The sequence below is a fragment of the Zalophus californianus genome, chromosome 7 (assembly GCF_009762305.2).
Source record: "Zalophus californianus isolate mZalCal1 chromosome 7, mZalCal1.pri.v2, whole genome shotgun sequence".
NCBI classification, from domain to species: Eukaryota; Metazoa; Chordata; class Mammalia; order Carnivora; family Otariidae; genus Zalophus; species Zalophus californianus.
Window position 1 is genome coordinate 109,146,919 of NC_045601.1, and position 283,112 is coordinate 109,430,030.

The 283,112-nt window shown below is 44.7% G+C and overlaps 11 protein-coding genes and 1 long non-coding RNA gene across 50 annotated transcripts; 8 read left to right on the forward strand and 4 right to left on the reverse strand.

Annotated features, from left to right (window-relative positions):
• The first annotated feature begins 3,108 nt into the window (after nt 1–3,108).
• On the forward strand, nt 3,109–12,143 carry LOC113927006 (triggering receptor expressed on myeloid cells 1-like). The gene is made up of 4 exons (XM_027602516.1): nt 3,109–3,191; nt 6,350–6,706; nt 8,086–8,299; nt 11,628–12,143. The coding sequence occupies exons 1-4, from the start codon at nt 3,143–3,145 to the stop codon at nt 11,731–11,733; spliced, it is 726 nt and encodes a 241-aa protein (XP_027458317.1). The 5' UTR covers nt 3,109–3,142; the 3' UTR covers nt 11,734–12,143.
• Nucleotides 12,144–17,599: 5,456 nt separating this feature from the next.
• Nucleotides 17,600–26,411, forward strand: LOC113927964 (triggering receptor expressed on myeloid cells 3-like). The gene is made up of 4 exons (XM_027604076.1): nt 17,600–17,633; nt 18,192–18,539; nt 20,872–20,972; nt 26,316–26,411. Exons 1-4 carry the CDS (start codon nt 17,600–17,602, stop codon nt 26,409–26,411), a joined length of 579 nt encoding a protein of 192 aa, XP_027459877.1.
• Nucleotides 26,412–38,679: 12,268 nt separating this feature from the next.
• TREML2 (triggering receptor expressed on myeloid cells like 2) lies at nt 38,680–50,049 on the forward strand. The gene is made up of 5 exons (XM_027602607.2): nt 38,680–38,876; nt 41,141–41,461; nt 44,918–45,335; nt 46,390–46,496; nt 46,804–50,049. Exons 1-5 carry the CDS (start codon nt 38,816–38,818, stop codon nt 46,896–46,898), a joined length of 1,002 nt encoding a protein of 333 aa, XP_027458408.1. The 5' UTR covers nt 38,680–38,815; the 3' UTR covers nt 46,899–50,049.
• A 14,570-nt stretch (nt 50,050–64,619) lies between these two features.
• LOC113927458 lies at nt 64,620–66,095 on the forward strand. Its single transcript, XR_003521638.1, has 3 exons — nt 64,620–64,728; nt 64,852–64,972; nt 65,835–66,095. It is a non-coding gene; the product is annotated as an uncharacterized LOC113927458 (long non-coding RNA).
• Nucleotides 66,096–77,747: 11,652 nt separating this feature from the next.
• Nucleotides 77,748–83,092, forward strand: TREM2 (triggering receptor expressed on myeloid cells 2). Of its 3 annotated transcripts, none has more exons than XM_027603101.1 (5): nt 77,748–77,898; nt 79,333–79,683; nt 80,917–81,007; nt 81,670–81,863; nt 82,826–83,092. In XM_027603101.1, the coding sequence occupies exons 1-5, from the start codon at nt 77,859–77,861 to the stop codon at nt 83,011–83,013; spliced, it is 864 nt and encodes a 287-aa protein (XP_027458902.1). In that variant the 5' UTR covers nt 77,748–77,858; the 3' UTR covers nt 83,014–83,092. The 3 variants fall into 3 exon arrangements, with proteins under 3 accessions (XP_027458902.1, XP_027458903.1, XP_027458904.1); XM_027603102.1 differs by lacking the exon at nt 82,826–83,092 and adding an exon at nt 81,953–82,116; XM_027603103.1 differs by lacking the exon at nt 82,826–83,092 and adding an exon at nt 81,959–82,116.
• Nucleotides 83,093–86,083: 2,991 nt separating this feature from the next.
• TREML1 (triggering receptor expressed on myeloid cells like 1) lies at nt 86,084–90,456 on the forward strand. Of its 2 annotated transcripts, XM_027603357.1 has the most exons (7): nt 86,084–86,126; nt 86,325–86,657; nt 87,179–87,186; nt 88,583–88,674; nt 89,071–89,156; nt 89,653–89,705; nt 90,065–90,456. In XM_027603357.1, exons 1-7 carry the CDS (start codon nt 86,084–86,086, stop codon nt 90,374–90,376), a joined length of 927 nt encoding a protein of 308 aa, XP_027459158.1. In that variant the 3' UTR covers nt 90,377–90,456. The 2 variants fall into 2 exon arrangements, with proteins under 2 accessions (XP_027459158.1, XP_027459159.1); XM_027603358.1 differs by lacking the exon at nt 86,325–86,657.
• A 16,322-nt stretch (nt 90,457–106,778) lies between these two features.
• LOC113926582 (adenylate cyclase type 10-like) lies at nt 106,779–162,553 on the reverse strand. 19 transcript variants are annotated; one of them, XR_003521365.2, is made up of 32 exons: nt 162,391–162,553; nt 161,428–161,532; nt 158,184–158,222; nt 157,107–157,250; nt 146,534–146,739; nt 146,156–146,246; nt 145,975–146,063; nt 145,178–145,369; nt 144,378–144,499; nt 142,193–142,269; nt 141,899–142,088; nt 141,353–141,408; nt 140,230–140,383; nt 139,879–140,068; nt 138,600–138,686; nt 137,148–137,419; nt 136,487–136,620; nt 135,729–135,857; nt 134,480–134,755; nt 133,102–133,431; nt 129,203–129,266; nt 127,767–127,986; nt 127,278–127,403; nt 114,590–114,762; nt 113,730–113,889; nt 111,565–111,769; nt 111,379–111,475; nt 110,773–110,891; nt 110,468–110,515; nt 109,797–109,995; nt 109,064–109,277; nt 106,779–108,562 (listed from the first exon to the last, which is right to left on the reverse strand). XR_003521365.2 is itself a non-coding variant. In XM_027601668.2 (32 exons), the coding sequence occupies exons 1-32, from the start codon at nt 162,545–162,547 to the stop codon at nt 108,498–108,500; spliced, it is 4,800 nt and encodes a 1,599-aa protein (XP_027457469.1). In that variant the 5' UTR covers nt 162,548–162,553; the 3' UTR covers nt 106,779–108,497. The 19 variants fall into 19 exon arrangements, 16 of the variants coding, with proteins under 16 accessions (XP_027457469.1, XP_027457479.1, XP_027457472.1 ...); XM_027601668.2 differs by having other exon boundaries at nt 110,398–110,515; XM_027601671.2 differs by having other exon boundaries at nt 108,371–108,562; nt 110,398–110,515; nt 137,223–137,419.
• Nucleotides 162,554–164,159: 1,606 nt separating this feature from the next.
• NFYA (nuclear transcription factor Y subunit alpha) lies at nt 164,160–194,199 on the reverse strand. Of its 10 annotated transcripts, XM_027603301.2 has the most exons (11): nt 192,531–193,200; nt 192,250–192,381; nt 187,334–187,481; nt 185,638–185,724; nt 182,664–182,810; nt 174,003–174,134; nt 173,704–173,809; nt 171,911–172,077; nt 170,623–170,796; nt 169,690–169,791; nt 164,160–166,934 (listed from the first exon to the last, which is right to left on the reverse strand). In XM_027603301.2, the coding sequence occupies exons 3-11, from the start codon at nt 187,406–187,408 to the stop codon at nt 166,881–166,883; spliced, it is 1,044 nt and encodes a 347-aa protein (XP_027459102.1). In that variant the 5' UTR covers nt 187,409–187,481; nt 192,250–192,381; nt 192,531–193,200; the 3' UTR covers nt 164,160–166,880. The 10 variants fall into 10 exon arrangements, with proteins under 10 accessions (XP_027459102.1, XP_027459101.1, XP_027459104.1 ...); XM_027603300.2 differs by lacking the exons at nt 192,250–192,381; nt 192,531–193,200 and adding an exon at nt 194,071–194,199 and having other exon boundaries at nt 187,334–187,466; XM_027603303.2 differs by lacking the exons at nt 192,250–192,381; nt 192,531–193,200 and adding an exon at nt 194,071–194,190 and having other exon boundaries at nt 185,638–185,721.
• A 256-nt stretch (nt 194,200–194,455) lies between these two features.
• On the forward strand, nt 194,456–201,309 carry OARD1 (O-acyl-ADP-ribose deacylase 1). 5 transcript variants are annotated; one of them, XM_027601894.1, is made up of 7 exons: nt 194,557–194,841; nt 195,442–195,521; nt 195,642–195,700; nt 195,853–195,997; nt 196,929–196,987; nt 198,034–198,146; nt 199,445–201,309. In XM_027601894.1, exons 4-7 carry the CDS (start codon nt 195,931–195,933, stop codon nt 199,545–199,547), a joined length of 342 nt encoding a protein of 113 aa, XP_027457695.1. In that variant the 5' UTR covers nt 194,557–194,841; nt 195,442–195,521; nt 195,642–195,700; nt 195,853–195,930; the 3' UTR covers nt 199,548–201,309. The 5 variants fall into 5 exon arrangements, with proteins under 5 accessions (XP_027457693.1, XP_027457697.1, XP_027457694.1 ...); XM_027601892.1 differs by lacking the exon at nt 195,642–195,700 and having other exon boundaries at nt 194,456–194,841; XM_027601893.1 differs by lacking the exon at nt 195,642–195,700 and having other exon boundaries at nt 194,554–194,927.
• A 780-nt stretch (nt 201,310–202,089) lies between these two features.
• On the reverse strand, nt 202,090–213,954 carry APOBEC2 (apolipoprotein B mRNA editing enzyme catalytic subunit 2). The gene is made up of 3 exons (XM_027601891.1): nt 213,668–213,954; nt 204,910–205,473; nt 202,090–202,503 (listed from the first exon to the last, which is right to left on the reverse strand). The coding sequence occupies exons 1-2, from the start codon at nt 213,814–213,816 to the stop codon at nt 204,930–204,932; spliced, it is 693 nt and encodes a 230-aa protein (XP_027457692.1). The 5' UTR covers nt 213,817–213,954; the 3' UTR covers nt 202,090–202,503; nt 204,910–204,929.
• Nucleotides 213,955–223,731: 9,777 nt separating this feature from the next.
• TSPO2 (translocator protein 2) lies at nt 223,732–226,944 on the reverse strand. The gene is made up of 5 exons (XM_027603443.1): nt 226,811–226,944; nt 226,186–226,228; nt 224,771–224,963; nt 224,242–224,383; nt 223,732–223,995 (listed from the first exon to the last, which is right to left on the reverse strand). The coding sequence occupies exons 3-5, from the start codon at nt 224,941–224,943 to the stop codon at nt 223,795–223,797; spliced, it is 516 nt and encodes a 171-aa protein (XP_027459244.1). The 5' UTR covers nt 224,944–224,963; nt 226,186–226,228; nt 226,811–226,944; the 3' UTR covers nt 223,732–223,794.
• Nucleotides 226,945–228,147: 1,203 nt separating this feature from the next.
• UNC5CL (unc-5 family C-terminal like) lies at nt 228,148–239,911 on the forward strand. Of its 5 annotated transcripts, none has more exons than XM_027602487.2 (9): nt 228,148–228,266; nt 232,150–232,594; nt 233,081–233,381; nt 234,091–234,353; nt 235,024–235,125; nt 235,372–235,439; nt 236,287–236,387; nt 236,550–236,663; nt 238,146–239,911. In XM_027602487.2, exons 2-9 carry the CDS (start codon nt 232,210–232,212, stop codon nt 238,366–238,368), a joined length of 1,557 nt encoding a protein of 518 aa, XP_027458288.1. In that variant the 5' UTR covers nt 228,148–228,266; nt 232,150–232,209; the 3' UTR covers nt 238,369–239,911. The 5 variants fall into 5 exon arrangements, with proteins under 5 accessions (XP_027458288.1, XP_027458287.1, XP_027458290.1 ...); XM_027602486.2 differs by having other exon boundaries at nt 228,168–228,271; XM_027602489.1 differs by having other exon boundaries at nt 228,168–228,271; nt 234,932–235,125; nt 238,146–238,274.
• The last annotated feature ends 43,201 nt before the right edge of the window (nt 239,912–283,112 follow it).

Genomic DNA, 283,112 nt, shown 5'->3' on the forward strand with positions numbered 1-283,112 from the left:
AGTGTGGAATTTGTTGTAAGAAAAGGGATTTGTTAAATGAACTGTACTAATCTGATTCATCCCTATAAAAAATCACTTAGGCTTCTCTCCGAGTCAGAAAATTTCAAAACTGTCTAATTTTCCTCCTTGTGGGCCGAAGGAGTAAAACAAATAGTGGGTCTGGCAGATTTCAATCCAAGCTCAGTTTGAAGCCTGGATTCTCTTATTTATAGAACACAGAAGGAACTCTAGTGAAACCTTAACTATAATAATCTCTGCAGGGTATAATAATATGATTTCAAAGTCTCTACTACTATGTATATTTTAGAAATTGCTACATTCCACAGTTTTAGCTTAAAAAGTCAAAGTTAACTTTAGAATTTCTTTTTAAATTTGCAGACATAATCGTACCTCTTTGTTGTTTTCAGACTTGAATAGCAATCAGTGTGGGTGTAAAATTCTAGTCATAATGTTCTTTATACAGCATCCCACTGCCTCTTAGCATTTGTTGCTTAGAGAAAAATTATGAGTCCTGCTCATTTCAATTCTTTTGAAGGAATCAAGGTGGGTTTTCTTCCTGTTTGTTTAGCAGTAGGAATCTTTTTAAAATTAATTAATTAATTAATTAATTTTTCAAGTTTTTATTTGAATTCCAGTTACTTAACATACAGTATAATATTAGTTTCAGGTGTAGAATTTTGTGATCCATCACTTACATACAACACCCAGTGCTCATTACATCGCGTGCCCTCCTTAATACCTATCACCCATTTACCCCATCCCCTACCACCTCCCCTCCAGCAACCCTCAGTTTGTTCCCTATAGTTAAGAGTCTGTTTTCTGGTTTGCCTCTCTCTCCTCTCTTTTCCTCTGTGTTCATCTGTTTTGTTTCTTAAATTCCACATGAGTGAAATCATATGGTATTTGTCTTTAACTGACTTATTCACTTAGCATAATACACTCTAGTTCCATCGACATCACTGCAAATGGCAAGATTTCGTTCTTTTTTAATGGCAGAGTAATAGTCCATCATATATGTTTATATACATCATATACATATCACCTCTTCTTTATCCATTCATCAGTCGATCAGTTAGTGGACATTTGGGCCCTTTCCATAATTTGGCTATTGTTGATAATGCTGGTATAAACATTGGGGTGCATGTATCCCTTCGAATCAGTATTTTTGTATCCTTTGGGTAAATACCTAGTAGTGCAATTGCTGGATTGTAGGGTAGTTGTATTTTTAACTTATTGAGGAAACTCCATACTGTTTTCCAGAGTGGCTGCACCAGTTTGCAGGAATATTTTTATTTAAATTAAAAAAAATTTCACCTGCTGGGATGCCTGGATGTCTCAGTCAGTTAAGCATCTGCCTTCGCCTCAGGTCATGATCCCAGGGTCCTGGGATTGAGTCCCGTGTCCAGCTCCCTGCTCAGCAGGGAGCCTGCTTCCCCCTCTGCCTGCCACTCTCCCTACTTGTGTTCCCTCTCTCTCTGACAAATAAATAAATAATTTAAAAAAATTTTTTTCAACTGCTGATAAATTACTGAACACTACATCTGAAACTAATGATGCACTATATATTGGCTAATTGAATTTAAATAAAAAAATTTTTTTCACCTGGGAACTTCCTTGGTCTCACTTCATGATTTTTTTTCTTGCCCCTGTTGGGCTTTCAACTTCCAATTACAGATTTCTTTTCAGATCTAGAAAGTGTTTTTCTTTTTAAAATTGGGGTATAATTGAATTACAACATTATATTAGTTTCAGGTGTACAAGATAATAATTCAGTATTTGTATTTTTGCAAAATTATCACCACAGTAAATCTGGTTAACATCTGTCACCGAGGGGCGCCTGGGTGGCTCAGTTGGTTAAGCGACTGCCTTCGGCTCAGGTCATGATCCTGGAGTCCCGGGATAGAGTCCCACATCGGGCTCCCTGCTCAGCAGGGAGTCTGCTTCTCCCTCTGACCCTCTTCCCTCTCGCGCTATCTCTCATTCTCTCTCTCTCAAATAAATAAATAAAATCTTTAAAAAAAAAATCTGTCACCTACATAGTTACAGATTTTTTTGTGTGTGATGAGAACTTTTCAAATCTCTTAGCAACTTCTAAATATGCAATATTTTCTTCAGTTGTCATACTGTACTGAAAGTATTTTCTTAAATATACATTTTTATTCTCATTTATGAACCACTGTTCCATGTTATACTTCAAAAATATCTCTTATTTGTATATTACTTATTGGATTTCTAGGACTTTCCCTTTAATATATTTCTGAGCTCTTCAAAATGTCGATATTCATTTTACATTTGGGAGTATTTCTGAAGTAAATTTGTTCTGTTATTGATTTTTCACATTGTCAAATCTGCCTGTATTGCTTCTGGTATGGAAACTGCTAAATTTTTCCTTCTTTCATCACTGTCCTGTCCTATATCATCCTGTTTCTAAGTTTATTCTTGTTTAATGGCAGCCATGTCCTCTCAAATCATTTAGGGGGCTTCCTACACTTCCGTGAGCTCCGAAGCCAGGTCTATGACAGAAGGCTGAGGGTAAGTGCAAGGTGTGGGCCATCCAGGTGAAGAGGGGGCAGGCCTCAAGTCAGAAAAAGCCAAGGGAATCAGGGTGAGGTGGGGGTAGGAACAGGATGTAACAAACATGTATGTTGGGTACAGTACTAAGCATTTATCATAGGGACCCCCAATTCATCCCCACAATAACCCTAAAAGTGAGGCATTATTATCCCAACCTGTCCCTCCATGTACCTGGCATTCTTACCTACACTGAACTGGATGGGAATGGAGAGCTGGCCTCAGGAGAGCAAGGTGGCCCTCTAGTCCCCTGACAATAGTGACACCTTACATTTGCTCACACCAAAGTATTATTCTCACTAAAGTTTTGCAAGTTTGGCTGAAAAGGTAATTGTCATTATCCCCAGAGAACAGGAAACTGGAATTCAGAGGAGGCTGACACTCAAACCCTGTCTCTGGATTCCTGTGTTGTCCCTGACGTCTGGAGCCAAGACAACCAGTGACGAAAACAGAGCATCAGCCTCAGCACCTCCCAGGAACGACTTCATATCCTGTTATGCAACTTCCTGGAGCCTCTAGGTCAGAGTGTCCTAGGCACACCAGTGGCAGTTGGGGCTGGCGCACACAAAGGATGAGGAAGGCCAGGCTCCAGGAGCTTGTCTGGATGCTCTTCATCTCAGGTAAGGTGAGGAAGAGGCATGAGCAGGTGAGGCCTCTGCCCAGAACCTTGAGGATTCCACCATGAGAAAAGCTTCCCTTCTCTTTGGAAGCTCCAGGGGATGTGGCCGCCCAGCATAGAGCCAACCAGTAGACTTGTCAGACTGTGTTTCTCTACCCAAACTTCACAGAATCAGGAGAATATATAGGACCTGAGAACAGAAGTAAAAGGGGTGAATTAGGGAAACAGTATATCTTCTGCATTTTGGTGTTGGCAAAGATAGGAACAAGTCTAGGTGGGAAAATGCTAGAGTAAATCTAAACTTGACAAGATCCGAAATAATTTTGCTTGAGTTTGAAGTTTTGTTTTCTTATATTCCATCATGGTGCTTTTAATGTGACTTCTATTAACCCCCAAAGACATAAGTCACTCAACAAGTATTTCCCAGGGGCCTACTATGGGCCAGGAAGTCTGCTATTGCTAAGGAATAGCAGAACAGAAAAGAGAAGGGGCTTGGTGCCCACTTTCCTGGGGGCTGTGACTGCAGGCCGATGTGTCTGCTGGTGTTGGAGGGTGTTGTTGCCCTGACTTGGTGGGTCTGCCCCATTGCCACACCCTCACTTCTCTTGTTGTACAGCTCACACTTGGATTACAGATGGAAGCATTTGGGGCTTTGGCGGTTCCTTCTCTTAATCCTTATGAATAAATTGGGAAAATAACAAGTGAAAAGAAGGGTTTGCCTTAGAAAGACATGAAGATTACAGAGAAAAGGTACTTTCCAGGAATACAAGGTTGAGCAAGGTTACAGACACTCGCCTTGCAGAGCCTGCACACACATAGCACTTTGAGTCTACTTGGAGCTGGGATGATAACCCAGATGGGCAGATAGGAGCTTGGTTCTCATTCGCTTGTGTTGTATTCATGTTTTTCCAAAGCAGAACTGGGAGAATATGGAGGGTTGATGCTTGTGTACTTATGTGCGAGAAAGCCAGTGGTATATATTTTATTGTGTCCTGTGGGGGTGGTTTGGGGTAACCTAAAAACTCCCTCTAGCTCCTCTATCCTAAGGGACAGAATCATTAGATACCTATTCAGGTGTGGGCTGGGACTGCTCTCATCTCAACCAGATAACTGCCTTGGGCAACATAGCTCCAGGGTTTAGAGCTGAGTTTGGGGTCAGACTATCCAGGCTTGAATCCTGACTCTACCACTTTCTATTGCATAACTTTGGGCAAATCACTTAATAACCTCTGGTTTATTAAATAACCTTTCTGTGCCTCAATTTCCATATCTCTGAAATAAGAATAATGGCAGCATCAACCTTAGAAGTTATGGAGCTTAAATGATAAAGTTAGGAAGATTAAATGAGCTAGTACTTTTAAACACTTAGCAATACAAAGTATTTGGAATTCCTTTCTTGCAGTCGTGCAAGGAATGGTGCACACATAGCACTTCAGCGCTAAGTTCTTGCTGTTTCCTTTCACAAGAGATAGGCAAGTTTGTGCAGAACTCAGACTCCTGTAACTCCCACTCTCTTCATCCACTTGGGCTGCTATCATAAAATACCATAGACTGGGGGGCTTATAAGCAATAGGTACTTATTTCTCACAGTTCTGGAAGGTAGATATTCAAGACCATGCTGCCATTTTGGTTGGGTTTTGGTGAAGGCCCTCTTCCAGGTTGTGGACTACGGACTTCTCACTCTGTCCTCCCAGGGTGGAGGCAGTGAGGGAGCTCTCCGGAACCCTTTTATAAGGGCACCAATCCCTTTCGTGGGATCAATCATGACTTGATCATCTCCCAAAGGCTTCATCTCTTAACACCATCACCTTGGGGATTTGGATTTCAACACATGAATTTTGCGGGGGGACACACACATTCCAACCATAGCATCTACCTTGCCCAGGGACTTGGCAAATAATTTATTTATAATATTTACATTAATGTTACAGAGGGTAGAGAGAGGAGGTGTTTATCTTCCTCAGAGCTCAGCACAGTGCCTGGCACACAGTAGGCTCTCAGCCACCAATTGATGAATGAGTGAGGCAAACTTGGTTTAAGACAGCCCCCAGTCTTGGCTCCCCTCTTTCTTGGAGGGGAATTCCTGACCAGAATTTAGAGGACTTTCCAAGAAGCTTGTTTTCTAGGTTTCCTTAGAAACTGCAGTCTGGTCCCAGAAGAATTGGCCTGGTTTCATATTCGAAATCCTCAGGAGTCCACAGGTGGGCTGTGATGATAGCCCAGGGACTCCATTAAAGGGGCGGCTATTGGCATTTCTCAATGGGCATTCTCAGAACTACTGCCCAGGGATTAAATTGCGTGTGTGCATGTGTGTGTGTGTGTGTGGGTGTATATGTGTGTGTGTGTGTGTGTATGTGTGTGTGTGTGTGTGTGTGTGTGTGTGTGTGTGTGTGTGTGTGTGTGTGTGGGTGGGTGTGGGTGTGTGTGTGGGTGTATGTGTGTGTGTGTGTGTGTGTGTGTGCGCAGTAGTAGTAATAATAGCAGTAGTAGTTGTAGGTAGCGGTAGCCTGACCCACAGTTTGACCCGACATTACTGTCCAGCCCATTATTTGGTGTTCCATGGAAGAAAGTAATCCAGGCTTGAGTGGATAAACTATAGACCCTGTGGATAAGTTATAGAGCTCTGTTGTGTCCAGCCAAAAACACAGATCTAGATCTTACTTCCACTCAAGTTGGCCCTCCCCTTGGCAAAGCTCCTTTGGACCAGACCAGAATTGATCTCCTCTTTCCCCTAGCTATTTGGAGGAATCACTGTCTGCTACTATCATGTCTTCACATCCACTCATCACCCTGTATGTCCTTCTCTATAATCTTCCTTTCCATAATACCCCTGTCACTCATGATCTTGGTACATGTCCCATGTTCTGCCTCCAATCGGAGGCAGATTTTTTTCCTCTCAAAAACAATCATTTATGAAAGTTTGCACAAAGCATGTGCAAAAGATGGTCTAGCTCTTGGAGTAAAAGAGAAATTACTCACAGTAAAAAGATCTGGGATCTAGTGCTGGCTTGCAGGGAAGGATGCATGTTCTCTGGAGGCCTTGAGGACCTCATCTGAAAAATGAGAGGTTGAACAAGAAAAAGAGGTTGTTTCTCTCTTTTTTTCCAAAGAGAAGAAAACTATTCTTCACAGAGTCTAACTCTGATTCCCTGCTTACAGAACTCCAAGCTGCAACCGAACCACATGAAGAAAAGTATGTCTTAGCAGCAGGAGAGACCCTGAATGTACAATGTCCCTTCTCCATCCGGAAGTATGCCAATAGCCAGAAAGCTTGGCAGAGGCTGATGGATAGAGGGGAGCCCCTGACACTGGTTTTCACAGAGAGTGTTTCAGGGAATCCCAGTCAAGTCCGGATGGGCAGGTACTTCCTAGAAGACATCCCCAGTGAGGCCATGCTGAACGTCCAAATGACCAGTCTTCAAGTGGAGGATTCAGGACTGTATCGGTGTGTGATCTACCACCCTCCCAAGGACCCTGACATCCTGTCTCCCCTTGTCCGCCTGGTGGTGATCAAGGGTGAGTGACCTGGAGGGGGGTAAGAGGATGGGGAAAACCAGCCCAGGTGGTAGTATGGGTGGTGGTGGTAGCACTCCCAGGGCTGTGGCTTAGGATTTCTAGCAACCTGACCTCTCCCAGAAGCTTCTTGTCTTTCATTTGAGGTCCTTGAGAGGCATTTGGTCCAAAAGTAAGAAGGGGCTTCTATGTATGGGATTCCTCTTAGGGTAGCAGAACTTAATCTGGGGTACTATTGTAGGAAGTAGGGTACAGTGAAAGATGAATGGTAGACTTAGATAATTTAGTCTCATACTTTAGGTTTCCAAATGGAAGTCATTTCTTTGGGAAGCCTTTGTGATCAACTATTTCCTCCCCCCCAGTACATTTGATGGCCTTCCTGTGTGCTTCCAAAGCAGTGCTTCTCAGACTTTACTGGGGACACAAACCACCTGGGGATTTTATTTCAAAAGCAGGCTCTGATACAATAGGTCTAGGGTGGGACCTAGATTCAGCATTTCTGATCTGCCTGCAGGTGATGCGGCTGCTGAGGCTGGTCCATGGGCTCTCATTTTGGGTAGCAAACCTCCAGAGCTCACTTTGTGTCCCCCTCATAGATGATGCTGTCCCACTGGGTAGTAGTGGCCAGCTTACTTATCTGCCTCCAATGCTCATCTGTGAGTACCTTAAGGAAAGTGTTTGTGCCTTTCACATGTCTGTATCCCTAGAAACTAATGTAGTGCCTGGGACAAAGTAGGACCTCAGTAGATGTCAACTGGAGAAATTAAGGAACGAGAAGAAAGGGAGGAATGTTCAAGTTTCTAGCACCTGGGGAATCCTAAGCCTAAGGAAGACAAGGCTCATATGCAATATATTAATAAAAAACAATTTGAAAAGCAATATGCTATAGGTTTATGTGAGGGCAAGGCAGAAAATGGTACAAGGTAGAGTAATCAGGGAATTATTCTTGAAGAAGGTGGAGGCATATGGATTGGTGAAGAATAGCAGGCGAGTGCATTTCCAGTGATAGGAATCACTTGAAAATTCCATTTCCCCCCTCTCCCCTTACCCACCTTCCTCCCTCCTTCCCTCTCTTCCCTTTTCTGCTTTCCTTCCTTCTTTCCTTTTTCCTGCCTCTGACCCAGGCTGACCTCACACTAATTCTTTAACTTAGCAAAAGAGAAACTTGCTTCACGAATGGCCATGTTCATTTCCTTCCTCAGTTTCATTTACCGTGCCACCTCTCCATCCACCCAACTTTCCTTCCTTCCATCCAAACACCCTTCTTTCCTGCCTCCCTGCCTTCCTTCTATTCATCCTTCCATCTGTCTATCCACCCACTCACTTCCCAAAACTTCATTCATTAACTTAACCATCCATTTATCCAATGTGCTTTCTTGCAGATCCTTTAGGCACCACTGTCTCAGACAAGAATCCTACTCAGAACTTGGCTAAGATTTCCACCCTTCCTCCTACCACCACCAAGGCCCAGAGCACACTCCTCAACAGCCCCAGGACTGTGACCCAACTCCTACCCAAATCAACTGCTGACATCTCCTCTCCTGGCTTGGGAATCAACATCACAAATGCGACGGATGTCACGAGCTATGGTTTCAGGTCTCTGGGCCTCCTGGTTTGATTCTGAGTCCATAGGCTTGAGATGTGGGGAGTGATGAATGGGGGAAAAGGGAGGGCAGGAGCAGACTTGAGTCAACTAAGTCTGGTGAAACTTTCCTGGGGAAGAAGGGAGTGGTGCTAGAGTGGGAGGAAACTGTTGGTGAGGCTCCCACTCTCCCTGGTTCACCCTGTTTCCTTGCCTCCTATAGGAGTAAGAAGAAGGAAAGGGTATCTTTGCTTAATTCCAGTGGGTGTCAGCCAACCTTACCAGCCTAATGGTATAGTGGAGTGAGGGTCCTTGGATTCTAATGCCAGCCAAATTGGCTAGCTGTGTGACTTTGGGTGAATCATGAATGCTCTGTGGCTTGTTTCCTTGTCTATAGGGAGGCTAGCAAATGCAGAGCTGGAAATAATAGCCCAACGGCTCTCCTTTCAGCAGCTGCTGTGTGTTAGGATTACCTGGAGTGTTTGCTTTTGCTTTGGTTTGTGTTTCATACCAATGCATGTGCCTTCCTGTAGACCAATAGATCAGGATTTCTGGAGATCGGGTTGGTCTCAGCATTTTTTATGAGATCTTCAGGAGATTTCTTAATGTGCAGACAAAGCTAAGACCCATTAACTTTGCATGCATACCCCTCTTTATGGCTTATTATTAAATGTTGATTTATCTCTGAATGTGTTTATCATTAAATATTGAATTAACAGAGAGATATTCATCCATATTCCCACTAATCTAACATGTCTGATCGCCACATTCTCTTTCTAGTTTTTATCCATGTTCATACATATTTAATATAGCAGTAATTCTAATTATAAACATTGCCATTATTTTTCTATGCTAAGACTATTCTTTGATGTTGCTACCTAGACTTCATGATTATAATTTCAACAAATGCATCTTTTTCTATCAATGAAAAAGCCATGACTTACATCTTACTTGCCTGTCTTTAGACACTGAGATTGTTTTAATTTTTTACAGTATTGATAACTTTGAGATGAACATTTTTGCAGATGTCTTTTTTCTTTTAAATTATTTATTCAAAAGAAATTCCCTTAAGAGAATGTGAACATTTATATTGCTCTGTATACATATTGCCAAATGGTCTTCAAAGGTTAGAAACAATTTGTGTTGTGATCTGTAATGTATAAATGAAGCAGTTGTCACTGCAAGGATTCTTTGCGTACAAGGATTTAGTATTTGGAAAATATTCCTGCTAAATTGGACATGAACTATCACGTGCTTTCATTTCTCTCTTGCTGTGGGCTAGAAGCTCCAGGAAGATAGAGGCAGTGACTATCCACTCACTGCCCCCCGCCCTACAACTGCTGTTTTGTTGGCACCAGTGCCTGGTACATAGTAGGTGCTTACTAAATCTTTGTGGACTAAATAAATGATCTAGTGAGAATCAACATTTTTTTTAAGTTACTTTGATTTTCCAGCATGTAAATCGAGAGTACCCACTTTGGTCCACATTGTTACTAGAGGTTGCACATTTTCTATTAACTTTATTTATTAACTAATAACTATTCTGTCAGTCAGAATCCAGCCAAGGAAGCAGAAGCCACTGAGCTGTTTGAAAAATATATGTTTTGTACAGGGAGCTATTTGCTTAGGTAATGGAAGAAGTGAGCTTCCAATCTGGGAATGGATGGGGTTGGGGGCCACCACCAGGAAGGAAGGAAGGGAGCCATCACCTCACTGTCTTAGGGTGGGTCCCTGGAAGCAGGCAGTGGGAAAAGTCTTGTACAAATGTAGGAAGTGATCCCAGGTAAATCCATCCGGGAAGTGAGACCAGGAGAGAAGGAAGCTTAGTAAGGATGTCATCACCAAGCTGAGTCCCAGAGGGGGGAGCTTTGGGGTTCAGTCCTGCAAGGGGTTTCTGGGGGACTCACGGACTTGTCTATATCAGAGGCTGGGGGAGCTGGAGTAGTTATACTCCGAATTTCCAGTCTTTTGTTAGGGGTGGCCCAGTGGCACACGAATTCCCAGGCACTGGGGTAGGGGCAGTGGTCTGACCTCCTCTGTGCAGCCTCAGAAAGGGGTGCGTGTTGGCTCTGGAGAGTGGACACACTTCAGGAGCTCCGCGCATGAAAATGTGAAAGGGCTGGGAGGACAAGGCAAACTTGAAGGTCAAGTTAGCCCAGCGGAGCTGGGACCTTGGAGCCATGGGCTGAACCCGAGCTGCGGTGGCGGGGGGGGGGGGGGGGGGGGGGCGCTACTGTAACCATGAGCGGCCAGGAGTTGTCAGGGGTCAACTTGACCATCTGCTGGTTCACGTAGCTCCAGGTGATGGGGGAGAAGGAAGACAGGGAGGACGGGACGGGGCTGTGGGCCCGGGGGTACTTCAGTGTAAAGGGGCGGCCTCGGTGGCTTTTTATTGTCATTCTGTCAATTCTCCTTCTGCGAGCTTGCACATTTGCTTTTAAGTTTTAGTATGGACAAATGTGTTGATTTTTAAATTATTACTTTGCTTTATTCCTTAATGTGCTTGATTCTATTTCCTGGTGATGTCTCTAGTTCCCCTCCCCCCCATTTTATTTAAATCTTTAGTCCATCTTGGGGGAGGTATATTTTGCTAAATGGTATAAATTGTACAAAAGATGACTTTTTCTTCATATTACGATCCAGATACCACAAGATTATTTACTAAACAATCCTTGCCTACCTCCTGGGCTGCCGGATTTCTTAGATGCTAAATTCATACATAACATTAAGTCAATATCTGGACTTCTCTTTGTTTCCTGCCATCTATTTCTCTTGTCACCCTTTGTCTTATCATGCAGATTAATTGTGCTGTAATCTGTTTCCATATCACTGAGTCTAGACAGACCATGCTTCCTCACTCATGGGTATCTCTTTCTTATGGTATCCACTGATGTTTTCTCAGGACGTTTAGAATCACTGAGCTAAAACCTATAATAAATCATGATGGGATTGGGGCAAGGATTGGATTCTTCTGTTTCTAGATGGGGAAACCGAGACCAGAGCGGTGAGGTGGACCTCCCAGGAAGTAGGCCTTCCTGCTGGGACTAGAAACTGGGCTTCCTTGTTGGGACTTCTCTCTCTGCTGCATCCCGTTGAGGAAGAGGAGCCCAGGCAGCCTGCCCTTTCTCCTGGGTGCCTCTTCTGCACATGGGCTCTATGCTTTTTACTAGATATATTTCCAGCAGTAGTTTTAGGCAGTGGGACACACTAAAGGCACAGGGTCAGGGACAGGTGCTAGAAGGGCCTAAGCAGATAAGAGAAGGGGCATGAAGGACTTCTGTAAACACTCAGGTGTGAGGCGCACCAGTGCTAACAGCAGCTTACATCTCTTCTTTCCCCCAGGGTTCCCGTGATCAACATCGTCATTCTCTTGCTGTGTGGACTCCTGAGCAAGAGTCTGGTCTTCACTGTCCTGCTTGCTGTCACGCAGAGGTCATTTGGACCCTAGGCCAGTGAAGCCATAAGCATGACCTCTGACCTCCAGCCACATCCCTCTGGCAGTTGTTCTGGGGGAGGAGTGTGAGGGGGAAAGGAAGGAGGGGCAATGACAAGAGTTGAATCTGTAACACAGATTCTTTCTAAGGCTCATGTCCCACCTTCTCAGCCTTGCCAGCTCCCCTAATTTACACCAGTGACCATGGGTGTGTGTTTTGCCCCCTCAGAAGAGAAGATACGGCTGCAAACATGCCCATTCCACCCATGGTTTGGGATTTGCCTTAAATAAAGACAGAGTCCAATGCTCTTCACTGTTGCTGTCTTATGGAGGTTGTGAGGTACAGAGGACACCCCCGCTAATTCTGCCCTTCTTCTTGCCCTGGGCTGTAATGGTTTAGCTTGATCTGGACAGAGCTCTTACTACAGAAGCATCCTGTTTTCCCTGCTCCTGGGCTTTTCTCTACTCTAGAATCAGATGGTTGGGTTTCTCTCTTCATCTGTGGCCCTCTCCTACATTCCCAGAGAAGGGGTTTGAGGAGAAGACAAGACACCATGGTGAGAATACCATATTTGGTAAAGAGAAACCAAGTTAACCGAAAGGTTGTATCCTGGGAAAATCCTGGATGAGATGAGATCCAAGGCACAGGACGAATAGAGAATCTCATTTGTCAATCATGTGTATTACCAAGGGTACATCTTACCCCTGCATCCTCAGATCATACCCATGTAGGCCAAGAAGTATGCAGATAGAAACATACCTCAACAGAATAAAGGCCTTATATAAAAACCCCGGAGCTAACATTATCCTCAATGGGGAAACCTGAGAGCTTTTCCCCTAAGGTCAGGAACAAGACAAGGATGCCCACTCTCCCCACATTTATTCAGCTTTGTACTGGAAGTCCAAGCTGCAGAAATCAGACAACAAAAAGAAATAAAAGGCATCCAAGTTGATAAGGAAAAAGTCAAACTTTCACTATGTGTAGATGACATGACACTCTATATAGAAAACCCTAAAGACACTACCAAAAACCTGTTAGAACTGATAAATGAATTCAGTAAAGTCCCAGAATACAAAATCAATGTACAGAAATCCACTGCATTCTTATACACTAATAAAGAAGCAGTAGAAAGAGAAAGTAAGAAAACAATCCCATTTACAATTGCACCAAAAATAATAAGGTCCCTAGGAATAAACTTAACCTAAGGGGTGAAAAACCTATACTCTAGAAACTATAAAACACTGATGAAAGAAATTGCAGATGACACAAAGAAATGGAAAGATATTCCATGCTCATGGACTGGGAGAACAAATATTGTTAAAATTCCTATATTACCCAAAGCAATCTTCAGATTTCATGTAATCCCTACCAAAATACCAACAGCATTTTTCATAGAACCAGAACAAACAATCCTAAAATTTGTATGGAACCACAAAAAGACCCTGAATAGCTGAAGCAATCTTGAAAGAGAAAAACAAAACTGGACACATCACAACTTTGGACTTCAAGTTATATTACAAAGCTGTAGTAATCAAAACTGTATGGTATTGGCACCAAAATAGACACATAGATCAATGGAAAAAAAACAGAAAGCCCAGAAATAAACCTACAATTATATGGTCAATTAACCTTTGAAAAAGGAGGCAAGAATATGCAATGGGAAAAAGACAGTCCCTTCAACAAATGGTGTTTGGAAAACTGGACAGTAACATACAAAAGAATGAAACTGGACCACTTTCTTATACCATACACAAAAATAAATTCAAAATTGATTAAGGACCTAAATGTGAGGCCTGAAACCATAAAAATCTTAGAAGAGAGCACAGGCAGTAATCTCCCTGACATTGTCCATACCAACATCTTTCTAGATATGTCTCCTGATGCAAGAGAAATAAAAGCAAAAATACACTATTGGGGCTACATCAAAATAAAAATCTGCACAGCTAAGGAAATAACCAAAAAAAAAAAAAAAAAACTAAAAGGCAATCTACTGAATGCCATATTTGCAAATGACATATCTGATAAAGGATTAGTATCCAAAATATATAAATAACTTATTCAATTCAAGATGAAAAAACCCACAAATAATCCAATTAAAAAATGGGCAGAGAACGTGAACAGATATTTCTCCAAAGAAGACATGCAGATGGCCAACAGAGACATGAAAAGATACTCAACATCACTCGCCATCAGGGAAATACAAATCAAACCACAATGAGATATCACCTCACACCTGTCAGTATGACTAAAATAAAAAACTGAAGAAGCAGCAGGTGTTGGTGAGGATGTGGAGAAAAAGGAGCTCTGTGCACTCTTGGTGGGAATGAAAACTGGTGTAGCCACTGTGGAAAACAGTATGGAGGTTCCTCAAAAAAATTAAAAATAGAACTACCCTAAGATCCAGCAATCACACTACTGGGTATTTACCCAAAGAATACAAAAACATTAATTTGAAGGGATACATGCACTCCTATGTTTATTATAGCATTATTTACAATAGCCAAACTATGGAAGCAGCCCAAATGTCCACTGATAGATGAATGGGTAAAGAAGATGTGACATATATATATATTGCTCAGCCATAAAAAAGAATGAAATCTTGCCATTTGCAACAACATGGATGGAGCTAGAAAGTATAATGTTAAGTGGATTAAGCTAGCCAGAGAAAGACAAATACCATATGATCTCACTCATATGTGGAATTTAAGAAACAAATGAGCTAGGAAAACAAAAAAGAGAGTCAAACCAAGGGACAGACTCTTAACTATAGAGAACAAACTGATGGTTACCAGAGGGGAGGTGGGTGGGCGGTTGAGGGAAATAGGTGATGGGGATTAAGTGCCTCTTGTGATGAGCACAGAGTAGTATATGGAACTGTTGAATCACTATATTGTACACCTGGAACTAATATAACACTGTATGTTATCTACACTGGAATTAAAATAAAATAAAATAAGATGTTAAGTGAAAAAAAAAAGGAAATATGTGCCTAGAATGAGACCACATGGGTAATAAGTTACTACTTACTAGCAGGAACTAAAACTAGAGTTCCTTTGCTGAAGACTAGGTGCTTCAAAGCCATATAGAATGGAATAAGGAGGAGTTCTGTCAATGTCTAAATGCCTCTTCTCCTTGTATCACACAAGAAGCAGGGATGGTGGCCCACAAATAGGACCCCTTTCCTTTAGAGCAGAAGGGGTAGAAAATACCAACTTAAATCTTTGGAGTTTGCAAGACAAAGTGGGCCTGAACACCACGGGTGAGCAAGGGAGTTACAGGGCAGTTATAGGGCAGACAGAAGGAGGACAGAGTGATAACCGTACGTGCACATAGGGACAGCCTGCAGAAGTCTAACTGGTGAGGGGTGCCTGGGTGGCTCAGTCAGTTAAGCAGCCAACTCTGGGTTTCAGCTGGGGTCATGATCTCAGGGTTGTGAGATTGAGCCCCATGTGGGGCTCCACACTCAGGGTGGAGTCTGCTTGAGATTCTCTCTCTCTTTCTGCCCCTTCCCCCGCTCTCTCCTTCTAAAATAAATAAATAAATAAATAAATAAATAAATAAATAAATAAATAAATACATCTAACTGGTGAAACCAAGAGGCAACGCACAGCAGAGGACACAGCTGAGGTCATAGCAGAAACAGTCAAAGGGTCTGATCACCTGTTAGAATTCTGCACCCAATTCCCGTGTGTGTATGTTTTGGGAAGGGGTGGTTTTCCCACACCAACAAGCAATTCTTGGACACCAGCTGGGTGTCCTGTAATTCCACTCAATTCTGATACTACCTACCCAAAGATAACATCAGATTCCACAGATTGAGGGCTCAGTTCCATAAGACTCCCCCTTCCCATCTTTAGATGCCATTGGAGAGCACTTGTGCTTCTGACCCAACTACTATAGAAGTTACCAGTGAGAAATATATTTTAATTATCTGCATGACCGAACACATATTTCTTATATTCATAATATCACACAATCTAGTGATTTTGTCATTGGTGCCACTGCCCTTGGACACTTGAAGCCACCACATCCTTGGCACCATGCTATTCCTGGACTCTCAATGCTTACATTTCTTCTGTGTCAGTCATCTTCTCCAATAGCCCTACACCTTGTATCACACCTTTAGGATCCAGAATCCTAGACAGAATCTTACATTTGGCCAAGCTTAATTCAAGTCACATGCCTAGCACTTAGATACAGGAGAAATATCTACCTCCATACTCAGTAGTAGAGGAAGTAGAACTCTGCATCTTAGTGAGACCCATGCATTGGGGCATGTCCCCTAGGTGGAGAAGGTATTGGGTGCTGGAGAGCCAAAAGATGACAAATATATCCTATCTGTTGTAGTTACTCCTAATACCATCATGTTTGTGGTCTCCATGCCTCTGCCTAGGCTGGGAGCTCAGGGAAGTGCACACCTTGCATCCAGAATGAGTACCTGAGGAATGCCTCAGCACTTACCTGACCTCAAACAGAACTTTTACAGGCATCCCTTCTTTGGACCACTTGCCTCAGAATCCCCTGTGCTGCTCGTTAAAATGCAGATTGCTGAGCTTTCCGAGACCTACCAAATCAGAATCTCTGGCGGTGCAGCTCAGGCTTGTGCATGCTTGCCAACTTCCTGTGTGATTTAGTCACATGCCCATACTTGAGAACCACAGTGTGGAGCAAGTGTAAAGAAGGCAGGTCACCAGCAAGGTTTGAGCTCTGTCTTGAAGGACAAGACAAATTTCGATGCATGGTGTCATTCCAGACAGGGAAAATGGTGGAAGGGTGCAGGATGTAGTGGTCAGGGATGAGAAAGTCCTGGCGACCTGAGGAAGTGAGTGGAGCAGAAGTGGGACATCAGATGGGTGTGTCCAAACTTGCTATGGTGGAGAATGGGGAGCTCTCCAGTGTTGACCAATGGGACTGTAACGTAATGGAAGCAGGAAGGAAGATGTCACAAGGGCAGTGATCACTCTTTTCTCTTCTGTATTTTCCTGAGCTGCTCCCTCTTCATACTTCCCTTCTCAATTGCGAAGTAATAGTCAAGCCTCTCAGGGAACATGGAAAATATCCCTGTGGGGGCAACATCCTCCAGCAACTGGAAGAGCCTTGGGATGCCCAGCATCCTGTGGATCCTGGGACTGGGATAAGATGGAGGGGACAGGGCTCTGAGGGTGGCCATGGCTGCTGCTGCTCTGGACCTCAGGTAAGGAGATGTGGGGGACGGATGCAGATGGCTGAAGGGGTGCCTGAAAAGAGGGGTTTCTCTCACTTCTTTAGAAGGTACTGGATGGGATCAGGGTGTGTGCTAGACACAGGGAAGAGACATGAAGGTAATGAAGTAATGGATGCAACTGTCCCAGCAGGAACTGGATGATGAAACAGAATCTGGAGCTTCCTCTAGTGCACTGTGAAGTTGAGAAATGTGAAGTCATCCAAACAACCTCTCATCTCTATGTTGATTTCCTGGGAGATGTAAAGTGTAAGACAAAGTCTCTCCTTAAAGGAATCAGGCACTGAGGTAGAGGAGGATTAGTAGAAGGGAAAGGTAAATAACAAAAGGGCAAAGTCACAGCATGAAGACAAAAATACAGTGGAAGTCCTTCTAGCAAGGCACAGAGAGGCCATGTGGAAAAGAGGTGAAGGGTTCTGGAATCAGACAGAACAGGTTTCAAATCCTATCTCTGCCACTCTCTACATTTGTAACCTTAGGAAGTCCTCCAACCACTATGAGCCTCAGTGTCCTCATTTGTAAATAGTATCTATTCAGTATTTATTTGTACGTGGTACCTACTTTAGAAGGTTGTCCTAAGAGTTAAGTAGTAGACTGATGTAAAATTCTTAGGCTCAGTATTTAGGGCATAATAAGTGGCTTAATAAAAATTATGGAGGATGATGATGATGGTGGTGGTGGTGGTGCAAGCAGGTGCAGGGTGATCAATGGTACTGAGGGTTGAAAGGGGAAAGAGATTAGTGCAGGTGGAATTGTTCAGGTAGACTCTCTTCTGGGACCAGAAGGGGCAGATGTGGGTGGCAAGGAGTGGGGAGAGCATTCAACCTGGGGATGACAGGAGCTAGTATGAAGTCTTGTGTACTAGAAAGCAAGGGACATGTCTGGGGAAGCACAAGTAGAATAGAATATGGGTTGTAAAACTGGTTAAGTTCTTTTTTACTTTTTTTTTTTTACCATTTTATTATTAAAATTTTTCCATCTATAAAATATGGAAAGAATAGCCACCACAAACTTATTACCTAGATTCAAATTCAAACATTCAACCATAATTGATGTTTTGCCTTATTTGCTCCATATGTATTTATAAAACTGCTGAACCATTTCAAAATAATTTATAGAAATCCTAAATTACTCATAAATGGAGCTCTTAATACTTTTGATCTACGACCTTGTATCTGCACTGGGGTCTGCAGATGTAACGAAGATGGAAGAAACATTTGCTCAGTGAAGCACTTTGACTTTTCATTCTAGGATTCCAAGCTGTAGGCGAAGGGGAGAAACAAAAGCCAGGAGGAAAGAACTGGACCACAGCTGGCTCTTACAACATCATGCTCTCCTCCTCCAGCCTGAAGGCCTGGCAATGGGAGAAGAGCCAGGCCTCCCCAGAGACACTGGTGCGCATGAACACTAGGAGCAAAGACCTAAACTGGGCCCAGGCCGGGAGATACCTGCTAAAGGATTGTCCCAGGGAGGTTGTATGCAAGGTCACAGGGACAGAGCTCCGGTGGCAGGACTTGGGGCTGTACCAGTGCATGATCGACCTCTCACCTCAGAACCCCCATGTCCTGTCCAAAAAGATTCGGTTGATAGAGCGCAAAGGTGAGAAGCAGCAAGACCCAGGACAGGGAAGGGTTTTTGTGGAGGCTGACCTCAGCCACAGGCTGGGGCCCCATCTGCTGGGAGGGCTGCTTTGGAGAGATGGCGCAGAGTAATAGGAAAAGCTCCAGACCCGAAATCAGTGCACCTGGGTCTTCCACACTCACACTTTGTGAGTTTGAGAAAGCTGGTAGCATCTTCATATTCCTTTTCTCCAGTATTGGAGAAAACTCTAAGCTAATGTGGCTAAGGAAACCAAGTCTAGTACAGATTGCTCCTGCTTGAAGGAATTATTAGTCTCACAGGGAAGACAAAATATAATCCTCTGGAAAGGGTACCAGCAGTAATGACTGAGTTTGTACCGAGAGGAAAGGGTAGTCAGGGACTGACTTTTAGTTAGGTTTAAACAAACAAACAGAGAAGGTTTCTTTTTGGGATGGGCTTGGCCTGCCCAGAGATAAATGGACGCTCCCTCAGTGCACTGGGGGGAGTCCTTCTTTATTCTTCTTGACTTTTTCTTCAGTTTTCCAAGTAGAGGAGGGTATGGTAGTTGCTGACCACAGAAAGAAAATATACTGTGGGGATATAAGGAGGTGATGGATGTTGTCCACCCAACCCCACGGTAGGAAGGGAGGCCTGAAATGGGAACTTAGGAGAGAAGGTGGACCGGGGAGGGGAGTGGTCAAAGGGGGGGCAGGAGGGAGGTTCCCTGCCTCATGGGCAAGCTCCATGTTAGTTTGGAGGCAAAAGTAGAAGGACTGTTAAGGCAGGTGAGTGGGTCACTTGACTGTGATGGGCTGGGAGGACATGGGTGCTAAGAGCTGAAAGATTAGACTACACTCACTGGTTGAGACTCTGGAAGAGGCTGAGGCCAGCTGGATGTCACAGAGATATATAGGAATGGAGTCAGGAAACGTGGGTCCCAGTGCTGGTTCTGTCTGCTGAGTGACCATGGGCACTCCCTGTCACCCTGTTCCTTGGGGGGTTGGACTGGATGGTATTGAATGCTCCTTCTACCTTTGACCTTCCAGAACCCTGTGAATGTTTCTCTCGTAAACAGAGTATAGTCCCATGGCAATGATTTTGGGAGAGGGCTGCTCAGCATGGAGGAGAAGGAGGTCCCTCTCGGGCTCAGATTAAGTCAGCTGGGTTGTGCAGATAGGCTAGCAAGCTACGGGGATGCTGAGCCATCTTCAGCAAGCATTATCTGGGTGCCCAGTAGGAGCCCATGTCAGGCAAGGCTCAGAAGGGCTTTTTATCTCTTCCAGAAAATGGCACTGGCCAAGAGAACCAACCAAGGCAATCTGGATCCAATGTAAGTTGTGTCTGAATGAGGGTTGCTCAATGGAAGCCAAAGCAAGGCAGTGTAAGGGCTTAGCTGAGGCCCTCAGCTCAGGCCCCCACATGTGGACTCCAGGGAGGCAGGCTGACCACATGGAGGACTTTCTTCTGCTCCAGGCAGGCCAAGAGAGTCATGAACCCTAACAGGCAGAATGACCTTCACTTCTGTTTCTATCCTGAAGCCCCAAAGCAAGCATTGAATGTTATTTCTTCAAGGCAGCAAAGGTCCCATCCACCAGCCACAGACGAAAGGAGCTGGGAGCTGGGGAGCTGAGAACATGCAGGCATATTATACCCCTGACAATGAGGCACCACTTAGAAAATGGGGCCCTGGCACCAATGGAGTCTGAGTATTAGCAGCCTCTTCCTCAGAGTTAAGGAATGGGATCAACAGAAGTCCATCCCTACCCAGAGTTATTGGGGAGTGCAAGCCATGGGTGGGTGTCAGAGAACACTACCTGGAGGGGAAGAAATGTTGAAGGCACAAAGGGGGTGGCATTCTATGCCGGGAGCAAGTGGTGGGAATGCATGCACAGAGTGTGTCAGCTACAGAGGTGGACAGTTGGACTGAGTGTTGAGGAGAGGGTAAAGTTAACGCAGGACCATGCATTCAGATTGTGGAAACTCTTGAAGGCCACGCAGTCATGCGCACTTTGTCCTGTAGGCAATGAGGAACATGATGGGCTTTCCCTAGGCACCCTGAGGGGAAGAGTGAGGGTCTCAGTGCAGAGTGATCCAGCAGCTGTGCAGGAGGTCTGGAGAAGGGAGGTGTTAGGGGCAGGAAGCCAGATAGATTCCTTTAGGGTGAGTGCTGGGGTTAAGGATCCTGGGAAAAATAGAGGCCCTGTCTTCAAAGGGTATAAACCCCTGCTTGGCTGCTCTCATAGCCAGGAGAGGCTGAGCTTCAGAGCAGAACATTCAGCAGATACCCACACTTTTGGACTCTGGGGTGGGTGGGGGGAGCTTAGGATTCCAGTGTTTGCCCTTTCCACAGGCCTGCTGCTGGTGGTGATTGTTCTGATATGTGGATTCATCCTGAACAAGGGCCTGGTGTTCTCTGTCTTGTTTATCTCTCTCCAGAAAGCCTGGGCTCAGGTGAGTGGGGGCCAGGGACAGGCTTGAGTGGAACTAAATGAGGGGACACAGGTGGTAGCTGCAGATGTAGATTTAGAGGGACAAGCTCCCAGGAGTTCCCCAGAGCCTGTCCCCTGAATTTCCTCACTTCTGTGCTAAGAAGTCTGGAGAGGAGGCAAGGCCCACCATTGGGAATGATGTGAATGGGGTTGGGCTGGTTCCTTGGGATGGGTGGGAGGGGCAGGGTGAAAATTTTTGTTACTGGCAATCCAGTCTTATCTTCAGAGGAGGGAGGAAGATGCAGACCGGGGCTGGCGTGGATGCATCATTTTCTCCCTTCCTTCCTTCCTTCCTTCCTTCCTTCCTTCCTTCCTTCCTTCCTTTTTTCCCCAAGATTTTATTTATTTGAGAGAGCGAGAGAGAAAGAGAGAGAGGGAGAGAGCACAAGAGGGGCAGGGGCAGAGGGAGAGGGAGAAGCCGACTCCCCGTTAAGCAGGGAGCCCAATGTGGGGCTCGATCCCAGGACTCTGGGATCATGACCTGAGCCTAAAGCAAACTAAGCCCAAGCTTAACCAACTGAGCCACCCAGGCACTCCAGATGCATCATTTTCAAATATAATTCATTTCTGTCACTTCTCAGGTAAGGGAGCCTCCTGAGGTGTCCCCAGGGCAGAGCAAACCCAGGGAAGCAAACTTAAGCTTCCAGGAGCAGACGGGCATGCCTTCCTCCACTAACAAATACCACGTTCCACTCTGTTCAGTGGTAAATAAGAGGTTTCCTGAACATCTTTGTGAGATCTCTGTCTGACCCCTCTCTTACCCAGAGGGAGAAGAGTAGTAATGGGGGGGGGTGATGTAGAGGGCTGGCTGCAAAGAAACCCATGGGGAGTCATCAGGGCTAAGGGAATGGCAGTCGATTTCTGTATTGGGACTCACAATTGGGACTCACAAAGTGTAATTCAGATGAACTTTATATTTGTTCTCTTACTGCTGTCTAGACTCGCTCTGCTGAGGATCTTGCTGGCCCCCTGGTAAAACGTACAGGAAGACCCATCACTCTTCTGGTCATTTTTTGAAAAATAGACTTTACTTTTGAGAGCAGTTTCAGGTTCACAAAAAAACTGAGGATACAATAGAGAGTTCCCCTGTCCCACCACATGCACAGCCTCCTCCACTATAGACATCCTGTCCCTGAGTGGTACATTTGCTAGAATCGATGAATCTACATTGACACATTAGTGTCACTCAAAGCCCATAGTTCACCTTAGGGCTCGTGTTTGGTGTTGTCCATGCTAGGGGTTTGGACAAATGTGTACTGATGTGTACCCACCACCGTAGTATCACACAGAGTAGTTTCACTCCCTAAAACCCCTCTGTGCTCTGCCTATTCATCCACACCCTTCTGGGCATTTCTAAGCAGTATAAAGTTTATTCCTAAACTAGCTTCAGTTCAGTAAGGGTAAAAGGGGTTCCATTTAAAATGAAATCTTCTCCAGATCCTCTAGATTTTGTCCCTCTGTTAGAGGGACAGAAGGGTACAGGCTGGTTTTTCTTTCTTTCCTCAGCCACCATCTCTACCCCTTGCTGTAGCTTCTGACGCCCTAGGACTGGAGCTGTGGAAGGGAAGAGGAAAGGAGCACCTATCACTGCTGCTCTGAGGGTAGTCAGCTTAAGTTAACCTTTTATGAGAGAAATTTACATTTATGAAGGAAATTCCCAGTTGTAATGGTGTCTCCCTCTCTGTACCAGGATGAGAAGGATGACTCTAAATCATAGAAGAAACTTATCCATGGAGAAGGCATGGATTGAAATCTGCATAATGAACCTTACCTCTTGTTTACAATGCTTTTCCTGGAACTAATCTCCCCATACTGGCCTCCCTACACCTGTCTTTTGTCTTTAGCTGAAGACAGAACTTAAGCTGGAGTTCTAAGCCACCTTGGGGAGTTACTCAGTTTTCCCCCTGGTTCTCTCCCCTGTATACATGAGGTATACATGTTCATAAACTTTTGTTTGTTTTTCACTTGTTAATCTGTCTTTTATTAGAGGAGCCTCAGTCTCTACCAGAAGGATAGAGGGAAAATTATTTTCCTCACCTACATCAGTCAACCTCTAGCTTCCTTCCATGGGGTCTGTCCACCTCCAGGCAGCCTTTTTGGACAGGATCCATGACAACCCATACTGGTGGGCTCACACATGTGCAGCTCACATCTGGTGCATGGGAAATACCCACTTCATTCACCCCCAACAAACTCATGGAGCCCTGGTGGATCCCCACACAACCAGTTTTTCACTCCATCATTGGGACATCTAGCCAAAGGCAGTCTCTGTCAGTTACAGTTCTTAGGCTGGAGTTAGACACCAGTTTGCTGTGTCTTTCAAGTGCAGAAGACATTTAAGCTCTCCAAGTTGTGATCTTGAAGCCCCTTTCCCTGGGCTTGAGGAAAGGAGCAGACATCCACTCCCCTCTACCCCCAGGGTCATAATATATCCAAGCTGTGTCTAAAAATCCTCTCCTAATCTTCAAAATCTCTGCAAATGCATAACCCTAGTGTGGGTGAAGTTTGAATACCTTTTTGCATGGGTTGCCCATGCCTCACTCTGGAATATGGCATTTATTTTCTTGAGACTTGTGTTAGTTGCAGACAGCTAAATCCAATCTGCCTATTTTATATAGGAAGGGATTTTTAAAAACTAGAATAGTAAATGATTTACAGAATCAGATCCTACTGTGAGCCACTGGGAATCACTCTCAACGCCACACTACAGGGTGGGGCTGCTAAGGGGTCACTGCTCTTGTGACAGTCAGCACCCTGAAGAATCAGAACACTTCCCAAATCAGGAAGCTGCCAGCCTAGCTTCTGGTTCCAGCCTCAGCCCACCTCAGCCACAATCCACACCAGCAAAATGGATGCCTTTCCTCCAAACTTAAGTCTCGCACAAATGCATTTGATTGGTGGGGCCTAAATTATATCTGGAACCCTAGCTGTCAGAAAGCCTGAGAAAAGATTGTGCAAACCTTTTACTGTACAGAAAGGCCCATGAGAAGGAGAAAGGATTGGTCCACAGCATCTGCCCAAACAATCTCAGCCAAAACTGAGATGAAAATAGTTCAAATTTGAAAGGTCTTTGCTTTTTATGGTCAATGAAAAACAAATACAAACATACATTCTTTGTTGTGTTATGACAAATATACCCTTTTGTTTATTATGAAGTTATTTTATAATAAAAGTTCCTATTTACCAAAAAAATATATTGGACATTATTATGTGTTTTGCATATCACATAATAAGATACAAACAGAGAGTTCCTATTTTTTTTCCTATTCCAAAATCTATGGTACTTTTCTCAAAAAATCTCTGCATGTTTAAGAAAATGACTCCTATTTCCCATCACTCTATTTCAATCTACTCCTGGGATGGCCACATGATCATTAATTATTCAGTGACATTTGGAAAATTCAGGTTCCATGGCAGTCACATAAGTGAAAACTGGATAAAGCAGTTCCTGTTCCAGGCTGGATGTTCATCCTCTCATTTATGTTAGGAATTAACATCCTCCTAAAAGATGGAGGAGAAGGCCAAATGCAAACAGAATGCAAACATGCTTTGTGTTTGCTTTTTTTTTTTAATTTAAGATCTTTAAGTGCTCAAAACTGAGTTGCCACACTCCTTACCCCTTGGTACAGTCACCTATGGAAATACCTTACCACTTACTTGGTTTAATGTGATTTTTATTTTTCTCATCTTCACCCACCCATTGTGCTCCCTCCCCACAGGCATCCTCTTCATATATTTAATGTATGCCCTTTCAATCTAGTGTCCATATGTTTATTTTTATCTGTGTAGATCCTTGGAAATATGTAGTATTGATTTTATGTGCTTTGTTTCAACACATTATATTCTGTTGTATAAAAAATGTGCACTTCAGTGGAAAACTGCATTGTCTCTAGCACACTCTTTCTTCTGCTCTCTGATTCTGATTCTGGGGGAGCTATTTCATAGTTTTGTAAGTTGTAGGTAAATGATAGACATGCAGTTTCTGTCTTTTCTTCCATCCCCTGCCGTGGGGGGGAAATAAACCCCAGACTGGTTTGCTTTCCTATGCAATTTGTTTCAACATTCCTTTCCTCCATATAAACGTATGCTTCTTGACTTCCTTTTCTAACTGGTTCTAATGTCTGCCTGGTTTATTCACTGAGTATGAGTTGAAAAGAAACTTTAATTTTTTTTAACTGTATGAAAGTTGTGATTTAACCTTTTTTTTGAAAACTATAACTCTGTTTATAAATTTCACACAATCCTTCTACTTTGCTTCTGAGACTATCCTTGTTGCTATATGTAAATCTAAGTCTTTGATTTTTTTTTTTTTTACTGCTATGTATGATTCCATGTAAGTGTTGAGTTTTACTTTTCCATTCCCCTTGTGATGGACACCTCACCTGCTTCAGCAGCAGAGTATAAAAAATAAACAAGCAAAATCCAGAAAAACAAAAAGCAGTTTGAAGTAAACATCCCCATCATCTTCCTGGAGGACCCATGTAAGGTATTTTCTAGAGCACCCAGGGGGCATAAGGCAAATAGAACAAAGGTTCAGAGACACACCCATACGTGTATTCACCTAATTATCACACAGGTGCCTCTGTGATTTAGTGGGGAAGGTTGGTCTTTGCAACTGATGGTGATGGTCTATTGGATAGTTGCTTAGGGGGGAAAAAGGCTTTTACCCTTCTCTCACACCATACAAAAAATGAACGAACATGGATCATAGACCTAAATATGAAAGGTATAAACAATCAAGCTTCTAGAAGAAAACAGAAAATATGACTTTGGAGTAGGCAAATGTTTCCTAAACAGGACAAAAAAAAAAAAAAAACCAGTAACCACGATAGAGTATACATTCAGGAGTTGGACATTGAGAGCAGGACAGTCACACACTTATTCCACATGGAAGTTCCAAAACTTTCTCACATGTTCACCGATACTGAATCTTATCCAACTTCCTAGTCCCTGCCAGTCTGCCGAGTGCAAAATGGCATCTCAGTGTTTCACACAAGTGTTCCTCTGAGAACTAACGAGATCAAACATCTCTCCATGGGCTGGTTAGGCATTTGGATTTTTTCTGTGCTGGACCTCTTGCTTCTGTTCATTTTGCTGTTGGACTTCCTTTCTTCTGCGTGCTGATTCTTAGTAACTCCTTGGTTCATTAAGGTATTCATCTATGGTCAGTTTTAGACACTGCAAATATCTCCCCTCAGTCTCTCATCTGTTACTCGGCAAGCACACATGAGGCCAGGCCTCAGTGATTTGGTGCAGAAGACACAAGGAGCCATTTTCAGATTTAGACCGTCTATTACTTACACAGGTAGTGAAAGGAAGATCAGCTGAATGTTCCAACTTCCTGGGGTCCTTGTCCCATACTCCAGAACAAAACGGGTCAGAGAACTGCAACCAGCCGTGATACCCCATAGCTGAGGAGCCCGTTGGCAACGGCCACTTAGTGGTCTTACGGTTTGTTCTGAGGGGGTCAGCAGAAAGCCTCGTACCTCATCAGAACACGGCGGGTGATGAGAAACTGCCTTCCAGGAGGGGATCAGGTGGTGAGTAGCAGGTGTTCACTGCCACTGTCTCTCACTCTGGGAAGAGCCCAAGTGGATCTGTCTGACTCAGAGTAGCTGCAGTTCAAACCTTTGCCTGCATGGCTCCTGTGGCTGCAGGTAGGCAGGCCAGTGTCCACGTGGAGCTCTTCGCCGATGTTGCTTTTGTCCACGATAGCCTTTGTTTGAAGAATAAATGTTTGTGCTGTGCACTGAAGCCATTTATAACTACCTTCCGTTTTGGCCACATCTTACTGCCTATGTGAACATGACTTTGCTCTTACACTGTTCGTAAGTATTACTTTACTTTTCCAGGTGTTTTCTTGCCCAGGCAAATGGTTTCATTGTTCATTATAGAAACTTCCTGAAAGATCCATCGACTCTTCAATGGAAAGCATCATGAGATAGTTTGCACCCTAAGAATCTTTGAATCCCTGCCTCAAAATCCTCGCCTTGCTGTTTCTACCAATCCTGGACTGCTGTACTGCGACCCTTCCCCACTCCTGATGCAGCCCCTGCTATGCTAAGACCTGCCTTAAGCCAAACTTCTCAATAATTTCGGACCTTGACTTCCTCTAGGACGCTGCCACAGCTCTGCCAAGGCGGTGTCCCCCCTGATCGCCATGAGCAATAAACTCAGCTTTCTCATCCCCACAGGTTGTGTTGCTGATATTTGGGATGACAGCATTTGACAATGTAATGAAATCCATCCATTTTTCCCTTTATGACTTAGGTTTGGGGATCTTATTTAAGATGTGCATCCCAATCTGAAGCACAGTAATATTTTGAATATTGTCTTTTAGAGAATGCACAGAGATCTTCTCATACATCATCTTCTATTAGCTTTATAGTTTCAACATTCACAAACAAAGAGATCTGTCCCTTCTGAGGGGGGCAAGATATTGTTAAAGTTGACCTCAGTCACCTAAAGCTGTGCCAATACTCTAGTCACTAACCACACATGGCTATTTACATTTAAGTTAATTAAAATTAAATGAAATATAAAAATTCAGTTCTTCAGTGGCACCTGCCACGTGTCAGATGTTCAACGACGGTACGTGGCTAGCGGCTACTGTGCTGGGCAGGAAGATAGGGGACCTCTCCACCACAGCAGGAAATTCTGTCCCACAGCTCTGCTTTCAAGCATTCTCTTTCAACAGAACCGGTTGGCCAACAAAGCTTTCAGTTCCTTGTTATAAATTTAGCTTCTTATTAATATAGATTGAAACATTTTATAGCACATGGTACTTTTACAGCTGGGTAGTTTGACTTAGAGTTTCCATTCAATTAAAGCAGATTCTTCTCTTTAAAAAAAAAGAATCACACTTCTGATTTTTTATTTTTCATTCTCAAAGAAAGGGCTCATATGATTTTGGTGCCTAAATCCTTTCACCCTTTTCCCCCAAGTCTCCTCCAATGCTGCCTTGTCCTTGGGTCTGTGGGTGCAAGCTCAGCCCATTTGGAGGGATGATGGAGACACGTTGCTGGGAGCCAGGGTGGATGAGGGCTGCTCAGCAGTGGGCAAAGTGCTAGGGTGTGTTGGGGGACAGGGTTCAAATGCCTGGCTCAGCTGTGCAATCTCCATGAGAACTTGGATAAGTCACTCGCCTGCTTTGCAGCTCAGCCTCCACAATAAAAGGCTGGAGATGAGCTCTGTGGTTCCTTCCTTATCAGATCAAGGCGAATGCCCGAATGCTGCTGCAGGCTTGAGCAAAGCAGGACTCACAGAGAGAAAAAGCTGCCTGGCCTTCAGGGGGCTCACAGTATTGGTAGCGTTAGAACAATATGTACCACAGCACAGGATTAGGGACCATCGTGAGCAGCCATTGCATTCAGGCCTCTGTGCCAGCTTCTTGCAAGAGGACCCCTTTATGGCTCGACACCTGTGAGGTTAGCTGGGGAGGAGCTCCAGGAGGAATTCAGCACGGTTTGAGGCATGACCAGCATGGCAGTCAGGACTGGGGCCTTGGGGAGACCAGACACACTGGGGGCCAGAGAAAGGGGTGGGCACAGACTGTGGGGTCTTAATGCAGGCTGAGACCTTTAACAGAGCCTAGAAATCCAATTAATTCAGGGTAGCTGAGCCCTCACTTTAGTTCTGCGGTGAGAACATGTGGTCACAGACAGGAAGTAGCTATAGACCCCTCCTCCATTTTTTCCCCCCTGCCCTGGGCAGCCTCTTGGTGCCCAGTGACAGCTTGGGCTCTAGGCCCCCTGCTCATTCTCCTCAGAGACTCCACCTTCCTACCTCCTCCCCTCTGTTGTCACCCTTCTCCCTGGTCCTCTCTGGGGCCCAGTTCCACAGCAGGACCAGGGCAGAGAGGTCCAAGGTCATGTGATGTCTTGAGCAGACCCGAGTGTCCGCTCATTTTAGGGAGGTGAGACAATCCTGTTACCTGAACAGGATGCTCTGAAGACTGGACACACCTAGGGAGGAACTAGGTTATAACCAACTGGGAACACCAGCCATGTGATTTCAATGCACACTGGGCTACGTACATGGTTGGTGTGCTTTCCTTAGATCTGCTAGTCCCTTACATGGTCATATTTGCTGTTCTTTGTGCCTAATCAAACTAAATTCTTAAAAAATACCTTTCATTTGAGAGTTGTTAGAGATTTTCTCTCGTGAGGATAGGGGTTTGGGGAGGAAGACTGTAGAAGTAAAGTGCTATTCTCATCAAATCATGTCAGAGGCACATACAATCCACACGATTATTGTGGACACTCTTAACATCGATCACAGAGCTGAGGTGGTGTTTGCCAGGTTTGTCCACTCTGAAGTTACTCTTTCCTTCTTTCCACACTATTCTTTTTGGGAGAAGGCACCACAGACAGCTCACACTTAAGGGGTGGGGGTTATGCTCCCCCCTTGAGGGCGGAGGATCCATATAAATTATCCAGAATTCTTCTGTACAGATTTGTCTATTCTCCCTTACCTATAAATTTTCTCAATTATTTACTTCTATCAGTGTGGATTCATGGATAGTTATTTTATATTTTACCACTTTATTTTGTCTCTCAGTTTGTTTCAACATTGGATGTTTTTTCCCTCTTCACATTATACACACACATTGTTAAAATGAAAGACTTTCAAGTATTCTTCCAACCAATGTTGATGGACCACCTTTAGGGAATGAGAAGTGAAGAGACGGAGCTGGTGCTGAGCTCTCCTCCTTGCTTCCTGCGCCCAACGGACCTGTCCCTCTCGCCTTCCCCTCTGATACTCCCTGTTCAGCATTTCTTTGCCTCCTTTGGCCCCCACCTCTTGCAGGGACCATCCTCACAGTGCCTGGAATTGAAACTTGCCCTCCACTCAAAAACCTCCCAGGGTGAAAACACATCATTGACCCACCATGCCTGGGAGTAGAGTCCCTGTGCTGCCCTGGGGGGACAGGGACTCCACAGCCCCCCAGCCATGCACAGGTAGTGCATGGAGAGAAAGAATAGAGGAATGGTGGGGCTCCTGGGTGACTCAGTCGGTTGGGCATCCCACTCTTGATTTCTGCTCACGTCATGACCTCAGTAAGATAGAGCCCCAAGTCAGGCTCCCTGCTAATCATGGAGCCTGCTTAAGAGTCTCTCTTTCCCTCTCCCTCTGCTCCTCCTCCCTGGCCCCACTTCACTTGTGCATGTGCTCTATCTCTCTCTCTCTTAAAAAAAAAAAAAAGAATAGAGGAATGGCCTCTTCTTTTACCATAGTTCTCTTCTTGGGCATTCTCAGAGCTTTCTGTAGCAATGGTGGAGAAGTGTGATGGGGTGGAAGGTGTGGCATGACATAAATGGGGAGAAGCTGGGCAAAAGTGAATGCCTGAGGCAGAACTGAGGTCTCCAGGCCAAGAAACAGGCCCTGAAGGTGGTGGACCCCCACCCAGGCCTAGCTGCTCCTTCCTCCCCACTGCCCTCAGAGCCTACCTGTAAGGCTGCTCACTTCCGCAATCAAGGTGTTGGCCTTTCTTGATTCTTCTAGTTCTGAAATGCTGGGAAGCTGGAGTAGAATCAAGCTCACCTTCTGCTTCCCTCTCCCCAGAGGCCTCCCCTTCTCTCCTCCACTGTCAGAAACAGGTTGGGGGTAGCATCCTTGGGGAGCCCTATGCTTGATCCTGCCACCTGTCCTGCTGGTGCTCCTGGCCTCAGGTGAGATGGAGAGGGTGAAGGGGAGGGATGGGGCAGGGAGGAGGGTGGCTCTGTGACCAGAAGGCTGGCTTTGGGGACTATGCTGTGGATGTGCACTTTCTCTCCCCTTACCCCAACCCTGGGAGAGGTGTAGCTGGGGACAGCTAGGGCCCTGACTTGAGGGCTTGTTATCCGGGTTCCTGGGGAAATAGAGTTGTGCCTGTGGAACTTTATGAATTGGTGGGACAGGCGCTCTCTCTGCAATGCCAGTACCCTCTCAAGGGAGAGCCCTATGAGGAAAACCCAGTGTCAGCAAATATCTGCAAATGAGTCTGCCAGATTAGTCGCAGCTCCAATCCCCATGTGACAGCTCAGAACTCTCAGCACACAGTCTGGAGTGGGCTAGATGCTGGCTTTTTCATCACCATGATTTAGCTGAGAGAGGAGGACCCAGTGCCTTACTGATGTGGAAGCTACAACTCTTCTGGCAACTTGGTCACTATTCTCAGAATTATCAGCTTGGTGGTATCTCCAGGGGAGCTTCCTTCTTGAGGAAATGCTCCCTTCCCTCCCAAGTCTGGGAATAAATGTCGTTCACCCCCTTCATGTGTTTCAGTCACCTCAGATCCCACCAGATCTTCTGCTTTGATCCAAGGGGAGTAAGGACTTTCTCTCCAGGGAAGGGCTTTTACCTCTGTTCCATGCTGATAGTGCCAGCCCCAGCTGGTGGGAAGATCTGCCCAGGGCTCACTAGACAGAATCCCAGAGTCTCTCTGTTTCTATTTTTCTTGCACACATACACACCAACAGCAATGGTGTGCAGACCTTAGGCACAGGTCACCCCTGGCCTAATGGACCCTAAGGGACAGTCTCTAGGTCCCCTACTTTCTCTCACAGCTTTGGGGCCAGACTCCATTCTGTCTTCTGGGCCCATGGACAGTTGTTGTTTACTTTCTTTATGTCTTAGCCCCAACCACTTCTCCTGTGTGGACACCCACCTAGCTTCTACCAAGTACAGGTAGGTCTGGGGTCTCAGTGAGGTGCATGAAGAGGGACTGGGCAGCTTGGGTCACCTCAGATTTGAGGAAGGAAGCATCAGGGGGCCTGCCTCTGTGGTTTGAGCTTCTGGGGCCTGGGCTGGTGGGAAGCTACCTTCAGGGCTTGCTAGGCTTGAGACTTTGGGAGATGAACATGCATGATCTGATCCGAACATGAAGATAGCCATGGATGGGCTGGATGCCCCAGGAGGCAAGCCTGTTCAAGAAGACCCTGCACCTGTGTGTCCCAGACCTACCCTTTGCTCCCCACTAGCTTGGGGAGAAACTCCTCCTCTTTGGGCCCAGGGCCAGCCTGGACTTCAGCTGATTATAAAGATCCCAGGCATCAGTTACCCCTGGCCTGAGGGATCCTAAGGAGCTGGTTTTGTCCCCTTTCCACTTCCTTTCAAGGTTTTTGGAGGCCAATCCCATTCTCTATTCTGGTTCCCTGGGCAGTCACTGTTTTCTTTGTGTTCTCCTTAGTTCTGATCACTTCTCCAGAGGGGACCTCTGGCCCACTCTCTCTCAATGGCTCTGAGCTCGAGTAGGTCAGGTAGGTCACCAGAAGGGAGAGTCCTAGGAAGGGATGGCTAGATAGCTCATGCAGCCTCAGAGTCAGGAAGGGGGGACCCAAGAATTATTTCCAAGATGGTTGAAGTACAGGGTGCTGTAGAGGCATCTCCAAGGCTCACATTCAAAATTGGGGAGAGAGAAATAAGGAGGATAGAAGTCGTTAACTCTAGAGTAACTATAGATCAGTTAGACATGGGATTTCTGGAATAAGACCAAATAGAACCAATATAATGTGGAAGCCAGAGGCTATATTGGTGTATAATTGGTGGGTGCAAGATCACAGATGGGCAGATGGTGGCTGGAGACGTAACAGAAAACAGGTGAGAGGAAACTTTTTATATCTGCTCTTGACTCCTGCAGTCATGAGCTTTGAGACCATTATGAGCTTCCCTTCATTGCAGAAATAGCCTGCATCAGCCTAGGTCACAGGTGCTCTAGGGGACTATGTGGCCCAGCAAAAGCAGTGGGTGACTGATGAAGACAGGTGGCCAACTGCCTATGGGCATTTGCTCCCTAACCCTTTCCTTCTCCAAACTCCAAGGCAGGCGGGTTACAAACTAAAGAGGATCTCCCAAAGTGTTTAAAGGTGAAACCCTGGCCATAGGATGGGAATGGCACAATGTGGGTACACAAGGGGGTACTCTTATGCTCTAGGTACTACTTTTAAAGCTCATGAGATAAAAGGATCTAGCCTTCCATTCTTCCCCTGTCACTAGACTGGGTATATGATTAGCCCAGGGGAATCTGAATTCAGAAGCCAAAATAACCTGGTGCCTTAAAAGAACTACTACCTTAAAAGAGTAACAACATACCAAACAAGAGAAACCATCTAAGAACTATGGGGACTGACATCACAATAATTATAGGTAAATATTGCCCATATGGCTAAGAGGTAAGGGAAGACATAAACTACATGAATCAAAAGCAAGAACCATAAAAACTGCTAAATTAAAATAATGGTTGTGAAAAATATTATGGTTGAAATAAAGACCAAATATATGTGATATATAAAGAATAGATATGGTGGGAGCATGAGCTAGAAGAGATGCTCAGGAAAGTTCCTGTAAAGCATTAGGAGATTAAAGAATCTAAGACAAGTGGAGGGGCGCCTGGGTGGCTCAGTCTTTAAGCGTCTGTCTTCGGCTCAGTTCATGATCCCATGGTCCTAGGACCGAGCCCCGCATCGGGCTCCCTGCTCCGTGGGAAGCCTGCTTCTCCCTCTCCCACTCCCCCTGCTGTGTTCCCTCTCTCGCTGTGTCTCTCTCTGTCAAATAAACGAATAAAATCTTTATTTATAAAAAAAAAGAATCTAAGACAAGTGAAGAGACATGGAAAAGTAGATGTATCAACATATGGTTACAATAATCCCTGCAAAAGAAACAAGATGGAAGGGAAGAAATATTTGAAGAATAAATTAATATAAACCTCTCAGAATTATAGAAGAAAAGATCTCGGATCAGAAAGACTCTATATTGCCAAGAAGAGAAAATAGGAAACATACACACACACAGCCCTAAACCCATGATATGAAGTGTAAGAACATCAAAGACAAAGAGTAAATTCTAAAGACTTTCAGATCACCTATAGAAGAACAAGAATTAGATCTACATTAAATTCTTAAGAAGAGCACTGGATGCCAGAAGACAGTTGAGTAATATTATTAAAAGATTGAAAAAAAGAACTTTGTACCTAGAATTTTATATCCAGCCAAACTGTCATTCAAATATGTGATCATAATACTTAGGGACTTTGAAAGCCTCAGAGAGTTTGCCACATGCAAAGATCCCCACTGAAAATACACTTGGAGGAAATACTCAAAACAAATCCAGAAGATGCTGCAAGAGGTGAAGAAATAGTGTGATCAAGCACCTTGATAAATCTATTTTTTTTCTTCAACAAACAAACAAAAAAAAGCAGCTAGAACTAAAATGAAGAAAAAGAGAAAATATATCCATGACAACTGAAAAATAACATTCCAGACAACATCAACATGTGGTGAGAAGGAGAGACCAGAAGACCATGAAAGGTTGGCAAGTACTTGTCTCATGAAAGAAAATAATGTAGATAATGATAAGTTTAAGGGAGCAATAGGAGTAAGTCAATATAAATATGGGTCCTCAGTTAAGTAAATAGAACATATACTCTTTAGAAAGACAATTATCATATGGTTTCACTCATAAGTGGAACATACATAGCGCAGAGGGTCATAGGGGAAGGGAGGAAAAACTGAATGGGAAGAAATCAGAGAGGGAGAAAAACCATGACAGACTCTTTACTCTGGGAAACAAACTGAGGGTTGTGGAAGGGGAGGTGGGTGGGGGGAAGGGGGGTAGTGGTGAGGGAGGAGGAGGACACCTGTCTAGCCAGCCAGATCAGCTGAATCAACCCTGGTGTTCAATGGGGTGACAGATGTTGCAGCCAGATCACCCTCACATCCTACTTTAATTTTTTAAAGAACTCAATAAACTTACTGTAAAATTATTTGGAAAAATAAAGATGCATGAATAACTATGTCAATCATAAAAAATAAAAACAAAAAGATAGGACTCATCCTACTAAATATTAAGATATACTACTAAGTAATATAACTGACATTAGTGGTGCTGGTACAACAAGAAGTGACAAATGAGACAATGGCATGGGGTATAATTCCAGACAGTTCCATATATACACAAGAACATAATTTATCATAAGGAAGCACCATGAATAAATGGGGCTAAGGGCCCATTATTTGGTAGACATCCTTGAGAAAACTGGCAGAATATATTAAAAAACAAAACAAAACCCAAAACCCAAAATACTGGATCCTTGTCTAACATTAAACACAAAGATGGACTCCCGACAGATTCAAGACATATATGTGAAAAATAAAATTATTAAGTTAATAGGAAAAAACCCTACAGATGGATACCTAGGGATGAAGAAGTACTTCTACAAAGTTTCAAAGGCAGAAATCGTAAGGGAAAAAAATATTTAATTTGATTACATCAAAATTGAGGAATTCTGCTCATTGAATAACACCATAGGAAAACTTACCAAGCAGATGACAGACTGGAAAAAATTAGCTGAAAATATCTAAAAGTAATATAGCAATACAATCTATAATATACAAGGAGCCATGCCAATCAACAAGAAGAAGAATCCCAGTGGAAACGGGTAGAACATGTGAAACGCAATTTCCAGGAGAGAGAATCCAGAAGGCAAGCAAGTGATGTTCACACTTGTTAGTAATCTAAGAAATGTCAATTAAAACAACCATGCCCCAACTCCTCCAGGCTGATCACCCATGGACGGTTTCTCTGCATCTGATCAACACCTCTACTCCCTGGGCTGACCCCCAGGTAGCACCCTGCCCCACCTCAGCCCTGCTCCTTCTCTCCCTGGATTCCTGCCCTCTCTCACTACCCCCTCAGCTGGGCACCTACCTCACTTCCTCACTATCCTCTGTTTCTTGCCTCTGCACTACCTGAAATTCCTATGTATTTTCTCTTGTGCTCAAATGCAAGTCCTTGAACTGAAATATGTAGGGGGAACCTGAGCAAGATGGCACACGAATCTCACCAGCTTTCTTCTCCTCCCACTTCAAATATGTTAAAAAAGCTAAAAAATGACTCCAAAATAAATTGTTAAATTGAAAATAAGAAAGGTTGTAATCAGCAGACCAGAAACTGAGGAATTCCTAGAAGTTAAAAAAAAAACCAGATGCAATCAACATGGCAAAAGCAGATGCCTTGGCAGCCCAAAATGTGAGCAGAAGACAATTATTCCAAAATGCTTTGTCCACAAATAAAATGTGACAACCAAGATCCATTATTCTGTCTGCTCTATACATGATGAAATTCATAGTCTAAGACAAAATCACATTGAACAAACAGGATAATTGCCTGTGAGTGAAAGATAAATGTTTCAGGGAACAGAAGAAGATATCACATCCATAAAACAAGAAAAGCCCAGAGTCCTATTCAGAACACTGAACATCCAGCAAGGCCAGGGCATTGAGCTCTCAGAATCCTCATCCACCACGAACGATCTTAAGGGAAATGCAGCCAACATATTTGCCATAAATATAATGTTAGAGGTAGGTTTTTGATAAATGTCCCTTATTAAAGCCAGGACATTCTCCTCTGTTGCTGCTTTTCTGAGAGTTTTAAATTAAGAATTGGTGGTGGTGGGGGGGGGGTGGGGGGAGTAGTGCGAATGCTTTTTTCTGCATCTATTGAAATAATCCCATAATTTTCCTTAATTTCGGTGATGTGGTGAATTAGGTTGACTAATTTTCAAGTGTTGAACATAGGTCACATTCCTGAGATAAACCCTACTTGGTCATATTGTTTTATGTTATTATATACATTGATGGTTTTGATTTACTTATGGTTTGTTAGAGATGTTTCTATCTATGTGCATAAGGCACGCACATCTGTGCTTTTCTTTTCCTATAATGTCCTTGTCAGGTTTTAGTGTCAAGGATATTCTGACTTTACAAATCAAGTTGGGATATGTCTCCTTTTCTACCTTCAACTGTTTCTGTAACATCAGTGTTATTCCATCTTAAGTATTTGGTGCAGCTCACTAAAGAAGTTGAAGAAAATTGAGTCTGGAGTTTTCTTTGTTCCTGGAAAGGGTTATTTTACTCTATGTAAATTAGACCTTAGTTTTTTGATGGGAAAATAAATGTAAAGAAAAAAATATAGTACCGTGTTAAATCGTCTTGTACATAAAAGCCTGATGTATACACATTTTTAGAGTTTTTGATAAATTCTTCCAAATTTCCCTCAAGAAACACTGAATCCAGTTTATATTTCCTCTCTCAGTGGAATGAGAGTGTTGGGTTTTTATGGCCTTATCGTCACAGTTATCACTGTGATTCCAGGCAATAAGTCTCCCCAAGAAGTAAATAGAACTCCCCACTCTTAAAGCCACTTACCACTGGGATGGAGGAAAGGAAGGAAGGAAGATGTGTTGGGAGGGCAGAGAGCCTTTCAACGCAGGGATCTGAGCACTGGGAAGGCATATTAAACAGGAAGGGTGAATAAAGAAAGTGCAACAGGTCTTCTGGGAGCTGAGAGGTCTGAAGTGACAACTATAGCTCATTCCTCTACCCCATATACCTGGCGCCTCGAGTGGCGCATAAGACAGTAAAGACGAACGAACGAATGAATGAACGGAGAGTAAGTTAAGAGACTGAAAGTTTGGAATCAGCAAAGATCAAGCTTCTTTGTTTTGGGATTTGCGAGTTCAAGCTCAGTTGAAGACTTTTACTCTGAGTTCTGTCTAAGGAGAAGAAAGTTGGCATAGGTGAGTAGGGGGAGCACACCTAATCATGTAGGCCCCCCTCGCCCCCAGTGAGCGGATGACACAGCTCCTGGAGGTCAGAAGTCTATCCTTCTAATTCTTAGAGCTCGGGACTGAGTGAAGGGTGGGGTCTTGGGCCAAATGCTGGGTCATTTCGGCTGCAGCCGGGCGGCTGTCTGGGCGAGATAGGGTTGAGTGAGAGGAAGTTGAGTGGGTATGCGCGTGCGGCAGGGGGCCAGGCCCAGGGCCTAGGGGCTGGGGGCGTGGCTTCTGGAGAAGCGGGGGAGGGGAAGCCAGCGAGAAAGAGGCGGGGCGCGGGGGGGGCGGGGGCGAGCTGGTGGGTGATTAGACGGGATGGTAGGAGAACGGGAGAGAGGGATAAAGATAAGGAGACAAGTGAGTAGTCAAAAGGAGAGACAGCTGGGGGGGGCGTGTGCGCGTGCGCGCACGCCCTCACGTGTGACAGCACAGAAGCCCCTCCCTGAGCCCAAACTATGCTCTGAGCCTTAACAATTTGCATCTTTTGTCCCTGTCACTCTAACCATGACAGAAATAAGATTGTCTGGGAGCACGGAAGGGGTTCTTTGCCAGCGTGAGCGAGAGGGGCTGCTCTGACCAGCCAGGAACTTGGCAAGAGAGACCGGGCACCATAAGGAGCGCATCAGTGAGGGCTGAGTGGATGAATCAATGGAGTTGACAAGAACCCCTTGCAAATGTGTGTTTGTGAAAACCTAGGATCCAAGGTGCCCTGTCCCAGCCCCAAGCCCCTATCCCTGGGTCTCTGAGCCCAGGGAATCCCAGGGAGTCCGCAGCTGAGGGTCCAGAAAACTCACCCCAGCCCCCTACACCAATCCTCTGCTTCAGGCTAGGAGGCACCCCCACCGGGCCAGTTTCCAGGGGGGGACTGGAGAGGATGTGAAGTCTTCTGACCCCAAGAACCTTCCCTGGGCTGGGGGGCAGGGTGTGGGGGGCCGACTGGGTGGAGCAGCCACACCTGCCTGAAGTTTCGGGGAAGAGGGCGTAAACAGCATCCAGCACCGCCCTCCGTAGGCTCTGCGGGCCCGCGGTCGGCTGATCACAGTGGGTCCCACAACTTCCTCACTTCCCTAAATGGGCAACTGCACTTTCAGAACGCCAGGTCCTTCCCTGGCAGACCTAAGTGGCACATCCTGCATTGGCCTGGGCCCCTAACCCTGGATTCGAGGTGTCCTGGCCCCCGGCTGGCCTGCGACTGTCCCCAGCTGGATGGAGCCATGGCTCCCACCTTCTTGCTGCTGCTGCCCCCGCTGCTGTGGTTCCAGGGCCCTGTTTCAGGTGAGAGCGCAGAGGAGCTGGCCGGGGAGGAGGGGATGGCCTTTTGCGGGACTCTCCCTCCCGGCTTTTCCTTGCCCAGTAATCTCATTTCATGCCTTGTGGGGTTGGAGGAGAAGGCAGAGATGGGGCTGACCTAGTGGCTTCTTACCAGTAAGAAGGTCACGTCCCACTATCTGGCCCCAGGCAAAGCTAACACAGGACTCACAAACTAAGATTAAGCTCTGGACCCTCTCTGGGTGGGCCCCTTCAACTGCCAGCCTTGGTCAGGACCTCTGACCATGGACACTTGATTTCCTCCCCCAAAAAGGCTTTTTCCTTGTCGGAAAAGCCCTGTTTGGTGCGTACATGAATCATTGCATCACGTGTGTGTGTGTTTTAACTGGCTAAGTGGCTTGGGCCACTACCCCCTGTCCTGAGGGGAAGCCATCCTTGAAGGCCTCACTCACCCCATAGCTACTAAATGCCCCTTGAGGGGGCCTGCCCCAATCCTGCCTCCCTTACTGCCACGGCCACCAAGTTACCCTTTCCTGTTCAGTTCTGGCCACTGCCTGTGAGAGGGTGGAAGGTGGGCACAAATGAACACAGACCCTTCCCAAGGGCACCCCACCCCACACCTCTCCTAGAGAGCCTCTTCCTTCTGCCAGGGCAGAAGTATGTCTCCTGTGCAGAGCAATCTGGGGTCCCTCAAACCTCCCACCCACCAAATCACTGAGTTGGGTCATTCAGTTTAGTTTGTTTGGGACAAAGGGATGCTCAGAGAGGGTGCTACCTTACCCCAAGCCTCAGCTGTAGTGCAGCTGGGTTGGAAGCAGGTAGATGTCTCCTGTCATGTGTGGTGTCCTTGGCTATCGCAGCTCAGGGCTCTACTGGAGAAGTCTGTAACCACCTGCGTTTGAGAAAAGGAAGCACGTGGAGCCCCAGTTACCTTCCAGGCACTGTTGAAGCCCAGTTCCCACAGCCAACCTGAGGCAGATGAAGAAACAGACGTATGGGGTCTACTTACACAGTTAGTCACTGGCGGAACCAGGGTTTGAACCCATATTTATTTAAACTTCAAAATGTGTGCTCTGCACTCTGTCCTGCTGGGGAGAAATGTGTGTGTGTGTGAATGTGAGTGCGTGAGTGTGTGTGTGTGTGAGTGTGTGAGTGAGTGTGCGAGTGTGAGTGTGTGTGTGTGTGTGTGTGTGTGTGTGTGTGTGTTGACGGCAGGCTCTGGGGGGTGTAAGAGGAGTAAGTGCTGAGGCACGGAGGGCAGTGGCGTGGAGGGAGCCCATCATAGCTTTGTCCCTCTCCCTGTCCCCTGATTCCCCACCCCCACCCTAGTTCTACTCTCTCCCCACCAGCTGTGGATTGTGAAATGCACGGACCACATCTTATTTCTAGGCAGAGACTGTAACAGGATGTGGATGAAAAGTGAATAATTGTACAGTTCTTCGGTTTGCACTCCATTGGGAACTTACATGCATGTTTGGTCATTTTTAATCTCTGGGTTTTATGCAACTAGAATGTTTTAAAATGAAATAATACCTAAAATGAACTACGACAACTTGCTATTTAAAAGATAACTATGATGAACTTATTTGTGAAATAAATAACTACTCTTCATTTTTTCAAATATTGGATTTTCTTATCTATCTAAGTTGTTTGTGCTCTGGAATTTTATAACTTTGTGACTTCTGTTTGTGTCTGTGTATCTGTCTCACTGAGGACAAGACCTGGGTCTTTCCCACAAAACCCTGAAGATGGGGCTAGTACCTTCTTATTGGGCTAGAAAATACCATGAAAAAAGGGGCTGTGTCAGTTGGAGCTCCCTGAGTGTAAGGGCTGAGTTTCCTCCATTAGCCTGGGGGCTCCCTGGGGGCTGTGCCTGTGTCTCCACCATCAGACTGGGAGTTCCCTGAGGGCTAGCCCTATATCTTCATCCTAGAACTCCCCCAAGGGCATGGGACTATTGTCTTTCTCATGAGATTGGGAACTCCCAGAGGGCAGGACTAGTGTCTACTCCAACAGACTGGAAGCTCCCTGAGGGAGTGGCCTGTGTCTCCCCCCTCAGACTGGGAGCTAGTTTTTAGCAGGGCCCATGCATCTCCTCTAATCGGATGGGGGGGGGGAATTCTTTCAGAGTAGGGCTGTGTTTCTCCCTGAAACTGTTGAGTTCCATGACGGCAGGACAGTATCCACCTCCTCTCCCCTCTATCCCGACCTTCCAGATGCCTCTTTCCCCCTCTGTCACCAGACCTTGCTCACCAGCAGTGTCTCCCCAGGTGTCCCTGTCGAGAACGTGTACACTAAAGTGCAGCACTTTGAAGGGGAGACTCTGTCTGTGCAATGCTCCTATAAGAGCCGCAAAAACCACGTGGAGGGCAAGGTATGGTGCAAAATCAGGAGGAAGAGATGTGAGCCTGGATTTGCCCGGGGCTGGGTGCAGGGGCCGCGCTACCTGCTGCAGGATGATGCCAAGGCCAAGGAGGTCAAGATCACCATGGCGGCCCTCAGGCACCAGGACTCCGGCCGGTACTGGTGCATGCGCAATAGCTCTGGGACCCTGTACCCCCTGATGGGCTTCCTGCTGGAAGTGTCTCCAGGTGAGCAGGCCTGCCAGGGCACTGGGAGGGTAAAGGTGTCCTCCCTGCCCTGTACTCCACTCGCAGCAGAGTAGTGAGAAGAATCATCCATCAATGGGTGTGTTGTGCCAAAGGGTTCTCATGGTTCCTTTACTGACATCTTCATGGGCATTATTGTCCCCCACTTTCCCAATGAAGAAAATGAGATCTAAAAAGCCCTCTGTGGATCTGAACTTGCCCAGGGTCACAGAGCTAGCAAGTGGCAGAGACAAGATTCAAACTTAGGGCTCTCTGTGCTTTGTTTTTATTCCATCATCTGTTCAGTATATATTCATTGAGGCCCAACTCTGTGCCAGGGACTAGACACACTCTTGCCCTATGAGAGATGACAGGTGATCGCACATCATCAGACGAATAATTGTAGATAACAATAGAGAAAATCTTAAGATTAAAGAAAATCTTAAAGAAAATTCTTAAGAAAATCAAACAGTGTGACAAACTAGAAAGTAACTCAGTGGTGGGGGAGCTATTGAAGCACCAGAGACCAGAGAGGACCTCCTTGGCAGATGACATCAAGCAGAGCCTTGCATGAGGAGAGCTTTCTAGCCCTCTTGAAATGTGGGTGCTTCATATTCTAGGCGGGGAGAATTGCATGTGCAAAGGCCCTGAGGTGAGAAAGAGCTGGGCTTGTATAAGGCAGGGCTGTGTGGCTGCCCCATATTGAGTGTGGGACACAGTGGCAGGAGATGAGGTTGGGAGAGCAGCCCTAAAGTCTATGATGTGGAGTTTGAGTTTTATTCTAAGTACAATAGGAAGCTATTGGAGAGTTTACAGGGGTGTGTTGTGGCTTGTCTTTAAGATTATAACAGCTGCTGTGTGGAGGATGGATTGTGGAAGGATAAAAGATGAGCAGAGAAACCACTGTGGGTATTCTGGCCGGGAATGACAGTGTCTTAAAGTAGGACGTGGGCCCTGGAGGTGGAGAGAAGTGGAAGGGTTCAAATCTGTGATGTTCAGACTTCCTGCCCACCCTGTACACTTTGGAGGTAAGACAGGAGGTGAACGAAAGGGAGGAATCAAGAGTGACTCTAAGGTTTTCTATTCCATCAGCAAGGTGCATGACACTACCATTTATTGGGTAGGGTGACTCTGGAGATGAGCCAGTTTGGAGGAGAAAAATCAAGAGCTGTCTTTGGTCATGTTAAGTTTAAGACACCTCCTAGAACTCCAGGTGGGCAAATGGATCAGCGTGAATATATCAGCCTGGAGCTCAGGTGAGAGGTCAGAGCTGGGGATATACTTGGAAGTATCTCTGTGAAGATAGTTTATTTTTATTGGTTCTTTTTTTAAAGATTTTTTTTTTATCCATTTATTTGAGAGAGAGAGCAAGCATGAGTAGGGGAGGGAAGGGGCAGAGTGAGAGGGAGAAGCAGACTGCCCACGGAGCAGGGAGCCAGAGGGACAAGGAACAAGGATCTCACAACCCTGAGATCAGGACCTGAGCCAAAGTCAGATGCTTAACCGATTGAGCCGCACAGGCACCCCTCTGGGAAGATAGTTTAAAGTCTAGGGGATTTGAGAAATCTATACAGACAGAAAGAGGATTAGTTGTTGCTTAGGGCTGGGGGAAAAGAAAGGGAGGTAGAGGGTAATAGCCAAGGGATGGGGATTTCTTTTGGAGATGATGCATATGTTCTAAAATTGACTGGCTGCATGACTCTGGTGGTGGCTGCACGACTCTGTGAATATACTAGAGGTCATTGAATTTGGTGCTACAAATGGGTGTGGTATATGGAATGTGAATAATATCTCAAAAAAGCTGTTAAAAAAATCAAGGGGATGTAAAAGTTCTCCCTTCAGTATAGAAAAAGAGAGAAGGGCCATGCCTGAGGTCCTTCCACATTTATACGATAGGAAAGGGTGAGGAACCAGCAAGAGAATCTGAAAAAAGCAGCCAATGACGATGACATGAGTTATCCACCCTTCCCCATTCCCCTGACCCACCTGCATCCCCCTCTTCTGTTGTGTCTGAGCTAGGGCAACTGCTGTCTCTAAAATGTGGGGCCAAATCTCATTCCCCCTCTCCCGTTCTGCTTTAGACCCAGGGAATAGTTGAAACCAAGTATATCGAAGTCTTAATTTGCAGGGATACAAACATGAAATGGTTTTGTTTTTCTCTTTGCATATCCCCCACCCCCTCCATTGTCAAATCCCATGGTCTACCTTTTAAAGACCATTTGGGGAGATGCCAACTTTGCAGACCTTTTCAGTTATTAGGAAATAAAAAATCCTCAGCCTATGTAAAAACTCTAATCTTCTAGCAATATATGCTCTTCTACTCCTTCTTGAAGACCACACATTATGGCCCAAGCCACCCAGAGTAGGGAAGAGGGTAGCCTGCTGCCTAACTCCCTCTCCTTCATCTTGGTGGGTGGGGAAGGTGGGGTTCTTCTCAGTACCTCGTCCTGCTTTCTCCTTCCAACCCCCTGGTGCATTGAGGCAGGAATAAAGAAAGGGAAGCGGTTGTGTGACTTCACTGCCGCTGTAGTTCTCTTTCTGTTGGGTGTTACTCTTTTCTACCCAGCCCTTTGCGATCCTCTGTAAGGTGGGTGTCTAAATGTTGGCTCTCCCAAGTCACCTACACGTGAGTTCTCTGAAGGGTCTTTGAGGTCTCCCCACTGCTGAGTAGGGTGTTAAGGGAGGTCTGGCTCCAGGTCAGCCTCTTCCCCTATCCCCACTGTCACCAATGTCACTTGTTCTGGGTTCTCTTGCCCAGAAAGATCGGGGTACCTTCCATGGTGGCCATTTGGCCCTCAGGAGTGTGTCCTTGCCATGCACAGTCATGGAATGCGGCAGCCTGTGCCAGCCCTCTCTCTCCCCCACCATCTCTCTCCAATTCTCTCATTCTCTGTGGAGATAGACTCCACCACACTGCCCCAGATGGGACCTCACGCTTCCTACAACCCCTTCCTCTTCCACCATCCAATGCCAGCCTCCTAGGAAATGGGAGGTAAAAGGCTGAGGGGATGGATGATAGGAGTAGGTGTCTCTTCGTAAGCTCCTAAGGAGAGCATCTGACCCTGCTGCTGGAGGCATTCTTTGGAATGTGGGCCTTCGATGCTTCCTTGTCCTCATTTCTGGACCTTGGTCACCAATTATGGAGCACCTGGAAAAGTCCCTGTTCAACATCATAGTGAAGAGATCTCTTTGGCGCACAGGAATCCTCAATCCAGAGGGTCTGGAAGCAACTAGAGAGATGGGGACTGGGAGGGGAGTTGGCTTGACAGGGTAGGCTAAAGAAACTATGAGAGTCTCTTCCTTCTTTACTGTGCCCACTTCTTCTCCCTGGCAAACCCACATCTGGCCACACAGCAGAGCAGAATCCTGGGTCCAAGCTCAAGGAGGGGAGACGAGGATCTGCTCCCATCAGTGAGGCCCCCTATTCAGTCTAACGTTCCTTTCTCTCTGGCCCCTTAGCCTCCACGACCAAGAGAAGCATTCCTCTTAGACCTCTGGCCAATATCCTCAAGAGTGGAATTGTTGTCACATCGGGCCCAGCCTCCACCTCAGGCCCTGATGCCCCTTTCACCACCAGCATGACAGTGCTCACACCTGGCCTCCTCACCTTGACCAGACTCGTGCCCCCTACTGCCTCAGAGTCCATCAGACTGACCTCCATGACGGGCTTCAGCTTCACCGGCACTGGCCCTTCCGCCGCAGGGCCCAGGAGGACCGTGGAATCCCAGACAGTGACTGTGTCTCCCAGTGATGCCAGAGCCTCCTCTGCTGGCCCAGCATCCATGTCCACCAGGGCTGGGCACCTGCACACCAGATCGCCCACCACAGGAATGTGCCACACTAGCGGGGCTCTCCTCAACAAATTATCCCCTATCAGGTACCTGTGGGTCCTGGGCTTGGGTGACTTTTGACCAGATAAGGCAACAGTAATTGCTGCCTGAACAGACCTCAAGGTGCAGATGTTATAGCAGAGCTTTCCTTTGCAGGAAGTCAGTCTGGCCTGCTGCTGAATGGGAGGTTGGTGGGAGGCCAGATGCCAGGATGGAGATGTGACATAAAGGATGGCAGTGAGAAGTGAGGGTTGGGGACGGGTTAGTGTATGAGTCTGTGGATGGAGAGGAGAAGCTTGGGGCAGGACAAGGATGTGGCTTGGGGGTGGGAAGTGGGAAATGGTGGGTGCTTTAATTTGGGCTCCCCCAGAAGCAGCCTCTGGGACCAGGAGTACTGGAAAGAGCATGGGGAAGGGAGAAAAGGAACAGTTGGTAGAGAACTTAATCAAGCTGGCCACCATTGTGGGCAGCGGAGCTCAAGCCTAGGGGAGGCTCTGGGGCCCAGGAGCAGATTCCCAGGTGAAGGGCGAGGGAGCTGGGGTATTGATACAGCTTCTCTTGCACCAACACTCTTCGTGTTGGTCATCAGTCGGGGGCTGCCTGCCATGGGTAGCAATGAGGGCTCTAGGAACAGGAGAAAGTCCTCAGGCTGAAAAAAATTTAGATGGAGGTGCTGAGGGCTGGTGCAAGGGGATACAGTCCATGTACCTACCGCATCTGCTTCAGAGGACAAAGAAGGGAAGGGCCACAAGGAGAGGCTCTCTCTATGAAAGCAAGACTCTCAGTCTCATCTGTCACAAATGGGAGTCTCTTAGAGTCCTCATCCTCAGTGATGCACAGTCATGTTTGGGGGAACAATGGAGGGGAGGCTTTAAAGTGGAAAGATGCCCCCCTCCACCTGGGACTTCTTCCCCTGACCTCTGAGCTCCTCACTTCCTCCTGCCACAGCTGGGTCCCCAAGAAAGGGAGGCAAACACTCCCACCAGGGCTGTGAAGATTTCTCCAGGTCCGGGCTCCTCTCATGGGGCATGCAGAAAGACATGGGTCAGGGTGGGGGCAACTGAGTGCTCACCTCCTCCCTGCTCTGTCCCATCCCTTCAGGCACCAGGATTCGTATCCCACTGTTCTCCTGGGGATGCTGATCTTCCTCCCAGTGTCTGTGATGTTGATCCTGGTCTATGGGTTCTGGAAGAAGAGACACATGGGAAGTGAGTACAGCCCACCCTCCCAGCCTCCTGAGGGCAGAGCACTGGGGTCTGACACACTTGCCAAAGCGCCTGACTGCACTCTGTCCCCAGGCGGTATGTCCTTCCCCGGGTCCAGCCACAAAGACTACTTGGCACCCAGGCGAGGGAGGAGGGTGGGCAGGCAGGAACAGCACACCATGATCCTCTGGGGCTGACCTGGCAGGAAGCAGAGGGCAGAGCCAGAAGAGGGGATGGACTGGCCCAGGATCATGGGAGGAGGAGAGAGCAGGAAACCTGCCCCTCTTCATCTCTCTCCTTGTCCTCACAGGCTACAGGGTGTGCAGTGATCCTGCTAGACCCTGGAGGGACCCACTTGGAAGACTGGAGCCTCCATGGAAGCCTGCTTGGTCTGAGGCCACTTAAATATGGAGTGTGTGAGCTCCTCCTGGAGGGGCCTTTGGAGGCCAGAGGAGAGTGAAGATGGGGACCTGTCTGAACTGGAGCCAGGCTGAGGACTTGCTCAAGGCTGGACTCAGGCCTCCCCAGAACCAGAGGCTGCTCTTCACCTGCTCAGTCCCCTTGAGCTGCCAGGAACCTGGGACAACCCCCAGATTGGGGAGTACAAGGCAGGAAACCCCAGGGGAAGCCACTGAGGGGATTCTGCTCAGAGCCACAGAGCCCTGGGTCCCAGCTGGGTGGTGGGGAAGTCCTGATGGTGCTGTACACAGAGAGCTCCAGGTCCCGTGGGCCTCGGAACCCCTTGCTATGGAGCAGAGGGGAGGGAGTGGACAGGGGGAAAGAGGTCCTCTCCCCATCTGGAACCTGTGTCTTCAGCTTCCCTCCGCTCCCCTCAAGCTTCCCATGGGTTTGGGGAAGAAAGAGTCCCAGAGGCAACCAGTGTGTCAAGGGCCCCGTCTTGGAGGGGAAGGAACAGCGACTAAGAGCTGGAGGTCCACAGGGGTGTTGGCAGCAGGGGACCCCAGAATGGTCCAAGTCCCCCACCCTCAAGGCCCTGCGTCCTCTGATGGGCGTCTGCATTTGTCCTGTCCTGACAGCAGCTGCTTGTCCCTCAAGTCCTGGGAGCCAGCAGAGCCCACCCTCCCACTGGTGCTACCCATTGGCCAGCCCTCCCAGGTCGCCCAGACTGGCGTGTAGAGGCTGCATTCAGGGCTTTCTCCCTCGGTTCCCAGCTCCAGGTCTGAGCTCCCACAGGAGACTGAGGGCCCTTGAGAGTCCACGGCAGGGGAGGCCACGGCTCTGAGGACCAGCCTGTCCCCAGACTGGCGTGTAGAGGCTGCACTCAGGGCTTTCTCCCTCGGTTCCCAGCTCCAGGTCTTAGCTCCCACAGGAGACTGAGGGCCCTTGAGAGTCCACGGCAGGGGAGGCCACGGCTCGAGAAAGAGTAGATCACCCACCTTCCCCTGGGACTCATTGTCCCCTGGGAAGAGAGGAGCTACTTGTGACCCAGCAAGCACAGCTTGGAGCAGAGCACAGCCTGGAGGGATGCCTGGGTGGGGAAGGGGTGGGGAGAATGGAGCCAAGGAGCCTCACCAGGGGTCCTACGGCCCTAGGAGTCTGGCCTCTGCTTCACTGGCTCTTGGCTCAGACTTGGCTTCTTCTACAATGAAGACTGGTGAATATGGGCTGGATTCGTCCCCTGGAGTAGGGGCTCCACCAGCCTGGAGCAGCTGAAATAAGCACCTAGGGATCGATGTGACATCTCCACTCTGCGCCCCGGGGCAGGGACCTCCCCGGTGCGAGAGCAAATGTCTCAGTCAGGAGAGTGACACAGACCGGGCCTTGATGGGTAGCTGGGGGGCCACTCCAGAATGGACGTGGGGAGAGAGCAAGGGGCAGGAGGTAATTCTGGGGGACAGCAGGGAGGAGGCATCTCTGTCCTATGTCCAGGAGAGGGCACTAGAGGAGAGACTCAGATTGAGGAACAGAAAAGCCTGGTGCCAGGACACACACACACACACACACACACACACACACACACACACTGAAATCCATCGTCCTTAGCAGGAGGGTGTGGCCACGACCTTGGTGTCTAATGGAGGGGGGCTTAACTTCCCTGGGGGAAAATAGCTCCCGAAGAGCCACCCTCCACTCGAGATCCTACAACAGCATGCTGACAGCCCTGCCTCGTCTGAGAACAGGATGTCCTGTGGGAGAGCCGCAGAGGGCTCAGGACTGGGACTCAGTGAGGCCACCTGTCACTGTGTAACCCTGTGCGAGTCACTAACCCCATCGGGTCTCATTTTCCTCTCTTGTGAAAAGGGACACTAACTCCTACCTCTCAAGACTGCTTTCAGGATAAAATGGAGTGGCCTGAACCTCACACAACTGAGTTAATGCCTCATGATTGCTGGTCCTCAAGCTCTCCTCTAGCTCTAGTGGGCTTTGTCTGCATTGAAGACCTTTGGACCCTATTTCTCTGTTTTGCCCTCAGTTGGAAGGGGCCAGGGAGGGTTGAGGGTCACACGGTCAGGCCCCAGGTGGTGGGGGCTAGACCCAGGCGGAGGCCTTTGGCTGTGCCCTGATGCTAGGCAGGGAAGCTGTTAGGAGACCTACCATCCCTCTTTGCCCAGGATAAGGGGCTCCTGGAATGGCGTGAGCCTGCACGAGGTGCCCACCCATGGAGCCTGCTCCCACATGAACTCCACAGTAAGGACACAGGGCTCTGAGAAAGGGGTCCAGACCCCCTGCCCCAGCTCTCCACCTCCGATGGGCCTGGGTGGCCTCTTTGGACCTCCAGTGCTCTGGGACATTTTCCTCAAAGCCCCAGCCTCTCATTTTCTCCTTCCTGTTCTTCCTCCTCTCCCTGGAGCTACAGGTGGACCCCGAGCCCCGGCAGTCGGAGAGCAGGCAGGTGCATGGCAGGTGGGGGTATCAAGACAGGCCGGGGCAGCCGTTGCCTTTAGTGGTAAGGCAACAAAGCCTCCTGAGCAGTGGGCTGTGATGACGGGACACACCTGGGAAGGGCTTCCTGTCGTGACCAAGGGCAAGGACGCGGAAAGAAAACCCAGCACCGAGGGGGATTTGCTCTGCAGAGTGTGGCAGGCAGATCTGTCATCGTGGGACACACAAGCCCCCGCGGGGAGGCCAGCAAGCAAGACTTAGGGTCACAGTTCTCCCACATGGCTGCATCATATTGAGTCGGTGGATGCTCCTCCTTCAGGCTGATGGACTTGCCCCACTGCTGGGAGCAGTGAGAGAGGAAGGCCTCCTCTGCTGGCCCCCTTTGGGGGCTGCCCCAGCTGCAGAGAGCCAGGCCCCTCCCAGGGCAGCCCGCCACCCCCCCCACCCCCAACCGGCCGCTGCAGGGTCTGAAGCCCCAACACCCCCTTGCCATCCAGGAGAGCATCCTGTCCTCAGAAAGCTGCACACCCTGGCCTGCTGCCTGTCCTTCCCATCCCGGCTGGTCCCTGGGCCCTTCCAGCCTCCTGTGCTAATCTCCACCTCACAGCCTGCGCCCCACAAACCCGACCTGCCACGCTGCATTTTCATGGGGTTTTCTCCTTTCTTGGTTGTAAAGAGCCTGTGGTGATAGCTTTTCTGTAGCTTTTCTAATGACAATTATTCCTTAAAATGTTCTTGATTATGGTGGTCTTTTGACAAATGCTGATGGGGTGATTATGGCAGGCTGAGAGCTGGGGACATGGGGTGGCCTGGAGGAGGAGACCCCCTCCAGGTCCCGTCCTTCTGCATCTATCTTCTACTCCCCCACCCCCACCCTGCCAGTCATGTCCCCAGCTTCACTCTCTCCCACCCTTGCCAGGGGCATTTCCTGCACCTCCATTCCTGGAAATGACTCTCCCTCTCCTTTCTCCTCTGCCCTTCCAATCCCTACAGAGCTCCTGGGCTCCCAGACAGGCCTGGGCAGGAAGTCTCAGACCACTGGGCACCTCCAAAGAGGTCCCCTAACTGTCACTCACCTTCAGCCGGGGCTTTTTACTTGAGTGAGGAGGCGGTAGTTGGGGCCGGGAGGAAGTGGTAGGATAGAGGACAGATGGAGAAAGGAGAAATAGGTTCTTGTTTCACCAGTTTCTTCCTGGACTTTCACAGCCTTCTACACCCTGACCCTAGTGCGACAAGGAGGAAGAGGCAGGGCACGAGAGAGCCGACAGAAGCTTCAGAGTCCCCCTGGAGCCTCAGCCCTGAGACCGGAGCCAGCGCACATGTAGCACCCACAGCAGGAGGGTTCCGCCTACAGGCCAAGGCCTCCCCTCCTCCCAGGCCTCCTGCTGCCCCCTTGAAGACTTTGCCTTCCTCAGCTCTTCCCCCCTCCCCACCCTGCCCCGGACAAGGGAGAGTGGCTGGGCCGAATCCCCACCCCTGTGCCCCAGCACCGGCTCCCTCTCCTCAGGGCTTCCCTGCTCCCACCCCAGCTCAAGAAGAGGGCCCATGGCCCAGGAGGCCACACGCCTGCTGCCCCCTGTCCTGCTGGTGCTCCTGGCCTCAGGTGATGAGGAGGGCAGAGGCAGGGAACCGGACACAAGGAGGGGGAGATGGCCCAGTGAGGCGGGCGTGAAGGCAATGCAGAGGGAGGGCCAGGGCAGGCTGGGCTGTGGCCAGAGACCCCTGGGTCTGGGGCACATTCTGAGGAGCAAGGTGCCCACCTGACAGCCCCGCAGTATCTGAGGAATGTCTCCCTGCCGTGAGAGCGTATTTTCAGGCTCGTGGGAACAGAAGCCAGAGTCGCTGCCTCAACTGGAAGGGAAGTCAGTCTCCGTGAAGTGCCCGTACCAGTCCCAGCAAGGCTCAAAACCGGTGAAAGTCTGGTGCAGGCAGGTATCAGCATGGACCTGTACCCTGTTAGCCACCTACTCCAGGCTCCCAGGAGTGCCCTGGAAGCCTCGAAACTCCATTCAGGATAACGTCAGATGGGGCTACTTCATCATCACCATGACTGAGCTCAGGGTAGAAGACTCTGGATTTATTCATGTGGAATCTACAAATCCCCCAGGATCTTTGTTCATAGAAACATCCGTCTGGTGGTATCTCAGTCGTCCTAAATCACAAGATGTTAGAGCTAGGAAGGACTCCAAAATAATTGTCTTCAGTGCTCTTACAGCCAAAAACCGGTGCCCCTTGCCCAAGGTCACTGCTGGTTAAGGGCAGATCGGGCACCAGAACTCAGACCTCTTGGCTCACTTGGTTCTTCTTTCCCACCACATGCATTTCTCTGAACATTTTTGTGGTTACTAACAAGACTCATCCATTGATTTGTAATGACTGTAAGGCCTCCTCAGGTTTGAGCAAGACTGGCTGATTGGGCCATTCCTGGGCATCTCGACTCCTGGCCCTAACCCCTAACCCTTAACCTTCTCTAGAAGGGTTGTGCTTGAGTTGCAGGTGACTGGGTGGGTTAAAAAATGTGGACAGACAGGAGAGAGCCAGCTAGTGAGGCAGACACAGGACTTTGGGGGTGAGACAGGGAGCGGCCAAGGGCTCAGAGAGCCTGGGTCTTGAACTTGGACCTGCTCTTTAGAGTCAAGAGACCTTCCCTCAGGTGGGAAGCTGGGTGGTACTCCTGAATGAGGTCCTGCGTGTTTTTCCTGAAAAACCGCAGACTTGCAAAAGCCCCTGTGGTTCCCTGTGATGGCCAGGGCTTGAATGGCGTCTTCCTAGACCCCTGCCCAGCTGCCAAGCCTGCTCAGCCATTCGGTGAGCTGGGCGCCCAGAGGACCTTGGTCAGCTGCTTGGTCAGTCACCACCCAAGCCATGGCTCACTGTCCACTCCATGGAGGGCGGGGGCTGCACTCCGGAAGGGGAATCAAACACCCGGAGACTATCCTGTGCTGGATCCTCCACAGCAACCCCCTCCGACCCCTGCACCCAAGGTGGACAAATAAGTGAAGGGTTAGGATGGTGGGTGGTAGGTGGCCTAATGGAAGCATGTTGGATGGCGGCCCAGTGAAGGGAGGACAAGGCTCCTGGAGAAAGCAGTGGTATGGATTCTCTTGGAGGACTCCCCATTGGAGGTGATACCACTTGGGCCTTATGAGTGAGCAGGAATTGATCCAGAAGAGACAAAAGTGGGGGGAGGTGGGAGGGATGCATTATAGGTTGAGAGTTCATGACATGGTCAAGAACAATGAAAGCAGAAAAGACTGTGCAATAGATCCAATATACCAGTGACCATGGGATCCTAACATAAAGACACTTGCACTGGAGCACTTGACTGTGAGGGAAATCCCACACCACATGGAGTAACACCTTCATTCGTTTGCAGGGCATGTGGTGCTTCTCAGAGTCCCCACTTGGCCCAAGGGCCGTGTGTGGGCTCCTCCTCCCCAGGGCCAAGGGCTAGAAGTGGGGAGTTTGGGGCAAACACATGGGAGTGCTCCCCTCATTGTCATCTCTTACAGCTTCAACCTTGCCTACCACCAGGAGCAACCCCAGCGGGACCACAGCTTGGACCTCTGCCACCAGCCCTGTCACTGACAGGTACTGTCACCTCCTTCCCCTTCTCCACCCTCCACTTCCTCCCACCCACGGCCAACTGTGCCGAATGACTCCAGGTACCATGTCCCCGCCACTACCTGGCTCTCAAGGGATGAAATGGGAGTCAAACCGTTTGCATAAGGTCACTTCACCTCTTTAAACCTCAGTTTTCTCATCTGCAGAATGGGGCCAATGACATCCTCACTTTACAGAAGGGTCGCTTTCTTTGGCACTATTGACATTTGGTCTGAGGGGTGTCCTGTGCACTGTAGTATATTTGGCAGCATCCCTGGCCCCTACCCATTAGAGAGCAACAGTGCAAACCTCCCCCAGACCATCCAGTTGTGACAACCAAACCCAAGTGTCTCCAGACATCGCCAAGTTTGCCTTGGGGGACACGAGCACACCCAGTTGGCAACCACCGAGTGCCTGTGAGGATGAGGTAGGATTGGCACTGGCCCAATGCCAGGCACATGACCAACGCTGCCTCATTTGCCTCTCCCCTCTTCCAGCCCTTCTCTATCCCAAAGCTGCAGGGGTCCCGGGGACGGGCGCACTCTGTAGTTCCTACAAACCCGTGGCCTGATTTCTTTTCTCCCCTTGCCTGATGGTTCCAGGGCCCCAGCCCCTGGGACTGACCCGACAGCTGTTTTTCTTCTGGCCTCCATCCTCCCCTGCCTTCTCCCCACCCACCATCACTGCGATGGGAGCCCAGGGCTCTCACAAACCCTGGTTCCTTGCTTCAAGGCGTTATACCCAGAAACTAGGTGGTGTTGAACATGGAGCAGTGAGGTGGCCCAGAGTTGCCACCTCCTGGGCTTAGGGCTTCGACCCTTGACACCCCAGACACCTTCCCTGGGAGCCTGCTGTGGTGTAAGGAAGCCTACCTTATTGCTCTGCCTCTGACTTAAGACAGGTCCTTTTCAAAGGCTTTTATTATGTGGCAGCGCTGTTGGTCACAGGACACCAGTATTCCAAGAGCTGAGAGCATCTCACGGGCAGGGGTGAGGAACCAGGACCAAGAATAGTGAAGAGCAGGATGTGGGAGGGGTGAGTACAGACCCTGCAACAAGGGCCCAGGAGCAAGTTAGGGGACAGCAGCCAGAAAGGGAAAAGGAGCAAACACATCCCCGTTTCACAGAGGAGGAAACAAGCCCAGGCGTGACTGGACATGCACGGCTTCCGGGGCAGATCCCTTGACCATGGGGCTGCCTCCTGGCCAGCTCAGCAGGAGTCTGTCATGGCCACCCGCATGGGGAGAGGGATGGCTTCTGGACAGAAGGTTGGCTCCCACTTTCCTCACCTTGCTGGTCGTTCCTTGTTCCAAAGCCCCCAAGGCAACTGACAGCTCATCGTTCCCAGCTCCACGGTGGCTGTCCTACTGCCGCTGGTGCTCACCCTCCTCATGATCCTGTACTTCAGGAAAGCCTGCAGAAGAACCAGGAAAGGTAAACCCCAGTGCTGGCTCTGGGCAGACCACCCAGGGCTTAGCCATGATGTCCCCATGCCCGCGAGCCTGAAGCAAAGTCTTCTCATGCCCGTTTTACCAACAAGGAAACTGAGGCCTGTGAGGTGAAGTGATCAGGATCCCTGGGTTCTCTTGCTTTGTCAGAGAAGCAGGCAGGATCATTCTCTTCAGAATCAAGGTCAGCACCCTCCAAGCCTCATTTGCCTAAAACCGGGAATTCTAGTATCCATTTGGGAGCGTATATTTTGCCATCTTCTTTTAGCTAAGGATTTTTAAACAAATTTATCTAAAAACCTTTCTGGGCAACAGTATTGTTTTTTAATTGTCACTATTGTTTTTAAAAATTGTCTTCCTAAAAGCATTGAAGGACTTTTTAATCTCCCAAGTTGCAAGGTTTTAGCATTAATCACATGTAAAATCACCAGCATTTTGTGCAAGACTTATCAGATTAGTTCCTTTTGATGATGCCTACCTTGTTTATGTTGTTTGGTTTGTTTAGCACATATGTGCTGCATATTTATTAACCATATATCCAGTGTGAAGTGTCTGTTGACAAGATTGAAATGTGGAAGTGGGTCAGCACTATGTTGGACTTCAATGATTTAATTTTTCGAGCTATAAAAATCCTAAATAGTAATGGGTTGTAAAATTATATACACATATTTTTCAAAATGTGCTGTGTAAAGTCAATTTAGTGGGTCACAATACTATTTTCATAAAATAAAATAGAAAAGCAAAATGTCACAGTGGTTTGCACATTGGAAGGATAAATATTTTTTCATTTGACTTTTATTTTAAGAGAGAGAGAGAGAGTGTGTGTGTGTGTGTATGAGTGTGTGTGTTTCTATATGTGGGAGTAAGATAAAATGTTTCTCATTGTGGTTCCTGGTCCAAAATTTTGAAAGGCATTATAGACAACTTCACCAGCAAATAGATTATTTTTTTAAATAATTTTTTATTGTTATGTTAATCACCATACATTACATCATTAGTTTTTGATGTAGTGTTCCTTGATTCATTGTTTGTGCATAACACCCAGTGCTCCAAGCAGAACGTGCCCTCTTTAATACCCATCATCAGGCTAACCCATCCCCCCACTTCCCTCCCCTCTAGAACCCTCAGTTTGTTTTTCAGAGTCCATCATCTGTAATGGTTCGTCTCCCCCTCCGACTTACTCCCCTTCATTCTTCCCCTGCTGCTATCTTCTTCTTCTCTTTTTTTTTTAACATATGTTGCATTATTTGTTTCAGAAGTACAGATCTGTGATTCATCAGTCTTGTACAATTCACAGTGCTCACCATAGCACATACTCTGCCCGATGTCTATCACCCAGCCACCCTATCCCTCCCACCCCCCACCACTCCAGCAACTCTCAGTTTGTTTCCTGAGATTAAGAATTCCTCATATCCCACTGCTATTGAACATAGTATTAGAAGTCCTAGCCACAGCAATCAGACAACAAAAAGAAATCAAAGGCATCCAAATCAGCAAAGAGGAAGTCAAACTCTCACTCTTTGCAGATGATATGATACTGTATGTGGAAAACCCAAAAGACTCCACTCCAAAACTGCTAGAACTCATACAAGAATTCAGTCAAGTAGCAGGATATAAAATCAATGCACAGAAATCAGTGGCATTCCTATACACCAACAACAAGACAGAAGAGAGACAAATCAAGGAGTCGATCCCATTTACAATTGCACCCAAAACCATAAGATACCTAGGAATAAGTTTAACCAAAGAGGCAAAGGATCTGTACTCAGAAAACTATGAAATACTCAGGAAAGAAATTGAAGAAGACACAAAGAAATGGAAAAACGTTCCATGCTCATGGATTGGGAGAACCAACATTGTGAAGATGTCAATGCTACCTAGAGCAGTCTACACATTCAATGCAATCCCCATCAAAATACCATCCACTTTTTTCAAAGAAATGGAACAAATAATCCTAAAATTTGTATGGAACCAGAAGAGACCCCGAAGAGCCAGAGGAATATTGAAAAAGAGAAGCAAAGCTGGCGGCATCACAATTCCGGACTTCCAGCTCTATTACAAAGCTGTCATCATCAAGACAGTATGGTACTGGCACAAAAACAGACACATAGATCAACGGAGCAGAATCGAGAGCCCAGAAAGGGACCCTCAACTCTATGGTCAACTCATCTTTGACAAAGCAGGAAAGAATGTCCAATGGAAAAAAGACAGTCTCTTCCACAAATGGGGTTGGGAAAATTGGACAGCCACATGCAGAAGAATGAAACTGGACCATTTCCTTACACCACACACAAAAAAAGACTCCAAATGGTTGAAAGACCTAAACGTGCGACAGGAGTCCATCAAAATCCTAAAGGAGAACACAGGCAGCAACCTCTTCGACCTCAGCCGCAGCAACTTCTTCCTAGAAACCTCGCCAAAGGCACGGGAAGCCAGGGCAAAAATGAACTCTTGGGATTTCCTCAAGATCAAAAGCTTTTGCACAGCAAAAGAAACAGTCCACAAAACCAAAAGACAACCGACAGAATGAGAGAAAATATTTGCAAATGGCATATCAGATAAAGGGCTAGTATCCAAAATCTATAAAGAACTTATCAAACTTAACACCCAAAGAACAAATAATCCAATCAAGAAATGGGCAGAAGACATGAACGGACATTTTTCCAAAGAAGACATCCAAATGGCCAACAGACACATGAAAAAGTGCTCAACATCGCTCGGCATCAGGGAAATCCAAATCAAAACCTCAATGAGATACCACCTCACACCCGTCAGAATGGCTAAAATTAACAAGTCAGGGAATGACAGATGTTGGCGGGGATGTGGAGAAAGGGGAACCCTCCTACACTGTTGGTGGGAATGCAAGCTGGTGCAACCCCTCTGGAAAACAGTATGGAGGTTCCTCAAACAGTTGAAATTAGAGCTACCATTCGATCCAGCAATTGCACTACTGGGTATTTACCCCAAAGATACAAATGTAGGGACCTGAAGGGGTGCGTGCACCCCAATGTTTATAGCAGCAATGTTCACCATAGCCAAACTGTGGAAAGAGCCCAGATGTCCATCGACAGATGAATGGATAAAGAAGAGGTGGTATATATACACAATGGAATATTATGCAGCCATCAAAAGGAATGAGATCTTGCCATTTGCAATGACGTGGATGGAACTGGAGGGTGTTATGCTGAGTGAAATAAGTCAATCAGAGAAAGACATGTATCATATGACCTCACTGATAGGAGGAATTCTTAATCTCAGGAACAAACTGAGGGTTGCTGGAGTGGTGGGGGGTGGGAGGGATGGGGTGGCTGGGTGATAGACATTGGGGAGGGTATATGCTACGGTGAGCACTATGAATTGTGTAAGACTGTTGAATCACAGATCTGTAATTCTGAAACAAATAACGCAACATATTTTAAGAAAAAAGAAAAAGAAGAAGATAGCAGGAGAGGAAGAATGAAGGGGAGTAAGTCAGCGGGGGAGACGAACCAGGAGAGATGATGGACTCTGAAAAACAAACTGAGGTTTCTAGAGGGGAGGAGGGTAGGGGTATGGGTTAGCCTGGTGATGGGTAATAAAGAGGGCACATTCTGCATGGAGCACTGGGTGTTATGAACAAACAATGAATCATGGAACACTACACCAAAACAAATGATGTAATATATGGTGATTAACATAACAATAAAAAATTAAAAAAAAGAATTCCTCATATCAGTGAGGTCATATGATACATGTCTTTCTCCGACTGACTTATTTCACTCAGCATAACACCCTCCAGTTCCATCCACGTCGTTGCAAATGGCAAGATCTCATTCCTTTTGATGGCTGCATAATATTCCATTGTGTATATATACCACCTCTTCTTTATCCATTCATCTGTTGATGGACATCTTGGCTCTTTCCACAGTTTGGCTATTGTGGACATTGCTGCTATAAACATTGGGGTGCACGTACCCCTTCGGATCCCTACATTTGTATCTTTGGGGTAAATACCTAGTAGTGCAATTGCTGGATCGTATGGTAGCTCTATTTTCAACTGTGTGAGGAACCTCCATACTGTTTTCCAGAGGGGTTGCACTAGCTTGCATTCCCACCAACAGTGTAGGAGGGTTCCCCTTTCTCCACATCCCCACCAACATCTGTCGTTCCCTGACTTGTTAATTTTAGCCATTCTGACGGGTGTGAGGTGGTATCTCATTGAGGTTTTGATTTGGATTTCCCTGATGCCGAGCGATGTTGAGCACTTTTTCATGTGTCTGTTGGCCATTTGGATGTCTTCTTTGGAAAAATGTCCGTTCATGTCTTCTGCCCATTTCTTGATTGGATTATTTGTTCTTTGGGTGTTGAGTTTGATAAGTTCTTTATAGATTTTGGATACTAACCCTTTATCTGATATGTCACTTGCAAATATTTTCTCCCATTCTGTCGGTTGTCTTTTGGTTTTGTGGACTGTTTCTTTTGCTGTGCAAAAGCTTTTGATCTTGATGAAATCCCAAGAGTTCATTTTTGCCCTGGCTTCCCTTACCTTTAGCGATGTTTCTAGGAAGAAGTTGCTGCAGCTGAGGTCGAAGAGGTTGCTGCCTGTGTTCTCCTTTAGGATTTTGATGGACTCCTGTCTCACGTTTAGGTCTTTCAACCATTTGGAGTCTTTTTTTGTGTGTGGTGTAAGGAAATGGTCCAGTTTCATTCTTCTGCATGTGGCTGTCCAATTTTCCCAACCCCATTTGTGGAAGAGACTGTCTTTTTTCCACTGGACATTCTTTCTTGCTTTGTCAAAGATGAGTTGACCATAGAGTTGAGGGTCCCTTTCTGGGCTCTCGATTCTGCTCCGTTGATCTATGTGTCTGTTTTTGTGCCAGTACCATACTGTCTTGTCATAGCTTTGTAATAGAGCTGGAAGTCCGGAATTGTGATGCCCCCAGCTTTGCTTTTCTTTTTCAATATTCCTCTGGCTCTTCGGGGTCTCTTCTGGTTCCATACAAATTTTAGGATTATTTGTTCCATTTCTTTGAAAAAAGTGGATGGTATTTTGATGGGGATTGCATTGAATGTGTAGATTGCTCTAGGTAGCATTGACATCTTCACAATGCTTGTTCTTCCAATCCATGAGCATGGAACGTTTTTCCATTTCTTTGTGTCTTCTTCAATTTCTTTCCTGAGTATTTTATAGTTTTCTGAGTACAGATCCTTTGCCTCTTTGGTTAAATTTATTCCTAGGTATCTTATGGTTTTGGGTGCAATTGTAAATGGGATCGACTCCTTGATTTGTCTCTCTTCTGTCTTGTTGTTGGTGTATAGGAATGCCACTGATTTCTGTGCATTGATTTTATAGCCTGCTACTTGACTGAATTCTTGTATGAGTTCTAGCAGTTTTGGGGTGGAGTCTTTTGGGTTTTCCACATACAGTATCATATCATCTGCAAAGAGTGAGAGTTTGACTTCCTCTTTGCTGATTTGGATGCCTTTGATTTCTTTTTGTTGTCTGATTGCTGTGGCTAGGATTTCTAATACTATGTTCAATAGCAGTGGTGAGAGTGCACATCCCTGCCACGTTCCTGACCTTAGGGGAAAAGCTCTCAGCTTTTCCCCATTGAGAATGTTCAGTAGCAGTGGTGAGAGTGCACATCCCTGCCACGTTCCTGACCTTAGGGGAAAAGCTCTCAGCTTTTCCCCATTGAGAATGATATTCGCTGTCGGTTTTTCATAGATGGCTTTTATGATATTGAGGTATGTACCCTCTATCCCTATACTCTGAAGAGTTTTGCTCAAGAAAGGATGCTGTACTTTGTCAAATGCTTTTTCTGCATCTATTGAGAGGATCATATGATTCTTGTTCTTTCTTTTGTTAATGTATTGTATCACACTGATTGATTTGCAGATGTTGAACCAGCCTTCCAGCCCAGGGATAAATCCCACTTGGTCATGCTGAATAATCCTTTTAATGGACTGTTGGATCCTATTGGCTAGTACTTTGGTGAGAATTTTTGCATCCATGTTCATCAAGGATATTGGTCTGTAATTCTCCTTTTTGATGGGGTCTTTGTCTGGTTTTGGGATCAAGGTAATGCTGGCCTCATAAAATGAGTTTGGAAGTTTTCCTTCCATTTCTATTTTTTGGAACAGTTTCAGGAGAATAGGTATTAATTCTTCTTTAAATGTCTGATAGAATTCCCCTGGGAGGCCATCTGGCCCTGGGCTTTCGTTTGTTGGGAGATTTTTGATGACTACTTCAATTTCCTTCGTGGTTATAGGTCTGTTCAGGTTTTCTATTTCTTCCTGGTTCAATTTTGGTAGTTGATACATCTCTAGGAATGCACCCATTTCTTCCAGGTTATCTAATTTGCTGGCATAGAGTTGCTCATAATATGTTCTTATAATTGTTTGTATTTCTTTCGTGTTGGTTGTGATCTCTCCTCTTTCATTCATGATTTTGTGGATTTGGGTCATTTCTCTTTTCTTGTGGATAAGTCTGGCCAGGGCTTTATCAATCTTGTTAATTCTTTCAAAGAACCAGCTCCTAGTTTCGTTGATCTGTTCTACTGTTCTTTTGGTTTCTAGTTCATTGATTTCTGCTCTGATCTGTATGATTTCTCTTCTCCTGCTGGGTTTAGGCTTTATTTGCTGTTCTTTCTCGAACTCCTTTAGGGGTAGGGTTAGGTTGTGTATTTGAGACCTTTCTCGTTTCTTGAGAAAGGCTTGTATTGCTCTCTACTTTCCTCTCAGGACTGCCTTTGCTGTATCCCAAAGATTTTGAACAGTTGTGCTTTCATTTTCATTGGTTTCCATGAATTTTTTTAATTCTTCTTTAATTTCCTGGTTGACCCATTCATTCTTTAGTAGGATCCTCTTTAGCCTCCATGTATTTCTTTCCGACTTTCCTCTTGTGATTGAGTTCTAGTTTCAAAGCATTGTGGTCTGAAAATATGCAGGGAATAAGCCCAATCTTTTGGTACCGGTTGAGACCTGATTTGTGACCTAGGATGTGATCAATTCTAGAATGTTCCATGGGCACTAGAGAAGAATGTGTATTCCGTTGCTTTGGGATGGAATGTTCTGGATATGTCTGTAAAGTCCATTTGGCCCAGTGTTTCATTTAAAGTCTTTATTTCCTTGTTGATCTTTTGCTTAGATGATCTGTCCATTTCAGTCAGGGGGTGTTAAAGTCCCCCACTATTTTGTATTGTTGTCAATGTGTTTCTTCGCTTTTGTTATTAATTGCCTTATATAATTGGCTGCTCCCATGTTAGGGGCCTAGATATTTACAATTGTTAGATCTTCTTGTTGGATAGACCCTTTAAGTAGGATATACTGTCCTTCTTCATCTCTTATTACAGTCTTTGTTTTAAAATCTAATTTGTCTAATATAAGGATTGCCACCCCAGCTTTCTTTTGGTGTCCATTAGCATGGTAAATGGTTTTCCACCCCCTCACTTTCAATGTGGGGGTGTCTTTGGGTCTAAAATGAGTCTCTTGCAGACAGCATATCGATGGGTCTTGTTTTTTAATCCAATCTGATAGCCTGTGTCTTTTGATTGGGGCATTGAGCCCATTTACATTTAGGGTAACTATTGAAAGATATGAATTTAGTGCCATTATATTGCCTGTAAGGTGACTGTTACTGTATATTGCCTGTGTTCCTTTCTGATCCATGCTGCTTTTAGGCTTTTTGCTTAGAGGACCTCTTTCAATATTTCTTGTAGGGCTGGTTTTGTGTTTGCAAATTCCTTTTGTTTTTGTTTGTCCTGGAAGCTTTTTATCTCTCCTTCAATTTTCAATGACAGCCTAGCTGGATATAGTATTCTTGGCTACATATTTTTCTCATTTAGTGCTCTGAAGATATCATGCCAGTCCTTTCTGGCCTACCAGGTCTCTCTGGATAGGTCTGTTGCCAATCTAATGTTTCTACCATTGTAGGTTACATATCTCTTCTCCCGAGCTGCTTTCAGGATTTTCTCTTTGTCTCTGAGACTCATAAGTTTTACTATTAGATGTCGGGGTGTTGACGTATTTTTATTGATTTTGAGAGGGGTTCTCTGTGCCTCCTGGATTTTGATGCCTGTTTCCTTCCTCACATTAAGGAAGTTCTCTGCTATAATTTGCTCCAATATACCTTCTGCCCCTCTCTCTCTTTCTTCTTCTTCTGGGATCCCAATTATTCTAATGTTGTTTCGTCTTATCGAATTGCTTATCTTTCGAATTCTGCCCTCGTGATCCTGTAGTTGTTTATCTCTCTTTTTCTCAGCCTCTTTATTTTCCATCATTTGGTCTTCTATATTGCTGATTCTTTCTTCTGCCTCATTTATCCTAGCAGTTAGTGCCCCCATTTTTGATTGCACCTCATTAATAGCCTTTTTGATTTCGACTTGGTTAGATTTTAGTTATTTTATTTCTCCAGAAAGGGTTTCTCTAATAACTTCCACACTTTTTTCAAGCCCAGCTAGTATCTTTAAAGTCATGATTCTGAACTCTAGGTCCGACATCGTACTAACGTCAGTATTGAGCAGGTCCCTGGCAGACGGTACTACCTCTTGTTCTTTTTGCTGAGGTGATTTTTTTCATCTTGTCATTTTGTCCAGAGGAGAACAGATGAATGAGAGAACAGAATGCTAACAGGTCAACAATGTCTCCAGCAAATATACTCTATACAAATCAGAAAAGACCTGAAACCAGGGGACAAGAAGGGAAAGAAAGAAGAGAAAAAAAAAAGGAAAAAGAAAAAGATAAAAACAAACAAAAAGAGAACAAAAAACAACAACAAAAAACCAGAATATGATCAAATATGATCAGGCTGGTGCATAGATCAGTGACACACAGTAGCTTTTGGGCATATTTTGGTCTGTTAGAAGAAAGTGCCTGCTAAAATTTTAAAGGAAGAAAGACTTATATATGTACAAAATAAGGGTTGATACAATGAAGGGATGGCAGATGACTGTAAAGTTGAAAATTATAAAAGATTTTATAAAAGGACTTGATAAGAAGTTGTTTTTAAAAAGGAAGAAGATTTAAAAAGAAAAAGAAAAAAGAAAAAAAAGGGAGAGAATGTGATCAGGCAGGAGAATAGAACAAAGCCATACACTAATGATTTAGGGTATATTTTGATCTGTTAGAAGAAATTGTATCTCAAAATTTTAAAGAGAGAACAACTTATATCTATATGCCAAAAATAAGGGTAACTACTATGAAGGGATAAAAATATGACTCTAAAAATGAAAAATAAAAAATGTTTTTGTTAAAAAAGGGATTGATAAGATGTTGTTTGAAAAAGGGAAAAAGAAAAATTAAAAAAAAAAACAGTTAAAAAAATTAACTTTGAAAAACTAATGAATTATGGTAAAAAAGCCATGAATTCTATGTGCAGTATTCCCCTAGCGCTGGAGTTCTCCCATTCTCCTTGATCGGTAAACTTGGTCTTGGCTTGCTGGCTGTTCGTGCTGATCTTCTGCGGAGGGGCCTGTTGCCGTGGTTCCCAAATGTCTTTGCCGGAGTCAGAATCGCCCCACCCTTGTCGGTCTGGGCACCCGATCCCATGTGGAGTCTCCAAAGCCAGCAGATCCCTGCGGTGCGCTTCCACGCTGCTCCTCCCAGAGGAGGAAGGGGAGTCTCCCTGGTTCTGCCGCTTGTTGGGTCCCTGCTGGAGGAGCAGTGGCCCGACTGGGCTGCGGATCACAGTTTATGGCAACCCTGAGCTGAGAGCCCGCGCCTCGGCTCCATCTCTGCAACCGGCTTCCCCGCTCCGATACCTGGGAGCTCTGCCGCACTCAGTCGCCCCTGGTCTTTCTGTGACCCCGAGGGTCCTGAGACCACACTGTCCCACGAGGGTTCAACCCCCCACCCCCAGCCACTGGAGCGACGTCCCTCAGCAGAGCCGACTTCTAAAAGTTCTGATTTTGTGCTCCGCAGCTCTAGCACTTGCCAGAAGTGGCCAACGGAGGCCCCCTCCCCCGCCGTCTATCCTCCCAAATATCGCCTTGGATTCACTTCTCCGCACGTCCTACCTTCCAGAAAGTGGTCGCTTTTCTGTTCAGAGTGTTGTTACTATTCTTATCTTCGATCTCCTGTTGAGTTCATAGGTGTTCAGAATGGTTTGATCTCTATTCAGCTGAATTCCTGAGACCAGACGAAATCCAGGTCTCCTACTCCTCCGCCATCTTGCTCCGCCCCCCAATAGATTATATTTAAATGGATGTTTAAATTTGGAACTTTCAGTGACTGGAATTGATTCAGCTTTACCAGTTCTATGGAAATTAGCTGCATGCCACCAGTCTGATTTGCTCCTTGGCACCAACGTCTGATCTCTGGACACTGCTCTGTGCTGGCCACCAGTGAACTCCCCAGGACAGGGTAGGATTTCCAGACCCAGCCCTGGTCCCTCAGCCCGGCGGGGACCTCCAGCACCTTTGCCTTCCCAGGGGAACGGGACCTAGGGAGAGGTCCCTGCCCCAAACTGGACTCTTTTCTTCATAGGTGAGGACAAATCACACCACATCTATAACAACATCTCAGCCCAGAAAGAGCAGAGCACTGTGTATAGGAAGGACCCCTCACCAGGGCAGAGGCGATCTCAGCTTTCCTGGGTATCTTGTTTGTAAGTGTTGTTGTTGTTGTTTTCAGCTTCCCAGCTTGTATTTACTTGTAGTTTCTGTTCACTCTGGACCTGGGCTCACTCGTGACTCCTCACGCTCCTGTTGCCTCATCAGCATGCACCCTTGGCCCCATCCTTCCCAATTCAAGCCCCTTAGAGAGAAAAAGAAGTTGACTGCCCCAGCTTTTTATCTTTACCCCTACAGGGGTCAACTGTTAATGGGGAGCCCATCTCATGGTGTGGCTGCCACCAGTCCAGTCAGCTGGGGGGACAGTGGTCCCATGGTAAAAACATGGCTCCCGAGGTGCTCTCTCATCAGGAGCTGGGGACCGGGACGTTGCCATTGGGTAGGTCTGTCTTGTCTAAAGACCTAAGGCTCTTGAAATCACAGAATCGCAGGATTGGGAGGATCTAAAGTCATCTGGTTCAACCTTCTGTAATGCTGGAATCAACTCTACAAAAGGCATCCCTACCAAGTGTTCTTCTAGCTCAATGTTCTTCAAACTTGAGTGTGCATACAAATCACCTGGAGAACTTGTTCAAACAGAATTTCCTGGGCCCCACCCCCAGAGACTGCCTTCATAGATCTTAGGTGGAGCCCGAGATTTTATCAAACTGCCAGGGGCTGCTGGTGCTGTTGGGCCATGGATCACACCCCCTGTGCTCTTCCTTAGCCTATTCTTAAATGTCTTCAGTGATGGCGACTCTGCTGCCTTTAGCCATTCCCGGAGGCTCTGCGGGGTCCATACTCTGTTCCACACCTTATTCCTGTCTCTGTCCTCCACCCAGCTCTAGGCAGCCCCGGGCCACTGACCACTCCCAGCTGTGATCTGTACAATGAATGTCTGTCTTTTTTGATTCCCAGGGCTCCAATCAACAGATGGGCTCTGATGAGGACGCTGGGGCCATCTGCTATGCCTCACTTACCCACCTGAACCAATTTGGCTCTGAGGACTCCATCTATGTCAACACCCAGCCCAATCTGAAGCCCATGCCTGACCCCCTTCTGACTGTAGAATATGCCAGCATTGCTGGAACCAGACCCCAGCCCTCCAAGTTGACTGCCCTGGACAAGGAGCTCAAGAGCTAAAGACAGACTTCACTGGGCAGTGAGCACTTAGCAAATACCTGTGAGGCACAGGGCTGCTCTACTAGAGATGCAGGGCACTTTAGTGTGGCAAAGATGATCCCAAAGCAGCAAAAGGTCATCCCTTCCTACAAGGGAGATGAGAAGGAAGGAGGAAAAGAAAGTCCTTATCACTCCAGAAGGGAGAAGCTTTGAGTGATGGGCAGGCTCTGGAGCCTATAGAAGGGGTTTCTAGACACCTGCCTGCTCCCCTTCCCAGGGTCTGGGAGGAAGGCTATTAGAGCAGAGTCCAATTAGATAGGGTCTGGACCCCAGTGCCTTCGAGTGACCCAATCTTCTCCCCACTCTGTGACCCTCACTTCCTTCCTGACCAGGGGCTGTGAAATCCTGACACACGGTGCAAGTTCCTCTTTGGTGACACTCCTCATGACAGCCCCTCCCCAACTATCTCTCAGCGCTGCTAAGCCAGGCTAGAAAGTTCTATCTCTCCACCCCAGCTGCTCCTCTCCTTCCTGACCTCCCGATTTGATTCTCACAAATGACCCTGACAGGACGTGGGCAGCGCCTGCCTCTCAGTGGTCCCCCCTAACCCTTGGCCTTGCCAGTCAAGGTGGGGCATGGGAGTTTCCTTCCCCATGGTGGCCCCTGCAGCTCCACCAGAACTGATCTGGGTTCCTCTGGCTTCCATGGAAACTATCATCTACTCAGCTAGCTGCATCTCAAGCAGAGTGGGCTGAGGGCTACCTCCTGTTTTGCCCTAGTACACTTGCACAGGGCCCTTATGGAGACAGAGCCCCCCCTTTTTTAGGTGCCCCCAAGGAGTGACTCTGAACTGTGGAAACTCCAGGCCATGGGGGCGGAGGGTGGCATCCTGCCACGTCATGGGAAAGAATGCTTGAATTGCCGATTCATCACTTCTCAAAGGTAATATTTAAAGATCATTGGATCCAATTGCCAGTAAGTCCAACTGCAAAATCCCAGTGAGTCATGCAGTGTTTGCCTTAATCGCTCCGAGGACAGAGAATTCACTGCCTCTTGCTCAAGCAGCTTGTTTGTGAATGTCTTTTGTCATTCACAGTGAAACATCAGATTGCCTAGAGGATGGGACCTGAGGGACAGGTTGCTTCATGGCCAGAAAGGGAGAGGGGTTGGAGAGGAGAAGGTGGGTGGTCTGAGGTCTGGCAGGCTGGGGTATGAGGACAAGGTCTTCCTCAGGGAGGAAGGCGAGGTAAGTGCTTGTCACTTGTGACATCCCAGGCTCCCTATGCCGAGGATGTGGTTCTATCCCATGAGTGCATGGGGACACTCAGGAACAACCCCGAATTGAAGGAGGTGGAGAGCAGGATGCTCTTGAGCATCACCTTAGCTCCTCAGGTCTCTGCCCTGCCCTTCCAGCTCCCCAGATCTGACTGTTAGAGGCTGGGCAACTACTCTACCCTGACCTCCCACCCTACCCGGCCTTGCTCTGAGAAAGTCATTGGAGCTGACCTATGGCCTCATTTGACCTCTGGTCCTTCATGGTTCTAGGCTCCTGACAGTGCCTCTCAGTCTATATTTTAGTCTTTATACCCACTGAGGGAGCCCATCTTCACCATGGTCTTCTCAACTCAGGTTTCCTGGTTACAGTACCATGAGCCATCCCAGGGGTCAAGTTCCTCATGAACTGTACAAACCCAAAGGATTTACTCAGACTAGAGTACCTGGAGTTATAGTCATCACAAAGTACTTATAGGGGTCTGCTGACTGCCAGCCACTGCTCAGGGCTGGGGATACCCTGAGTGATTAAGGTTAGTAAGCCAACAATTATGGAGTGTTTCTTATGGGTCACATTCCTCTACATACATTAATGGCTCAAACATCCCCATAAAGTAAGTACTCTCCCATCATTTTAAAGATGGGGGAAATTGAGGCACAGCTATGTTAAGTAATTTCCCAAAGTCTTGACTCTTGAAAGAGGTTAAGTAGTTGTTCCCCAAATTATTTCCTCCTGAGAACATAGCTAGATGATTACAGTCCAGCCTTTCTTGCAGGTAGAGGTGGCCGAGTGACTGGGTTCTGGAAGTTATAGTTTGCCCCCTCTAGGCTTGGCCCATAAAACCTCTTATGCAATCATCAGTGATCTCTCCCTCCTCTCATTTGTCAGCCAGATGCCATGGTGAAAAAGAAGTTCTTAATGTAAACTCTAAATCCTACCACAGCTTCCCAAGAGTCAAAAATTTGGCTTGCCTTGTCTTTCTTAACTGCTACTGCCTCTTCTCCTGCCTGAGCTTCTTTCTCCCAGGAATCCTTACTGGATTACTCAAAACAAGTCCCTTTTCCTTCCTACTGAGGCAGTCATATGCCTAACAAATACACAAGCTGAACTTGGTGAGGGTCCTGTCTTTCAAGGAGCTTCATTCAAGGAAACCCAGGCTGACACCAACAAAGTCATCAAAACAATCTGAAACTTTGTCCTTCAAGGCAACACATGAGTCCACCTTTATCTTGCTGTCAATAGCTGGCAGCTACCATCTGGCTCACCGCTCCTCCCCAGTCAATCTCTCCTCAACCCAGTTTTTCCCAATTCTTTAATTGTTTGCCCACCCACTGGTGGTCATTAATGTCTTCACTGAAGGAATCATGTCTCCTCAACCAAACACTCAAAAGTCAACAAGCTGGGCCTGAGCTGGGGAGAAGTATGGATCTTCCATATCTCTCTGGTCCCTGCTATTTTAGGTTTTATCTTCTAGGCTGAGATATTTGAGTTTGTGGGGATGGTTTGGCAATGTGGAGTGGGAGGGTGAGTGACAGCAGGTTCTGCTACGTGATTGGAGGGCAGAAGAAGGGGATCGCAAGCTGAAGCTTACTGAAGCTAGTGAAGTATCTAGATTCACTTCCCAATGCTCCACAAAACTTTAGTGTTTTAAGAGACATTAATAAGTGTCACATGAAAATAATCCATGCTAGTAATATATTTTCTCCAAACATTTTAATGTAAGGAAAAGTAAGTTATGCTTTTCACAAGTTGCAAGAGTTAACTCTTAGAAACTCTTTTAATATCCAATAATAGAAGGTTGTTTAAAGAAATTATGCTATATTCACACCAAGGAATATTATGTAGATATCTGTCGAAATGGAAAGATGTTCTAGATATATTAAATGAAAACTGCAAGCCACAAAATAATATGTCTAGCATGAGCTCCTTTATGTTTGTGTTTCTGTGTGTGACCATAGCAAAAAGGCTAGATGAACAAACACAAAAATATCAGTAGCAATGATCTCTGGGGAATGGGTTGGGGAATGGAGGAAAATTCCATTCAGTAAGATTAGGAGGACTGGCTCTGGAGCCACATTACTTGGATCTAAACCTAACTTCCACCTGTGCTAGCTGTGTGGCCTCAGGCAAGTTATTTAACTTCTTTGGATCTCAGTTACTTGGAACAATAATATTGCCTACTCACACGTAATGACAAAACACATGAGAGGTGTTTAGAACAATGCCTAGCACATAGTAAGCACTCAATAAACGCTTGTGTGTTTTGATTTGTAGAATTGTCAACTTTTACCCCTTTTTAGAGTGCATTTTTATATTTTTTCACATAAAATTTAATTGAATATACTTTTTAAAAAAGATTTCTAAAATGCTGAACACATTTTATATTGTTATTATAATAGAAATAATCTCCCTTTGAATCTGTGCCCTACATAAGTGTGGCAGGTGATCCTGGGGAGACATTGCCTATGGCTTTGCAAGTATGATGCGTCAACTGCATAAGAAGTATTTACCAAGTAACTGTTGACATCATTGATGTATGTCATCTGGTTAGTAAGTGTTGTCTTATCTTGCTGTAATTTCGACACTAGGTCTTTAAAAATTATCTGATTTTTCTATATTGTGATTATAAAAATTCTGTTTGGAATATTTTGGAAAATTGTCAAATTTTGCAGCAACTAGTTTGTGTTTCGGACTGTTTTTGGTTTCTACTCTAACTCTGGCACAAATGATAACTCCAGAGCTCCTGTGGATGTCTCAAAATTTAGAGTACTTTTAAAAGGGTTTCATGGTAAGATAATGTCAGGAAGGGCTGATGTAGCTGCACACTGGTCTCAGGGTTTATTTCCTTGTTGATCCCTGATTGCCCAACATGCTCTGGGTGTAGAGGGAAGGACTTGTGACCTGGCTCAGGCCAGGGCATGACAGGGGAGACAGTGCCACCATGTGGGGTCCACTCAGTGCTGGGGAGGGAATCAACCCCTTTCTGGAAGAATTATTTTCTTTCTTTTCTTTTCTTTTCTTTTTTTTTTTTTTTTTTGGAACCATTTTCTTTCTTTTCATTAAACTGCATTTTCCAATAATCCTCTTTTGTTTTTAGGGCATATGCTTCTGGCCATGGCAAGAACAATCTTCAGTTGGCAGATCTCTGTGGTCCAAGCCTGGGCCCCCATTTGCACCCTGGTGGGCATCCTGACTTCTCAACTCACACTCAGAACAGAAGCTCAAGTGTGTCTTTCTGGCTGAAATGACCAGAAATGTCCCAAACCTTCTCTGATGACTCATCTGAGCATCTCCCTTCACTCCCTTGAACCCAGGATATTGGCTTAAAATCCCACCAATACAGATCTACAATATCAGCATCACTTCCACATCTGGGAAGAAAGATGGTGCTTCCTTTATTTATAGCACTTTCCTAGCACCTACATGGTGCCTGGCATATGGTAGGAGCTTGGAAAATAGTTGGGATAAGCGAATGTGCCCCTGGGAAGAGGGTTCCAAGCTCTCCCATTCCCTCTATAAAAGTGAAAGGGACACTCAGCAGGCGGTAGGTAGTTACAGACCAAGTTCCCTTCCAGGAATGAGTGGGCACACACAGAAGGGTTCAATTGCTGATCATATTAACAGGGTTCCCACAGAGGAGTGGGCAAGGATGAGAGGACCACCAAGGGATGGTGACGCATCCAAAGACAGGAAGCTGTGAACACCCCTACTTGAAAGAGCAGAAGAGAGAATTATGTTACTGGAGCCAAGTGAGAGCTGGAGCTGTGGAGGAGGGGCCACCAATCAGAGCTGTGTCTACAGAGGAAAGCAGCCGATGAGGTTCCCTATGCTTCCGCCTCAGATAATGACTTGTGTCAGGTGTTGTGCCTGGGTCCCTGCCTCCCAGCTCCTGTGTTCTTGTCTAGATCTTCCCTTTGGGCCTGCCATCCTGCAGCCCATCAGCTGCTGCCTGCCAGTGACCTAAAATAATCCCAGCACATGCATATGCTTGAGTACACACACCCTCAGTCCCTGAGAGGTGTCCTGCCCTGAAGAGGGGAGGCACTGACCCTGGACAGGGGTTGAGGTCCTCAACTAAGAAAATATCAGACGTTAAGAATAGGAGAACGGCCTCAGCTGGAAGTGTCAGAGAGTGATGGATGGTCCAAATACAAAGAAAGGCGAGGAAAGAAGATCAAGTGTGAGAGAGGTCAGAAGTGAGAGAGAGGTTGGGGCTTGACTCCAGGAAGGTGAGAACAAGTAAAAGCAGGACAGGACTGACTGAGGAGGGAACTGGGAAAGGGAAGTCAAAGTGGCTGCTTATCAGCAAGTGGTATCTGTGGGCTCTGATGTTTGTGGTTGGTGGCTCTCGCCAAGGGTGTGGTGAACACCACCAGTTACTCTCCCCAGCCCACTTCTCAGGCAGGGCTGGGCAGGGGCTTTCCCAGTTTGGGCCAATGGTGTTCCCTGAAAGAGTTTGAGTTGTTCCAGCTTTCAGAGGCCCGTTCCCATGTCAGCTGTCCCTACCCCACCTGTCCCCTAGCCCAGCCCAGGTGTTGCTTCTGGCCATGGTCCTGACCGGAACCCGGTGCTTCCCCTGCCACTCAAGTGGCTTGAGTAAGGCTGAGAGGCTAATGGCAGGTCTGAAAGATGGTGAGGATGCTCACATATGATAGTCTTGATTTATCCCTAGGGAAGAGGGGGGGGAAGTAGAAGGGTGTGTTTGAGGAGAGTGATCATTAGAACAGCTGCTAGAGGGAGTTCACTAGGGAACCACCAGGCATTCTAAAAGGGATAGTCCAGCAGCTGTGAAGTCTCAGCTGAAGAGAGACATCAAGAATGTTTCATATGTCCAGCCATGCTTCTGGTCTAGGACTTCCCCAACAACAGTCTCCATTATATCCAAGGACACTGAGGCTCTGAGAGACCTGAGTTCTCTAGCATAGTGACTGGCACAGACATGGTGGTTGAATGAATGCACACATCAGTGAATGATGGGGTTCAGATGTAACGATAAAGGGAAAAAGATCTCTGTGCCCATATTTGAGGGGGCAGGTATCTTTAAACACAGATTTAGCCCCGTGTGTGGGAGTGGGATGATGCCAAAATGTTCCTGTGCTCAGATGTGAGGGTCAGGAAATTGAACCACAAATTAGCACGAGCTAAAAGATGAGAGCATTTGATATGCATGTGCTGCAAGGAATCAGTAAAGATTTCTTGATATCTGCCCTTTGCTATGAGGTTTACAGGAATAAAAAGAGCCTTTCCTCAGGTAGGAAGGAAGTGGGAAGAAAAGGTCAGAATGGCACATAAATGGGCCAGAAAGTAAGATTTGTGAGACTTTGGAGTTCTGTTTTTGTCTAAGATATAGAAAGCTAGACACATTTAAAATAGCACCCAAATCATACTTAGGTGTAGAAATACCTAGATAGACATTTAACAAAATGTGTGCAAGACTTGTATGCTGAAAACCACAAAGCACATTGGTGAGAGAAACCATAGAATAAATAAACAAATGAAGGGTAAGATTGTGTCCATGCATTGGAAGACTCAGTAGTGTTAAGATGCCTAATTCCCTCAAAATTGAGCTATAGATTCTGGAATTACAATCAAAGGCCTGGCAGGCAATTTTTTTCGGGTAATATGTGTGTGTGTGTTTGTGTGTGTATGTAATGAATTGACAAGCTGATTCTGAAATTTATGTGGGAAAGTAACTAGAACAGCCAATGCCAGTTCTTTTCGAAAAAGAGGAACATAGTTGGATTACTCACATTGTCTGACTTCAGAACTTGTTATAAAGCTACAATGAGTGGTCCAGTGGTGTGGTGCTGGTGTAAAGAGACATTTAGGTCAATGGAATAGAATGGGCAGTCAAGAAATAGACCTAGCCCCATTTACAATTGCACCCAAAACCATAAGATACCTAGGAATAAATTTAACCAAAGAGGCAAAGGATCTGTACTCAGAAAACTATAAAATACTCAGGAAAGAAATTGAAGAAGACACAAAGAAATGGAAAAACGTTCCATGCTCATGGATTGGAAGAACAAACATTGTGAAGATGTCAGTGCTACCTAGAGCAATCTACACATTCAATGCAATCCCCATCAAAATACCATCCACTTTTTTCAAAGAAATGGAACAAATAATCCTAAAATTTGTATGGAACCAGAAGAGACCCCAAATAGCCAGAGGAATATTGAAAAAGTAAAGCAAAGCTGGCGGCATCACAATTCCAAACTTCCAGCTCTATTACAAAGCTGTCATCATCAAGACAGTATGGTACTGGCACAAAGACAGACACATAGATCAATGGAACAGAATCGAGAGCCCAGAAAGGGACCCTCAACTCTATGGTCAACTCATCTTTGAGAAAGCAGGAAAGAATGTCCAATGGAAAAAAGACAGTCTCTTCTACAAATGGGGTTGGGAAAATTGCACAGCCACATGCAGAAGAATGAAACTCTACCATTTCCTTACAGCACACACAAAAATAGACTCCAAATGGTTGAAAGACCTAAACGTGAGACAGGAGTCCATCAAAATCCTAAAGGAGAACACAGGCAGCAACCTCTTCGACCTCAGCCGCAGCAACTTCTTCCTAGAAACATCACCAAAGGCACGGGAAGCCAGGGCAAAAATGAACTCTTGGAATTTCATGAAGATCAAAAGCTTTTGCACAGCAAAAGAAACAGTCCCCAAAACCAAAAGACAACCGACAGAATGGGAGAAAATATTTGCAAATGACATATCAGATAAAGGGCTAGTATCCAAAATCTATAAAGAACTTATCAAACTCAACACCCAAAGAACAAATAATCCAATCAAGAAATGGGCAGACGACGTGAACAGACATTTTTCCAAAGAAGACATCCAAATGGCCAACAGACACATGAAAAAGTGCTCAACATTGCTTGGCATCAGGGAAATCCAAATCAAAACCTCAATGAGATACCACCTCACACCCGTCAGAATGGCTAAAATTAACAAGTCAGGAAACAACAGATGTTGGTGGGGATGTGGTGTTTGTTTCAACAAACAGTTGAAAATAGAGCTACCATACGATCCAGCAATTGCACTACTGGGTATTTACCACAAAGATACAAATGTAGGGACCCGAAGGGGTACGTGCACCTCAATGTTTATAGCAGCAATGTCCACAATAGCCAAACTGTGGAAAGAGCCAAGATGTCCATCGACAGATGAATGGATAAAGAAGAGGTGGTATATATACACAATGGAATATTATGCAGCCATCAAAAGGAATGAGATCTTGCCATTTGCAACGACGAGGATGGAACTGGAGGGTGTTATGCTGAGTGAAATAAGTCAATCAGAGAAAGACATGTATCACATGACCTCACTGATATGAGGAATTCTTAATCTCAGGACACAAACTGAGTGTTGCTGGAGTGATGGGGGTGGGAGGGATGGGGTGGCTGGGTGATAGACATTGGGGAGGGTATGTGCTATGATGAGCGCTGTGAATTGTGCAAGACTGTTGAATCACAGATCTGTACTTCTGAAACAAATAACGCAACATATTTTAAGAAAAAAGAAAAAGAAGAAGATAGCAGAAGGGGAAGAATGAAGGGGAGTAAGTCGGAGGGGGAGATGAACCATGAGAGACGATGGACTCTGAAAAACAAACTGAGGGTTCTAGAGGGGAGGAGGGTGGGGGGATGGGTTAGCCTGGTGATGGGTATTAAAGAGGGCACATTCTGCGTGGAGCACTGGGTATTATGCACAAACAATGAATCATGGAACACTACAGAACTAATGATGTAATGTATGGTGATTAACATAACAATAAAAATTTTTAAAAAAAGAAATAGCCCTAGCTGTCAATCGATTTTTGACAAAAAGACCAGGCCAATTCAATGCAGAAAGGATAGTTTTCTCAGTAAACAATGCTGGTACAATTGGATATCCAGAGGCAAACAAACCACAAATCATATCTCACAACACAAGCAAAAATTAACTGAAAATGTATCATAGACCAAAATGTAGAATCTAACTCTATAAAACTTCTAACAGAAAATATTGGAGAAAATCTTTGTGCCTTCGAGGTAGGAAAAATACTCTTAGCAGGACACAAAAAGCACAAATCATAAATTAAAAATCAGTACATTGGACTTCATCAGCATTAAAGTCTTCTACTCTTTAAAAAACACTATCAAGGGAAACATAAAACAACTTACAGACTGGAAGACAACATTTTCAGATCACATCTCTGAGAAAGGAATTGTATCCAGAATATATAAAGAATTCTTACAACTCAATAATGATGGTAATAATAATCAATGATAAAAAATAGACAAAGATGTGGATTCATACTTTGCCAAAAAGAGGTATATAGGTGGCAAGTAAACAATGAAAGATGTTCAACATGGTTAGTTATTATGAAAATAGAATTAAAAGAATAATGAGATACTGTCACAAACTTATTAGAATGGCTTTGCCAAACCCTGCCAATATCAAGTCTTGACTAGGATGCAAAAATGATACAGCTATTTTGCAACACAGTGTGGCAGCTTTTTTCAAGTTAGACACATACCACACAATCCAGCACTACCACTCTTTAGATTTTAGCCAAGGGAAATGAAGCATATGATCACACAAAATATATGTACATGAATGCTTATGGTGGCCTTTTCCATAATTGCCCCCAACTTGAAACCACTCAAATGTTCATCAGCTGGTGAATGGATAAAGTATGTGTGGTTCAGCTATGCAATGACATATATTCAGCAATAACAAGAAATGAATTACTCAGAAGTGTAACTTCATGTGTGCTGAATACATTTTGATAAGTGAAAGAAATGAAACTCAGGGCTACATACCATATGGTTCTGGGAAAAAGACATTCTAGAAAGGGCAGGAAGCTGTAGGAACAGAAGGAAGAGCAGTGGTCGCCAGGACCTGAGTTGGAGAGGAAGAGATTGGCTAACAGGGGCACGAGGGAACTTTTTTGGGGGCTGATATAAGTGTTCTGTATTTTGCTTGTGGTAGTTGTTACAGAGATATATGAGTTTGTCAAAATTCATAGAAGTAGACACCCAATGGGGTGAATTTTTGTGTATGTAAATGATATGCCAATAATCCTGGGTTTATAAAAAAAGACCATAGAAGGGTGCCTATAGAGTGATTTTCAGGTGGCCTCAGACCCTTCTTTTCTTGAGCCATTAGGTCAAGACTGGGCATTTGATTTCTAAGTGAAGGACTGTCTTATGTTTATCATTAACCACCATCTCCAAACACATTCCCTGTACATATGGTAAATGCACAATACATAAGGGTAAAGTGAATAAAAACAAATCAGTGAGCTCTTGCAAGGAACCAAAGTAGACTGATAATCTGTGGGTCCCTGTGGGCTCTTTCAGCTTCTCCAGTTACTTCTCCCAGCACGACCCGACTTCCCGCCCCTGGGAATGACCCACCTCCCCAACCCCATCCCTGATTCACCACCGAGCCATTTCACACTTTGCCTTTGCCCATGCAAGTCCCTGTGCCTGGATCACCCTTCAAGGGCCCGCACCTGTGGGGAAAGCACCCGCCCCGGAACTCCAGCAAATGTCACGTCCTGTATTGTCCCATAGGTGTGTGCGTGCACAAAATAATGCCCGTGTGAGCATGTGCACATAGGAGGTATCCAGCTGTGCAAGGGAGGATAAACTTGGGCAGGAGATTGCAGGTGGAAGAGAAAATTCTCTCTCTCGTGGAGAGCCCATCTTCCCCTCCCCTGCTAACTAGGATAATAGTACTAGTTAGGCTCTATTCTAATAAATTTTTTTTTAAGATTTTATTTATTTATTTGAGAGAGAGAGAGAGAGAGAATGAGAGATAGAGAGTACGAGAGGGAAGAGGGTCAGAGGGAGAAGCAGACTCCCCACTGAGCGGGGAGCCAGTTAGGCTCTATTCTAAAGCACTTTGCCTGTGGAAGTCCATGTTACCCTCCCAATAACTCTACACACTATTATTATTCCCATTTTATAGATGTAAGAACTGAGACACAGAGAGGTTATGGATGAGTGGTTGCACACACAGGAATTGAGGAAGGAGGAACTTGAAGTCCAATGCTGCCACACTACAGGAATGCTGGCCTGGAGGGAAGGACTAAGAGGGGCTGGTTGAGGGCCCAGCAGTTCCCTATCCCTTGCAAGGCTGGAACCAGAGTGTGGCAGGTCCTGTGAGTGGGTGAGTGGCAGGAGGAGGGTCTGAACACAGCAGTGAGGACTGTGCCTTGGACACTGACCAGCCCCAACCATGCAGGATCACTCTGGCCGGCAGGGGCAGTAGGGCAGGCTGGCCTCTCGGAGGTATGGGATCCCCAGCCTCCGGCTGCTGGGAGGCAGTGGCTGGCTCCTCCTCTCCCTTCCTCCCCACCCTCCCCACAACCCCTCCCTAAATCATGAAGCCAGACCCCAGTCCTATTTCTCAATCCCCAGGAGCCCAGTTCCTGTGGGCAGCACTTGACGTGCCTGAACCCTCTCTTTTCTGCAATTCAAGGGAAAGACGAGATCTTGCACAAGGTACCCTGCGTTTGCCCTCCACCAGGGAAAGCAGGCATGGAGCTTCTCTGGCTGCTTATCCTGCTCGCCGTCACAGGTAGGACCCCGTCCCTCCGCTGCCCCTGCCGTCTCTCCTTCCCCTCCTTGAGTATATGGTGGGCGGGTGGGTGGGGAGCCCTGGGCTGAACTATAAAGGCGGTTAAAATCCGCAGCATGTTCTGCACCCCTCTTTTCCCCACCCGCCCCACATCCTTTATGCTCTCCCTCCCTCTCCACTGTGAGGGCCCACTGTCAGACTCTTCATACAGGTGGAAGTATAAGGGGTTGGTGGATTCTGGCCACACGGAAAAGGAAGGAATTCTGATAGTGACATCTCAGGCACTAGCTAGCAGCTGGGGGAAGTTTTGAGGGGCATGGATAAGAGCCCCTAAAATTATGAACCGCTAGCCCCAGAAGGATGGCAGTGTGGGAGGGAAGAAACCCACAACCAAGCATGTGCATCTTCGGGGTGCCTCTTCTGCTGATGTGAGGGTCCTCTTGTCCTCTGCCCTGGAAGGGAGGTAAGGGGGCTGAAGATTTCTGTCACTGAGTTGGAGAGCTGACACCCCAGATTCTTGCACACAACTACCTCCTTTTATTGGGGGAAGGTGCCTCTTGTTCCTTTAGAGCAATAGGCAAGCCTGGTGAGAGGAGAGGCTGTTCCAGCGGAGCCCTGATCCTGAGGCTTCTTAGCTAGGAGTGGAATGGGGGGAAGGCGGGGGGCTGCCTGGAGGCAGAGGGATGGACAGGGTGACAAGTGGAGGGAGCACTGCTTCCTAAAGGCAGGCCACTCACTCCCTGATTTTGTCTTCCAAGTTTCTGTCACCATATGGTTGAAGATGGGGTAAGGGAGGACCAAGAGAGGGAAAGTTGAGGCAGAGGGCTCCAGGTGATTCTTCTGAGTTTCTGCCCTGGCAATAGACTGCACTCTAAGCCTGTCTCCCCTGCCCCAAGAAAGGTCCCCAAAATAGCAGCCTCATGTCTCCCCCAAAATAGCTCTGAGATGAGTCTCTCCTGAAAGGGGAACAAAGCCACAGAAATAGGGAAGCCGGGAGCCAAAGGTCAGAAGGAGAAGATGCAGAGCCAGTGTGGGCGTGGGCAGCTGCAGAGTAAGCATGAATGGCCAGGGCCGGGAGATGGTATCCAGCCCAAGCTGAGGGGCCACTGGCCCTGCTCGCTTGAGTTGGAGAGGGTCCCTTATGATAGGGAGAAAATGTGTAGAATAGAACTGGAGGGAACTTCAAGACCAATGTCTCTGGAAATAGGCCCAGAGACGGTCATTTACTTCTTTAAAAATGCCCAGCAAGTCCAACGGTGTTAAAGCCAGACCTAGGACCTGGGTGTCACGGTGGGCTGTGCACCTTCTCCCAACTTACATAAGAACTTGAGCTCCTTAAGGGCAAGATTTCTATCTCTTTGGTCATTGCACACAGTGGGTATTTGAGAAACATTTGGTAAATGAACAAAGAGTGAAGGAAGGTCTCCTCCCCAGAGCTGCCCGGAGCCCACAACACGACGGTGTTCCAGGGCATGGCAGGCCAGTCCCTGCAGGTCTCCTGCCCCTACAACTCCTTGAAGCACTGGGGAAGACGCAAAGCCTGGTGCCGCCAGCTGGATGAAGGGGGCCCGTGCCAGCGGGTCGTTAGCACCCATCGCTCATGGATTCTGTCCTTCCTAACGAGGCGGAATGGGAGCACGGCCATTGTGGATGACGCCCTGGGTGGCACTCTCACTATCACGCTGCGGAATCTTCAAGCCCACGATGCTGGCCTCTACCAGTGCCAGAGTCTGTACCGGGATGAGGCCGACACCCTCAGGAAGGTCCTGGTGGAGGTGCTGGCTGGTGAGTGTGTGGCGGACTGCACCGCTGGCCCACCCCTGGGCTGGGACTAGGTCCCTGATGTCTGGGAACACCCACCGTGTGGCTCTTGCCCTCCCACTCAGGGCCACGGTGGATGGCTGTGCGGGTTGCTCACTGCGCCTCTCTCCAGGCTGCGCTCCCTGGGGCAGGACCGCATCCCTGGCAGGAAGGTCCTGGCCTCTAATTTGCACAAAGCACCGAATGAGCTGGCTGTGGTCCTGCCTCTCCAAACAGCTTTATCCATTTGGCATCCAGTTTGGATGTGAACACCTAAAGCAGCCCTTAAGGAGTAGGAGGAGGTTCATTTGCTCCCTCACCCAATTACCCAAAGGACCTGCCAACAAAGTAAGCACCAACCTGGTGCAGAAAACAGCCTGAGGAAGGGGCACTGCTTGTGACCCCAGGTGATGTGCTTGCCTCTCTGGGCCTCCACATCCTCATCTTTAAATGGAGATGATGATGTTTGTCCTGCTGCCCCCACAGGGCTCCTGTGAGGCACCCATGAGGTGACAGGGTTAAAAGTGCTTGGGGGTAAGTGACAGCCCATGCCCCAGCCTCCTGCTGCTGAGCTGACCTGGGGTCTTCATTCCAGGCTTGCCAGGCAGCGGGGTCCTCCCCACCCCTGACCTTGGCACAGGGAAGCCCTTCAGGGAAGACTTCTGCCTGTGTCTCCAGACCACCGTGTGTCCCCATGGAGAAGAAATCTGGGGGTACGAGTCCCCTTTCTGACTCTCCCCCTTCCCCACCTCCTCCCCTACAACATGGCCCCTTATGGTGGAAATGAGCCATTTGTCTAAGGTCTAAGGTGGGGAGCGGAGGGGAGATGGCTTGCCCTAGACCCAAACCCCACGTCCATCACTCTGTTACATGCTGGGAAGGGGGAGAATGGGGTGAAGGGACATAAATTTTCCATCCATTCATCCACTTGACCTTCCCAAAGACCCTGTGTAATGGGAGGGTGAGAGTTACCAAGCTCCAATGAGGTGCTAAGCACTATACAGGATGCTCTCCCTGAATCCTGCAACACTACTATAAAGGAGGTGTTTCTATTTGACCTACTTTACAGGTTGAGGAGACTGAGGCTCAGAGAGGCTAATGACCCGATCTGCTCTGGGCCAGAGCCCAGGGGGCCTCACCATACCCAGATGCGTTCTCCCCACTGCAGCCAGCTGCCTCGAGGAGGGACTAGAAGCTCACAGGCTCTGTCTCCCACAGACCCCCTTGATCACCTGGACCCTGGAGATCTCTGGATCCCCGAAGAGTCCAAAGGCTTCAAGGACATCCATGTGGAGCCCAGCATCTCCAGGTATAGAGACGGGTCTCTGCTAAAGCCCGGGCATGGGGTGGAGGCTGGGGTCCTAGAACTAACTACAGATTTGAAGACAATTAGAGCATGAAAGGGCCTGGAGATGATTTGTCTGAACACCCCTCCAACCAGCCACTGTGTGTTGGTATGGCCATGCCAGTTGTTAAAATATTGAAATTCTCTTTTTTTATACATAACTGCTGCTCCAAGCCTTCTGAATGCTCAGCCTCCCATTCCGCCCCCGGCAGCCCTTGGACAGTCCACAGTTTAGCAACAATACAAGTTTAAGTGTAAGACTGGGACCCCTAGCAGATACCTGCTCTTTTGGTAGGACCAGAATCAGCTCTGATTGGTTCATGCCTATGTACTGGTGTTGAAATATTGTTAATGTAACCACAGAGTACACATGTGCACCCCCCCCCCGCCACTATACCATCACGAACAACAGCAGGTAACTGCTCCGCAAGGGAAGTGTTTAAATGCGTTCAGCAGGTGGATCCTGATTACAGGCTCCCCCAAGCCCACAAAGCCTTGTGGTGCTGGGTAGAGAGTTATTCTAGGTCCCTGAGAGCTCCCAGTGTCTCCCTGTTCCTTCTCCGAGGGCAGAGTTCAGTGTGCGGGCCACCCCAAGGCCTCCCTCATGTCCTCCTTGTGTCTCCAAGGAGTCTCTCCAAAGAGGACATGCCCTTCCCACCCACTTCGATCCTTCTCCTCCTGGCCTGCATCTTTCTCAGCAAGTTTCTAGCAGCCGGTGCCCTCTGGGCTGTGGCCTGGCGTGGGCAGAAACTGGGGACACCCCTGGCCAGTGAGCCGCACTGTGGCCATGACCCAGGTTACCAGCTCCAGACCCTAACAGGTGAGCATGAGGAGCACAGCAGTGGCTGGGGGTGGACTGCGCAGGGGTGGCGAGGTGGGGCTCAGAGGAGCCATGTGAGCTTCGGTCAGTTGCAGAGCGGAGAGACACATGAGAGAAGAGGACCCCCGATGGGACGAGGCCCAGGAGAGGCCTGCTTGAACCACCCCAGCCTGCACACTGGCCCCTTGGCCGCCATGACTCCTGGTTCTGCTTTGGCAAAAGGGCAGCCTGCCCATCCTCTGCTTCCCCTGGTCCAGGAAACAGAAGGGTGTGTGGGGGGGGGGGGGGAAGGAGGAGAACATTTGTCAACTTCTATACATTGGGCATTAAATACTCTCCCAAATAAATCCAAGACTTCATGTTTAATAGGATGGTTTGGGGCTTTGGGAAGGCCTCTCTCTTGCTCCAGGGCTAGGAGAATGAATTTGGCCAAGGATGAGATAAAAGTTCTGACCCCTTGGGGCCTCAGGTCTTAGGCTATTGCATCCAGCCATTCTCGAAGTCTCCACGCCACCCATCTTTGTCTTCTTCTGGCTCCCTTCCCTAGATCTAATTACTGAATCCTGCCTCCTCCTCTGGGATTTCTCTAGCACCCAGTCTGGCTCCCTTCTCCTCCACTTGCCTCCTGCCCCTCAGGAGCATTATTCTAGGATTATTGCTGCCCACCCCTGCCCCAGTCCATCCCAGCTGACTCATACACTCCCTTCCCCAGAGCTTTGCTTTCCTCCTGTTACTTCCCCTACGGGCGAACAACCACAACTTGACTTATATAGTGCAGCATACCAGAGCCGGGAACCACTGGTCTGAGCTTCTCACTACACAGAAGGGAAACTGAGGCTCAAAAGGGAATGATGTCACCCCAAGTCCCCAGCAGAGCTTGGAAGTGTAAATTTCACTTGGTGTTCAAGTTGCCCTTCCCTCTAGCTCAAGCCTACTCATTTATTCATTTATTTATTCAACAGATATTTTCTGTGCCAGATACCATTCTAGGTGCCGGAGACACAACAGTGAACAAAACGGGTCAAGATTCCTGCCCACACAGAGCCACGAACTAGTGGGAGGGGAGGAAGACAGACACAATAAACGTCAGCCAGATGGTGTGTTAAAAGATAAAGAGCTGAGGGGGAGCCTGGGTGGCTCAGTCGGTTAGGCGTCTGCCTTCGGCTCAGGCCATGATCCCAGGGTCCTGGGATTGAGCCCTGCATCGGACTCCCTGCTCTGTGGGGAGCCTGCTTCTCCCTCTGCCTGCCCCTCCCCCTGCTTGTGCTCTCTCTCTCTCTCTCTAATAAAATCTAAAAAATAAAAATAAAAATAAAAAAATAAAGTGCTGAGGAGCAAATGACTAGGCAGACTGGGAGTGCAGAAGGGACAGGATGATGTCATGCTAGAGGGCATCAGAAGGAACCGCTGGAGAAGCCCTGGGAGGAGGTGAGGAAGTGAACCACGAGGATATTGGGACCTGAGGAGTGGGGCAGAGGGACAGCCAGGGTGGCTCAGGAACTTCATCTCTCCCCCGAGCACAACACACCACCGCAGCCACGAGTGAGAGGGAGGGGATGGAGACTTGCCCAGGGAGGGCTGCAGGAAGAGGAGGAAACGAGGCACTCCCATCTTTGGCCTTGGCAAGGTGGAAGCCCAGGAGCCCCTGTGGCCAGGGCTTTGCCCCCTACGATGGGCATGGGCTCCTGGGGTTTGGGATCCTGTGGAAGGACCCCCGATGCAGCCCTCATGTCCAGCCTCATGTCTACACATCACTCCCCGGAAACAGCCCAGCCCAGCCCTGCCCACTACCCAGAGAGGCTGTCGCACTGGCCCTGTCCCCAGCTCCGGGACACTGGTCCAGGCTATGCGTCCCAGGTCCTCAGACTCAGCGGCATGTCAAGCTTCCTCATCAGGTCCTGGGCCCCCATCTCCTTCCCGCAGACCTGAGGCACAGTCTAGCAGCCAGGGGTGAACCTGTCCATCTGCTAGCACCACGGCCGACAAGATGGCAGGGGACGGTCCCCCGTGTGAGGCACTGGAGAGCGCCTGCTGCTTGCCTGCTCTTGAGAGCTTGGCCTTTTCTCTTTCTTCCTCTGCCACATTTTGACGTCCCCCTCAGGGTTTGGATCGCCACTGGGATCCCCTGCCTTGGACTCTCTGGGGCGCACACGGGACTGAAGGGGGTCAGGTAATTTAGCTCCAAATTTGCCCCCTACTCAGAAACCTGAAGCAAGTTCCTTAACCCCTCTGAACCTCACCTATTAAAAAACAAAACAAACAAACAAATCAACCCTGTTTTTGCTGGGGTTTTGTGGGGTTGAAAGAAATACCATCAGTGAAAGTCCCAGGCCAGATGTTTGGTGCAGAGCAGGTCCCAGATGAACACTGGCTTCCTTCCTCTTCTCTAATACCCACAATCTGACACCTCCCTGCAGCCTGGTCACATGCAAAGGGGTGGACTCTACCTGTTTCAGACACCTGGTTACATATTGAGGACAGGTCTCCTCTTCACGGCCCATTAGTGTAATAGCTTTCTCGTAAGGAAATCGAAGAAAACCTGATGCATATTGGCAGGACAAATATAAGCACTTCCACGTCACCCATGAGGCTTACCCACCTGTCCAGTTTGCCCAACATTTTGCCAGTGTAGCACCAAAAGTCTCATGCCCCCAGGAAAATTCACAGCACCAGGCAGTCGGGACAGCTGGTCACCCTCTCACCACTTCCAGCTTCACACACTGTCTGGCTTTCTTGGGCTCCTGTTCCCAGTCCCCATTGGTAGCTCCCTTGCTCCTGAAGGAAGGAGAGAGGCAGAGGGAGAGGGAAGGAGGAGAGAACGGAGGGGAGAGGAAGGGGGGAGGGTGGTTTCTTTAGCCCATTTCTAGGTGTGATGTCTAGGTCAGGGGCAGCGTGCCCCTTTCAGCCATCCCCACCTTGCCCGCCCTTGTCTTTCTGAACACCACTGTCCCAGGTTAGGAGGTTTATCGCCCACATTTGGTGCAGGGTCCCCAAATCCCAGTTTTGCACAGGGCAATGTGAATGGGGGCCAGATGTTTTCTGTGCCAGCAGTGGGCTTGTGTCACGGGAGAGGAACCTCCAAGGATGAGGCTTGGAGTTTATATACAGCATCAGCCCATCTTCCTGTCTTGGGAGAGAGACACCTTTACTCTGGAAGGTAAACAGCTCTTCTCGAGGGAGGGGGTCGATCTGCCTAAGCAAGTCCCTCTGGAGCTGATACACTCTCTCTAGCATTCAAGGCATGTTTGCTATTCAGTCACGCTAGAACAAAGCTTGATCAGTGCCCAGACCATGCAGATATGTGAAAATATGCACGGAGAATTGTCTCCCAACAGACAGGCTAGTATATTCTTGAAACAAATATAATATGCTATAAGAAATATCTGGAGAATAAGAAACCTTATATTTGTAAAATTTTATATTTGTAAATTGAAAATACTAAGGAACTAAACACAAGACAATAATAGAAGGGATGGAAGAAAAAGATGAGGGTGTCTTCTTGAAATCAGAACAAAATGGACAAAAAGATGGAAAACAAGAGAGGAAAGATAGGAAAATGAGATGAATCCATGAGGTTCAGTATCCAACTAGTTAAGGAGTTCCAGAAAACGGGGGAAGAGGAAATGGGGCGTCATTATCAAAGGATGGATGCAGTTGCCAGAACTGGAGAACATGGGTGCACGCTGCCAAGTCTTGAGAGCACCCGGCACAGTGAATGAAGGCGGGTTCCATCCAGGGCACCTCAGAGTGGGGCCTCCTGCTGTGAGGTCGTGCAGCAGGACTGGACAGTCTCCTGAGAGCTCAGGCCTGTGTGCTCTGCCACCTTCCTCCTTCACACTTCTGCATCCTCCAATTTGATCTTTGGAAGACCCTGAGGATTCTCTTCCCTCTCTCTCTATTGCTTTCCAGTTACTGGGATCCTCCTCCCACCTCATCCCTTAGCTGGGCCCCAGGAGCCCAGGTTCTGCCTGTCCTTGGGCCTTCTCACCCTGCCTTGCCCACCCCTACTGACCCTCATGGTCAACTTCCCAAGCACTGAATCAACCAGGCTTTGGAAGGGCACCTTATCCCCACCCACAGAGGGGCCCCCAGTGCCTGCCTCCCACCCCATGGCCTCCGAGAGCCCCATGTGACTGTCTGAGACAGATGTTTCCTGCTCCCTGGGGAATGCTGTGTCAGTGGCCAGGCAAGCCCCAGAGCTGACATCTGCCCGACCTGCCATGGGCCCCAACCTGCTACTGCTGTTGCTCCTGGGACTGGCAGGTAAGGTTAGAAGGAGGTGCACTCAGGGCCCCCTACACTCCGCTCCAGGCCCAGGAATAACCAGCATTATCGAGGCAACAATAACATATGTAGGGCCCAGAAGGTGGACCTCTCCGTGCCTGTGCCCCTGTGGCAGTGGGTGGACTGGAAAGTTCCCGCAGCTCCTGCCCAGCCTTCCCATGTCCTTTCCTTCCCTAGGCCAGGGCTCAGCGGGCACCTTCCCGGAGGTGCTGCAGGCCCCTGTGGGGGGCTCCATTCTGGTGCAGTGCCACTACGGGCTCCAGGACATCAAGGCTCGGAAGGTGTGGTGCCGGGTCTTGCCAGAAGGGTGCCAGACCTTGGTGTCCTCGGCTGTGAATCGCAGAGCCTCTGGGGGCGAGCGCATGTTTCTCACCGACCTGGGGGGCGGCCTGCTCCAGGTGGAGATGATTACCCTGCGGGAGGAGGATGCCGGGGAGTATGGCTGCGTGGTGGAGGGGGCCACGGGGCCCCAGACGGTGCACAGAGTCGCTTTGGATGTGCTCCCTCCAGGTGAGTTCTCCTCGGCTGGCCATTGCCCCTCCCTGCCCCCACCGGCTGCTCTTGGGTCCTTGGAGGATGGGGATCCTTAGCAGGAGGAGGGAGGAGATATTTTTGACAGCTCCCCAGGGACCGGAAACCAAACTGGGTGAGCAGTCTGAGATACAACAGCCAGACAGTGGGTCCCTCCCCCAACCCGCACCAGCGGGTCTCTCCACTGGAAGGCACATTCTCCTTCCTCACCCATGGCCTTGGCCTCCTCCTGCAGCATTTTCAACATACTTGATATTATTTTTTTTCCCCTTAGAAGCATTTTAAAGTTTTAATTTGGACATAGCAACCTGGAATTCCTTTTTTTTTTTTTTAAATCTTCCAGTTTATTACTCCTGTTATAATGGGTTTGATGGCTTAAAATGACCAAATCCGGGTTTCATTTAATTTTGTCTTCACTGGGCATCTAGTATGTGCCTCACCTTCAAGCAGGGTGCATTTGGTGCCTGAATTACTTCAACTCATTCTGTTTTAAAAAAAAGAGGAAAATGTCACTAATAGATATCGGTATTGTCAACCCTATTTTGAATATAGAAAGTACTTTATTTTGATAGGCTGTGGTTTTCTCTCACAGGCTACAACTTTCTAATGTCTAAGCATTTATTAAAAGACAATTCTAAAGTAGAAAAAGAAATTTTCCAGAAAAATTGGATGTTGTAAAAAAAAAAAATGTTCTGGAAGGAAAATGGCCAGGTTGCCTGCAGAAGTGGAGACTGCTACTACCTTTCTTTTATGGATGATGAGTCTTTCATTTTCAGGTCTTTCTCAAGTAATTTGTGCCCAATCCCCAAATCAGGAAATGAAGAAAGGCCTTTTTCCTCTTCTTGGTTTTCCCCCCATTTGTTAATTATGAGGTGGACTAAGTTGTCATTAGAATCCCTCTCATCTCTGGTCCATGATCATCATTTTATGTCATCCTCTGTCCTCCTTCCCCAACACTCTAAGGTCTAGTAACTCCAGCTCGTAGGACAGATGCACTGGAGAGAGGGGCAGGTGCTGGGGGCCCAATAGCTGTAGAGGATGGATGTAGAGGATGCTCAGGCCGGCTGGTGGAGTGTGGCTTTCAGGGAGGATACGAGTGGCTTAGAAGGCACCAGGAGGGCAGGATATAGGTAGGCAAGAGGGGAGAAACAGCATCTCCAGATCCTGGTTTGGCTTAAGGTGGGAGGTAGGAACGATGAGCCTCTGAGAACAAGGAAGACTCCTATCCTGAGAGTCTAGAAGGACTGGCCAGGTTCCCAAGACAGATCCTCAGGCCCAACCCTGAGTCCCACAGCCAGAAGTTGAGCATGTTGCAGGGATGATGGAAGCCTTGTCACAAAACCAAGACTTGGGGTCTGAGCAAGGCTCTCAGCAAGGATCACTTGGATTGTTTCACATTAGGGGTGACCCTAGAATTCCTTAGATCCTGAGGGCAGAGCTTCAGATGGGCTCAACCAGCCTGCAGGGCGGGGGGGGGGGGGGTCACATGGTTGCAGGTATATGGAGAGGTCTAGCAGGCTGTGCTGAGGCCCTTTTAGAAACCAATCGATAAGCACCAGGAGCAAGGTTGCCACTGAGGATAAGAGTGGAGAACCTATTCGGGGGCAGTGTGGGGGAGCAGGTGAAGAAGGAAGGTGGGGCAAGGGATGGGAGCTGGTGGTGGAGGGGAAAATGGGCCTGGTCACAACCAGGTAAATATGGAAAGAACCCATCCCTGATCTCCAGAATTAGGGCCCCTGAGGAATATGCCAAGCCCACATTAGTGTTTCTTACTTGGAATCTCTCCTTCCTCAGACCCACTCCCCCCAGCCCCTCAGATCTTAACAGGCCTGTGACCCTGCCCACCATGGATGGCTATGTGCTCATTAATATTTCCTTCTGACTCAGCTCCTAGCCTGAAAGAGGAGGAGACCTATAAGGTTGGGAGTCTGGCTGATGGCCCCTCCTCAGACACTGTGGATAGTGCCAGCCCTTTGGAACCCAGCCAGGATAAGAGGTACTGACAAGAGCTGTATTCGGTGGCTGGGAAAAGGGTGGTGGTGGGAAAGGGGGTGAAAGATTGTTCAGAGCCCCAGGCTAACTCAAGGGGAAACCTTATGGTTCCTTCCACCCCTGGGGAACTTCTGATCAGGCAGGAGGTCAGGCAGACCTGCCTGTCTATCCCAGTTCAGCAATGACCCTTTATCTCAGTGGTCTCCAGCCAGGATACCCTGATAATGTGTTTCTCCTTCTGCCCTGCCTGAGTATGCCCTCCTCATTCCATCCCTCAAATCCTCTTCTTGCAACCATGGCTCACCAAGAACAACACCCCTCTCCACCGCTCCGGGGTTCCTGGTGAGCAGCTTCCTGCCAGGTTCAGGCCTGAGCTCACCTACACCTTTATGTCCTTCAGCATCCCCTTGATCTGGGGCACCATGCTCCTGCTGAGCCTGCTGGTGGTGGCAGTGGTGCTGTTTGCTGTGATGGCCAAGAGGAAAGGTAGGTAGCTGTCCACCCGCCGACCCCAGCATAGCCCCGCTGGTCATGTACCAGCTGGTCTTGTAGACAATGCTGGACTCAGTCTGTGTCCCCTGTAGATGGGCTTGTCTAGGCTTTAGTAAGGCCCTCGGATCCTAGAAGTTCCCAGACGAGGGGTGGACGGGAAGGAGATTCAGTGGGAGCTGTCCTGGGGACAGATAGGAATCAGACAGGGTGGGCAGTGGGATAGACAGGTGACTGGAGGAGGTGAGGGAAGGGATTCAGTAGACAGGCTGAGTGTTGAGGCAGGATGAAGGGAGTTGGAAGCAGTAAGTGGGTGGGAGGCTCCTGGCAGGCTGGGGCAGAACTGGGGAGGCAGTGGGTAAGGTTTGCTGGTAGGAGTGGGATGAAGGGTCTGGACCAGGAATGAGGCTTCAGGGACTACTGAAGGTAGTGAGGGGATGGGCCCTGAACCAGAATGGGAAGCAGACTGTGGTGTCATCCTCTGTCTTCCCAGAGAACAGGCTTGGTGTCCGTGGCCAACCTCAGAGCAGTGGCATTCCAGGCATGGTAAGAGGCCTCTGCAGGCCCCCAGCCAAACTCCCCAGACCTTCCATCGGTCCAGCTCAGTGAGAGGTCCCAGGATAAGGGGGTAGAAAAAGACTGGGGCCCAGTCAGGGTCCATACCCTCTTCCTAAATGCTGTAAACTTGGCACCAGTTGTCTTCCACCTTCCCACCTGGGTATTTCACCCTCCCCGATTTGGGGAGAAAGTTAGGGCTTAAAAATCTTCAAAGGGAAGCCCTCTTGCCCACTGACATACTCAGGATTTGAGAGACAGATCCAGTGTGGTCCTGGGCTTCCCCCCCAAAGGGAACTGGGGCAGAAGGGGCATTTTCTCTCTGCCTCACTCACCTGTTTTTGTTACAGGCCACCTCCTCAGTGGCCCACCATATCAGCAACTCTGGACTGGGACTTGATTTGCCATCGGACATTCCATATGCTAGGCTCGACTCACCACCTTCCTTTGACAATACCACCTATAGCGTACCTCTTGATCCCCCATCAGAGAAATCCCCACCCCCAGCCCAATCCTCATCGCCCCCTCTGCCTCCTAAGGTCCTAACGTGCTCCAAGCCTGTGACATATGCCACAGTCATCTTCCCTGGAAGGGACAAGGTTGGAGGGGCCTCCCTTGAGCCAGCCCAGGATCCACTGAATGGCCAAATGCCACCCAGCTAAGCCGTCCATCATACCATACACTCACGGAGACTATCCTCAGAACTCTGTGCATCCAGCCAGCCAGCCCATGCCCTAGACCCTTACGATATCAGAGCAGCTAGGGACTTTAGGTTCTAATCTAACATCTTGACTTTTCTGACCTGGAAAGTGAGACTTAAATGTGACTGAGGTGTCTTGGGAGTCCCCCATGCTTGTTCCTCTGCCATTTTACTACTGAGCTAAATAAACTCTGATTGGTAATATATGAGCTCTTGATGTTTGAGGGGGAAGGAAAGGGCCTGAGTTTGACTATTCCCATGGCCTGGGAACTGAAGATTCTGGTCCAGAGTTTGTGTTGCATGATCTGGTGCCTGTTCTGCCTGTAGGGACATAGTTTCATTCTCTGGTCAGAATACTGTGATGCAGTTTGATTCGAGGGGCACTAAGAACACTTCTTCAAAAGTATTTCCTGCCTTTCTCATGGTACCTAAATTATAGATCCATTAGCTTAAGTCTAGAGATTTCTTCTGCCTTCTGCTCTGCACCTTGTAAACAAGCGGCATCTTCTGATGTGACAACATATGACGGGAGGAAGGGGATAATGTGAGTGAAAGGAGACTCAGGACAGATGGGGTGAGAGAGATGGAGCTGAAAAGAAATAGGAGTGATGTTAAGGGAACAAACTGAGGGTTGCTACAGGGGAGGTCAGTGGGATGGGGTAACTGGATGATGGGCATTAAGGAGGACACTTGAACTAATGAGCACTGGGTGTTATATGCAACCGATGAATCACTAGTCTATCCTTGAAACTAATAATACACTATATGTTAACTATATTGAATTGAAATAAAAAATAAAAAAAATTGGAGTAAGATCAGAAATCGAAATAAATCCCAAGCCTATTCCTTGGCAGGACCAAGGATTTTTAAGCACCAGGAGATAAAAGACCTCTGCAGACATGTTTTATCAGAGCTGGCTCTCAAATGGGTGGACATCTGGTAGCACTGTACTCTTTGGCCTGAAATCTGGAGCCTGGAAAGAGCCCAGTGGAGCAAAGGCATGGCATGGGAAGAAGGTGAATGAATGGTAAAGGTGTGGCCATTGTCAAATGTAAATGAAAGCTAGTCCAGGCTGGGGGTGGAAGAGCCTTTAAGGTCTCTGCCAGGATTTCTTCTGAAACTGTTCAATTTGAAACTCTTTGCCCATATTGAGATGACAGACAGATGGAGAGGATGAGGTGCTCAGGCACCTATTCTTCTTACAATCACGGAGAGCTAGGCATAAAGTGGTTTTCACCATCTGGAGAGGCCCTGAGTTTGGTCTAGGTACCTGAGAAAGGACAGGCAGGGTGTGTACCCTGGGCTCCAGCTGGGTAGGCCTAGTGATGCTATTTTCAGGGAACTCTGGCAGGATGTTCTGAGCCTCCCCTGATAGAGTCGCAGCCTGTGACAGAACATAAATTTACTTCTGTCCCTTGTGGAGACAGCAGCTGCCCACCAATCGACTAAGCCCTCCTTTTCCCTGGCTAAGATAACTAGGGACTTGCCTGCTGGGGAGGAGAGGCAATGAGGGTAGGGAGAGAATGTGGGGGAAGGGCAGAATAAAGTCTAAAAAGAACCCCTCTGGGAAAAAGTTACTCTGGTCTGAATGTAGTTTGAACTTTTTATAGCCTGACAGAAGTAAAAGTATATTTAACAACACAAAGGAAAATACTAAGATCAATTGGCTGGTAGAGAAGAGGGAAGGAGGAAAAGGAAATATATTAATTCCATCATTGCTCATGGTAGAAGCCTATGAATACCAACCAGAATCTCACTTATAACAGTAACTTCTGAGATGAAAATACAGATCTTCTAAATTTTATCATAAGAAACATATGAAAACAAAGCAAAGAAAATGCAGGTGACATGACAAGGCCATTGCTTCATATCGGAACCTTTGGAATGCAGCTAAAGCAGTTCTCAGAGGAAACAACAAGAATTAAGCATCTTACTCAAACTGCTAGTTCATTTGAAAGAAGGAAAATTATATAACTAATACATAAATAAAAGAGCTTGTTCTTTGAAATGAGATGAAATAAAGGAGACAAAGTGTTAGCTATTAACTTAAAAAGAAGAATGAAATAAGAAATGACCAGGGGAAAATAATCATAGATATAAAGACAATGAAAAAAACGAGAGTATTTTGTGCTCATGGTGGTGGTTGGGGTGGGGGTAATGAATGTAGAGAAGGCTGAAATAAGTTTTTGGGGTGACTGAAATGTTTTCTATCATGACTGTGGTAGTGGTTACCTGGGTGTATATATTTGTCAAAGCCCATCATTAAAATAGGAGCACTTTCAGGGCACCTGGGTGGCTCAGTTGATTAAGCATCTGCCTTTGGCTCAGGTCATGATCCCAGGGTCCTAGGATCGACCCCTGCATTGGGCTCCCTGGATTGGCAGGAAGCCTGCTTCTCCCTCTCCTGCTTCCTCTGCTTGTGTTTCCTCTCTCATTGTGTCTCTGTCAAATAAATAAATAAAATCTTTAAAAAAAATAGGTGCACTTTCTTGTATGTAAATTCTGTTTTGATAAAGTTAATTTTTAAAAAATACTTGAAAGACCATGGGGGAATAGTTAAAATAATCTTAGCGAGGAAAATGCTCTTTAAATTATACAAAACTCAGAAGCCATAAAAGAATTCATTGATATATTTAAACTGATACATTAAAATAAGGAAAGACTGATATCTTTTTCTCCATGACAAAAGCACAACTCATCAAAGGCAGAGAGCTCAGTAGGGGTTACTACAAATAAATTAGAAAACAAATACTTAATAGGATATATAGATATAGCTCATAAAATAGGAAATATAAACATAATAAAGATGTTTAACTTCATCTAAGGGAAATGCAAATTAAAAGTACATTGAGAATGACTTAAAAGAAAATGGTTAAAGAACTCAGAAAATTCTCCCCCCCCCCCCGCCTAATTTTTATTTAAATTCTAGTTAGTTAATGTATAGTGTAATATTGGTTTCAGGAGCAGAATTTAGTGATTCATCACTTACATAATAACACCTGGTGCTCATCATAACAAGTGCCCTCCTTAAATTCTCTCTTCAAGGGTGCCTGGGTAGCTCAGTTGGTTAAGCATCCCATTTGTGATTTCAGCTCAGGTCATGATTTCAGGGTCCTGAGATTGAGCCCTGCATTAGGCTCTGCACTGAGCATGGAACCTGCTTAAGATTCTCTTTCTCCTTCTCTCTCCGCCTCTACCCTCCCTCTGCTCACTCTCTTTCTCTATAAAAAAATTCCCTGTTCCATAAAAACAAGAAAACTGACAAAAATAGCCAGAATCAACTTTTTTAGAACTCTGGAAACCAATGGCTTGCATCATCCCCAGGAGTCTTTACTTAAGAAAATTGGCTTGGGGCACCTGGGTGGCTCAGTCGTTAAGCATCTGCCTTCGGCTCAGGTCATGATCCCAGGGTCCTGGGATCGAGCCCTGCATTGGGCTCCCTGCTCTGCAGGAAGCCTGCTTCTCCCTCTCCCACTTCCCCTGCTTGTGTTCCTTCTCTCGCTGTCTCTCTCTGTCAAATAAATAAAAAAAAAAGAAAAAGAAAATTGGCTTTCCCTCCCTTGTATCTCATTTAAAACATAACTTCATAAAGCAGTATTTACATATCTGTGTTGACAGGCACACCATGTATTAAGATGTAACTTTTATGACATTTATAATACGAAAGAGTGGGGAGGGAATGGAGCTATATAGGATCAAAGTTTTCCTACATTGTTGAAATTAAATTGATATAAATGTGAACTGGATTGTTTTAAATTAAAATACTAATTGTAATTCCTACAGCAAGAGAAAAACCCTCAAAAACATAGTAAAAGAAATGGCAAGGGAATTAAAACTAAATTTAAATTGTGTATTTAATATAATGAAAGACAGTGGAGAAAGAGAAGGGAAACAAGACATAAGACAGAAAACAAATAATGAGATGACAGACATAAATCCTATCTTATCAGTAATTACACTGAATGTAAATGAACATTCCAATTAAAAGGCAGAGATTGGCAGAATGTATTTAAAAACTCATGATCCAACTACATGTTTCCTATAAGAGACAAACTTGAGATTCAAAAACACAAGTAGGTTCAAAGTAATAGGATGGAAAAACATGTATCACGCAAACTAAAGAGAGGTGGAGTGGCTATATTAATTAAGACAAAAGGACATTTTATAATGGTAAAAGAGTAAATCCATCAAGAAGATATAACAACTATAAATATACATGTACCTAACAACAGCATTTCAAAATACATAAAGCAAAATTGACCAAGCTGAAGTAGTAGCTATAGACTTTAATATCCCACTTTCAATAATAGGCAGAAGGTAGGTAGGTGGAAGATCAGCAAGGAAATAGTAGACATGAACAACGCTATAAAAACTAACTAGACTTAACAGACATCTGTAGAACACTCCACCCAACAACAGCAAAATACAATACACATTCTTCTCAAGTATACATGTAACATTCTCCAGGACAGATTATGTATCTGACCATAAACAAGTTCTTAATAAATTTAAAAGGATTGAAATCATACAAAGTATGCTTTCTGACTATAATGGAATTAAATTAGAAATAACAGAAAAAAATTTTGGAAACTAACAAGTATGTGGAAATTAAACAACACACCTCTAAATAACAAACAGGTCAAAGAAGAAATCACGAGAGAAATTATAAATACTTTGAGAGGAATGAAAACAAAAACATAACAGAGCAAAACAGGATTCAGCAAAGCCTGTGCTTAGAGGGAAATTTAATTTATAGCTGTAAACACCTTATATTTAAAGAGAATAAAAATCTCAAATCAACAACCTAACTTTCCACCTGAAGAAACTAGAAACAGAAGAGCAGACTAAACCCACAGCAAGCAGAAGGAAGGAAATAATAGATTAGAGAAGAAATGAATGAAATAGAGAACAGAAAAAGAGCGAAAAAAAATCAGCAAAACCAAGTGTTGGTTCTTTGAAAAGATCAAGAAAATTGACAAATCTTAGCTAAGGTTACTTTATTAGCCAAAAAAACAAAGAGAAGACTCATATTACTAAATGAGGAATGAAAGTAGAGGGAGCACTATGAAATTAGAAGGATTATAAAGAAAATTGTGGACAATTCTGCATAATCAAAATAGATAACCTAGAAGAAATGGACAAATTCCTAGAAAGACACAAACTACTGAAACTGACTCAAGATTAAACAGAAAATCTCAATAGATCTATAACAACTAAAGAGGTCTAATTAATAATAATAATTTTAAAAACTTACCAGAAAGAGAAGCCCAGGCCCAGATGGTTTCACTGGTGAATTCTACCAAACATTAAAAGAGTTTCAAAACCAATCTTTCACAAACCCTTCTAAAAAATAGAAGCAGGAACTCATTCTATGAGGCCAGTTTTACCTTGATGTAAAAACCAGACCAAGAGATGACAAGAGAACTACTGATCAACATCTCTTATGAATGTAGATGCAAAAATCCTCAACAAAATACTAGTGAATAGGACCTAGCAATAAATAGGATTATACATCATGACAAAGTGGGATTTATCCCAGGAATGCAAAATTGGTTCTACACATGAAAATCACTAAGATATACCATATTAATAGAAAAAAGGACCAAAATCACATGATCCTTTCAATAGAGGACAGAAAAAGCATTTGGCAAAATTCAGTACCCTATCATGATACAAATGCTCAGCAAACTAGAAAGAGGTGGGAATTTCCTCAATCTGACAAAGGGCATCTACAAAAAACTCTTGCTAACATCATACCTAAAGATGTATAACTAAAAGCTTTGTCCCTAGGATTGAGAACAAGACAAAGATGTTCATTCTTGCCAATTTCATTCAATACTGTACTATAGGTTCTTACGAGTGTAATTAGGCAAGAAAAAGAAATAAAAATCATCCAGCTTGGAAAGGAAGAAGTAAATGTATTTTTATTTGCAGATGACATGATCTTGTATATACAAAATCCTAAGGAATCCACAAAAAAACTTAGAACTAATAAATGAGTTCAGCAGTTCCAGGACACAAAATCAACATACAAAAGTCATTTTTATTTCTATGCACTAGCAGTGAAAAACTCAAAAATGAAATTAAGAAAACAACTCCATTACAACAGAATCAAGAATAATAAAATATTTAGGGGCAAACTTAACAAAAAAGTTCAAGACCTGTACATTGAAAACTATAAAACATTGAAAGAAATTAAAAAAGACCTAAATATGTGGAAAAGACAAGACATTTTCATGTTTCAGAAAACTTAATATTGTTAAGATAGCAATTCTCCCCCAGTTTACTTACAGATTCAACTCAATCTCTGTCAAAATTATAGCTGCCCTTTTTTGTAGAAATCAACAAGCTAATCCTAAAAGTTATATGGAAATGCAAAGGACCCTAAACAGCTAAAACAATCTTGAAAAAGAATAAAAAATTGGAGGACTCATATTCCTGATTTTAAAACTTACTACAAAGCTACAACAATCAAGACGGTGTGTACTGGCATAAGGACAGACACAGAGAACAATGGAACAGAACTGAGAGTTCAGAAGTAGACCCAAACATCTAACAAAACTATACATCAACAAGAGTATCATTTAAATGGGGGAAAAGAGTAGTCTTTTTTAACAAATAGTGTTGAGACGAGTAGATACCCACATGCAAAGAATGAATCTGGAAACTTACCTCAGAGTATATGCAAAAATTAACTCAAAATGAATCAAAGATCTAAAAGAGCTAAAAACATTTAAACTCTTAGAAAAAAACAGAGGCATAAGCCTTTGCAATTTCTAAGATATAACACTTAAAGCACAAGCAACCAAAAAACAAAAACCAGACAAATTGTACTTCTTGAAAACGTAATACTTTTTGTGCTGCAAAATGATACCATCATGAAAGTGAAAAGACAATTCACAGAATGAGAGAAAATATGTGTAAATCAAATCTGATAAGGTCCTAGTATGAGAATATATTTTAAAAAACTCTTTATGCTCAACAATAAAAAGACATGTAACCCAATAAAAAATGGGCAGAAGATTCCAATAGACATTTCTCCAAGAAGATCGACAAGTGGCCAATAAGCTCATAAAAATGTTCAACATCATTAGTCATAAGGGCAATGCAAATCAACACCACAATGAGATACCACTTCATACCCACTAGAATGCCTATACCAAAAAAGGCAGGAACGCCTGGGTGGCTTAGTCTGTTGAGTATTCTCCTGGTTTCAGCTCAGGTCATGATCTCAGGGTCATGAGATCGAGCCCTGCATTGGGCTCCATGATCAGTATGGAGTCTGCTTGAGATTTTCTCTCTCCCCCTGCCTCTGCCCCTCCCCCTGCTTATGCTCACTCTCTCAAAATATATAAATATAATCTTAAAAAAAGAGAATCAATAACAAGTGTTGGTGAGGTGAGGATAGGGAAAACTGGAATCCTCACACACTGCTGGTGGGAATGTAAAATGGTACAGGAACTTTGGAAAACAGTTTGACCGTTCCTTAAAAAGTTAAACAGAGTTTCTGTATAACCTAAATTCCATTCCTAAGCATATACTCAAGAGAACTGAAAATATATATTCATACAAAAACTTGCACACAAATGTTTATAGCAGTATATTCATAATAGTCAAATAGAGGAAACAACCCTTGTATCCGTAAGCTGATGTGAATGGATAAATGAAGTGTGGTATATCCATACAATGGAAAGCTATCCAACCATTAAAAAGGAATGCTACAATGTGGATGAACCTTGAAAAGATTATGCTAAGTGGAAGAAGTCAGACACAAAATGCATATATTATGATTCCATTCATATGAAATGTCCAGAAAAGGCAGGTCCATAGAGACAGAAAGATGGTTACTAGGGGTTGCAGGAAGAGGGACTGGGTAGGGACTGCTAATGGGCCTAGAGTTCCTTTTTGGGGTGATAAAAATGTTGTGGAATTAGACAGTGAGGATGGTTTCACAACTTTGTGATATACTAAAAGCCACTGAATTGTATGTCTTTTTAAAGGCTGAATTCTATCTCAATTTTAAAAATTGCCAAAAGGGAAACAAATGGGGAAAAAAAAAGAAAGAAAGGAAAAAGGAAGGAGCAACACAGTATGACTAGTTAGTGCCATATGTGGGAAAGAAGGGTGTTAATGGTAAGGGTAAATATATGCTATTGCTTGCATGTGCACATATGATTTTGCAAGGATACACAAAGAAGTGGTAACACAGATCAGCTCTGTGGAGGGGGAACTGTTGGCTAGAGGACAGAAATGGGAAAGACTTTCACTGTTAGACACTTTTCTTCCTTCTGAATTCTGTGCCACATAAATGTATAATCTATACTTAAATATAAAAATTAGAGAGGCGGAGCAAGATGGTGGGGAAGTAGGAGACCTGGATTTTGTCTGGTCTCAGGATTTCAGCTGGATGGGGATCAAACCATTCTGAACACCTACGAAGTCAACAGGAGATTGAAGAAAAGAATAGCAACAACTCTCTGAACAGAAAAGCGACCACTTACTGGAAGGTAGGACGTGCGGAGAAGTGAATCTGAGGCGATATTCGGGAGGATGCGGGGGGGAGGGGGCCTCCGTCAGCCGCTTTGGCAAGTGATGGAGCCGCAGAGCACAAAATCGGAACTTTTAGAAGTCGGCTCCGCTGAGGGACGTCGCTACAGTGGCTAAGTGGGGGGGGTGGAACCCTCGCGGGACAGTGTGGTTTCATGACCCTCGGGGTCACAGAAAGACTGGGGGTGCCTGAGTGCAGCAGAGCTCGCAGGTAGCGGAGCGGGGAAGCTGACTGCTGAGATGGAGCCGAGGCGCGGGCTCTCAGCTCGGGGTTGCCATAAACTGTGATCCGCGGCACAGTCGGGCCACTGTTCCTCCAGCAGGAACCCAACAAGCGGCAGATCTGGGGAGCCTCCCCTTCCTCCCCCAGGGAGGAGCAGCGCGGGAGCGCACCGCAGGGATCTGCTGGGTTTGGAGACTCCACACGGGGTCGGGTGCCAGAGATAGAAACACTCGGTCACAGGCCGGATGAGCACGGAGTGCGGCCAGAGACCTGGGACACGGGAGTGACTGCTTTTCTCCAGGGGCGCACTGAGGAGTGGGGCCCCAAGTTCTCAGCTCCTCCGGGCAGAGATTGGGAGGCCACCATTTTCACCCTGGTCCTCCAAAGCTGCACCAAGAGCTTGCAAGAAACAAAAGCTCCTGAGAGCAAACCCAAGCAGATTGCTTAGCCTGGACCGACAAGGGCGGGGCAATTCCGCCTCAGGCAAAGACATTTGGGAACCACGGCAACAGGCCCCTCCCCCAAAAGATCAGCACAAACAGCCAGCAAGTGAAGACCAAGTTTACCAATCAAGGAGAACGGGAGAACTCCAGCGCTAGGGGAATACTGCACATAGAATTCATGGCTTTTTTACCATGATTCATTAGTTTTTCAAAGTTAATTTTAACTGTTTTTTTTTGAATTTTTCTTTTTCCCTTTTTCAACTAACATCTTATCAATCCCTTTTTAAAAAAAACAATTTTTATTTTTCATTTTTAGAATATTTTATCCCTTCATAGTAGTTACCATTATTTTTGGCATATATATATATATATATATATGCTGTTCTCTCTTTAAAATTTTGAGATACAGTTTCTTCTAAAAGATCAAAATATACCCTAAATCACTAGTGTATGGCTTTGTTCTAGTCTCCTGCCTGAACACATTCTCTCCCTTTTCTTTTTACTTAAATCTTCTTTCCATTTTCAAACAACTTCTTATCAATTCCTTTTATAAAATCTTTTATAATTTTCATCTTTACAGTCATCTTCCATTCCTTCATTGTATCAACCTTTATTTTGTACATATATGTCTTTCTTCCTTTAAAATTTTAGGAGGCACTTTCCTCTAACAGACCAAAATACGCCCAAAATCTAGTGTGTGGCACTGATCTGTGCACTAGCCTGATCATATCTGATCACACTCTGTTTTTTTGTTCTGTTTTTGTTTGCTTTTATCTTTTTCTTTTTCTTCTTCTTCTTTTTTTCTCTTTCTCTTTTCTTTCTTTCCCTTTCTTTACCCCTGGTTTCAGGTCTTTTCTGATTTGTATAGAGTATATTTGCTGGGGACGTTGTTAACCTGTTAGCATTTTGTTCTCTCATTCATCTATTCTCCTTTGGACAAAATGACAAGACGAAAGAAATCTCCTCAGCAAAAAGAACAAGAGGTAGTACCGTCTGCCAGGGACCTACTCAGTATGGACATTAGTAAGATGTCGGACCTAGAGTTCAGAATCATGACTTTAAAGATACTAGCTGGGCTTGAAAAAAGCATGGAAGTTATTAGAGAAACCCTTTCTGGAGAAATAAAAGCACTAAAATCTAACCAAGTCGAAATCAAAAAGGCGATTAATGAGGTGCAATAAAAATATGGGGGCACTAACTGCGAGGATAAATGAGGCAGAAAAGAGAATCAGTGATATAGAAGGCCAAATGATGGAAAATAAAGAGGCTGAGAAAAAGAGAGAGAAACAACTACAGGATCACGAGGGCAGAATTTGAGAGATAAGCGATACGATAAGATGAAATAAGATTAGAATAATTGGGATCCCAGAAGAAGAAGAAAGAGAGAGAGGGGCAGAAGGTATATTGGAGCAAATTATAGCGGAGAACTTCCCTAATGTGGGGAAGGAAACAGGCATCAAAATCCAGGAGGCACAGAGAATCCCTCTCAAAATCAATAAAAATAGGTCAACACCCCGACATCTAATAGTAAAACTTACGAGTCTCAGAGACAAAGAGAAAATCCTGAAAGCAGCTCGGGAGAAGACATATGTAACCTACAATGGTAGAAACATTAGATTGGCAACAGACCTATCCACAGAGACCTGGCAGGCCAGAAAGGACTGGCATGATATCTTCAGAGCACTAAATGAGAAAAATATGCAGCCAAGAATACTATATCCAGCTAGGCTGTCATTGAAAATTGAAGGAGAGATAAAAAGCTTCCAGGACAAACAAAAACGAAAGGAATTTGCAAACACAAAACCAGCCCTACAAGAAATATTGAAAGAGGTCCTCTAAGCAAAGAGAGAGACTAAAAGCAGGATAGATCAGAAAGAACACAGACAAGATACAGTAACAGTCACCTTACAGGCAATACAATGGCACTAAATTCATATCTTTCAATAGTTACCCTGAATGTAAATGGGCTCAATGCCCCAATCAAAAGACACAGGCTATCAGAATGGATTAAAAAACAAGACCCATCGATATGCTGACTGCAAGAGACTCATTATAGACCCAAAGACACCGCCACATTGAAAGTGAGGGGGTGGAAAACCATTTACCATGCTAATGGACACCAAAAGAAAGCTGGGGTGGCAATCCTTATATCAGACAAATTAGAGTTTAAAACAAAGACTGTTATAAGAGATGAAGAAGGACACGATATCCTACTTAAAGGGTCTATCCAACAGGAAGATCTAACAATTGTAAATATCTAAATATGCCCCTAACATGGGAGCAGCCAATTCTATGAGGCAATTAATAACAAAAGCAAAGAAACACATTGACAACAATACAATAATAGTGGGGGACTTTAACACCCCCCTGACTGAAATGGACAGATCATCTAAGCAAAAGATCAACAAGGAAATAAAGACTTTAAATGACACACTGGACTAAATGGACTTCACAGACATATTCAGAACATTCCATCCCAAAGCAACGGAATACACATTCTTCCCTAGTGCCCATGGAACATTCTCCAGAACAGATCACATCCTAGGTCACAAATCAGGTCTCAACCAATACCAAAAGATTGGGATCATTCCCTGCATATTTTCAGACCACAATGCTTTGAAACTAGAACTCAATCACAAGAGGAAAGTCAGAAAGAACTCAAATACATGGAGGCTAAAGAGCATCCTACTCAAGAATGAATGGGTCAACCAGGAAATTAAAGAAGAATTAAAAAAAATTCATGGAAACCAATGAAAAGGAAAACACAACTGTTCAAATTCTTTGGGATACGGCAAAGGCAGTCCTGAGAGGAAAGTAGAGAGCAATACAAGCCTTTCTCAAGAAACGAGAAAGGTCTCAAATACACAACCTACCCCTACCCCTAAAGGAGCTGGAGAAAGAACAGCAAATAAAGCCTAAACCCAGCAGGAGAAGAGAAAGCATAAAGATCAGAGCAGAAATCAATGAAATAGAAACCAAAAGCACAGTAGAACAGATCAACGAAACTAGGAGCTGGTTCTTTGAAAGAATTAACAAGATTGATAAAGCCCTGGCCAGACTTATCCACAAGAAAAGAGAAATGACCCAAATCCACAAAATCATGAATGAAAGAGGAGAGATCACAACCAACACCAAAGAAATACAAACAATTATAAGAACATATTATGAGATACTCTATGCCAGCAAATCAGATAACCTGGAAGAAATGGGTGCATTCCTAGAGATGTATCAACTACCAAAATTGAACCAGGAAGAAATAGAAAACCTGAACAGACCTATAACCACGAAGGAAATTGAAGCAGTCATCAAAAATCTCCCAACAAACCAAAGCCCAGGGCCAGATGGCTTCCCAGGGGAATTCTATCAAACATTCAAAGAAGAATTAATACCTATTCTCCTGAAACTGTTCCAAAAAATAGAAATGGAAGGAAAACTTCCAAACTCAATTTATGAGGCCAGCATTACCTTGATCCCAAAACCAGACAAAGACCCCATCAGAAAGGAGAATTACAGACCAATATCCTTGATGAACATGGATGCAAAAATTCTCACCAAAATACTAGCCAATAGGATCCAACAGTCCATTAAAAGGATTATTCACCACGACCAAGTGGGATTTATCCCTGGGCTGGAAGGCTGGTTCAACATCCGCAAATCAATCAACGTGATACCATACATTAACAAAAGAAAGAACAAGAATCATATGATCCTCTCAATACATGCAGAAAAAGCATTTGACAATGTACAGCATCCTTTCTTGAGCAAAACTCTAGGGATAGAGGGTACATACCTCAATATCATAAAAGCCATCTATGAAAAACCGACAGCGAATATCATTCTCAATGGGGAAAAGCTGAGAGCTTTTCCCCTAAGGTCAGGAATGCGGCAGGGATGTCCACTCTCACCACTGCTATTCAACATAGTATTAGAAGGACTAGCCACAGCAATCAGAGACAACAAAAAGAAATCAAAGGCATCCAAATAGGGAAAGAGGAAGTCAAACTCTCCCTCTTTGCAGATGATATGATACTTTATGTGGAAAACCCAAAAGACTCCACCCCAAAACTGCTAGAACTCATAGAGGAATTCAGTCAAGTGGCAGGATATAAAATCAATGCACAGAAATCAGTGGCATTCCTATACGCCAACAACAAGACAGAAGAGAGACAAATGAAGGAGTCGATCCCATTTACAATTGCACCCAAAACCATAAGATACCTAGGAATAAATTTAACCAAAGAGGCAAAGGATCTGTACTCAGAAAACTATAAAACACTCATGAAAGAAATTGAAGACACAAAGAAATGGAAAAACGTTCCATGCTCACGGATTGGAAGAACAAACATTGTGAAGATGTCAGTGCTACCTAGAGCAATCTACACATTCAATACAATCCCCAACAAAATACCATCCACTTTTTTCAAAGAAATGGAATAAATAATCCTAAAATTTGTATGGAACCAGAAGAGACCCCAAATAGTCAGAGGAATATTGAAAAAGAAAAGCAAAGCTGGCGGCATCACAATTCCGGACTTCCAGCTCTATTACAAAGCTGTCATCATCAAAACAGTATGGTACTGGCACAAAGACAGACACATAGATCAACGGAACAGAATCGAGAGCCCAGAAAGGGACCCTCAACTCTATGGTCAACTCATCTTTGAGAAAGCAGGAAAGAATGTCCAGTGGAAAAGACAGTCTCTTCCACAAATGGGGTTGGGAAAATTGGACAGCCACATGCAGAAGAATGAAACTGGACCATTTCCTACAACACACACAAAAATAGCCTCCAAATGGTTGAAAGACCTAAACGTGAGACAGGAGTCCATCAAAATCGTAAAGGAGAACACAGGCAGCAACCTCTTCGACCTCAGCCGCAGCAACTTCTTCCTAGAAACATCGCCAAAGGCAAGGGAAGCAAGGGCAAAAATGAACTCTTGGGATTGCATCAAGATAAAAAGCTTTTGCACAGCAAAAGAAACAGTCCACAAAACCAAAAGACAACCGACAGAATGGGAGAAAATATTTGCAAATGACATATCAGATAAAGGGCTAGTATCCAAAATCTATAAAGAACTTATCAAACTCAACACCCAAAGAACAAATACTCCAATCAAGAAATGGGCAGAAGACATGAACAGACAGTTTTCCAAAGAAGACATCCAAATGGCCAACAGACACATGAAAAAGTGCTCAACATCGCTCGGCATCAGGGAAATCCAAATCAAAACCTTAATGAGATACCACCTCAAACCCATCAGAATGGCTAAAATTAAAAAGTCAGGAAACGACAGATGTTGGTGGAGATGTGGAGAAAGGGGAACCCTCCTACACTGTTGGTGGGAATGCAAGCTGGTGCAACCACTCTGGACAACAGTATGGAGGTTCCTCAAACAGTTGAAAATAGAGCTACCATATGATCCAGCAATTGTACTACTGGGTATTTACCCCAAAGATACAAATGTAGGCATCCGAAGGGGTACGTGCACCCCAACGTTTATAGCAGCAATGTCCACAATAGCCAAACTGTGGAAAGAGCCAAGATGTCCATCGACAGATGAATGGATAAAGAAGAGGTGGTATATATACACAATGGAATATTATGCAGCCATGAAAACGAATGAGATCTTGCCATTTGCAACGACGTGGATGGAACTGGAGGGTGTTATGCTGAGTGAAATAAGTCAATCAGAGAAAGACATGTATCATATGACCTCACTGATATGAGGAATTCTTTTTTTTAATAATTTTTTATTGTTATGTTAATCACCATACATTACATCATTAGTTTTTGATGTAGTGTTCCATGATTCATTGTTTGTGCATAACACCCAGTGCTCCACGCAGAATGTGCCCTCTTTAATACCCATCACCAGGGCTAACCCATCCCCCCACCCCCGTCCCCTCTACAACCCCCAGTTTGTTTTTCAGAGTCCATCGTCTCTCAGGGTTCATCTCTCCTTCCGACTTACTCCCCTTCATTCTTCCCCTCCTGCTATCTTCTTTTTTTTTTCTTAACATATATTGCATTGTTTCAGAAGTACAGATCTGTGATTCAACAGTCTTGCACAATTCACAGCGCTCACCATAGCACATACCCTCCCCAATGTCTATCACCCAGCCACCCAATCCCTCCCACCCCCCACCACTCCAGCAACCCTCAGTTTGTTTCTGAGATTAAGAATTCCTCATATCAGTGAGGTCATATGATACATGTCTTTCTCTGATTGACTTATTTCACTCAGCATAACACCTGATATGAGGAATTGAGGAGGGTATGTGCTATGGTGAGCGCTGTGAATTGTGCAAGACTGTTGAATCACAGAACTGTACTTCTGAAGAATGAAGGAGAGTAAGTCAGAGGGGGAGACGAACTATGAGAGACAATGGACTCTGAAAAACAAACTGAGGGTTCTAGAGGGGAGGGGGGTGGGGGGATGGGTTAGCGTGGTGATGGGTATTAAAGTGGGCACGTTCTGCGTGGAGTACTGGGTGTTATGCAGAAACAATCATGGAACACTACATCAAAAACTAATGATGTAATGTATGGTGATTAATATAACATTAAAAAAATTAAAAAAAAAAAGAGAGAGTGCATGGTGGGGGAGAGGGGGGTGGTGAAGTGGGGGAGACAGAATCCTAAGCAGACTCTGCACCAAGCCCAGGGCAGACACAAGGTTGGATCCCACGACCCTGAGATCATGACCCCAAGATCACAACCTAAGCTGAAATCAAGAGTTGGACACCCAACCGACTGAGCCATTCAGGCGTCCCAACTGATAAACATTTTAAAAGATACTTGAGTACATGGAAAGTTGTATTGTTTTAATTAGGAAATGCAGGGCTGGGAAGACACTGATTTTCTCTTAATCTAAAAATAGCATGTAATTTCAACTTTTTAAGGAGCATATGTTTATGTGGTTCCTTACTTGGATGTTTATATAGTTCCTTTCATTTTTCCCTTTTAGACAAGTTCATTATTCTGATATTTGTGTAGAAAAGTAAAATTGTAAGTATGGTAAAAAAAATGTCTGAAAAATAAGAGAAACAGGTCTGTAAAAACAAGAGAAAGGTATGAGACTTGCTTACCTAGGTATGAGAATAAATATAAAGCTGCAGAAGAAGAATGCTTCTAAATAAAAGAATGATAGATAGGAAGCACAATAGAAGAGATTAAAAAATACAGGAATAGATCTAGGTAACTAAGCAAATTTAATGTACTCTATGTTTTCAAATTGGTGGACAAAATTTAGTAAATCACATAGGGATAACTTCAGTAATACACTTCAAATTTCAATAAAACTTCAACCTGAATTTCAAATAAAAAATATAAAAATTAAATTGATAATGATAGTTAATACTTATTGAGTGCTTATTAGGTAAGCGCACAATACAGGTACTGTTCTAAGTGTTTTATATTTATTTTATCTGCACAATGATGTTCTTTTACTCTGTTTTTATCCTCATTTACAGAAAGGGAAACTGAAGCATAAAGAAGATGAATTATATGCTAAAAGTAACACAGCTAATAAGTAGCAGAGTTAGAATTTGAACCCCCAGCCATCTGGCTCCAGAGTCCTTGCTCTTTAGCACTAGTCTGTATTGCATCTCAGAAATTTAAAGGAGTGGAGGAGGAAGAGAGGAGGGAAGTGGGTGAGAAGGACAAAGGAAGAAGGGGGTAGGAGATAGAGGAATGGAAGGGGGAGTAGGGTGGGAGTAAAGGGAGAGGAGGGAGGGTAACAAAAGGACAGGGCAGGGGGAGGGAGAGTGGGAATGGAATATACGGACCACACAGCATGATTAAAAAGGCAAGTAGCCGGCTCATTTTCCCAAACACCTCCCTGCCTGTCCTTAAAGTTCTGATCATGGTCATTTGAACAGTATATTGAAGATTGGGTACAGGATAGCTTACCATAGCCTAGGTCCCATGAAAGCCTTTATAGCCTAGTGCAAAACTCTGGAATCAAATCTGAGTTAGAATTCCAGCTCCACCATTTTGTGGCTATGTTTCCTGGATTAAGACCTTTCTAAGCTTCAGTTTCTTCATCTGTAATATGGGATAATAAAAGTACTTGCTTCACAGAGTTGATAAAAGGATTTAAAGAATGTATTTCAAGCACTTAGTGCCTGGCACAGAGTAAGTGAACAATACATGGTAGCTCTTGTAACATTAATTAACAGACTCTATGGACACTAGATGATTGAGTTATAAAGTGTAAAAAAAATCAGTGGGAAGATCAGGCTCTGGGTAAGAAAGGCCATCAAACAGATAAAAAGTCAGAGGTGGCGGCTCTAGGAAGGGAGAATAAAAAGACAGCTAGAGTCATACACACCTTGGCAATTTTGGCTTCATGTGGGCATCCCCAAGTCATACAGTGCAAAAGAAAAATGGATTCCCACAGCACTGTGTCCCTTTCAAAAGATTCCTTGACTTCTTATGAGCCCATTACCAAGACATCATCAAAGAGATTACCAAGAGATCTGTGCCAAGAGATCATCAAAGTAGTCATATTGCCGGCTTTCTGTAAGTAGCCACTACCTCTGTATTAGGGCTGTGTTTTCTATCTGCTAATGGATGTTGCCTTACATAAGAAGCAATCAGTTCATTTCAAAGCCTCCCAGGCCTCCAGTCTACTGCTGGTTCTAATTTCTGCCTCAGTTGTGCCAATGACTGTTAAGAGTTAAGAAAGATCTAAGTTTCATGCTTCAGAAACATAGGCTTTTATTTTGACAAAGCTATAGATAGTGGTGACTGTAAAAGGCTAGTATATTAAATATGTACACTATACAGTATCTTAGAAAGGAGAACTTGCATCATTTCTTTGTGCTATATACAACAAGAGAACCATGGTCCCTTCAGATGATTTTCTTTAACATATACATTCTTTAATTTCTTCATCCTTATCCTCCTTGACATCAGCCACTCTGTCAAATCCTGAAAACAGGAACATAAAGATCACAAACCTCAAAGAATGTCCTCAGCAATTACAAATCTAACTCATGGCCCTAGAAAAGGAGGAGATTTGGTGGGCCCCGGGGCAAGGAACTATATTCTTTCCTCTTTTTCTTGTCATTTACCTTCATAGACATTACACTGTGGATTCTAAGGCCTTCTTTCTCCCTTAGTGACCGTCCAGCTACTCCACAGAAACAATCTGGTTGTTTAAGCTGGGACCAAAGAGGAACTTTCTATGCCTACGGGTCACAGATGCTGGAACAAAGGGCTGAGAGCAGGGGTCATACTGTTTAATAATAAAAGGGCCCTGTCTGTCTGGGCTGGGTCTGGTGCTAGTGAGAGGATGATAATTATCTGCGGAGCAAGGACTAACTCCTTTTAGCTATGCGTCCCTTCTTTCTTTGGAGCAGCCTCTGACTGTAAGAATCCGAGCCTGTTTGCGACATCGCTCAGACAAGGGTTCCAGGAACGAATGCTTACTCTCTATTCCTAAATTTCTTCCAAAGGAATTGTTTTCCTCCAGGAATTCTCCCTCTGTCCAAATCCTGGTGAAGCAGGTGTCAAAAGGTCTGACAATGTTAGTCGAGGACATGGATTCTCTCTTTCCATATCTCATTACAGAGGCTTTAAGTTCAGAGACCCACTGGTGATAGACGGGGCAGGTTACACATCGAGAGAAGAACTCCTCACAGTACTGAAAAGAGAGGAAAGTCCGTGAGCTCAAGGATGAATACTTTCTTCCTCCACTCCACTCCACCCCACCAGGTCTACGACAGTGCCCACTCAGCATACTCACTCAGGGCTCAGGGGGCAGGGAGGAGTGACTCATAGCAAAGCAGGCCCAGAGAGTTGGCTTTGAGCTACAGGGGAACTGGAATGCCTTAGACGCAGAAGGCAGGGCTGCAGGGACAGGTGTCAAACTGGATCCACTGAGAAGGGCTAAATGTTAACATTTTAACAGTATTGGGTGGTAGCTGTGCAAAAGAAAGTCAGGGAATCCAGCCCTGGCCTACATGCAAGAATACCTGGGAGGGTACATGAGATAAGTGGAAAGACTTGCCAGGTGGAGAAAAAAAAAAGGGGTTTGGTCGGGGGGAAAGAGAGACAGAGGCAGCAAGGAAAAGAGTAAGGGAGAGATGCAGGCAGCAGGAAGAGTACCGCAGATCAAACTAGAACTTAGGTGTCAGGTGAAGGACAGGAGAGAAGTGGGTACCTTGAGGGTTTGGCTGCGGGTCTCTGGGGGAGTATGCATGAAGACACCCTCTGGCATTTTTTGTAACATTAGCACATGGCACTCCAGGAATCGGACAAAGCCATGTGAACCAAATAGTGAAGCATTGGTTCTTTTCACCAACTGGCGAGCCTTGGAGAAGTGGTGCTCAAACAGATTCCACTGGGAGTCCTGGGCAAACCTGGAGGGAAGAATCTCAGCTCCATCCCCCGCTTCACGACCACGGCTCTTTCACACAGCCATCACTTCTTTAAGGCTCTAAGACCTCCTGGGCAGTCAGAACTGTGATGCTGGCCAGTGGCCAAGGCTACTAACTCATGTGAAGGAGACTGAAATGGAGACCATGGATTATCCAGCACTTAAATGTAACCTTAAACTTAACCTTCAACCTATAGGCCCAAACCTGCTCAGGGATAAAAAGAACCCTTCTAATATGATGGGAGGGATGGGAGGTAAAGGTCTTTAGAAAGAGATGCAGAATAGCCCTGCCTGGATGGGTAAAAGGCAGTAGCTTAAACGACCCCATGGTGTCCTTAAGTTTCTACCCTTTCCCACCGAGTAAGAGTCTGGTACCCCACATTACCACATGGCCAGAGATGAGTGGACCCCCAGCATGACATTACTCTGAGAGTTTAGAATGCAGCTGTGCTCACAGTGTTGAATGAAATGCAGACATTCGCCAAAGGACCGACATAGCAATCCTGTGGGTAGAGAAGGTAACCAGGCTAGGATCAGTTGTCAGTGTAGGAACTGGTATAGAAGGTGTGTGGTACAGGGGAGCAGACAACATCTGAAATGCAGACACCCTGAGTCACATATGTGATTCTTAGACTTTAAGAAATCAGGGGCTAGGATCAGGGACCATGCCCAAGGGACAGGCTCATGACTACCTGTGTTCCAAACACAGGGCCCTATCTGAACCCTTCAGGAGTATAGCAGAGCCCTGCACAAAATTTACCTTTTCCGTAAAGCAGCAGATCTAAGCAAGCAGAATAGAAGCAGGCCAAGCCAAGGACATCATGACCCTGGGAAATGAGCGCCCACTGACTCTCCAGCACATGGACACATAGATCAAATCTGCCAAGAGACAGAGCCACTGGGACCAGCTAGGGCGTGGGGAGGATGGTAGAGGAGAGGAGGGGATCTTACATCTCCAAAGTAGCCTAACACCCCCTAGATCTTCTTGCCTTAGCTCTATTTATATAGAAAGTATCTGTGCCTGCAGTCAGACCTGCCTCTAAGCAAAGGAAGTAGGAAAATGCCTGAGCCAGTTTCAGGTTCTTTCTTGAGCTACTGCAATTACCTACCCCCTGCAGAGAAATGAAGCAGAGGAGAGAAGGAGGAGAAGGGGGAGAAAGTGGGGAAGGGGAGGAGGAGGAGGAGTATGCATTTCCACTCCCAAAACCCACACTTAAAGACAATGCTTCCTGGAATGACTAGAGAAGAGACAGCCTTGGCTGTAAGAAATGGAATAGCATCTCCCTCTCCATTTCAAACTTCTTTGGGAGACCATACCCTCCCCTCTTAGACAACAAATACAAATGGCAGAAAATGATCTTAATACTTCTTCTTCAGAAAAGCAGATCTGAAAAGAACTGAGAGAACCAGATTCTCCAGAGCTGGTTTCTTGAGGTGTCTGCATATCTCATGAGCTTGAAAACCTAAGGAGGTCAAAGAGCATTGTGTGAGGCCTAGTGGTGAACTTGGCTTCTCTAAAAGCCCTAGGCCCACCAGCTCCAAGCCCCATTACCCAGCCTGATGGAGAAGTCAAGATGGCCAAGGCAGAGCTTGGTGTAGGCCAAGGCCTGCATGAGCTGCGCTGTGGCCAATAATCCCTCCCTGGAGAACCAACATAGGCTGCTTTTCTGAATGGCCATCTGCTCACACTGCAGCCACCTGTCTCTGTCACCCATATTCTGGGAGAACTGGGATACAGCCACATAGGTAGAGACAACCTGTGGGGCAACAAACATGGGGCAAAATATTCTGACTGTACATTCACGTTACACTTCCATCTTGTCCCTTTCCTGCATAAGAGCCCACTATGGTGTCTTGTTGCCCACCTGACCAGGGATTGCTGGCATCCCTATCACTCTCCCTGACTCCTGCTATGAAAACACACTCCTTGTTGCCCCCACACTTCTAATTTGATCATTTCCACTGCCTGATCTTTAAACAAAATATTTTCTCTACCTGCCCTTCTTGTTCTCCAATCCCAGACTTCCAATTCAAGACACTGGCCAAACTGTACTTCTATGTTTTCTCTAATGAAGGCCTCTGATACTTGTTCCTTAGAACTCTTCAGAACTGCTGCCTAGATGTCTGCTATAAGTATGTGCACATTTGACATCATTGATGACTCTCTTCTTGAGACACTGTCTTCACTAGGTTTTGAGGACATTATACTCTCTTGGCAACTGCTCAGTTTCTTTTGCTGATTTCTCCTTATGACCCTGACCTCTTAACACTGGAGCTGTTAACTCAGTCCTTGGACCTTTTCTCATTCCCTTGGAGAGGTCATCTAGTTTCATGGCTTTAGATACCATTTACACACTGATGACCCCTGTATTTCTATTTCCAGCCCAGACTTCTCCTATGCACCCCACATTCCTATATTCAGCTGCCAACCTAACATCTCCATCTAGATGTCTAATAGGCATCTCAAATTAAACATGTCTAAAACCTGGCTTCAGTCTTCCCCCCAAATCTGTTTCTTGTGCATACTGCCCCATCCCAATTAAGAGCATCTCTATCTGTATAGAAGTCCAGGTTGCAAATCTTAGGATTATCCTTGACGCTTTTTTCTCTCCCATGCCAGAAATGATCCATTTGGTGAATCCTGTTGGTTCTCGCTTGACAGAGGACCACTCCTTCTGCTTCCTCTGCCATAATTCAAGCCAACTATCTCTTGCCTGTATTGCTGGGATAGTCTAACTTGCCTCCCTGCTTCCTCTCTTGCCTCCTTCAGTTGATTCTCAATACAGCAGACAGAATGATCCTATTAAAATATAAGTAGACTCTGTCACTCCTCTTCTCAGAACCTACCACTTGCTTCTCATCTTATGTAGAGTAAAAGTCCAAACCCATAGAGTGGCCCACAAGGCTACGTCATCTGCCATCCACCCTCTCCTGGCTCTCTGACTCACCTCCTGATTCTGTCTCCTCCCCTCTAGTCACGCTGGCCTCCTCACTGTTTCTCAAACACGGACAGCATGCCTTGTGCACCACGGTGCCTTCTACCTGTTCACTTTTCTCCCTGATAGCCATATGGCTTCCTTTCTCACCTCCTTCAGATATTTCCCAGATGTCACCTGCTTGTTGAGGCTTTCCTTGCCATCTTGTTTAAAACTGCACCCCATCCCCCAGCTCCCAGAACCCCATGGCCCCTTGCCTCCACTTAAATTTTTCTCCACTGCACTTATTATCAACTAACATTCCATATATTTCACTGATCTACTGTTTGTTTCCCTGGAACCAAGATCAGTGCCTGGCACATAATGGGTATTCATCAAATATTTATTGAACAGATGCATAAAAAAGACAGACAGATGGACACTAAAATTAGGAAGATATTGCCCTTCTTTTTTCCTAAGTCAGCAATTCAAGTCCTTTTTTAGCTTACGGACTCCTTTGAGAATCTGATGAAAGCTATGACCTGTTCCCTACCTCCCTCCACTCATCAAGTGTTCTTTTGAATATACACACCAAAGCTGACGTTCAGTTTAGGGAACTCACAGGCAGCCACACCCGAAAACCCATCTAAAAACTGCAATATGAGAAATGCTGCTCAAACATATGATCAGTGTGTCTCATAGAGTCTGGGTTATTGTGGAGTCATGCTAAACCCAGGAATCTCTCTCCTTAGCATTTTAGGTTTCCGAGTGAGGTCTGGAGGGAAAGCAAGGACTTGCTTACCTGGGCTTCATTTGCAAACTCCTCAGCAGAATTCTTCTGCATGAGAGTGGCAAGGCAGGCAAACCTGCGGCTGCTGGCTGTGGTGTCCAGGTTATAGAGCTGCCAGAGCAGGGAGAGGCAGTGGACCCGCTGCTGCAGGACTGCCAGCTTCTTCTTACTGCTGTGAAGCACAGAGCGCTTAGCATGCCCTTAGTCTGCACCACTGCCCCACTGTCCCTCACCACAAAAATCCAAATCTATTCATCAGAGGGCCATCTATAGACTTTCAAACTCAGACATGTTCCTGGGATCCCTATAGGCCTTTTTAAATCATCCCTTTTTTTTTTTTAAATAGGCCCAGCGTGGGACTTGAACTTGTATCCCTGTGATTAAGTCTTGTGCTCTTACTGACTGAGCCAGCCAGGCATCCCAAATCATCCCTCTTGATTGAAAAATTTCAAATAAGTGTTTTTAAAAGGTTCATTCTTTGAATTGCTATTTTGAATATATTTCCTATAAATTATTATAGCTCAATAATTGGGGTAGCGATTTAATACTATGTATATCAGAAATAATATTGATACATATATGTATATATGTGTACACATGTATACACACATACATATGTGTATCTTGATTTGAAAGAGACAGAGTAATATGTATCTTTATTTGAAAAATACAGAGTAACACCATACTTCAAAAACAAAAGAAGTCCTCACTCTGCTACATTTCATTGGCTCAGAGAGTAAGGTAGAGGAACTGGAAGTGCTATAGGCTTGAAAGAGGAGTCTTAGGTCAATAGAGGCAACACTCCAGGCCCAGTCCTAGTTTAGTTCTCTGTGGTCCTAAATGAACCGGGATGACTTGGCTAGGCTCCTCACTTCTCACTAGGGTTGTTTGGAGGTTGGCTTAGGGAACAGGAACGCCAGTATTTTTCCAGGAATGTTTGAAAAAAGACACCAAACCAAGTCCAAGGGAAATTCCTTTTCAGCAGTCGAAGGGCTTGCCTGGCCAATTTTTTGGCCAACGTGATCTGTCCCATGTTGAAACAGACCTGGAGATGGGAAAATGAGAAACAGTAATGTAAATGTGGGAAGAGTACTACAGATGAGGCTCTGGTCATTTGAGGCTAGTACTTGGGCTGCTGAGGCGCTAGAGTGAGAGCTGCAGCAGGGCCTGGACATACTAACGAGCACCAGCAGGGCCATGTGCAGGTAAAGGGAAGAGAAAATAGGATTGTGGAGAAAACACCCTTTTTTCCCATCTCCCACATGTTTGTCAGTGGGAAGGCTGTGATTTGGAAAGTGATGCTGCTGGGCTGAGATGAGACTGTCATGCAGCAGAGACTCAAATGTTTCAGATGCCACTGAAAGGATCTGAAATGTCACCAAACCCCTTATCTGTCTTCCTTAAATAGGTTATGCTGCCACTGTGCATGTGGGGGTAGGAGTTGAAGAACTACCCTGAGGTTATCATATCATTTATGTTTTAACACTAAATCCTCCAAGAAAGTGATAAAGTCTGGTGATTCAAGAACAATCTTGGGAAGACTGCACAATAATTTCTTCTTATAAAGGGAAAGAAATAATTATTTAACCTTACTCAAAGACCTCTGGATTGAAACGCAGACAATACAATACTATGGAAAACTCTAATATTCTCTTTGGCATTCAAAGGTATTATACACATCAGGTTTACACTCCTAGCCAGATTATCTTAAGGTTTACATTGAAATTAGTTTTTAATTTTTTAAAATTTTAAAGCTCAGATCTCTAACAAAATTTCCCCCATGGTTTTATGGACTCATTACGTATAAATTGATAATTATTCCAACACATTTGTTCTGTTGATTTAAAAGTAGTGAGACTGGGAAAACCTGCTGAGCTGTCGGGAGTTTTGTTTTTTTTTTAAATAATTTTTTATTGTTATGTTAATCACCATACATTACATCATTAGTTTTTGATGTAGTGTTCCATGATTCATTGTTTGTGCATAACACCCAGTGCTCCATGCAGAATGTGCCCTCTTTAATACCCATCACCAGGCTAACCCATCCACTCACCCCCCTCCCCTCTAGAACCCTCAGTTTGTTTTTCAGAGTCCATCGTCTCTAATGATTCGTCTCCACCTCCGAGTTAATCCCCTTCATTCTTCCCCTCCTGCTATCTTCTTCTTCTTTTTTTTTTTTTTAACATATATTGCATTATTTGTTTCAGAAGTACAGATCCGTGATTCATTAGTCTTGTACAATTCACAGTGCTCACCATAGCACATACCCTCCCCAATGTCTATCACACAGCCACCCCATCCCTCCCACTCCCCACCACTCCAGCAACCCTCAATCTGTTTCCTGAGATTAAGTACTCCTCATATCAGTGAGGTCTATGATACATGTCTTTCTCTGATTGACTTATTTCACTCAGCATAACACCCTCCAGTTCCATCCACGTCGTTGCAAATGGCAAGATCTCATTCCTTTTGATGGCTGCATAATATTCCACTGTGTATATATACCACCTCTTCTTTATCCATTCATCTGTCGATGGACATCTTGGCTCTTTCCACAGTTTGGCTATTGTGGACATTGCTCCTATAAACATCGGGGTGCACGTACCCCTTTGGATACCTACATTTGTATCTTTGGGGTAAATACCCAGTAGTGCAATTGCTGGATTGTATGGTAGCTCTATTTTCAACTGTTTGAGGAACCTCCATACTGTTTTCCAGAGTGGTTGCACCAGCTTGCATTCCCACCAACAGTGTAGGAGGGTTCCCCTTTCTCCACATCCCCGCCAACATCTGTTGTTTCCTGACTTGTTAATTTTAGCCATTCTCACGGATGTGAGGTGGTATCTCATTGAGGTTTTGATTTGGATTTCCCTGATGCCGAGTGATGTTGAGCACTTTTTCATGTGTCTGTTGGCCATTGGGATGTTTTCTTTGGAAAACTGTCTGTTCATGTCTTCTGCCCATTTCTTATTGGAGTATTTGTTCTTTGGGCGTTGAGTTTGATAAGTTCTTTATAGATTTTGGATACCAGCCCTTTATCTGCTATGTCATTTGCAAATACTTTCTCCCATTCTGTCGGTTGTCTTTTGGTTTTGTGGACTGTTTCTTTTGCTGTGCAAAAGCTTTTGATCTTGATGCAATCCCAAGAGTTCATTTTTGCCCTTGCTTCCCTTGCCTTTGGCGAGGTTTCTAGGAAGAAGTTGCTGCGGCTGAGGTCGAAGAGGTTGCTGCCTGTGTTCTCCTTTAGGATTTTGATGGACTCCTGTCTCACGTTTAGGTCTTTCAACCATTTGGAGTCTTTTTTTGTGTATGCTGTAAGGAAATGGTCCAGTTTCATTCTTCTGCATGTGGCTGTCCAATTTTCCCAACCCCATTTGTGGAAGAGACTTTTTTCCATTGGACATTCTTTCCTGCTTTGTCAAAGATGAGTTGACCATAGAGTTGAGGGTCCATTTCTGGGCTCTCTATTCTGTTCCATTGATCTATGTGTCTGTTTTTGTGCCAGTACCATACTGTTTTGATGATGACAGCTTTGTAATAGAGCTGGAAGTCTGGAATTGTGATGCCGCCAGATTTACTTTTCTTTTTCAATATTCCTTTGGCTATTTGGGGTCTCTTCTGGTTCCATACAAATTTTAGGATTATTTGTTCCATTTCTTTGAAAAAGGTGGATGGTATTTTGATGGGGATTGCATTGAATGTGTAGATTGCTCTAGGTAGCACTGACATCTTCACAATGCTTGTTCTTCTAATCCATGAGCATGGAACGTTTTTCCATTTCTTTGTGTCTTCTTCAATTTCTTTCATGAGTATTTTATAGTTTTCTGAGTACAGATCCTTTGCCTCTTTGGTTAAATTTATTCCTAGGTATCTTATGGTTTTGGGTGCAATTGTAAATGGGATCGACTCCTTCATTTGTCTCTCTTCTGTCTTGTTGTTGGCGTATAGAAATGCCACTGATTTCTGTGCATTGATTTTATATCCTGCCACTTGACTGAATGCCTCTATGAGTTCTAGCAGTTTTGGGGTGGAGTCTTTTGGGTTTTCCACATACAGTATCATATCATCTGCAAAGAGGGAGAGTTTGACTTCCTCTTTCCCTATTTGGATGCCTTTGATTTCTTTTTGTTATCTGATTGCTTTGGCGAGTCCTTCTAATACTATGTTGAATAGCAGTGGTGAGAGTGGACATCCCTGCCTCATTCCTGACCTGAGGGGAAAAGCTCTCAGCTTTTCCCCATTGAGAATGATATTCGCTGTAGGTTTTTCATAGATGGCTTTTAAGATATTGAGGTATGTACCCTCTATCCCTATACTCTGAAGAGTTTTGCTCAAGAAAGGATGCTGTACTTTGTCAAATGCTTTTTCTGCATGTATTGAGAGGATCATATGATTCTTGTTCTTTCTTTTGTTAATGTATGGTATCACGTTGATTGATTTGCGGATGTTGAACCAGCCTTCCAGCCCAGGGATAAATCCCACTTGGTCGTGGTGAATAATCCTTTTAATGGACTGTTGGATCCTATTGGCTAGTATTTTGGTGAGAATTTTTGCATCCATGTTCATCAAGGATATTGGTCTGTAATTCTCCTTTCTGATGGGGTCTTTGTCTGGTTTGGGGATCAAGGTAATGCTGGCCTCATAAAATGAGTTTGGAAGTTTTCCTTCCACTTCTATTTTTTGGAAAAGTTTCAGGAGAATAGGTATTAATTCTTTGAATGACTGATAGAATTCCCCTGGGAAGCCATCTGGCCCTGGGCTTTGGTTTGTTGGGAGATTTTTGATAACTGCTTCAATTTCCTTAGTGGTTATAGGTCTGTTCAGGTTTTCTATTTCTTCCTGGTTCAATTTTGGTAATTGACACATCTCTAGGAATGCACCCATTTCTTCCAGGTTATCTAATTTGCTGGCATAGAGTTGCTCATAATATGTTCTTATAATTGTTTGTATTTCTTTGGTGTTGGTTGTGATCTCTCCTCTTTCATTCATGATTTTGTTGATTTGGGTCATTTCTCTTTTCTTGTGGATAAGTTTGGCCAGGGGTTTATTCATCTTGTTAATTTTTTCAAAGAACCAGCTCCTAGTTTCGTTGATCTGTTCTACTGTTCTTTTGGTTTCTAGTTCATTGATTTCTGCTCTGATCTTTATTATTTCTCTTCCCCTGCTGGCTTTAGGCTTTATTTGCTGTTCTTTCTCCAGCTCCTTTAGGGTAGGGGTATGTTGTGTATTTGAGACTTTCTTGTTTCTTGAGAAAGGCTTGTATTGCTCTCTACTTTCCTCTCAGGACTGCCTTTGCCATATCCCAAAATTTTGGAACAGTTGTGTTTTCTTTTTCATTGGTTTCCATGAATTTTTTTAATTCTTCTTTAATTTCCTGGTTGACCCATTCATTCTTGAGTAGGATGCTCTTTAGCCTCCATGTATTTGAGTTCCTTCCGACTTTCCTCTTGTGACTGAGTTCTAGTTTCAAAGCATTGTGGTCTGAAAATATGCAGGGAATGATCCCAATCTTTTGGTATTGGTTGAGACCTGATTTGTGACCTAGGATGTGATCAATTCTGGAGAATGTTCCATGGGCACTAGGGAAGAATGTGTATTCCATTCCTTTGGGATGGAATGTTCTGAATATGTCTGTGAAATCCATTTGGTCCAGTGTGTCATTTAAAGTCTTTATTTCCTTGTTGATCTTTTGCTTAGATGATCTGTCCATTTCAGTCAGGGGGGTGTTAAAGTCCCCCACTATTGTTGTATTGTTGTCAATGTCTTTCTTTGCTTTTGTTATTAATTGCCTCATAGAATTGGCTGCTCCCATGTTCGGGGCATAGATATTTACAATTGTTAGATCTTCCTGTTGGATAGACCCTTTAAGTAGGATATCGTGTCCTTCTTCATCTCTTATTACAGTCTTTGTTTTAAACTCTAATTTGTCTGATATAAGGATTGCCACCCCAGCTTTCTTTTGGTGTCCATTAGCATGGTAATGCAGTGTCTTTGGGGGTGTCTTTGGGTCTAAAATGAGTCTCTTGCAGACAGCATATTGGTGGGTCTTGTTTTTTAATCCAATCCGATAGCCTGTGTCTTTTGATTGGGGCATTTAGCCCATTTACATTCATGGTAACTATGGAAAGGTAGGAATTTAGTGCCATTGTATTGCCTGTAAGGTGACTGTTACTGTAGATTGTCTGTGTTCCTTTCTGATCCATGCTGCTTTTAGGCTCTCTCTTTGCTCAGAGGAGCACTTTCAATATTTTTTGGAGGGCTGGTTTTGTGTTTGCAAATTGCTTCAGTTTTTGTTTGTCCTGGATGCTTTTTATCTCTCCTTCAATTTTCAATGACAGCCTAGCTGGATATAGTATTCTTGGCTGAATATTTTTCTCATTTAGTGCTCTGAAAATATCTTGCCAGTCCTTTCTGGCCTGCCAGGTCTCTGTGGATAGGTCTGTTTCCAATCTTATATTTCTAACATTGTAGGTTACATATCTCTTCTCCCGAGCTCCTTTCAGGATTTTCTCTTTGTCTCTGAGACTCGTAAGTTTTACTATTAGATGTCGGGGTGTTGACCTATTTTTATTGATTTTGAGAGGGATTCTCTGTGCCTCCTGGATTTTGATGCCTGTTTCCTTCCCCACATTAGGGAACTTCTCTGCTATTATTTGCTCCAATATACCTCTGCCCCTCTCTTTCTTCTTCTTCTGGGATCCCAATTATTCTAATGTTGTTTCGTCTTATCGTATCGCTTATCTCTCAAATTCTGCCCTCGTGATCCTGTAGTTCTTTCTCTCTCTTTTTTCAGCCTCTTTATTTTCCATCATTTGGTCTTCTATATCGCTGAATCTCTCTTCTGCCTCATTTATCCTAGCAGTTAGTGCCCCCATTTTTGATTGCACCTCATTAATAGCCTTTTTGATTTCGACTTGGTTAGATTTAATTCTTTTATTTCTCCAGAAAGGGTTTCTCTAATAACTTCCATGCTCTTTTCAAGCCCAGCTAGTATCTTTAAAGTCATGAGTCTGAACTCTAGGTCCAACATCATACTAACGTCAGTATTGAGTAGGTCCCTGGCAGACGGTACTACCTCTTGTTGTTTTTGCTGAGGTGATTTTTTTCGTCTTGTCATTTTGTCCAGAGGAAAACAGATGAATGAGAGAACAGAATGCTAACAGGTCAACAATGTCTCCAGCAAATATACTCTATACAAATCAGAAAAGACCTGAAACCAGGGTAGAAGAAGGGAAAGAAAGAAGAGGAAAAAAAAAAGGAAAAAGAAAAAGATAAAAACAAACAAAAACAGAACAAAACAAAAAAAACCAGAATATGATCAAATATGATCAGGCTAGTGCATAGATCAGTGCCACACACTAGCTTTTGTGCATATTTTGGTCTGTTAGAAGAAAGTGCCTGCTAAAATTTTAAAGGAAGAAAGACTTATATATGTACAAAATAAGGGTTGACACAATGAAGGGATGGCAGATGAATGTAAAGATGAAAATTATAAAAGATTTTATAAAAGGACTTGATAAGTTGTTTTTAAAAAGAAAGAAGATTTAAAAAGAAAAAGAAAGGAAAAAAAAGGGAGAGAATGTGATCAGGCAGGAGACTAGAACAAAGCCATACACTAGTGATTTAGGGTATATTTTGATCTGTTAGAAGAAATTGTATCCCAAAATTTTAAAGAGAGAACAACTTATATCTATATGCCAAAAATAAGGGTAACTATTATGAAGGGATAAAAATATGACTCTAAAAATGAAAAATAAAGAATGTTTTTGTTTAAAAGGGATTTAGATAAGATGTTGTTTGAAAAAGGGAAAAAGAAAAATATAAAAAAAAAAGTTAAAAAAATTAACTTTGAAAAACTAATGAATTATGGTAAAAAAGCCATGAATTCTATGTGCAGTATTCCCCTAGCGCTGGAGTTCTCCCGTTCTCCTTGATCGGTAAACTTGGTCTTGGCTTGCTGGCTGTTCATGCTGGTCTTCTGGGGGAGAGGCCTGTTGCCGTGGTTCCCAAATGTCTTTGCGGAGGCGGAATCGCCCCGCCCTTGTCGGTCTGGGCTAAGCAATCTGCTTGGGTTTGCTCTCAGGAGCTTTAGTTCCCTGCAAGCTCTCGGCACAGCTTTGGTGGACCAGGGTGAAAATGGTGGCCTCCCAATCTCCGCCCGGAGGAGCCGAGAACTTGGGGCCCCGCCCCTCAGTGTGCCCCCAGAGAAAAGCAGTCACTCCCGTCTCCCCGGTCTCCGGCCGCACTCCGTGCTCATCCGGCCTGTGACCGAGTGTTTCTCTGGCACCTGACCCCGTGTGGAGTCTCCAAATCCAGCAGATCCCTGAGGTGCGCTCCCGCGCTGCTCCTCCCAGGGGAGGAAGGGGAGTCTCCCGACTGGGCCGCGGATCACAGTCCATGGCAACCCCGAGCTGAAAGCCCGCGCCTCGGCTCCGTCTCTGCAGCCGGCTTCCCCACTCCGATACCTGAGAGCTCTGCTGCACTCAGGCACTCGCGGTCTTCCTGTGACCCCGAGGTTCCTGAGACCACACTGTCCTGTGAGGGTTCCAACCCCCGCTTAGCCACTTAAGTGACGTCCCTCCGTGGAGCCGACTTCTAAAAGTTCCGATTTTGTGCTCCGCGGCTCCACCACTCGCCAGAAGCAGCCGACAGAGGCCCCCTCCCCCGCTGTCTATCCTCCCGAATATCGCCTTGGATTCACTTCTCCACACATCCTACCTTCCAGAAAGTGGTCGCTTTTCTGTTCAGAGTGTTGTTACTATTCTTATCTTCGATCTCCTGTTGAGTTCGTAGGTGTTCAGAATGGTTTGATCCCTATTCAGCTGAATTCCTGAGACCAGACGAAATCCAGGTCTCCTACTCCTCCGCCATCTTGCTCCGCCCCTCCTGAGTTATTTTTATACAATAAATAATTTTACTTCAATATGTCCTTTGTAAATAGAGTGTCTCATGGCATGCTTTCCCCAGAGCTTCTGCTGGTTATATAAATCTCATTCCCTGAGGAAATTGTTATGATATAGAATGATCTAAGAGGTATATTATTTTTTTTAAAAGCAAGATGTAGAATGGAATATGGAGAGCTCCTACTTGTGTATAACAAAAGAAAGGGGAGACCATATACATTTATGTATGCCAAACCCCTCTGGTAGAGTACATATAGATTCATAACGTCAGGGAGGGGATGGGGTTGGAAAGTGATGCTGGAAAGATTGCTGGAAAGATTCATAACATAGCTGAATGATGGGGTTGGGGTGGGGGGACTTTCAGATGTATGTTCTTTTTTTTCCCCCTAGCTTTATTGAGATGTGTTAAGCATTGTGTTAAGTTTAAGATGTATGACACGATTTTTTATTGAGATATAACTGACATATAACATGTTAGTTTTAGGTGTCCAACATAAATTTTTTTCTTGATGAGAACTTTTAAGATCTATTTCCTTAGCCACCATGACCAAGTGGGATTTATCCCTGGGCTGCAAGGTTGGTTCAACATCCGCAAATCAATCAACGTGATACAATATATAAACAAAAGAAAGAATAAGAATCATATGATCCTCTCAATAGATGCAGAAAAAGCATCTGACAAAGTACAGCGTCCTTTCTTGATCAAAACTCTTCAGAGTATAGGGATAGAGAGTACATATCTCAATATCATAAAAGCCATCTATGAAAAACCGACAGTGAATATCATTCTCAATGGGGAAAAGCTGAGAGCTTTTCCCCTCAGGTCAGGAATGCGGCAGGGATGTCCACTCTCACCACTGCTATTCAACATAGTATTAGAAGTCCTAGCCACAGCAATCAGACAACAAAAAGAAATCAAAGGCATCCAAATTGGCAAAGAGGAAGTCAAACTCTCCCTCTTTGCAGATGATATGATACTGTATGTGGAAAACCCAAAAGACTCCACCCCAAAACTGCTAGAACTCATAGAGGAATTCAGTCAAGTGGCAGGATATAAAATCAATGCACAGAAATCAGTGGCATTCCTACACACCAACAACAAGACAGAAGAGAGACAAATCAAGGAGTCGATCCCATTTACAATTGCACCCAAAACCATAAGATGCCTAGGAATAAATCTAACCAAAGAGGCAAAGGATCTGTACTCAGAAAAGTATAAAATACTCATGAAAGAAATTGAGGAAGACACAAAGAAATGGAAAAATGTTCCATGCTCATGGATTGGAAGAACAAACATTGTGAAGATGTCAATGCTACCTAGAGCAATCTACACATTCAATGCAATCCCCATCAAAATACCATCCACTTTTTTCAAAGAAATGGAACAAATAATCCTAAAATTTGTATGGAACCAGGAAAGACCCCGAATAGCCAGAGGAATATTGAAAAAGAAAAGCAAATCTGGCGGCATCACAATTCCAGACTTCCAGCTCTATTACAAAGCTGTCATCATCAAAACAGTATGGTACTGGCACAAAGACAGACACATAGATCAATGGAACAGAATCGAGAGCCCAGAAAGGGACCCTCAACTCTATGGTCAACTCATCTTTGAGAAAGCAGGAAAGAATGTGCAATGGAAAAAAGACAGTCTCTTCCACAAATGGGGTTGGGAAAATTGGACAGCCACATGCAGAAGAATGAAACTGGACCATTTCCTTACACCACACACAAAAATAGACTCCAAATGGTTGAAAGACCTAAACGTGAGACAGGAGCCCATCAAAATCCTAAAGGAGAACACAGGCAGCAACCTCTTCGACCTCAGCCACAGCAACTTCTTCCTAGAAATCTCGCCAAAGGCAAGGGAAGCAAGGGCAAAATGAACTCTTGGGATTGCATCAAGATAAAAAGCTTTTGCACAGCAAAAGAAACAGTCCACAAAACCAAAAGACAACCGACAGAATGGGAGAAAATATTTGGAAATGACATATCAGATAAAGGGCCAGTATCCAAAATCTATAAAGAACTTATCAAACTCAACACCCAAAGAATAATCCAATCAAGAAATGGGCAGAAGACATGAACAGACATTTTTCCAAAGAAGACATCCCAATGGCCAACAGACACATGAAAAAGTGCTCAACATCACTCGGCATCAGGGAAATCCAAATCAAAACCTCAATGAGATACCACCTCACACCCGTCAGAATGGCTAAAATTAACAAATCAGGAAACGACAGATGTTGGCGGGATGTGGAGAAAGAGGAACCCTCCTACACTGTTGGTGGGAATGCAAGCTGGTGCAACCACTCTGGACAACAGTATGGAGGTTCCTCAAACAGTTGAAATTAGAGCTACCATACGATCCAGCAATTGCACTACTGGGTATCTACCCCAAAGATACAAATGTAGGGATCTGAAGGGGTACGTGCACCCCAATGTTTATAGCAGCAATGTCAACTATAGCCAAACTGTGGAAAGAGCCAAGATGTCCATCAACAGATGAATGGATAAAGAAGAGGTGGTATATGTACACAGTGGAATATTATGCAGCCATCAAAAGGAATGAGATCTTGCCATTTGCAACAACGTGGATGGAACTGGAGGGTGTTATGCTGAGTGAAATAAGTCAATCAGAGAAAGACATGTATCATATGACCTCACTGATATGAGGAATTCTTAATCTCAGGAAACAAACTGAGAGTTGCTGGAGTGGTGGGGGATGGGAGGGATGGGGTGGCTGGGTGATAGACATTGGGGAGGGTATGTGCTATGGTGAGCGCTGTGAATTGTGCAAGACTGTTGAATCTCAGATCTGTACCACTGAAACAGATAATGCACTATGTGTTAAGAAAAAAAAGAAGAAGAAGATAGCAGGAGGGGAAGAATGAAGGGAAGTAAATCAGAGGGGGAGACGAACCATGAGAGAGGATGGACTCTGAAAAACAAACTGAGGGTTCCAGAGGGGAGGGGGGTGGGGGGATGGGTTAACCTGGTGATAGGTATTAAAGAGGGCACGTTCTGCGTGGAGCACTGGGTGTTATGCACAAACAATGAATCATGGAAAACTACATCAAAAACTAATGATGTAATGTATGGTGATTAACGTAAGCATAAAAAAACTTAAAGAAAAAAAATCTATTCCCTTAGCAACTTTCAAATACATAATACAGCATTGTTCACTATAGTCACTGTGCTGTACATTATACCCCTAGGACTTATTTATCTTATAACTGGAAGTTTGTACCTTTTGATCACCCTCACCCTTATGTCCAGCCCCCAGCTGTCCTGAAATTAGTTTACATGTACTCCACTGAACAAAGGACATGAATAAGCAATTCACAGAAAAATAAATGACTGGTAAACATACAAAAATAATGTACCTTATTAAGAAATACACATTAAAGCACAATATAATTTTCATCTACAGATTAGCAAGTTTAAAACAGACTGATAACATCTGATGTAAGGATGTGAAGAACTGGGAAAAAATTTGAATTGATATATAGACGGTTCCTGACTTACAACGGTTTGAATTAACAATGTTTTGACTTTCACCCAATGGTGTGAAAGTGATATGCATTCAGTAGAAACTATACTCTGAATTTTGATCTTTTCCTAGGGGTAGCAATATATGTATGGTATGATACTCTCTCCTGATGCTGGGCGGCAGCAGTGGATGCACTCCCTGTCAGCAGTGCGATCATAAGGGTAAATGACCCTTACTTAGAATGACTTACAATCATTCTGTCCCTGCATAACCATTCTGTTTTTCACTTTCAGTAGAGTACCCAGTAAGTTACATGAGATACTCAACACTTTATTCTAAAATAGGCTTTGCATTAGATAATTCTACCCAACTGTAGGCTAATGTAAGTATTCTCACTGAGTATGTTTAAGGTAAGCAGGCTACACTACAATGTTTGGTAGGTTAGGTGTATTAAATGCATTTTCAACTTGTGATAGGTATACTACTTTCAACTAAATGATATTTTCAACTTACCACAGGTTTATTGAGATGTAACCCCAACATAAGTCAAGGAAGACGTGTAATTTTGATGGATAATTTGGCAATATATTTATTAAATGTAAAATCATTCTTATCTCCCACCTTAGCATTTCTGCCTCTGGGAATTTCTATTACAGAAACATTTTTACAAGGGAAACGAGATATTTACAAGAATATTCACTGTAGCAATGCTTATAAAAATCTCAAATTAGAGACAACTTAAATGCATGTGAAGGGACTGATTAAACTTTGATATGAGCATACAATGGAGTACTTGGCAGCTGTAACTGATTGGATGTACACTAATATGCAAAAATGTTCAGTCTGTACTGTTAAGAATAAAAGTCAGCTACAGAAGAGAATATAGGATATGATTCTATTTAAAAAACAACAGAAAATAATAATGGTATGCCTATGTGTGTATATCTGGTGGAATTTGCACATTATTAACTATGCTGGGGGTAGCATGGAGCTCTTTTTACTTTCTCCATATTGTGTATTGCTATGTTTTGAATTTGTAAAATCTTTTCGTACATTATCACATTTACAATTGCATACAAAAAAACAAAGAGATTTTTAAAAGAAATAATAGGGTAACCCTCAAGGAGAAATAACTCAAACTTCAGGGCCCTGCCCTTACTTTACCTCTGACCGAAGACAGCAGAAAGTGGCTTCCTCAAACTGACAGATCTTCATTTTGTGCTTTTTCAAAAATGAGAATGCTGAGGGCTGGCCCAGAAGACTGCTTGCCTTCCTCAAATAAAAGAAGGCCTCCGAACAAGACAAGGGATGGAGAAACAGGATTAGGATTCAGACGACCCTAGTGGTGCGATGAGGATGAAGGATGGAGTAAGGTTATGATGAGGTCAAGATTTGGATCAGAATCAGGATGGGTTCCCAGTGAGAAATGGGGAGCTGGATGGCCCGCGCAAGTCAGGGGCAGGGCTGGCAGTGGTTGGTGCTCTTGGACTACTACGTTCCTACTTCTTGTTTTCTCCTAAACCCCTTCCAGCACCTTTCTCTCTCTCCACTTTGCTCCATTTTTCACCCAAGCTGACCTGACAGTAAGAAATCCCCACCAAATTCCCCATTTGAAAGGGCTCAGCTCAGGGGCTGGGAGCAGAGTTTGCTCACCATGTAATTATCTGACAGGTCCAAGGAGGCTGCAGCAGCCTCCAGCAGGTAATAAAATGCACATGTGGTTTCTCCAACGACCAGGCAGTGCTGGGTGAGGGGTGAGAGCACTAACTGCAGGATTTCCTCACAGTGACAGGGCTTTGTGGTCAACATGTCTTTCTTGGGGCTGGTCTGAGTCAGCTTCCTGTTCACCTGATCCAGGAACTCTTCCTCTGTTCTTTGTGGAGAGAAGATGAATGGAGAGTGGTCACAAAGCAGCCACTCTTCTCGGGGCATTCCCAGATCTCCAAGCCACTGTTTCCAGGAAGCTTTCCTTTATGACTCATCAATTCTAAGTTTAGCCTTCTCCTCCACCACTCCATAAGTTTTTGAAAGTCAGGGATCTGATATATACTGTCAAAGCCCTAAGGACTTTTTTTAAAAACCTAAAGCCAATCTAAGTACCTCACAGACTGGGAAAATAACTTCACCTGAAGAGCAAACTAACAACATGTGAAATAAAAACGTGAACATGATACAAGGCAATAAGTAATAATACATTTCTCTATTAGCACATTTGAACTTTGTCACAACACATTTGAACATGATTTTATACAGCACCATCTTATCCCACAACAACCCTGTCTTTCAGGTAGGCAAAAACTACCTTCCTTTTACCATTGAGGAAATTGAGGCTTGGAAAGCTTAAGTGACTTCTAAATGACCTCACAGCTACTGAACAGAAAGAACTAAAACTAGAGCTCACTTCTCTCCTAGTCCAGTGCACTCCCCACAACCACCATGAGTTCAAAAGACGTTAGATCTCTCTGAGACAGAATGACTGAAAAAGATGGAAACTGAGGAAGGCTTTGAAGAGTGGTAAACACTCTAATAAATAGAAGGATGTGGAGGCCACTTAGTATTTAAAAAGGGGGAATTGTGTGAGCAGGGATATACAGATAAGTGTGGGGATGATTCATGTAGAGTACAGATTTTTCTTTGAAAACCATAAGAAATTAGGTTGGATAAGCAGGACAGGAAACTCTAGAGCGGCTGGTAAACTCAAGGTAGGGACATTTAAAATTGATAGGCTAGGCATTACAAAGCCAGGAGGCACATGATTAGGAAATGTAAATTCCTTTTAATATCATCTGGGGTCCAACATAATTGAGAAGGCAAATTTACAGCAGAGAAAAATCTGCTCTGTGTACAGTTCATCTGAGAGTTATTAAATGAAGCTTTTCCTAAACACTAAGAAATAATTTCCCTACGAAGAATCAAAAATTGCCTTTCCAATTCTCTGTTGACTTGAACTCTGGACTGAGTACAAAGGTCACTACTCCTGGGTGGTCAGAGGAGTTCCTGGTCTGCAGGTGAAGTGAGTGGCCCAGTTCAGTGGTCACCTGTGTCTCATTTCCTGGCCCCCCACACCCACTCTCAGCGTCTCCATTTACCTGCAGTGTTCACTTGTGAAGGCCTCCTGACTTCTGAATGGTTTTGTCTGGAACTGAAAACTATCTGTAGGGAGAAAAATATTATCTTCCATTATCCATCTTTGTATTAACTGAGGACATTTCCAATTCTTGACTACTTCTCCTCCGAAGCTTAGTTCATGACCTAATCGCCTCACCCACTGTTAAAATGGTAAGTTTAGGTTTAATATTAACCTACACACAAAATAGAATGGTGGATCACAAATTCCTTAATGGCAGCTACTTATGTTTCAAATAGTAACTCCTCTCAAACCTCCCAAACCAGCCGCTGATTCAATTTGCTAGAAAAATGAATAAAGAATATGTCCACCTGGTTTGACGGCTACTTCTAATAGTAAGAAATCCCTGAATATATCTGGATTGAATTTCTGACCAAATGAGAGTGGAGCACAGAGCTAGACCTAGTGAGGGCACCAGATACCACAGTCCACTAGAGTCACAGTGGCCAGCAGGGGGGTTCAGCTTTACCCAGCCTGCCTTAAACAGCCCTTATCCCTCAGGTTTGACTCTTCCTCTGCAGCTGCCTTCTCACAGATCAAAAAGCAAAAACTGGGAATGATGAGGAGATATTACCATTATGGCTCAGAAGCACGGGTGGCAGGATTGAAAGGGGGTCCCCAAGAACTGTTACAGGGACCAGCTCTCTGAATATGGAACCATGTCAAATAAGGTAGGGTAAAGTTAAGACTCAGGTAACTAAAGAACCTGGAGTTTGGCAGCACTACCGCAACACCCAATTTCCAGGGGCACCATCACATCATAGCATCTGTGACTAGCGCCCTCTAGATGTGTGCAGTACCTGTTCTGCATGGCCATGCACAGAGGCCCTGAATCTGGGAAGTGTCCTCAGGGCTTGGTTGTGCTGGGAAGGTCTTGAGCCTCTCTCATACAGACTGATCAGGCTGTGTAATCTCAAGCTGACACTAACTATGAATGATAGGGTAATTTCTTCACAATCCTAGACTAGGACATTCACTGTTACTTTCCTCTTTCTCCTTAGAAAGTACAAAAGTGCAAATGCCCAAAGAGTTCATCAGCCAATGACTAATTTTTCCAAGTCACTGGTCTACCTTCACAGAGTCATCAGAATGTTACAGCTAGAGCAGACATTAAGAGAATAGATTAACTTCTTGATTTTAGTCCGTTACCACCAACAATTCCCCATCTCTCCCTTAGCCCTCTCTTCTGCCAACACCAACTTCTATCAAAGTAGAAAAAGAGAAGACTTGGTTGGGTCTTGACAGCTGTCTTCAAATATGTAAGAAGGGGCAATTCTGATTTGCATTTCCCTGATCAGTGATGTTGAGCATCTTTCCATGTGTCTGTTGGCCATGTGTATGTATTCTTTGGAAAAATGTCTATTCATGTCTTGTGCCCATTTATTAATTGGATTTTTTTTTTTTGGATACTGAGTTTTATAAGTTCTTTATAAATTTTGGATACTAACCCTTTATCACATATGTCATTTGCAAATATCTTCTCCCATTCTGTAGGTTGCCTTTTAGTTTTGTTGATTGTTTCCTTTGCCGTGCTAAAGCTTTTTATTTTGACGTAGTCCCAATGGTTTATTTTCCCTTGCCTCAGTTGATATATCTAGAAAGAAGTTGCTATGGCTGATGTCAAGAAGGTCACTGCTTGTATCTCCTCTAGGATGTTTATGGTTTTAGGTCTCACATTTAGATCTTTAATTCATTTTGAATTTATGTTTGTGTATGGTGAAAGAAAGTGGTCCAGTTTCATACTTTTGCATTTTACTGTCCAGTTTTCCCAATAGCGTTTGTTGGAGAGAGTCTTTTTTCCCAATGGATATTCTTTCCTGCTTTGTCCAAGATTAATTGACCATGTAAGTATGGGTTCATTTCTGGATTTTCTATTCTGTTCCATTGATGTATGTGTCTATTTTTGTGCCAGTACTATACTGTCTTGATCATTACAGCTTTATAATATAAGTTGAAGTCCGGAATTGTGATGCCTCCAGCTTTGTTTTTCTTTTTCAAGGTTGCTTTGGCTATTCAGGGACTTTGGTCATTCCATACAAATTTTAGGATTATTTGTTCTAGCTCTGTGAAAAATGCTGTTGGTATTTGGATAGGGATTGCATTAAAGGTATAGATTACTTTGGGTAGTATAGACATTTTAACAATATTTGTTTTCCAATCCATGAGCATGGAATGTCTTTCCATTTCTTTGTGTTGTTTTCACTTATCAGGGAAATGCAAATCAAAACTACAATGAGAGATCACCTCACACCTGTAAGAATGGCTAAAATAAACAACATTAAGAAATAACAGGTGTTGGTGAGGATGTAGAGAAAGGGGAACTCTCTGTTGGTGGGAATGCAAACTGGTGCAGCCACTGGGGAAAACAGTATGCAGGTTCCTCAGAAAGTAAAAAATAGAACTTCCCTATGATCCAGCAATTGCACTACTAAGTATTTATCCAAAGAGTACAAAAATACTAATTCAAAGGGATACATGCACCTTGATGTTTATAGAAGCATTATCTGCAATAGCCAAAGTATGGAAGCAACCCAAGTGTTCATCCATTGATGAATAAAGAAGATGTGGTATGTATGTGTCTATCTATGGAATATTACTTAGCCATAAAAAAGAATGAAATCTTGCCATTTGCCACAACACAGGTAGAGTCAGAGAGTATAACGCTAAGTAAAATAAGTCAGTCAGAGAAAGATACAAACCATATGATTTCATTCATATGTGGAATTTAAGAAACAAAACAAATGAGCAAAGGGAAAAAACAGAGAGAGGCAAACCAAGAAAGAGACTCTTAACTATTAGAGAACAAACTGATAGTTACTAGAGGAGAGGGGTTGGGGGATGGGTTAAATAGGTGCTGGGCAATAAGGAGGGCACTTATGATGAGCACTGGGTGATGTATGGAAGTGCTGAATCACCATACTGTACACCTGAAACTAATATGACACTATGTTAACTAACTGGAATTTAAATAAAAACTTAAAAAGAAAAGGCACAATTCTGAAAAATTGGTGAAGTTACAAGAAGGTAGATTTTATCCTGATGAAAGAAGCTTTCTAACAGCTGTTGACAATGAAATGGGCTGTCCAATGACTGAAAATGTTAATACAAAGAGGGTGAACTCTCATTTAGGATGTGGTAGAAGGGCAACCAGCTTTGGGGAACACCCATCCACTAACTCAAACTTCCTCAAGCAACCAACTCCTATTTATGCCTGAATTCTCACTTTTAGCATTATCTCCTTCAAGGGAGAGTGTCCCCCTACTCACTTCTCAGGCTGAGCCAACGGCTCCTTCTCTAGGTACCCCAATGCCTGGGTATGCTATTTTAATTGCCTTTACCATGCCATATCAGAATTCTCTACTTGCATGTCTGTATCAAGCCCCAAAACTGATAATTTCAGGGGCCCATGCTTATTCATTTTGTATTCTTAATACCTAGTTGCAGCATCTGATACACACAGGGGCCCCATATATGTGTACAGAGTTTAATAATAGTAACAACAATAACAGTAGCTAAAATGTATTGAGCACTAACCGTGTGCCTGGCACTATTCAAAGCATATTACATATTTTAACTCATTCAATTCTCACAGCAACTCTATGAAATTGGTATTGTTATTTTCCTCAATTAATTGAGGTTGGGTAACTTGCCCAAGACTGCCAACCAAAACAAGCATGATTTCTAAAGTTCCTTTTAGCTCTGAAATTATATTTTTCTTATTTCTGGTGCTTCAGGGATAAATGGCTCTTTCTGCCTATTTTTCTCCCTTAATTGGACTCCACCTTTTGGATGAAGAACTCCCAAGTATATGAACACAGAGAAGTGCTGCCCACATATCTTCTTTCTGCTTCCTGGGTTTACCTTGGGGAGAAGGCAGCTGCAATTTGTCTGTGATCACTTGTGTTAGTACTGAGCCAGTATCTTTGTAACTACAGAACTGGGAGATCCCACTGCAGCTCTTAGTAGAACAGATGGCAAAACGGTGGAAGGGAACAAAGTCCCCCCCATGACAGCTCCGACAGCGGCAGGCCAAATCTTGGAGAAAGCAGGCACATTCAAGGTGCAGGGCTATCTGCTGTGCCTTGGGCCACAGCTCCCAAGCAGCTTCCCGTAATAGTGGCACTCCAAATTCTAGCATCTCTGTTTGAGGTAGATATAATTCCTCTTGCAGACTGAGAGGAGAGTCAGCATCTGAAATATAGGAAATCTAAGTGAGAGTCTCCCTTAAATGCCTTTTATGCTATCAGTAGCAAACTCCCAATCACATGCTGCTAGTTTATAAGAAAATTTTATTTACAATTCCTCTGTATAAAGTATATTACACCAATTTGAGAGTGACATTGACCATATCTTGTACAAAGTACCAGAGAGAAGAAATCGTCAGTGGTAAAGAAGTACGCTGAATAGATTTCTTAGATGCTCCTCCTAAATTGAGCTTTTTTACTACAAATTACTATAAACATCAAATCATCAGAAATGCTCTGTTCAGGGACACCAGGGTGGCTCAGCTGGTTAAGCGTCTGCCTTTGGCTCAGGTCATGATCTCAGGGTCCTGGGATGAAGCCCCACATGGGCAGGCATCAGGTTCTCTACTCAGCGGGGAGTCTGCTTCTCCCTCTGCCTGCCTGCCCCTCCCACTGCTCGTGTTCTCTCTCTCTCTCTCAAATAAATAAAATCATTTAAAAAAAGAAAGAAATGCTCTGTTCAAACATAAGGCCCAAACATATTTCAAAGTCAAAGGGAAATTATTTGTGGAATATATGTGCTTTGGGTAGTCTATGCCACAATTTAATTATTTGGAGAATTTGAGATTGCAAGCTATTGAATGTATATCTTGCTTCGCTCATGTCTGTTTTAATTCCAGATGTGTTTATCTTCCTTGAAAATTTCTAAAATTAGGAACAGTTTACCCTTTTTTTCTTATTATTTATTATCTAGAAACCAATAAAGGATTATGGTAATATTTTCTGAACCAAAAATCAAGATACAGATACTTAACACATAGAGTTAACAAGGAGCTAAAATTCTTGGAATTAAAACAATTCTGAAAAATACAGGTTATTCGTTCACTATAATCCTGGCTCCTTTGTGATTAAAATAATCACTTCCCCCCATTTCTTAGCCATAGTTTTAGGGAACTGAGGCCCACGATAAAGGATATTGATGTTCTTTTTGAACACAGATATCCCTACCCAAGGCTCTCTGTTCAGGTAAGAACAAGGAAGCAGCTCTTCCTCACCTGACTTTTTCTTCATCTGCTCTTTGGTTTGTTCAATAATCTTGATTGAGGAAGGCACTAATATTGACTTGGCAGGAAGCTCTTGACTCTTGCTGAACCAGCAGAGCACATGTATATCCACAAGAGCCCTCAGCACCTGAAGTAGCTTGTTTTTATTCCAGCCAGGCAGGAGGTGCTGCAGGAGATCTATGTGGAAGGAGTGACCAATGACTGCAGCACACTTAATCAGCAACTGCTCCTCTGGGCTCAATTGATCCAACTGGTTTATTGCTACTTCTGGAAAACAAAACAAAACAAGAGAAGTGAACAAGCTTTCTACAAACATAAAATACATTGTGTTGATAATCTGTTCACTTAAAAAAAAAAGGTCTTGTGGGGCGCCTGAGTGGCTCAGCCAGTTGAGCTTCCGACTCTTGATTTCAGCTCATGTCATGCTCTCAGGTTGTGGCACTGAGCCCTGTGTCAGCCTCCCTGCTCAGCAGGGAATCTGCTTAAGAGTCTCTCTCTCTCCCTCTGCCCCTCCCACCCCCTTCTCTCTCTCAAATAAATAATACATCTTTAAAAAAAAAAAGGCTTGCTTTTGGTCCTCCCCTTCTCCACTCACCCTAACCTCTTGAGACAGCCTTATCTCTAAGTCCTTGTTTGTCCTTATTCCCCATTCATTGTTCAGCCACCACCACCAACAACCAGGTTTTCACCACACCAATGAAACTATTCTCCCCATGGTCACCAAAACCTTCTTCATTTCTAAAAAGAACATCCCCTATCTGATTATGCCTACTCAATTCTGATGGCTTCTCCATTCTTTATCTCATTAGTCATTATAAACTTACTTTGCCCTCTTCTTATTCAACTCCTGCTATGTGTATAACACTGTCTCTTCACTAGCATCATAGATTTTCTTAAATCTCAGCCACATTATCTCCCTTGCTTACTGCCTCCTCTAGCATAGGAATATGCACAAAGAGAAACTCAGGACCTAATTTTTATCAAATAACTAGAAAACTTCTCGTCACTAGTCAGCCCCAGAGTACAAGGGGCTCACTTAAATAAAACATTACTCAAGTAGCATCACAAATCTCTTAAAGGCTCTTTGGGCAGTGCCAGAACTTATTTCTAGAAGGCATGTTTCTTTTTTAGAAGAAAATGGAGCTAGCGTGATAATGAAAGACCTATATTCAATCAGTCACCAAATCACTAAGCGCAATGACATCTGTAATTGGTTTGCTTGAAGTTTCAAGGGACTTGCCTTTTAATAATGGTGGAAGAAGCACAGTATCCAAGTTTACATCATCCTTGACTGTGCAGATATAAAGTTCCTGGTCTTCTTCAGAGCCAGCAGGAAGAATACCATACATTGTAGATTTCATCGCACTGGCTGTAGGGAAAGAAGACTATGACTGAGAAAAACACCATGCTCAGTGACTGTAGTTTTAAAGGCGCAAAATTACAAGAATTTAGTCAAGGAATTAACAGGATGAAGATAAACAGAGCGTATGTTTTAAAGTGGCTTACCCCACCCATCCTGCCTGCTCTCTAATTTTCTCTTAGAAACTAATGACATTTTTCTCTACCATATGGTATCCAACATTTACACTCTTCCTGTTTACTTTCCAGTAGCCCTCTCTTCTATTACATCACAGCCCTCGGATGCCTTTCCAGATTTACACAAACTTCTACCCCTTCCTCTTCTCCCACCCTCCTCCCTTCTCCCACCCCGTATACAAATCATCAAGTCATCCTCATCAGTAATTAATATGCAATTCTTTATTGAACTCTTATGTTTATAAATCCTCTTTTCCTATCCCTACCTCCTGGGCTGCTCAAAAAGGAACTATAAGAGATTGACTGGCTTGATTAAGTTCTCTGAGGCAGGCCAGGAAGGCTTCCTCTTGCTTATAATGTTAGTATGGAATGGGAACATGCTTCATAAGGGTCAGGTAATGCCATATCAAAGGATGAACGCCAGCAGCCAGATGACGGTAGAACGCTGGAAGCTAAGCTTACCTGAGAGTGTCTCCCACTTGCTGTTCTTTTCCTCCTTTTGGAGGTCATGAAAGAGCAATACATCTTTGGAGAGAAGGTCCTGGCATAAGACCTCACAGTAGAGGGGGTTTCCAAAGCACCTGTGGAGAAGGTAGCTGTAGAGAGGTAAGTAGGGGATTGCTGACTAAGATGCCCACTTGAAGAGAGCCAAGTACAGGGATATTTCATACTGAGGAATATTTCTTCTTTTGTTAAAGTCAGCTTTTGATGATATATACTAACAGAGGTAAGCAGTAACACAGAAATGTACAAAAAAGAATTCTGATTGGTTTGAAATTTATTTTAGTAGTAACTTTTCTAACTATTTTGTTTTTATTGCTGTTAAAAAGAACAAACGTCCCCTTACAAAGAGCCCTAGAAAGTGGCCTGATCACATATAAACTGACACCAGAAGCAAGCCATCCAAGTCCTGTCTTGTGAAAACCTGATGATAGCCTAGGGAGGTAGCCCTTTACTGGTTTACTAGGGGACTGTCTATCCTTGAATCTGGTCTTGGGCCTCATCATGGTTACTAAGGCCATTCTCTCCCCCAACATGGGTAAGTGAGACCTGAACCTTCTCACTTATATTATGGCACTGGCTCTGCCCTTAAAGAAGTGCTCAGCTAGTCCTAGCCACTCACATCTGCAGCTCTTGGGGGATGCTCACCACCCCCAGTTCCCAACATGCCATTCTCAACAGTGAGGTCGTTGCTAACTTCAAAATGGGCACAAGGACAGCCTGAGAGCTCTGCAGGAAGTGCTGGGCACAGCCACACAGGGTGAAGGTAGAGGTCAATGTCATCACCATGATGATGGGCACAGTGGAGAGTAATGTTTCCAAAAACTCCCAGGAAGCTGCATCCATATATTGGGCTTCGTCAATGAGGAAAATCAGTGGTGTTTCCCTCAGTGCCTGAAAATAACAGCAAACAGTGACAACCTTTGATTAGAAATGAAGTAACCTGATTTTCAAATGTACCATGAATTTCCCAACAGCAATTTAAATAAAATGTCAACACAGGCTGGGATTTTCTGAGTAAAATGCGTCCTAAGTCCAGGTAATATTTTATTTTATGAATATAAAATATAGCCCCTATTTCTAATTTCTAAAGGAATGTACTGAAATTCTTTGGACAAGAAAATACTCTAACTGAAAAATGAAATGAACATCAAAATATTCTCCAAATCAAACTTGAAGCTTTCAAACATTTCATTTTGGCAAAGGCTTCAAACTGTGTGGAAATTCATAATACTTTATATCAGTAACTTCCAAACCAGGCTGCACATCAGAATTACCTGAGTGCTTGTTAAAACTACCAATTACCAGGCCCCATTCATGTAAACTTTTAAAAAATATACTCATTTTTAGCCACATTCCCCACTCCCCTGTTGCAGCCGTTAACCATTCTAAGGTGTTTACTGTAATCCTTTTGTTTGTATTGTGTTCTTATGAAAGGTGCATCATTGTTTTGTTAAGTAAACTTTTTATGTAAATGCCACTGTATAGATCTCCTTGTTTCTCTTTTTATTCAGGATTATTTTAAGACCAATCTGTGTTGCAATGTTTTCATCTATTCCCTTACTTCTAGACTTCTGCATTATGCTGCATAGCGCTCATCCATGAGTTCATGCCATTGCGTCCCTCTCCTCCACAAACACTGCCATGAACAGACTCCCTGAGACATAGGTCCAAGAGTGGAATTGCTAGGTCTAGAAGATGCATGTTATTAAAATTTGACTAGTTACTTCTAGATTGCTTTCCAGAATGACTACATCACTTTCTGCTCGCAGATATTTTTGACTCTGTAATCTGGGTTAAGGCTTGAGTGTATTTGTAATAAATAGGAGGTAAAACAGCTATCTGCTTGCATTTAGAAACCACTGTTTTAAATTAAGAACCAAGGATCAGGGAAGAGCAAAGACCTTTTCTTGTATTCTGTGCAATAGGATTGATTCAAGGTTAAAGATAGATACAAACAATGAAGATATCACAGATAGGCAGGCCTAAGTCAAGGTGTGCTATGGATAGATTAAAATAAGCACAAACCATCTCCACATATTAAGAGTTAATGGTATGTAGCAAAAATACCCACCTCCTGAAGCACTTGAAAAAAACATGCCTTAACCTTCTTTTGTCTGGTCAGGTCATCCATGTGCGAAACTTTGAAGGACAAGGGAAACTAACCAGAAAAATTATTCATATATTAGCATTCACAATGATGATCTAATAAAAATACACAGGTTCTCCAAAGGGAGTAGACAATGATTCTATTTTGAGTGAGAATGGGTTTCTTCTATAGGACTGGGCATAGGATCACAAATGCCAATCCAACATCAATATAGAGTTCAGAGAGTAAGATGGAAAGTCAACTGGAGGTTAGAGAGAAAGAGAGAGAGCTCCTTTTCATACCCAGACTCCAGCAAACCCTTAAAGGGTCATGACTAAGAAGTAAAGTGACAGGCTGGACTTAGCAATGTCACTTTAGACAGCTCCAGTACCCCAGTTTTTCCAAGTATGTCAGAATGCATGAGTGCATGAAACTTGTTAGAAAGTATTGCAACGGGCATCTCCTAACATTGTGCTAGGCCACGGCACGTGAGTTATCATGGACCGGAGAGTCAAAGTGAGGCCATTCCTCCAGCACTTTGGCAAAGGCCAGAGCCCCAGGCAAGGCCTGTCTTAAAACAGGGCTGTGCTGAGGACTGCAGAGATTTTACTTTTCTCTATTTTCCATTATATACAATGTCCTGCAGGCTTGGTAGATTAGGAGAAGTGATGGAGGAAGAATAAATGGAATTGTGAACCAGGGAATTCTTAGTCTGCTCACTCTTGGGTACCACGTAAACCCTAGACCACTGGAAGCTTTTAAGATTCAGATGCTGGTTCAAGTGACAAACTCCATGGCATGGCTAGGGTTAAAGAACAAAACATTACAACGGACTTGAGAACACATGGATAAAATTGCTGGGGATGCTCAACTGGTCAGCATCACCTTGACAGATTTAACATTCACATTTACACTATGATCTCTTATATACCACCTCCTTTAAAATGTATGCACTAATCACATAAAGTACTACAATCATCATTTCACAGGAGAAAAAATGTAGTCTCAGGCAAAGTGATTTGTGCCACAACATTCAATTAGCAAGTATTGGAGTCAGTCCTAGAATCTACTTTCCTCAACAAAGAGAAAGCCTGGGTTTTGGTGTCAAAGGGATTTCAAATCTGAACCTTGCCATTGCTAACTATATGTTCTTAGGCTATACATATATGGCCTAAGGGCATTAGATTAGAAAACAATCCTGGATCCAACTATCCACCAAAAATAACATTAGTAATCCGATTCAGAAAGCCAAGGCCTTCATTACCTTCACAAAGAAGAGGTCATTAAAAAGGCAGTGAAGAGGTTCCTCCACCATCCCACAGAGCTGTTTGTGTAGGCACTCTTGCCGGTAATAGGCTGGACATGCATCAATCTCAAAGAAGATGGCCATTAGAGTCTGGATGGCATAGAAGCACTGCTTGAAATCTGCTTCCTTCAGCTTCAATGGTAACACCCTGTGAATGTTAATATGGTCACTGGGAGTCCCTTGACCCACAGAGAGGTTACTCACTCCACTAGCCCAAGGATGCTGAATCTAATGATACAAGAGTCTTACCAACAAGGGAAAGGAGCCTCCAGAGAAGTAGACACTGAGCCAGAAAGCAGGAATCTTTACCTGTGTCCTTCCTTTTGGGCTAGGAAGTTTATTTCAGCCAACAACTGACTTTTTCCATAGCCTTTTCCACCTTCATACAAAAGTGCTTGTCCCTTCTTCTGGTGCAAACATTTCTGCTGTGCCATTTGGAAGGCTTCTAGTTCTTTCTCCCGGTCTGTAGAGAGACAGGGAGCACCTAATACTCCTGTGTTTTTAGTAGACACTCTATTTTGCAAAGGTAACTCTCAGAATGGTTTTTTCCCCTAGAATCCTGGGCAGAATCCCATTCTTTGATGAGGCTTCACATCTCTTTGCATAAAATCAGTTCTGGACTATACAGAAATGTGTGCTGGGCTTAGGAGTTTGCTCTGGAGCCTAAGTAATAACATTAAGAATAATTAGGGACCACATAGACATGGGAGCTACTATATCTTCTAAGCTTTTTGTAACATAACATTTTAGTTATATTACATATATATACATTACAACAATTTAGTCTTCAAAGTTGGTCACTGCTATGTAAAGATAATAGACTGATAAATACAAATGAAGATAAATATAAAGATAGGGAATATATAGTGTGTGTGGTAACAGTCTTGGTGCCCTCTTTATGGTCTCATGATGAGGAATTTTCCTCTAGAGATGATCCACAACAAGCTGAGCAGACCTCAACAGCTAAACTCTGACTTACAAAGATTCTTACTAAATGTTGGTACTTCTCAGGCAAAGTGAGAAGACCCTATCTGAAGTGTAAACATTCAATATGGAAAAGAAATGGCAAGGCCTCAGGGGCGCCTGGGTGGCTCAGTTGGTTAAGCGACTGCCTTCGGCTCAGGTCATGATCCCGGAGTCCTGGGATTGAGGCCCGCATCGGGCTTCCGGCTCATCAGGGAGCCTGCTTCTCCCTCTGACCCTCTCCCTTCTCATGCTGTTTCTCTCTCCCTCTCAAATAAATAAAAACAAAACAAAACAAAAAAAAAGAAATGGCAAGGCCTCTTCAAAATTAACATAAATTCAGTAAGAAGGTTGCTCTCTATTCTTCTAATATAATGCTTAGAAGCACTTAGTCTTGCATTTTTTAAAAACCACATATAACCATCTACAGCTGGAAAAAATATGATTTAAGGTAGAAAAGAAAACTCACCTAACAAAGGGTGATTTTTATTTCTCTCTCTGGCCAAATGTCTCTTCCCAAACATTCTGGGAAAAAGGACAAAGGGAAATGTGTCTATTAACAGATTGGGATAGATAGAATGTATATCTCTAAATAGCTAGAAGACAAATTGTCTCATCAGCAAGTACTTTCAGATAATTGAAAAGGTCCAGAGTTCTATGTAAAAGAGTTGTAAAAAATTAAAAATCTTTGGGAGGAGGAAGGGGAGAAATATTGATTGTTCTAGGATCAGAGAAGTAAGTAAATTGTGAGGTACACAAAGAAAAAAAGAACACCCAGATTCGTGACCTATTGCATTCTCTTCCTGTTGGATAGCAAGAAGTTCACTGAGGAACTAGCCAAGAGCTAAACAGAAAAGCTAAAGATCTCAGACACTAAACCCTCCTCTTAGGTCTCTTATTCCAGCAGGCCAGGACTAGAAGCATCTTTCTTTCTAGTTTCATACACTCAAACACTGATGATTCCTATACCCTGATTCTGTAAAAGAGATGGGGATAAACTATTAATGACACTCACATACATCTCCTATGGCCAAGGTATTCATACATCTTCCCTGGGTTGGAAATATTTTTCATCATCTTCTCTGGGAGTTTCTTGAAGTTGTAAGCAGGTAGCATGGATCTTAGATATGTTACCTCATCACAGGACACCAAACCTGGATAAGCAGTTATCATTTGGGCCACCAGGCTCACCTTTGGGCCAATAACTGTGTCAGAGAGACAGTAAAGAAAAGGATGGAGAATTTCTGAACCACCTGCTCCACTTTTACCCCCTAAGTCACAGAGCTAATAGTCCAATGTCCTATTCTACCTGTATATTCGTGTCTCGCTACTGCCCCAATCACGCCACAGAATACTGGTCCGTTGGTGATACTGATGGAAACAAGCCTGGGGATCAGAAAAGCAACAGTGGGTAAATACAGTCAGAAGCCTCCAAGTCAGGCACTAGAGCTGTGACTCCTCAGATCCAGATGTCTAGTTTTAGAGCTCAGAATAGAAAAGGCCAGAGACTGCTGTCTGTCTACATCACACGATGTGTATAAAGTCACAAAGGAACAAAATAGTCCCCGTACTCATGGAGTTTTAGTTGGGGAGGTATTATCAGTAGAGAGACTAAATAAAAACACCTGTTAGTTTATATATGTTTTCTGAAGTACTTTCAAATTGATTACTCCATCTGATCCTTTGAGGGATAATTAACAACAAATATGTGAGGTATGTAGGGCAAATATTTTAACCCCATTTGACAAAATAAAAAACAAAAACCCATAACTGAAGGAGCTAATTAACTTTCCCAGAGTTACACAGCAGAAATCAACAGAAGAGTCAGAATGAGAATCCAGGTCTCCTGACCCCTAGCCCAGTGTTATTTCCACTATACCATGCTGCCTGAGATAAAACCCCAAAATGAAAAGTAGACCAACAGTTATCAATACAGGGTTAATGGAACAATTAATGCTAGAAATGTGTGCTGGGCTTGGGGGTTTGCTCTGGAGCCTAGGTAAGTCAGAGTAAAGGAATTAGAGGGTCAGGCTGTTGACAGAAGCCTTCCTGAAACGAATTAGCCTTTGGAATACATTTTAAAAATGAGTAATATTTTTTCACTCATTCATTCGTGTATAGGTTCATTCATCTAACAAGCACTGAGAAATACGTACAGTACCAAGTACTGGGCTAGGTGTTTAAAATATCTTGCTCTGGAGAAGTTCAGTTTTGGGCAGCAGGAAGGTGGTAGAAATTGAGGGAGGTGAAGAGACATATTTATAAGTTAGCAAGACAAATACTACATATTAGAGATCAGTATAGCAAATTAACAGAGCAAACAGAATGGATATATTAACGCATACGAGAGACTTAGAAAAAGCACTCAGAAAGGAGAGGGTGTATGATTGGACTTTGTAAGTTGAAGTCCTGTGAAAGCAGGGCAACAGCATCCCTTTCAGTGGGAAAAGGCAGAGACTCTGAAAAGCCTGCTGTGTTTGTGCGAAACTAAGCAGTTCAAGATGGCTACAGCACAGACAGTGTGTCCAGTAGGGACAAGTGAAGGGAGATGTGGTCCTACCTAGGCCAGGGATGGGAAAGCACTAGAAATATGAATTATTTAAAAAGGGGCATATACTGTTCCAGGTGAAGCAAAGGGTCAAAGGTAGCAAGTTCATACGTAACAGGGAATAATCAGACTTCTTGATGTGAAAATTTACTTGATGTGAAAATTTCATGTGACGGATAAGATATGTGGATGGAGAAAGAGGGTACAACGAGGCATAAATTAGTTTCAAGTTAAATCTACAAATAAACCATTTTCAGTTGTTTACAGAGAGCACCAAAAGTGGCAACAATGCTAACACTATTGTATCTTTGCCATCAAAATTCTCCTGCCTTCTTCTAAGGCCAGGATTGCGGACTTTTACTTGGGCCCATTGCTCAGGGTGACTAAGAGACACCCAAGACCTAAACCACGCAGTTGGTTCTGCTGCCACACCAAGAATAAGACTAATTATCTTCGGATGTTTCACCATGCTTCCTTTGTCTAAAATGCCATCTCTCACTTTCCCCAATTGTTGAACTCCAGCGGTGGTCCCTTCCTATCCTGGTAATTGCCCTACAACTTCTCTTCCCACACCTCCCCTCCCTGTAGACAGGCAGCCTTTGTTCTACATTCCCACGACATACAGATATATTATTTGTATTATATTAATTTACACATTTGCTTGTTCCTTTGCGGTGTTCTTAAATCTTGTTATGAGTATTCAGTTCCTCCCTCTTTCACCCCATTAGATGGAAACTTATCTTCATTTTCCCTGGGTATCTATTACATAATTCTGTGCCTAATGATTCCTTAATAGAGTTTATTTTCTGACTTCCCTTAGCATGTTCTCTCCCCTTTAGGCAGATTCTGGACACTCTCAACCCCAGCTACTTGTTACTGCCTCCTACCCAGCCTGAAGAGCCCCCGGGGCCTGAGAAGCTCCTCTCTGCCCCACTTTCCTCCTCACTTGGTCTCAGCAAGATTCTCCCAGCAGAAGCTGAAGATGCTGAAGGAGCTCTCCAGGGCATGTGCACACTCATCTGGCTTCTTATCCCCGGGAAGGCCAAAAACACAGAGGAACATGCAGCCCTGGGACAGATGACAAAGAAGGAAAAGAGAAGTTTACCTGGGGAAAGAATACGCTTGCCTCAACTGGACCAACTCCCCTGAATGAAGCCAGAACTTTTACCCACTGGTTTTCTGTTAGGAATGTTGAGTTCTACAAGATTCATGAAATGGACACTCTGGGCCACATCAACACGGAGATTAAAAAAAAAAAGAAGAAATAAAATCTTGATTTAACTAACTCTTCAAAGAACTGAAATTTAAAACACAAGAAAAACTGATGTTAAGAACTTTTCAAAAATTCCATTTCTAGTATATGCCTTGAGCTATCTACTCACATTTTTATTCACCTACAATGTCATGTATTATGATACTGCTCTTTTTCAAGCTCCTCAATTATCAGAATTATCTGATTACACTCACTTTACTAATAGAACCAGAAAAATATGCTTTTGCTCTGACAAAGATTTTTCAACAAGAATTGAATGAAAAAGGACATGGAGATAATCTTCAGTTACCCTGAAAATGAAATTAACTAGAACATCCCATTCCTTAACAATTATTAGTTGAACCTTTGATGTCCTATAGCTTGTCACAAAATAAACAGCAGGGAATTTGACTAACACAGGTGTTATGTGGGGAACAAGACTATTATTCCTCACTCATCTTTAATGCTGATGGGTCAAGTTTCCTTGTACTTACTTTCTCAAACATAAAGATCCGGCTTAGCTGGCCACCCCCTTTCTCTATGACTGTAGAGATGTACAGGGCAGCCTCCTGGATAAGATGACACAAATGCAACATCCATGCTGTCTTGTGGAACTCTAGGCTGACCAAAACCATAGTCACAGTACGGAATTCAGATATATACTCCATAGGCTGCCCTTCATCAATCTACAAAGACACAGTGAGTTATCTTGCCTGTCTCTTCAACTCTCAGTATCATGTTTAAGCATTTGAATTCTATATTCCATGGTGAGTATGAGAAAATAACTTACAGATGTCAGACAAAAAACTTAAAATTCAGGTTTGAGAAGTATAGAAGATGTACAAACCAGTACACTTGGAATTAAAACTATTTGACTTTAAACCTAATTCACTGATGAGATTTGCCACACTTTTATGTTTTCTCTTTGAGTTAATTTGGTATGTCCATTCTACTAGTCATTATATCATTACTAAGGGATTCATACAGATTCATATATACACAATCAACACATATTTACCAAGCATATACTCTCTACCCTGTTTACAATGTACTAGCTTCTTGAGGGACAAACTGAAAAACAAATATGTCTTCCACTTGCTAGAACTGAGAAATCTGAAGTTAAGACATGTCATCACAGGAACTGGTAAAGATGGGGAAACCTGTCAGCATTACAACGGAGAGCAGGAGATGAACTGGATCAGTATGAAAAGGTCATCACATATAAATGTACACCTGTCAACATAAACACACACACACAGTCTACACGATGACTCAAGAACTAGGAAATAACCTTCTTCAAGAGGTTTTTCATAATATGCTTCCGCAGGGTTTGTTCAAGTGCAGAGTCTGGATCCAACTCCAGGGCGGTTCTTAGAGTATCTGAGAAAAGGAAAAAAACAAAATGTCTCCAGCCATGTGGAAAATTTATCTTTGAAATTTTGGGCTTGGGGAGAAAGGACCAAGTAACTTACCAGCACTTGTCCGGTAATGTGGCAGGTAATCAAGGCACTTGTCAAAATGCTCATCAAAATCAAATGGGTCAGTGATCCGCATATCTCTTAACTACAGAAAGGAAACTGCTCAACTGGGCGCCCACCCACCGACTGGATTACTGTTGGTCCCTTAACAGAGGGGCTGAGGATGCCATTTCCCTTGTTGATCAGTGTATCTTTCCAGTCTTATTTTTCTGCCTCATCTAACTTCCTGGGAGGATATCCCCCACCTCCCTCCAAAATAGAGTTCTAATGGTTGTTGGTTTGGTCAAGCCGTATGTGACCAGCACCAGAGGACTGCCCTGTGTAGTAGAAAGGCCTTTTCAGGATGTGCAATGGATGGGACCAGCCTCCTACCTTCACAGCTTCATCCTCCCTCATGATTTCCACTTCAAACATATACTGCTCACAGAGCTTCCAGCAGTTCCAGGACAAGACAATCTCATTTGCCTGAGCCAAACGCTGAGCTACCTGGACATCATCCACATCCTGTCCAATCACCAAGAGGTACTGTCGCTGCTCATCTCCAACAATAACTTGGGAAATCCGACCTGCAGATAGACCTATCCAGAAAAAAGGAGACCAGCGGTGAATAGCCAAACTCAATTAGAAAACTATGCACATTGCTCTATGTATCATGCCAGTCTTGTTATTGCAAAAATATTAGGTAAGCGTACCTTCAAAAATATTACTTTGCCTCAGATTTCCTTCTGTCTTAAGCATATCCAGAGACATTCAAACAAGCCTGGGTTGTATGGAGGAAGAGGCAAGAGATCCTAGGCCTCCAAGATTCCTCTCTTTAAATTGTTCTTCTAGGGGCACCTGGGTGGCTCAGTTGGTTAAGCGACTGCCTTCGGCTCAGGTCATGATCCTGGAGTCCCGGGACCGAGTCCCACATCGGGCTCCCCGCTCGGCGGGGGGGTCTGCTTCTCCCTGTGACCCTCTTCCCTCTTGTGCTGTCTCTCATTCTCTCTCTCTCAAATAAATAAATAAAATCTTAAAAAAAAATCCTCATTTAAAAAAAAAATTGTTCTTCTAATAAACAGCTAGGTCGTGATGGCAGAGACCGAATGGTTATGCTCAGAAACTGTTGCTACAGTGACTATACCACCTCCTCAACATATAATCAAGGCTAAGTGATTTTACCAGATAAAATACCAATCAGTATTTTACCAGACTTGGGCTTTGCCATACACTTTTATTCTATCTCCTGTTTTTCTTACCCTGAGGCATTTCTCACTGCTAATATGGCTAAAAAACCGGTTTGCTTGCCAGAGGAAAAAGAACTATATCCAAGTTAAGCCTGCCTTTAGCTAAGTTACCCAATCTAAGCTAAAAACAAAGGGAAATTGGTTTTAAAAGAATCGCAGAGATATATGCTTTTGGCCAAGATGGATTAACAGGTGGTGAATTTACCATAATTCCTAAAACAATGAAGAAACTAGAAAAAACACACAAAGTAACAGTTTTCAAGATACCGGACATCAGGTAATAAAGGACAATGATACCTGAGAGATAGGAAACAAACAAGGTGAACCCTCTGATACCCTAGTTTACTGCATGGAAGAGTTTCCAGGACTTCTCAGGGAGGGGAAGCCCAGATATAGCCCAGAGGACTCCTCAAGTTGAGGAAGCAGAGCTAAGATCTGAGGAGGCCAAGGTGGCTAGAGTTCACAGGGCACTGTGAGTACTGGAGAGAATTGTACAGAGAGAGAATTCCAGAGATTTGTACCAGGTCCCCTACAAGTCTTTAGCTGAGTACTGAGTACTAACAAGTACATCAATGTGAGGAAACTACCTGAAACCAGGGAAAGAGCCACCTGAAGAGTTTAGAAGGAACAACCCCCAGTATCACGCAGGGCTGGCAATAGTTCCTGTTTCCACCAGCCAGAGTGTCAAACTTAGTAAGTCACAGGACATTAGGTACAGTACTCAGAAGGGGTTTGCCTCAGGAATGGGGGAAAACCAGCCCTGGACTAAACACTGCTCTAGTCCCACCCAACAAAGTTTAAAAGCAAAACCTGAAAAAAAATCAAGCTAACCACATCCCAGAAGTATGCTCAAGAATATTTATAGAAGTATAAAAAAAACCCAGCATCAAACAAGGTTAAATTCACAATGTCTGGAACCCACCCAAAATAACCAGGAATGCAAAGAAAAAGGAAAATATGATCCACAATGAGGAGAAAAATCAATCAATCAAGCCCAACCCAGAATAACACAGATGACAGAATTAGTAAATAAGAAAACATTATAAGTTATAACTATATTCAGGAACCTAGAAAAATGACTGAATAAGTAGAGACACTGCAAAAGAAAAGGTCTGTACAGTTGAAAACACAGCAATAGAAACTATCCAAAATGAAAACAGGAAGAAAAAAAGAAACAATGAACACAATATCAATGACTTGTAGGACAATTTCAAGCAGCCTAATATGTGTGTAATTGGACAGAGGAGGAGGAAAAGAGAAAAAATTATTTGGAAAAATAACAGCAGAACATTTTCTAAATTTGATAAAGCCCCAAACCCTATAGATCCAGAACCTCAATGAGCTGCAAGTACAAGAAAAGTGAAAAAAAACTATATTGAGGGACATCATAATCAGATTACCCAAAACCAGTGATAAAGAAAAAAACCGTAAGTGCAGCCAGGGTGGGGGGGGGCAGCAGAAGGAAGACATTATATACAAAGATAAAGATGAAAGCAGATTTTTTTTTAAAGATTTATTTATTTATTTGAGAGAGTGAGAGAGAGTACATGAGAGGGGGGAGGGTCAGGGGGAGAAGCAGGCCCCCCGCTGAGCAGGGAGCCCGATGTGGGACTCGATCCCGGGACTCCAGGATCATGACCTGAGCCGAAGGTAGTCACTTAACCAACTGAGCCACCCAGGCGCCCCTGAAAGCAGATTTCTTGTTGGAAATGCTGCAAGCTAGAAGTCCTGGAAACTCTTCCATGCAGTAAGCTAGGGTATCAGAGGGTTCACCTTGTTTGTTTCCTATCTCTCAGGTATCACTGTCCTTTATTACCTGATGTCCAGTATCTTGAAAATTGTTACTTTGTGTGTTTTTTCTAGTTTCTTCATTGTTCTGGGAATTATGGTAAATTATGGTAAATTCACCACCTGTTAATCCATCTACTGTACCTAATGTCCTGTGACTTTAGTTGCTTAGAAAACAACTTTAACGTAAGAGAGAAAATCCCCCGTCAACCTAGAATTCCATACCCAGTGAAAATATCTTTCAAAAAACAGAGGTGAAATAAAGATTTTTTCAGACATACAAGAACTGAACTAACACATATCTAGCAAACCCACACTATGAGAAATGTTAAAAGAAGTTCTTCAAACAGACAGTAATAAGTGTTAACAAGGACATGGACAAATTGGAACTCTCACACATTGCTGGGGAGAATGTAAAATGGTATAACCACTTTGGGAAAAAGACAAGCGATTCCATAAAATGTTAGACATATATCTACCATATGATCTAGACTTTTCACTTCTAGGTATTTACCCAAGAGAAATAAACACGTCTCTTTGAAGAATTATACATAGATGTTCACAGTAGCTTTATTTGTAATAGCCAAAAATCGACAACCCAACTGTCCATCAAAAAGTGAATGGATACACGTTCTGCATGGAGCACTGGGTGTTATGCACAAACAATGAATCATGGAACACTACATCACAAACTAATGATGTAATGTATGGTGATTAACATAACAATAAAAACATTTAAAGAACTTCCTAAAAAAAAAAGTGAATGGATAAACAAATTGTGCTACATCCATATAAAAGAATACTACTTAGCAATAAAAAGGAGTGAACTATTGATACATGCTACAACATTCTTTAAAAATGCAAAATAATCTCTAATAACAGAAAGGAGATCAGAGATTTCTTGAGGATAGGGAGGGGAATGGTAGGAGGGGGGTTATAAAAGGGTACAAGGAAACTTTAGTGAGTGATGGGTATGTACATTATCTTAATTGTGGTGATGGTTTCAAAAGTATACAAATATGTACAGTATCAATTATGAATTATCAATAAAACAAAAAGCAAAACAAGAAAAAAATGCTAGGACAGAAGAGATGCCATGTAATTCAGAATATAATTCTTCAGGCTGCTCCTCAAAATATAAATGAATAGGTAGAGTCAACTTTTGCCCTTCATTCAGAAACCTCCTGATGTTTCTGGACTTCTGTGAAGGAGTTTTGTATATAGAGCTTCCCCTCTAATCCTGACTCTGTCATTGATGCAATTTTTGCCTCTGTGTGCTTTTAAATCTTTATTGTATTGTATTACATTTTTGATTATGTAATACAATAACATAGTTCAAAAATCAGGCTATATAAAGAATATACATAAAAATTCTTGATTCTGATTTCCGGGGAAGATGGTACAGTAAGAGGATCCTAAAATCCCCTTGTCCCAGACACAACTAGATAACACTTGGATCAGAGCAAACAACCCAAAAAAAGACCCAAAGATTGGCCAAACTCCAAGCCTAAATGTAGAGAAGAGGCCACATCGAAGAGGGCAGGAATGGTGAGGACTCAGTGGGAATCTAAACCCTGTGGGTGTGACTGCTGGAGGGTGGGAGCCATGGACAAGAAGAAGGGCAAGAAGCACACTGGGGAGCCTACAAGGAGAAGAGAAATCCCTATAGCATTTGGCTTTGAAAATCACAGGGGCTGAATTTCATTAGTGCTTATTACCAGTGGGACTTAAAGCCTGGAACTCTAAAAAACAGTGGGCTTGGCTCTGAGAGAGTTTAGCCAGTGACAGGAAGCTGAGCCCCTGCCCTTAAAAAGACAGCACAGAAAATAGCGTGCAGAGATACAGCTTGGAAGCCAAAGTTTGAAAGGCATCTGTGGCTTATAGGAAGGAGAGCCAGTTACTAATCTCAGAGTTCACTGAGGGACTTCTCCAGGAACAAAGGAGCTGACAGGTGCCATTTTCCTTCCTTGCCCCTCATCATAAACATACAGCTGCTACCTGTGGGAACGAGTGCAGTGCCGGCACTTGCTCCCTAACTTGCTTATACTGTGCCCTGCCCCCTCCGGCCAGAACTGCCTCAGTCCTGGTGCTGTGGATCCCCTCCCCCATAAGGCCCAAGCAATCCTTGCCAACACTGTATCTCCTGACCTCCCATAGAGGATGCACACACTTTGTTAAAATTACACACCCCTGCCCTTGCATGCTGTCCAGAGCGCCCAGCTCCTTCGGCCTCTGCAGCAGCTACACATGCCCTGTGGAGGACGACCAGTGCCACTAGGTTAAAAGTACACATCCCGCCCACTACTTTCAAGAGCAAGAAATGTAGCTGACTTTCCTAAACACACAGGAACAGACAGAGAGAGTTAGGCAGAATGAGGGGACAGAAGAATGTATCACAAATAAAAAAACAGGACAAAACCACAGCAAGAGACCTAAGTAAAATGGAGATAAGTAACATGGCTGATAGCAAATTTAAGAGGACAGAAGAGATGCCATATAATTCAGAATATAATTCTTCAGGCTGCTCCTCAAAATATAAATGAATAGGTAGAGTCAACTTTTGCCCTTCATTCAGGGCAATTTTAAAGCAAGCAAATTAAAGACAGCAAATTTAAAGTAATGATCATAAAGATATTTACTCAAGAAAAGAGTGGAGGACATCAGTGAGACCTTTAAGAGAGAGACAGAAAACATAAAAAAGAACCAGAGATGAAAAACACAATAAATGAAATTAAAAATAAACTTGATAGAATCAACAGCAGGGGGAAGAAGGAGTGGAACAAATTAATGAACTATAAGACAGAGTAATGGAAAGTAATCAAGCTAAACAAATAAGAGAAGAAAGAATTATGCAAACTGAGAATAGACTTAAGGGAACTCAGTGATGCCTTCAGGTGTAATAACATTCACATTATAGGGGTTCCAGAAGGAGAGAGAGAAAAGGGAGGAAAATTTATTTGAAGAAACAACAGCTGAAAACTTCCCTAATCTGGGAAACACATATCCAGATCCAGGAGGCAAAGAGATCCTCCAACAAAATTAACCAAAGGAGGTCTACACTAAGACACATAGTAATCAAAATGGCAAAAAAGAGTGATAAAATTTTTTTTAAAGATTTATTTATTTGAGAGAGATTTTGGGGGGGAGGGGCAGAGGGAGAGAGAAACTTAAGCAGACTTTGCATGCAGCACAGAGCCCTACATGGGGCTCAATCTCATGACCCTGAGATCATGAACTGAGCCAAAACCAAGAGTTGGACGCCCAACCAACTACGCCACCCAGGCACCCCCAAGAAAAAAATGTTTAAAGCAGCAAGAGAAAAGACAATTACATATAAGAGAAACCCCATACGGCTATCAGCGGTTTTTAGCAGAAACTTTGCAAGCCAGAAGAGAATGGTATGATATATTCAAAGTGCTGAAAGGGAAAAATCTACAGCCAAGAATACCCTTCCAGCAAGGCTATCATTCAGAATAGGAGAGATAAGAAGTTTCTCAAACAAAAACTAAAGGAGTTCATGACCAATTAAGTGAGCCTTACAAGAAATACTAAGTGGACTCTTTGCGTGGAAAGGAAAGACCATAAGTGAGTGTATGATAAGGAGGAAACACAAAAGCAGTAAAAGTAAGTATTTCTGTAAAAAAGTCAAAGGATTCACACACAGAAAAAGGATGAAAATATGACACCATATACCTAAAACGTGGAAGGAAGAGGAGTAAAGAATGGGTTCAAACTTAAGTGACCATCAACTTAATATAGACTGCTATATGCAGAAGATGTTATGTACAAACCTAATGGTAACCATAAATCAAAAACCACTAATAGATATGCAAAGAATAAAGAGAAAGGAATCCAAGTATATCACCAAGGAAAACCAGCAAACCATGAAAGAGAGAAAGACAAGAAAGGGTCAGAGAAAAACTACAAAAACAAATAACAAAATGACAATAAAAACACATCTATCAATAATTACTTAGAATGCAAATGAAATAAATGCTCCAATTAAAAGGCATAGGGTAACGGAGTGGATAAAAAAACAAGACCAATCTATATGCTGCCTACAAAAGACTCATTTTAGACCAAAGATTATCTGCAGATTGAAAGTGAGAGGACGGAGAAATATTTATCATGTAAATGGATGACAAAAGAAAGCTGGAGTAGCAATATTTATATCAGACAAAATAGACTTTAAAACAAAGACTATAACAAGAGACAAAAGGATATTATATAATAAGAAAGGAACAATCCAACAAGATACAACAATTTAAGTATTTATGCATGGGAGGACCCAAATCATAAAACAATTAGTAAGAAACAGAAAGGAACTAATTGATAATAATACAATAGTAGGGGACTTCACACCCCACTTACATCAACGGATAGGTCATCTAAATAGAAAATCAACAAGGAAACAATGGTTTTGAATGACACACAGGACTAGATGGACTTAACAGATATATTCAGAACATTCCATCCTAAAACAGCAAAATACACATTCTCTTCAAGTGCACATGGAATATTCTTCATAACGGATCACATATTAGGCCACAAAACAGGCCTCAACAAATTCAAGAACACTGAAATCATACCATGTACCTTTTTTAACGACAACACTATGTAAGTACAAATTAACCACAAGAAAAAATCCGGAAAGACCACAAAAACATGGAGGTTAAACAATATGCTACTAAACAATGAATAGGTCAACCAAGAAATCAGAGAAGAAATCAAAAAGTACACAGAAACAAATGAATATGAAAACACAACAGTCCAAAATCTTTGGGATGCAGCAAAAGCAGTTCTAAGAGGGAAGTTTATGGCAATACAGACTTACCTCAAGAAGCAAGAAAAATCTCAAATAAACAACCTAAACTTACACCTAAGGGAGCCAGAAAAAGAACAAACAAAAACCAAAACCAGCAGAAGGAAGGAAATAATGAAGATTAGAGCAGAAATAAATGATATAGAAACTAAAAAGCAAGTAGAACAGATCAATAAAACCAGGAGATGGTTCTTTGAAAAGATCAACAAAATTGATAAATCTCTAGCTAGACTCATTAAAAAAAGAAAGAGCACTCAAATAAATGAAATCACAAATGAATGAAAGAGGAGAAATAAAAACTAACACCACAGAAATACAACAATTATAAGAGAATATAACGAAAACTAAATGCCAACAAATTGGAAAGTCTAGAATAAATGGATAAATTCCTAGAAACATACAACCTACCAAAGCTGAAGCAGGAAGAAATAGAAGATTTGAATAGACCAATTACCAGTAAGGAGATTGAATCAGTAATCAAAAATTCCCAACCAAAAAACAAGTCCAGGACCAGACGGCTTCACAGGCAAATTCTACCAAACATTTAAAGAAGAGTTAATACCTATTCTCCTCATATTATTTATTCCAAAACATAGAAGAAAAACTTCCAAATTCATTCTATGAGGTCAGCATTACCCTGATACCAAAACCAGATAAAGACACCACAAAAAAAGAGAACTACAGGCCAATATCTCTGAAGAACATAGATGCAAAAATCCTCAACGAAATACTGGCAAACTGAATCCAACAATACATTAAAAAAATCATTCACCACGATCAAGGGGGATTTATTCCCAAGATGCAAGCGTGGTCCGATATTCACAAATCAACATGTTACATCACATCAATAAGAGAAAGGATAAAACCCATATGATCATTTCAACAGACGAAGAAAAAGCATCTGACAGAGTACAATATCCCTTCATGATAAAAGCTTTCAACAAGGTAGGCTTAGAGGGAACATACCTCAACATAATGAAGGCCATATATAAAAACCCCACAGTTAACATCATCCTTAATGGAGAAAAACAGAGGTTTTTCCTTAAGGTCAGGAATAAAACAGGGATGTTCACTCTAAACACTTGCATTCAATGTAGTACTGGGAGTCTAGCCATAGCAATCAGACAACAAAAAAGAATAAAATGCATCCAAACTGGTAAGGAAGAAGTAAATAGAAGAAGTAAAACTCTATTTGCAGATGACATACTATATGTAGAAAACCCAAACACTCCACCAAAAAACTGCAAGAACTGACAAATGAATTCAGTAAATTTGCAGGACACAAAATCAATGTGCAGAAATCTGTTGTATTTCTATACACCAATAATGAAGAGAAATTAGGAAAACAGTCCCATTTACAATTGCACCAAAAATAATAAGACAGCTAGGAATAAACTTAATGAAAGAGGTGAAAGACTTGTACTCTGAAAACTATAAAACACTCATGAAAGAAATTGAAGATGACATAAAGAAATGGAAAGGCATTCCATGCTCATGGATTGGAGGAACAAATATTGTTAAAAAGTCTATACTACCCATTCATTTATCGATGGCCCCTTGGGCTGCTTCCATAATTTGGCTACTGTAAATAATGCTATAAACATAGGGGTGCATGATCCCTCTGAGCTAATGTTTTTGTATTTTTTTGTGTAAATACCCAGTAGTGTGATTACTGGATTATAGGGTAGTTCTCTTTTAAACTTTTTGGGGAAACTCAACACTGTTTTCCACAATGGCTGAACTAGTTTGCATTCATTCCCACCAACGGTGCAAGAGGGTTCCTCTTTCTCTACATCCTCCCCAACACTTGTTTTCTTGTGTTTTTGATTTTAGCCATTCTGACAGGTGTGAGGTGATATCTCATTGTAGTTTTAATTTGCATTTCCTTGAAGATGAGTGATGTAGAGCATCTTATGAAAAGATGGATAAAGAAGATGTGTGTGTGTGTGTGTGTCACAATGGAATATTATTCAGTCATAAAAAATGAAATCTTGACATTTGCAACAATATGGATGGAGCTAAGAGTACGATGTTATGGGAAATAAGTCAGAGAAAGACAAATACCATATGATTTCACTCATATGTGGAATTTAAGAAACAAATGAGCAAAGGGGAAAAAAAGAAAGAATGAGGCAAACCAAGAAACAGACTCTTAACTATAGAGAACAAACTGATGGTTACCAGAGGGGAGGGGGTGGGGGGATGGGTTAAATAGGTGATGGGGATTTAAGGAGGGCACTTGTGGTAAGCACCGGGTGATGTATGAGATTGTTGAATCACTGTATTGTACACCTGAAACTAATATAACACTGTTTTTCCTCCAATAGGTAACTTTTATTCATTTCTTATATCTTTCCAGTGTTTCTACAAATATGAACAAACAAGAAAAATTCTTTTTTGTCTTTATATAAAAGGTAGCATACCACAGTGCTTTGCATCTTACTTTTTCTCAACTATATTTTGAAAATATTGCTATATCAGAATATCTTTTTTTAAAGTTGCATAAAATCTCATTGAGTAGACATATTGTTTATTTAACCAGTCTCCTATAGATCGTTTTATTACAAACCATATTGCAATCAATAATCTCGTACCTATAATATTTCATACACACTCAGGTATACCTATAGGATAAATATTTGGGAGTGGGATTGCTAGATTGAAGAATAAATGCATTTGGAATCTCAATAGAGATTACCAAAATTATTCTTCATAGAAGTTGTACCGCTGTTGACTCCCATCAGCGGTGTATATGAGTGTTTATTCCTCACTGCCTCATCAACAGTGTGGTCAGTATATGAATTTTTGGTATCTATAGGTGAGAAATAATCTCAATGTACTTTCAATTGGCATTTTTCTTATTATGAAATTAAACATCTTTTCACATGTTAAAAGAGATGTATTTGTCTATGTACTATTTATTCGTGTCCTTTCCCATCTTTCTCTTAAAAAGTTAGTCTTTTGTTGATTTCTAGGTGTTCTATTTCTAATATTCACCCTTTATGTATATAAGTTGCAGATATTTTTTTTTCAGGTTGTCATTTATATTTTGAATTTTTTATAGTGCTTTTTTTTTTTTTTAATTGATCACTCTTTTAGTAGCTATTACCTATCTTTAGTTGCAGGTCCTGGCCTTCTCTGGTATGGTAGATTCCAAATTTCTCCTGTATCTCTAGACTGCATTTTGCCACCAGGGTAATGATGTCACTGAGTTGATTCTGTTTCACTGTCCAGAGTGCCAGAAGCACATTCCCTGCAGACACACAAGACAGGTTGACAGGGATCAAATATCTGGATTCACCTGATCTGGGTAAAGCTCCCAATAATGCAGAAGATATCATGCAAGGTGTCAGGCAAGGTTCCTTGGCCCTGTACATTATGCTTGGTTAAAATACTGCCTTAGAGCCTCAAAACCACTCATCATAAAAAACAAGACAAGGCAGAAGCTGAAATGTTCCTTTAGTTTAAGAGTATTTTTGATAGGGCGCCTGGGTGGCTCAGTCATTAAGCGTCTGCCTTCGGCTCAGGTCATGATCCCAGGGTCCTGGGATTGAGCCCCACTTCAGGCTCCCTGCTTAGTGGGAGGCCTGCTTCTCCCTCTCCCACTGCTTGTGTTTCCTCTCTCGCTGTCTCTCTGTCAAATAAATAAATAAAATCTTAAAAAAAAAATATTTTTGATAATCTTCCCTCCACCAGTATACTAACAGAATGGGAGGGGTACTAGCTAAGAGATTCATAAAATGTAGGTTCATGTTCAAATCTAATTTCAAGGGTGGCTTAATTAAGTTTAAATTTAAAAAAGAGGCCAACTCTGTAGCATATAGCTATTAATGGTCCTGAGAGTTCTCCAAATAGGAGATTTTGACTCCTATCTTACACATAGCTTCTGCTCTTAAGGACTAAGTTTCTCATTAGTTTTCTCATGCAAATAAGTGCTTTATAGGCACTTATTTTTGTCATTTAATTAAGCAAAATGTAAAGCACCTGGGAACTTAATATGGGCAAGGTTTTTCTATTAGACTGAGAGAACTTTTGAGTCAATGACTGTGTCTTCTTCTTTGTTTCCCCAGGGCCAAGTACATATTAAATAACAAACAATGCTGAATACACAAATATGCCAAATTCCACCTAAATGAAGTCTTCCTCACTTACAGTCCTTTAAATATTCAGAAAAACTGAAAAATACCTGTGATATTTAGGATATCTCCTCCAAAACACAGCACATCTGAAATCAAGTAAAGGAGAGAGAGGAAAATGCATCAAAATCAGATACACTATATCATGGCAGAATTATATACGATCAGAATGGCCTACTAAGTTTTTCCTCCTATCTTCTCTAGCCTATTTGTTCTCTCCAAGGGACTCTTTTCTTTCTCTTAGCTTCTCCCCAAGTGTATCTATCTATATCCATCTTCTTGAAAATGAAAGAGATACTCCTATTCTCTTCAAAGTCACCCCATTGGGCTCTGGATCCTAGCCCCTCCCACCCTTTCAAGAGCTTCACTCCCTCCCTTATCTCCTCTCCACTGGATCATTTCCATGAATATCTTAAAAAACGAAAACAAAACACAACACTCTACCTTCCCTTGCTATGAGCTCCATTTTTCTGCTACATCCCCATTAAAAAAATTCTCAAAAGAGTTGGCCATATACAATTTGTTCCTCATATCCTGTTCACTCTTAAACATTTTCTCTACCATTCTCTTCTCCGCTTTCTCGCATCTGACTCCCAACTCCATCATTTCACTAAAATTTATCAAGATCATCAACAGCATTCACCTTGCTAAATTCAGTATTTTCTCACAGCATTGTACTTTATACTTTTCAACTCAGCCAGCCCCAGCCTTCCTTCCCCAGAGACACTACTTCTCCTTTGGCTTCAGGAACACCACAATATCCCACCTAACTGGCTGCTTTATAGTCTCTTTTTTAAATTCTTTCTCTCTAATCATAATCTGTCCTGGAGTCCCTCAAGCCTCAGTCTTAGGCTCTTTATTTACACTCTCCTCATGTGGACTCAATCAGTTCCTAACTTTAAGTAACATCTTTATGCCATCAACTCACTTTTTGTCTCTAACAGAGATCTATTCTCTGAGCTTCAGGCTCAATCATAGCTACTGACTTCATTCTCCATTTGAATGACTTATTGACAACTCAGTATATTCAAAACAGAACCCTTGATTTTCTTTCTCAAAGCCCAGTCTTGCCCATCTCGGTAAGTGACACCACCATCAATTCAATTATGAAAGCCAAAAAATCCTTGAGAGTCGCTTTTCTCACTACTTCCCACTGATATCAATATACCAGCAAATCTTGTCTGTTGAACCTGCAAAACACATTTCAAATCAATTCATCTCCTTATGGCTCCACTGCCTTATCTCTAGACCAATGGTTTCCACCTTGGCTTCAACACTGGAATAGCCTGGGAAACTTTAAAAAATCTTTATTTCTTGGCTAACCCCAAGGTATTCTGATTTAATTGGTCTGAGGTAAAGTCTAGACATCAGGATTTTTAAAAGCTCCCCGAGTGGTTATTTAATGTGCTGCCAAGGTTGAGAACCACTACCCTAGACCAAATCAGCATCATCTCTCCACAGCTGCTACAACTGCCTCTTCTAGCTTCTATTCTTACCACCTGCCCTCCATCAGCTCCCTATAATCCAATTGCCTTAAGGTGGTTAAAATGAGCTTTCAAAAATGTAAATCGGACCACATCACCCCCTTGCCAGAACCTTTTAAGTTTCCCTTTATACAAAAATATATGATCGAAACTCCTTATGGCCTACAGAGTTCAATGATCTCCAATCTCACCTCAAGCCACTCTTCTCCCTGCTAGCTATGTGTTAGCCACACTGGTCTTCTTAGTTCCTAGAACACGGCAAGCTTCCTCCCATCTTAGAAGCTTTGCACTTGGCATTCTTCTGCCTGAAATACTTTACTCCTCACTCTTCACAAGGTTTCTCTCATCCTTTATGTCTCAGCTTAAACACTTCAGAGGAGCCTCCTATGATCACCCTACCTGAAAAAAACTCTCACTCTACAATTCTTTACCATTACACCCTATTTCCTTTATAAAATGTATAATGTATAATTACCTTGTTTACTTATTGTCTCTCCCACTAACATGGAAACTTCAAAAGGGCAGGTATTGTCTTATTTTCCCCTGTATTTCTAGTACCCAGCAGTTCCTCATGTTATAATACATACATAATTTCTATCTCTCCCTTTCATCTAAACTTGAGAAAAATCTAAAGACTTTTTTTTTAAAGATTTTATTTATTTATTTGAGAGAGAGAGAATGAGAGATAGAGAGCACGAGAGGGAAGAGGGTCAGATGGAGAAGCAGACTCCCTGCTGAACAGGGAGCCCGATGTGGGACTTGATCCCGGGACTCCAGGATCATGACCTGAGCTGAAGGCAGTCGCTTAACCAACTGAGCCACCCAGGCGCCCAAGAAAAATCTAAAGACCTTTTACAACTGTTCCTCAGAGATAAGGGGTGAATCAAATAAACAAGTTCCTAAAGGAGATTCCACAAAGTAAAAATTCTGATGAATCTCAGAATTATGGACATGACTGTATGGACACTGTCAATAAAAGAAGGTAATGTTACATAACTACTAAAAGTTTCAGGACCAGATTAATTTGTTGGGTAGTTCTAACCAGACAGAAAGCGCCTCAAAAGTAGGTTTTTGCACACCCTGACCTTTTACAGTGTATATCACAGAATACGCACTTAAGGACGCCCGGGTGGCTCAGTTGGTTAAGTATCTGCCTTCAGCTCAGGTCATGATTCCAGGGTCCGGGGATCGAGTCCCGAGTCAGAAGTCTGTTTCTCCCTCTGCCGCCACCTGCCCCTCCCCACCCCCCGGCTTGTCCTCTCTCTCAAATTAATAAATAAAATCTTAAAAAAAAAAAAAGAATATGTACTCAAAATGTTTACTGCACATGTAAGGAGCTGATTTTTTTTTTCTTCCCCAGATTAGGCAAATTTCCACAAGCTTAATACATGGCAGAAAATGAAGAAAACACTCATTCCTACTACACAGGATCAAAATGCAATAATAGAATGGAAAGGTGTTTTGTAAATTATATCGGATATAAACACATGTGGCACATTACATTATTGTTAGAAGAGGCAACCTGAGGAATACTTTATTTTGAAATAAAATATACACATGCAAAGTAAAAATTAAAATTAGTTTCTTCCCCCCCTTTCTGAACATTGAATCAACAGAATGTGAGACTAGGTAGAATGGCAAATACAGGCAAAAATCTAGCCTGTCAGTAGCAAGAAAGAAGAAATAAAAGATGAGTAACAATAAAGGAATAACCCTTTGGTATCTTTTCAAGTAGCCCAGACCCCCTTCTGTTACAAACCCTCAGGAGCCCAGCACCACACCTCCTGGCTTCCCTACAATAGTCACTCACGCTCCACGATGTCACTAATGTAATAACTGAAGATGTGGGCCAGTTTGTCCATGTCATGTTCCGACTTGCAGGTCAGGCTGAACCTGTCCATTAATGCTGTAAACCCTAGCCGACAAAACAAAAATTACGTTAGCTGCAAATCCTGAACTTTTAGGCTCTATCCCCTGCACGCATCAGGCCAGTGTAAAGAAGCAGATCTCCAGATGAGTAATTTCATTATCCTTTAACAAGTGTTCATTCATACTAGGGGCCAGGCTGGCTGCCTGCCGCCTCTGGGAATCCAGAGAGCCACACCCGCTTCGTTTCCAGGAGCTGCAGATGAAGATTCACCCACAAGCACCCTCTTTCCTCTAGCCAGCTAACCCGTTTCTGCCATACCCTCTGAAGCTCCCTGGCCAAGGGAGAAATGGGATTTCGCCCCATGTGAGGGACAGAGAGACCAATGACGAGGGGGATGGATTAAAGCTTTATGGAGAACTCAGATGGTGAGCTCCTCGAGGTCAGGCACCTTCAGATCACTCATCTTCAGATCCATGACACAAACTCCACAAATATTTGTTAAGTGAGCGACTCTCGAAGTAGCTGCTGGATCTCGAATTCCTAGAGCAGTGGCGGGCACACACTTAGGGACCCAAAGAAGGAATTAATTGAGCGGAAAAAACGGGCTGAAGCGGTATGCGTATTGGGAGAAAACTTGGGTTCAAAGCCTGCCGAGTGGTCCCGCAAAAGTCCTTTCCCGTTTCTGAGTCTCCTTTCAGTGAACTCTAGGGCTACGCCAGAACACTCCGGAAGGAATTCTCCAGCTCTGAACCTGACCCTCCAGGTTTCCCGAGGCGGCGGCGAGCAGTTACGCCGCGCCTTTGCTTGCCCGGAGGCCAGGCCTGTAACCGCCGCCTCCTCTCGGAGCCAGGCCTCAACTGCCGCCCCTCGGGCAGGGCGGGAGAGCGACGCGCTTCCGCTCACCCGTCACGTGGACGCCAAGGAGGACGCCCTGGGCCGTGGCGAGCTCGGGTTCCGATCGCCGGGGCTTCCTGAACACCAGCAGGTCGGGAAGCAGCGCCGCCAACCGGGCCTCTACGGGCCACAGAGGCTGCGCCGCCACCCGCTCGCCGGTCGCCATGGCGGGGGCGTGGTTGCCCGCCAAGCTACCGGAAATGAGGGTCCTCCTGGTAGCAGCCAATCCGCAACGGCGGCCTTGGCGGGTCCCTCCCCCCAACCAATCAGTGTGGGCCTCCTCAGGGAGGTGCCAATCCAGGGTGGCCGCGGGCCCCGCCCCGCCCCACCTGCCTCCCGCCCCCTGCGCCCTTGCTCTGGTCTCTGGGAGGTGGAGAAGCAGCAGGTTTGGGGAGGGCGAGCATGTTCAAGAGTCAAGATGACGCTTAAAAATCTTTATCCGTGAAAATGCTTCTGCAATAAGACAGATTATTTCAGATAGTGTCAATAGAGGGGTCTTCTATCACCAGAGTGAAATGCTGGCTCACCTCTGAATTTCTAAGGGCAATGTTCCATTAGCATCTGACTAAAGCAACCTCAGTATGGTTTTTTATCACCCTTAGGCTAAGGCTATTTCATGGTCAGTACCTTAATTAGAGCATTTCTTCTGTTTCTCTTACCTGCCAGGACAGGTCTACAGAGTGTCTCCTGAGTGTGCTCCTGGCGTTGCTTTGCTCTAGTTCCAGCTCCTGGTTCCCTGTGTGGTAAATGCCTGAGGTTGCCTGTCAGTTACTCAGATTCTTGGAGAATTCACATTATTAATAGTAGGAGTGTGTTGTGGATTTTTAACAATCAGGAAAGCATCCGTGTTTTGTTTTTATGCAGAAACAAAATTTTAAAATTATAGCTTCACTATCTTTAGTTCTACAATACCCAGTCAATGCTGTTTCGGGGATAACTGATGTGAAAATGTTGGGGTTTGGGAGCGGAACAGCCAAGAAAGAATTCTTGAGGCGTCTTCCGTGCAAAGCAGGTGGTTTTATTAAAGCACAGGGACAGGACCTTGGGCAGAAAGAGCTGCACTGGGTTGTGAGCAGTGGCTGATTGTATCCTTTCAAGTTGGGAGGTGGTTAGGGATTGCGAAAGTCTCTAAGGAGTTTGGAAACAAGGTTTCCAGGCCCCAAGGGGCCATTTATTATCCTCTACTAAAATCTTAGTCATGAAACCCTTCAGATGTGTATCAGTGGGGCCATATGCTTGGAGGATGATTGCCAACATATATCTTGGGGAGTAGAAATAAAGGAAGCTTCCAAATGAATTTAGTATGTTAAAGGAAACTTACAGGATCCTGGAGGTCGAGCTAATGTCAAACTAAGGTTGCCTTTGCCACAGCAAAGTATTAACATCTAGGCAGTTGAGTTCCTAGAGGAAGGCCACTCTGCCTGTCTCAAGTACTGGTCAGTGGGCTGTAAGTGGTAAGGAAATTTATTTTTTTTTCTGTATTTCTTTTACCTTTGTTCTCCACATCAATAACTAAAAGGCTTAGTTTGCTTGTGGAATTACTTCATCAAATTTTGTTTAACACTTCCAGTAGTAAGACAAAATATACAATCAGTGCACAGGTGGCAGAGATTACCTCCTCAGCAGGATGGAAGGCAAAAAGGCAAGAAAAGGAGAGTAAGGGGAGACATACAACTATGAGGCCTGGACACTACAAGTTTGACACTATCTACAGAGCTCCCATGTCTGTCTACAAAGATCACAATTTCAACATTATAAACAACCTAGAGCCCAAGGAATGTGAAAATTCAAATCACTTTTTAGTATTTTTACAAATTTATTTTAAAAAATAACAATTGCAATGACATCAATGATCATCTGTACTCCCCCTACTGCTGGGAGAAAAACCTATATTGTTGAGTCCCAAAGGAAAATCAAGACATTATTATCAGGCACCCAACAGCCAGAAAAAGCTCTGTTGGTCCAGTGGTATAGACACTGACATGTTCAATGTACCAGTGCAATTAAAATATATACATTTACAATTATCTTGCCAAAAAGAGCACTCAAGAAGTGAAATACCTATGCATTAAATCAATTATTCACTCATCCATTCACTCTTTCTGCATCTATGAAGTCATCACTATAGTCACAAGGACAAATAAAAGAACTAGTAACAAAGAAAAAAAATCCAAACCTCAACCCCCCACTTTGTGGGTTATTATGATGTGCTAAAATGGCCACAATAAAAGGGCCATGAGCTATCTGAAATGCAGTGACAAAATGACAACTGAAGCATTTCTTTCAAAAAAAAAATACAACTCAAACTCATGGAAAAAAAATTTTGCAACAATATGAGGTTGTTACTATGTACAAACTTACAGACACAAATAAATAGGATTTTTTAACTGCTGTTGGCTTAGATCTGAGGACTTTCTTTCTGAGCTCTGCATCTTAAAGACTCCTAAACAAACCAAGGGATACAAATTCCTCATTGTTTTTAGTGAACTATCATCTGAAAATCTTGGGGCCTACTGAATAAAATCAATGTGTCAAACTTAAAAGAGCCAGAAGTTTCTAGTGAGCCTACCAAAGGGTTTGGCCTCTCCTGACATCTGGAAGCCAGGACAGGTGACTACAGATACCAAGGACTAGAGAGATACTTTACTTCCTGCTTTCTTTGCACAGCTCTGTACCTCTATTTCCACCATTACAATTATTTCCCTTTGTGGTATTTTCTTCAGAGGATTTATTTTCTTTTCCTCTTAATACAATTTGAGTGAAACCATCAAAGAAAGTGTCAATTCTTACTCTTGGTATTTAAATCAAACCCAAATGATCTTCGAAAGAATTAAGTCTTCCTTGTTTCTAGAGAAGGCAGTAACTCTTTTCTGAAATATCATCTTAGTTTACCCCAGGTTCAACATCTAGCAAAGAAACAGATTACTGAGGCACAGCCCATTCTGGGAAATGTGGCCCAATTCTTGACTCTGCCAGCATCACCATTACCAGTTGGCAGCTTATCCCCAGAATGTGGATGCAATGTAAAAACCTTCCTGCTGTACAAGGCCTATGTAGAAAAGGAGAAACATGGAAACTGGCACCAAAGAATCAGCTGCCAGGGGAAGAAAGAGAATGTTCACTCTCTGGGGTCAGCACAAAACAAAGTGCTGCAGGAGTGAAGCCAACATTCACCTTAAACTTGAGCAGGTAAGCTGGAATATATCCAGGAGAGTGTTACTGAACAATGCTTTCCAGACAGAAATTGTCAAAGAGCAGTTCTCAGACTTCTCCCTTTCCATGCTTGTTAAAAGGTTATAGTATAAATGTAAATTCTTTTCACCTTAATGATCCATCCCAGGCATCCATCCCCTGGAGAATCATACTATATGACAACACGCGGGTATATATACTACTCTCTCTTCCGCTAGACTGCAACACGTGTGAACCCTTCTCTTCCCCAAATGCTCTCACAGAGCCTACGATTAAAAATCTCTAGGGGCACCTGGATGACTCAGTCAGTTGAGCATCCAACTCTCGACCTCAGCTCAGGTCTTGATCTCAGGGATGTGAATTCAAGCCACGCTGGGTGTGGAGCCTACTTAAAAAAAAAAAAAAAAAAAAAAAATTCTAGTTTGGCTCTCTGTTTAGGAGTTACTACAAATGTCCTCAGCACTTCAGCACAGGAAGTTGTTGTATGGTTCTGTTCTCTACGTAGGAAAGGCAGTTTCAAGGTCCAATACCCTCTAAATTGTCTTATAAGTAGCAGAAGCAAAAACTATGGTCCAGATGATCTGTCAGCAGACAAACCACAACTTGCCAAAGCTTTAAAAAAAAGAGAGATTCAGCAATTTATAATTTTAGTGCTTGAGTCTTTTGTCATTCTATCCCCAGAGTTAGCTTTTCTTGGCTGGAGTCCAAAAATACCAACCTATCATCTGGGTAGACAGAGATTCCTATTATTACCACAGATTAGATGAATGTATCTCAGAGAATTTATTGTTTCCATGTCATGAGATGGAACTTCCTTGCCTGGAAGCCACCTCTGAATACAAAGTGTCCAGTGAATCAGCCTGAGATCCCCCATCAGAGGGGATGGATGCTGCTTAGATTCCAAGGGAAGGAGTGGGCATCGGCTTCCCTGATTTCAGTCTCGGTTGAGAAGGTTGTTCTCCCTTGCTAAGATGGCTGGCTGGCTTCAGAAGCCAACATAAGTGCTGTGTGTGCACTTATGTGCACAGGTCCCTTGCATCATCCTAATCCATGAAATGTCAATGTCATCAACAGTCTGAAATAGGTCCTGCCTGAAAGGGCAAGACAAAGGCTTGTGACTTCAATCTGCCAGACATCGCTGCAATTATAATACTGAGCCACTTATTAAGAACTAAGTGGTTTGTCCTGTAGAAAAGGGCAGCACATAATCGTCAGTGTCCCATTGGAAGAGGTGATCAATTTCCTGGAACAGTGGGAAACAGTGGCGAGGAACATGACCTTGATCTGCTCCATCACATGGCCTGGGGTTAGGACACTCGGATGATCTGTGTCATTGCCTCTTCATCTGCTTGGTTTGGATCCTAGAGACAAAGCATAATAGTGATTAAAATCCTTTGCAAAAGTAACAAGGAACTCAAGGCTCTCACTTCTCATCATCAAGGGGAATACATACAATTTTGCTAAGTAAACCAAAGTCCTGGTATGTACCTAAGTCTACCTACATGGATTAAAATGCAGCTCCATAAGGAAAGAAGAGATAACCTTTGTGTAAAAGGAGTGTTAAGTCTGGCCTTCCACTTCCAAGCACTCCAGAGTTGACAGTGTATCTCTTTCCTAAAAGAACCTGTGTTGTGCTTTACCTTTCAAATTTAAGGGTCTTTAGGTGGCCAAGAGAAACCACTTCATATTGTATTTTTTGTGCCATGATTTTTTGATCATCATATTTAAATACTAAGCAGCTGGCAGGGCTGGAAAGGACATTGACATTTATTTTAATGCACTCATTTTGAAGATAAACCCAAAGCCTGGATGGATAAAATGATTTGCCTGGACTAGAGTGAGAAAGTTAGTCAGCAGATCAGCAAGAACTAATGCCCAAACCTCTTGGCTCCCATTTCACTATTTCTTAACTATTTCCCATTTCTTTCCACTAAATTCTGCATGCCCCCCTCTCACTTAAAATCTGCAGTGTTAAGGCAAGGATCAGTCCTCAGAAGCTTTTTCCAACATTCCACAATAACTGCCTTCAGTTCCTCCACACCAAGGCTCTGAAGCTTCAACTGACGTGATCTAAGAAAAAGCTAAAAGATTTCTGGAGGTGGCAGGACTGCAGTGGGGTCTTGAACAATGAGTAAGAATAATAACCGGCATTTACAGAGCCCTCACCATGCACTAGGTAACGTGCTAAGTAGGTGCCAATTATGGCTTACTGCATGAAATTCCCACAATGGCCCTATGAAGTATCAACAGAAGCCTACCTTACAGGTGAAGGAACTCAAGGGAGCCTAAGTAACTTGACCAAAGTCCTATTGGTAGCACACAGAATTAGGAGAGTTCCTGGCATAATGCCCACAGATGGCACTCTATATCCACACGCTGCATGAACGAATGAGAAAGGAAGGGCTCCCAGACTACAGGTAGTAATTAATAGCACTGAAAGAGGAGTTTGTGCTCGTGTGTGGAAATACCGAGGATTCCTAGTCTGACATTGAAAGGCGTGAGGAGGCCAAGCTGCTTAGATGTCATATAGAAACAGTTTGGGATCTGATGCAGTAAGAAATGAAAACCAGCATGCTTCCTTGAGCAGGGGTCCGGCATGATTAAAAAAGCACTACCTCATAATGACTGATTTGGCAGTAGTGCAGGTGGGATGTAATGGTCACAGAGAATGAAACAGCAGGAAATGGGAGGAATCCATGAATTCAACAAACATTTACCAAGTGCTTGTTCTGGACTGGGCATTATATTAAGTCCAATCAATACAATGGAGAAAACAATCCTCTACTCTATATACAGCTTACAGTCTAGTGAAGGAGACGTCGAGTGCACAATTACACAAATAAAACAAGTCGATTATTAATGATGCTCAAAAGAATAGGAAGATGTGAAAAAATAATGAGGTGGAAGAGACCTACTCTGGCTTCAGCCTCAGATTTAAACCAAGACCTAAAAGGCAAGAAGATGGGAGTGAAAACCTTTATAGATTAGCTATTTTCACGACAAAGGTCCTATGGCAGGAGACAGATCAATGAACAGCACAGCAAAGCATAAAGACCAAGAGCAGGAGGAAATGAGGCCAGAGGTAGGCAGGAGCTCAATCACACACATGCCTTTTTGGCCATGGTAAGCACTCTGGATTTTAGTCTAAGTGCAAGTGGGAAATGGCAGGAATGGAAGGGATTTAAGCAGGGACACTGATGTGAGATGACATACATTTTAAGAAGATCACTTGAAGATGTGAAGAATGGACTAGAGGGGCACAAGAATGGAAGGACACCAGTAGACAGCTGTTACATGAACTGAAGCAAAAAAAGAGGATTTCTTCAGGCTAATGGCAGCTGGACAAAAAAAATGTTAACTGATTCACATTATTATTCTAAAGGTAAAGCCAAGAGGACTTTTTCAAGAATTGGAAAATTTAAGCTTTAGCAACTGGGTGGATAGACAGGTCACTTACTGAGATGAGTGATTGGTTTAGGGATAAAAAATAAAATACAAATTAAGAGCTCTGTTTTGGATATACTGACTCAGAAATGCTGATAAGTACAATCAGTGGAATCAGATGTAAGAACCAGTGATGTACAGCAGCTACAAATAAGTTCTGGAATTACACTGGCTTTGAATTTCAGGTGTACCATTTTATTAAGTATTTTACCTTGGGCAAACTACTTAATCTCTCTAAACCTCAAATTCAACTGTAAAATGGAAATAAGAATTCTTACCTCATGGGGCTTGAGGTTGCTCTAAAGATTCAATGAAAACAAAGTGCTTACAAAAATGCTTAATGTAATGGCTGGCACATAGCAGTTAAATGTTAGCTGCTGCTGATTGTGCTATTACACTAAGAGACAGTAAAGCTTTTTCTTTTAAAATCAGAAAAAGGAGAATTATAAGAAGGAATTAATAGTAGTAACTGGCAAAGATGAGGAGGAAAAGGGCCAATGGATTGAACACCTTTAGGGCTTTAAGGCAAAAAGGAAACTAAGAGATACAACATTGCATTCAACTTAGAGAATGTAGTTAGTCTCTGGTGTGAACATAACAAGAGGACTTGGAATGCTCTTCCCAAGAAAATACAAGGCAAAAAGAGAAGAATGAAATATATCATCTACTTACCTGCATATGAGGACTATCCTTTTCCTTTGGAGAGAAAAACCGTCCACCTTCACCCCGTTTCCGAGCCATGGCATGACGGTGCCGAGACTCGTGCAGGTATTTCTGAAACCAGAAAAATAAAGGTACTAGTTGGAACCAGCACAGTTATCTCATTCATAAATTCTACTCTCTGAAGTTCAGGAGAGCTGTCATCAGAGCTACCAGGCGCAATTATCACCTTCAATTATGGAGAAAGCTTTGGAGGAAACATTGGGCAGCAGCTGACCACATATGAACCATCATAAAGATGATGAACGCTAAATGAATAATAAATAAAAAGGATTCCCCAAAGGTGTAGCAACGATGATTATCTAACCCCCCAACCCATATACATCCTCTCCTTCACTTCAATAACAGACCAAATTTTAGTTGAGCAAATGACTGCTCAGTTAAAAAAAAACAAAAACCCTGCATTTCCCTGCCTCGTTTGCAGGTTTAAGTGTGGCCACGTAATTAAGTTTTGGCTAATGAGATGTATGGAGCTTCTTGAAAGTTTCCTTGAGAAAGAGTGCCTTTCTTGTTCCCTTTCTACCTAGGCTGGAGCCCAAGCAGTCATCCTGGACTTTGACTAGCACACTAAGGCTATCAGAACAGTGAGACCGGAAGAGAGAGCATCATGAGGACTGACTGTGGAAATGGGCTACCAGCCTAGGACAATTTCTCTCTGGACTTCTCTTATGTAAGAAAAAAAATAAACTCCTTTTTAAGCCCCTGTTACTGTTTTGTTATGGTAGTTGCGGTCACACAGAACAATAATAAATGTTAACTTTTATAAAGATAACAGCTATTTACTTTCAATTGTTTGGAAGGTGCTCAAGGAAACAAACCATATAAAAGGTAATTTCAAAAGTAGAACCCTGCCCTTTCTCCTCCTTCTTTCAATGTTATACACACCCTTCTTTCCTTTGGAATTTTTCCTTCTGCCTCTAGTTTAGCCCGGGCTTGCCTCCTCTTTAATATACGGTGGTACTGTTTGGCATTCACATAGAGAGGCTCTTCTTCAAGCATCTCTGCCCCAGGGAGAGGGATTCTTTGGATAGCAGGTACAGAGCCAGCACCAGGCACCATCTACATGAAGAGAAAACCACAGCTTATTAAATAGTGGCACGTAGTATGGACACAGGAAACTTCTTGGTCCCTGTTAAATTATTTTTTCTAAATGCTATAAAGAGTAGCTTTTATAGAGCACATAGTTAAATGAGATTCCTGGAGAACATTTACACTCAAGGTCTGCATTTTAAACCAAAATTCCAGAGGATTGTCGTAGGGAACCCAGGAGCTACAATGACAGATGACACAACCATGTCCAAATTGTTATCCACCTATGGCTCCATTTCTAGAAAAACCTGCTGCCATCTAATGGTCAGGAATAGTAATCCTAGACAATGAAATAGTACAAAGGGAGGTAGACCCAAATGCCTACAGTTACATCATTTAATAAGCTACTTAACTTGCTAAATAATTCAAACTTAATTTTTCTAAACACACTAAAACTAAAAACACTGTACTAAGCATATGAGAAAACCAGTAACAGGTTCCCATGCCCCATTCCCTTCCCAACTATAACAACTTTGAATGGATGTGTTATTTCTTCTGGTAGCTTCCTCCACCTCTGTGTGCAGGCTTCTACTACTTGTTCTTAATTTACCCATTTTAGGTATTATGCACTGCCATCCATTTTGGACAGGAGGACTTAGCCTCCACTTACACCACTACTCATCTCTCCTTCCCTATCTTCCCAATGTACTCATAGCATACATGTTTCGGTTTCTTTATTGATTACAATCTGATTTTGAGCTTACTTCTTATTTCACTCTCTGTGGGCAATATATTGCCCACTTCCCAAAGATTAGTAGTCTATGCCTTTGTTATTTGAATTCTGAGTAAGATTACTCAAAAGCGGTATTTCTACCTGTTTGTCCTCTGCTCTATCTCTAGCACCTAGAATAGTCCCCAGCACATAATAGGTGCTCAGAATGAATTATAACACATTGTAGTGTTTCTTCTAAAAGCAGATCTCTGTAAATGCCTTAAAGGATCAATTCAATCCCAAGGGGCCAGCATTATCAACAAGCTTTATGAGATAAGATAGCAAACTGCAAGTCCAAACAAATTTTCAATGACAGAGATATATGGAAAGATAAATGACAGAATCGGAGAGGTAAAGAATCCATTTTCTTACCATGACCATCCCTCCTGAATTGACCACATTGCCTGCCACTGGTAGTGTCACAGTGACAGTCCCTTGCCCACTGCTGGTTGTGTTGGTGTTGGCTCCTGTCTGAACAATCTGTGCTCCTGCCAAACTGGCTGCTGGGATGGTGATCATGCCTGAAACAGGGACTGTAACTTTAAGAAAATAAAACATAAAACAAACAAAAAACAGGCACACAGAAAGAAGGGAACACAGTTAGTCCCTCTTCTATCTGGCACACACTTATCTACCCTGGAAAAACATACTAAACAGCACAAAGAGAGAAGCACTCTCCCAATCTCTGCCCCATTTGCTGCCTATAAGCCCAGTAATCACTGCCTTTGATAGTCTATTCACTGTCTGGGTTCCAGTTCTGATAAAATTATCCTTGAAGTGGATACCTCCCTGGGTATTCCAGTGGGAATTCAATGGCTGGTGAGAAAGTTTGGAGGCCTCCTCTTCTAGAGGTCAGTCTGACTTCAGCTATACTACTATTCTTGTATATACGAATAATCTGTTTAGGATGGAGACTTTATACATTTATAATTTGTTTGTCCTAAACTGACAATGACTCAACCTGTTGTAGAACTAAAACTTAAAATTAAACCAAACACTCCATGCCCCCAAACTATTACCAGCACCACTCACAGATTTGTTCACCATTTTCTGATTGAGCTCTGGCCTGGGCTCAATCCAGTTAGGCCTTCTCCTGAGTCACAGGAGAGCACACTTACTGCACTCACTGGAGCTTATATACTGCTAAATTTTAATCAAAAGTCCAACTTTTTTTGGGGGGGTGGGGGAAAGCACGCATGCATGTGAGTGGGGGCAGGCAGAGGGAGAGGGAAAGAGAGAATCCTAAGCAGACTCCATGCTTAGCATGGAGCCCAACTTGGGGTTCGATCTCACAACCTTGTGATCATGACCTGAGCTGAAATCAAGGACGCTTAACCGACTGAGCCACCCAGGTGCCCCATCATAAGTCATACTTTTGCTCATGGACTCAGATGTCTTTTCCAGATTCAATTATCTGATACTTCCAAAAGCTCTCAAGTTCAATTTGAGCCATTTCCTCTTCTCTGAAGTCCATTCTCCTCCCAAGTCCAACAGATTTCATCGCTCCTGTATTTAAGCATTATCTATTCCTAGGACACACCTCTATAAAGGCTCTGCACTGCATTTATTTGGTCACATATATGTCTCTCTTAAAAAGATTAGAGGTTCTCTGAGAAAATTTCTTTCTTAGTGAAGTGCTGCATACATAGTGGACATATAATAAGTCTTTTGGACAAAAACTAATAATAAAGTAGACCAGAAAAAAAAAAAGAAAAAAAAAAACTGCAAGTAGCAGCAATACTAAATGCCAACTTGACTTCTGATCGGATTCTTCCATTACCATTAACAAAACTGTATTTCTAATCTTCTATTTAGAAACACTTTTTTTTCCCCCGCTTTAGAAAGGCTCAAAAACTTCTACAATCCTTAGGGCCAGTCTTTTAACAACCACTGCAGGAACGCCTACAAATGTTACCAACACTGGTCATGTATGAATGACGAGAAAACAACAATCAATGGAGATTTAGAAAAAAATTTTTGTTGTTCAAAAGTATGTTCTGTGGGCTCCCTGCTAGCCAGGGAGCCTACTTCGCCCTCACCCTCTCTGTAAAAAAAAAATATGTATGTTGTGAGAAGGTCACAGAATTTGTGGAGCAGTCATTTGCTCAAAGGATAAAAAAGATGCCCCCTGCCAAAGTCCCACAGAAACACACAGGCACATTTACCTTGCTGTAGAATGGTGCCGTCTGCGTTCACTGGCTGATAGACAATGGTCTGCCCTTCGGCGGTCTGTGCCACTTGCTGTCCCTGGACAGCAATCTGCTGCTGGGTCTGAAGGACAGAAATCGTGACAATTTAATACATTCCAAAGCTACCACAAAGGACACCTTCTTTTTAAGAAAGAAAATACAACATTTTTGATTGTTTTCTTTCCCATTTCTACTACCGGTGAGATATCTGGCTCAGCTGTCTGACCCTTCCCAATCAGTTGTGCTCTTGGGTTGACAGAGATCATGGGAATTACCTGGGTCTGGCCAGCAGTGACTGCCGTCTGGGGCTGCTGGATGATGATCTGCTGGGTCTGGCCCTGCTGGCCCTGTACCTGCACAGCCTGCCCACCCTGGATCTGAATCTGTCCAGGTGGGACCAACTGTATCTGTGCGAGAGAACACAGAGAAAGGTTAGTACCCCACTGGCACTGGTCTCTTTTGGTCCTGGAGTATTAGGTACCCAAGTTCCCCTAGAAAGCAAGAAAGGCTCTGAAGAGGAAAAAAAGACAGAATCTTGTTCTGCTATTATAAATTAAACATAAGTTGTTTTCCATTCATGAAACAATGGGGGGAATTTTGGCTGCTGTCTAGATACAGGATGATTTTAAGGAATCAAAGTCAGTTTTAAAAAAGATGATATATAACCAGGCTGGCATGTTATATATATTTTTAAAGTATATTCATTTAAAAACATATCCTGAAGTACTTTTTATAGATAAAAGAATATTATATATATTCAAAGTAATCCTTGAAAGAGCAAGGGAATACAGGTGCAACTAGAAGACTGATTATAATTTGATAAATTTAAAGCTGGGTGGTAGGGCTTCATCACACCATTCTGTTTTTGTCTCTTTAATGTTTTCTACAAAATGTTCAAAAAAATGTTATCCTATATACATATAAAAGCTTTAAACATATAGAAAAGTTGAGACTATTATATTAGAAACCTATGCAGTCACCACTCAGATTTAACAAATTAACGTTCTGCCATATTTGTTTAACATTCCCTTCCCATCTAAAAATTATTTACTGTATTAAACTGTGATCATCCTTACAGAGCATTTTACAAATAAAACCTACGGATAGGTTTTAGTTTGTAAGTTTCACATAAATAGTAACATACTCTATCTTTTTGCAATTTGCTCTTATCGTCATTGTTTTCAAAATTTAGCCAGTTTTAAAGTATTTATTTCATAATTTTTAAAGTATTTATTTATTTATTTGTAATCTCTATACCCAATGTGGGGCTTGAACTCATGACCCTGAGATCAAGAATCACATGTTCTTCCGACTGAGCCAGCTGAATGCCCCATTTTCCAACTGAGCCAGCTGAGCGCCCCAGAACTAGTTCATTCATTTTTAACTGGTATTAAGTATCACATTAAGTAATTATACTGTAATTTATTATTCATCCATTCCCCTTAATATTTGGGTTTTTCTCTAACAATTTTACTTTTACAAACAAATTTTAAACACACAAAAATTAATGAACACGTATTCTTGTGCAAATGTTGTAAGTTTCTTAGGTATTTAGAATTCCTGTGTTGAAGGAGATGGGTGTGTGGTACGCAGCCTCTAAAATGGTTTCTAGCTGCTTCTGGTAATCACTCTTTTATGTAATCTTCCCCATGAGTGCACTGGACCTAGTGAATCACTTCTAACAAACAATCTGGCAAAAGTAGTGGGGCATCGCTTTTGAGATTAGGTTAGAAAAAGATCAACTTCCATCTTGCTGGCTTTTTCTCACTCTCCCTTACTCGCTCTGAGGATATCAAGATAGCTGTCGTGTCATGTGCTACCCTATGGAGATGCCCACAAGGCAAGGACCTGACGCCCACCCAGAGCCACATTAAGTTGAGCTTTAAAGTGGATTCTTCCCCGTTGAACCTCGCTTTGACAACAGCCCACAAGTTTGTCAAGAGACACTGAACAATGTGTCAGATTCTATTCCCTATGTCTATTTTCCAACATCTTCACTAATGCTCAGTACTATCATTGTTTGCTGGTCTCTTGCTGATTTAATTTGCATTTACATTTTGATTCCTGGGTTTGTATAGCTAAACCTCAGATAACAATTTTGGATAGAGAGGGAACCTGTGCTATCCAAATCTATTTTCTTACATTTCTCTCTTTAATGGCTATGGCTAATTTATTAGGAGTGTCATTGTAAATGTGACAAATTTGAAAAATATTTCTTATAAGCTTTTTATTATTTAAAAAACTAACAGTTTAACTGCTGGGTGTATAGCATCCTGTTTTCATGTAACACCTACTGCACACATTTTTAAAAACAAAAGAGAATGCACTTAGGAAGGCCCCGCAGCTCAAAACTTCCAGTATTTAATATACAAGTTCACACCTAAACAATAGTCTAGGGTACAGCACAAATGTTTCCCCCACATCCCCTTCATCTCCCATCTCATTAGTTCTTTTATTTATTCCATCACCATTTTTGATCTGGGTGTTATTTCAACAGAGTGGAGTTTTTCTCCCTTCATTCCATTACTGTACTGTATTACATTGATCAATTTTTCAATGTGGAAGCATCCTTGAACTCTAGGAATAAGTCCCACTTATTCATAGTGTGTAATTTTTAATATGCTCTGGATTTGGGTTTGCTAGTATTTTGGGGGGATTCTTGCATCAATGTTCATAACGCCTATTATGTCTACAATTTTTCTTGTAATGTCTTTGTTTGGTCTTGGTATCAGAATAATGCTGGCCTTACAGAATGAATTAGGAAGTACTCTTTCCTCTCCCAGTTTTTGGGAAAAGTTTGAGGACTGGTATTAGTTCTCCAAGTTTTTGGTAAAATACACCAGTGAAGCCATTAATGCTTTTATTTGTTGGGAGATTTTTGATTATGGATTCAAGCTCCTTACTAATTATAAGCTCTGTATTCTGGTTTCTCTTCAGATCACATACATCTTTCACCTTTTACTTATTGTAGGTCTATTAGGATTTTCTATTTCTTTGTAACTGAGTCTTGGTAGAGTAGGTTTTCTTTCTAGGAATTTGTTTACTTTTAGGTAATTCAATCTGTTGCATTTAGTTGCTCCTAATACTTTCTCTTATGATCTTTTCATTTCTCTAGAATTGGTAGTAACACCCCTACTTTCATTTCTGATTTTGGTTATTTGACTTTTTTTAGTCTATCTAGCTCAAGATTTATCATTTTGTTATTTTCAAAAAATCAACTTTGGTTTTCATTTATTTTCTCTATTGTTTTTCTACTATCTCATTTATTTCTGCTCTAGTCTTTATTCTTTCTTTTGGCCAGCTTTGGGTTTAATTCAATCTTTTTCTAATTCCTTAAGTTGTAAGGTTAGGTTGTGGGTTGTCAATCTTTCTTGTTTTTAACATAAGCATTTGTAGGGGCGCCTGGGTGGCTCAGTTGTTAAGCGTCTGCCTTCGGCTCAGCTCATGATCCCAGGATTCTGCGAGCCCCGCATTGGGGCTCCCTGCTCTGAGGGAAGCCTGCTTCTCCCTCTCCTACTCCCCCTGCTTGTGTTCCCTCTCTTGCTATGTCTCTGTCAAATAAATAAATAAAATCTTAAAAAAAAAAAACAAACATAAGCACTGATAGTCATCAACTTCCCCCTCAACACTGCTTCTGCCATGTTCATGTATGTTGGGTCTTTGTTTTCATTTGTCTTTAAGTATTTTCTAATTTCTCATGTAGTTTCTCCTTTGATCCACTGATATATTTAAGAGTGTACTGTTTAATTTCCACAGATTTGTGAATTTTCCACTTTTATTTCTGTTGATTTCTAACTTCATCCCACTGTGGTCAGAGAAGATACTTTGTATGCAGTCTGAGACTTAATTTGTGACCAGATATATGATCTGTCCTGGAAAGCTCCCAAGTGTACTTAAGAAGAATGTGTATGCTGTTGCTGTTGGGTGGAGGGTTCTGTTTAAGTCTGTCTTACCTAGTTGGTCTATTGTGTTAAGTACTCTATTTTCTTACGTATCTTCTGTCTGGTTGTTCTGTTTTTTTGATTGATTTTTGTTTATTAGAGAAAGAGGGAGTGTGCAGGAGAGCAAGACAGCACAACCAGGGGGAGGGAAAAGCAGACTCCCTGCTGAGCAGGGAGCATGATCATGATCATGACCTGAGCTGAAGGAAGACACTTAACGGACTAATCCACCCAGGTGCCCCACTGACTGACTTTTTTTTTTAAAGTAGGCTCCACACCCAGCGTGGAGCCCAGTGTGGCTTCAACTCACAACCCTGAGATCAAGACCTGAGCTGAGATCAAGAGTTGGACGCTTAACAGACTGAGCCACCCAGGTGTCCCGGCACTCTGAATGTTATCAGTCACTGCCTTCTGGCCTCCGAAGTTTCTGATGAGAAATCTGCTAAAGATCGTGAGGATCCCTGGTAGGTGACAAGTCACTTCTCTCTTGCTGCTTTCAAGATTCTCTATTTGTGCCTTCCAAAAGTTTGATAATTATGTGTCCTGCTGTGGGTCTCCGAGTTCATCTTACGTCTCTCATCGAATTTGGAGAATTTTCAGCCATTATTTCTTCAAATATTCTCTCTGCGCTTTTCTCTCTTCTTCTGAGACTCCCACAATGCATCTGTTGGCACACCTGATAGTAGACTCATAGTTCCCATAGGCTCTGTTCACTTTTTTCCAATGTTTTCTCTTTCCATTTCTTAGATCCAATCATTTCCATTGCCTTATATCTTCAAGTTCGTGAATTCTTTCTTCTATCTATTCAAATTTGCCTTGAATCTTTCTAGCAAATTTTTCATTTCCATTATTGTACTTAACCAGTGCCGAAATTTCTTTTCAGGTTTTCTCTTTACTGGTATTTCCATTTTGTTCATACATTGCTTCCCTTTTTCAACAACTTCTTGTAGTTCTTTGAGCACCTTTGGGGCAGTTATTCTTAAAACGTTTGTCTTACAGTAAATCTATTTTTTTAAAGGACAGTTTCTATATTAATTTTTTCCTCTGAATGGGCCATACTTTCCTGTTTCTTTGTATGCCTTATTACTTTTGTCAGGAACTGCATATTAAGTCAAATAATGTAGTAGCTGTGGAAATCAGATTCTTTCCCTTCTCTAGGATTTGCTGTTATTGTTTTGATTGTTGTAGGCGGTCTCTGTGCCAAAAAATCAGCCTAAGGCATAAACTGAAGGCTTTTACAGGTCTTTTCTGAGCCTGTGCCTGTCCCCAAGTATGTGTAGTCTTTTTCTAATTTTCCCAAATATTCAACTTCTTTTCAGTGTCCTGGAGTCTAAAGTTAGGCTCTCAAAAGGAGGAAAAGAGAAAAACGAAGGGGGCAGGGAAGGGTGCTAACTTTTTAAAAATTCCCAAGGGGTCAGTCACTTCAGCTGGAGGGAGAGGGACTTACAACAGTAGGGGAAGGTGTGACAACACAGGCTGCCTCCTCCTTCATCTGCACCTCTGATCAGAGGCAGCAATCAGTGATCCCTGATTTTAGAGGATGGGGTCTATTTTGCTCACCTTGGCACCTATAAGCTGCCCAGAGGCTGCGTCAAAACCTGTGTGCAGCTACCTGTTAGGCTGCTAGGTAGCTGCTATTATGCTAAAAGCTCAAACTTACTGAAATTATCTTCACTATAAGTCTATGCCTCCCCCTGTAAGTAAAAAGTTTTCAAAAAGACTTGAGCATTCCAAAATAGTTTATATCAGATTCTGCCAGTGCGATTATTATGTAGGTGGGGAGAGAGATTCCTGGTATGTCCTGCTCCACCATCTTCCCAGAATCCTCTACCTAGGCCTTCTTAACTATGTTTTCCAAATACTTAGCTCAGAGCTGGCACTTAGAAAGCAGTGGCAAATACATAAATTAGTAAACAAATTTATTTAGTTATCTGAATCTATTTCCTAACTGAGTTTCAAACAGCAAGGGATACCTGCTTTTAGTCATTTGGATTTCCTTTCCCATCTATTCATATTCTTTGCCGATTTCCCTACTGGATTGTTATTTTCATATCAATACATAAATGTTCTTTATGTATTTTGGATACAAACCAAATTATGTGTGTTAAAAAATACCTTCTGCATATCTGCACCTTGTCTTTTATTTATATTTTGATGTATATACATTTTTATTTTGAAGTAGTCAAATCAATTTGGTTTTTATATCTTTAAAAAATCCTTCTCTACTCCATGACGTAAACAAAATTCTCTTGTAGATAAAATCTGAAAGTTTCCAAGTATGCTTTTTTACATTTAGACTGTAAATCTACCAAGTATATAGTAATGAGACAGACATCATGTTTTCTTTTTCTGTCATTCTTAAACCACTTCTTCGCTGGTATTTTATACTATTTTTATCATACATCAACTTCCAATATTCTTGCATTTATTTCTTCACTCTCTACTTTGGTTCCACTGTCCTTATTAAGCCAGTGATCTTAATCTAAAATTATACACAAATTTAGCATGTATCTGAACATCTGTACCTTTTCTAAGGGGATATAGGTTTCAGTGGAATTCTAAAATAGAGCATGCAATCCAAAAAAAGGTTAAGGAGTACTCTTCTAAAAGAAATGGTTATTCAACACTAATGAGAAGCAACCTCTAATAAAAAGGGATTGAAACCTTACGCATTTTAAGAGAGGCTGTGGAATTGTACTTAAAGCTTTATACACATCAACAGAAAAGAATTTCTCCAGGATGGTTTGATTAGTCACAGTCCTATTCGGAGGGAAGGGAATGAAATAAATAACCCTTTCAAAGTCTCTTAAAGGCCGAAAAATCCCCATAAAATCATAGAATTCAGAGCTGGAATGAACCCTAAACATCACCTGATATAAACTGCGTTTCTGGATGAGAACACTGACAATCAAATGACTTGGCCAGGATCAGAAATCTTGTTTAATGGCAGACCTGGGAATGAAAGTCAGGTCACTGCATTCACAGTACACTGTTCCTAGTGTTAAAGCGCACCATTTCTACTCAATGGTAGAGCAGAAGGTGTGGCAGGGGGGCTGGAGAGGAGGCAATGAGAAGGACAGAAATGAATAGGAGTATGACACTGCAGCAAGCAAACACACACAGTGTATTTAAAGCCTCATACATTTATGCATGGAGCAATGTGGAGACTATTTTTAATCCTAACTACTACTCTATCTTCGCAAAAATATGCCAACGGCCTTAAAATTGCTCAAGCAATCCCTCCACTCCAAAGAAATTACTCTAAGAATTCAACTGGAAAACAGTAATCACACTCAAATACATTTATAGTAACCTTACCTATTAAAGCAAAAAACCAAAAATAAAGCAAACAAAAAATCCGAGAATACACATGAAAAAAAATTGTACATAAAATTACAAGGGCTTATATAAAAATTAATTTAGATTTATCAAGTAGTGTGATCATGGCTCGTTTTTCCAACTTCTATTAAATTCCTCCAGAATAACTAAATCATTGTGATCATTTTAATTGTTAAAACAAAGTATAGATAGAACAAAAAGTTAATAGTTCTCCCTTGCCCCCGCCTCTGTGCTCATAAACATATATACCCATGAGTGTTTGGCTATCCATTATAGAAATCACATAGTATATATTTCTCTGCAAATTATTTTTCACTAAAAATACCTCAATATTGATTATCCCCCCCAGAAAACAGTTCATCCTTTTTAACAAGGACAAAATGCTCCATATATGAACATATGGAGTATGATGTATTCAACCATTTCTTTATCCTTATTGATGGAATGGACAGGCAGGTTACAATTTTCTTTTCCTAGTACAATGCTGCAATAAATGTCTTTGTACATTTCTCCCTGTATATGGATGCTTTTCTTCTTACACAATAGATTCTCAGAAGTGGGGCAGAAAGAGCAAAGGTTTATGTTTATGTATTTAATAGTGAGATGCCTTCAGAATTTGAAATTACCAATAATAATGTTTCCTTTTCTCTACACCCATTCTAGCATTGGATATAAACTCTTTTTAATTTTTACCAACTTGATAAAAATTCCCTCTAGTTTTTAAAAATCTGATGCCACTGAGCTGCATGTCTTGTTTTTCTGTTTCTGAATCCATCTTTCCAGTGGATTTACCTAAGTACTTTATTGGTTTGTTTACAGAATCAGCATTTATTTACCCTTCTACATTTTTGTTAGTGTTCTACTTCATTAATTTTAACCTACTTTTTTGTTCATTTTGTTCTTCCTTTTCCTAACTTCATAAGGGAAATACCATTCACTTTTCAGTTCTTTTAGAATAAAAGTATTGGGGCTCCTGGGTGGCTCAGTCGGTTAGGTGTCTGCCTTCAGCTCAAGTCATGATCCCAGGGTCCTGGAATTGAGCCCCATGTCGGGCTCTCTGCTCAGCAGGGGAGTCTGCTTCTCCCTCTCCCTCTGCCTGCCACTCCCCCTGCTTGTGCTCTCTGTCAAATAAATAAAATCTTAAAATAAAATAAAATAAAATAAAAGCATTTAAGGGTTACACATTTTGCTCTAAGTACAGCTTTAGGTGTGTGTGATGGGTTTGGACTGAAGTATTTTTTTTTCATCACTTGCTAGATAATTCAAATTATAAATCACTTGGAAAGAAATGAAAGGATAACATTCCTGACCAAGAACAGTTAATTTCCAAAGCACACTGTAAATTCCCTCAGCTGCCAGAAGTTCCAACAAAGATCAAATCAATAAATTTCCTATTAAACTAGACTCTCATCTTTTTGTATTCTTTATATACTGATTCAAGATCATACCTAGTATCTTAGTCCTTACCAGAGATGTCCAACTCCTGTACAATTCTGTTTCTATCACTGATAGTACAAAAGTAGAAAATCGACTAATTTTGTCAATGTAGGGTGGCAAACAGTTAAATGCCAGATCAATAGCCAAACAGTTTCTAACAAGCTCTTCTTTAAGACCTCTATTCTGATATTCTGTCTAAACATTTTTTGCATCGCTCACCTGCTGCAAACCCTGAGTCCCAGACACAGGTACTTGCATGATGGTTTGACCTTGTCCACCAGGGACAGCTTGGACCATGATGGGCTGACCAGTTGATGTGATTAATTGGCCTCCACTGACCTGTACCATTAATGGCTGCCCCTGGACCTAGAAGGAAATAAAATAACAATGAAATAACGTAAGATAGAAAATGGTTTTTACCAAAAGATAATCACTGGAACTATTCTGCTGCCTTGGTAGAGGGGGAAAAGGTAGAAGAGACACTAAGAAAAGAAGTCTCAAGTCCCTGTCTTTAAGTTATCTTCTTCAAAAACACTCTATCTTTGACCAAACGCCAAATTGAATACTTTAAGGTCAGATATAATGAAGTATATCCAGGGTCTTTAGGAAGTCTCAACAGATATAAGGCATTTGTCATCAAATACAGGCTAAATCCATGAGAAGCACTTAATCAAAACATCCAGACTATGTGCCTTTTGAGACTAATATTCAGGAATAGTTTCTAGTGAAGGCTGGAGAGGAGGCAATGAGAGGGAGGGCTGATGGTGGTGATGATGGTGGTTGAGTACAAATTCTAAATAACCTGGAAGGAATAAATCGAACTACCCAGCAATGACTCCAGGAGGCTGGGTAGCAAGCAGCTCTGGAAGCTTATGCAGAAGACCCTTTCTCCCCATAGTCTCTCAAGCATAAATGAAATACACAACTTTTACCCTCTACCTCACTCTGGGAATTCTAGTCCTGTGGTTGTTTCAAGAGCCCACTAGGGAAGGCCTAGAAATATCTTCTGGTCAGTTTTCAAGCTCTGTGGTGAATTCCTCATACTGGAACCTGAATATCTACATAGTTATTTTAGTTTTAACAGAAACAGTGATAAATATGGGAATTATACACTCAAGTGTATCAAAAAACTCCCAACTTTCCAGCTCCTATGAGTAAATGGACTACTTTAGAAGCCAGGGCATTATACGGGCTCTATAACATCTTGAATCCCAATATAAAAATACCTAGCTAACTGAATGCATTCTGGAAGCTGGAAAAACAAGCCACGTTAGAAATGAAATGGAATGTTCAAAAGAACAGCTGCCAAATCCAAAATTTTCATTTAGATTCTGCCCTTGTTTTGAGGAATTATTTGTAGCAGAACACAAGAATATTCATAGGACTAAAATATTCATGTTTAATGACCTTGAAAAGTGTGTTCGAATAACAGTAATTGGTTAAAAGATCAATCTTCCCTAGATGAATAGATTAGATAATAGGGTCCCCTCTTCTTCACCACCACCACCACCACCACCACCACCACCACCACCACCATCATCACCACCAAATGCATCAGAATCCTCAGGAACATTTAAATCCCAAGTTTTATAAACTGTTTGTTGAGAAATTCCACTTTACTTTTTAAAGGACTTTACAATCTGATTCTCTCATGCTTTCTCCTTTCCTTATCAAATTAAATTCCCTTTGCTACACCAATGTTTGCATGTACTCCATCACAAAGGATTGTTCTGAATATTTATTAAATGAGTAACTGAAAGAAGTATTAAAAATTCTCCAAAATAATGAGACCCCTAGAGAAAATGTTTTCATCATTTCCATAAAGTGTTCCCATTTCTTTTAAATAAAATCTACATAAGTAAGAAACACAAGTTTTAAGGCCCAACTGTTCTTAAGTTTCTGGCTACCCATCATCTTGAACTTCTCCCCTCACTGACACGTTAAATGTGTACATGATAAACCATCTGAGACTCCAAGGAGCCCACTGCGTTTACAACATATGAATGATTACAAGGACACATGCATCAGACAAGAAGCCATACAGTTAAGAGCATGTTACATTCCCATTCCACAAGTGGTTAATGACAATACTGTTTTATGTATCAATAAGATAAAGCAAGCATGAAAAACATGAACAAGCTGTTGAACTCTACTATTTGAACATATTTAGGAGTACCTACAAGCTCAGCTTTTTTCAGCCTAATTTATGTTCAGAACTGACTGTGTATCACCATCAGACATTACAGGTGGGAGGTGTCGGGATGGGGCTGAAAGATTAGGGTGAAATGATTACGATGAGGGGCAGGTAACTGCCGGATGCTTAGCAGCACTGAAACGAGACGCCAGTTCTACATTCTAAGTCCTACTTTGAACCATTTCCATTCAATGGAGGAAAAAAGGCAGGGCACTCAAATTTTGCCAATTTCTCAAAAACAGAGTAATTTTAATCAAAGTAACCTGCAGACACAGAAAAGACAAGCTTCTACTCTCATTTTTACACAGGAACTGGCCAAAATATAACCCCAACTAAGGATATTTAGCTTGGCCATATAAAAAGTTAGGGAACTGCTCTAGTTAAGTAAAAATTCTTATAGTGGCTGTAATACCTAAGACTTACAGAAAGCATATTCCACCTTTGGCAAAGAGATATAGGGTAATCTTTGCAAATCTAGTAATAAAACAGGTCATGGTTTCCTTAGGAAAGGTAGTGAAAAGGCAGCAGTTAAGAGATTAACAAGATTCACTGATTAGATAAACCTTGCCAAGTATAAGGATTATTTTGCAGCCGAGTTGCCCCTTTAATAAAAATAAAGCATAATCTAACCCTAGTTATTTTTTACTCCACTATTATAAATACAAATCCATGGAATTTTACTGTGCATTCTGATTATAGAGCTTCAGCTCTAAATAGATTCTAATGTCACTTGTAAGAATTTCTTACTGTCACTTGCACCATTTCCTTCCCAAAGAAACACAAGTGCCAAATTCAATTTTCAGAAAATTGGGGTCACTACATGACTAGGCATGAAACATGAGGAGACTGGAATCTTATAAGCCTCAAAGACAAGTTAACAGCATCAAAAACATGCAATTGACTTTGCCATTCCTCCTTGAGATCCTACCACAAATAGCACCAGACATGAGGACAGGAGAAGTTCATGCAGTGCTTACAGAGAATCAGAGAGGGCACCACTACCTGGAGGGTCTGGACTTGCTGGCCTGAGGCGGATGCCACCTGGGCCTCAGTCTGCAACTGGACAGCAGTGACACCACCCTGCTGCTGAGAACAGGAACAGGAAGAGCTTGAAATGTGTCAGGAAGGAAATGTAGAGTTCAAGACATGAGATCACCTTACCTCTTGTGGGAGAGGGAAGGAGTCTTCTTTTAATAATCCCACCCAACAGAGGACTCTCAAACTGTACAGACTCCCTATACTGAGGCTATTTTGTTGCCGGTAGCAGGATTAAAGATATTAGCCCTTTGTCCCCAGAGTGAAACTCAAAACACATTTCCATGACTCAAAAACAATAGTTGTCATCATGAACACAAATTTTTTTAATGTAATCCTTCCCTCCAGAAATAAGCATTTGATCCTTCTGCTTAGAGTTATCTTAATGCTTTTTATTTCCTCAAATGCGTTCACAACAAAAAAGTTATCAGGTTTTTACAGCTTTGAAGCTACAATGAAGAATTTCTGAGACTTAATAATCACCAGATAGGAAGAATGAAGCAATCACTGTGAACCAAAATCATCTTCAGGCTAGTCACTGCTCTCAAGGCCCAAAACTAAGATTACTTCTACTCAATTGGATTACCTTAGAAGCAATGTTTTCAGTGATTTAACCTAATTTTTATATCCTCTAATGGTAAGTTCTGACTGAACAAGACTTCATCCATCAGGGTGGTGGTGTGAAAAGAGGGCCCTTTGTGGAATCCCCTTTCCTAAGGAGGCAGTTGAAGGAAGCTGCCAGAGACACAGCAGCTGGGTAGAAGAAAAAGCCAGGAAAGAGTTTAAATAATTAATTTCTTTTAATCAAGAGGTGCTCCTTCCTTTGATCATTAGATAGGAACAACTTACCATCAAAATAGCCTTTGTACTCCCTACCATCTACTTTTCTGTATTCTCTAAGTTCCCTTTTGGAAACAAAACATGCCCCAATCTTGGCCAAAGGTCAAATCAATGCATAATAAATGTCTTTTCTTCTAGGGAGAAACACAAGTAAACTTTTACTAAAATAAAAAGCTAGGTATAGAACATCAGAAAACATCAGAAAAACATAATCTCTGTATAAATCTAAGAAAGCAATCTATCTTATTAAGGAATAAATCAACACGGGATTCCTTTCTTGTATGTGCTTATTCATAAGAGTGGCTAAGTATTAACCTCATGCTGAACTACAGCTTTTCAGAATAAGCACCGTAACAGATCAAATCAAAGAACAGTGGATTTCTTGGATGCTGACTATCTTGGTTTATCCATTAAGGCCACAGCCTTAAAAGATCACAAAGCTAGCTTAATGGAGAAGAGAAACTACAAAACTGAATCCAGAAAAAAACAAAAACTCCAAATTACCATCTGAGAACAGACTAGGTTCTGACTTTTAGCAAAATGAAATGGGCAATTCAGTATTAAATTGCTTAGAGTTATCTTAATGCTTTTTAGTCGGGCTCCCAAGAAAAGCAAATTCTATGTGGTCATGGACTGAATACAGAGCTCTGAACACATGGAACGTGAGAGAAATCGCAACAAATCCAATCTTCAAAAAAGCACTTCAGCACGAGTCACCAGACCTATTATTCATAAGATCTGGGACCTCTAAATAATTCCCCACTGAGTGGTGCCAGTCCGGGCTCCACTGCTGTGCTGTTTAGCAGTTTTACTTCCATACCTGCTGCTGAATCTGTCCAGCCTGCACAACAATCTGCTCTGTCGAACTATTGCTGTTTGCTGTATACTGCTCCATGATCCCTCCAAGTTAGAATCCTGTCCACAGTGAGTTTCACTCAGGAGATCCTAGAAGACTGCGAAATGCACTCCTATTAGAAAGGTTGGGAAAGAAACTAAGTGAGATTGTTAATAAAAGCCTCGCCAGATGATTAACATTGATTAACTTACTGCTGTGCTTTATTCGCAAGTAAACAGGGTAAGAGAATAGGAAATGTTCATTTTTGACATCATTTGTAACTAGGATTACAAGGCACGCTCATGCCAACAATACCATAATGCCATTTCACATGTCTTGAAAGTGTTTAGTCATTTTTTATTGGCAGCCTTACCTTTCAATACTACCAGGGCAACACTTCCAACTTAGAAATACTCAGGAAACTACAATATCACGTCGTTACAAGGTCTATTTAACACTGGTTTTAAGGTTTGCCCGTGTATTTTAGAGGATATACAATTTCTTTTCTTTATAGCACATACTTGCAGCCTGCCAATGCAATACCAAACGTGTTACTCTAGTTCGCTACACATGGTCTTCAGTGTAAAACTTCATGGCTTGTTATTTAGTAAGGAAATGACCCAGACCTGAAGTCAACCATTTTCCTTATCAAAATCTTCATTAAGTAGTATTAAGAAAGCTTGAGTGAAGGTTTAGGAATTTGCATTTTAATCCAGGGCAAGGAATAAGATGTTATACTAATGGCAAAAATGATGTTTATAGATTAAATACAAGAAGAAATTTTATATGACAATATTAAGGCTACGAGTTTCTCTAAGTAGAACTTAAGCGTCTGCCTTCGGCTCAGGTCATGATCCCAGCATCCTGGGATTGAGCCCCACGGCAGGCTCCCTGCTCCACGGGAGGCCTGCTTCTCCCTCTCCCACTCCCCCTGCTTGTGTTCCCTCTCTCACTGTGTTTCTCTCTGTCAAGTAAGTAAATAAAAACTTAAAAAAAAAAGTTAAAATTACATAATAAAGGGTAGGATATAATTAGGCCTATTAGGTATTCAAATGCAAGAGTGGGGGAAACTTAATGACTGAGCCACCCAGGCGCCCCGCTCTAACTTTCTTTATGGCAATTTCCAAACCTATGTAAGAGTAGTGATAGGGGCGGCCTAGGTGGCTCAGTCGGTTAAGTGTCAGACTCTTGGTTTTTGGCTCAGGTCATATGATCTTAGGGTTGTGAAATCGAGCCCCGCTTTGGGCTCTGTGTACAGCATGAAGTCTGCTTAAGATTCTCTCTCTCCCTCTCCTTCTGCCCCTACCCCCATTAGTGCACTCTCTCTCTCTAAATAAATCTTAAAATGATTCTCTCCCTCTTCCCCTCCCCTTGCTCATGTGTGTGTGCAAATAAATAAAATCTTAAAAAAGGAAAAAAAAAAAGAGTAGTGAAAACATTATTATTGAACCCCCACAGCCATCTCCAATTCTTACACCATGGTCAATCCTGTTTCACACATCTCATCCACTTTCTACCCACCCCTGAATTATTTTTAAGTAAATGCCAGACACTATATTATTCCAAAATGCTGTGAATACTCTAGCATCTATCTTTAAAGAGGTAGGACTCTTATTTTGTCTTTACCATCGTATCACAATATTGTCTCTACAGTATCATTTCAAACATTAGAAAATGAGTAAGTCCCTAAATATCATCAAATATTCAGGCCTTGGTCAAATTAACCCTTCTCACTTAAACACTCCTTTAAAATAAGGACACAATTAGATAAATGGAAATGGTATTTGAGAACCTTAGAGAAACCTGATTCAAAAATTTAAAATTATACCAACTACCAAAGGGTAATTCATCTTGGAAATATGGGGAAGGTACAGGTATATATAAGTAAAATATAGATAAATCTTTGCCCCCAATTTTTCTCCAGGCCTTCATAAAGTCTAAAATTTGAACGATGAAGTTATGTGAGCTAAAATGAACTGCATGTTATGTCAGCAAAGAAACACACTACTCTCCATAAACCTGCACATGGTAGATGAGATTAATCACTTCAACTGTCTCACTATGGTGTGAGAGAAATAAAAATATATCCAAGTGCATGTGCAAGTATTTAGGAAGAAGTGTATTTAGATCTAAAATTCACTCTGAAATGCATCAAAAAACAAGATGGATTGATGAATGAATGGATAGAGATACCTGATAAGTCAAGTATGGTACAGTGTTAACAGGAGATGCTAGGTGATGGGTATGCTGGTGTTTACTGTAAAATTCTTTCGACTTTATGCTTGAAAATTTTTATACTAAAATATGTGTGTAGCCTATTACTCATAAACGAAATGGTATGCAGAGTAAGAGTGTAAGAGCCATAAATAAGTGATGGGATGACTGTGCCATCACTGCATGCTATTCCGTGGCCATATGGTTCTCTAACTCACTACCCTTACTCTGATGGAATGCTCATCCAGCAACTATCTAACTATAATTTAGATATACATACAGATATGCCAACAGAAAGCAAATATGATCAGCAACACAAATGAACTTATTTCTCATTGCATAGTGACAAATTGACTTTTTGATTTTTATACCAGTTCTCTTTGGAATTGGTTGACTAAGTCGGCTCCTGAGAGATTCTGGGAACAGTAGAGAAAATTGGGTTTTCAGCAGGACTAAGTGACTCTGCCAGGGAAGTAAATGGTCTTCCCTAAGCTATCTTGTCTCTAACTGCAGTACAATGTATTTATGTTTATAAACTAATAAAATTAAAGAATTAAGGATAATGATAACAAAAGAGCCTGATTCCATTTATATGAAACTCTCAAAAAGCCATAGAAATCTAGAGACACAAAGCAGGCCAGTGGTTCCCTGGGACTGGAAAAGCAGGGCAGGATAGGGGTGGGAAGTTGATTAGAATAGAGCATCTGGAACTTTCTGGGGTGATGAATATGTTTTATATATTTTTATCGTGGTGGTGGTCACATAGTGACATACTCAGACATAAACTTGTCTAATTTCATCAAAACGAACACTTAAAATGATTACCCTTTGTTTCTGTTAACTGTATCTCAATAAAGTTGCTTTAAAAAATGGGATCATGAAGGAACATACTCTTTCAACACCCCCCAGCCACCCAAATCCCCTTCCTGTATGAGATTTTTTCCATGATCACTAATTTCAAGGAATTTATTTTATGAAGGACATGAGAATAAGTAATAAATAGAACGTCATGCAGATTTTCCTCTTAACTAGTTTATGCTAGTAATAAAAACACTTCAATTTAAAAACATTTCAATCCACTGTACCCTGAAGGGTAAAAAAGGAAGCAGTTCTCAATCTAAGAGCATTTCTCTCACCCATTAATGAGGGATTCAGTTTGCAGCATGATACTGAGACTGCTAAGGGTGAGCAAGTACCCAACTGGCTTCAACGAAGCCGTCTGCTACTACTACCTTGAGCTTCAGTTAGCAAAACTGCAATACAATGTGACATTTGTCTTTCCTCCAGTGCTTTTCTGTCCAAGATTTGAACAAAATTAAGTCAGCCCGATTTACTCAGTCTAGTTCTCGATCCTAACACAGTTCTGGATGTTTCTTCCTCAAAGAGCAAGTGTGTGTATATTCTGGCTAGCATGAAAATCCTCTTCCTCCCCACTTCAAGGTGCAGAACCCTAAACATAGCTAACTACCAGGAACCTATTCTATGTGTCCCTACACACATTTTAAAGCTAAAACTTCCAAAAACTCAACCATAAGCATGTGAAAAGCCCTTCAAAATTACTATATTTAACAATTACTACCAGGTAAAAACTGTCACATGCCTTCAAATTTTTTTGACCACAAATCACTGCACACATAACATAGAAAAAAAGTAACTGAAACAAAATTTCCATGAATGCTTCACTTTATGTAACATAAGATGCACATTGTTATTTCCTATTGTATCATAAAAAATTAGCATTACCCACTAAACTGATTTCACAACTCAACAAATGGGTCCTGATCTGTGTTTGATAAGACCAGAGAACAAAGGACTGTCCAGCTTCCCTACTGTCTTGAGGGATTTCCAGATTGGAGCTCCTAATTTGCTCCCTGTCTCCACTAATGAGGCATCATTTGCCAGTCACCATCCTGAAGGTTTTAGAAATAAAAAGAAAACTCTGACGAAGATCCTAACTTCAAAGAGTCTTTACATTTGGTAAAGAAGAAAAAAGCTATACTGGAACCCTAAGAGAGAAACAAGGTAAAACAGTAATAGGGAGAACAGACATTTCTTCTCCCTGGGGATAGTTAAGTCAAGGAAGGCTTTAGGAAAATGTGGCACCTGACATGGTCCAAAGTGTGAGAAGGATTTATACATGGGATAATGTGGGAGGGGGTGGAGTACTCTAAATGAAGAGACAGCATAAAAACAAGGACAGAGAAACTTCAGGATATAAACAGCAGATTAAAAGGTCCCATGTCAAGAGAAAGCTAGAGGCCAGAATAGTATCTCTTTAAATTCTAGGCAAAGAAGTTCTTCTGCAGACAGGTGGAGGCTCTAGAGATGTCTAGCACAACAGCAACCAGACTATACTTTGTAACTGCCTTTCAGAAAAAAGTCTAGTGAAAAATGCTGCTGGTTTTAAAGAGACTAGATATACCCATTTTTATATACCAAGGTTAAAAAAATATTCAGAAAACAAATATAAATGTTCTAAAAAATACTTTAGACATGCTATCCCATCTATTAATGTGGATAATGTGATAATCAAAATGACTTTAACATGATTTAAACAATGAGAAACGCATTCTAAAGTGAAAACAAACAAACAAAAATGTCTCCAAAGTTTTAGTAGTGGAGAATTTTATGACCTTTAATGTGATCATAAAAATTGGCACCATATACTTAAGACCTACTGTACTTGCCAGGACTGCAGTAGATGCTTCACACGAATAAAAACTTCTAAAGTCCTAAGAGAAAAATCTTCCTTTCCTCCCCCAAAGTCAGCCGCTGTTGTAGAGCAGACGCCCACAGGTCAGAAACTTGTTTTTCGGACCCTGGAAAAAATACACTCCGGGATTTCTTCCATCTGAACTTCCAAAAAATAACTATTTCCAAAAATTCCTTATCAGGATATACAAGTGCTTTTATCACCTGGGCTTTCCAGCCTAAATTCTCACCAGTACTGCCCAGTGCCTTCACCCACCTTTCCCCTCAAACACAGCACAATTTGGTGCTTCTGCACATGCTCTTCTATTCTTTCTTGTTGGAAAAAATCCTATTGTCCTTCAAGGCCGATGAAAAGTGTGGCAACATCGAGTCTTCCACCGAGGCTGTTAGTAGCTCACCCACCAGTACTTCACAGAACTGAACTTGGCCTCCTCATAGCACTAACCTTTAAGTATTAATTAGTTGTTCACTTGTTAATCTCCACCCCACAGTAAGATTCTTATTGACCTCTACCTACTTTCTCCCCAGCATATAGACTGATGCTTGGTACATACTAACTGCTAGAGACCTGGTTGTCAATGAAGATTTCGTCTCACCCTAACAAAACCCCACAACACTGTTAAGTTTCTATAAATATCTGAGTAGAAAACGTTAACATAGGATTAGAAAGTATGCAAAAAAAAAATAAATCGAGATGACTGTGGACTGAACTAATGAGTCAAGCCTGGCACATGCAAAGTGACACAGAAAAGCTAAAGAAAAAAAAAATTCTACATTCCCGAAGAAGGAAGAGTTTGCAAGATGAGCAATGGAGAAAACTAATAATATGAGAAACAAGTTGTGCAGCCTCCGAGAAAAGTAATGTGCAGGGCTGGCAATCTTATAAAAGTGAGGTTCCAGGCACCGAATGGACTGGCCCGGCTGCACAGCCAGGACAAGAAAGGGAGACCGCTTGGTCGGACTCCAAGACCGAGGTGTGCGGTTCTGCCCGGGAGAGCGGGGCGGGGAGAAAAGGAAATGACGAGCCAAAAGGGGGTGGTAACGGCGCGGGGCAGGAGACCCGGGCCGAGCGTGCTGAGAGGAGGGGCGCGGCGGGGCAGGGGAGTGGGCACACTAACGGACCCCCTCCCCCGATCCGGGAGACGGCGGGGGCGGGCCCGCAGAGCACAGAGGCGGGGGCGGGCAGGCTTCCTCTCCCCGCCGCGCCCCGGGCCCCGTGGCCGCGGCGCGTACCTTCCCCAGCGCTCACTTGTGACCCAGGGGGGACTACAGACAGGCAGAGCCGGCTCTCGGAGGGCTGGGGATCGCGGGCCCCGCGAGAGACTTCCCGTCCGGAGGGCCGCAGCACGCAAAGGTCAGGGGCGGGCTTCAGTTTGAGGCCCGAACGATCTGGAGAAGACCGCCAAAGCCCCGGGCGTGCGTGGACCTGAGTGTAAGGGCATTCGTGGCAAGCAGGCCACAAACCCCGAGCATGGGGCCTGACAAACTGGGCCTAAGGATCGGGAGAAGGATGCATCCCCAACTGGCACAGGCACCCTGCAAGAGTCTGGACCCCGGGTGCTCGCTCCCGAGGGCGCCATTCCCGCGCGGGGCGGCCCCCTGCAGGCCCCGGCCGGGAATGGCCCGGGACACTAACGGCCCCGAGCCAGGGCCGCCAGCCGCCCGGCTCGGCTAGGCTCAGCTAGACTCCCGGGGCTCGACGGGCGCCTGGGCCTCTCCTGAGTGGTCAGCGAGACCCGCCAATCGGGGCGCTGGGGCCGGCTCTGGGCCGCTGGATATTGGCTCCTCACACTCACCGTGCCTCGCTCCCCCGGTTCGCTGCCCGCGCTGATTGGCTCCAGTACCGGACCCCGAAACCCAATCAGAGGCTCCAGCCGCCGCTGCCGCCGCCACTGCCGCTGCCTCGCAAAATGGCGAACCCGAACAAAGGGGAATGGGGCCTCCCTCCAACCGCCTCCGCGCAGGCGCCTCTGAGACCACGCCCCCTAACCCCAGCATCGGGCTCGCCCCACCCCCAGTTGAAGGAGCATCGCGCAGGCGTGCCCTGAAGCCACGCCCACTTCTCTGATTTGACACCATCTCTGGCTGAAGGAATACGCAGGCGCCTTCTAGACGCGCCAGATCCTTGAACTCAAACACCGCCCTAAACATAGTACTACGCAGGCGCTAACTCTCTCCTTTGTCAACTGCCCACCCCTTTCTCTGAGGTCACTAGAGACACACCCCCGGGGCTAATGCGCAGGCGCCGTTCTTCCCCACTCGCGGTGGGCTGTCTCGTTACGCATGCCCGGACGGCAGCGGGACATTCCACGGATTTTACCGCCGGAAGTTCGGCGGCCATTACCAAAGAGTGGGAGTTCGGCTGACTAGCTAGAGGGGCTTGTTTCCGCCCGCTCCTGGGTGGTGGGCGGCCATTTTAGGTGCGTGCAATTAAGGGCTGTGGAGGGATTGGCTCCGCGTCTAGGTTCGTCCGCTGCTTCCCACCTACCAGGGCCGGATCCGGAGCCCTTCCCCGCGGGGCGGGATCTCGCAGCGGCCGACTCCTCTCCAGGTGAACGGTAACCCCGGTACGTTGAGGTTTTGAGCCAGCCTTCCCGCTCCTTCCCACGGGACCCCAGGACAGGCCGTACGCCCTCGCTGACCCGCCCTTAGGGTAGGACACAGAATGGGAGGCCTCTCTAGACTCCTTCCCCTGTCCCCCGAAGAGCAGGTGTGGGTGAGCCTTCCTTGAGAGGCCGCCTTCCCACTCCCCTGGTCCGGACACTCCTCGGTTGCGGCTCGAGGGACTGTGGCCAAGTCCCTCCCTTTTTCTTGTGGGCCAAACCCACTGGGGAAATACTTTTGGTCAGGCCGAGGAGAGGAGACTGTCCTCAACCCGCTTGCTCGGGCGCGGAGAAAGGAGGAGGCGCCTCCTAGAGACCGCCTTTTCTTCCCCTAGCTGAGCGGGGCGATCCAGGAGCGCGAAATGCGGTGGGGGCCGACCGCCGCGACCTAGCCATTCTTCCTCATCCTTGCCCCAGTAGAGTTTTGTATTCCTAGAGGCTTAACGAGCTCACGTTCAGCGATAAATGGTGGGGGAAGAAATTGCCAAGTGGGTGGTCAGGGCAGTTTGAATATAATACATTCAGACCGCCTAAGCATTTTTACTTCCTTTTCCCTTCTCATAGCTGAAGAAACACTTAAGTTCTGGAAATAGCGACTCAGTATCATGGCCGGCAGCCCCAATGAAGATTCAGAAGGAAGCAGAGTGCGTAACAACTCTTAACTTATTGGTGAACTGAAATTAAGAATAATTGAGGTCAAAAGCATAAACACTTTTTAATTAAAGCAATAATTGAATTGTCTTTTTTTTTTCCCCCCTCTCCAGCTGATTTACTTCAGAAAGGCTGATACAGTCCTAGGCAGAAACCATCCATCACTCTCCTTGTACACATGCTTTAATTTGTTGTAGTTCCTTAAGTTCTGCAGATCAGGTTTTAAATCGAGGGGCAGTGGTGGGGGACTCAGTAAAGGGAAATGAAAGAAACAGTGTTTTTCTGTATCAAATAAAACCTTTTCTTTTCCTTTTCACATTTTAGATCACTTATGTGAAAGGAGACCTTTTTGCATGCCCCAAAACAGACTCTTTAGCCCACTGTATCAGTGAGGATTGTCGAATGGGTGCTGGGATAGCTGTCCTCTTCAAGAAGAAATTTGGAGGGGTGCAGGAACTGTTAAATCAACGTGAGTTTTGAAAAACAGCTGAATTAGCCTGCCTTGTCTAGAGCATCTTGACCTCCTGTTATATTTTAATTGTTAGACAAGGATATACATACAGAGAGCAGGGTTCCTAACCACTGAGTACTTAATAACTCTTTAGATTAAGGTTTTTCTCTACAAAAGTACCCTTTAGTTTGGGTCTTTATCACACCAAACTTGAATTCTTGTAAAGGTTTCTAATCTCTTCCTCTGTCTTAAAACTTTCTGATATTACTCTTAACTTTTCTGAAACCTTTGATAACTGAAGTGCTTCACTTCAGTTCCACAGGTAATAACTCAGCATTCAGGATCCTCTGTTTACCCATATTGTACTTACTCTTCAAAGAGGAGTTTAGAAACCTCTTCCTTACCTTTCTCATCACTTTATACCAGAGATTTTAAACCAGAGATATGTTTTAGAACCACCTGTAGAGCTTCTGTAACAGTTGCTTAGATCATAGTCCAGGCTTATTGGGCCAGTCTCCCCTGCTTTAAAACAATTTCTTAACTGTTTTTTATTGTAGTTTTTGTAAACATGACACTGTCTCTTCATTGAAAACTCTTTGGTCATTAGAAACTTTTACATATCTATGTTCTCCACAATGCTTAGCACAATAAATAACCCTTTGTAAAAAAAAAAAATCACTGAAGTTTTTAAAGTGAGTATGGGTGTATTTGAAAATATCAGGAGAAAAGATGGGGTAAGAGGAAAACAAAAAATTAATAAAGCTGGAAGTTAAGGAATGCTGATTTAGTGGAAAGTGTTAGAGTGTTTCTTCAGAATTGAAAATTATTTTTAGCTCTGAAGTGAACTCAGATCTGTAAGGATTTTTTTTCAAATTGAAAAATGCAAATCGGTGCTTTGGTTTTGTTTTTGTTTTTTTAACCTTTCTACTATTAAATGACTTTTTCTTAGAAAAGAAATCTGGAGAAGTGGCTGTTCTGAAGAGAGATGGGCGATACATATATTATTTGGTAAGATGGGGGTCAAGTCTGTCAATTTCTCACTAGGTCATAAGGACTGGTGAACACATGGGCTGTACTGCATTTGTCGATCGTGCTTCTAGACAACCAAAGATGACAAAAAGCTTCTGATCTCATGCTCACTTAGATCAAGTGGTGGTGGCTCTATGGAGCACTGGGTTAGAAAGAAACATGAGGCTGCATCCCAGCTCCACCGTGAAGATAACTGTGACAGCCACCAACAGCCTCTGTTCTGAGAGTTGGAAAAGTTAGGGATGTCCCACATACTTCAGTTCTTTTCTAATTAGAGTGTGATAGAAACAGTAGTTTCTCAAAAGACAGATTGCCCAAAGGAGTTTTTCTCTCATTCTTCCCTATTGAATGCAGTGCCTAGTATTACTTAACTCCTTTCCTGCCTTTTACCTCAATGTGGGATTCTTTCACTGTCCAAATGGTCTTCAGGCCCCAGAAAGAGTGTAGCTTCTTGGTGATGGTGCTAGGTCACTTAGAGCAACCAACCCACTACACATCTGATTTGGACAGCACACTGAGTGGGGACATGTCTTAAGGCCTTTGGATGTTCTCCTTAAGGCCAATGTGGCTTCTGGTCTTGTTTGGAACACTACCAATTTCTCTTCGTTCTATACAGAAACAAAAAGCAAATAAGCGTGGTTTCTAAATAGACTTAACAGGAAGTTTTCAGGTGGTATGTGTTCTTCCTTGTTGCAGATATATTGCTTATCTCTTGGAAGTGGCACAAAGACTTCGACCTACCTTGCTTAAAAACAATAGACAATAGGCACCGCCTGCTAATACGGGCTTCTTGGGAAAAGAAAAGGTTATCACATGGCAGTGTCTGCGTTTCTCAGGCCCTTTTCAGTAGATTTTCCTGAGGGCCTCCCATAACTGGAAAAGACAGTATGACATTTGTCATTCTGCTCTGAACTCTTCTATAGAAATACACTTATTTTAATTATCAGGATGTTGGGAGAATGTGATGGCTCTCTTTGGCTGTCATTTTGGACTAATGGAAGTTTGAATTCATTCTTTGTACTCAGATTACAAAGAAAAGGGCTTCACATAAGCCAACTTATGAAAACTTACAGAAGAGTTTAGAGGCCATGAAGTCCCACTGTCTGAAGAATGGAGTCACCGATCTCTCCATGCCCAGGCAAGGAAATCCAGGGCTCTGATTAAAGACTTGTAATTGAGTGGCGGGATTTGCTGTCTGACTTGAAAGCTTAACTCAAAATATAGGCTTAAAAGTGGACAAATTTAAAAACTTCTAAAAATCACCAGTGAACCAGTAATCAGACTTTAGGCCACATTATACCCATTTCTTAGCCTGGGTTGAATGAATCAGGATAATTAAAACACACCTGCTTCAGCCTACTTTGTGGGAGGACCTGTTGGTCGGTCATCTTTGTTGAATTCTGGGCATCTTCTGCCTGAGGCTGAGGCTCTGTTCTTGAAGCAATAAAGCCTAAGAACCAAGACTGAGCAATTGTGATATTCTTCTGGGCCATTTCACATGTGCCAAGCTTGTTAATCTGGTGCAAAGAAGGTTGTAAATTATCACTGCCTTAAACTGCATGCTTGTTGTGGTCAGTGTGGTAGTAGCCAGAGGATAGGTCCCTTATGTAATGTATTAGACCCCCGCTATTGGGAGCTTAAGGGAATGGCATTGGGGGTTCAATATCCTCTTTACTTTCTTTTTACGGAATAGGCTCTTGGGGTCATTTCTCTTCCTGTCAGTCTAATTTTGAGTCTGTGCTGACCATGCATGCAGGTTTGTTCTAAGCCCCAAGTTACGAATGTGGCTACAAAATCCCTCATTTACCCTGGGTTGTAATGTATTCATGTCTTCTGTATCAGAAACTATGTGTGTTTTTATTACAATTTTTTTACAGACTTAATTATCAGACTATATGAAATTAGCCATTTTAAGTCTTTCCCCCTTAGGGATATTGAGGATCAATAAAGTAACATCTTAGAAGAAAGGTGCCAGGTAGGAGAGTTTTGTGGGCAGACTCAGGTTTCTCACCAGGGTGTTGCGAAGACCTGATTTCGTTTTTGCCGAGATCGTGTCCTTTGTCCCTCTTTTTATCTTCCTTAGCATTTCATTATCATAAGTGTGTTTTTAAAATCCCAGCTAGTTTTTATCAGTATATAAAGAAGGATAGTGAGTCTCCTATGTCACCACAGTCACCCATTTTCTCAAGGTAGCCTCAAACAACTGAGAAGTGGCATCTTATTAGCAAAAGAGAAGTGACAGCTGTTGGACGTTGGGGCCATCTAGGAACAGATTAGGTGACTCACAATAGGAATTCACTTCCAAACTCCCACCATGGGTGTAAGACCAGATCATTTGTCTTTATGCTTTGGGTGGGTGCAGCCTAAAGGAAGAGGGAAGAAATGATTTCCTAGGTACCTTCATCACAACCCGTGGAGCTGTTTTGTCTTTTTCAGGATTGGATGTGGTCTTGATCGTCTGCAGTGGGAAAATGTATCTGCATTGATTGAAGAGGTCTTTGAAGCCACAGACATCAGAATTACTGTGTACACACTGTGAACAGACACGTGTGTGGATGTGTCCACGTTCTCCTGTGTGATCCCTACTGGACTGTAGCACTGGACGAACTGACCTGAAAACGGTCTGAAGAGATTCATGTGAAGTAGTCTGTGTCACAGGCCAGACTTGGGTTGCTGTATTCTCATGATGGGACTGGAACTCTGGAGGAGGGATTGCTTGGGAAATGTTGCTGTGATTTTTTTTTTTTCCTTCAGGAAGGTAAGGAGTAGAATGCCTCATATTAGGCAAGGAAATCAGATGTTGGGCCTCTGACCTGTTTTGATCCAGGATACGACCTGACTTGTTTGGCTTGCCACTAGGTGGCAGCACTGATAATTACTTCTCTGCTGTTTTAAGAAAAGTTTCAGGAAGGATGAACATTTCAATTAGTTTTGCGTCTTTTGTCATTTGTGAGCTTGCTTGGTATTATCCTTATGTCATTCTAGGAGAGAATTATGGGTTTTGTTAAAGTTACAAAAATGAGTCTTAGGTTGTTAACAAGAAATTTGTGGTGACGGAAAAGGACAAATAGACATCTTTTTCTTGGGGGTCCAGTGAGGTTCTGTGCACACGGCTGTTGTTCTGGACCTGGGTAATGGAGGATTTACCTGTAACTAATTGGGAAGAATCAGACAAAAGGTCCAGTGGGAAGAGCAGCAGGGTGAGAAGAAATAAGAATGGACAAGAACTGTGGGTCAGCATTACTAGAAAGGCAGATGTTTAGAATCTCCTCAGGGTGAACTCTTGCTCTCTTCCATCTACCACATAGCTTCTGCGATTGAACGGGTCTGAATTCAGTCATGGAACAAATGAAATAATGTATATGAAATGTCTGCTAAATTCCTTAGGGCAGAGTAATGACTCAACAAATCAGTGGTTCTCAACAAAATCCTTCCTTAATGAATCTTTTAAGAAAAAGGCCCACTTTAAAAATTCTAGTTTGGCAGTTTGGGGTGGGGTGGGGGAAATGGCTAGGTTTCTTTGTTTCATTAAGCTGTAGAGGATTGTGATCATGCAGCCAGCTGGGATGAAAAACCGTACATTTTAGTCCCTTTTTCTTCTTTAGCTAAGAGGGCAGCACTTTATCCACTCCAGTGTTTACAGTGAGAGAATAGGTTCCTGGATTCAGTATCAAAGGTACTGGGAAAACTAGTGGAATTCTTTTTTATCATTACTGTGGTAGTAAGAGTTAAGATAGGGTTGCCTGGCTGGCTCAGTCAATAGAGCATGTGACTCTTAAGGTTGGGAATGTGAGTTCAAGCCCCACATTAGAGGTGGAGCCTACTTAAAAAAATAAAAAGTTAAACTAGCCTAAACTATTGATTTTCTCGCTAGAGTGAATTCTGGGTCTGTTGTAGGACTTGCTGCATTCCCAAGTGTGAAAAGAACTGGGTTTCAGAAGGGGCTTGTTGAAACACTAGGAAAACACCAGTTAAATATAATCTTTGTACTTTAGACTTGTGTTCTTATCACACTGTAGTGTGATAGGAGGCAGCAGTTTCAAAAACTATTTCACTTCTTTTGTGTCTCTGGAACAGACAAGTTCATGTCGTTGGGGTAGGAGTAGTGCAGGGCCAAGTTCATTTTTGAACTCACACTGAGGCTTTTGAAGCTTTGCTTTTGTCCACATACAGTAAAACTGAAGGGGAAAAGAGAATGAATACACAATACAGAAAATGAGAGTGGGATGATGGTAAGAGGAAACTTAGAATCAAAGTATTTTGCTTAACTATGCAAATAAATCTTTGCTCTTGGCTCAAAACATTGGCTTTTGTAGGATTTAAAGGGATTAGGGTTAATTTTTTTCGTGGAGTATGAGCCTTGAAGATTCTTTGAACAAAGACTAGTCTCGGGGAGGACTGGCTGTAAGTGGAATTCTGGGACTCAGTGGGGATATGATAAAGTGCTTTGTCATTTGCAGATAGTCTTAGGGTCAAAATCTGATGACTTATCACACTTGAAGCTTGGGAAAAGGAGGCATGGCCTGATAGAATGAGCACATTATATCTGGAAACCTAGTTAGAGTTTGGCAAACACCCAGAAATTCATACGTGAAGTTTTGCTTCTACATAGGACTCAAGCCTTGGAAGAAAGCGGACTTGACACCATCCTGCTGTCACCATTAAGTACCACATATCAACTAATCTTAGAGGGGGTGTGTCTCAACATTGAAATCCTACTTATCATCTCCTTAATCAAGTGGCTAACTGCTTAAGTAGCAATGGGAACATGGATATCTTATAAACAGATTTCCCCTGCCCTTCGTTTCACCCTCTGCCATATTCCTTGTTTTCAGAGAAGGGAAAAGGCACTCATTTACAAGTAATCTCAAAAAATATTTGATAAAGGTCAAGATGGGTGGGAAGTCGGCCTGGGAGAGTTAGTATCCTCTGTTGCCTAGACAAGCCCTGGGTGAAGCCTCCCTTCCACTTTCTCATGTCATGGCTTGGCTCATAGCCTGGGAACATCCCTATTCCTAGGACTTGTTCACTGTTCATAGTAACTTCTAAATGCCCAAGTTCCTTAAAAAACCTCACAGAAAAACCACACCACTTCTTTTATTAATGTTGCTATTTTTCTTAAAAAAATCCAACTTCACATAAAATGCATTTCTGGACATATTTCAAAGATCTGCACAGACCTTGGGTCTGAGGTTCTTTGCCTTAAGCAGCCCATTGGAATAATTAGGCCCTTCTGCCCCACAGATGCCTGATGCCCATATATAGTCGCCATTTCTTTCTTTGTAACTCACTTTCCTCTTTCCCAAGAGCAGCCTTAGGGAGAGCCGAGGCTTAAATGATTTACAGCATGAGCAGTATATTTAGAGTCCTTGGAGGACCTGTGCACTAGGATTGGTTGATGTCCAGTGTTGTCCAGCTCAAGTGGTTTTAGGAAGTTGGGCATGTCCCAGATGGCCATACATGTCACTGCTGTCTCCTGGTGGCAGCAGGCAGACCTTAGTGAGAAAACAGAAAGCATGTTACTGAGAGTTTGCTGGCCCCAAACAATGAAGAGTTTTCTTTTCAGCTAGGGTTTCTGTGTATCCTCCAAGCAAGTTTGAATTTCTCCCCCATAGTCTCCTGTGATTTCCACTTTACCGAGCATTAGGTGTGTTGTGTTCATGTTTTGGTGTGGTTCACACCGGGAAAACCCCAGAAGATACCTCCTTGACTTAAATATATGGTTAAATCCTATTCTGTCATTTTTTTTTAAAAAAAGATGGAATAAGAAATATAAAGCAAATTTTCTTTAACAAATGCCCATTTCTTAGTATTTTAATTAAGCAGAGTTGTTCTTTTGGGCTTTTAGATTACAACTTGATTTCATGCCAATTTTTTTTTTGGTACATTTTAACCTTTCCCTTCAGGAACATGAATAACTCGGAATAACAGGGAAGCATGTTAATGTGTCCAGACAATACGGTTATGTACACTAATGGAAGGAGGCTTATAGTGTGGAACATGTCCAATAATACTTTATTTTTTAAAATAATTTGACTTGGAAGTGGACTTTTCCCTCAAACTGATTAATCTGTTTTACTTCCGTTTAGATTAGCATAAAATACAACCCTCTATTATCTAAAATTAAAAGCTCCTTTTAATCATCCTTGAAGTGCTTAATTTTTATAGCAGATTTAGCTATCTAATTATTCGACTTAATGGAAAAACAACAGTACACACATACAAACACACATCTCTTGAGGACTTACTGGCTAGGCAGCTGGAAGAAGTGGCCCGTGGCTCTGAAAGGTGTTTAAGAAGAAACTATACTATAGTTAAGATTAAGCTACCAGTCATCATTCTGGAGACTCTATGTAGGGTTTATAATGATGGTGATAACACCTACACTAATAAAATCTTCAAGGAATTTAAAAGTTAATTTTGTATTTTCAGAGGTCACCCTTAAAAATCTGTTTTTACCACTCCTCACCACCAGAGGAGTGGTAAAATGGTACTTTATGTGAGCAGAGTACAGCGTGGCATTACCTGACCATCTTCCCACTGAATTCAATGAATAAGCACTGCTTTTTGTAAGAAATGGCTGAAAATCGTGTCTTCTTGGATTGGTAAATGTTTAGCTGAAGAATTATCAGGCACCCTGTGTGCATGCCTAATAGCAGACATCTGCCAACATCAAGCTCCAGAACATTGATATTTCTGAAAACGTGTCAATGAAGCCACCTCTTCTCTTTAGAATATTAAAGAGTGAGGACACCAGAAATAAACTGAATAGCTTCATGGAAGCATGCTGCTTTATGTTTTATTAATATGTGAATTGTTCCAGAATTGAAGTTGGAGAAGAGGGTGGTAAAGACCCTTTCTCCATTTCTGGAGTCAGGCCTCGTGAAGGGGCTTGTTTGTAGCATTTCTGTGGGAACAAACTAGATCAGACCAAACTCAAAAAAAGTTAGTGAAGGATTTTTTACCCTCTTTCCTGAGGGTAATCGGCCTGTTTCTGTGAGAGTCTACCCTCAGCAAGAAGCCAAAATGGCCTTAATTGTGTCCTAATTATTTGCTTAAATAGCTAATCTTCCAGTTCTCCACATCTTGATATCTGTAGGAGGCTACTTCTCAGCTGCTGTCTAATTTACAAACACCTTTTTAACCTTTTCAACATTCTTGCATAAAAGAACATGTTGCTGTGATATCCCCATTCCTGAATTCAGCATTTTTCTATCTGTTCTGCTGAGGTCTTCTCAAAGTAAGAAAAATGTTCTTGCATTATACATTCACACAAATTATTGGCCTCCTTCAGAGCGGAACCATTTGTTTGAAAACATGAAAGCGTCTCTGGCAATAAATAAGTTGAATACAAATCCATCTGGGGACTTTAAAAAGTACCAAAAATGAAAAAAATAAAATTGTCCCTGAAGGAACAAAAAACCTCCATTACAGGGCACTGTTAGAGTAAGACTGCAAATGGGGGTGGGGGTGAGAGGAGGGTGTCCAGAAGGTGTCCAGAGTTAGGAAGTCTGGACTCCTGTCCATGGGGGCATGCTTAGGGGAGTGAGGTCTCCTCTCTGCTGTTTAGTCACAGGTCCTCGCACCATCCAGATCTGACCAGGGCAAATCATTCTGTCTCACCAGAGCTTTCGGATTCCTGTCAACCTTGAGTATTACAAGGTATGGGAAAAGTTCGTTTGATACAAAAGGGTAGAAGCGGGAAGGGTTTAGGGAGTGGAATTGAGAGGAAAGAGAAAAGGAAATGGGATCTCCTAAAATGTTCTTACAGCCAACCAAAAGAGAAATGCAATTTATCGGGGTGGGGAGGGGGGCAAACCAAACTTACCACCCATTCCACCGGCCCTCCAGCCTTCTACCCAAGGGAAGGGCTAGGGACACAGCATGGGGCCATGACTCACGTGAGGCTAGGCCCAGTGGCCTACTTCAGGATGTCCGCCAACTTCTCCTCGTAGTACAGGAAGTTCTCCTGAATGTCCTCCCAGGGCTCAAAGGCCTTGGATTGGCCCTCTTCTTGCTCCACAAAATTCTGCCAGACGTACTCGAAGTCCTGGGGCTTCATGATGCGCAGCCGGCAGCCGGCCTCCTTCAGCTTCCTCAGGGCGGCCTGCACGTCGGGCTCCTCCCACATGAAGAGGCGCCCCACCAGGATGAGCAGGCGCAGGTTCTTGGTCTTGCCGAGGGTGCGGATGATGCGGTCCGCGCAGGCCGCACAGGGGCTGGACGACACGTACCAGGTGACGTTGTAGCGCAGGGCCGGGTCGAAGGCGGGCAGGATGGTGTTGAAGAAGGCCTCCTCGGCGTGGGCGGCGGCGTGCTCGTCCTCCAGGTACCCCCGGGTGGCCTGCACCTGGCCTCCCTTACCCTGCGCTTCAACCACGTAGCACAGGAAGGTCTTGTTACGCCCGGAGCTGTACTCCACGTTCCGGAACTGGAACTTAAAGAAGTTGACGGGCAGCCGCTCCCTGTGGGCCGAGGGGGCAGGGGGACGGGGGAAGAGTGGGGTGAGCGCGCCTGTTCCTCGGACCAGCCCGGAGCAGGCGGCTCTCCAAACTCGGTGCTTCGGAGCTACGTTGGCTCTTCCTATCAGAGCAGGCCTTGCCTAGGCTAACATCAGGGACAAAAAAAAGGACGGAATCCAGAAGGGTTTATCTGGAGGAGAGGAGAGAATTTGGAGGTGGCGCCTTCCGGTCACCCCAAATAGGGAGGGTCTCCAAACACTCCACCATCCCTCCAACACACAGAACACTCCTACATTTCTGAATCAGTCACTGCTTCACCTGGCCACACGTCAGAACCACCCAGAGGACTCTACGCACGTCAGTGCATGGGCCCCACCCCAAATCAATGAAATCAGAACGGCTGGAGGGGGCCCAGGCACCAGCATTTTTTAAAAAAAACTTGCCAGATGATTCTAATAGGCGGCCAGTTTGGAAAAGCGGTGTTCCAATAGTAATCTCACAAAGTAGCAAGCATATAAAATTTCTCCTGATAGAGCAAGATGAAGATTTTGCAGAACATTTACCGCTTCCGTTTGTCTTCCCTGCCACTGATCGCTAGTGTATCTCAGGCATGGCGTGGCCCACCACTCAGTGCCGCGCTCTCCTAGTAACTGCTTCTCAAGCCTGGCTTTTCCCGCAGCTTAAAGAGTTGTCACAGGATAAACGTCCAAGAATTTTTTATCTTTGAGGTCAGACTGCCCGAAAGTACCTTGATATGATATAGCTTGTATAGTAGTATTGAGTCGTTTCAAAATCATAAAAGACTTGGCGTCTGCCCTCCAGATGCTTCTAATCTAGCAGCTCAACTCTAGCTAAGAGCATTCGAAAACCGCTAATTTAAAATGCGCAGGGAGCATGGAGGACATGGGACAAAGGTTCTCCACTGTTTTAGCCTTGATTCAAGAGGCAACAGAGAATTGTTACAGGCCCTTGAATAAAGAAAGTTGTAATAAAAGTGACATCCATGGGAGATGACATGGTGGCTTTAGGCAGTTAGAGCAAGGCTGGGGAAAAGCCTGAACTAAAGCAAGCCCATTTGGTATTTTAGGAGGCCAGATTTGGTGATGACTATGTCCAGTGGCTTTGAGGGTGGGATGGATGATTAGGAAATGAAACCAGCAGAAAAAGGCCAGGTTTGGGAGGAAGTTAGTAGTAAGGAGGAGAGAACAAGGTTTCAAAAGGGGATAGAGAGGGCAACAGAGTTGATTGTTTTTATCTTTATGTGTGTCTGCGTCTCTTTCTAAAATAGGGAAGCCTTTTGCAGGTTAGGAGGCCAAGGAGAACGAGGAGGCTTTCACAGGAGAGATTGAAAATGTCACAGGAGAGGAGGGGATTGAGTACCGGCTTGGGGAGGCTGAATGTTTTCTTTTTTTTTTTTTTTTTAATTTTATTTATTTCCTTGTCAGAGAGAGAGAGAGCACAAGCAGGGGGAGCGGCAGGCAGAGGGAGAGGGAGAAGCAGGCTCCCTGCAGGGAGCCCGAAGTTGGGGGGGGGCTCCATTCCAGGACCCTGGGATCATGACCTGAGCCAAAGGCAGACGCCTAACTAACTGAGCCACCCAGGCATCCCTGAATGTTTTCTTTTTTAAAAAATGTAGTCTCGGGCGCCTGGGTGGCTCAGATGGTTGGGCGACTGCCTTCGGCTCAGGTCATGATCCTGGAGTCCCCGGATCGAGTCCCACATCGCTTCTCCCTCTGACCCTCTTCCCTCTCGTGCTCTCTGTCTCTCATTCTCTCTCTCTCAAATAAATAAATAAAATCTTTAAAAAAAAATGTAATCTCTGGGGCCGTGCCTGGGTGGTTCTGTCAGTTAAGTGTCCGACTCTTGGTTTCTGCTCAGGTCATGATCTTGAGGTCGTGGGATCAAGCCCCGCGTCGGGCTCCCTCCAGACATTCTGATTTCATTGGATTGGTGTGGGGCCCAGGCACTGACATTTGTAGAATCCTCTGGGTGGTTCTGATGGGCTCCATGCTCAGCGGGAAGCCTGCTTGAGATTCTCTCTCTCCCTCTCCCGCTGCCCCTCCCCCCTCGTGTGCTCTCTAAAAATAAACAAAAAATTTTTTAAAAAGGTGATCTCTGAGGTTGCCCCAGAAGATACCCTGTGGCAACCATTGACTCCACTGTTACTTCTCTACATGCCTTCCCTTTCTAACTCCCAGGATTACAGGGAACCCCCAGGTGTCCCAGAGCCTTGGCTTCTTAGGGATAAGCCGCAAGTGCCAAAGAGCTGAGTAAACATGAGCTGTTTCCCTGCAGTTCTCCCTGCCCCCATCACAAAATTGTCTCCACCCACGTTTCCATATCTCTAGCTGTCAAGTTAAGTTTCCACTGTGGAGATGGATGTGTTTGAGGACCTGGCCCCAGGATTCCTTCAGGTACTATACTTAGCTCTCTAAACCCTTCTGTCCCTAGTTGGATGTGTTTATTATTTACTTAACATTTTGGAAGAATGGATGGCCTGATGATTCCCCTCTCCTATTTCAATCCCTGTTGGGAGTTCACTTACACTGAGCTCTCCCCAATTAAACTCACCCTACAAGACCACTCCTGGATTTTACGGGTTGCTAAATGGTCCCTTCACTTCCTGGAATGGTTTTTTTTTCTCCTGAGAAGCACAGAGCTTACCTTTCTTGCCCAAACACTTATGCTTTTCAAGGCCTTTAGCCAGACACCCTCCCACCCCCTGCCCCCAAGCCTAGTCCAGAGCCACCTGTATGACGGATTCTCAGGCAAAACCCTTGGAAGTATTCATGACTGTGTGGTTGATTGGGGGCTTCCTCAAAGCTGCCTGTGTGGCCCCCCAGGTTTCCTTCTGGAGCCCCCAAAAGCATTGCTCCAACTTTGCCAAATACAGCCCAGCCAAGAGCGTGAATTTGGCCCAGCATGCAATTGCAAATTGGCTGGCTGATCTGAAGGTGTTGCTTGTCCCAGCCTCTGTTTAACTCTGATGTTTTCCCCTCCTCCTCTTCCCTTTGCAAAAGGAGAGGACCCAGAGAAACCTGAAACCCGAGGGAGAGGAAGAAAGTTCACCTCTCTATAAATACCCTCTGGCTGGCAGCCCCATAGTCTGCTCTGTGCCTCAGGAGAGCCTTCTGGACTAGGTGCCTAAGGAAGGGAAATACTTTCAAGGGGCAAAGGAAAGTCAGGGAACATCTTGGCTCACAGTCTTTCCTTTGGGCTTGCTCAAAAACTGGGCTTGCTTGGCTTCTCAATGGGCTTCTTGGTTTTCCAGAAGGAGCACAAATGTCAAATGAAGTTCTTTGGGCCTCCCACAGGCCTTGCACAAGCTGAAACAGCCAGGCCCTGGAGAGGAACCAGAACAGAGGTGGAAAAGGTCTGAAATCTCTCCAGGGAGCTGGACAACATGGCCATCTCGGGTGATTTTATAGAATCACAAAATAAGTCAACACTGTTATGCCTGCTAGTGGAAGAAAGGAAACAGTGACACTAATTTCTCAAATAATCACAATTTTTTTCCCTAGTAGCATGATGACCGAGTACCGTAGTGACTTACAGCCTTACTCTCGCCCCCCAGCGGGTGTTTTCTTTTTTCTTTCTTTTTTTTTTATTAATTTTATTTTATTATGTTATGTTAGTCACCATACAATACATCATTAGCTTTTGATGTAGTGATCCACGATTCATTGTTTTCATATAACACCCAGTGCTCCATGCAGTATGTGCCCTCCTTAACCTGCTGAAATGGGGTGTGCATGTGCCCGTGTGTTGGAGTGATGGTCGAGAGAAACACAGTGGTAGCAGATTTCTTCACCTGGGCTCAGTCACGGCTTCAGGCACCAAAACGAACAGGGCTATTCCTCCCCCTCCCCCACTTCCTCAAGCAACCCTTCCTCATACTTTCTGCAGATAGGTCACTCACACTTCATCTGCTGAGACCCAGCCTTCTGGGCCTTGCAATTCTCTAGGCAGGAAACCAAGAATCCTAATCTCTAGGAAAGACCGTTTAGAACATGGTCAACTTGATGGAGGGAGAAGGGACGTGAATAAATGTAAGATATATATTTTTCTCACGTTCACATTGAAAGAATATTTGCGCTCCCTAAGCATAAATCTATACGGTGAAAGAGAGCAACCTGGAAGGCAGTAGAAGCTGGTCTGAGATGAAACAGTTGCTCCAAAATGATCCAGGGGATGGAAAAATCTCCTCACAGGTCACTGAGTGTTGACTTGGTTCATCTTTCCTCACCAGATCTCTCAAAATCTGCTCGAAAGAGGCAGATCTGCTCCTTCTCCTTTTTCCAGACCACTTGCAAAGTGGATGCTGAGGAGTGGGCCCAGGCAGAAGGAGGATAGAAGCAGAGAGTTCTAACAGCCTGACTTTCTAGAGCCCAGATGGGGTTTGCCAGGCTGCTGGCTCCTGGGTTGTAATTCTGGGTGGGATTCAGCCCTAGGGAAGCCCTGAGCCACTGCCTTTCTCTTGGGAGGCACTGTCTTCACACTCAGTGGAGGCCAGGGTGGCTAGAGTCAGTGGTTGTCTTCTACTCTTTCTGGAACAAGCCTCCCCAGCATGCTCTGGAGCCCAGGATGAGGCGTGAGGGGCTTGTGGCATTAATAGCCGAGTTGAAGTTCCCCCACTCCTTGCTGTCCCTTCTCCTCTGAATCCTGCATACCCTCTCCGCATTTCCCATGTGACCAGAGGAAACCACTGGTAGCTACAGAAGCAGTTGAAAGGACAGTCACAGCCTGTGCCATTTATCTCTCTTCCATACCAATCCCTTTGCTAGCAGGTTCAGCGTGATGCGAAATTGTACACAACACAACTAGAGACAAACAAAGATGAACACACAGCTGAGGGTCCTGCTAGGCAGAGACATAGTCGCTCATCACTGGAATGGAAAGATGAGGAGACAACTGATTCTGGTGCCCCAGAGCTTCCCTAAAGCACGCCGAGCTGAGAGGCAGGCATGGACCTGTGGAATTCTCTTCTATGCTGAGGGCGGCTCACTCTTCATAGATCCAGAACTTCTCTCCTCCCAGAAGCCCTCCCCAATTAGTTCCTTATCCTAATGCCTGGCAGAGAGGCTACCATAAAATACGTGTTCATTCATTAGTTCATTTATTTATTCAGCAAGTATCTATTAGGAGCTAGGCACTATTCTTGGTGCGAGGGATAAAGCAGTTAAAAGGCAAAATCCCTGTCCTCATGGAAGTTAAATACTAGGGGGGAAAACAGCAAATAAATGATTCCTATTTAGTAAATATTTGTCGAATATAAAAAGCCTCCCATTTATGGCTTGTTTTTTCCTAGATGCAGTGTGGTGATTTGGAGTCAGACAGTCTGGGGGTTTACGCCCTACTCCATCCATTAGCTTTGGACAAATTACTAATCCCTCTGAGGCTTGGTTTTCTCATCTGGAGGATAAATCGAGTAATCCAACCTCTCAGAATTTGGACAATGGTCAACACTCAAGAAATTAAGCCTGGTGCTGTTGGGTGGTGCCTTCTCTGGACCTCAAATCTTACCCCTCAGAGCTGAATCTTAAGCACAACCAAACCTGAGCCCTCTCTCCTTTTCTTCTAGTGTTTAGAGGGTTCTCTCTGTCCTTGGTGTGCTGGTGTAACACCCAGCTCTGTGATAGGAAGTGAGGGAGGGAGGGAGGAGGGGAGGGAGGAGGGAAGGAAGGAAGGAGGGAAGGAAGGAAAGAAAATCCTGATTTCTAAAGTTTGCTGATCTCTGTAAACACTCCTGCTATGGAGATTTCAAAAAACCAACACGACGTCACTGAACGCAGAGTTGGGAAGAGATGCACACAATTGATTCTCAGTCATCATGAGTTGGCTTTGGCACACCTCTGCAGTTTTAGACCTTTTTCTAGCACCTTCTACTTTGTAATTTTGTTAATATTTTTGGTCTGCTTTCTATCCTGAGTGCCCTATTCAAGCCAGAATCACAACAAGTGGGGCATATCTCCTTCTTCCTACCTGGTATGCCCTCTTCACCTCCGACTATTTCCCCAAAAGGTGCTGGCTCTTCTGCTAGTTTGCAGCCCAAAACCAAGAAGCAGGAGAGACAGACCCATCCCCTCTGGGAGTCTAGGCTAGGAGAGGAGCTGCTTTGCTAACCTCCGTGATGCCAGGGCATCTGGAGAGGAAAGGAGGGGAAAGCTGTTCCCTCATCCTGTCCCTGCACGGACACAGCCACACCTCTGGGCTATTTTAAGCCATCTGTTTACCCTGAGGGGCCCGGGAGACAGATCTCCACAGCTGTTACTTGTGGCCAGGAAACACTCAGGGCTCCACCTCCCTCCTGAACTACTCTCAGAGCACCCAGAAAACTGCCCTGCTGCTCCTCTTTTTCTGAGCCTTGGGCCAGAGAAGCCTCTGAGCCCCACTACCTCACAGATGGAGATAGCTGGAACCCTGTTTGGGAAATCTGGGACCCGGAATGAGTAAGAGACCCATGGAAAGAACACTTGGCTGGAGTCAGAAGACCTGGTTCTATGGTCTTGAACAAATCACTCAATCTCCCTGACTCAGTTTCCCCTCTGTAGAGTGGCAATAATGTAACCCCCCCTCTCCCAGCATGATGCTGAAGGTTGAATGGGCTCACACACATGCAAGTATGCGGTGATTATAAAGCCCTGGACGAACATAAGTTGTGTCAGAGGATTTGACCATTAGGACCAACCCCCGGGACCCCAAAGCATGTTCAGTTGAACAAACATAGTCTAATACTGTTCCAGACCTATCCTACCCCTGTGCTGGGGAGATCACAATCCTGCACAGAGTGGGTGTGCACGTGCCTGTGTGTGACCAAGGGTAGCATGGACCAGCAGGCTTAGGGTGAGGAAAAGGATCTCCTTCCACAGAAAGCCACTGGAACTGCAGACTCTCCTGGCCTGGTAGCCCTCGGCTCTCCCTAGGTCCATATTAATCTGTGCTCCTCTTGCTTCTTTAATACTACGACAAGGGTGACATTCGTTGGCTGGGCTTGGGTGAAGGCAAGGTCCAGGCTCTTGCCTGAATTCTTCCCTTAGGAACTAGGTTGCATTTTTCCCTCAGGTTCTCTTAGAAATAAAAAAATGTCTGAGCTGGAAGGGACCTTAGGGATCAACTTAGTGTAACTTCTTCATGTTACAAATGACAAAACTGAGACCAGGGCTGGAAAATCACTTGCCAAGCTTCAAACGGCAAGTCCGGAGGGCCACCCAGGGCTCCTCTGCCCCCTGAGGACAGCATGCCTCCATCCTTCCTGAAATTTCTCCTAGTGTGGACCTTACTCTGACTGTGGGCATTGCCGGAGATGCCCATCAAGGAGACTTGGGGCTGAGGAAGGCAATGTGGCCCTACGTATCCTCTTCTTATTCTTGGCCTACAAACTTCGCCGGGTCCTTTGCAAAAGTAACAGAGAGGGAAGAGGAAGAAGGACAACTTGGTTTTATTCCTGGAGATGGCATAATCTGGGCAAGACAGAGGGACCCTGTATGTAGGCCTCTCTTTGGGGCCTGGAGACCCTTTGCTCAGGGTCCCTGTTCCTCCTTGGGGCTGTGGCTGAGGGCGGAATACCTCTTCTGCCCAGAAGCTCCTGGCCCTGGACTGTTACTTGCTCTGTAACTACTGTTGCCCTGGGGGTGGATGTGGAGAACCCCTGGGCAAACTCAATAAGAAAAAAAATGCTTCTCACTCAGCCTCGGGAAAGGGCAGATCTGTTTTCCCTGTCTTAGGATCTTCCACTCCAGAGAGAAGGTGTAGAGAAAGAGTGAGAGCCATACAGAGAGAGGAGAGGCCCTCTCAACAGCAGGAAGAGAAGTCAAGGGAGGAGGTACTTTGGGTTCATATTTAAATGTGTCTGTGTCATCCCCTGTCCTTACCCAACTCCCTGGGACTAGATAGCCTGTACCCAGAGAGGCAGATGACAGCCCACTACCAGGAGGCCTGAGCGGTGGTTTCATTCTCTGGGGCCTTGCCTCCGAGGAGCTGCTCCTACCTCCCCTTGGTTAGGGGGTGTGGTAGGTGTCGCCCAAGAGGCCAAGAGATATTTGCAGCTGTAACTGCGGCAGCCCCTACCATGCATGGTAGGTTCATGGCGGCAGGACCGTGCCCTTGACCCCTACTATGACCATCCTGAATTCCCCCAGCCCACCCGCAGCCCACGCTCTTCTAGGGAGGAGGCCCCCGGCCCACACCCAGGTCTCACCCTGTGACAATCTCAAAGGGAGGCAGTTCAATCAGCTCCTTCAGCTTCTCAGGGTCATCCAGGTTTTCCAGATCCTCACCATTCTGGGAAGCGGGCGCCGCGGGCTCAGCGGCCGCAGCAGCCGCAGCGGCCTCCTCTTTCTGGGCCATGGAGGGATGGTGGCTCTGCAGTCACTGAGAAAGGGGAGAGGCAGCGAGCTCCCGGGGCCAGGCCTGGTGGCAGAGTCCCAAGCAGCTGTCAGCAGCTAAATCTGTCTGGGGACGACGGGAAGAGGCCCCGGGCAAGCCAGGCATAGTGTTCTCACCTCCGGGCTACACAGGCTTTATAACTGGAGCCCTCCGCCCCTCCCCCAGGCCCTCGCCCTCTGTCTTTTTTTAATTGAGTGACAGCGGGTGCCGGGATGGGGGGAGTGGAAAATCTGGCCACTAGTATCTCCTATTTATCAGTAGGCAAAGACAGGATGCTGGCAGGTGGGCATGGCAAGGCCCGCTGTCCCTTCCCCCACCGGCTCACACATTTATTCCTACTCTCACCCTCCAACTTATATCCTTCCCTCTGTTTCCCCATGCAACCTTTCCAGCTCCGCTGCGGGTATGGAGAAAGGGATAGAGGGTGGGCATCCTGAGATTTAGGAGAGATGCTCTCAGAGGTACAAGCAGGATGAGGCTTGTGTTGAATGGGGTGCTTGCAAAGAAACCCCCGCCACCCTTTCGGCTGGGGAGATGTGGGTTCAGTAAAGGAGGGTCCTGAGACGGGGTAGGATAAGAACTGTGAGTCGTTACTTAAAGGGAAGAGATGCGAATTTGCCTGTTATGGCTGCATAATGCTGGGTCGGTTCCTGAGCCTCCAGTAGTAACAATACTGCCATCTACAAGCTCAGAGGTTTTGAGAGAGAACAGGCAGAGAGGGTCATGGTTTGTGTGTGAAATCAAACTTAATGCTCTCAACAGCCCTGGGAGGCAATCTGTATCAACCCATGTTTCATGTGGGGGAACTGGGACTCAAAGAAAGACTGGTTAAGGACCTTGCCTGGGGCCATACAGCCCACAAATGGAAAAGTCAGGATTCGAACCCAGGCATTTTTACTGCAGAGGCCAAACATTTGACCTCCATGCTATATTTCCTCTCAGTTGGTCCTTTATTCATTTAACAAATATTTGTTGAGCATCTACTATATGCCAGGTGCTGTTTCAGGTATTGGGAATATGGCACAGAACAAAACAAATGAAAATCCTTGCCCTCCCAGAGCTTGAGGGGGTTGGGCAATAAACAAGATAAGTGATCCATCTATCTATCTATCTGGTCTATTTGCTGGTGCTAAGTGCTAAGGAGAGAAGGCAGGTAAGGGGGACAGAAGTGTCAAGGGGTGGGGTAGTATTTTTATAGAGTGGCCAGGGAAGGACTTTGAAAAGCAGACAACTGGGAAAAGATCTGAAGGTTGTGAGGGAAATATGCTATGTAAAGGGAAAATGGTCCAAGGGAAGGAAGAACAGGTGCAAAGGCCCTGAGGTGGGAGTATTCCTTGTGTTTGATGAGCAAGCAGATACCTGTGCGGCTGGAGAGTCCTAGGAGGAAAGGCCAGAGAGATAAAGAAGGGCTAGATAGGCAGGACCTTATGGACTTGCCAAGGACCTGACTTTTTCTCTGAAGGAGATGGGAAGCCATTGTCTTCGAACAGATGAAACACTTGGTCTGCCTTATATTTTTACAGGATCACCCAGGCTGCTTGTTTGAGAATAGACCAAAGGTGGGAAAGAGCAGAAGCAGAGGGGCCAGTTATAAGCCTGTGAAAGTGATGAGAGACACCTGGAGCCCCTAGAAAAATCCCTGAGCTAAAATAGCATTGGAAGATGGATGGATCACTTTTGCAGTTCACATCTTGGATGCTTAGTGGAAGCCACAGGTGTTTATGCTTGGGGCAGTGCAAACACTCTAGACCATTCTCAGGTCAGTGGAAGGCTAGGGTCAGGGTCACCCAGAGGTTGAAAGTGAGGAACCTGAGAACATTGGGAACTGTTGGAACCCAGCCACAAGTGGGGTTGGGTGGTGGTGATAGAAAGGAAGGGTACCCTTCCACGGTCTGCCTAGAGAATAGGAATCAGGTCAGTCTGGAGTATTTGGGGCTCTCTCCCCAGAGAATTGTGAGCAGCACAGAGGCCCGTGAGTAAGAGGCCAAGCATTTAGGTCTTCCTGGATGGTCATAGTTTCTACCTGTCATCCAGGCATAATTACTACCAGTGCCCCTTTCACTCCCCAGAGCGCTCCGGTATTGACCATAAACTATATGGTCACCCTACCTAATAGGCTTATTACTGAAAGCACTTATCCTGAGATGATTTTTTTCAGGTGTTTTTTCCAGGGGTGTCAAGCACAGGGTGGTAGGAGTAGTGCCTGTGTCCACAAAGAAAAGGCGGTGATTGCTGATATATCGGGGACACACATTATTCATTGACATCCCACAAAGATACAACATTTCAGTGCAAAGAGTTTACTTCCTTCTTTTATTTGATCCACACTTATCACCGTGCCAGGCATGGTAGGAGATGGCGAGAACACAGAGATGCGTGAGGTGTAGCCTCGCCTGGAGCACCCTGTCTTCACCCTCAGCAGGTGCTCGGGCGTGCATCAGCGCATTCAGGCCTCACACGTCTCACACAGGCGGGCGGGGATTGCTGACCTTGGTTTGCAAGTAGGGACCTGGGCCCAGCTCAGGAAGGTGAAGTGATTTGTGCAAGATCACACAAGGATTTAAGTCCAGGTTCTCTGTGAATAATTCTTATCTCCAGGGCTGCACCCAGCCAGCTCTGATGAATACAGGTCTAAAGCGGTATAGGCGTGTTTGTCCTTCTCCTACTTCCGGGTCAGCCACAGTGAGGGGCTTGGAACAACCAAGGATGAGTCAAAGGTCTGGGGGGGGGGGGCAATCGAGGAGGAGGGATCCTTTCCCCCTATGGGAAAGATTTCCTCCTTGAGGACAGGTTCTTTTTTTTTTTTAAAAAAGATTTATTTATTTATTTTTAAAGATTTTATTTGAGAGAGACAGAGTGAAAGAGCACAAGCAGGGGGTGTGGCAGAGGGAGAGGGAGAAGCGGGCTTCCTGCTGAGCAGGGAGCCTGATGCAGGGGCTCAATCTCAGGACCCTGAAATCATGACACTAGCCGAAGGCAGACACTTAATCGACTGAACTGCCCAGGTGCCCCAAGATTTATTTGTTTTTAGAGAGAGAGAGAGAGAGAGCCGGGGGGAGGGGCAGAGGGAGAAAAAGAGGGGAGAAGCAGACTCCCTGCTGAGTGTGGAGCCTGATGGGGGGCTGGATCCCACAACCCTGAGATCATGACCTGGGCCGAAATCAAGAGTAGGATGCTCAACTGACTGAGCACCCAGGCGCCCGAGGACTGGGAATATGGCACAGATATTTTGGCTGTCAAGTATAACCCAGGATTGGGAGGGAAAAAAATAAATCCATGTTCATGTCCCCATCTCAGCCTTGATTCACTGTGTGATCTTGGCCAAATCACTAAGCATCTCTGGCCTCAGTGCTTCCATCTGAGTTATTATCCAGGATGGTTAAAGGGATGGAAATGAGAAGAGGAGACAGGCCGGATCCTGTGGGGGTGAAGATGAACAGTGAAGATGAACAGTGTCGTGAAAATTTCCTGACTCTGAGTGATGGTGGGAAGTGGGGCAGAGGTGGACCCAGGCTGGTCCTTTCTGAAGAGGTGACCCCTGGCTTCCACCACACCCACATATACTTTTTCCTTTGATACTTGGGAGAGCATCCTGGGCCCTCCCTTGGACTGAGAACTGACAGCTTCCTTTTCCACTGCTCCTTTCCAGCCCCCACCCCTACCCCCCCATCCCTGGAGGCCCTCTGAACTAGCTCTGGCTATTTATGGCACCTCCTTGGGGCCTGGTTCCTGGCTGGTCCCTGGTTCTCCTTTCCAAGTCCTACCAGTTTCCCCTGCTGGCCCCAGAGTGCAGCAGCTAATCTGGGGATCAGGTGCCAGGAGCTTGGCTCTGCCCTCCTGCAGCAGCTGCTATATTCTTTAGGGCGGGCATTCCCCAACCCCCCTGTTAACACTTGGGTAAGTTTCTATCCCTTTGCCCCCCTGCAGAGGAGGAGACAGAGAAATAAGGTATCTAGTTCAAGGTCACAGTAGGAGTCTGGGGGAGGGTGCTGGAATTTGAACCCAGGTCTGCCAGTCTCCAAGTTCCAGGCTTTTCCAACTGTGTTATGCTGCCTGGGATTCAGGAACAGGGAGTGCTGACACTAGCACAGCCCTTCCTGGGGGCCTGACACTGGTCTAAGCAGGTCATGTAAATTAGCCCATTTACTCCTCACGAGGATATTGGAGTAGATACTACTATTATTCTCATTTTATTGGTGAGGAATTGGAGACCAGAGAGCTTAAGTGACTTGGCCAAGGTCACGCAGCTAATGGAGAAGAGCTGTGTGCTGCGAGTCATGCTGTTGCCCCTTCACCATTCAGCTCCTACGGCTACCAGGAACCCCGCGGCCAGGCTCGAGGACGGGGGGCAGGGGCGGGAAGGGGTCTAGGGGAGGAAGGCCTTCTTCAGGGACTTTGTCAGTATGTGAGGGGTGCACGTGCACAGGTATATATGTATGTGTGGTGCGTGTGTGTAGAGGGTACGGGTGTATAGAGACAAAGCAGCTGGTGAGTAGGGATGGAAACCAAAAAGGGGAGTCTCCCAGTCTGTCTCTGCCGGCCTCGGCCCCATTCTCTCCTCATGGCAGTGGCTGGAAGCAGCAGATTAGGCCCAAGAGAAGCTGCAGCCTGCCTCCCCCGCTCCCATTTCCCAGGGTCATTTCAGAAAACATTTGGGTGTTCTGGAGGTGGCTGAGGAGTAAGGGACAGGGCCAGGCACAGCTATTTCTTGGGTCTCAGCCTGATGCTAAGCTGCCCTCACTGGGAAGGGAGTCAAGGCCAGGAGGAGCCTAGTGGAAAATAGAAACCTCACCAGGGGAAGGTTTAAATTTTCACTTTGTGAAAGAAGACACCTCGGGAGCGTGTTGATGGAGTGGGTGCTTTATGTGTTGGAACAGCTGAGACCCCAACAGTGCGTTGCCCCAGAGACCCAGCCCGGGCATGCCCTTCCCTCGGTCACTACCGAGACGAGGTACACAAACAACGGGCTGCAGGCACCAGACATCCCGCTGGCGGGCAGAAGCCTGCACCCTCCAGCAACTGTTCTGTTGACATAAACACGGAGTGTCCAGAGCTTTGGCCGGGCAGGGGGAGGGGACCCAGGGTCTCCCAGAGGTCTAAGGCTGAGATCAGGGAAGGCACTAGACTCGCAGGGCAGGCCAGGGTTTTCAGTATCCTCCTGTGCAGCACGCAACGCTCGGCTTGCCAGGCAGAACATGCTGCCCCAGGGGAAAATGGTGACACTGGGACTTTAGTCCTGGTCACCGCGGTCCTCCATCCTGTCAGCCACTCCCGGCACTGTCCGGCTTCTGCAGCAGGCCCTTCAAGTCTTTGAGGAAAGTGATCTGATAAGAACCATGCACATGAAGGTGACTAACAGTGTTCCTCTTTGAAGGGGGTGTTTGCAGGGCCAAAGAACCTACTAGGAGAATTCGATAAACCGAATCAACTTTTGAGAGGAGAATTTCAGTGCTTAGAACGCTCAGTGTGTAGAGCAGGTGCAGGTACAGGGGACAGGGGTTTCTTTGGTGCTCCTGTGGGCAGATAATTTCCGTGTGGGCTGGGGGATCTTGGAGATACAGACAGTAGAGGGACGAATGAAACTGAAGAGATACCACTGAGGCACCTGGTGTGACAAAGAGGGCCTGTCCCCGTTTGCACGCTAGCAGAGTGGGCCTAAGTGGGTGAGGGTTCTTGAAAGCTAGGAGGAGAGAAGGGGCCTCGAGGGACTCTACCTGAGCATAAAAGAGGGAGGTCCGGATCTGAGGGGGTCCCGACCAGAGTCAGGCTTTGTGTGAGTAGGTAACTTGCCTGCCACTAAAGAGGATCAGCAGTAAGTCCTTAAAACAAAAGGGCCTTGTCCTTGTTTTCCAGAACTGCAAGAAGGAGGACTCTGAAACTGAGGTTGGGGTGCTGGGGAATTCCAGGAGACCGGATGGATGTGGCCACCCCAAAGGAAGATTTTGGAGCCCTGGCCCAGGCCTGGCCACACTCCGGGGGCCTTACACTTCCTTCCACCTGGGCATCACCTCTACCTGCCCGTGGGAAGGAGGGGCTGAGGACACCTAGAGAAAACACTGTCTGCACTCTGCTCCCTCCCAGCCCAGCGGACCGAACTTTGTCCACTCTCAGTCTGCCCACATCACCTCACCCCTCTGTGGCTCCACTCTGCAGACTAGGCAAAGGGAGGAAGAATGCAGGGTTCGAGGCAAGGAAGGAGGAACTAAGCTACAGTAGAAAGAGATGTACCACGTCCTGGGGGTGCTATGTCAGCTGGTGCAGCACTCCATCTCTGCAGACACCGGGGGTGGGGGGACTGCACAGCCCTTGAGGAGCTCATTTCCCCCTCCCTGCCACCCTCCACCCAGTGAATCATATTCACATGCTATGTGCCCACTCAGAGGCAAATGGAATACTACCACCCAAGGACAGAGAAGCACACACACACACGACTGGGATGGTGGGGTCCCAGGACACATCTAGCAAAGACAGGAGGCAGCTCTGACTCTACTCAGGCACAACTCTAGGTAACTGGTGATCTAGGAGGGGCCCAGGGCAGTGTGTGCTCATCATCAGGTGTGGCTCAGAACTGGGAGGTGGGGTGGGGAAGGGACAAGGGGTTCAGGCAGTTTGGGAGACTGGGCGATTAAAGGCTCCCACCCAGGAACCAAGGAGTGGTGCAGAAGGGAATTTTTTTTTTAAAGATTTATTCATCCATTTGAGAGAGAGAGAGAAAAGACTTGCTGCCATGATCGCGTGATGGGGGGAAGGGGCAGAGGGACAGGGACAGGCAGACTCCTCACTGATCACAGAGCCCAACTTGGGGCTCAATCTCATGACCCTGAGATCATGAACTGAGCTGAAATCAAGAGTCGGACTTTTAACTGACTGAGCCACCCAGGCGCCCCTGCAGAAGGGAATTTTAAGGATGACTTTGGGGACAGAGGATGAGAGTTTGTGGTTGGAGTCCTGCCCTTTCTGGCTGTTTCTGTGCAAAGCCAGGAAGCCCCTTAGTTTGGCTCATCCCTTTCAGGCAGTCTTGTTATTCCAGGGCTTGGGACACCGCTCTGTTGAACAAATCAAGCTTTGTTCTAGGGCCAAGTGTCCAAAACTAGAGGTATCTGGATGCCTGGGTTTGTGGATCAGCTTGCACTGGGGAGGGCAAAGTCATGCAATGGACTTGGGCTGACTCTCCTCTTCCTAGAGCATCAGTTAAGCTTCTAGAATTGCTGGCAACACAAATAAAATTAGTAGCAAATATTTATGCTGCCTATATGAGATGATGATGACAATGACAATGACAAATAACTCTGGGGTGTTCACTTGCCTAAGGTCACCCGCTGATAGTGGAGTAGGGATGAGAACCCATGTAGCGTGGTGGCTCTGAGCCCACCCTCAATCAGTATTTGTAGATTATGTTTCTATGTTTAAAACAGTTATACATATAAATGAAGTTATAAATTCAACTAAAAGCAGCTTTAGAAAATTTGATAGAGGTGAAGACAAAATCCACCTGAACGTGCACCATAAAAAGCCGGTCATTTTGTGCGTGTGACACTGGTCAGGCTAGCCTACAGACCTGAAGAGAGGTCACTCACTCTCCCCACTCTTAGAAAGTGAGGGAAATACCACTGGGGGTCTTGGAGCAAGATGGGTCTCCAATTGTCATGTGAATCAGAACCATGCATGCTTAGTGAACAGGTGGCCTCCGGGTTCCCCTCCTAGAACAGCTAACAGGCATTAAGCACTTCTTCTGTGCCAGACCTCTTTTTACTGATCTCATCTCTTCTCGCCAATTCTAGGCGGCGGGGGGGGGGGGGTGTGCGGGGCATTGCACAGGTGAGAAGAATGAAGTACAGACAGTGAAGTCAGTTGCACTGGGTTACCAGTTAGTAAATGACAGTCCATACCAAGCCCAGGCTGGCCTGTCTCCAGGGCCAGAACTGCAAACCATAGTACTGTATGGCCTTCCTTCCCCAAGATGATCTGATTCCGTGGGTCTGGAGCAGGGTTGGAGTCCAGGCCTTCCGACAACTGCCCCCGGGAGGTCACTGGGCCACACTTTGAGAACCACGCTGGTAGCTGTTTCAATCAGGCTGATCATTTAGAACCACCTGAGAAGTTTCAAGAACTATGAAGACCCCGCCCTTCCCCAAACACAGGCTTTTTCAATGGGTCCAGATTTCCCTGCAGGTGTTGGTGGGGTGCTGGTCAGCATTTTCTTTTCATTGGACGAAATGTTCATTTTTCCAATCAATAAAGATACCTGAATACCTGCTCTGTGCTCTGGGCTGCGCTGGGACTGGGGATACAAAGGTGGGTGTACCTGACTTGCCTGCCTGGGCAGAGCATGCCCTTTCTGGAGGCAGAGAGGATGCAGATTCCTTCTTGCCTGTTCTCCTTTGGTGGGCTCCAGAAAGAGCCGGTCTCCTTGAATGATGTCCTTCTGGCTTCTTCCCTGTGTGGTCCTTGGCCCCCACCAGAGAGGTCATAGCTGGTTCTCCACCCAGAACTCAGGTCACAGAATCAGTTTGTCAAAATGAAAAGAGCCCTGAGAGACCATCCATACCTGGAGCTTTCAATTTTTAGTGAAAGTTGACACAAGTGCTGGGAGCTTGTTAAATATAAAGATACATGGAGCCCACCCCAAAAGTCACGCATGGGTGGGGTCAAAGGAACATGCGTTGTAATAAGCTCCCTAGTGGCTCTGCGAAGCACTCAGCAATGGTTCTCAGGTGGGCTGCAGGAGGTCCTGGGGAGTTTTAAAAACACTGATGCCCAGCTCCATCTCTAGAGAGTGGTCAGTCGCTTCAAAATCTCCTGTGCTGGGTGTCTGGGCCTTCTAGCTGACTTTGTTTGGGCTTTGGGGGAGGCAGCCCCAGGGGCAGTCACTGCTACCCTTGCTACCACCAGGGCCTTAAAACAGGAGGAGAATAAAACAATAGTAGAGAAGAGACAAAAATAAAGAAGCCAATGAGAAGATGTAGAAAGAGAGAAGTCTGGGCAAGAAGCTCCTGCAGAAATCACTTATCAGCACTGAGGGGTTCATCTCTTTTTCCCAATGTTTTTTCTTATTATAATAGGCATTAATTGATTTTTAAAAATTCATAATAAAAAAGTATATGAAAACAAAAATAAAAAATGAGCTATAATCCTCCTTTATCAGAGATAATTGCATAAGGTCTTAATATGACATATATAAAGTACAGTATATTGCATAACCGTAGTATAATATTATTATAATAACTGTAATATAATATGATCTATATTATACATATTATATTATTGTTATTAATATATTAATTAAAATCCGACGAAATAACATTAAACTATTCTAAAATAAAATATAATATATAAACCTGACACATATAATCTGTATCTTTTTCTTACTCTATCTACTTTTCCGTTTTGCTTTTATAGAACCTTTCAAAAAGACTTTGTGTTCCAGGTAACTGAAAGTCCAAGTCCTAAATACCCCGGCCCTATTCGGAGGGCGCGCAGGTGGAGCGGGGACGGCGCGTCCACCCTCCCCTGGCCGTGCGCGCTCCTGCACGCATTGACGGACACGCACTCCCACACGTGCACAGACGCGTCTAACCCGTGCTCGGCAGCCCCAGGCTTCGTGTTCCCAGATAGGCACTTCACATCGTACCCAAAGTTAGTAAAGGATTTTATTAATGGATATTACTAAGTTACTTTATTAATACAGGATTAATTAATTTATATTAAGTGGTAAAATAAGCTCCCCTCCCTCCCTTTTCTGTTTCTGAAATCGAATGGAAATTGGCACGAGGGGAACCAGGACAGTGACCACATTGGGCCGAGTCATCTTCAGGAATTCATCAATCCCTGGCCCCCCGTCCCCCTCCTCCCCTCTCTCCCAAATAGCCCCACAGCCCTGCCTGCGTTCTCTTCTACCCCTCCCCTGGCCATCCTCCCTCCTCTCCTGTCCCTGGTGCCTCAGTCACTCTTCTCCCCCATGGGCTGAGGCTGATGGTTAGGACAGAGGCTGTCCCTCCACAGGCGGTAGGCGATGGAAGCGGTCACGGTGAGCCAGGCCAGGTAAGGCAGCAGGAGCACGGCGGCCAACTTGTTGATGGGATGCCAGATCAGCGCTGTGCTCACCACCAGTCCGTAAAGCAGTAGCAGGTGCAGCAGGGCCTGGGGGGATGGGTGGGGGGGGCAGGGCAGTGAGGCAGGCTGCCCTGAGAACTGAACCCTCTTCTTTCCTGCAGCACCCTGGACCCCGTGAGCCAAGTTGCTGAGGTCTGGGCACTCAACTGGAGCTCAGAGAAGTCTGCCCACCCATTAACCTGCCTGCAATCGATTGGTCTACTGTGTTATCTGCTCTGGGAGGGGGGGCAGTGGTCTCACTTGCTCCTACACTGCTTCCACTGCATGCCTTACCAGACCATGGGTGTGGGCTGCGAAAAAGAAAATCAGGACAGCCCAGCTGACGGCGAGCTGCACAGCATAGAGGCCGAGAGGCAGGGCCAGGGGCCGCCCAAAGCCCCCTCCCAGGTCCTTCCACACCAGGTAGGAGGCATAGCTGTGGAGAGATGGTGGCAGAACACTCAGAGGGAGGGTGTTTCATGGCAAATGAAGGAAGTCCTCTGGCATAAGGACTCTTGGTTACCTAAAGGAAGCCGTGTGGGCTGAAATGGGAGCAAGAGTGTCTAAGCATCACTTGAGGGCCAGCGGGGAGGTGGTGGGAGGAGCCCAGCTCGGTGAGGTGGGGGAGGCAATGGGGAAACTTGGAGAAGGGGAGGAACACAGCTGGCTGGAATCCTAGGCAGGCATGGAGGGGACCCACCATAAGAGGCAAGATGGCATGCCATCCCTTCGGAGGTCAGAATGCAGCAGTAGTTCAGGAACGGGGGCCCTTGTTCCCACCCTAGCAGGTACCAGGGCCATGGTATGAGAAATGGGTGCTCACCCCATGACAAAGTAGATGGTGATCCACCCTGCCAACAAGACTTTGTGAGGTGGGCACCAGGGCGGTTTCTTTGGGTTGTCGTACCAACCAGACATCCGATGACGGGTGAGCAGCCAGAGCAGGATGGGCCCCAGGTGGGGAAGGGCCAAAAAGATGGCGCCTTGAGGCTGCATTCCCCTCACAGAGGCAAAATCTAGGAAGGCAGACAACACGATGATGGTGGGCCTCCCTCTTAGTCCTTTCCCTGGGCCTGCTTGACTGTCTCCACCTCCTACCTGACACAGTTCCCTGGCCTGAGTCCCTCATGGGAGGTCTGGTAAGAGATGCCATTCTCCCCACCATGGGCCAGCTCCCATCCAGTGAGCCCACACTGCCTTGCCCTTTCTCTGGCTTCCATGGACTTATTTTCTCCACCACCCATTTGGCACTCAGAAGATACTGTCCAGTACTGATAATTACTTCTGAGTGCAAGGCTCCTTCCCCCATCATGTATCTGACTCCTAGAGTTCAGGTCTAGGTATGATTGTCTTTTCTGCCTCCCATACTGGGTTTCACTTGGTCAGGTACATAGCAGGCCCTTGATAGGGACACTGCCTTATGCTGAACTCAGCCAAGCTGATCTAACCCACCTAGAAGGACCATGTTCAGAAAGGCAGGAGCCAGAGATTCCCTGGGGGTCTTCTCTAGTCAAGAATGGGGCAGCCCATCTGCTCCCAGGCTTATCTCGACACACCAGACTGGCGGACCCAAGAGGCCCAACCAGCCTGAGCTGCTGCCCAAATTCAAACTTAGCTGAGTGACACTGGGCTCCTTTCTCTGAAGCCTTAGGTCTCGCCTGTTCCTCAGGGCCTAGGGAGGTCCCTCCTCCACACCTCCACTTCCAGGGAGTCCGAGCCACCAACACAAGTGCTCAGCTTTCTTGTGGACTGACTTCTCAAGGAAGCAACTGCCTGGTCTTTGATTAAAAAGTTGCCACACTCATTTGCTTGTTGCCTTGGATGTCACCGGCATGTGGAACAAGGCACAGACCCTCCTCCAGCCAAGGCCCCCCACCCCCTATCGTTCTCATTTGCACATGATGTTTCAGCCTCCTCCCCATGACTGCCAGGATGGCAAGGAAGACGGATGCGGTGATTCTCAGTGTCCTGGAGTGACTGCCTCCTCCATCCGTTCCTGTCAAGAGCCCCTGTCCATGTCCTGGAGGTTCTGGGGACAGGGCTGACTGGTCTGCTTGCCTGTGCATCTCTCTATTTCTCTGCTCCTCACTGTCCATCTGTTCATCACCGCCTTCTTGTCTCTCTCTTTCTGTTTTTATGCCCAGTGTTGGAGCCCCTCCCGCACCCCCCCTCCTCTTTTCTCCTGTTCTCCACCCTCCTGCTGCTGCCTCCTTATTCCCAGACTGGAGTTCCCCTTACCTCAGGCAGCACACCTCCCAGGCCGAGTGCCCGATGATACCCGCTGTGTGCAAAGCAGAGGAGGGTGGGGGACGGGAGAAGGGCGGAGTGAGGCTCCCATCTGGCCTGTCTTTCTCCAATGACACGGGTGGTGGCGCTGGCATGTCTACATAGCCCTTTTAGGAGAGGTCCCCCTGTTCTGCTAGACCTAGCCTCTGGAGGAGGCCCCTTGATGAAACGGCTGAGGCTTCGGCTCTGTAAGAGCCTGATCCCCTGGACCAGCTCAGCCCCAGCCTGCAAGCCTACCGAAGCCTGTGGTCTCCACATCCCGTGAACTTGCTTTATGTCCACGGGTTGGGGGGGGGAACCCTCAGATTTCCTCAGGACCTTTCTGTAACTGGGATTATCCCCAAGTGAGGCAAGCACCAGCAGCTTGGGAATGAGTTCATGCTACATGGACGCAGCCTCTGGTTATAGTCTAGTTGGCATGCTCCTTCCCCGCTTGGAACTCGAGCTTGACAGATTTTCACAAACCCCTCTAACTTCCTGACTCAGAGGAGAAAGCAGCCTCCTGTGTGACTCAGACAGAGCCTTGTCCAGCAAAGACTAACACCCGCCCTTTTCGTCCCTAAAAAGTTCTGAGCACCTCCTCCTTGCTCGTCCTTTACTCATGAGGTCCCTTTCCCAGGTTGGCAGTTCTCCATCGTTCCTTTGCCCCATCTCTCCACTTTGGGGACCAGGCACCCCTGGGAGGTGTTTATCCCATCCTCTGGCTTCTACCCTGGGGAAGGCAGAGGGGGGTGGGGGGGGCATTGCAGTCAGTGACAAGAGGCTGGGCAATCATTAACTGAGGTGAAAGCAGTGGCAGTTACTTATTTTCTATGAGATGATACCTGGGGGGCTGGGGAGTTCCCCATGCTCCTTGCCTGCAGGAGGCCAGCCCACGGTGCCCACCGTGACAGTGGTTACCACTCACTGGGCATCTATTTTGTGGCAAGCATTTCATGATTGTTAGCTCAATACCGACCATGCTTATCCCTCACGTGGTGGATCGCATTGTCTGCATTTGTCAGACAAGGGAAGGGAGGCTCAGAGGGGTCGAGTAACTCGCCCGAGAGTACACAGCCAATAGAGGAGTCGCCTGTGTTCAGTGTCCGTAGTCTGGGGCCAAAACACATCCTCTTTTCTCTGAGTGGGCTTACGCATTCATTCAACAACAGTCTTTATTCGATACCTGCTATGGGCCAGGCTGTACCAGGAGCTAAGAGTACGACAGCAAACAGCTGAAAAAAAAAATCCATCTTTGCAGGGATCTTTCATTCCACTGGCACTATCTTTCCGAGGCAGAATTTCTATGAAAGGACTTGGGCTGGCAAACAGCCCAAAGTCTGCTCTCCCCCAAGTGCAGGGTTCCTGCCAACTCTGAGTGTGGGCAGGGAGCAGATAGGGGAACACCCCGATGCTGCCAGCACCTTGTGAGTCGTTAACCCTCCCGGCGCCTCCTCTCATCTCTGTGCGGGAAACGGTGCAACTAGGCATTGTCTGAGCTCCTGGACCAGCTGCCTTGGCGTCAGCTGGGAGCTTCTTAGAGATGCAGAATCTCAGGCCCCAGCTCAGACCTGTGGGATCAGAACCCCTGTTTTCACCCTATCCCTTGTGGGGTTTGTGTGCACGCTGTCCTTTGAGAAGCTCCTGGTAGGGCTCCCCCCTCTTACCTTCTGCCCTTTCCCTCGCCTCTGGCTGGGGCAGCCACTCACCAGCAGAAGGCATTGTAGGGAGGGGTTCACCTGTACCCAGGTTTTCTCTTTCTCTGTCCCCTCCCTTCCAGACCCAAACTGGTGAGTCCACTGACTTCTGCGATCCTCAGCTACTCCCCAGCCTTGGCTGAACTTTGCCAATAGACAGGACAGACTCCCCCACCCCTTCTGAGGGCGCTGGGAGGCAGGTCATTGCCGGGAAGCTCTGGGCCACTCCTGCCCAGATTCCCCGCCCACCTCCACTTGTCTGCTGGCCTGGCGACCGGGTCTGGCTGACCTCTCTGTTTCTCAGAGAAGGAACTGCTGTTCCTGGACAAGCCGGCAATCTCTGGGAGCACCTACTTGGTAAGGTGAGCACCCCCTGGGGCAGCTGGGGGTAGGGTGGGCATTGCAATGGAGCCACCTGGGGCTCAGGGGAGGAGCCAGGCCAGCTTAACCAGAGTGTGGAGAGCCTCTGCTGGAGGAGGAGATGGCAGAGGGCAAGTGCCCAGTGGGTGTGAGGACCTGGGAGACAGTTGTATGCACTATGGAAATGTAGACTATGCTGATGAATGCTGCCCATTGCAGGTTTGAGCTCATCCATCCCGGTACTTTTTATGTGTTTCAGTAATGAGCTAGCAGGGCTTGAGTAGGCTTGGTAAGAACCAGTTTTGTGGCAGAAGGGTTGAGAGTTGCCTCAAAGGACATGAGCAGAGCTTTGCAGCAGGAATCCAGATCTCTGTGCTGGAGGAGGCAACTCCCGAGGGACAGGTGATAGCGTTCTAAAGGTCCGTTGTCTTGGGGGACCTGCTACCTGGGGTAATCTGGAGTTGGGGCAAGGCAGACTGGAGCCATGGGTAGTAAGGAGGCAGGCATGGATCTGGGAAGGTCTTGGCTACATTTATCTGGTTGCCCTACTGTAGATTCAGGACCCTTCCTTCTCCTAGGGTTAAGGGGAGGATGGAGTGAGGGCCAAGCAGCTCGGAGAGCTGTCAGCCTGGGAGAAAGGGGCGAAGCTGGAGAGAGTTAATGAATGGGCTGCTCATGAAAGGCCCCTTGGGGCCTTGGGGAGCAGTATGCCAACTGTTCCAGGTTGGGAGCCTGGGCAGGGAGACTCGGCTGCGCCACCCAGTGGGGTGGAGGGGATTTGGACTCTGGTCTTTGGAGGCCCCAGGAAGGTTGTTGCTACAGAAACAGAGCGGAGTCCCTCCTTTCTTTCATGTTAGCTAGCCACCGGCGCCTTTGTGGGCGGGGGGTGAGGGGCGTCCTGCACCATGGAACCAAGGATGTGCCTTTCAGGTCTTTCCATTGATTTTTACTTTAATTTTGTTTCTTTCTCTTCCAACTTCACTTCCTCTAAAAGTGGAAAGGAAGAGAGACCTGGGGTGGGGGAAGCGGGGCAGGGAGAGAAAGGTAGTGTTTCTGGAACACGGTCGTCATCCCCGTTCATCCTTCTCTCTGCCTTCAATTGTTGCTTAATATCCTCCCATACGTCTCCACGGTGGGGAGAAAACTTGGCTTCCTCATCTGGGAAATGGAGATAAAAATAACACCTAGCTCACAAGGCTACTGTGAGGATCAAATGAGATGGGCCACACAGAGTGCTCTGACACAGTGGGCATAGAGTAGAACTCCAGAAATGATAACCAGTATAATTGCAGTTATAATTCCAATTATCTTTCATGTGGAAGGACCTTTTGGAATGGCTGCACCAAGGGAGGCTGGCTGCTCCAGCCCCCTTTCCCACCAGATGTGGGGCCTTGCCAACTCACCCACTTCACTTGTGTGCCCTGCAAGGGGCTTGGCTGAAGCACGCTGCTGCCCTGTCTGCAAGGTTTGCATTTTAAGGCAAAGGGAGTAAAGCCAAACCTTCCTTCCTGTCTATGTTTTCAGTGGGGACGGGGGGGAAATAGATCCCACCCCAGTCCTTAATCCTGAGGGTACAGAGGAGTTTCTGCCCCTGTCTGGGAGGACCTAAGGAAAGGGGCTTGGGTTTTGTGGGCCCTGAGGAAGGAAGGAAGAAGGTGGGCATGGAAGGAGCTGGAGGCTTGAGGTGAGGCCTCAGCTCCGGGTCGGGGTGTGAGCCAAGGGATGGGGGAGGAACGGATGTCAGAAGCCTCTCTAGTGCGGAGCCTCGTGGATCCACCACGGGGATCCCCAGGGTTATGAAAGAGGATATTATGCCACCCAGAACTCAGCTACAGAGCGAAGGAATCACATTTCCTCAGAAGCTTCCTGAGAGCTACCTAAGACATCATCTTTGTCAAGATTGAATTTCCCACAGTGAGAGGTACACAGCTGGTGCTCAGAAAATGTTCATTTGAGTGGGAAAATCATGTGTGACAGCGTAGAGTCAAGGGTTGTTCCATAAGGTGGGATGGCAGCGGCAGAGGCGAGAAACTTCGGAGGGGTGGGAGTGTCAAGGGCCGGTGAGCCACGGGGAGGCGCTGTCGAGCAGGGTCAGGAGAGGGTCCAGGTGGGTAGGTGAGGCAGATGGGGAGAACAGATAGAGCAAAGGCCAGAGGCTGGAATTAGCCGGGTGTGAGGCCCCTAGCCTGGCAGGAGTGTAGGGTGTTGGAAATTAAGGGAGGATGAGGGCGGTAGACTCTCGAGGGCCTCAGGAAGGTCTGGCAACTGTATGGGGAAGCTGCTGGAAGGGCCAGGTTCCAATCTGAGGCCCCCACTGGTAACCAGGTGAGCAGGCAGCTGGCGCCCACCGTCTTTGCCCTGCCTCCTTCCAGCCTCACTGGAGGCTCCCACCTTTGGTTTTCTTTCTCTTTTTGCTTCCACGTTTAACTTAGTGTACTCTCCTTCTATTTCACATGTCCCTGGGAGCTACCTTCTGACATTTCTGGCCGTAGGTGGGGCATAAAGAAACATATTTGGGCAGTGCTTTATCATCGGCAAATGCTTTTCCCATGATCTCATGCCATCCTCACAATCACTGTGAGTGGTAATTATTATTTAACTTTTGATAGCTTTTCAAAAGAATTACGAAGTTAATATAAAATACACGCCTGGGGTGAAAAAATTCAAATACAGAAAAAAACGTTTAAGAAAACTGAAAGTCCTAGTTCACACCTTCCACCCTCTCAATTTCCTGTCTGTTTCAGTTGTGACTGGTGGGAATAGTCTGGGGTGTGTCCTCTCAGACCTGCATTGCCCCAGACAGAAATCACTAGCAGGGGCGGCTGCTGAGCACTTGAAACAGAGCAGGTCCCAACTGCCATGTGCTGTGAGTGTAAAATACACACGGATTTCAAAGACTTAGTATGAAAACAGAATGTAAAATATTTCAGTAATTTCATATTGATTTCCTCTCAAAGTGATATTTTGAGTATATTGGGTTAGATACATAAAATATATTATTAAAATTAATTCCTCCTGTTTCTTTTGACCTTTTTATTGTGGCCACTAGAAAGTTTAAAATTACATTTGTGGCTTACATTATATATATTATATTACATATAATAAATATATATTTACATATATATGAAATATATATACTTATATATTATACACACACACACATATATATGTAAAGATTTTATTTAGTTATTTTAGAGAAAGAGTGATGGGGGAAGGAGCAGAGGGAGAGGCAGAGAATCCCAAGCAGACTCCCCACTGAGCACGGAGCTCAACTTGGGGCTCGATCTCATAACCCATGAGATCATGACCTGAGCCGAAATCACAAGCTGGATGCTTAACTGACTGAGCCACCCGGGCACCCAAGCTTACATTATATTTTTACTGCATAGCACTGCTCCAGACCTTTCTCTGTGATTGACAAATATACACCTATAAATATGTATCTCTACTTGTATATAGTTCTGTTACTTGCATTAATGAGATTGGAGGATGTCTAGTTCTCTGTAACTTGCTTTTCCACTTAAAGATTTCTCTGTGAGGATCAAGAGGGTCATTTCGACAGATGCAGAAACTGAGGGACAGTAAGCAATATGACAAACTCGCTCAGCCAGTGGCCAAGGTTGCACTTGAATTTACATCCTCTAACTCCAAACCCAAGCTCTTTCTGCCTCAGGGGAGTTTAATGTGATGTACTAGGCCATGGGGAGCCATGATAGGTTCTTGAGTAACACAAAAATAGGTGAAGTTTCGTTAAAGGTATTAATTGGGGATGCCCTGGAATGAAGACAATTTGCTCTCTCACTGCAGCCAGTTGGAAACTAAGTCTCGGCCTCCATGACATTGAAAAGGCTTACCTGGCCCTGCCTCTTTCCTCCTCCAGGTCCTTGGCCTTGGCTGGCCCAGGGGTGAGGGGAACTGGCAGCATCGAGTGACCAGGCGGATGTGCTCCCATGAGAGTTCCTTCCAACCCGCCCAGTTGCTACTACTGGTGGGGGTCCCTGTGGCGAGTGCCCTCTTTCTGGTCCAGTGCCTTCGATGGCACTGTCCTCACTGGCTGCTGCGGGCCTGCTGGAAGCTGGATAGCCAAGAGGAGCCAGTGGGCCATCCCACTCCCCTACCAGAAAATGAGTCCTCAAGGCAGTGCCCGCCGGCCACACTGCCGGAGATGGCCGCCTTCTACCAGGAACTGCACACACCCACTCAAGGCCAGACCATCATCCGTCAGCTGATGCACAAGCTGTTGGTGTTTTCAGCTCGAGAGGTGGATCACCGTGGTGGCTGCCTGATGCTCCAGGATATGGGCATCTCTCTGCTCATCCCACCAGGTAACAGCACCTTCTCCCTTCTCAGCCTATAGTTCTTCATTGCATGTTGTACAAGGGTGTCACGCCTAAGGGAGCATCATTCATAGACATCTCCATAATTTTGAAAATTGTTTGTATTTTAGTATGACTTTATTGACTCCAAAGATGGATAGATTGCATATTTTTATGACAACTCCCTGACAGGTGGAAGTAAAGTGCCTCGTGGTAATGCACAGTGTGTTATGACAGTTCTCAATAAAGGAAAATGTCTGGAGCAAGAACACCTCTTGCAAATTACCACTAGTCCCGTATGGGCTAGTGTGGTGGCCCCGGAACGAACGGGGTGACCTGCTCAGGATTACGCCACAAGCCAGCTCACAGTCTTTCTCTCCTAGGCCCCCTCTCTCCTGGGCTCCTGTCCCACCTCCCCTCCCACTGTGGCCTGGCCCCTTCTGGGCTGGGGGTGATCCTGCCTGCCAGGCCCATCTCAACTCTTATTCTCCCCAGGAGCTGTGGCTGTGGGCCGCCAGGAGCGGGTGTCACTGATCCTGGTGTGGGACTTGTTGGATGCCCCATCACTGTCCCGAGTCCAGGGGCTGGTGAGCCCCGTGGTGGCCTGTGGCCCCCATGGGGCCTCCTTCCTGAAGCCCTGCACCCTCACATTCAAGCACTGTGCCCAGGAGCCCAGCCATGCTCGTACCTACAGCAGCAACACAACCCTGCTCGATGCCAAGGCCTGGAGGCCCCTGGGGCGGCCTGGGGCCCACACCTCCCGGGACGAGTGTCGCATCCAGGTCTCCCACTTCAGGTAGGCCCATCGGCCTGGTCTTCCTGCCTGTTGTCTTGGTCTGCCTCATCCTCACCTTTCTGTATGCCACTGCCCCTTATCTGTCCCAGATGGCCTACAAATCCCTTCTCCCTCCGTGGCCCTTCCTGGTCCCTCTGTCCTAGTGTGTAGGGCAGCTTTTCCCACTCCAACCCTGTCCAGGGAATATGCACCCTGCGGCAGTCTCTCTGCCTGTCTACACCTACCGCCCCAGCCCTCCGTCTAGAAGGGTCTGTCCCATCCCCACCTGTCTCTACCCTGTGCCCCTGTTCAGGAGTGTCCCTGAATTGTCCAGGGTAGCCTGTTCCCTCCAGTTCTCGAAGAGCCCCTCCCATCTCATGTCTGTCCTTAGCTCTGTCTTTCTGGGATCTTGGGCCCTTCGGCCTCTCCTTCCCACTGAGCACAACAGGGCCAACCGTGTGTGGGACCCTGCTGTAGCACAGTGGCCCTGAGCCCACCTTCCTGCCTTCCCATGCCGGAGGGGGCCTTCTGGCTCTTCTCCCCACTCGGTGATGGTCACCGCGACCTGACTCACATTTCGTCCCCCTACCTCCCCAACTCCCGCCCGGTTCTCCTCTATACCTGCTCTCTGCTGCTCTCCTCGGCTCCTAGGGCCGTGGGAGCCAGGAGGCAGGTGCACTGGGGTCCCAGCCTCCCCTGAGCCAGTCCCTGTCCCCGTCTTTCTCTGCAGCCTCTACACCTGCGTGCTGGAGGCACCAGCAGGCCGGGACGCCCGCAAATGGCTGCAGCTGGCTGTGTTCTGCTCACCCTTGGCACCGGCGCAGTCCCACCTGCAGCTGCGCATCTACTTTCTCAACAACACTCCCTGTGCCCTGCAGTGGGCCATGGCCAATGAGCAGCCCCACGGTGGGCGCCTGCGCGGGCCCTGCCAGCTCTTCGACTTCACGGGGGCCCGAGGGGACCAGTGCCTGAAGCTCAAGTACATCTCTGAGGGTGAGGGAGGCTGGAGCCTGGGAGACAGGGCGGCAGGGAGCCCCACTAGAGGGAGGGGGTCTGGGCCTTCCCCTGGGTAGAAATCTGGGAACCTCGAGTTTTTCTGGGAGACTCCTGGGCAGGCAACGGCTTCAAGGGGACCTCTGGCTTCTGCTGCTGCCCGCGGGAGCCCCAGGCTCTGCCCTCTTCCTCCCTCTGTGGTCCATTCGGCCCTGGCCCCTCTGTGGTAGGACAGGATGATGCAGGGTGGGGCGAGGGGAGGGGAGGCTTTTGTTGTCCCACCTGGCTGGGGCTGGTGTCTGAGGAGGAGTCCCAGTTGTCTCTGTCCCCCTTCCTTTGTGGCATGGGCCACTGCCCTTGCTCACAGGGTTGAGGATATCTGTGTGGTTCATGGACAGGGCCCAGATGCGTGGCTGCTTCGGGGGTCGTGGATGGGAGGTGGGAGGCCTGTGTGCTGTGTGTGTTGGAGGTGTGTGGGGCTAGGAGACCTGCTCACAGGGTCCCTGTCCAGGCTCTGAGGACTCCCATCCACTTGAGACACCCTCCTGCTTTCACTCCTGCCTCATCCCTCCCCACAGCACCCGGCATGACACCTGCCACAGAGTCGGCCTCCTCAAATACTTGTGGAAGACTCCCCTTTCTGAAGCCTTCCGCTCTGCCTCCTCCCCAGGTTGGGAGAATGTGGATGAGAGCAGTTGCCAGCTGGTTCCCCATCTCCACATCTGGCATGGGAAGTGCCCCTTCCGCTCCTTCTGCTTCCGGAGAAAAGCAGGTAGTTCAGGGGATCTGGTCCACCTCCTCCCCTGTCTCCTTCCCAACCCCAACCACTCCTCACCTGCCTCCTCATTCCTCTAAAAGGCGAGGAGCCACAATTGATCTTTGTAGAGAGAAAGATGGAGCATCCTGCCCAGTGTCTTCACATTTCAAAAGGCCTGCCTTTGGGGTCCCCTTCACTTCTCCTGCTCCCTTTTGCCAGGCCTTGCCCTCACTTACCTGCTACGTCCTCTCCCCTTTGTAGCCAATGAGAACGAGGACTGCTCTGCACTTACCAGTGAGATCATCGTCACCATGCACACCTTCCAGGATGTGAGTTGGAGCTGAGCGGCAAAGGAAGGGCAAGGCTTGGGGGAGCCCTGGGCAAAGTGGGCCAGGGGTCTGGTGCCCAGTAAGTCTAGCCCCAATTACATAATCAAACAGGTGGATGGCATTCTTCCAGGGGCTGAGACCACCTGGCCTCCAAGTTACCCTTCATCCCTGACTCACTCTTGTCTATTCATGGATGAATCCAGTAGGAGGGTAAAAGAACCAAACCCTAGTTTAAGCCTTCCTCTTAGCCCAGAGGAACTTGGATGTCAGAGAAAAGTGGTTTCTTTTGAGGCTGACTGCCTGCATCTGAGAGATGATGTGTGTCTCTTCAGTGTGGAGAGTGGCCAAGGAGGGGGCTTGAGTAGATGGGATGGGAGTTAAATATCCCACTCTCCCAAGGCGGAAGAGTTGAAGACATCAGGATTGAGAGTCTTTGGGGAGCCATGGTGGTGCCTTAGTGGAGAGTAGGCCAGTACCTCTCAGGTTGTCACCTGCAAGGAGGGACCAAGGGATGGAGGGAAGGAGACACACATGCCTGAGTTCAGTGTTCCTATGTTTCCCCTGCCCTGTGACCTCACCCAGACTTCTCCTGGTGTCTTAGGCTGCACCCTCTTTGGGCTTCATGTCACAGCTCCCAAAGAGCTCAGGAGGCAAACTTCAAGCTGGATGTTCTGGGGTCAGGGGAGCAGAGGGGAGGGGCTGCTAGGCGGAGCGGGCTGTATCTCCTGGTAGAGTAGCTCTGGGTGACAGGCTGAAGGATATGAAGAATGGAGGCGGCTTCCCCAGTTTCTTGCTCAGGGGATATCTCATGATCCCTAAGTGTGTTCCCTACCCTCTGCTGGCTCAGGGCTTGGAGACCAAGTACATGGAAATCCTCAGATTCCAGGCATCAGAGGAGGAATCCTGGGCAGCACCACCCCCTGTCTCTGAGCCACCCCCATGCAACAGGTGAGGTGGGGTTGCTTGGGCTGCTGCCGGTAGTGGGACGTTTGGGCTTCTCCCCCTGCCATCCCCGGCTCCCGCAGGCCGTGTACACCATTCGGGGTGTGTGTGGAACGGACTGGGTTTCTCTGATCCTCCCCTCTGAGAACCCCACCTCCCCCACCCCAGGCTGCCTCCAGAGCTCTTTGAGCAACTGCAGATGTTGTTGGAACCAAACAGCATCACAGGCAATGACTGGCGTCGGCTGGCCTCCCACCTGGGGCTCTGTGGCATGAAAATCCGGTAAGAGGGGCGAGGTCTGCGGATAGGAGAGGGGGGTAGACTGGGGTAGGGGGGCTCCTGGGACACCTTGAGGACTGCAGCACAGACAAGGAAGCAACTTAAAAGTTAGAGAATGGCTAGTCCCCACCCTGTTCCCCATAATAGAGCAGCTCTTTTTATTTATTACCGTATTCTCAGTACCTAGAATGATGCCTGGCTCATGAGTAGGTGCTCAATAAATATTTAAAAATGAATCAATTAACTTGTAAGTCATTGGGTACGTACTGAGTGCTTGACATGCCGTGCCCTGAGGGGTAGAAGGCAGACTATAAGATAATGTGTATAAAGCATGTAGTTGAGTGCCTGGCGTATGTTAATTCAATCAGTGGTAGTAATAATGCAGGCAATGTAACCATGGTCTCTGTCAACAGCAATCAGTTGGAGAACAATTCTGAGCTGGGCTCCGGAACCCAGACTGTGAGTGCAGTGGTCAGGAAGGACTTCACCCAAGAGATGGGAGTAGAGCTGGACCCAGCTGAAAGCAGAGTGGCTTTAAAAATCACCTATTTATTAAACATTTATCAAGTACCCACTATGTCCTGGAAAACTATGCTAAGCATTGGAATACAAGGTAAATGAGACCTTGTTCCAGCATCCGGGAACTCACACTGTGGGAAGGGGTCCAGAGAGCCTAACACAATAAAGGCAGTGCTTCTTGTGCCTTATTGTATATATCCAATGCTGCCCAGCAAGTTGAAAACAGAGACACAAAACAGCTAAAGCAAGAATAACGAAGACGTGGGGGTAGCTCTGACCAGAAGTCTGAACTGGAGGGTGCAGATGGTCTCCACCTAGGAGGTGGGAATTAGAAAGGGCTTTAGGGAGGAGGTGATAGGGAAGGGGGGGAGCCGGGACTCTGTTGGGAGGGAGTAGCACAGCTGTTTGTGGGTGTGGTGTGTGCAACGTGGGAAAGGGATAGGCTCACAGCAGGAAGGTTCAGGATGGGATTGGGAGAAGAGATCAGGAAAAAATGGCAACACCAAGTACCAAGTTGTGGGTGAGCTGGGGGGAGGTGGTGTCTGGAGTATGGGCTTGGCAAGTGCTGGAAAGAGGCTCTGGAAGGTTTTTTGAGCAGGGGAGGGTCCTGGTGAAGCCATGGTTTAGCAAAACTCTTTCCTGACTGGCGGGCAGGGTGTGGTGGCCTGGGGGAGAGGGAGAAGGAGGGGAGAGTGTTTTTGGGGTGGGGGACAAGGAGAGCAATTACAGACCATCCCAGCTGGAAGCAACCTTAGAGGCCCTGTTGTCCAAGCCCTCGGTGAAGGAGGAGGAAACCGGGGTCTAGAGAGAAGTAGCCTTTGAGCCAGGACAATCTCAGGTCTCAAGGTCCCGGGCCCTCCCACCACCGCAGGCCCCTGGAAGGCAGGTAAGAGCAGGATGAGGGCCCGCGCTGGGGGAGGGGGTGGATCCGGCCACCGCGAGCCCACTAGCCCTCATCCCGCCCAGGTTCCTGTCCTGCCAGCGCAGCCCCGCTGCAGCCATCCTGGAGCTGTTCGAGGAGCAGAACGGCAGCCTGCAGGAGCTGCACTACCTCATGACCGTCATGGAGCGGCTGGACTGTGCCTCGGCCATCCAGAACTACCTGGGCGGGACGCGCAGTGGCAGCCCGGCGCCAGTCCGCTGGGGCGCCCTGGAAAACCAGGGCCTGGAGCTGGACGAGAAGCTCTGAGCACCGCCTCCCAGCACCTCCCCCTCCCCCCCCCCCCCCCCCCCCGCGCGGGCGGGGCGGGACGCGGTCCGCAGCACTCTGGGCACCAGGGGCCCCGACACCCACGAAGAATGCAGCAGGTGCTCCTGGCCGTGCCCATCGACCTCATCAGAACCCTTCGACGGTGCCTGCGGCCACCGTGAAACCAGGGTGCCATTGCCAGCCTCCCCGGGGTCAGGATCACAACTGCGACCCGCTGGGTCCTGCAAACAGGTCCTGTCCTGGCCGGCAGGGGGCGCAGGAGCCCAGAAGATGGTCCGGCGTGACACGCCTCCCGGAAGCTCTTTGCTAGAGCCTGCCCTGTTGGCACTCCTTGGGGACTGTCCAGTCCACGGGTTCACTGGCTCTTCGTGATACCCAGCATCGGACTGGGTATTACAGGGAATCCTGGGATAGAGGAAATAGGGCTCGGAGCTTGACAAACCCGTAATGCTCTTGTGGGAGTCAAGGTGCACTCATGGGCTGAGGGCCAACTCCAAAACAGCAGTGCCCTGTGGTTAGGGCATGTGGGCAGGGGATGAACAGATGCCGACGGGGGAGACATCGGATTGTGGGCTGGAGCAGTGAGAAGGCTTCATGGAGGATGTTGGAGAGAGGGTGGGCACATGTAAAGAGTGATTCAGCCATCTTTGGGTGGGGGGAGAAGGGGATGGTGGCTGGACTTAGAGTAGGAGCCAAGAGCAAGCATGGGTGCTGAAGCGTTAAGGAGCTCAGCCTGGTGGGTGTGAGGGGAGGGGAGGACCAGGGTTCAAGGTCAGTCATGCCTGGCTGCCCACCTGTCTCCTTTGTCTTCCTTTTTCTCTCTGTCTTTCCATCCTCGCCTTGTGTTCCTCTCTCTCTGCTATTATCTCCATCATTAAACATCAAAATGGAAAAGAAACTTCAAGATGAATGTTCGTGCCCAAACTTTTTACTCTTTATCTGGAACTGTATGAGTTTTCAGTCTCTTTGACTTCATTTTTCTGCCACCATTTCCTGTAGCCTCTGCATCCCTGAATCTTTATCTCTGTTACTCTGTGTTAGCATCTTCCTGTCTCTACCGAGTCACTGTGCCTGATTTTGAAGGTTTCCGTCACTCTCTGAAACCCTCAGTTATTCCCCTCAGGCAGGTGTCTCTAAACCAATGTTATGTATCAAAGGCAATGAAAGGACACTGGGCCTCCCTATGAATGAGGCAGGAGGATTTTAGCCCATGAATCGAGATCCAGTTTAGGGTCAGGAAATAAACAGTGGGGATTAAAGAACACGCCACTAAGTCAACGAATATTTATTCACACCCTACTATGTGTTAGACTCTGTACAGAAAAGAGATTAGTGGGCTGGGGCCTGGAAAGAGACTAAAGGATTTGACTCAGTTTTAGCAATATTTTGTTTGCAAACAGGTGTTGTTAATTTTTTTTAAGGGCAGGCAAACAATCTCTGGCAACACTAACACTTTGCTTTTGTATGTAATTAAAAGATATGAAAGCTTTTTCTATGATAAACAATATTGTATAATAAAATATGAAAATTACCTTTCTTCGTTACTAACTGTATTTTGCTCAGATTGATAAATTTGGATGTGGGTATGAATGGTTTTATTTGGTCAAATTATAACACTGGGGGCAGGTTGGAGGGAAGCGTTTTGTAGATTGTGCTTCCAGGATGAAAATTGTCTGGGTTCAGCCTGGTACATCAGGGAGGTTCACTTCCCATTCTGTTAGAAGTGAGCCTTCAGGGTTGGGCCCTTCCACCTTCTCCCTCTTCCATTGTGTCCCACCCTCCTGGTTGGTGCCTTGGCCTTCCCCACTTCCTTGGCTCAGGATTGGGCTGCTAAGAGCATCTTTCTCTCCTGGAGTCCCAGTCTCTTCCTTGCTCTCCATACTAGCCCAAGACATCTTTATTTCATGTTCCTCCCTACCCTGGAACAAATCATTTTAAGAGTTTCAGGTATTCTGGAATTGGGCATAGAAGCCACAGGGGTTTCTGTGCTGGGATGGAATGCCTTCTGGCCCCTACTCTAATTCCTCAGAATGGGCTCCCAGTACCTGGAAAGAAATGCTTGGAAGTCTTGCGGGTAGATGGCAGACTGCCCCATCCCTGGAGGGTGGATCCTTCCTTTCTTAAATTACACCTACTTGGCATGTATTTGCTAGCGCCCAAAGCCGAGGGTTGGCGTGTTCGGGGGGTGTTAGGAGACTTAGTGCTCAGCCCTGCTCTAGCACTAATTAGCACAGCTCCCACCTCTCTAGCTTCAGACTCTTCACCCTTGGATGAAGTGACTTTACCTCTGGCCCTTTTCTTGGTAGGCCACCTGCCTGGTTCCTAAAACACCAAACTTGTGACTTCAGCTCTTACACACGTTGTAGGGCCCCTGCCTAAACTTCCTTCTCTTGGGTTTAGAGCTGGCAGGGGAATAAGCAGGAAGGGTTGGCCTAGGTCTGTAGGCTTAGAGGCTTCAGTATTCAGTCTTGGCTCCCCATCTGCCTGCTGAGTGACACTCATGCCAACGTATGGATTTGCAGTGTCCCAACAGAAATATAATGAAAGCCATATATTTGATTCTGTGTTTTCTAATGATCACACACAAAAAATGTAAAAAGGAACAGGTGAAGTCAGTGTTAATATATGTCCAGAATACTATAATTTCCACATGTAATCAATATAAAAATATTGATGGCATATTTTACATTCTTTTTTCATAAAGTATTTGGAATCTGGTATAGTTTACAATTACAGCATATCTCGATTTGTATTGAACATGTGCTAAATTTTTGTTGGAAATATTTGACCAATATTTAGCTTTCATAAAATTTACAGCTGAAAAAGCATACTTACATAACAAATTAAACAACCTAAAAGTTTTCCAAGAATGAAATTAGGTATACATTTTAAAATTTAAATCAATTGAAAGAAAATGAAAATTCAGGGGCATCTGGGTGGTTCAGTTGGTGAAGCGTCTGGCTTTCAATTTTGGCTCAGGTCATGATCTCAGGGTCCTAGGATTGAGCCCTGCAGGCTTGACATTCTCCCTCTCCCTCTGCCCCTCCTCCTCTCATGAATAAATAAAATCTTTAAAAAAATTAAAAAAAATACTGTTCCTTAGTTGCACTAACCACATTTCAGGTGCTCCATAGCTATGTGTGCCTAGTGGATACTGTAATGAACATCACAGGTCTGGATTATGGGTCCACCTGGGCATAACTTTAGTGTGTACTTAACCATTCACTCATTTATTCACCAAACATTTACTGAATACCTGTTCTGCCCAAAGTGTTGCTTATAAAAATTCAATGAAGAAGAGCACTCTTGTTCTATAGGAGCTCCTGGGATGGGTGGAGTCAGAGAGAAAGGGCACTTTCCCACCCTCCCTGTGTGCACCTGACTCAAGAAGGAAATGGGGGATAAAGTCTAGGTAGACTCTGCTGCAGGTTCACTCTGCAGTGTGGTGGAGAGTCCATGGATTCAGAGTCAGGTGTTCCTGGCTCCCCCAGCACATTAAGTGGGTTCTTAGTTGCTGACAACAGGATCCACTCTGGCTGAGGACTGTAGATAGGGGATTTTATCTTGAAGGATAAACAATCATTTGGAGGGCTGAGAAATAGGATTGAAGTAAAGTTTCCAGGAACAATACCCTAAACTGTGCTGTAGAAGCAGCCCAAGGGGGAAACCAGTGTTGCTGTGGCTGCTACTACTGAGCACTGGGTAGCAGGGACCCAGCATGAGGTCGCAGCCACTTCTGCCAGTGCCACTGCCTCTTCTGAGTTGGGAACCAGCCCTCACCACCACCTATGAAGGCTGAGGTTCTGCAGCCGTTTATGTCAGCACACATGGAAGCTCCATGATCTACCCGCTTCTTCATGCCACCCATTTCTGAATCAGATCTCAAGTGGGGACATCAGACTGGCAGAGTTCAGATTATTTCCTGAATCCTAGCTGCAAGGGAGTCTGGAAATTTGAATTCTGACTTTAATATTGGAGAGGTAGGACTCCCTGCAAGCAAATAGTCCCAAATATGGGAAAACGCTACTCAAAAGTCTCTGGACAGCCATGAATACAACAGACGTCTGCTATGGTGTAGTTAATGCTATGGTTCCAGGTGGCAAACGCTCTTCACAAAAAGAATCACACTCTCAACAGTTTCCTGTGTGAGTTGGTTGACCTTCAGAACCTTCTCAATAAAAGCATGACTGCACACATCCCTCAGGATGGCTTTCATGCCCAAATTTGATTCTGTGGTCTAGGATCAGGCTTTGACATGTTTCGTGAGTATGCAGCAAGAGCTCACCGACAGTGCTAAACTGATTTATTCAGTCCCTTCTACAGCTCCACGTGCCATCCTGTGCTGCAGAAGCTGAAAACTGAACAAGCATTTCCCAGACCCCTTGGCAGATGGAGGTCCAGGTATGTTCAGTTTCTGCCACTCAGGTGAACTCATACAGGACTTTGATTTGGCATTGAATGATGTTAGGAGCACCAACAAGGCTGGTGCTTGTTCTGAGGAGCTGAGGTGGCCCAGGACCCACCAGCTGTGGCAGCTGCTCCCTGATCTGGTAGCTTCTTCAGTGTCCTGGTTCCGTGGTGTGGTGTGGGAAGTCAGTACTACAAGTCCTACTTACACTCTGTTCCTTCAGCTCTTCCAAAGACTATCTAGCTTCCACAATATAACATTTTGTGCTTAAACTCACTAGACAGAGACTTTATAATATACGACTAAGACCCCTATCTAATGTGCCAATGATTCTTTCGCTGGAAAGATTTTCCTTCATTCTGTGATCATACCCTTCCTCTTTGCTGGTGTCAAAGGATCTATTGTCTTCTGAGAGAACAGTAATGGAGAGGATAGTTTTATTAAAATGTCCTTACTTGTAAAAATAAAAAGTAGCAATCCTTTGTTGATTTTAACCTTCCCAATTTAGAAAACAAAACAAAAAAATGTATTGGTCTTTGAAATACAAAAGCCTTGGAATACTCTTTTATGAGAACTGTCATCCTTATTCACCTTTTTTAAAGCCTTACACAGGTATGTTTATTCATCTACTTAGCACATATTTAACCAGTTATTATGTGCTTTGAATCACGGTGATCCCTCATTTATTTTCTTATCTGTAGGTAATCTTCCTCATGTTGGCCTTATTCTAGCCTATGCTAAGTTTTTGTTGGTAGAGATGTTATGGCTCCTGGCCAACAAAAAGCTGACATCAATACTAGTCAGTAAGTGTCATAATGTCATAAAAACATTAGCCCGAGGACAGGAATATGCTTTAAATTAGCTGTCAGTCAGGTGGGAATTTGTTTTCCTAACAAGCTAGGAAAGATGTAATCATAAAATTGAGAATAATATTTAGGAAATTCTGAAGTGGGTAAATATGGGACTGTAGAAAATTTCCTTAGTGGGGTAGAGAGTAAGAATGGGGGTAGGGAAGGGCCTAACACCTGATCCAGGGAGGGGTTGGCCATTCTTTCCCTAGGAATCCCACAAAACATAAGGAGAGTGCATGACAGAAAAGGGGACCCACTGATGGCCTTTGTCATTTGGGAAATCTATTAGGAAAATCTCCACATCTTGCTTATGCCATTTGTATATCTAACCACGGGGCTTCCTCAGAGTTGACTTTTTGAATTCTGGCTAAAGAGGCCATCTGTGGCTAGGTGGCAGAAGTGGACCATTTTCAGTCACACCACCTGAGCTCTTGGGAAGCTTCAATTTCTGGAAGATCTCCTTCTTTATGTGTCTGTGCTATTTTTCTGCCTGTGACCACCCCCTTCTTTCTGGGCCAATCTGGTCAGTTATGACTCAGATATAGTCCTCCTTGAGAGAAGATAAGGTGACCCCCCCCAACTTCAGCCTTTGTTTCTTTCCATTAATTTTTTCACCTTGTTTGACTTCATCAAAGCAGAACATGTTTCCATTCTCGTAGGGTCCAGTATTGGAAGCCTGGCAATATGAGACAAGTAAGGATTCTGGAAACCCATAGACTTAACTTGAAAACAGCTCCATCACTTCCCATGAAGACCTGGGCAAGTCACTTAATGTGTCTGAAACTCCTTCTCCTTGTCTGGATTAGGGGGGGCAATACTACCCTCCTTGAAAGACTGTTGTAGGGATTAATGAGATTATGAATGCAAAGCATTCAGCCCATAGCATCCAAGCTTGCATGTGGTCTGGTTTGATATTTAAGGCTTCCCTCTTTGTAACACCATGCAGTGACCCCTGGGCTGGATAATTATTGATTTTGGCTGCAGAGAATCCCATCCCCTTCTCCAATAGCACCCCAGTTTCTTTTCAGGAATCATCTTTCCCCACTGGGAATAGTCTTAGAGAGAGATAATACCAAAGAGGCAAAGCCTTTCTCGCCTGCCCTTGGTGTAGCCTGGGGGCTGGGATATGATCCATGTCACTATCACTCCAGACATGGAATCCTGAGACATTAGACAGAGGATGTGCTATGGATTGAATGTTTGTGTCCCCCTGAAATCCATATGTTGAAATCTGAACCCCCAATGTGATGGTATTAGGAGGTGGGGTTTTGCGGTAATTAGGCCATGATGGTGGAGCCCTCATGAATGGTGGTGCCCCTAAAAGCACAGGAGATCTTGTTTCCACTCTCTGCTATCGGCCATGTGAGGATACCACAAGAAGATGGCCATCTGAAACCAGGTAGATAAGTCTCGCCAGACACCAAATTGTCAGCACCTTGATCTTGGACTTTCAGCCTCCAGAACTGTGAGAAATAAACATTTGTTGTTTAAGCCCCCTAGTCTATGGTATTCTATTATATTCTGTTATGGTATTCTGGTATTCTGTCAGCAGCTTGAACTTAGACAGGATATGTGGAATGGTTCATGGCTCTTCAGAGCCTTGGAGGTGTGGCCACCTGGCTCTTCCTTTTTCTGAACCAGGACTGGGGTTCTGTTGCCCAGGTTACCAGTGGGCCCTCCCAGAAAATTCCCCTCCGGCTTACATTTTCCAGAATTTGTTTTTCTTGCTTGGAATCAAGAACTCTGATTAACATCCCTTAATCTTATACTTAAGCCATGAAATAACATAAACAATGTACATTGCTGTGTAACAAATTACCCCCAAACTTAGTGGTTTAAAACAATGATCATTTATTATCTCTCACAGTTTCTATCAATCAGGGATTCAGGAGCAGTTTTTGGTTCAGGGTCTCTCTAGAGCCTGCATCATCTGAAAGTTTGACTGGGGCTGGAGGATACACTTCCACAGTGACCCATTCACACGGCTGACAAGATGGGGCTGGTTATTGGCCAGGGGCCTCAGTTCCTTTCTGTGTGGGACTTTCCACAGGCCTTGTTGAGAGTCCTCACAGCATGATGGCTGCATTGTTGGTTCCTAGATGTTCTGATGAGGTGGTTAGGGGTAAAACAACTCTGAGGTCTCCTGCTTGGAACTGTTCTCTGCCAGGCAAGTCAACAACATACTTCCTCCAAAGTCGTTTTTGAGTACAGGAGTCTTATTTTAATCTTGCTACTCCTAACTCTTTTGTCCCTTAAAGTAGAATAATCTTAGCAAAACTTGGAACAATGCTGTTTAATTTTTTTTCATAAGGCTTTGTAAATTTACAGAACAATTTGGCAACCACTTCTCAGTGGTTCCTTGCAACAACACCATAAGGCAATCAGAGCTGGTTGTAATGGCCCCATTTCACAAATGAGGAGACTGAAGTCTATGGCTGACAAATGTAAGTCAGCCACGATGGTTAGGGTACAGTGTCAGGAATCAGGCCTCGATTTCAAACCTGAGTGTGCCTTTTACTAGCTGTGTGACCTTGAGTGAGTTGTTTAACATCTATCTGCCTCCATTTCTGCATCTGTAAAATGTGCTAACAAAAGTGCCACAGTAATAGTGCAAGTCTTCAGTGCTGTCAGAGTTAAATGAGATAGTGTATAGAAAACACAACATAGTGCCTCACACTTAAGAAGCACACAGACGAGGACTGATTATGTATTTTAGTAATTTGCACAATGGGTTGGTTTGTTCTTATTGGTTAACACACTCATTGGTGCTTGGAAACAAGAAGGACCAATCATCCTTCTCTCCCCTCTCACCAGCCTCTCCACGGCTCCTCCATCTCTAGTGTTTGCTCTTCCCTCCCCTTCCACCTCAGCTATCTTATACTATCCCAATATTTGAAGAATGCGGGGTTGTAAAAATTTATAGGGTTCCCATATTGCTAATAGCATCCAATTTACCACAGGCTTTCAGGAAATTGTGTTCAATAAGTACTTGTTAACTCAATCAAAAATCAAGTCATCCATGTGGATAAATGACTAGCTGCCCAGCTCACTGAAGCAGCATACGCGCACACACCAGAGGAGTGTTCCTGCCGATCTCCTTCACACTCACCTTTGGAGCAGTCACCAAAGAGCAACTGTGGTGGTAGGGTGTGCAGTTCCCCTCAGACCAAAATATTCCTAAACATGGCAGCACATCTCAGCTTAATAGACCATGCCACGTTCGTTATCTTCCTGGATTCTCTTCTGCAGAGAACGGAGGGCTGGAGGGGGCGGGGCGTGGTTCAGTGATCTTCCTAAGTGAAAGCCCTGGACTCACATCCAAGCCTCTTTGTTCTAAAACCTGGACAGTGTTGCCACTTGAAAAGGTCTGCCCCGGTCCTCACACTTGTTAGAGCTGTATCTCTGGGTTAAGTCTTGCATCTCCATTAGATCCCTGTTAATAAAACATGCAAAACACACAATAATCTGAAAGGGGTCCAACTCTACCTTAAAGGCTAAAATTAGTTTGTCAGATCAGTTAGCTATTACCTAGGGTGAGCATTTATCCGGATAAACATCTTTGGGAGTAAGTGTGAGGGAAGGTAGAGCAGGCTGACAGCTGTCCATTAGAACATGTTTCCCTCTTTTTCACTCTGGAAGAATAGTATTGGGCACCAATTTCTCAGTCTCCTTGCAGTTTGGTGAGGCCGTGTGATGAAGTTCCCACCAGTGGAATGTGGGTACAGTGATGTAGGGACCTGCAAGACCCAGGGCCCTAGGGCAACCAGCATGCCACCTCCATTCTTCCTTTCTCCTTTTAACTGGCTGCAAATAGACACAGCAACGGCTACCCATGAGAATGAGGGCCACGTCTTGGGGGATGGAGAGAGCCTAGGTCACTGACTCTGCTTGAAGCAGAGCTGCCTCCTAACCAGGAGGCCTCCCTCAGATGTTATGTGGGCAAGAAATAAACTTCTAACTTCTTTAAGCCATTGGGTTATTGTCGGTTCTCTTTGTTATAGCAGCCGAACTGCCAGTTAGAATTAAATGTGTTTGCCCACAGGAACTGCTTGGCACTGGGCTGGTACATAGTAAATGCTCAGTAAATGTTAGTTCCTACTGGGACTGTGTCTCAGAGTTCTGCATTCTTCTCTGAATCTTTTAGTGGAGAGCTCGGGAGTGATTTTCAGAAGGGCTCTGCTGGACGTGGGCTTCCCTGCTCTGGTGCCCAGGTGACCAAGCATGGCCTGGAGCAGGCATCTGCCCTCCTACTTCCTGAAACGCTGAGGGCCTTCAAGCCAGGGGAGTCTGGAGGACCTGGTTGGTTTTGCTGGTATCAGGAGGCAGCTTCTTGGGTCCAAGCCCTGGTGACCTTCATACCTGGTGGAAGTGCTCCTGGGAAGCAACGCTCTGGAGTGCCTGAGGACAGAAGGCATCTACAGATGGGATAGGAGTGAACAGAACCAGTGGGCTTGTTCGAGAAACCTCCAGAGGTCCTCAGCAATCATTTAGTAGGATTTGGAGTTGGGTAGAAACTCTGTAATTGCAAGTAGGAGCAAAAACTGGTGAAACATGGGTAACATCTGTAATTGTTAGCCCTCTATGGACAAGTAAGGCTGGAAAACTTGGGTTTCCTTAAAACAAAGTTACCCAACAATAAGTGGCTCCTCAATAAGGGGCAACTATGGTATTTTATTCTTCTTAGGTTTGGGAGGAAGGCTACCACTGTGCTATAATGTCCTTGTGCTATTCTTTACTGGCTAGGAACTATCTAGAATCTCCTCACACCCACCTTGGCCCTATATTTTCAACTGAATGTTTCTATATATATGTATGTATGTATCTATATACACATGTACGTGTGTGTATGTATTTTCAGCTTTTCACTTTTAAAAAAGATTTTATTTATTTGAGAGAGAGCAAGAAAACAAGGGAGACGGACAAGCAGACTTCTCGCTGAGCTCTGAGCCCGATGAATGGCTCCATCCCGTGACCCTGAGATCATGACATGAGGTTGAAACCAAGAGTTGGACGCTTAGCCAGCTGAACCACCCAGGCTCCCCAGTTTTTCACTTTGAACAAACTAGACTCATAAGAAGTTGCACAAAGAGTCCAGAGAGTTCCAACAGATTCAGAACCCACTCCTGCCAGTTGTGGCATCTTATTAACTGTAGTGTATCATCAAAATCAGAAAATTAACACTGGCCCAATAAACCAACCAGAACACAGACCTTACTCAGATTTCAACAGTTTTTGTAAATACTCCATCTTTTGGTACATCTTTGTGCATAATTCAGCAACATTTTATCACATGTACAGATTCCTAGCCCACCACCACCACATTGAAATATCTTTAGCTTAATAGCAGTCATGAGGATGTTTAAAACCTACTGTGCAGTGAGAAAGAATATGAGTTTTGTTATCCGACAGACCTGGTTGCAAATCCTGGCTTCTGACTGGGTAGCTGGGTGACCTTGGGAAGGAATGATATCTTAATCCCCCTGAGGCTTTTGCCCCATCTATAGAATGGGGATGATAAAAGTAGTACCTGCTCTCAGTGTTGTCTAGAAGATGAGATGAGATTGTTCCCAGCAGAATATGTGAACTATATTCTGCTATTACCAGTATCCTGGTGTCAATGCCTTTTGGCTTTACAACTCAAGATTGTTGACTCAGCCTCCAGAAAAATTAATAAGAAAGGGGGGAAAAAGTAGGGGAACCTGCATGTGAGGTACGCAGCACATGGAAGCTACACTTTCCATCTCCCCTCCCTAGGACACTTGCCTGTGATAACTCTATGTCAATGTCCCTGCCATCAGCCTCAGTGATTCATGTCCACTGTGTCCCTCCTCATAGATGCCATGGAAGGGAAGCTCCTCAGAGACCCCATGTGACTCTTCAACTGCCTTTATCTTTGCAAAGATCTCTCCTGCTTTGCCTCTGCCTTACCACCTTTTCCCCTTACTTCCCCCCCCCATGTCTTTACTTTTGAATCACAGTCAAAGGAAGCAACTCATGTTGCATGTACAACGAGACCATAATATACAGAAGTACATATGTACAAACCAGGATTTTATTTAAGAGGAACTTGGTTGGAGAAAGATAACTATACTCCAATTGACATCTATTTCTCTATCTCTGTCTGTCTATCTCTCTTATTAGACTGTGAGTTCTTTGAAGGCAAAGATTCTTTATGTGAATTGTTAAGGCACATTTTGGGCACCGACCCATGCTAACCTCTTAAATAATAATCCCATACAAAAATGGTAGCTCCTGTGGTTTGAGCTTCTCCCATGTCCTTGTCATAGTTCTTGAAGCCCTAATTCATCAAACATTCTGCAAAGTAAGTATTAGGATGATCTCCATATTGTGGAGGCTCAGCATGAGTAAATGAGCAGCCTGAACCTATTCTGTTTTCTCCCTAGAACCACACGCTCTCAACTTTGACATGTTGCTTCTCCATTCATGTCCCCCTGATTAAGAACATGGAGTCCCTTATATAGCTCCCCGGGATAGTGTAAAACAGCACCATGAGTCTCTGTCTTGTTTATGTCACAGGATCCTTACTGAGGATCCAATGACACACTGCCCACTGCAAACCATGGTACTGTAAACAGCACGCATGTGTGAAAGGACTTACCACCCTCCACTCCTTGTGAGATAGACACTTTTTACTTTCACTTCTCTTTGGTTCCATGTGCTGTCAGTCCCTAACCCCACCCTTCAGTGCTGTCTTAGGTAAGTAGGAAGAAATAAATCCATATTTATCTTACATTTATTGAAAGCTGTCTTTGTTGCAGTCACTTCCAAATGAGGTATTTTATTTTAAACACAGTCTCAGTGAATGCTCATACCCACTTATGATAGAAATATTATTTTCACCATTATTTCACATATGGAAAAACCAAGGCTCACAGAGAGTAAGGTGACCTGCCTCACACCACACGACTAGTGGATTTGGGTTTTGAACCCAGGTCTGACTCCAGGTCCAGTGCTATTAAGTGAAAATCTATACATTTTCAACATTTTAAAATTCAAAATATATAAAAGAGAAGTCAGTGACTGTCTTGTCTTTTGGCTCCTTGGTTCTCTTCCTCGGAGACAATATTATAATTTCTTCAGTTTTCTTCCCGGGTTATTCCAAGCGTATTAACTAGATATGGGGCTCTATGGTTTTTTCTCACTTTTCCCACAGTCTCCTGTACTCTGCTTCCTTCACTTAACCGTGGATTTTGAGATGTTTTCATAATCAGTTCATAGAAACGTCTTCATATTTTTGTACAGTTGCCTAATATTCCACAATAAGGAAGGACCATAATTTACTGAATAATGGATATTTAGATTGTTTCCAATTTCTTTTGTAACAAATAATCCTGCAGTGAATAACCCTACGCTTACATCATTTTGCATTTATGTGAACATATCTGTAAAAAAAAAAAATCACCGAAGCCAGGATTTTGGGTCAAAGGGGATGTGCATTTGGAACTGAGAGTTATGAGAGCACTTTGCTCTCTGTAGTGGTTGTACCAGTTCACGTTTCCCCAGTGCTCCTTCCTCTGCACGACACCAAATCAGAACAGGTGCCAAACTCAGGGAAAGCAGGGTGCGCTGCTGGGACACAGTCTTCCTGCTGCAGGCACAACGAGGCTTCCTGTCTTTTCGTGCTCCACCCTTTCCTCACTCAGGGGGTCACCAGATGTTGCCACTGGAAGAAGGAGAGATGTTTTCCTTAAACAGAAGACACAAGTGTATCTGTTTACAAGTGATGCACACGCAGACATCGATGAACCCTAAGAGCCTTGGCAAACTCCAGAGGAAGCTCACAGGTAGAATTGATGGTGGAGGCAGGCAGGCAGCAGCCTTCAGTTAAATATTTATAATATTAAACAATCACTGTGCATTTTTTCAGTGCTGGGAACTGTGCTAAACAACTTTCATGGATTACCTTGTTGAAGCCTCCCGACAACAGTATGCAAGATGCATACTGTCATTCTACTCATTTTAAGGATACAGAAATGGAGCTAATGGGATTAAGTTTTGTAAGACCACATAATCAGCAAATGGCACCATTGGGATTCGAAGCCTCGTTTGATGTCACACTCAATCACTACACTAAACCACATTCTTAGGAGAACAGAGAATGATCTTTCTGACTCCTTCCCTCTCCCATGCTTGGCTTCCACCCCTTCAGGAGATCCTGCCCCTTTCCCCTCACCCACCATCTGGGGCTGTATTTCCTCTGGAAGACTCAGCTTGTCCCACCTCCTTCTCCCTCCACCAGCACATTTGGTCCCTCCATTGTCCCAACTTTTAAATCCCAGCTTCCCACCGGCACAGTGTTTATAGTAATAGCCACAGCTGCATAGGTCTCCACTGGACCTTAACCTGGTGGGATTTCAGGTGCTGAGGTGAGCTAGTGAGGGAGATCTTTTAGAGAGGGGATGTGTGTGTAAGTGTGTGTGTGTTTGTGTGTGCATGTGGGCGTGAGTATGTGTGTTTATATAGGAGTGTATGTGTGTGTCTGTGCACAAATAGGTGTGTATGTGTGTGTGCATATGGGCATGTATATGTGTGTTTGTGTGCATATGGGTGTGTGTATATGTGTGTTTGTGTCTGTGTGTGCATATGGGCATGTATGTGCATGCATATAGGCATGTATGTGTATGTGTGTGTGCACATATGGGGGTTTGTGTGTCTGTGTGTGCATATGGGCATGTGTGTGTATTTGTGTTTGTGTGTGCATATGGGAGCGAATGTGTGCGTATTTGTGTGTGCATATGGGCATGTGCATATGTGTGGGTGCATATGGGCGTGAGTTTATGTGTGTGTGTGCATATGGGAGTGTGTGTGCTGTGTGTGCATATGGGTGTATGCATGTGTGTGTGTGTTCTGTCCTCTAAAATCATACCGTGTTAGCACCTGCCTCTGGGAGAAGGTTGGCTGAGAGGTTACCGACAGGGTCAGAAGTGAGCTGGGGAAACGGCTGCCTCTGTGGCAGCGCTGGCTACGGGAGAGAGTGCTCTGGTTTCTGGTCCCCGCAGCCAGCGACAGTGATGCTGCAAGGGCAGAGCGGAAGGCCCAGGTCAGCCAGGCGGTGGAGGAGTGGAAAGCATGGAAGGACCTGGCATAGCCTGGCGTGCTTTGTCTCCTTCTGACATTCCCACGCCCGTCCTCTCGTCCCTTCCATGATAAAGCTTCACATGGTGGTGGAGGAAGGCCAGCCTTGGAGCTTACTGTGTGAAGGGGGTCTGCGGGCCAGGCTTGCAGGATGACGGAGGGTGGACTGATGGGAGCTGAGCCCGGAGACAATGTCAGCAGGCGTGCGGCCTCAGTCCCGTGCCTGGCACTGCACAAGAGCTCTGTACTTTCCTGATTGCTGTTGCTGTTGTTTCTGTTGCTATTTTGTTATTGTTCATGTCTTTATTGCTTCCCTCCATTGTAACCACATGCTCCTGAGCACCTTTGTCTTCTCTCCTTTCCTTCAGCTAATCAGGGATCCAGGAATACCCACATGACCCTCCTGTCGTGGGAGGTCATCAGAAGCCTCGCTGAACATGGGCGATGACATTGTGAGAGAGAAGGACTCGGGCTGGTGGGCTAGCCATCGCTGGTGCTTCTGAGCCCCCAGTGAGAGCCCGACAAGTCAGGGAGTGCCTGGCCCTTGCCCCAGCCATAAGCTCATAGGCATTTCGACAGCTTTCAGTTCAGTGGATTTTGGTTGAGAACCAGTTATGGGTTGGGGAGATCCAGAGACAAAAGGAACACAGACCCCACTCTCTGGACTCCAGACTCGTCCTTCAACTGTCCCTCTGGGCTTCCATTCCCATCTCCTCCACCTTCTGACAGTGTTTGGTTGCTATTATACATTCATTTGTCTGTTTGTTTCCTCAGACCACGGTGTCAGCTTCAGGGAGGCAGAAACTTTGTTTTCTTTACTGCTGCATCCCCAGGGCCTACAACTACAACACTTGTTATTCAGTAAATACCGAACGAATCAAAGAAAGCAAGAGCATGAGTGAGAGAAAGGATGTACTGCTACCACCTGCTAGGTGCTGGTCACTCAAAACCCAGTTTTTTTTTTAGCCCTTACAACTGGGATGTGTGTGCATATGGGTGTATGCATGTGTGTGTGTTCTGTCCTCTAAAATCATACTGTGGGAGCACCTGCCTCTGGGAGAAGGATGGCTGAGATGTTGCCGACAGAGTCAGAAGTGAGCTGGGGAAATGCCTGCCTGCGTGGCAGCACCGGAGGTGAGGGGGTATCATCACCTTCATTTTACAGGTAAACAACTGAGGCAGAGTGAAGCCACACAGCTTGTCGGTCTGTACTCTGTTTGCACACCTCTCCCTCACCTCCAGAATGGGGCATCGAAGAGGTCAACAGAAGCATTTGAGTTTGACCTTGTGTACTGATGAGCTTCAGCCATTCCTCCATAGCTCCTGGGAGTTCCGAGGCCACTCTCTCAGTGCAGGTCTGGAAGCCTGTGGGGGCTGTGACCTCCTTCATTAGCTGCTGTGGCTGGGTGGGTTTCTGGTAGAATCCATAGCCTTTTCCCCTGGCACCTTGGGACCAGGGAGCAAGAAGAGGAACCTGGCTGTAAGCAGGGTGTTCTGCTATGGACTGAACTGTGTCCCCTCAGAACCCAGATGTTGAAGCCCTAAACCCAATGAGGCTGAATCTGGAGACAGAGTCTTTAGGAAGTAATCAGGGTTAGGGGAGGGCATGATAGGACTAATGTCCTTCTAAGAGACACCAGAGCGCCCCCCCTCACCTCCTCCCACCCCCCCTATGTGCCTGTGCCAAGGAAAAGCCATGTGAGCACACAATGAGGAGGCAACCCCCTGCAAGCCAGGAAGAGTTCTTACCAGAAACCGAGTCAGCCAACTCCTTGATCTTGAACTTCCCAGTCTCCAGAAATGTAAGAAATACATTTCTGCTGTTTAAGCCACCTGGTATGGTATGTTGTTATGGCAGCTGGAGTTAAGACATCAACTATCTCTGTTTGCCAGGACTGAGGGGTTCCCAGGATGTGGGAAGACTGGGACCCAGCTCAGTCACCCCAGCTGTGCCCACCACTACCTATGTGTGTGGAGTTGGGCGAGATGTTTCTCAGACTTTAATGCCTCTCTTCAACCCCCTCCCCATGTACCTCCTTGCCCCCCAGGAAGGCAAAGTTCTCACATTTTCATTAGCTGAGGCCTGTGTAGAAGAGCCTGGGCCTCTGAGACCACCCTGGGGGCACACGCACTTTTCCTTGCACAAAGTGAGGCTCTGCTGCTTGCAGAGAGCTGTCTGGCAACGCACAGCGCTTGCAGGTTGGAGGAGGTAGCGCAGTGCGGTGCAAAGTGGCTGAGGTCGGAGAGACCCTGGTTTCAAATCCCGGGACAATCACATACTGGTGGTGCAACCCTGGGCAGGTCGCTCTGGGTCTTGCACAACTGCAGGGGACGTCTGGTCCTCAACAGATTCTGAGAGCCGTTCACACAGAGCACAGTGCAAACGGTGGTGCTTTTTAGCTTGTGTGACAAGACTGAACTGAACTCCTTTATCTTAGAAACCATTTCCTCAGCTTCGTCAAAGGAAGATAAGGCCTACTTCATGGAGCTGCGGAGAGAATTCAGCAAGATAATGTGTTAGGATGTGCTTGATAAGTACTAAGGCTCTTGCTTCCCTTCCCTTCCCTTAAAACCCCCTATGGATCACTACATCAAAAATTAATGATGTATTGTATGGTGACTAACACAACATAATAAAATTAAAAAAAAAAAAAAAACCCTATGGAGGCAGTAAGTTACAGTGTAGCGGTTAAGACTGTGGGCTTTGGTCCCAGATTGTGAGGGTTCAAGCGGTGTGATCCTGGGCAAGGTAATCAACCTCTCTGGGTCTCGTAGTTTGTAGCATAAAATGAGGACGACAGGGGCTGGAGTGTTGGATGATTTCATGAGACACCAGGGGGAGAACACTATTGCAATGTCTGCATCTAAAAAGGGCCCCGAGGGAGTGAGTGTGACTCTGCTCTCTGGAGAAGGCTCTTCCTTCCCACCCTCCTCTTTTTTCTCCTTTGACCCTCTGCCTCTGGATTTCTCTGGACACAGTAAAATCCTTTTGTGTGCTTTATCGCCGCCCCCCACTGAGGGTGACGGTGGGGGATGCAGTGTGGGTGAGCCTGCCAGGCCCATGTTTATGGAAGGTGTGTCAGGCCAGGCCCTTGCTGGAGGCCCCACTGGGGAAGGAAGACATAGCCTCTGGCCTCAGAGTTCTCAGATGCAAACTTGCCTGCAGCGGGAGGGAGCCTCAGAGGGCAGAGGTGCTGGGGAGGGTGTTCCCTGAAGGGAGAGGCCCTGGCCTAGAGGGAGCCAGAAGGACCTAAAGTGACCAGGGTTCTTAGGTTACGTAGAAACTCCTACAAGGGCTTTCACTCTCTCCCCCTCTGCCTGAGCTTCTCAGGCAGAGCTGTAGTAGCTGGCAGAGACTCAGATGGTCCTGTGGCCTTCCAGAGGCTGAGGGCAGGTGGTAGGGGTGACAGAGACCATCACAAATAGCGCAGGTCCAGTGGTTCTCAACTCTGGCTGCATGGTCAGTGCTTCCTCCAGAAGGTACAGATTTTGATTTAAAGGGTTTTAAGAGGGGACTTAGCATTTCCTACTTCGGTTTTTAGTTTAGAAAAAATACAAAGCTACAGAGAAGTTGAAAGAATGGTACAGTGAACACCTAGTACCTTTCACTTATATTTGCCATACATACCAATTTCTCTCTTTCCAAATGTGTATATATATGTGTGTATATAGACATACACACACATATACATATTTTCTTTTTTAAAAGATTTTATTTATTTATTGAGAGAGCAGTGGGGAGGAGAGAGAGAATCTCAAGCAGACTCTATGCTGAGTGTTGGCCTTGATCCCACTACCATGAGATCATGATCTGATCCAAGACTCAGATGCTTAACTGACTAAGCCACCCAGGCACCCTATACATATATGTATTTTTAAAAAATCTAGATTATTTAAGTATAAATTGTAGATGTCATAATACTTCCCCTTAAATATTTCTGCACACTTGTGCCATACTTCCTCAAAGGTATTTTCTTACGTAACTACAATACCAGATTACACTTGAGAAATGTAGTAGCAAAATAATATTATATAATATACCTTCCATATTCAATTTTACCCTATTGTCTCCAGAATGTCTTTTGTAGCTCTCCCCACCCCATTCAAAGATCATTCATAGCAAATCTCTTCATTGTCCTTGAATCTAGAATTCTCTCCCATTTTTTCTTTCTTGACATTGACATTTTTGAAGATTTTATGCCATTTCTGTTCTGATTTGAAGAATCTATGCCATCCTTATCAATTTTGTTACATTTCTATCACCTTCTGCAGGTAACTGCTTTCATCAAAGAATCTGTGCCATTTCTGTTGTGGCACATTCTATATTCCTCAGTCTGCATCTCTCTTGATTGTTTCCTGTGAGTGAATTCAGGTTAAACACTTTGGGAAGAACACTGCATGGGTGGGGTAGTACATTGGGAGTCATTTCATATCAGTTGGTCCTACTGTTAATTGCACTAAATTCATCATGTGTTTAAGTGGTGTCCACCATACTTCTCCATTGTAACTTCTAAATTAATAAGTAATCTGAGGGGATTAATTTTGATTGTATGAATATCTTACCAGTCTCTTACACAACAGTAAGAGAGTACACCCCTGATCCTTCATCAAACAAATTATATTAATATAATATGGTAGATGATAATTTTCTCATTCTACCTTTCCTTCTTCATGGACAGACTTTGTTTTATAGAGTTTCTCCAGCTTTTGAATATCACCATGAAATCAAAGACTTTAAAAAAAAATAATTGAATATGTCATAATTCATTACAAATATTAAAGCTCAAACTGGGTGTTATAGGTAACTGATGAATCACAAAATTCTATCCCCAAAACTAATAATACACTATATGTGAACTAACTTGAACTTAAATAAAATCTAAAATAAATTGAAAGAAAAGATTAAAAAAAAACCCAAATGTTAAATCTCAAATTGTACCAAATTTGGTCAGTGGGAACCCCTTAGGTTGGCTCCTGGGTTCCTTTGTCATGTCTTCGTCACAATTTCAGGACTTTCTGAAACTTCAGTATAACCAGAGGTTCTAGGCTCATCTTCTACTTTCTCTGCTGCAGCACTGAATCAGGCATGTCCTCAAGGAGCCCTGTCCTGTTCCTTTTAAAGGAGAATGGTTTTTTAAAAAACCAAGATCTGGGGACTCAGCGTGCTCATTATTGTTGGGGTATTGTTATTTCTAGGCCTTTTCAGTGGACTGAGCTTGGAAATATTAAAAAAAAAATCTTGAATTCACCTTGGTATTTCTAGTTCAAATCCAACACCACAGGTCCTTCCTTCCTCCTCTTCCCACATCCCATATTGACGCTTCCTTTCTCACACAGTAAGAACTTGCTTCTCAACAGTGTACTTACTAATTTTCTCTATCCCACAATGCACACAAAGTCAATTTAGAATTACTGCACCAGAATTACTACTAATAACAAACCTCCTAAGTCATAAGTGAGCCTTCTTTGTAGTTCTTTTTTCTGTCTAGAACATATCCCATGAAGGGTGTGGAGTCAGGGTACTATGTCCCAAATTACTTGAATTATGTTTTTTCACCCCCTATATGATTTTCTGTAGACTTACTTGTTGATTTAATTTTATCTTTGAAACATGTAAAATATTTAAATGATTGAAAAACAAAAAGTATAGAAAAAGGTATGTATGGGGGCACCTGGGTGGCTCAGTCAATTGTCTGCCTTCAGCTCGGGTCATGATCCTGGGGTCCTGGGATCGAGCCATGCTTCAGGCTCCCTCCTCAGCAGGAAGCCTGCTTCTCCCTCTCCCACTCCCCCTGCTTGTGTTCCCTCTCTCGCTATGTCTCCCTGTGTCAAATAAATAAATAAAATCTTTTTAAAAAGTATGTATGTGGGGAAGTCTCATCCTTAACACTTCCATTTCATTTCTATTGCCTTCTGCAGATAAATTCTTTCATTGGATTCTCATTTGCTCTTCCTGATATTGTTGTTTTATTTATTTTTTAATTTTCTCTAAAGATCTTATCTATTTGAGGGAGAGAGAGAGAAAGAGTGAGAGACCGTGAGTGCATGAGTCGGTAGAGGGTCAGAGGGAGAGGGAGAAGCAAGTTCCCTGCTGAGCAGGGAGCCCGATGTGGGACTCGATCCCAGGAAGGCAGGCGCTTAACCGACTGAGCCACCCAGGCACCCGTAGTTGTTGTTTTAAAATAGCATTGATCCAGCTGCAAAGGAAAAGGGGACTTTAGCTAAAGAAACCAGGGGAATCTCCCTTATGGTCTGGATTAAAAGAGGATAGGGCACCTGGGTGGCTCAGTTGGTTAAGCGACCGCCTTCGGCTCAGTTCATGATCCTGGATTCCCAGGATCGAGTCCCGCATCGGGCTTCCTGCTGAGCAGGGAGTCTGCTTCTCCCTCTGAACCTCCCCCCTCTCATGCTCTCTCTATCTCATTCTCTCTCTCAAATAAATAAATAAAATATTTAAAAAAAGAGGATTGTACAAAATGGCAGGAAAATTAGTAGTAGGAAATGAGGGGGGTGGCATACAAGACAGAGTCAAGGAAGCAGGGGTTTACTCGGCCTAGAGAGTCTCAAATATTCAGATGACCCTAAAGGTCACTGCCGAGGGGCTAATCTTCCAGGAAGTTGAGTGCTTCCTGAAGATGGAGTCAGGGGAGCCTCACCTCAATATGATGGGAGCAGGTGATTTCATGAGCCCTGCCCCCAGGAATAAAAGCAAAGGGGATTGGAAGATGAGACAAGGATTACGACTAAGAACGTTTCAGTCAAGCTATAAAGAAGGGAGATAACAAGGGATAAAGGAGGGACAGCTCTCAGCAGGAGAAGCAGCAGGCTAGGTCCCAAAAGAGTTGGCCTGGGATTTAGAAGCTGCTGTGGAGGTTAGGTTTGTGTCAAAGGGCCCCCAGGGTCCCCTAAATGACATAGGGCAAGGGCTGAAGGTGGTAGTGTGTCCCTGTCTATAAGAACCAAAGTGAGAGGTCTAATGCATTGAATGAGCTACAGGTTCTGAACATTAAGAGGAATCCTATATTCCTCTGTTGAACATTCAAGGATTAAGGGCAAGCATTGCTTAAACAAAATGATCTAATGTTCGGGGCTAAAGTCAAAGTAAGGGCGGTGCTTGTCTAATTACTATTTTACTTCCTCCTTCTCCAGTGAGGAAAGTGGTTTTCCACTTGGAAAGGGTAGGGTGAACATTGCAAAGAGGGGATTGAAGTCAAGGACAGGTGAGGAAACAGGAAAGCTGGCCCAAGCAGCTGTAATGAACTTGGAGCCCTGAGCCTGATGAATTACATCCTGTAGCCTTGGAGGGACTTGATGTGATTTCAGAACTGCTGCCATTAATCTTTGATAAATTATAGAGGAGGGCATTTGAGCTCAATGGGCATATGCGCTCTTGACACTCAAAAAAGGGAAAAGACTGTGTTCTGGAAGTTACAGTGCAGTGCGCAGGGATGTTCTCACCAGCCTGGTTAACTGGAAGGTGTGTGTATCTTCAGGGAAGTTGGTTTTGAGTCCCAGCTCTGGTCCTAGACTAGGGCAGGATCAGGGCAGGAATTTGGAGGACCAGAGTGGTCTGGAAAGGGTCAAATCAGGGAGAAGAGGGGCAGTTTTGGGTGTTCTCATGGCCCCTTCTGTAGTAATACCTGATTTACCACTGTGCACCTCCAGGAGCTGTAGGTGTGGGTCTCAGACTGGTTTCCCCAGAAGCAGACCCTGAGATGAGGGAGTGTATAAAAGTGTTAGGAAGTGTTCCCAGGAAGGGGCATGGGGAATTGGGACAAGATAATGGAGTATACAAAGCATAAGGTCTGGGGGGAGCTTAGTGTTGGTCCCACAGGGAAGCTCAATAAATAATGTAGGTCTCACTTTGTTGTCTTGATCATGAAGGGGACTGTAGTGACTTTACTCCTCACGTTGTCACCTATTGATTATGGGATGCCTGAGGGAGATATGAATTCCCAGGGTGGTGGTAGCCTGAGAACAGTCCCCCAAGAAAGAGACTCAGGTGCTGGCTGACCCAGGTGGGTGCATCCCAGGAGCTAGTTATGGGCTCAGAGGTATGTGGGTGTGGTGCCAATTGCCTTCACATACTGCTTGGACCCACAGCCCTGGTCCAGCTAGAGGAGCCTGGGGACTTCACCTTGTCCAAGTTCAATTGATCAGGTTGCCTCCCCTGAGAGCTCGGAGCAAGACTCAAGATCTGCAGGGTGGAGTCTGGGCTTTGTGCAGCAACCATGCTCCAGGATTTGGGCTCCAGGGACATTTGTCATGGTGTCTGATGGCTTGGCACCATTTGAATACCGTTCTAAAGCTTGCTGGAGTTCCTGATGTATAGGAACTGCTGGCCCACGGCAGAACCTAGAGAGCTGAAATTTTGAGCATCCTTTATAGCTGGGACCAGGCGTGGGACTCGGGTTGCACCAGTCAGGAGAACCTACATGATACTTCTCTATGGGAGCAAACACAAAAGTCTGGGTAGGGTATCCATTTTACTGGTGCTTCTGGCAGCCCAGTCTTCTCATTTGGGTGATACTGTGTCAAATTCCTGACATCGAGGTGGTGGCAGCTCAGTTGCAGTAGGCTTGAGCTCCTGGCATCCAGTGCCAATCTACCTCTTTTTAGGGGGAAGGCACTGAGTGACATGTTGAAGAATTTTTTAAAAATTTTATTTACTTATTTGAGAGAGAGAGAGATCAAGAGAGAACATGAGCTGGGGGTTAAGCAGAAGGAGAGGGAGAGGCAGACTCTGCTAAGCAGGGAGCCCGACATGGAATTGGGGCTGGATCCCAGGACCCCGGGTTTATGACCTGAGCTGAAGGCAGACGCTTAACTGATTGAACCACCCAGGCGCCCCAAGGGATGTTGTGGGCAGACGCTCCTTGGGGTCCAGAGAGGCATTTGGCCAAGTCTCTTGGTGGTCCCAGTGGACAAATGGTGGAAACATGATGGACTAATCACTAGTTCAACCATATAAAAAGGAAAAGGTGACTAATATGTTAATACTGGCTGGAAAGAGGTCTCTGGTGGCATACCACAGGGATCTCCATTAGTCCTGTCTGTTCAACATCGTTATCAATGACTTGGATCAGGAAGCTACAGATAAAACAAAGCCAAGAGAACTGGAAGAAGCATCAGATCCCAGAATCAGCTTTTAAGATGATCTTGGTATCCTAGAGGACTAGGATTGAAAATAAAACTTAATGGAATATACATCAGTTCTATACCGAGTTAAGACAAAAAAAAAAAAAAAGTCACTGCATAAGGATAGACTTGAAAATGGTGGGTAGAGAAAAAACTTCGGAGGGAGGAGGAAGTGTTTCTCTTTACATGTTTGTACCCCACCTATTCTGCAGAGGACCTTAGGGAACTTTTAAAACTATACGAAATGGAAAAGAGCTAAAACACAGTTGAGTGAATTGCAGTAGCAGTTAACAGTAGCAAAATACTAAAAGCACAGTTGAGACCAATCCCCACACACGTGTATCATCACCCAACCTGGTGGATGTGACAAGTCATGCTCCGAGGTCCCCTGTGGCTGAAGCAAAGAAGGAAACTTGATTTGTTTGAGATTTTTTTAGTATAACAGACAAACAAACCATTTATCCACTAGAAGCACTGCTTTTCTAGATGGTCAGACCCGAGAGAAAATTCTCTTCTGGGTCTCTATAAAAAGAGCACCTGGTGAGGCTGGGGATGGAGTCCTCAAAAGGCAGGATATCAAAGCAAATTCGGTGAATACGATTTTCCTTGGAGCCAGGAAAATGTCTGTGTACCAGATCTTAGAACATGTTTTACCTAACTCAGTGTTTCTGGACTTGTCCTCATTACTGCTGCTCAGGGGAGAAAACCTCACCTCATCTCATTTCATTCTCCCTCTCCTGCATAAATACGAAGTAATAACATTTTACTGGGTAGAGTTGAACTTTTTAGGATCATAAAACTTTGAGATATCTAAAGTTTTTTGCTGCCCCCCAATTTTCACCTTATTGTCCCTGAGAATGCACACTACCAGGATGGAGGACCAATTGTCTTTCATGATCCTCCTCAGCACTCAACAGTTGCTCTCAAGGTACATGCTCTCTAGATAACATTTCTTTATTTGGGAAATTGCCCCTCCTGGTCTAGGTTTGCTTTTTTTTTTTTTTTTTAACTGATTTGACTTAATGCTACACAAATAGGAAGCATTTTTACTTTGTCCCTCTCTTGTTTTCCAGCTCTCTGTTGCAGCTCTCCTCCTCACCCTTTGACACTGTCTCAGGCAGAGCCTCTATAGCTTTTGGCCACCATTGGCTATAACAACTAGCCTTATTTCGGTTGGTTAGCATTGAAATGTCCAGCCCAGGCTACATCAAAACTTCAATCTCACACCCAACTCCAGGCTTCTCCCTACCCCATCTGTCAGCTCAGGCCTGAGCTAGGGACCTGCCTTAGGGAGGGGACATTGCTGCTTTTTACCACTTTTTCTCCCATCTTGCCTTCTGGGCCTCCCTTTTGGGTGGAGGTCTTATCATTCCTCTGGAGGAGGCGGACATTCTGCAGAGGACTTGCTCTCCAGTTGTCACACCCAATGATGAGAGGGAAGCCACCCCCATGTCCTCTCTGTTCCTTTGCCACTGCTGGCCTCTCCAGCCAGCTTCCCACTTTCCTTGATAGTTCTCAGGTGTTAGCCTCCCTGTTCCAAAACCTGGGGCCAGGACAAGGATGCTTCCCAAGCTTCTGTCCAGTGGGAACACCGTATCAGCCTACTGGTTTCTGTGGCTCAGCCAGCATCCAGCTGGACATAGGACCCATTCTCCCCTCTTGAAGGCCTGCCACCCTCCAAGCACTTCCCCTAGACCCCCAGGCCTTGCTTGAGGGCTGACAGAAACATCTCTCCCTTCTTTCATGGGGAAGGGAGGGCTGGGGACACACCTCAGCCTTACTCACTAGGCTGAGAGCTCTCTACTCTTAGAAATGCCCCTACCTCAGTGGACTCTTTCTGAACTTCTTGTGTTCTCTCATGGTGCTGGAGGTGGGGATGTCAGGCCTGAATCATACACCTTTGAATACATCCTGCAGGTATGTTCTGAGCACTTCCTCTTTAGAGTGTGGGGACCCTTTTGCCTACTGTCCCCTTTGGGGACATTAGCAGAAATTCTGAGATTGGGAAAGGCCCACTCAATACCCCATTGAATGTTTAAACTTCCCTATTGGCTGGGCCCCCGTCCTGGGACCTGCTTGCCAAGACTAGCTGAACCTCTGGCTAAGGGCAACCCCTTCCAGTGATCCCAGGAACCAGACAAAGAGCTGTGGCCACAGTCTCTCCTGGCCTCGTGATTGTTCCAGACACTGCCTTTCCACAATCAGCCAGAAAGTATCTCTCTTCAGTTCCTCTTGGCTGCTATTAAGTCTAACCTAATAGCAACTCCCCCATTTTGCTGTACTTCACAAAGCAGTGAAGAATTCAGAGGGTTTCTTCTCCTGCATCTCCCTGAGGTTCCCCAGCAGCTCAGTCCATCTGGTCTTGGTTGGGATGATGAGAAGCAGATGGGAGGAAGCAGAATCTGGGCTACATGAATGAGAAGGGGGAGGAAGGAGGTGAGGGAATGGGTGGTGGGGTAACAGGTGAGGGCAGGAGCTTGGGGGAGGGAGAGAAGGAGAGACACAGTGTGGGCCCATTTTTAAGCTCTCTGGTTTTTGAACCACACCGAATAGCAGGGCCTCAGAGCCTCCGGCCCGATTTCCTGGAAAAGAGAATCCACAGGGCAACACGTCTGAATTCTGAGTGGACCATTGGGAGCACGGTGACTTTTCTCTAATGGTGAGAGTGTGGCCACGTAGTGAGAAAGTTTGGGTAAGGACAACTCCGGGCACATGAGAGGTGCATGAGTCAAATAGGTTTTGCTCTATGGCGTCCACAGAGGTGTTTGTCCCCATTGCCGTTCGTCCACGGCACTTACAGCTCTGCTCCATGTTTTCTTCTCTCAGGGCCCACAGCTGTGGGATAAGGCACTCACTCTCTAGAACATTCGTGGTCATATAATATCAGGGGAAAGAAAGGCCAGAAAACCACATACTAGCTCTTAAAATTTATACCTGTAAGGAACATGTGTGACTTTTCACATTTCATGGGCCAAACCAAGTCATTTGGCAGCGGCCACCTGTGACAGAGTGGCGCTGAGTTTTTCTCCCACAGGGAGGGAGAACATTTATTAGGGACAATACTACAGTCTTTCATGGGGGGGCTACCAATCCTGCCTATGACACAGCAGTAGTGTGCTGTTTGAAGTCCGACAAAAAGATCGTCAGAGAGGATTTCAAGGCAGCTGCTGTGTGGGGAATTGTATTTTTAACCCCTACAGACTATTTTATCTCTTTCAATCCATCCTATTCTGAAGTTCTTTTGCTGTCCAACAAGTATTGATCAGGGAAAATGTTTAGGCACAGCCACATCACTCTGTAACTGCCCGACACACTCCTCCTGGCTGGCTGAGTTTTCTCCCAATTTCTGTCTCCCTGATGCCCCGTATGCCACACTCCCTCCTTTTTTTTTTTTGATCCACTTCATTTTTTTCTCTGAGTTCCAAAGCCCAGATGATAGTGACTCCTCTGTGGTCATCTAAGAGTTTCAAACTCCTGTCTCAAGAGGCTGAGATTTTCCACTTCTGTCTTCCTACTGTTTGTCGAGCGGAGCAGTGGGGTCTTAGAAGGTCTTTCTGTCCAAGGACCTGAATTTCCACCATAAATGTGGTTCACTGAGAGATTAGCATGACTTTTTCTTTTTATCATTAAAAAGAATTTTAATATTTTATTAAATCACCCATCCAGAAAAGGAATGACTAAAAATCATAGGTATAAAAGCACCTTAACAAAATAAATACCTGGGAACTGTTTGGTGCTACACTATTCCTTCCTTTTACAAACTCAGCTGCTGCTCACCCTTGATTTATGGCCAGATTGGATCCTGAAGTGTCTGTCCTCCTGTGGGGGGCCAGTGCCCTCCGTGTCTCTGGGGCCCCTCATTACAGCGATGAGAAACATTTCCTGGAAGGAGGCTTTTGTTTGCCTCTCAGGGATGTTTCTGGGCCACAGCCACAGGCAGTCCATTCACCCTTCTGCGGGGAGAGCTCATGAAAGAGGCAGCTTCATTTCATGATTTTTTTGCCTCCTTATCAACTGGGACAGTGTGTTTTTTCCCTCTGACACATGGATTCAGAATCTCAGGACAGGAAAGGGGCTTCGCTGCTGTTTCCTTCAAGTGACAAAAACATAAAGGTAGAGTGTGGCTACCTATAGTGCCTCATTACATTTCAGCGAGAAGAATATTCATAATTGTCTTTTTCAATCAGCCACTTTCCTAGCCAGTTTATTTACCTTATTTTGATTTTGAGGAGGCTTATTTCCTACCTTGCTTTGCTTTGCTGCTTTACTGACCCTAGCTAGGTCATTTGTGAGCTGGTAATTTGTTCTCTGGTCTCTTAGCAACCAGGAACTTTTCCAGCTTGCCACCTGAATCAGACCTTGGAGTTGCAAAGTTTATAACAGAACATGCTGAAGGACAGCACTTCTTCCAGAGCCAAAAATTTTAAACGAATGTTTGAACAAGAAAATCAACCAGGGTTTCAGGATATGTACATTCATAAAGGAAACAACTATAAAAAACACACATCTGACTCTGCAGAATGGTTCAATTGTCTCCTGGTCCCAGTCCCAGCTGGCTGAGTCTTGCTCTTTCTCTGTGCCCCCATGCAGCTTGCTCCTGGGCTGAAGTGAAGCAGATGGGCCCTTCCTGGAAAGAAAACAAGTAAGTCCTGCCTGGAGGGGGATGAGGAGGAGGTCCTGGGTCTGTTCTCCTTATCCAGGATGGGGCAAGCAGCTGATCACATGGTTTTTGCTAGTTTCATCCCACATGCACACATGTGCACATCCCATTCCACACACATTTTTGTGCCCACTATGTGCTAGGTATGGCCACAGATATTTCCTCTTCATTCCCCCCTTTGGATGCCTTTTCTTACTTGAATGGGCATCGATTATTATTAGGGTTCTTGCCAGTCTAGACTAGGTCTGTATTGGGTGACAAGTAGTTGTAATTTAATTGATTCTGAGAGCTGATGAATAGGGTGATGAGATTAATAATACATGGACTGAACAGGAATGCCAATAGGATCATGAAGAGAGGACTGGCTAGGGGAAAGAGCCATGTAGCCCAGCTCCAGATATTAAACTAATTGCCCCAAGAATTTGCTAATTCTTCTCTCCTGTGTGCAACCTGATCTTGTAGTTGTTGGATCATGTCTCTGACTAACCCTGAGTGGTTCATATAAAAACAACATTCCTCATTTAGGAAGAGACAAAGTCCGCCCTTTTCAGCAGTGAGCAGGTCCAAGCCCCTCCGATTCTGTAGTACCACCACTGCGAGGGAGTCTATCTGATCTTGTATAGTCATTATAGACTTGGCCACCTATTCCATATCTTCTGCAAGATTTTCCGACAGTTTCTGGTAGTAATAAGAGGATGAGGCAATTCCTCCTATTCCAGTGCCCACAGCCATTGTTATGCCCAATCCTACCAACAGTGGGATGAATTGGATGGCCCTTTTGGGCCCTGTATGTGCCAACAAGGGAATGGGAAGGGATTGATTATTGGGGATCATATCTACCTGGGGAGTAAGAAGCACCAATGCACATGTCCCCGCCCGGTTAGTGGGTAAGCGTCGATAAACATACCTTCTGCACATGAAAAGCGTGCCAGGTTCTGGAGTGTGCCATGGTGTGGCAGACATGCATCCATCAAGCAAAAGGCAGCTATGGGTTCGGAGACACTGGGTGGCAGATAGGCTTCGTACTGAATGTGTTTCCCCAGGATTATTGACACAGTCGGGGTCCAGGTAAGACAACAATACATTGGCTGGTTTTGGGTCTATTTCTGTGGGTTTTGGATGGTCACCTGTGGGCCTGATCAGGTTGAGGAAACTCAGTGGGCTCGTTATAAGCTGAGGGGGCCCAGTTCGCAGGCAGAGCCAGGAATCTGCAGCCAACTGAGGGTTGGTTGTGTTGAGTAAATGGTGGACCCCTTCTAATATACAGGGTGAGAGGTATAGAGTGAGAGGTCCCCGGTAGGAAGGAAGCCTCAGCAGGGGTTGATAAAGGTCAGGTTTCCAGCAGGTTAGGCTGTTTTCCTCAGGACATCTCAGATCCCTATGGCCCCAGTATAGTCTGGGCCTAATTTCTCCTGTCATGAGGGTCTCTCCTTTATTGTGACAAATAGTAACTTCCCTTGAGTCATAACATTGTCTCGGCATGCTAGGGTACACTGAGGTACAAGAACAGGGAGACCAGGGGTTGGTGTTGTCTGTTCTCGGTTGGACGTACCTGCAGTTAGAGTGAGAGTGGGAGCTCGGGCAGGGGCCTTTTGGACAGGAGTGGGGAGAGGCCAGGGAGGGGCCGGGGATGTCCCCAGGGGGTAGGACTGCATAGCAGTTGGGACATCGTTCTGTCAGGCAACCGGACTTGTAGAACAGACCCTCGTGTTGGCAGAGGATTGGGTGGAGTTTAGCACATGCATCGAGGTTATTGCCCAAGAGGGCTTTTGTTAAGGCTGGCATGTACATGGTGGGTAGTTCGTGCTCCCTAGTATCCCTATGGCCTAGAGAGTGAGAGATAGGAAACCTGTGATCAAGTGAGTGTAGTAATACATCTTAAGGTGACCCAATAAACAACAACAATGGCAAGTCTCTGGGGGAAAGTCCAGTCAGAAGGGGCAAGAGTATAGAGTCCGACTCCTAGGATGAGGGATATCACGCCAATAAGAGCTAGGGACCATGATGAGCAGGTGTCCATTAGTCAGTGGGGTCTCGTCAAAAGCAAAGGTCTTTGGGGTTTGGCTGGACTTTCCACTGGCATGAATCCTTGTCTGAATGATGAGATTTCTTCACTCTGGAGTGGTGGACCCACGGGGTGACACCTGAGACTTTGAGGGAGGTAGAGGTGGTTAGTACAACAGTGTGGGGCCCTGTCCACTGCAGTTTGAGGGGGTCTTTCTTCCAATCTTTGACCCAAACTAAGTCCTCTGTTTGAAAGGAGTGTACCTGAGACCCTAAGGAGCTAGTGGTCCACTCAATGGCGTATTTTTGTAATTTATTTAGGGTGACCCCTAGGGCCTGAAGCTGCTCTTTTATTTTTTTATTTCCAACCTGATGTAAGTTTCCTTGAAGGCTCCCCAGACACAGGGAGGCCATCCATATATTAACTCAAATGGAGAGAAACCTAATGTCCCAGGCATGCAGGGAGCATGCAGGAGAGCTAAGGGTAGCAGATCCAGCCATGGGAGGTTAGTCTCCTGACAAAACTTTACTAATGTTCCCTTGAGGGTGCGATTCATTCACTCTAATTTCTCTAAACTTTGGGGCCAGTAAGTGGTGTGGAGTCTCCAGGTGATGTTGAGAGCTTTAGTCAAGACCTGTACAATGTCTGCCATAAATTCAGGTCCATTGTCACTATGGATTGTTAATGGCAGGCCAAACTGGGACATGATCTCCAGCAAGAGGAATTTAGCTCCTGCCCGGCTTTGCTCTGTCCTAGTCGGGAAGGCTTCAACCCACCCAGAATATTTGCATACTATTACTAGGAAATATCTGAACCCCCTGCTCGGCTGCACATCTGTGAAGTCTACCTCTAGATCTTCGAAGGGGGTTGCTCCCATCCTCTGGACACCTGGCGGGGGCTGTGGTGCAGAATGAACGTTATTTTTAGCACATGTTATGCACCGTTCACTCTTTGCTCGGCATAATGCTGGCAGATGACTGTTGCAGTAGTGCTTCTTTTTTTTTGTAATAATTTTTTATTGTTATGTTAATCACCATATATTACATCATTACTTTTTGATGTCTTCCATGATTCATTGGTTGTGCATAACACCCAGTGCTCCACGCAGAATGTGCCCTCTTTAATACCCATCACCAGGCTAACCCATCCACCCACCCCCCTCCCCTCTAGAACCCTCAGTTTGTTTTTCAGAGTCAATCATTTCTAATGGTTCCTCTCCCCCTCCGACTTACTCCACTTAATTCTTCCCCTCCTGCTATCTTCTACTTCTTTTTTTTTTAACATATATATTGCATTATTTGTTTCAGAAGTAAAGATTCATGATTCATCAGTCTTGTACAATTCACAGTGCTCACAATAGAACATACACTCCCCAATGTCTATCACCCAGCCACCCAATCCCTCCCACCCCCCACCACTGCAGCAAAACTCAGTTTGTTTCCTGAGATTAAGAATTCCTCATATGAGTGAGGTCATATGATACATGTATTTCTCTGATTGACTTATTTCACTCAGCATAACACCCTCCAGTTCCATCCACGTCGTTGCAAATGGCAAGATCTCATTCGTTTTGATGGCAGGATAATATTCCATTGTGTATATATACCACATCTTCTTTATCCATTCATCTGTCGATGGACATCTTGGCTCTTTCCACAGTTTGGCTATTGTGGACATTGCTGCTATAAACATTGGGGTGCATGTACCCCTTCGGATCCCTACATTTGGATCTTGGTGGTAAATAACCAGTAGTGCAATTGCTGGATCATATGGTAGCTCTATTTTCAACTGTTTGAGGAACCTCCATACTGTTTTCCAGAGTGGTTGCACCAGCTTGGCTTCCCACCAACAGTGTAGGAGGGTTCCCCTTTCTCGAATCGCCACCAACATCTGTCGTTTCCTGACTTGTTAATTTTAGCCATTCTGACGGGTGTGAGGTGGGATCTCATTGAGCTTTTGATTTGGATTTCCCTGATGTCGAGCGATGTTGAGCACTTTTTCATGTGTCTGTTGGCCATTTGGATGTCTTCTTTGGAAAAATGTCTGTTCACGTCTTCTGCCCATTTCTTGATTGGATTTTTTGTTCTTTGGGTGTTGAGTTTGATCAGTTCTTTATAGATTTTGGATACTAGCCCTTTATCTGATATGTCATTTGCAAATATTTTCTCCCATTCTGTCGGTTGTCTTTTGCTTTTGTGGACTCCTTCTTTTGCTGCGCAAAAGTTTTTAATCTTGATGAAATCCCAATAGTTCATTTTTGCCCTGGCTTCCCCTGCCTTTGGTGATGTTTCTAGGAAGAAGTTGCTGTGGCTGAGGTCGAAGAGGTCGTTACCTGTGTTCTCCTTTAGGATTTTGATGGACTCCTGTCTCACGTTTAGGTCTTTCAACCATTTGGAGGCTATTTTTGTGTGTGGTGTAAGGAAATGGTCCAGTTTCATTCTTCTGCATGTGGCTGTCCAATTTTCCAACACCATTTATTGAAGAGACAGTCTTTTTTCCATTAGACATTCTTGCCTACTTTGTCAAAGATGAGTTGACCATAGAGTTGAGGGTCCAATTCTGGGCTCTCTATTCTGTTCCATTGATCTATGTGTCTGTTTTTGTGCCAGTACCATACTGCCTAGATGATGACAGCTTTGTAATAGAGCTGGAAGTCCGGAATTGTGATGCCGCCAGCTTTGCTTTACTTTTTCAATATTCCCCTGGCTATTCGGGGTCTCTTCTGGTTCCATACAAATTTTAGGATTATTTGTTCCATTTCTTTGAAAAAGGTGGTTGGTATTTTGATGGGGATTGCACTGAATGTGTAGATTGCTCTAGGTAGCATTGACATCTTCACAATGTTTGTTCTTCCAATCCATGAGCAGGAAAGCCTTGTCTCTCTTCGGTCTTGTTGTTGGCGTATAGGCATGCCACTGATTTCGGTGCATTGATTTTATATCCTGCCACTTGACTGAATTCCTCTATGAGTTCTAGCAGTTTTGGGGTGGAGTCTTTTGGGTTTTCCACATACAGTATCATATCATCTGCAAAGAGTGAGAGTTTGACTTCCTCTTTGCCGATTTGGATGCCTTTGATTTCTTTTTTGTGTGTGATTGCTGTGGCTAGTCCTTCTAATATTATGTTGAATAGCAGTGGTGAGAGTGGACATCCCTGCCGCATTCCTGACCTGAGGGGAAAAGCTCTCAGCTTTTCCCCATTGAGAATGATATTCGCTGTCGGTTTTCCATAGATGGCTTTTAGGATATTGAGGTATGTGCCCTCCATCCCTATACTCTGAAGAGTTTTGATCAAGAAAGGATGCTGTACTTTGTCAAATGCTTTTTCTGCATCTATTGAGAGGATCATATGATTCTTGTTCTTTCTTTTGTTAATGTATGGCATCACGTTGATTGATTTGCGGATGTTGAACCAGCCTTGCAGCCCAGGGATAAATCCCACTTGGTCGTGGTGAATAACCCTTTTAATGGAGTATTGGATCCTATTGGCTAGTATTTTGGTGAGAATTTTTGCATCCATGTTCATCAAGGATAATGGTCCGTAATAATCCTTTCTGACGGGTCTTTGTCTGGTTTTGGGATCAAGGTAATGCTGGCCTCATAAAATGAGTTCGGAAGTTTTCCTTCCATTTCTGTTTTTTGGAACAGTTTCAGGAGAATAGGTATTAATTCTTCTTGAAATGTCTGATAGAATTCCCCTGGGAAGCCATCTGGCCCTGGGCTTTGGTTTGTTGGGAGATTTTTGATGACGGCTTCAATTTCCTTAGTGGTTATAGGTCTGTTCAGGTTTTCTCTTTCTTCCTGGTTCAATTTTGGTAGTTGATACATCTCTAGGAATGCACCCATTTCTTCCAGGTTATCTGATTTGCTGGCATAGGGTTGCTCATAATATGTTCTTTTTCTTTTTATTTTTTTATTGTTATGTTAATCACCATATATTACATCATTAGTTTTTAGTGCAGTGTTCCATGATTCATTGTTTGTTCATAACACCCAGTGCTCCATGCAGAACGTGCCCTCCTCAATACCCATCACCAGGCTCACCCATCCGCCTACCCCCCTCCCCTCTAGAACCCTCAGTTTGTTTTTCAGAGTCCATCATCTCTCATGGTTCGTCTCCCCCGCTGACATACTCCCCTTTTCTTCCTCTCCTGTTATCTTCTTCTTTTTCTTTTTTCTTAAAATATGTTGCGTTATTTGTTTCAGAAGTACAGAACTGTGATTCAACAGTCTTGCACAATTCACAGCGCTCACCGTAGCACATACCCTCCCCAATGTCTATCACCCAGCCACACCATCCCTCCCACCCCCAACCACTCCAGTAACACTCAGTTTCTTTCCCGAGATTAAGAATTCCTCCTATCAGTGAGGTCATATGATACATGTCTTTCTCTGATTGACTTATTTCACTCAGCATAACACCCTCCAGTTCCATCCACGTCGTTGCAAATGGCAAGATCTCATTCCTTTTGATGGCTGCATAATATTCCATTGTGTATATACACCACATCTTCTTTATCCATTCATCTGTTGATGGGCATCTTGGCTCTTTCCACAGTTTGGCTATGGTGGACATTGCTGCTATAAACATTGGGGTACACGTACCCCTTTGGGTCCCTACATTTGTATCTTTGTGGTAAATACCCAGTAGTGCAATTGCTGGATCGAACGGTAGCTCTAATTTCAACTGTTTGAGGAACCTCCATACTGTTTTCCAGAGGGGTTGCACTAGCTTGCATTCCCACCAACAGTGTAGGAGGGTTCCCCTTTCTCCACATCCCCGCCAACATCTGTCGTTCCCTGACTTGTTAATTTCAGCCATTCTGACGGGTGTGAGGTGGTATCTCATGGAGGTTTTGATTTGGATTTCCCTGATGCCGAGCGATGTGGAGCACTTTTTCATGTGCCTGTTGGCCATTTGGATGTCTTCTTTGGAGAAATGTCTGTTCATGTCTTCTGCCCATTTCTTCATTGGATTATTTCTTCTTTGGGTGTTGAGTTTGATCAGTTCTTTATAGATTTTGGATACTAGCCCTTTATCTGATAGGTCATTTGCAAATATTTTCTCCCATTCTGTCGGTTGTCTTTTGGTTTTGTGGACTATTTCTTTTGCTGTGCAAAAGCTTTTTATCTTGATGAAATCCCAAGAGTTCATTTTTGCCCTGGCTTCCCGTGCCTTTGGCGATGTTTCTAGGAAGAAGTTGCTGCGGCTAAGGTCGAAAAGGTTGCTACCTGTGTTCTCCTTTAGGATTTTGATGGACTCCTGTCTCACGTTTAGGTCTTTCAACCATTTGGAGTCTATTTTTTGTGTGGTGTAAGGAAATGGTCCAGTTTCATTCTTCTGCATGTGGCTGTCCAATTTTCCCAACACCATTTGTTGAAGAGACTGTCTTTTTGCCATTGGACATTCTTTCCTGCTTTGTCAAAGATAAGTTGACCATAGAGTTGAGGATCCATTTCTGGGCTCTCGATTCTGTTCCATTGATCTATGTGTCTGTTTTTGTGCCAGTACCATACTGTCTTGATGATGACAGCTTTGTAATAGAGCTGGAAGTCCGGAATTGTGATGCCGCCAGCTTTGCTTTTCTTTTTCAGTATTCCTCTGGCTATTCTGGGTCTCTTCTGGTTCCATACAAATTTTAGGATTATTTGTTCCATTTCTTTGAAAAAAGTGGATGGTATTTTGATGGGGATTGCACTGAATGTGTAGATTGCTCTAGGTAGCATTGACATCTTCACAATGTTGATTCTCCCAATCCATGAGCACGGAACGTTGTTCCATTTCTTTGTGTGTTCTTCCATTTCTTTCATGAGTATTTTATAGTTTTCTGAGTACAGCTCCTTTGCCTCTTTGGTTAGATTTATTCCTAGGTATCTAATGGTTTTGGGCGCAATTGTAAATGGGATCGACTCCTTGATTTGTCTCTCTTCTGTCTTGTTGTTGGTGTAGAGGAATGCCACTGATTTCTGTGCATTGATTTTGTATCCTGCTACTTTACTGAATTCCTGTATGAGTTCTAGCAGTTTTGGGGTGGAGTCTTTTGGGTTTTCCACATACAGTATCATATCATCTGCAAAGAGTGAGAGGTTTGACTTCCTCTTTGCCGATTTGGATGCCTTTGATTTCTTTTTGTTGTCTGATTGCTGTGGCTAGGACTTCTAATACTACGTTGAATAGCAGTGGTGAGAGTGGACATCCCTGCCGCGTTCCTGACTTTAGGGGAAAAGCTCTCGGCCTTTCCCCATTGAGAATGATATTCGCTGTAGGTTTTTCATAGATGGCTTTTATGATATTGAGGTATGTACCCTCTATCCCTATACTCTGAAGAGTTTTGATCAAGAAAGGATGTTGTACTTTGTCAAATGCTTTTTCTGCATCTATTGAGAGGATCATATGATTCTTGCTCTTTCTTTTGTTAATGTATTGTATCACGTTGATTGATTTGCGGATGTTGAACCAGCCTTGCAGCCCAGGAATAAATCCCACTTGGTCCTGGTGAATAATCCTTTTAATGTACTGTTGGATCCTATTGGCTAGTTTTGTTTTGTGAGAATTTTTGCATCCATGTTCATCAAGGGTATTGGTCTGTAATTCTCTTTTTTGATGGGGTCTTTGTCTGGTTTTGGGATCAAGGTAATGCTGGCCTCATAAAATGAGTTTGGAAGTTTCCCTTCCATTTCTATTTTTTGGAACAGTTTCAGGAGAATAGGTATTAATTCTTCTTGAAATGTCTGATAGAATTCCCCTGGGAAGCCATCTGGCCCTGGGCTTTTGTTTCTTGGGAGATTTTTGATGACTGTTTCAATTTCCTTAGTGGTTATAGGTCTGTTCAGGTTTTCTATTTCTTCCTGGTTCAATTTTGGTAGTTGATACATCTCTAGGAATGCACCCATTTCTTCCAGGTTATCTAATTTGCTGGCATAGAGTTGCTCATAATATGTTCTTATAATTGTTTGTATTTCTTTGGTGTTGGTTGTGATCTCTCCTCTTTCATTCATGATTTTGTTGATTTGGGTCATTTCTCTTTTCTTCTTGATAAGTCTGGCCAGGGGTTTATCAATCTTGTCAATTTTTTCAAAGAACCAGCTCCTAGTTTCGTGGATCTGTTCTACTGGTCTTTTGGTTTCTAGTTCATTGATTTCTGCTCTGATCTTTATGAATTCTCTTCTCCTGCTGGGTTTAGGCTTTATTTGCTGTTCTTTCTCCAGCTCCTTTAGGTGTAGGGTTAGGTTGTGTATTTGAGCCCTTTCTTGTTTCTTGAGAAAGGCTTGTATTGCTATATACTTTCCTCTCAGGACTGCCTTTGTTGTATCCCAAAGATTTTGAACCGTTGTGTTTTCATTTTCATTGGTTTCCATGAATTTTTTTAATTCTTCTTTAATTTCCTGGTTGACCCATTCATTCTTTAGTAGGATGCTCTTTAGCCTCCATGTATTTGAGTTCCTTCCGACTTTCCTCTTGTGGTTGAGTTCTAGTTTCAAAGCATTGTGGTCTGAAAATATGCAGGGAATGATCCCAATCTTTTGGTACCGATTGAGACCTGATTTGTGACCTAGGATGTGATCAATTCTGGAGAATGTTCCATGGGCACTAGAGAAGAATGTGTATTCCTTTGCTTTGGGATGGAATGTTCTGAATATTTCTGTGAAGTCCATTTGGTCCAGAGTGTCATTTAAAGTCTTTATTTCCTTGTTGATCTTTTGCTTAGATGATCTGTCCATTTCAGTCAGGGGGGTGTTAAAGTCCCCCACTATTATTGTATTGTTGTCAATGTGTTTCTTTGCTTTTGTTATTAATTGCCTTATATAATTGACTGCTCCCATGTTCGGGGCATAGATATTTACAATTGTTAGATCTTCTTGTTGGATAGACGCATTAAGTAGGATATAGTGTCCTTCCTCATCTCTTATTAAAGTCTTTGTTTTAAAATCTAGTTTGTCTGATATAAGGATTGCCACCCCAGCTTTCTTTTGGTGTCCATTAGCATGGTAAATGGTTTTCCACCCCCTCACTTTCAATCTGGGGTTGTCTTTGGGTCTAAAATGAGTCTCTTGCAGACAGCATATTGATGGGTCTTGTTTTTTAATCCAATCTGATAGCCTGTGTCTTTTGATTGGGGCATTTAGCCCATTTACATTCAGGGTAACTATTGAAAGGTATGAATTTAGTGCCATTGTATTACCTGTAAGGTGACTGTTAACTGTCTGTTGTCTGTGTTCGTTTCTGCTCTTTGCTGCTTTTAGGTTCTCTCTTTGCTTAGAGGACCCCTCTCAATATTTCTTGGAGGGCTGGTTTCGTGTTTGCAAATTCCTTTAGTTTTTGTTTGTTCTGGAAGCTTTTTATCTCTCCTTCTATTTTCAATGATAGCCTAGCTGGATATAGTATTCTTGGCTGCATATTTTTCTCGTTTAGTGCTCTGACGATATCTTGCCAGTCCTTTCTGGCCTGGCAGGTCTCTGTGGATAGGTCTGTTGCCAATCTAATGTTTCTACCATTGTAGGTTACATATCTCTTCTCCCGAGCTGCTTTCAGCATTTTCTCTTTGTCTCTGAGACTCGTAAGTTTTACTATTAGATGTCGGGATGTTTACCTATTATTATTGATTTTGAGAGGGGTTCTCTGTGCCTCCTGGATTTTAATGCCTGTTTCCTTCCTCACATTAGGGAAGTTCTCTGCTATAATTTGCTCCAATATACCTTCTGCCCCTCTCTCTCTCTCTTCTTCTTCTGGGATCCCAATTATTCTAATGTTGTTTCGTCTTATCGTATCACTTATCTCTCCAATTCTGCCCTCGTGATCCTGTCGTTGTTTCTCTCTCTTTTTCTCAGCCTCTTTATTTTCCATCATTTGGTCTTCTATATCGCTGATTCTCTCTTCTGCCTCATTTATCCTAGCATTTAGTGCCCCCATTTTTGATTGCACCTCATCAATAGCCTTTTTGATTTCGATTTGGTTAGATTTTAGTTCTTTTATTTCTCCAGAAAGGGTTTCTCTAATAACTTCCACGCTTTTTTCAAGCTGAGCTAGTATCTTTAAAGTCATGATTCTGAACTCTAGGTCCGACATCGTACTAATGTCCGTATTGAGTAGGTCCCTGGCTGACGGTACTACCTCTTGTTCTTTTTGCTGAGGTGATTTCTTTCGTCTTGTCATTTTCTCCAGAGGAGAATAGATGAATGAGAGAACAAAATCCTAACAGGTTTACAACGTCCCCAGCAAATATACTGTATACAAATCAGAAAAGACCTGAAACCAGGGGAAAAGAAAGGGAAAGAAAGAAAAAAGAAAGAGAAAAAGAAAAAAAAAGATAAAAACAAAAACAAAACAATACAAAAAAGGCTGAATATGATCAAATATGATCAGGCTAGTGCATAGATCAGTGCCACACACTAGATTTTGGGCGTATTTTGGTCTGTTAGAAAAAAGTGCCTTCTAAAATTTTAAAGGAAGTAAGACATATATGTACAAAATAAGGGTTGATACAATGAAGGGATGGAAGATGACTGTAAAGATGAAAATTATAAAAGATTTTATAAAAGGACTTGGTAAGATAAGTTGTTTGAAAAAAGAAAGAAGATTTAAGAAAAAAAAAAAGGAAAAAGGGAGAGAATGTGATCAGGCAGGAGACTAGAACAAAGCCATACACTAGTGATTTAGGGTATATTTTGATCTGTTAGAAGAAACTGTACCTCAAAATTTTAAAGAGAGAACAACTTATATATATATGCCAAAAATAAGGGTAACTACTATGAAGGGATAAAATATGACTCTAAAAATGAAAAATAAAAAATGTTTTTTTTTTTTAAAAAAAGGGATTTATAAGATGGTTGAAAAAGGGAAAAAGAAAAATAAAAAAAAACAGTCAACAAAAATTAACTTTGATGAAATAATGAATTATGGTTAAAAAAAAAAAAAAAGCCATGAATCTATGTGCAGTGTTCCCCTAGCGCTGGAGTTCTCCTATTCTCCTTGATCGATCAACTTGGTCTTGGCTTGCTGGCTGTTTGTGCTGATCTTCTGGGGGAGGGGCCTGTTGCTGTGGTTTCCAAATGTCTTTGCCGGAGGCGGAATTGCCCCACCCTTGTCGGTCCGGGCTAAGGAAGCTGCTCCGGTTTGCTCTCAGGAGCTTTTGTTCCCTGCAAGCTCTTGGTACAGCCTTGGAGGACCAGGGCAGAAATGGTGGCCTCCCAATCTCCACTTGGAGGAGCTGAGAACCTGGGGCTCCGCTCCTCAGTGTGCCCCCAGAGAAAAGCAGTCACTTCCGTGTCCCCGGTCTCCGGCCGCACTCCGTGCTCACCCGGCCTGTGACCGAGCGTTGCTATCTCTGGCACCCGACCCCCTGTGGAGTCTCCAAACCCAGCAGATCCCCGCGGTGCGCTCCCGCACTGCTCCTCCCCGGGAAGGAAGGGGAGTCTCCCCAGATCTGCTGCTTGTTGGGTCCCTGCTGGGGGAGCCGTGCCCCGACTGGGCCGCAGATCACAGTTTATGGCAACCCCGAGCTGAGAGCCCGCGACTCTGCTCCGTCTCTGCAGCCGGCTTCCCCGCTCTGATATCTGGGAGCTCTGGCGCACTCAGGCAACGCCGGTCTCTCTGTGACCCCAAGGGTCCTGAGACCACACTGTCCCGGGAGGATTCCACCCCCCGCTTAGCCACTGTAGCGACGTCCCTCCGCCGAGACAACTTCTAAATGGTCCGATTTTGTGCTCCGCGGCTCTATCACTTGCCAGAAGCGGCCGGCGGAGGCCCCTCCCCCGCCGTCTATCCTCCCGAATATCGCCTCGGATTCACTTCTCCGCACGCCCTACCTTCCAGTAAGTGGTCGCTTCTCTGTTCAGAGAGTTGTTGCTACTCTCCTGTTCGATCTCCTGTTGAGTTCGTAGGTGTTCAGAATGGTTTGATTCCTATTCAGCTGAATTCCTGAGACCAGACGAAATCTAGGTCTCCTACTCCTCGCCATCTTGCTCCGCCCCCTCATAATATGTTCTTATAATTGTTTGTATTTCTTTGGTGTTGGTTGTGACCTCTCCTCTTTCATTCATGATTTTGTGGATTTGGGTCATTGCTCTTTTCTTGTCGATAAGTCTGGCCAGGGCTATATCAATCTTGTGAATTCTTTCAAAGAACCAGCTCCTAGTTTCGTTGATCTGTTCTACTGTTCTTTTGGTTTCTATATCATTGATTTCTGCTCTGATCCTTATGCTTTCTCTTCTCCTGCTGGGTTTAGGCTTTATTTGCTGTTCTTTCTCCAGCTCCTTTAGGGGTAGGCTTAGGTTGTGTATTTGACACCTTTCTTGTTTCTTGAGAAAGGCTTGTATTGCTCTCTACTTTCCTCTCAGGACTGCCTTTGCCAATGATCCCAATCTTTTGGTACTGGTTGAGACCTGATTTGTGACCTAGGATGTGATCAATTCTGGAGAATGTTCCATGGGCCCTAGGGAAGAATGTGTATTCCGTTGCTTTGGGATGGAATGTTCTGAATATGTCTGTGAAGTCCATTTGGCCCAGGGTGTCATTTCGAGTCTTTATTTCCTTGTTGATCTTTTGCTTAGATGATCTGTCCATTTCAGTCAGGGGGGTGTTAAAGTCCCCCACCATTATTGTACTGTTGTCAATGTGTTTCTTCACTTTTGTTATTAATTGCCCTATATAATTGGCTGCTCCCTGTTAGGGGCCTAGGTATTTACAATTGTTAGATCTTCTTCTTGGATAGACCCTTTAAGTAGGATATCGTGTCCTTCTTCATCTCTTATTACAGTCTTTGTTTTAAACTCTAATTTGTCTGATATAAGGATTGCCACCCCAGCTTTCTTTTGGTGTCCATTAGCATGGTAATGCAGTGTCTTTGGGGGTGTCTTTGGGTCTAAAATGAGTCTCTTGCAGACAGCATATTGGTAGGTCTTGTTTTTTAATCCAATCCGATAGCCTGTGTCTTTTGACTGGGGCATTTAGCCCGTTTCCATTCATTGAAACTATGGAAAGGTAGGAATTTAGTGCCATTGTATTGCCTGTAATGTGACTCTTACTGTATATTGTCTGTGTTCCTTTCTGATCCATGCTGCTTTTAAGCTCTCTCTTTGCTTAGAGGAGCCCTTTCAATATTTCTTGGAGGGCTGGTTTCGTGTTTGCAAAGTGCTTCGGTTTTTGTTTGTCCTGGACGCTTTTTATCTCTCCCTCTATTTTCAATGGCAGCCTAGCTGGATATAGTATTGTTGGCTGCATATTTTTCTCGTTTAGTGCTCTGAAGATATCTTGCCAGTCCTTTCTGGCCTGCCAGGTCTCTGTGGATAGCTCTGTTGCCAATCTCATATTTCTACCATTGTAGGTTACCTATCTCTTCTCCCGAGCTGCTTTCAGGATTTTCTCTTTGTCTCTGAGACTCGTAAGTTTGACTCATAGAGGTCGGAGTGTTGACCTATTATTATTGATTTTGAGAGGGTTTCTCTGTGCCTCCTGGATTTTGATGCCTGTTTCCTTCCTCAAATTAGGGAAGTTCTCAGCTATTATTTGCTCCAATGTACCTTCTGCCCCCCTCTCTCTTTCTTCTTCTTCTGGGATCCCAATTATTCTAATGTTGTTTCGTCTTATCGTATCACTTATCTCTCGAATCCTGCCCTCGTGATCCTGTAGTTGTTTCTCTCTCTTTTTCTCAGCCTCTTTATTTTCCATCGTTCGCTCTTGTATATCGCTGATTCTCTCTTCTGCCTCATTATCCTAGCAGTTAGGGCCCCCAGTTTTGATTGAACCTCACGAATAGCTTTTTTGATTTCGACTTGGTTAGATTTTAGTGCTTTTCTTTCTCCACAAAGGGTTTCTCTAATAACTTAGAGAAAAAAAGCTTTTTTCAAGCCCAGCTCGCATCTTTAAAGTCATGATTCTGAACTCTAGGTCCGACATCGTACTAATGCCCATATTGAGTAGTTCTCTGGCTGGCGCTACTACCCCTTGCTCTTTTTGCTGAGGAGTTTTCTTTCGTCTTGTCATTTTGTCCAGAGGACAACAGATGAATGAGAGAACAAAACGCTAACAGGTTAACAACGTCCCCAGCAAATATACCCTATACAGATCAGAAAAGGCCTGAAACCAGGGAAAAAGAAAGGGAAAGAAAGAAAAAAGAAAGAGAGAGAGAAAAAAAAGATACAAACAAAAACAGAACAATACAAAATAGGCAGAATATGATCAAATATGCTCAGGCTACTGCATAGATCACCGCCACACACTAGATTTGGGGCGTATTTTGGTCTGGTAGAAAAAAGTGCCTCCTAAAATTTGAAAGGAAGAAAGACATACATATACAAAAAAAGGTTGATACAATGAAGGGATGGAAGATGAGTGTAAAGATGAAAAGTATAGAAGATTTTATAAAAGGAATTGATAAGATAAGAAGTTGCTTGAAAAAAGAAAGAAGAAGATTTAAATTAAAACAGAAAAGGAAAGGGAGAGAATGTGATCAGGCAGGAGACTAGATAAAAGCCATACACTAGGGATTTAGGGTATATTTCGATCTGTTAGAAGACACTGTATCTCAAAATTTTAAAGAGAGAACAATTTATATATATATGCCAAAAATAAGGGTAACTACAATGAAGGGATAAAATATGACTCTAAAAATGAAAAATGAAAATGTTTTTTTTTTAAAAAGCGATCGATAAGGTGTTGGTTGAAAAAGGGAAAAAGAAGAATTAAAAGAAAAACAGTTAAAAAAATCAACTTTGATGAACCAATGACTCATGGTAAAAAACAGCCATGAATTCTATGTGCAGTATTCCCCTAGCGCTGGAGTTCTCCCGTTCCCCTTGATCGGTAAACTTGGTCTTGGCTTGCTGGCTGTTCGTGCTGATCTTCTCGGGGAGGGGCCTGTTGCTGTGGTTTCCAAATGCCTTTGCCGGAGACCGAATTGCCCCGCCCTTGTCGGTCCGGGCTAAGCAAGCTGCTCGGGTTTGCTCTCAGGAGCTTTTGTTCCCCGCAAGCTCTCGGTACAGCTTTGGAGGACCAGGGTGAAAATGGTGGCCTCCCAATCTCCACCCAGAGGAGCTGAGAACTCGGGGCCCCACTCCTCAGTGCGCCTCCAGAGAAAAGCAGTCACTCCCGTCTCCCTGGTCTCCGGCCGCACTCCGTGCTCACCCGACCTGTGACCGAGCGCAAAACCATTTTCTGAGGGAGACTCAGGCTCGGCAGAAGGCAGAACACGACTCCCCACTTGTTTCATGAAGCCAGCCCTGCGGCCCCACTTTGGCATGCAAGTGTAATTGCTAGCGGACTGACTCGAAGCGGCCACCGTGTGGAGAGACCGTGCCCTAGCGACCGTCGACCTCTCTGAGGGAGGAAGCAGTGTACGCAGTACCGTGGGGGAGAGCCTGGGGAACGGGTGCCCTACGTCAAAGCGAGGGAGAAACAGGCCGGTGCGGAAGGTACCTCGCGGCTCAGCTCTCTTGCTACCTGAAACTTGTAACGCTCTACTGCTCCACGTGTGCTGGGAACGCTCGGGGCTCCACACTGGCTTGGAAGAAACAAGCCTTCACCAGCAAGCCCAGCCTTCAACAAACGTCGCCTCTCCACAGGGTCGCC

What these genes read in the sequence shown, in the direction of transcription:
- NFYA (XM_027603300.2), bottom strand. Translation starts at nt 187,408, where the DNA reads ATGGAGCAGTATACAGCAAACAGCAATAGTTCGACAGAGCAGATTGTT. An exon ending in AAGTCCAGACCCTCCAGGTA is followed by an intron (nt 182,811 to 185,637) that starts GTGGTGCCCTCT and finishes ATTTCCTTCTAG; the next exon opens with GTCCAGGGGCAGCCATTAAT. An exon ending in AAATTCCAAAGGAAAGAAGG is followed by an intron (nt 169,792 to 170,622) that starts GTGTGTATAACA and finishes TTCTGGTTTCAG; the next exon opens with AAATACCTGCACGAGTCTCG.
- OARD1 (XM_027601892.1), top strand. Translation starts at nt 195,483, where the DNA reads ATGGCCGGCAGCCCCAATGAAGATTCAGAAGGAAGCAGA. An exon ending in GCAGGAACTGTTAAATCAAC is followed by an intron (nt 195,998 to 196,928) that starts GTGAGTTTTGAA and finishes ACTTTTTCTTAG; the next exon opens with AAAAGAAATCTGGAGAAGTG. An exon ending in GGCGATACATATATTATTTG is followed by an intron (nt 196,988 to 198,033) that starts GTAAGATGGGGG and finishes CTTTGTACTCAG; the next exon opens with ATTACAAAGAAAAGGGCTTC.
- TSPO2 (XM_027603443.1), bottom strand. Translation starts at nt 224,943, where the DNA reads ATGCAGCCTCAAGGCGCCATCTTTTTGGCCCTTCCCCACCTGGGGCCC. An exon ending in ACCATCTACTTTGTCATGGG is followed by an intron (nt 224,384 to 224,770) that starts GTGAGCACCCAT and finishes ATCTCTCCACAG; the next exon opens with CTATGCCTCCTACCTGGTGT. An exon ending in CAGCCCACACCCATGGTCTG is followed by an intron (nt 223,996 to 224,241) that starts GTAAGGCATGCA and finishes CCATCCCCCCAG; the next exon opens with GCCCTGCTGCACCTGCTACT.
- TREML1 (XM_027603357.1), top strand. Translation starts at nt 86,084, where the DNA reads ATGGGCCCCAACCTGCTACTGCTGTTGCTCCTGGGACTGGCAG. An exon ending in GTTGCTCCTGGGACTGGCAG is followed by an intron (nt 86,127 to 86,324) that starts GTAAGGTTAGAA and finishes TTCCTTCCCTAG; the next exon opens with GCCAGGGCTCAGCGGGCACC. An exon ending in GAACCCAGCCAGGATAAGAG is followed by an intron (nt 88,675 to 89,070) that starts GTACTGACAAGA and finishes TATGTCCTTCAG; the next exon opens with CATCCCCTTGATCTGGGGCA.
- UNC5CL (XM_027602487.2), top strand. Translation starts at nt 232,210, where the DNA reads ATGTGCTCCCATGAGAGTTCCTTCCAACCCGCCCAGTTGCTACTACTG. An exon ending in CTGCTTCCGGAGAAAAGCAG is followed by an intron (nt 235,126 to 235,371) that starts GTAGTTCAGGGG and finishes TCCCCTTTGTAG; the next exon opens with CCAATGAGAACGAGGACTGC. An exon ending in GAGCCACCCCCATGCAACAG is followed by an intron (nt 236,388 to 236,549) that starts GTGAGGTGGGGT and finishes CCCCCACCCCAG; the next exon opens with GCTGCCTCCAGAGCTCTTTG.
- APOBEC2 (XM_027601891.1), bottom strand. Translation starts at nt 213,816, where the DNA reads ATGGCCCAGAAAGAGGAGGCCGCTGCGGCTGCTGCGGCCGCTGAGCCC. An exon ending in CCCTTTGAGATTGTCACAGG is followed by an intron (nt 205,474 to 213,667) that starts GTGAGACCTGGG and finishes CTCGGCCCACAG; the next exon opens with GGAGCGGCTGCCCGTCAACT.
- LOC113927964 (XM_027604076.1), top strand. Translation starts at nt 17,600, where the DNA reads ATGATGATGATGGTGGTGGTGGTGGTGCAAGCAG. An exon ending in GGTGGTGGTGGTGCAAGCAG is followed by an intron (nt 17,634 to 18,191) that starts GTGCAGGGTGAT and finishes TTTTCATTCTAG; the next exon opens with GATTCCAAGCTGTAGGCGAA. An exon ending in TCGGTTGATAGAGCGCAAAG is followed by an intron (nt 18,540 to 20,871) that starts GTGAGAAGCAGC and finishes CCCTTTCCACAG; the next exon opens with GCCTGCTGCTGGTGGTGATT.
- LOC113926582 (XM_027601668.2), bottom strand. Translation starts at nt 162,547, where the DNA reads ATGGCGACCGGCGAGCGGGTGGCGGCGCAGCCTCTGTGGCCCGTAGAG. An exon ending in CCTTGGCGTCCACGTGACGG is followed by an intron (nt 161,533 to 162,390) that starts GTGAGCGGAAGC and finishes TTTGTCGGCTAG; the next exon opens with GGTTTACAGCATTAATGGAC. An exon ending in GCAGATGAAGAAAAAGTCAG is followed by an intron (nt 133,432 to 134,479) that starts GTGAGGAAGAGC and finishes CCTATATTTCAG; the next exon opens with ATGCTGACTCTCCTCTCAGT.
- LOC113927006 (XM_027602516.1), top strand. Translation starts at nt 3,143, where the DNA reads ATGAGGAAGGCCAGGCTCCAGGAGCTTGTCTGGATGCTCTTCATCTCA. An exon ending in CCGCCTGGTGGTGATCAAGG is followed by an intron (nt 6,707 to 8,085) that starts GTGAGTGACCTG and finishes GCTTTCTTGCAG; the next exon opens with ATCCTTTAGGCACCACTGTC. An exon ending in GTCACGAGCTATGGTTTCAG is followed by an intron (nt 8,300 to 11,627) that starts GTCTCTGGGCCT and finishes TCTTTCCCCCAG; the next exon opens with GGTTCCCGTGATCAACATCG.
- TREML2 (XM_027602607.2), top strand. Translation starts at nt 38,816, where the DNA reads ATGGCTCCCACCTTCTTGCTGCTGCTGCCCCCGCTGCTGTGGTTCCAG. An exon ending in GTTCCAGGGCCCTGTTTCAG is followed by an intron (nt 38,877 to 41,140) that starts GTGAGAGCGCAG and finishes GTGTCTCCCCAG; the next exon opens with GTGTCCCTGTCGAGAACGTG. An exon ending in AACAAATTATCCCCTATCAG is followed by an intron (nt 45,336 to 46,389) that starts GTACCTGTGGGT and finishes CCATCCCTTCAG; the next exon opens with GCACCAGGATTCGTATCCCA.
- TREM2 (XM_027603101.1), top strand. Translation starts at nt 77,859, where the DNA reads ATGGAGCTTCTCTGGCTGCTTATCCTGCTCGCCGTCACAG. An exon ending in TATCCTGCTCGCCGTCACAG is followed by an intron (nt 77,899 to 79,332) that starts GTAGGACCCCGT and finishes TCTCCTCCCCAG; the next exon opens with AGCTGCCCGGAGCCCACAAC. An exon ending in CCTGGTGGAGGTGCTGGCTG is followed by an intron (nt 79,684 to 80,916) that starts GTGAGTGTGTGG and finishes TGTCTCCCACAG; the next exon opens with ACCCCCTTGATCACCTGGAC.